We start from the raw sequence: 288,358 nt of genomic DNA on the forward strand, positions 1-288,358 counted from the left end.
TTTTCTTTCACGCACCTCAGAATTCCTCAAACTTCTATCCATTACCCAATTCCAAAGTCACATCCACATTTTTAAGTATTTGTTACAGCAGCATTTCCAGACACCAAAATATGTATTCATTTCTTATTGTTGCTGCAACAAATCATCACAAATTTGGTGCCTTAAAATGGCACAGATATATTCTCCTATAGTTTGGAAGGGCTGGAGAAGTCCAATATGAGTGTTGAGGAACTAAAATCAAAGTGTTAGCTGGTTTGATTCATTCTGGAGTCTTTGAGGGGGCAATCTACTTCTTTGCTCTTTTCAGCTTCTAGAAGCTGCCTGCATTCCTTAGCTCCTGGCCCTTTATTGCATTATGCTAACTTCTTACTTCCAGTGTCATACTTCTTACTACTTTTCTGACCTTCTGCCTCTCTCTTATAAGGACCCTTGTGATTATATCACTCCCCCAGGTAATCTCCCCACCTAAAAACCCTTCACTTACTCACATCTACAAAGTACCCTTGCCATGTGAGATACCATATTCACAGGTTCTGGGATTAGGATATTGGATATATTTGGTAGACATCTTTGGGGGACTCACTCAAAGAAAACAGATTTTTGCCCAAATTATCCAATTTGGAGAATTTTTTTCAGCCCTCTACTTTTGGCATTTATTCATTCATTTGTCTTTTTATTTAATTCATTAACATTTAATAATCATCTCTTCTGGACCAGGCTCTGTGTCATGTATCAGGGCTAATAAAGATGATTATTAGGTTTCCTATACTCAAAGCACAAGGGGAGAGAATTGCAAAACAATATTGTAAGAACAAAATGGAGTTACAAACAAAATGTCAGATCCGTGAGAATCAATATCCTAGTACCTGTTTGCCAGTAAGTGAAATGACATAATCACATATGTCAAGTATGTTTCAAAATATTGACCAACTTACAGCCATCTCTTGGGAGTCTCGGGTGAAGACTGACTGCCTGGCAACTCTTAAACACTTCCTCACAATTTTGAGCAATATAAGAGGCTTAAACCTGAATTTTTCTTTAGCAGGAAGCATTTTATGTATTTATCACATCAATTCCCATACCTTGGACAATCCTGGTCCCCAACAGTGGCCAACAAAGTTCTAGAATCATTGAAAATGCTTACTAAATACTTGTCAAGCTGAATTGAATTGAATTTGGATTTGAGTTGCAAAAAGATTGCTTGAAAAAAATCATTCTGCTGTTTTAGGGGGATCTAAGAAGAGTGTAATGAGGCTCTTTGTTGACTTCCACTTCAGCTGGTTGTCAGAGAAAAGAAACTTATCAAGTGTGACATGGAAAAATGAGATTGGAAGAAAAGAACAGTGCTGGTTGGGTTTGAGATGTGATCAGGAAGGTTTTTATTTATCCCTTGGTAACCTCTAGAGAGCGTTGACAGCTGTATCTTCCCTAAAAGCCTTAATAACCCAACCAATCTGTTTGGCATTGGTGGTAGACCTGCTGGTCATCAATTTCATACTTGATAATGATTTACTAGTAGCAAACCCAGCCCCAAAGTCTGCAATCCAGTAGCACTGGCAGCCGTAGAGGAAATACTGGCCTTGAGGCGCTACACAAGCTATAAAGAACCAGGATTGTCTAGACTTGACACTTTTTAATGCTGCCCATAACAGTACAGCCTTGGACACAAACTCTACTCCTGGCTTAAAAAATGACACTATCATTGATATCAAAGATTTATTCTATAATAGACAGACTGTGCTGGTGTGGAAACTTGTCATCTATAATCCACTGTTTCCAGAAGGCTGGGCTAAAATGTATCTTTTCACTGTGGACCAAATCCATGCACCAAAGGGTTTGCTGAACAAATGGGTAGAATAAATATGGGAGTGTTTATCTGCCCTAAGGGTAAAAGGCAAACAAATTAATTTCAATCTCTTTAGCAGATGTCTTGGTTTTCCCAAAATGAGTGTGATAGCTACCCATGTCTCCTGTGTATCAGTTAAAACATTCTAGAGATTCTCTAAAATCCAGAGCCTGTGTATCCTGTCTCCTCTCTACACTACCCAGGCAGCAGTGACTTTTCTGCTTTTTCCTCCATTATAATCATTATCAACCCACCATTTATTAAGCACCTATTATATACCATGCACTTTAACGTGCAGTTTATTTAAATGATCCCTTAATTTCATTTAATGCTCTTGTATGAAAATTTTCTATTCCCAACATCAGTCTGGGGTGTTTTTATCTTGCTCAATCCAAGCCCAAATTTTAGGAGAAACTACCTTCACACCCATAATCCTCCCAGTGTCCTTGGGCCCCTTTTGTGCTTTCAGATGCCTTGACATGGGTCAGGGAGGAAACGCTCATAGAGCAGCCAAAAGCTATGGCCTTCAATGATGCAAAGCTTGGGCAAGATGTTGGCCTACTTACATTATGACTAAAGACCTGGCTTGTGGGAGCTCTGGATATGGAATGGGTACATTGTGACTTACCCAAAGGCAGCTAGCCAGTTTTGGCTAATTTTACTCCAACTGGAACCTCAGAACTGATGAACTTTCTCATACTCTGAGACAGGAGGACAATGCCCATCGTAGCACTTTTTGCTCTGGTCTATATACCTGGCACTTCTACACTAACAGTACTCCTCTAGAGCCTGGGCCTCAAGATTTCCACACCCTCAGTTTGGCACTTCTCTTCTTTGGGCTTCCACCAATGTCCCCCTAGATCTAAGATATCTAGAAGTGCTTAGGTTTCCTAGATCTGGGCCCCTAAGCATTATTCACAGATAATTTGTTTATTTTATGTCAAGGGTAAGAAAGTCTTGGTATTTGTGGCAAAATTGTGGGTCCAAGGGCTTCCAGAGAAAGAATAAATAGAGTTGAGTTTTATATTAAAAATTAGAACAGGGGGCGGAGCAAGATGGCGGAGGAGTAGGAGACCTAGGTTTCATCTGGTCTCAGGAATTCAGCTGAATAGGGATCAAACCATTCTGAACACCTACGAACTCAACAGGAGAACAAAGAGGAGAGTAGCAACAACTCTCTGAACAGAGAAGAGACCACTTTCTGGAAGGTAGGACGTGCGGAGAAGTGAATCCGAGGCGATATTCGGGAGGATAGACGGCGGGGGAGGGGCCTCCGCCGGCCGCTTCTGGCACGTGCTAGAGCCGCGGAGCACAAAATCGGACCTTTTAAAAGTTGGCTCGGCTGAGGGACGTCACTGCAGTGGCTAAGCAGGGGGTGGAATCCTCCCGGGACAGTGTGGTCTCAGGACCCTCGGGGTCACAGAAAGACCGGGGGTGCCTGAGTGCGCCAGAGCTCCCAGGTATCAGAACGGGGAAGCCGGCTGCAGAGACGGAGCCGAGGCGCGGGCTCTCAGCTCGGGGTTGCCATAAACTGTGATCCGCGGCCCAGTCGGGCCACTGCTCCTCCAGCAGGGACCCAACAAGCAGCAGATCCGGGGAGACTCCCCTTCCTTCCCGGGGAGGAGCGGCGCGGGAATGCACCGCAGGGATCTGCTGGGTTTGGAGACTCCACACGGGGTCAGGTGCCAGAGATAGCAACGCTTGGTCACAGGCCGGGTGAGCACGGAGTGCGGCTGGAGACCGGGGACACGGGAGTGACTGCTTTTCTCTGGGGGCACACTGAGGAGCGGGGCCCCGCGTTTTCAGCTCCTCCGGGTGGAGATTGGGAGGCCACCATTTTTGCCCTGGTCCTCCAAGGCTGTACCGAGAGCTTGCAGGGAACAAAATCTCCTGAGATCAAACCCGAGCGGCTTGCTTAGCCCGGACCGACAAGGGCGGGGCAATTCAGCCTCCGGCAAAGACATTTGGAAACCACAGCAACAGGCCCCTCCCCCAGAAGATCAGCACGAACAGCCAGCAAGCCAAGACCAAGTTTACCGATCAAGGAGAACGGGAGAACTCCAGCGCTAGGGGAATACTGCACATAGAATTCATGGCTTTTATTAACCATGATTCATTAGTTCATCAAAGTTAATTTTTGTTAACTGTTTTTTTTTTTATTTTTCTTTTTCCCTTTCTCAACCAACATCTTATCAATCCTTTTTAAAAAAAAAAACATTTTTTATTTTTCATTTTTAGAGTCATATTTTATCCCTTCATAGTAGTTACCCTTATTTTTGGCATATATATATAAGTTGTTCTCTCTTTAAAATTTTGAGATACAGTTTCTTCTAACAGATCAAAATATACCCTAAATCACTAGTGTATGGCTTTGTTCTAGTCTCCTGCCTGATCACATTCTCTCCCTTTTTCCTTTTTTTTTCTTAAATCTTCTTTCTTTTTTCAAACAACTTCTTATCTTATCAAGTCCTTTTATAAAATCTTTTATAATTTTCATCTTTACAGTCATCTTCCATCCCTTCATTGTATCAACCCTTATTTTGTACATATATGTCTTTCTTCCTTTAAAATTTTAGGAGGCACTTTTTTCTAACAGACCATAATACGCCCAAAATCTAGTGTGTGGCACTGATCTATGCACTAGCCTGATCATATTTGATCATATTCTGCTTTTTTTGTATTGTTCTGTTTTTGTTTTTCTTTTTTTTCTCTTTCTTTTTTCTTTCTTTCCCTTTCTTTTCCCCTGGTTTCAGGTCTTTTCTGATTTGTATACAGTATATTTGCTGGGGACGTTGTAAACCTGTTAGCATTTTGTTCTCTCATTCATCTATTCTCCTCTGGATAAAATGACAAGATGAAAAAAATCACCTCAACAAAAAGAACAAGAGGTAGTACCGTCAGCCAGGGACCTACTCAGTACGGACATTAGTATGATGTCGGACCTAGAGTTCAGAATCATGACTTTAAAGATACTAGCTGGGCTTGAAAAAAGCGTGGAAGTTATTAGAGAAACCCTTTCCGGAGAAATAAAAGAACTAAAATCTAACCAAGTCGAAATCAAAAAGGCTATTGATGAAGTGCAATCAAAAATGGGGGCACTAAATGCTGGGATAAATGAGGCAGAAGAGAGAATCAGTGATATAGAAGACCAAATGATGGAAAATAAAGAGGCTGAGAAAAAGAGAGAGAAACAACGACAGGATCACGAGGGCAGAATTCGAGAGATAAGTGATACGATAAGACGAAACAACATTAGAATAATTGGGATCCCAGAAGAAGAAGAGAGAGAGAGGGGGGCAGAAGGTATATTGGAGCAAATAATAGCAGAGAACTTCCCTAATGTAAGGAAGGAAACAGGCATCAAAATCCAGGAGGCACAGAGAACCCCTCTCAAAATCAATAAAAATAGGTCAACACCCGGACATCTAATAGTAAAACTTACGAGTCTCAGAGACAAAGAGAAAATCCTGAAAGCAGCTCAGGAGAAGAGATATGTAACCTACAATGGTAGAAATATTAGATTGGCAACAGACCTATCCACAGAGACCTGGCAGGCCAGAAAGGACTGGCAAGATATCTTCAGAGCACTAAACGAGAAAAATATGCAGCCAAGAATACTATATCCAGCTAGGCTGTCATTGAAAATAGAAGGAGAGATCAAAAGCTTCCAGAACAAACAAAAACTAAAGGAGTTTGCAAACACGAAACCAGCCCTCCAAGAAATATTGAAAGGGGTCCTCTAAGCAAAGAGAGAGCCTAAAAGCAGCCTAGATCAGAAAGGAACACAGACAACATACAGTTAACAGTCACCTTACAGGCAATACAATGGCACTAAATTCATACCTTTCAATAGTTACCCTGAATGTAAATGGGCTCAATGCCCCAATCAAAAGACACAGGCTATCAGATTGGATTAAAAAACAAGACCCATCAATATGCTGTCTGCAAGAGACTCATTTTAGACCCAAAGACACCCCCAGATTGAAAGTGAGGGGGTGGAAAACCATTTACCATGCTAATGGACACCAAAAGAAAGCTGGGGTAGCAATACTTATATCAGACAAACTAGATTTTAAAACAAAGACTGTAATAAGAGATGAGGAAGGACACTATATCCTACTTAAAGGGTCTATCCAACAAGAAGATCTAACAATTGTAAATATCTATGCCCCGAACATGGGAGCAGCCAATTATATAAGTCAATTAATAACAAAAGCAAAGAAACACATTGACAACAATACAATAATAGTGGGGGACTTTAACACCCCTCTGACTGAAATGGACAGATCATCTAAGCAAAAGATCAACAAGGAAATAAAGACTTTAAATGATACCCTGGACCAAATGGACTTCACAGACATATTCAGAACATTCCATCCCAAAGCAACGGAATACACATTCTTCTCTAGTGCCCATGGAACATTCTCCAGAATTGATCACATCCTAGGTCACAAATCAGGTCTCAACCGGTACCAAAAGATTGGGATCATTCCCTGCATATTTTCAGACCACAATGCTTTGAAACTAGAACTCAATCACAAGAGGAAAGTCGGAAAGAACTCAAATACATGGAGGCTAAAGAGCATCCTACTAAAGAATGAATGAGTCAACCAGGAAATTAAAGAAGAATTAAAAAAATTCATGGAAACCAATGAAAATGAAAACACAACTGTTCAAAATCTTTGGGATACAGCAAAGGCAGTCCCGAGAGGAAAGTATATAGCAATACAAGCCTTTCTCAAGAAACAAGAAAGGTCTCAAATACACAACCTAACCCTACACCTAAAGGAGCTGGAGAAAGAACAGCAAATAAAGCCTAAACCCAGCAGGAGAAGAGAAATAATAAAGATCAGAGCAGAAATCAATGAACTGGAAACCAAAAGAACAGTAGAACAGATCAACAAAACTAGGAGCTGGTTCTTTGAAAGAATTAACAAGATTGATAAACCCCTGGCCAGACTGATCAAAAAGAAAAGAGAACTGACCCAAATCAACAAAATCATGAATGAAAGAGGAGAGATCACAACCAACACCAAAGAAATACAAACAATTATAAGAACATATTATGAGCAACTCTATGCCAGCAAATTAGATAACCTGGAAGAAATGGGTGCATTCCCAGAGATGTACCAACTACCAAAACTGAACCAGGAAGAAATAGAAAACCTGAACAGACCTATAACCACTAAGGAAAATGAAGCAGTCATCAAAAATCTCCCAAGAAACAAAAGCCCAGGGCCAGATGGCTTCCCAGGGGAATTCGATCAGACATTTAAAGAAGAATTAATACCTATTCTCCTGAAACTGTTCCAAAAAATAGAAATGGAAGGAAAACTTCCGAACTCATTTTATGAGGCCAGCATTACCTTGATCCCCAAACCAGACAAAGACCCCATCAAAAAGGAGAATTACAGCCCAATATCCTTGATGAACATGGATGCAAAAATTCTCACCAAAATACTAGCCAATAGGATCCAACAGTACATTAAAAGGATTATTCACCACGACCAAGTGGGATTTATCCCTGGGCTGCAAGCCTGGTTCAACGTCCGCAAATCAATCAACGTGATACAATACATTAACAAAAGAAAGAACAAGAATCATATGATCCTCTCAATAGATGCAGAAAAAGCATTTGACAAAGGACAGCATCCTTTCTTGATCAAAACTCTTCAGAGTATAGGGATAGAGGGTAAATATCATAAAAGCCATCTGTGAAAAACCTACAGCGAATATCATTCTCAATGGGGAAAGGCTGAGAGCTTTTCCCCTAAGGTCAGGAATGCGGCAGGGATGTCCACTTTCACCACTGCTATTCAACATAGTAGTAGAAGTCCTAGCCACAGCAATCAGACAACAAAAAGAAATCAAAGGCATCCAAATCAGCAAAGAGGAAGTCAAACTCTCACTCTTTGCAGATGATATGACACTGTATGTGGAAAACCCAAAAGACTCCACCCCAAAACTGCTAGAACTCATACAGGAATTCAGTCAAGTAGCAGGATATAAAATCAATGCACAGAAATCAGTGGCATTCCTATACACCACAACAAGACAGAAGAGAGACAAATCAAGGAGTCGATCCCATTTACAATTGCACCCAAAACCGTTAGATACCTAGGAATAAATTTAACCAAAGAGGTAAAGGATCTTTACTCAGAAAACTACAAAATACTCATGAAAAAAATTGAAGAAGACACAAAGAAATGGAAAAACGTTCCATGCTCATGGATTGGGAGAACCAACATTGTGAAGATGTCAATGCTACCTAGAGCAACCTACACATTCAATGCAATCCCCATCAAAATACCATCCACTTTTTTCAAAGAAATGGAACCAATAATCCTAAAATTTGTATGGAACCAGAAGAGACCCCGAATAGCCAGAGGAATATTGAAAAAGAAAAGCAAAGCTGGCGGCATCACAATTCTGGACTTCCAGCTCTATTACAAAGCTGTCATCATCAAGACAGTATGGTACTGGCACAAAAACAGACACATAGATCAATGGAACAGAATCGAGAGCCCAGAAATGGACCCTCAACTCTATGGTCAACTCATCTTTGACAAAGCAGGAAAGAATGTCCAATGGCAAAAAGACAGTCTCTTCAACAAATGGTGTTGGGAAAATTGGACAGCCACATGCAGAAGAATGAAACGGGACCATTTCCTTACACCACACACAAAAATAGACTCCAAATGGTTGAAAGACCTAAACGTGAGACAGGAGTCCATCAAAATCCTAAAGGAGAACACAGGTAGCAACCTCTTCGACCTCAGCCGCAGCAACTTCTTCCTAGAAACATCGCCAAAGGCACGGGAAGCCAGGGCAAAAATGAACTATTGGGGTTTCATCAAGATAAAAAGCTTTTGCACAGCAAAAGAAACAGTCCACAAAACCAATAGACAACCGACAGAATGGGAGAAAATATTTGCAAATGACCTATCAGATAAAGGGCTAGTATCCAAAATCTATAAATAACTTATCCAACTCAACACCCAAAGAACAAATAATCCAATCAAGAAATGGGCAGAAGACTTGAACAGACATTTTTCCAAAGAAGACATTCAAATGGCCAACAGGCACATGAAAAAGTGCTCAACATCGCTCGGCATCAGGGAAATCCAAATCAAAACCTCAATGAGTTACCACCTCACACCCGTCAGAATGGCTAAAATTAACAAGTCAGGGAATGACAGATGTTGGCGGGGATGTGGAGAAAGGGGAACCCTCCTACACTGTTGGTGGGAATGCAAGCTGGTGCAACCACTGTGGAAAACAGTGTGGAGGTTCCTCAAACAGTTGAAAATAGAGCTACCATACGATCCAGCAATTGCACTACTGGGTATTTACCCCAAAGATACAAATGTAGGGACCCGAAGGGGTACGTGCACCCCAATGTTTATAGCAGCAATGTCCACAATAGCTAAACTGTGGAAAGCACCAAGATGTCCATCGACAGATGAATGGATAAAGAAGAAGTGGTATATATACACAATGGAATATTATGCAGCCATCAAAAGGAATGAGATCTTGCCATTTGCAACGACATGGATGGAACTGGAGGGTGTTATGCTTAGTGAAATAAGTCAATCAGAGAAAGACATGTATCATATGACCTCACTGATATGAGGAATTCTTAATCTCAGGAAACAAACTGAGTGTTACTGGAGTGGGTGGGGGTGGGAGGGATGGGGGTGCTGGGTGATAGACATTGGGGAGGGTATGTGCTACGGTGAGCACTGTGAATTGTGCAAGACTGTTGAATCACAGATCTGTACTTCTGAAACAAATAACGCAACATATTTTAAGAAAAAAGAAAAAGAAGAAAATAACAGGAGAGGAAGAATGAAGGGGAGTAAGTCAGAGGGGGAGAGGAACCATGAGAGAGGATGGACTCTGAAAAACAAACTGAGGGTTCTAGAGGGGAGGAGGGTAGGGGGATGGGTTAGCCTGGTGATGGGTATTAAAGAGGGCACATTCTGCATGGAGCACTGGGTGTTATGAACAAACAATGAATCATGGAACAGTACATCAAAAACTAATGATGTAATATATGGTGATTAACATAACAATAAAAAATTAAAAAAAAAATTAGAACAGGTTGCATATTACTGAGAGAAAGTGGAGCATGGTGGTTAGACTGTGTGTGTTCTCAGGCCAGTCTGGCTGGGTCTGCAGCCAGACTCTACCACTGACTAGTTCACCTAGGAAAGAAGTTGGCAATTTTTTTCCATTAAGGGTTAATAGTAAATAGTTTGGCTCTGTGACCATGCAGCCTTTATTACATCTACTCAGTGCTACCACTGTAGCATGAAAGCAACCACAGGCATTGCATAAACAAATGAACATGACTGTATTCCAGTAAAACTTTACTTAAACACAAACAAAAATAAAAACAAAGAACAGATGTTAGGCTTGATTTAGTTCATGGGCTATAGTTTACCACCCCCGAACCTACGCCGATTTACTTAATGCTATGGACTGATTGTGTGTGTCCCCAAATTCATCCCAATAGGATGGTATCTGGAGGTGAGCTTTTGGGACTTTTTGGGTGCTGAATATAGAGTCCTCCATGAGGATAGAGTCCTCATGAATTGGCTAGTGCCCTTATGAAAGAGACCCCAGAGAGCTCCCTCACTTCTTCTGTCATGTGAGGACATAGGGAGAAAGATGACCATCTATGAACCAGGAAGCGAGCTTTCACCAGACACTGAATCTGCTGGCCCCTTTATCTGGGACTTTCCAGTCTCCAGAACTGTGAAGAATAATTGTTTGATGTTTAAGTCACACAGAGTATGGTATTTTTGTGATAGCAGCCCCAAGAGACTAAGGCACAGCCTCTCTGACCTCATTTATAAAATAGGGATAATAAGATAATACTGATGCACATAAATTACTTAGAAGCATGCCTGGCACTCAAGAAATTCTATGACTATTGTTCTTACTATATAATTTTATATCCAGCTGCCTAATCAACATTTGCACTTGGTTATCTGATTGACATTTCAAATTTAATAAGTCCAAAACTGAACTTTTGATCTTTCTTCTCAAATCTGTCCCTCTCTCAGACTTCCCCATTTCAGTGGATGGCAATTCCATCTTTCCAGTTGCTCAAACTAAAACCCTGGACTCAGCACCAACTCTATTCTTTCCCCAATATCCTATATTTAATCCATTAGGGTGTTCTTTTGGCTGTATATCTAAATATATACAAAACCTGATGACTTCTCCCCATTTCTACTGCTACCACTTGGTGTCTCTTGGTTGTAATTGGACCTTTTCATGGAAGTTTAAGGAAAATCCTCCTCCCATCTTTGCTCTCTGGCTAACCCCACCTTCCCTCCTGTGGCTTACTAAAGTTAGTTTTACTTTATTTGCAACTATTTTAAAATCTTAAATAAAGTCAATGGGCAATATTTTCCTGGCCAAGATACCATCATTGGAGAATCTTAAGCATTAAACTTAGGGAATAAAATCATTCCAATTCATGCAGAAAATCTGCCAAGAAGAACAAGAGGAGGGGGACTTAAATTTTCTGTGGTTAGTTAAGTTCCCGTACCTTACCAGATGCCGGGTAGAAGATTGTTCAATTGGAGCTGGTTTAGTTACGACTTCTTCATCAAGAAGCATTAAGTCTGGGTGGGGCTGGGACAAGGGTGGAGACAATGAGATTCTTGCCTCTGTTGCAAAATTGAAGAGGGTGCCAAAACCTCTGTAGTCAAGAGAAATACTATTTTAATACAATATTCTAAAAGAATCAAATCAGCGAACTATGACTTGTGGCATAACCTCCTGTTTTTGTCAGTGAAATTTAATTAGAAAACACCTATCCATTTCTGAGGGCGATGGGACACAAGCCTGGAGGGAGAACAGTAGGGAGTTCAGTGGGCAAGCTGACCAGCAAGTCTTCACGCCTACAATTGCCCCTCACTAATAAGGATCACTTTCCACATGACCCTGGTGCAACGGGAAGGAAATTGGCCTGGGAAGCTGGCTGACCAGCATTCTAGTTCTGGCACTGCCACGGGCCCTGGGCAAAACTTGTAATCTCTCCTCATCCGTGAAATTAAAGGTTTGAACTTCATCATTCTCAAAGGTCTTGTACTTCTAAAATTCTACAAAACGCATTTGCCAAACTTTCTCTAGGTACCTAGTCACGTATGCTATTTGTCTTGTTCCCTGAATCCTCTGCACTCACACTTTGCTTTTTTCCAACGAAGTTCCTTTCGTTCTTAGTTTTGAGGTGGTTAATTCTGATACCAGCATAGTTAAAGTAGACCCTGGAGCCACCTCCAAATCCCATATAGTACTGACTTATTAGCATCTCCCCACAGAACACTGTGCTCTCCTTTTGGTGCAGATGATCATGGTACACGCTAGAATTCTCATTCTGTTGCTTTCATTCTGAAAGTGCTTTTATACCCTGATCATAAATCTGAATAATAATAACTTTAAATTGGAGGCTGCTGGCTAGCAGCTTTATTCTTCTCGGAAGGTGACACCGAAGTGAACGGGCACATAGCAGACACACTTACAGGAATTAAAAAAGAAGAATGTGGGAAGAATTCACTCACGAAAGTGCCGACAATCCTTTAAAGAGTTCCAAGCCTGGCTTTGATGAGTAGAGTGAAAGCAGAGAGTGACCAAAAGGATTCAGGAAACATGGCTTGATGCCCCTGAGCAGTTGCAGCTAATACCAACACTTCATCCAGTCTCTGTTGTAGTGCCACTGGCTTTTCTACAAATCATTGTTAATTTACCACTGTTACACCCATGTATTAAAAAGTACATTTAGGGGCGCCTGGGTGGCTCAGTCCATTAAGCGTCTGCCTTCGGCTCAGGTCATGATCCTAGGGTCCTGGGATCGAGCCCCACATCGGGCTCCTTGCTCAGTGGGAGCCTGCTTCTCTCTCTCTCCCTCTGCCCCCTACTCATGCTTGCTCTCTCTCTCTAGTGCTCTCTCTCTCTCAAATAAATAAATAAATAAAATCTTTAAAAAATAAAATACATTTAACTAGCATAGAAGACTCTATGAATTGAGCATACCCTCAAGCGTATCAATTTTTCTATACTCATAAGTCTATTTCCTTCTTAAATATCTAATGAATTTTTGTGGACACTAATATGAACCATCCCTCTTTCTCTTTACTTGCTTCATTTCCCACAAAAAAAAGAAAAGTAACCATTCAACTCACATTAAATTTTTTTAAAGATTTTATTTATTTATTTGAGAGAGAGCAAGAGAGAGAGAGCACAAGCAGGGGGAGCGTCAGGCAGAAGGAAAAGCAGGTTCCCTGCTGAGCAGGGAGCCTGATGTGGGGCTTGAGCCCAGGATCCTGGGATCATGACCTCAACCGAAGGCAGATGCCCAACCGACTGAGCCACCCAGGTGCCCCAATCACATTAGATTTTTATCAAACCAATAGCAATCACTATTTTTCACACTTTTTCCAGTCAATGAAGAAATTTTCCACTCACCACTCGAGAAGCATCCTGCCAGCCTGGGACTGACCACCAGAAAGACATATACCTTGTAGAAAATCCAGTGGCTAAAAAATGAACAGCCACTCCAGCCAGCCCATGCATCATTAGAGTTGGTATAGGAAACCTCTCTTCCTTTCCCCTCAAAATGATACCTGCCAGGTTGTTAGTCTTCAGGCACCATTTGCACACACCTCAGCTCTCCTTGTTCTGTACCAAGCTAACCCCTTCTTAATGGATGTGGAGTTTGGCATCTTTCTTTCTATGCATACCCACTCATCTTCTGCCTGTACCCTTGCGGTCTTCTCTATACAATTCTGCCAGGGAGTTGATTTTCTGAGAAACCAGAATCACAAAGGGCCAAAAAATTTCTTAGAGAACTCAAGCGATCAGTAGATGTGATTGACATAACATGCTACAGGTTCTCTGAGACTTGTTTGCTCTTACTGTTATTGGAGAACCCACATTGCCTTTCAGTGAATGTTGATCATCATTTTTTTAGGGCCATTTCCTCACCAAAATGATGCTTAAAAAATAGGAGTGTCTTTTATTATCTACGAAAATGGCTTTTGTTATGTTTTAAGTATATAAAATCATTTTAAAGCCCTTTGTATTTGTTAAAAAAACGTTACAAGACTGGAATAATTTGTTTTTATTTATTTATTTTAAAAGATTTATTATTTATTGAGAGAGAGAGAGCATGAGCGGGGGGAGGGGCAGAGGGCGAGGGAGAGAGAGAATCTCAAGCAGACCCCCTGCTGAGGGCAGAGCTGGATACAGGGCTCGATCTCATGACCCTGAGATCACTATCTGAGCTGAAACCATCTGCTAGGTGAACTAGTGAGTCATTTGTGACAGTAATGCTCTCTGTTGCTCTAATGTTGGGTAAGTAACTTTGGGGGATGTGGTCTCCACTTCCATTTCCATCTACTGTCTCTCTTACCTGTGTTTACTGCAGAGACTCTATTTTTTGATTCCTTGAAGCTTGGATTCCATGGTAATCATGTGACTTAGTGACAAGTAAATGGAAGTCTTTTGGTGTCATTTCTTTCTCTTCCTATTCTTTCCATTTTCTCTCTGAGACACAAAGATGAAGCTGGAGCCGCTATCTTGCAACCACGAGGCTACAAGCATTGAGGAATACCCTTAGGATGGCAGAAGAGAATGACAGGGGAGCTTGGATCATTGAGCCAGCACACTGGCCCTGAATTACCGAATTGTAGATTTAATATTATAAAAACAGATAATCTCTTATTTTTTAAAGTACCGTGGTTGTCTTTTCTGTTATTTGCCACTGTACTTATTCATTAATGATACAGTTGATGAGCCATATGATTCTTTTTGATATAACTGCTCTTGCACCACTTGAAACTACTCAGTTGTGACATAGCGATACCTCTAACCATGATCCTGATGATGACCCAGCGGCGGCTGCCATGAAGTTTCCATGTTGGTCTTCCTTGTGCAATTCAGGAAGCAGATGCTGGTGTTGGAAATGCTTGTGTGAGCTCTTCACCTCTGATGGCTCTCAATCAGTCAAGGTGAAGGTTTCTTCTACTACCCAAGGCTTGTTAGAATCAAGGTAGAAATATCCAGAGGAGGACAGTGGAGAACAGCTGTTGGGAACATTTGATGATGTTCTTTCTTTATGTATTTATTTAATAAATAAATATTGAGAGCATGTTATGAGCCAGACACTGGGTTAAGGCACTGAGATGCCCAGATGGCTGATTAAAGAAATTTCTTAGCTACAACTTGGTTGAAGCACCTCTGGAGAGTGTGAGAGAGAGCAGAACGCCACCAGAGCTAAGGCACTTGAGAGAAGGATTAAAAAATGGAAAGGTGACACATACTTGATTGCGAGGAAAATAGAGAAAGGTGGTTGCAGGTCCAAAGTCAAAGGCAGACAGACTAAGAGAAAGAGAAAGGATGTGAAAGAAAGGAAAAGTTCTTCCTCTGTCTTGCAAGGTCTTCTAGCTGGACTAAGAATTAAATTTACATGAGACAGATTAACAAGGAGGAAAAAATCAAAGTTTTATTACATGCACATGGAGGCCTGATAATGAAATTGAGACCTAAAGAGATGACCAAGGCAGGCAGTTTTTATATTTAAGACCATAAATAGGTGAGGAATTGACAAGACAAGGAAAATAACTTTGGGAGCTTCCATTAGTAAGGAATTCTAAACAGTATTTGGGCTGGGGCAGTCAACTAGTAAAGTAACAAGGTTTGTTTATATAGCCTTCTTGGCTCTAAATTTCCTATCCCTGGTGATAAGGATGTCTCTCCATCCTGGTACAGGGAGGATGCCTTCCATATGGAGATTTATTTCCTGCTTGAAGGGGGACAGAGGGTCAGAGTGTCCCTGTATGGGCTGTCTCTTAAGTAACTCTAATTTAAAATAATCAACATGCAAAGGGGCACATTTTGGGGCAGCCTGATTTTGGCCCCTACAGATGATAAGAAGTACAGTCAATCAGACACTTTTACTTTTTAAATAACCAAAACATATATGCATGCACCACATGTAAGAAGGAATACCTATAATAATTGTACAGCTCCACGAATTTTCACAAACTGAATACATTTGTGTCACCAGAACCCAGATCAAGAAAGAGTATGATCAGCATCCTGGAAGTCCCCCCTCCCCCCACCCCCTGCTTCTTTCTGTCACAATTCCCCTAGGCCTAGCAACTATCTAATTTTTTTTTTAAGCAAGCTCTATGTCCACGTGGGGCTCAAAGTCACAACTCCAAAATCAAGAGTCACACACTCTATGGACTGAGCCAGCCTGGAACTCCTCTCATTTGTTAACATCATAAGTTAATTTCATCCATTTTGTTACTTTGTAACTTTATAGTAATGGAACCATCCAGTAGGTACTCTTCTGTGTCTAGCTCATTTTGCTAAACTTTATATGAGTGAGATTCACTCAGATTGTTGCTTAAAATTAGCATTTATTCTCATTGCTGTGTAGTTTTCCATTGTGTTACTGGTGCAGAAATTGTTTAGCCAGCCAGCCTACATTTGATGGTTATTTGAGCAATTTCCAGTTGGGGCCATTGCAAAAATATGGGGAAAAAAAGTCACGTACATATGAGTGGTATACTTCTGTAAGCATTTCTGCTGGCTATATAAACCTAGGAGTGGATTCATTGGGTTATAACATAGGTGCATATTTATTTTTAGAGAAACTGCCAAACATCTTTCCCAACATTATTCTACAAATTTATATTCTACAGCAGTGCAGTTGCAGCTGCTTCACATTCCTGCCAACACCAGGTAGTTTGCATTGTTTTCAATTTAGCTGCACAGCGCCACTATGGTGGGTATATAGTAGTTTCTAATTGTGCATGTGTTTTATGCTCAAATGCCTTAATGAAATATAAATATAGTGAAATTACACAACTTTGAGTGTAAATCTCAATGAATTTCTACTAGTGTAAACACCCACGTAACCATCACTCATATAATGATGTAGAATATTTCTATCACCACACTCACTATCCTCTCCCGAGGCATTCTTATAATTTCTAACACCAAAGATGAGTTTTGTCTGTTCTTGAATATTTATCAAGTGGAAATGTATAGTACACTTTTGAGGTCTAGCTTCTTTAGCTCTTCTTTAGCCTGAGACTAATCCATTTTATTGACGTATTAGTTATCTATTAATTCTTTTTGCTGGGTAGTATTGTATTGTATGGTACTTTTTCAAGGCAAAAGGCCAGGCTCACCCAAACTAAACTTGGTCTGTCTCCCAGGGATCTGGGCATCTACACCTCTTCTAATATGAGTTTTTAGAGCCTCATAATCTTTTGGCGTAATTGCATGGCCTAACTTAGCCTTGGCTAATTTTTAAAATTGTTTCTCTCTAGAGCAATCTCGTTTTGGTGGAAGTAGCCTGACATGACCCTTTGACATCAGAATGCCTAGTCAATTCTCTTATTCTTGCCTTTCTACTTTCACATTTTCCTTGCTACTCTCATTTCCGTTTCTTTCCTCTAGATTTAGACATAAAAATGTACCATTTAAGTATGAATGTCCTTTGAAAATTGCTAATGCTCTAGAAGCTTTTGAAAACTTGACCTAGGTATAGTTGAAGTCTCTAGAATGACAGCTACCCTAAGTGCTCCGTCACAGGGAGAAGCCACAGTTTACTCTGCTTTGTTTGCAAGCACTTTGTGAAGGCTTCTTTTACAGCCCTCACTTCTCTGTGGAGTAGCCAAGAGTTGGACACAGTAGGTTGGTAAGTTGGTATAGTTCAGCATACTCTTCCAAGGAATGACTTTGTGGCAGGTACCAAAGGTAGAGAGATGACAAAACGCCATCCCTCAGGGACTATGGCTCAAGCTGGTGTGGTACCGGGGAAGAGGAACGCAGTACATGGAAATTATTTGTTCTTCAGGGACACAACCTTAACCACATCGGACCGGAAGACTCTCAAATCGTGTTTCTAAATGATTACATTCAATCTAGATCAAAATCTATTTTAAAAAGTTCAGAAAATAGAAATGGTGATGCACCCAAAACACTCTGACCCTTTTCTTTCTTCATTTAAAACCAAGATGTTTTGGAAGAAAACACAGTGTAAACTTCAGCAGCAAATGAGATTACCAAATGCTGACTCAACCACCAAAGAGGGCTTCACTGAAAAAAGGGAAGATGAGGCAGAGTGCTACTGCCATCACAGTGGCTGCCAAACTGAATTAGACTCTGATTTTGCTTGGGGGAATATAGTCTCTACTCTATTATGCGTATGTGGATATCATATTTTCCTGAATCATACGTCCATCCCTGGAGAGATGAGGGGGCTAAGCTGGGACATGCGGGCCCCCCAGTAGGCCAAAACTCGGGCACACCATTCCAATGAATATTCTTCAATTTTGTCTACCACTTATTAGTGAGGAGCTAAGTGTCCATTAGTAAAACTGTATACCCCACTCCACATGTTCAAAATAAGGAATTTATTATATATAATAATATAATACAAGGCTGTGATTTGTTTGCATTACCTTTTATGTCTCCATATTTTGGCACTCATCACGGATTACAGATGGTCCTTTTCACTTACTAGGAGCAGACATAACTTGCATGCATAAAGCAACAAAACATCTTCCAAAATACTTTCATGTAGGTTAAATGCTTGCCACTTTTCTGCAGTACTTATTCTCACTCCAGTTTTCTTTTTTGCAATGCATATAAAATGGCTTGACATTTAGCTAGGAGGATCAACCACTCCCCTGGCATGCTGGGATGAAGCTCCCCAGTCATGATTTGGTTTCTGCTTGACTTGAACTGACCTCTCAGGCTCAACTTTTCCAACTGGCTAACTTTAGTTTAGGGTTGGTGATTTTTGTTTTGTTTTTGTTGTTTCATTTTTCTGTTGCTGTTACTTTATTTCATTTTATTTTATTTTTAAATCTTTCCCTTCTTAGCTTCCTTTATCCCCTCCCTGCCCAAGATGGTAGGCATCGTATGCCTTTGAGGGAGATTACATTTACTCTTGCTCCATTGTGGACAACATTGTGTGTGGAAACCTAAATTACCTGGAGTCATTTTCCTGATGTATTCCATGCTGGTTTTGAGACCTATAATTTGCCTCCTAAGGTGGCTGCCATCTAACTCCTGAATCCATTCCTGGGAGATTCACCAAAAGAAGGATGAAAAAACTAGGTATGGGGAACTAAGGCCAGATTTGGGGCTCCCTAGGGGAATGTTAATAGAAAAGATTATCCAGATGTTATTTAATTTTTAATATTAATATTTAATTTATTCAAATTAATTCAATCTATTTTTTCTTGTATTAGGTTCTACTTTTAAATCTTTTATGTACTTGAATTTAGCAAAATCTAACAGATTTAAAGGGACTTCAACTAATATTGTCCTATTTCAAATAAAATTGTAAACTCTTTTGAATATTTGATTTTTTTAAGATTTTATTTATTTATTTGATGTAGTACATTAAATTTATTTTTTAAGAATGTCAAATAACTGACATGCAAAAATAAAAACCTTTTGAATACCTAAATCACTTTTTCAAATCTAAAAATTAAACTTATAAAAATAGAAATTTAAAAAAATTTTTAAAGATTTTATTTATTTGAGAGAAAGAGAGAGAGAGCACAAGGAGGGGGTCAGGGTCAGAGGGAGAAGCAGACTCCCCACTGAGCAGGGAGCCCGATGTGGGACCTGGTCCTGGGACTCCAGGATCATGACCTGATCCAAAGGCAGATGCTTGACCAACTGAGCCACCCAGGTGCCCGAAATCTTAAATTTGTATTAAATAGTTCCATATTGTATATATGTATAGTAAAATTTCAACCTCAAATCGCACATCTAAATCAATTACTCAGCTACACATTCCACATTGGAATCATAAAGCTCTCAAAGGGAAAATGCTTTCAAATATTACAATCTCTGAAAATATCAAGCACGTATTTAATACAAAAATTAATACCATAATTCTCTTAAGCATGTCCAAATTTTCTCAAGGTTAAAAGATTCTTATTCACTAGCAAGAGTTATAATATTTAAATGATTTTGAGGTTACCTTCTCAACTAGGGAGGGTTATGTAAGAATTAGGGACACTATCTAGGACAGCTTTTTATGATATCTGTGGCAGAGACTCTACAACATATTCAGGGCAGATTGCCCACCATCCTAAGTGTGAATCCTATGAATATCTTATTGTTTTGCCTTTTCAAGGGAATGTGCAACCCATGCTATCTTACCACAGGATTGAATTCAACTGCTTGGTTCTATTCTGAATTACTTTTATCGTTTGGGCTACCTATTCAGGCTACCCAGCTCATAGGGATTCCACATATCTCTAGAGTGGGACGTGTCATTATAATGACATGAATAGAAGGTATTGGGATGCACCCTCTGGAAAAACACAGAGAAAAAGACTCAAGAGAGAAAGGCATCAGAACCTACTTAGCTAGTGTACCCAGGATGTTTTGCAGTGAAGCTCAGAGCCATTGCTATGCACTGAAAACCCATCCTCTTTCTTTCATATAAACATTCAATAAGCACTTATTAACGTCTATCATTGTCTAGCCTTTGGAGTTAAGAAAGGAAGAAATAGGCAAGAGGAACTGATTGCTTAAACATCTATTAGGTACCAGACATTTTATTTGCACCCAACAAACCCATGAAGCTGGAAACATCAGTTTTATTTTATGGATGAGGAAAATGAGGCTCACAGGGGATAAGAAAATTTTTCGTTTTCCATATTAACACAGCTAGCAAATGACCCAAACCAGATACAAACCTGATAATGGCTGGATCTAAAATATATCAACTCTGCCGCTGAAGAGGAGCTCATCATTTAGGGGATGGGAGGTGGCAGTGGGGACACCAAAGGAGATGAACAGAAATAATAGAGCCTGGAAAATGGAGAGCTCAATGCTTAAGAGATCTTGCTACTGGAATCCAGGCTGAGGGGTGTGTGTGTGTGTGTGTGTGTGTGTGTGTGTGTGTGTGTGTGTGTGTGTGTTGGAAATGGGGATGTTGGTGATGAGAGAACTAGACACCATGATAAAACCTTCTCAGAGCAGGTCTCAGTCTCTGAAACAAACTTGAGAATGTTTACCACTGCAGATCAATTCAAAGTGAATATGAAAGAAGTTGGCGTGTAGCTCTCAGATAAACTAGTTTTTTAGGTTGTTACTTATTATGTCCCTTGGTGTTTTAGGGAAAACATTAAACTATTGCATATTACTGCTTCACAGGCGAGAATGATTTTATTGACAGATCATAGTAGGCATATGCCTGGGCATTAACCTCCCAGCCTTCTCTGATATCTGTTTCTGGAACAGTCTAAAACAGCTGCTAATGTAGGAAATTCTCCAGCCATTGAGGGGCAGTGCCTAGACTGCAGAAGAACTGCCTTCCCTCCCGCTGCATCCCTTGGTAGAATTAATGCTCTTAAAGGATGACAAACATCACGAGCTTAAGTCCTGTCTCAAGTGAGCTCCTCTCATGTGTTTCCAAACTCATATTCTCAACTTCTTCTTTTCTATCTCTTTTTTATGTCCCCATCCCCCTTACAGAGTCCTTCTTTCTGACTGCTTCACTGTTAGTTGCACTTTCCAATTAGGAAAAAAAGGAAAAGTCCAGTTAATTAACTGTATCAGCTAAGAGCCTCTGTTGTAAGAATGTGCTTTGAGTTTTGATTTGTGTGACAGTTGTCACTGATTTGGTTTCAGCAGGATCTACCCCCAACCCTGCACCCCACCACAGCTCCTGTTATACTTACTCTGCTCTTTCTGTCTCCTTTTCTAACATGTTAACCTTGAAACTGTCTCTTACAAAAGTCCTGCCTTTTACAAGCTGGCTTTCTGGGAAATCTATTTTATTTGGAAAAGCTATATAGGCTCGTGGCTAAATATGAAAACCATAAAACTCAAGTCCCTGAGTGCAGAATTTACGTTGATCAATTCTTACTTTTGTGACCTTGTGAAATCATTAAAACTCTTTGTGCCTCAGTTTCACAATGTCAAATGGGGACAAAAATAGTACCTACCTCATACATTTGCCGAGGATTAAATGAGCAAATCTATCTAAAGCATTTGAAAGTATGCAAGGATATAATCAGTGCTAGAAAAGCATTCCTGAACAGTCTTATTTTACTAGAGCAAGAACAAGAGCAAGGGATGACATAGGTTGAGTACAAAATGTAAACTTTAGTGGATGAGTGCTGTAGTGGATTTTCCATTGGCCCAGCTCTCGAGACCATGAGGCCATGATTAAATGAAAGTCAGCTATGGATTTAGTTGCCCTGCATTAGAATGAAAAATGTGCAGGAATTATTTCCATTTGGCCTGGATACCCATATCTTTCCAACAGTGCCCCTTTTTTTATGGTCAAAGCTCTCTTTGACTCAAAAATTTAAAACCCAACAACCATAATAGCAACCAAGATCTGTGTCCAAGGAATGAAGAGGAGCTAAGTGGCCAAAGAATAGGAGCTCAGGGGCCAGAAGTATCTTGATTTGGCTCTATGAGTACCACGTTCTGAGGTCCAGAGAGATAGTGCTGAATTGCCTTTTCTTCCTAGTTCACTGTGAAGTTGAATCTATGATGTTAGCCTCTCTGGTGGCAGATTCTTTTGGAATTTAGCTCTTGGAGTGTTAACCAGGTTCTAAATGGTGAATTATTTTGTGTCGGCTTGTTATCAGTGAGTATTCAGTAAAAGTCCTTGTTCTCTGAGGACTGGGTCTAATATTTCTGCCCCTTTCTGAGGTTTGACAAAGTGGGAGGTTTGGGAATGGTGAACCCAGAAGTGCCATCTGGCCAACCAGCTCTCTTTCATTCCTCTTTAGTGGGGTTTTCCATTGTGTTCCTTGTTGCGTCTGCTTAGTGGGTGAATGCTGATCCCAGCCAACACCTCCCCACTCTGTTACAAACGCCACTCTCATTATCATGTTTAGCAGACAAAGGTTACTGTTCTAGGGCCAGGAGTCCATGCCTTATAATCCCGTTTTACACAGATGGTATGTGGGCATGGTTTCAGAAGTTTTGAGTTAGAAAAGACCACACACATCATCTCTACCAGCACTATACAAAAGAACTTTCTGTGATGATGGTTTATAATCTGTGCTATCAATATGGTAGCCACTAGCCACATGTGGCACTTCAAATTTGACTGGGGTTACTGAGGAAGTGAATTTAATTTAGTAGCTAGGAGCTATCATATTGGACAATGAACTCTTTATAGAGAAGAAAGCTCAGGCTCAGAGAGAGGTAAGGTGACTTGCCCAAAGCACCCGAGTTGGTGCAAAGCAGAGTCGAGATTAGAGATTGGGTTCACACACTTCCAGTAGAGAGTTTTCTCCATTTTATCATCCTGAACCAGTTCTAGAACCCCATTGGCAACAAAGATACCAGAGTCCCTCACTTTTGTGATATCCAACTCCCAGGAGACAATTTCCAATCTTTACCACCCTTCTGGAATGCTTTCTTTCTGTGTCCATTAGGTGTGAACAGGATGCGGTCTCTATTCATTCTATGGAAAGATTTCACTAAAGGCTGGGTTAGGTGAAATGCTCGGTAACCTCATATTCAGCCTGACAGCATTTCCCTTTTTCAGAAATTATGTGAGCTCATTCACTCCAGGTCCCATATCTGGGTCCCTCCAGAAGACTCAAGACGATAAGATGAAAAGATGAAAACTTATTCCTAGAAACGTCCCTCACAGCATCTTCTGAGATTTGTCAATAGCCTCAGCAAATCCCATGATGAATGAAATCCTGAATATTTGGCACATTCTAAAGTAAAATTTTTCTTGTCAAAGTTTTGTTGGCCTCTGGGTGGTTTCTGATGAGACTATTAGTATTCATTGAGGGATGCGTTTTAAAACACTGGAAATTGCCACTTAAGCAGAATGTGGCTAAGTGCTCTAGTCCAAGAGAATTTTTAGTTGCTGGGTGGAGATGTGCAAAATAAATAAATAAATTCACCAATTAGTTAATATTTTAACAGATTCCTTCCTGTGCTTAGATGTGCATCCACCACGAGGTGGGGAATATTTCTTAGTTATTCAGCTCTCTGGGATGCTAAAAACTTCATCCAGGGCCCTTGACCTGAAACATGGTCCTTTGCACTATGTCAACCGGTTGATAAGAACTGAAGGGCATAGAAATAATCTCAGTGTACACCTCTTCTCCTGGCTTGTTGTTCTGCTGATGACACAGTACAAGAGAGTCCCTACAACACTTTCCGTTTCTCTCACATAATTTTTTCTTCCTGGAAAAATGTTTATAGCCAAATCTTTTTTTTTCCTTTGGCATACAATAAGTTCTTGATAACACATTTTTTAAATATTAAACTTACATGATTATCCTGCATATATTTTCTATTTCTGAGGATTAGGGAGGCATGAGGAATATTAAACATGCCCTGTGAAATTTATTTCTCAACAAACAATTCCTTAGCTCCATAGTAAACTCTGAAAGTATGCATCAGATAATCTGGAGCAAATGGGAGGTCTGCAAAGGCTAACATATAGGGAGTTGTTGTTTGGTGTTCAGATAGTTCCATTTATACAAGATGAATAAGTTCTAGAGATCTATTGTACAACATAGTGTCTATAGTTAATACTATGTTGTATACTAACAAATTTAAGAGAGTAGATCTGAAGTTTTCTTCCTGCCCCCTCTTCACCACACAAAACAAAAACCAAAGGGGCAGAAGGAAACTTTTGGAGGCTATGGTTATGTCCATTACCTTGATTATGGTAATGGTTTCATGGGTGTGTCTATGTATATGTCCAAACTGTGTACATTAAATCAAATATACATTAACATCAAATTGTGTACATTAAAAATGTGCTTTAATAAAGTTGTTTTTTAAAAAAAGAACCTCAAAACAATGAGACAAAGCAGGAACTCCCAGTTAAAAGGAAACAGAGTCTCTTTTCAGTTAAAAAGAGACAACGTATTTCTGGCCTTCTTAGGTGTGAATGGTAAAATCCTCCTCACAAGGGTGCATATTTATAAATGTGAGTCTATGTTTTGTATTTGTAAAGTCAAAGCATGAGACTTCTTACTTATAATAATCTCAGATTTGGATTCAGATGCAAAAACTTGGTTATCTGATGAAGGGACAAATGGGTACCACAAGCCAAGGATCACTTTAGTGGGCCAGTGAGATTCAGAGGTCTTTAAAGACCATCAGACTTGAGACTGATTCAATCTGAAATTTAATGGAAATGTTACAGAAACATGGGGCATGCAGGCAGTGAACCAGAAGGCTGAGCAGGTTCTGGATAATTTCAGCATGGATAGCAGAGGAGACAATAATGGAGAAACAAGCTCTTTCTTCCCTGCAATCCAGTTTGTGGTGTCAACATTATGGTCAATATGGTCTACACAGCAGGTCCAAAGATCCCTGAAGCCTCTCATTTAATACCTCTTAGCAGGCTTTGGAGTCAGTCAGGCTTGGGTTTGACTACCTCCTGGGTAATCCTGGGCAAGTTGCTTTTTTCCTTAGCCTCTGTTTTCTCATTTTTAAAAATGCAGATAACAGTATTCAGTGAAATTTTTTTTATGAAAAAACTATATATACATATATATGTATATGAATGTATGTATGTATATATTGGTAATGTCTATACTTTTTCTTAAAATTAATAAATAGCTTATAGTAATGCTTATAATATTCACTGGCATTTCTTCAAAATCTGGGCCACATCTCCTTACCTCCACAGAACCTTTCAGCCTGTAGGTGCACAAGAGGAAAATAACAGTAGCATTCAAATTCAAATTCCCCTAGTTCTTGCCCCTTTTGTTCAGGACCCGAGAAATACAGATTTCTCAGAACCCTCTGGGGAAGGCTGCTATGCATTCCAGAACAAGTCTGCAGCCCCAGGCATTTTCTGGAATCTGTCATCTACACTAGACCCAGGAGCACTCAGCATGTCGTGGCTGACATGACATGACAGGGCTCAAGCTTTAATACATGGATAAAAACACTATCTCACCTCCCATCAAAGTTGCTTGAATGGATGCAAAATAATCAAATAGTCAACTCATTTTGGGATATAGTTTTACAAACTGACACACTCCTTTCCTCATCTGATATGCTTCCCCAAAGGGACGGCACTGCTTCAAGTTAGAATCACCAGCTGTCTGTTCTATTGTGGTAAGGGAAGACATGTCTGTTCTGGGTTGCGCTTGTAGACAGAGCCTCACATAGTGTTGCTTGGGTCATGGAGCATCTCAGAAATCAGCCATCTCTACACAAGGCTCATACATAAATCTATGGTCTCTGCTGGGCCATTACACATACATAAGATTTAATGGACAGTCCTAGGAGGTGCCATTCCCACAGGGGATGATGTGAATGGAAACTGTTGGCCTGTGTAGTACACAGCCTACCCAGCTCTGCGGAATGCTCTTGTGCAGGGGAGCTAGACAGCAAGCTCATCTCTCCTTTGCAAGATCCATCCCTGGTTACCTGTCCGCAAACCTCCTTCAGAATGGTCTCTTCTAAGTAGAAATGAGCCCATACAAATAGATGCTTAGGACATCTGACATCCCCAGTGCATCAGTAGACACAGAAATGTCTCACTACCCTCTACTACCAGTAAGGGTAATGAAACACATCCCATCTCCCTGCCACCAGAAGAGACATCTTAACTGGTAACCCACAACTGAATGTAGCCTGTAATCATGTCTTCTTTTGTCAAAATAATGTGTTAAAAGTTTGGAAACTGAATTTCTTAAAGCAGGGCTTCATTTTTACATTTTTACCACTACCAGTATGTGTAGTGGTCCAGCAGAGACCATAGATTTATGTATTTTACTGTGTCAGTTTGTAAATGCCTTATTCCATGTGCATTTATGCTACCTGTCTGGCCCTTGAACGCCTTTGAGTCTCCCTAAACTACACACGCACTCCACCTTTTTTCCTCTGGCAATAGGTCTGTGGGGTCTTTTGCTGCACTGTATCACTCCATAAAATAAAAATGTTCACATAGCATTTGATCAAGGTTCTAGTTTTGAGAGTCTATGCTTTTATAACTTGTTCTTTGGAAATATCCTTTTCATGCTCAGCACTGGATGTATACCCAAAAGAGTCTCTCTGTAAAGAGATTTAGGATTTACTAGAATTTTCCAACCCTCTATAGCATTGCAGAGTGGAATAATCATTGTAAAACTTTTTTATGAAGCTACGATTTATTTTGTACTTATTAAGAAAAATAAGAGCTAACATATATTGAGTACATACTGTATGTTAGACCCTTTATTATCATATTTAATCTATGAAATAACCTTATGAGATAAGTACAATCTTGTTCCCATTTTATACAAAAAAAACTAAAGAACAGAGAGTTTATGAATTTACCTAAGTTCACACATTAAGTGAAATATCAAGCATATAAACCTAGACAGCATAACTCCATGAAACCCATGTTTTATTACTACTAAGTGTCAGACCCTATTTTTGTATCATCCCATTTATCTTCAGGACCATCTTCTAAGGTCCATATTACTGTACATAATTTATACTTTAGGAAGCTAAAGTTTAGGAAAATTAAATATGTATTCAAATTCCATATAGGTAGTGCTGAATCAAGATCGAAACCTAAGTCTATCTGATTCCAAAGTTTGTGCTGTTAATCACAATGAGGTGTTCCCTTCTTAATCTCTAGACCTGTGGAGTTATGGTTTCAAGTTTGCCATGAAGGAGAGGACTCTCTGTCTCATCTAGAATCTGCTCTCACATAAAGAACCAGAAGAGAAAGATGTATTTCTTTGTTCTGTCTCTGCAAAACCATTCCACTAGACATGGGGCTGTAGAGGGAGTGTCTCTAAAGGACCTTGAAATAATTAATGCATAAAGGACATTTTTTTTCTTATTCATGAGTTATACAGTAGGGGAAGTAATCTATTCAGAGTGTGACAGATCTAGTTATGAATCTCACTGTAAACAATTACCAGTTGTGTAATGTTGGAAGCATTTTCCTACATTTCTGAACTTCAGATTCTATATCAGTCAGCTATTTGAATCGATAATAATGCTTTGTAACAAAACTCAGTTACAACACAGACATTTCTTTTCATGGTTATAGTCTGTAGGCCCACATCAGATTGGCTGATCTTGGCCAGGCTCACTGTGGATTAGGAGACTCAGGATTTCTCTACATGGGTTAATTCTGGGGCCTAGATTGAAGGCATAGCTGCTGTTTGAGGAGAATCTCTTCACCTGACAGTGGGAGAGACAGTGGAAGGCATACCCAACATCACAATCTTGATTCATGCCTTTGCTGCATCATAGACACTAACCATTCCATCGGCCAAAACGCCTCACATTACCAACCCCAACATCATTAAGGATGTGGAAATATACTAAGAGATTAAATATTTGACAAATGATTCAAATAATCATGGTTTTTCTTTTATATAAAATGGGAATGATAAGAACTAATTTTAAGCCATGAGATGATAGAATGAAATGACATATATCAGTAGGTTTGTAAGGTTTGAAGAACTATCCCAAAGTAAAGAACTGTAATTACTTTTATCCAGGGAGAGGCATCGATAGTCTGCAGAATGTGTTTCTATCTTGAGAGGAGTTGATATTTTCCAAAACAATAGGCCAGCGAGTGCTCAGGGGATGATATAACTGCTCAACCCTTTAATGTAACTTGTGAAAATGCCATTTACAGACAATAGGCTGTATCTGCCAGGCTTGGCATTTTGATAGTTATTTTAATGTTTCAGGCAATTAAATGCTGGCGGTAAATATTCACACATTTCAGTGAACTGGCTAGGTGATACCAGATTTAAAATTTGCATTAAGTTAGGAGGCAGGGAATCAAATCTGACCATGAGCATAGTTGTGCTGAGGGTGCTTAGTAGCTAGAGGATGAAGACTTAAATCAAATGCACTAAATCAAGTCTTAGAAGGGAAGGCAGAGTACGTGGGAATAATTCACTCCTTTCTCCATGCATCAAGGGACAATGACTCTTCTGTACTCCAGACTAAATCCTTTGAACCATCATCCTGCTGGATCATGGTATACAAACCAGGTCTTGCTACTCAAATGTGGTCCACGAGTGAGTAGCAACGGAATCACCTGGGGACTTGTTAGGAGGGCAAGGCTCCACTCATCCACTCCCCAAAGGCCTCCTGGATCAGAATCTGTATCTTCACCAAATCTCCAAGTATTCATATGCTCTAAAGTATAAGAAATACAGAATTAGTTTGTTAGAAAGCAATATAAACTGTGTCTATTCAATTTAAGTTTCCAGGGAAAATATATTAAAAGATGTTGGAAATCTCAAGAAATAGTTGACCATCCAAGAGTCAGAAAAGGAAGGAATCTCAACAGCATGAGAACCAGGAACTTCTCTCTGGAATGTCACTATTAATAAAGAACAACTCCACTGGTCACTCCTTCCTTCCTTCCTTCCTTCCTTCCTTCCTTCCTTCCTTCCTTCCTTCCATTAAACAAATATTAATTGAGTACCTACTATATGATCAATGCCATGATAGGCAATAGGGATTCAATGAACAAAACAAACAGTCCCTAACCTCCCGGGGTTTATAGCCCTATAAAGAATATAGATATTAATAAAGTAATTACACAAACAAGCCTAATTACCACTATTCAAAATTCGAGGAGAGGTATATGGTTCTATTAAAATATATATAATAGGATAACCTGTTTTAGGAAGGTACCAAAGTTACAATTGGGTCTTATAATTGGAAAGACGACTAGAAGTTTTCAAGGTAACCATGGCATAAGGAATATTTCACATGAGGGAAAAGCATGTGCCCTGTGATTGGAACAGAATGGAGCTCTATGAAAATATATAAGCCCTAGATCACAGAAGGCCTCTCCTACAAACACATGTAGGAGAAACATTTCTGTCCTACAAAACCCCTCTCCTTTCCTTTTGGGTCAGTAGCCAGAAATGCAATTGGGTGCAGCCATCTGAGTAGGTTCTGACCAATGGAATGTGAGTGGGAATTGATAAACATCACCTCCAGCCTGGCCCATAATACCTGCCACACAAACCACACCTTTCACTTCTCTTGTCTGCTGGAAATTCTCCAAAGGCCTAGAGGACAGTGGAGCTTCAAACTGGATGTTTTATGACTCCTATGTGGTGCAGATCCATTTTCTGCCAACTTCTTTGGATTGGAAACTGAGGGAAAAAATGGCCTTTATTAGATTAAGTCACTGATATGTTGGAGGGTTTATAGCAGTTAGCTTGCCCTGACTAATATACTCATTAAAGATTTTGCCTATTAACCTAAGAGCTGTGAGAAGGCCTTGGAAGGTTTTTAGTGGAAGAGGTCCCAGTTTTATATTCTTGGGAGAATATCTGATTTTCCCTGCATGGATCAATAATCTACATATAAGTCAATCAACTGTGGCTAAGGATCACAGTTACATAGCACAGAATAGGGCCAGTCCTGCATAACTGGAAACCATTCCTGAAAATGAGGGGAGATTTATGGGCCAAGCAATTATCCCCAAGGCTTTCTTCTATGACAGCCACACCATGAGGCATAGTCTCGCAGGAATTAGTTTGGGACTTGGGCTCCTGTGTGTCCTCATATATCTTCTCCTTCTTCTTTTCAGCTGCTCCCACCTCTGGGATTCTTGTGCCATATTCTGTCTTCCTACAAAGGGGCTTTTCCAGTTACTCCCACACCGCTGCCAAAGGGCTCTTTCAAGCTCACAGTCCTCTGTGCTTGGGCCAGGTCTGGAGCCACAGTCCCAGTCCAGTGTCTCAGAAAACCTAATTCAAGCTCCTCAGTTTTCTGCTGAGCAGCATCCTCTTCCTTGGCCCAAATTTCTCTGCTTTTCTCTCTTTTCCATTACTTATCAATACAGTAATAAAAAGCAAAACTAACCATCATGAAGGTTGTCATCAGCCAGTCACTGCATTCAGTGCTTTGTGTGAATTTTTTTCCTTTTATTCTTCACTAATATAGTCCAAGATAGGTATCATTATCTCATCAATTGGAGGAAGTGGAGGTCAGAGAGTTTAGCAATTGGTCTACAGTTTCACAAATAACATGTGGCAGAACTAAAATTGGGATCTGTTTTATCTCTTTCCAAAGTTCCGTCCACTATGCCATCTTATATCCTCCATGAACATCACTACTGAACTATATGGAATTTCCAAAATACACACTCTGTTCTTTGCCCCCAATTGAGATGATCAATGGTTAGCTATATGCAGCAATGTTCCTCCAGGAAATATGTTGGTCATGAATGCAATTTCAGTAAGTTACTGAACTAGGATTCAAGCCCAGATGATATCTTTTGGACTGGGGAACACTGAAAGATTTTTACTTTATTTTATTTTTAATAATAAACTGTCATTTAATAATAAGATAATAAAATTATTTATTTCATTTAAAATGTATCTTTGTATACATGTAAGTATAATATTAAACATTTATTTGATGCTTTCAATGTTTTGGGCCTTATTCTAAGCACTTCAATATAGTGACTAATTTAATTTCACAAATAACCTTATGAGATAGGTACCATTACTATCTCTGTTACACAGATCGGGAATTGGAGTGTAGAGGGGTTAACTTGGCAGAAGTGGAATTCCAATCCAGATAATCTGATTCCAGAATCCATGCACCTAAGCCCTCAGTTGCCATCTTTCCCAAAGCTCTCTCCCCTCCCCCCACTTCTCTCTCCTCTCCCTTCCCTACCCCCATCCAGGTATCCATGGTAACTAAGAACCTAGTAAGTATCCTTCCACATTTCCGCCATGTTCATGTACTATGTTCAAATCTATATACCTATTTGCAGATATACATGTACGGGCTATCATTGCTTGCTTTTATAAAATGGAGTTCGAAAATGTGTACTCCTCTGTATCTTGCTTTCCTCGTTCAAAAATACCTTAAAGAAATGTCTTAGTGAGCTGGCACTGCTATAACAAAATACCATAGACTGGGTGACTCCACACTGCAGAAATGTATTTCTCACAGTTTTGAAGTCTGGGCAGTCTGAGATCAAAGTACCAGCATGGTCGCTTCTGGTGAGAGCCCTCTGTTAGTTTGCAGACTGCTGACTTTTCCCGTTTCTTCTCATGGCAGAGAGCAGAGAATAAACCAGCTCTGTGATGACTCTTACATGGGAACTAATCCCATTCATGAGGGCTCCACTCTTGCCCCTTGTCTAACCTCAGTCACCTCCCAAAGGCCCCACCTCCTAACACCATCACCTTGGGAGGGAGGGTTTCAACATATGAATTTTGGGGGGACACAAGCATTTAGTTCATAACAGGAATTATCCCCCATTAATGGATATGGAGAAATTCATTCTTAATGGATGCATAGAAGTGAGTTTCTCACTTTCATTCTTAGCTAGACTGATGGGTATAAATAATATTTGTTTACTTTGCATTTCTCTCAGTACTGCTGAGCTTGAGCATCTTTCCATGCTTTTGTCAACCCTATGGAGTTTCTCTTCAGTGATACGAACTTGCTCACTGCACCCTTTGTCCGTTTTCCCTTTGAGTTGCTTCATGTCTCCTTTCTATGTATAAAAACAGTTTGTACTTTAGTAAGTTATATGCGAACCCTCAGATGTCCTCTGCATCCAAAATATTGTTTCCACCTATATTATGTCTCTGTTGATTCTGTTTATGGTCTCTTTTGCCATTTAATATTTAAAATTTTTGTAGTCAGACATGTACATCTCTTTTGGTAGCCTCTCTGTTTCTGTGGAATTTATATTTTTATCATATTAATCTGTCTTATTCGCGAACATAGTATATATTTTCTATTCTTTAATGAGCTCTTACATTATCTTCGTGGAAGTCCATGCCTTTTTTAAAATAGATTATCCCGAATATTCTTCAGTTCTTGTCAATATCACAAATGTAATATTTTCTCATTTCCTTTTCTAATTCCTTTAACTGGAATAGAGCAAAGCTATTGAGTTTTGTAAATTGACCTTCAATCCAGATATAATCTTATTATAAAGAATTTATAAGCATTTATATGTTTATTTATGTATTATTATGTTATATCTTATTTCATTTTATTATCTTATTGTTTTCACTAGACTTTCCAGAATCCTATTGAATAATAATGCTGACACTGGCTTTGCTCTCTTGTTCCTGTTTTTAATCAGTATTTTTTGGTGATTCATCATTTAAAAGAATATGATGTTGGGTTTGGGTAAAAATGTTTCATAAGTTTAAGTGTTTATATCTATTCTTATTTTATTTAGAATTCTATTAAAGCAGATGATCGATTTTATTTAGTGTCTTGTCTTTTTTCTTTGATTTTGTTTCATTTGATAATATGATCGATTGTGTTGATAGATTTTCCGAGATAAACTCTGAATTTCAGAAATAAACTCTGCTTTTACTCTGTTTTTCTTCTTTAATGCATTGCTGGAATCTTTTGCTAATATCTGATTTAAAAATCCCTCGACTATAGTCTTGGGCAAAATTGGTCTTTCACTGTATTAATATGATGAATTATGGCAGTGTTTATTGGTATTTTGGCGGCGACAATTCATTGCGAGATATCTTTACACCACGAAAGGAATTTGGCTTACATGGTCCCCTTCCACTAAATCCCAGTGCTGCTCTCCCTCTCTCCATATATATAGTTCCAAGGTTTGACCCACCCCTTTTTATTATTCATTATTGGAGAAATTGGAGGAAGTTTCTTTAAGGAAGAAATTTTCCAATATCACACCCCAAAGATTTCTTCTTCCCTGCTGTGGAGGTGGGGTTGGGGTGGCAGGGTGAGGATTTTTTTCCGCTAGCCCTGCTCACTTCAGTTCTGACACTGGATGCTGCAAACAAAGAAAAATATTGCCTTTACTATTCTGATTGAGTCCTTCAGACTGAGTCCTTCATCTTCAGGGAGTGTGTTTCTTTCTTTCTTTTCTTTTTAAGATTTTATGTATTTATTTGACAGAGAGAGTGAGAGAGAGAGAGCACAAGTAGGCAGAGAGGCAGGCAGAGGGAGGAGGAGCAGGCTCCCCGTGGGGCAGGGAGCCCGATGGGGGGCTCGATCCCAGGAACCTGGGATCATGACCTGAGCCGAAGGAAGTTGCTCAACCCACTGAGCCACCCAGGCGCCCCAGGGAGTGTGTTTCTATTGTATGTTCTGATTTCTGCCTTCACTTGGCCAGCTCACAACTCTCTGAACTCCTTCTTTTTCCTGCAAGGCTTTTGGAGTCCACAGACTATATTTGTAGTTTTGCTGAAATTAATTTTACATTTTTTCCTTTGTTACTTTTGTAAGCTATCCAGGAGTAGAAGAGGAAACCTACTAACATATTTCTACCAAAGTGTTGTACATTTTAAAAAAATGATCTCTCTAACATCTTGGTAGTTCCTGGATCATAACTGTTTTAGTGGAGAAGTTAAAATTCACAATTCTTGTTTTAAAGATTAGTATGGGATAAGAAATCAGCAATAAGAAATGATACTCTATGCATTGTCTTGATTAGGGTCCCGACAGTTTGGCTCAAACTTGGCAATATTCATTGGTGTCCACTTGGCTCAAGGGAAACTCATACATCTTTGTCATGTCACATCATGGATTTGATATCTCTCCGGTCTTTTCTCTCATTGTTCAAATAGAGAAATTGAGATGGTTGTGGAGGTGATCAACAATTCAATCCTAACAATATTTCTTTTTTAAATAATTTTTTATTGTTATGTTAATCACCATACATTACATCATTAGTTCTTGATGTAGTGTTCCATGATTCATTGTTTGTGCATAACACCCAGTGCTCCGTTTGTTTTTTGTTTTTGTCTTTGTTTCAGAGAGAGGTAGAAAGATGGTGGGGGAGGCCCAGAGAGAAAATCCTAAGCAGGCTCCATGCCCAGCAGGGAGCCCAATGTGGGGTTCGATCCCATGACCCTGAGATCATGACCTGAGCCAAAATCAAGAGCTGGATGCTTAACCAACTGAGCCACCCAGGTGCCCCAATCCTAACAATAGCTCTAACTGGAAATAAAAACCTGCTTTTTCTAGCTGTTATCCATCTTCTTTTATGCAAGATTTGTTTGGTTTTGTTGGCATCCACTTGTTTTCAAGGCAGCCACAACCCCCACTATGCCAATTCCTGACTTTAATCATTGTTTTCTCCCATGTTTCTCTTCTCTTTTCATGGTCTTCCACTCATTGTCTGAAGGAGGGTTGATGCTCATTTTTGGTCAAGGATAGCAGAATGTTTGGTACTTAGAGTTTCTTGTCTCCAGCTTTGGGAACTGGTTGTCAGTTCTGAGACAACAGGAAACGTCCTACTCAGTTTTCTGTAATGCTTACCGAGCATTTATTATGTGCTGGGCATTGTACTAGGGACTGTAGTTTAAATGTGTATCAGTCAGGTTTCCTGTGCCAAAGGAATAGCTAATTTTGTTGGAGAAATAAGAAATACTAAAATAGCCCTAATGACAAGTGAAATATGATTGATCCCCTTATAGAAGGCACAATTTGCTACCAGAGTTTAACAAAATAATTCCAAGTGGTGAAACCATGGAGAAGGCAACATTTGAGTTGAGACATGGATGATGAATAGGTAGTCTCTCATGAACCACTTTTCTCTTAGGATTATGGGATGTGTGTATTAGAGGGGCCATTTCAGATCCTTTAATCTTAACCACCTGGCTTACCAGATGAGGAACAAGTCCAGGGAGCAATGTTTCTTTTTCAAGATTGCACAGTTAGTGTTTGAGCCAAGACTTACTAGCATCCCGACTCTTAGGCACGGGCTCCTTCTTTTACACCATGGGGTCCCCAAATACTGCAACACCGTCAAGTTCCAAGGCCATATCCTAACCAAGTACTGACCATCCTGACCTTGATCTGCTTTCCAGGTCAGATGAAATCTAGGAAATGAGGCCTGGTGAGTGCTTGAGTTTTACTTAGAAACATGTAGACTCTTACCTGTTCTTGATCACTTGTCAGAAATGAATAAGCATAGTCCGGTAACTCCTTCTGCCAGTTGTTTCAAAGTCCAAAGATAAATAATATTCAGTCCTATCTCCATATGTTTATCACACTATACATTGCTTTCTTTTCCCACACTTTTTATCGACATGCCCAGTCTGCTTTGGCTATTAACTCTTTTACCTTTCCAATGTTTTAATTACGATTGTGCATAAACACTGATGAAAAGTAGCAAAAAATTCAAGACATTTCTTCCCTAATGTTATTACTTAACCTTTGCAGAGTGCTGTATATTTACAGAACACTTACATACTAATTAACTCTTCATTATCAGCCTTGTTGGAAGGTGGCCAGGCCATTTATTTCTAGGACTTAAGTAATAGACTTTGATGATATTGGCCCTGTAGGATGGGAAGGGACTTTCAGGGATCACAGAACTCCGTGCCCTGCTCTCAGAAAGGCTTGTATTGAAACTGTCTGTCCTGGACTGTCTCTCCCACCTTCTGATGTTCATTTTGCTCTTCATATTTTCTTCTCCTAAATTATTCTCATATTCTAGAAGCTAATGGTGCCAACTGCTACCTTTAATCCATTCTGGTCAGTCAGAAATTTGAAGTATGAACTCCTTGAATTTTAATTTTGGTTTCTCAAATCCATCCATTAGAAGTCAGCATCTACAAATTGTCATGTTATGAGCCAGGTGGGAAATCATCATGACCTCAGTTCAACAGAGCTCCCAGGAATTTTGTTCTATAAATCCACTTTGTGGGATTTTAAATTCAGAATGTCATAGAAAAGAAATAGAAAGGAGAAGGAGCTTACATTTATTGAATGCCAGCTATGGGCCACTCATTTTCTAGACACTTTATATACTTGATTTCCTTCAGTCAACAGGATAGCTAGCCAAGGGAGCTATTTCTATCTCTATTTTTAGCAGGGAAAAACTAAGGCTTAAAGACATTCAGGTCACCTGCTCTATCAGAGACAAGACCTTTTTCTAAGCCACCTATAGGAAAACTGCTGAAATCATTGCCCAAACTCTCATGCCCTGTGGATATTTTGTGAGACTAGAAAAGAACCTATAGATGAACAGCTTAAGAATGTGTTTTCCATTCAACATTGATGGGGACTTTGGACAAGACTCTGGGAAATTGATGAAGTAGAAAGACTTGAATCCTGTCCTCTGAAAGCTTGCAGTCTATCTGAGAGGCAAATAGTTAAATATGAATTATATCCAGTGTCATAGCAATATAAAGGGGAAAGTATAAGGTAGGAGAAATACCTAACTCAGATTTGGATTGCTGGGAAGGTCTCCTGGAGATGGTGATACCTAGACTGCTCCTTGAAATGCAAGTAGAAGATGAAGATGGTAGACATAGGAGCAGGGGAGTGAGACAAAGCACAAAAGTGTCTGTAGCAGGTTAAATATTGGTCAAAAATATTACTTCTCTTCTCCCACTCCTACCTCTATGGATGAAGTGTATGTCCCTTTTCCTTAATTCTATGTGACTTGCATTGGCCAATGGAATATGGGCAGAAATGACATATTCCAAAGAAATGTGTCAGTTCAGGGCCTGGGTCTAGGGAGGCATCACACAGGTCCACTCAACCTTTCTTAAGTAAGAAAAATCCACCCCAGCTAGGGTAATGGTCTAAGGAAGGTGAGTGGCATGTGGAAATGACCTGAACCCAATCCACCATAAAGAACCAAGTGTTCTGGACCCACAGTTTGAAGCAGAGCTGCCCAACCAATTGGATTTATATCAATTAACCCCTAGCTAACCTGCCAATGCATGAATGAGCCTGGGTAAGGTCAGCAAAGCTGTTCTAGCCAACTTGTGGATGTATGAGAAATTGAGGCTTATCTTCAAATGTCACTGAGATTGTGTGATTGTTATGCAGCATTGTTATGGTAAGAGTCCACTTATACAGGAACTTTCTTTGTTCCTTCTTGCATTCTAGACAGAGAGTTTGAGGGAAAAACACACATAAAAATCTACAGCAGAAAGAAACATGGCCAATATATTAATTTCTTAGGACTGCCATACTAAATTAGCACAACAGGGTGGCTTAAAACATCAGAAATTCAGGATCTCATAGTCCCGAGAGCCAGAAGTCCAAAATTAGGTTGTCAGCAGAGCCATGCTCTTCCAACGCTGTAGGGAAGAATCCCTTTTTGCAAATTCTAGCTTCTGGTGGTTGTTGGCCTTCCTTGGCTGTAGCAGCATAAAACTCCAAACTCTGCCTCCATCTTCACATGGGCTTCTTTCCTATGTCTCTGTGTCTCAAATCTCTTTTTTCCCTTTATAAAGATACCAGTCATTGGCTTTAGGGCCCACCTTAAATCCAGGATTATTTTATCCTAGGATCATTAACCTAGTCATGGCTGCAAAGACCAGTTTCATATAAGGTCATATTCACAGATGCCAAGAGTTAGGACTTAGACATGTTGTTTTAAAGATATTATTCAATCTCCACACAATATGAGAAACTGAAAGCAATTCAGTAGGCTCTGTTTCTCACCTGTTAAATGGGTACATCAGCAATAAACTCCTCATACAGTCACTGGGAGGATTAAAGAGGTCATTATATAAAAAACATTAAGAATAGTTATCTGGTGTATGGTAGATGGTCAATAAGCATTAACAATCATCACTATCATTATTTGTTAATGTTATTTAGTATTGTTGTTAAATTGTCCTCCTGGTTTAGATAATTATCACTGCCTTACCGACTTCAGAAAATTATGTGAAAATGTAACAAAAGTCTAGCATTTTTGGAAAGTATTTTAAAATATTGAAATGACTTAAAATGTTATTACTTCTGAAAATTTTTATGCATATATATTTTAATAAAGCAAATCACATTAAACATGTAGTGAGTCCTAAATGGAGAGACATGGTAAGGTGAATCTTTTCATAAAGTGAAAAATACCTCTGCATGATTTTTTTAATGAATCAGAGTTTGTATAAATCGGTTGGCTAAAAGAGGAACACACCGGCTCACATTGCTGTTCATGCAACATGCTACAAAACTGATTTAAAAGTAAAAATTCTTATTAAAATAACAAGATCTGGAACAAGAACACAAGCTAGTATTTTTCTCGGCTGGAATCCTTGGGAGCCCTGAATACTCCCACATAAATATACTATTGTCACATTTTCTTATGTGAATGCTTGTTTATCTTCTTTTGAGATGTCTTTCCTGTATAGTATGGCTTCTGGAAACACTTTAAAAGGTCTCCTGCAGTTTTTTACTTAACCTTCTCAAATAAGGATGGGAACTGTCCTTTTTGCCAAATAGTGGGAGGAAGTGACTTACTTCACCTTTTAAAATATGAACATTAGGTTTTATTGATAAAAATAAACTAAATAGGACTCAGGGTTGTTTTGGGTTTCACTTATAGGCTCAAAAAGTATTTATTGAGGACCCATGATGTGCTGGGCTTTATGCCAAGTCCTGGGGCAGAAATTTAAATAAATAATTTAAATAAGATATTGTCTTTACTCAGTACAGTAAAGTGCGAGAGTCATTAAAATGAGAAACTCAGCAAGCAGAGAACAGTGTAATGAACATCTTAATGGTTCTATTAAGAGAGAAGTATAGGAACATGGGGCCAGGCATCCTGATAAACGAGGTGGAGAGAATGACTTGGTCAGAGGACAAAGTTGTACAAATTGAGTTCTGAAGGAGAAGGAACCAGAGCCCTGTCGTGAAAGGGGCAGGGAGATGTATGCACATATATACGTAAATGTGACATTCATTGAGGTCAAGGAATTTTCTTTTGACCAGTAAATATTTGTTGAGAGAATTTCAAATGTTCCATGATGTTAGAAGGAAGAGTGTATCAGAGAGCAGAAGGAGACAGAACCACGGGGATGTCTCCTGGCCTATATAGCAGATTCTGTGTGATAAACTAAGGGCTTAGCCCTTTATCCTGGACGTGTTCTAACCAGGGGAGGATCCGATGATAAAAGAGAGAAAGAGGCTGGAAGGGTGGTATTGGGAAGAAAGGGAAATTGGTTATAAGACTGAGACATCAGTTCAGAGGGCCAAAAAACTTATCTAGGACAGGTGAAAGAAGAAGGTGAGAATGTGAAGGCAACAAGGAGCTAGCATCAATGAAAATGGGTGATTAATTGAATGTGTTGGGTAGAGGGTGAAGTTGGGAAGAGTCTACAGCTGTGCTGTATGATACAGTGGCCACTAGCCACGTGTGGCTAATGAACATTGCAGATATGGCTAATGGAATTTGAGATGTGCTGTAAGTATAAAATGCACACCTAATTTTGAAGACGTAGTATGAAAATCTCATATAAAATATCTCATTAATAACTTTGTACATTGATTACATGTTGAAATGATAATTTGGGGTGTATTGGGTTATGTAAAATGTATTATTAAAATTAATATCATCTGGTTCTTTTTACCATTTTAATGTGGCCACTAGAAATTTTAAAATTACACATGTCGCTCACATTTGTGGTGTGTGTTACATCTCTAATGGATAGCACTGATCTAAAACGATTCCTCAGGTGTCTGTCTTGGGCCACTTGAGAACTGTGTTGTCATTGAACAAAGAAGAAATAACAGAGAATGGAACATTCTAAAGGGATGATTAAGTGCTTTATTTTTGATTTGCTGACTTCAAAATGTCTTTTGGACTTTCATGTGGAGCTCTTCACTTTGTAGGTATGTTAAATACATGGGTTGGAGGCTCAAGATCGAGATCAGTTGGAAACGATAGATTTGGAAGGTGTGTGGTCATCCAAACACCAACGTTCAGTGAGTATTTACTGTGGACCTGTTAAGCATTTTACATACATTTAATTCTCAACAGTCCTTTCAGTCATGTATTATTATTGTTATCATCATCACTCCCATTTTTCAAATGAAGAAACCAAGGTTATCATAAACAAGGTCACAAAGCTATTAGGTAAATGCTAATGATGCTTAAGCTTTGGGGTCCTGCTCTTGCAAGGCCCATTCCAAGGCTTAGCATGGTGCTCTCTGAAGGTGTGGGTAGGAAGCTGTAGCTCCATCCAGTGCTGGGGCATCGAGCAATACCCCAGTGTGGGGCTGATTTCTGTGTGCTGGAAGTGGTCCTGGGGCTGGCAGCGCAAGCCGTATGTCCTCTCAGCCACACTGACATCTTGCATCTTATGCAAGCATCAAACAATTGGGCTCTCCCTTCACTCCAAAGAGAAGCATCTGAAGGAGATGCCATTCCACTAGGGACTACTGGGACTCAGGTTTCATGGGTGCCCCACCTCCAGTACTAGTCATGCAGGGTTGAACAGCGCAAGAGCAGTGTCCAGTGAAGACTTGACTGAGCTGAGCTAATTGCTGAGTGGTCTTCAGGGGTCATGCCAAAGGACATCAATTGTCTAAGACACCCAAAGCTGCTCCTGAGCAAGAAGCACCTTCTTGGAAAAAAACTGCATAAGAACTGACAGATATGGCATGACCAACAATGCACTGAGAAGCTGAAAGAAACTCTTCTAAATTATCAAGACTAGAAAAGCAAATTTTATGCATTCGTGCCATAGGAAATATTGAAATAACTTTCGAGTTCTTCTAGAGACAAATTACAAGACCTTTACCATATGAGAAGGTGATAAAAGAGTATATAGTCAACAACATAAGGAAAATGTATGATAGAGGTATTGTCAGATATAATGATAGTAATAAAAATATGATAGTTTTCTAATGTGGGAGATATTTCTATTTATCATCTTAAAAAATTTTAATTTGTTGAAATTTCTTAATTAATTCTAATAAATATCCACTTTTATACTTTATTTTATAACTTGTTTAAGTTAACTGTCTTCAGGGATAATTTACATAAAATGCGGCAATCTAAAATGTACAGTTTAATGAGTTTGACAAATATGGATAAAAGTAACCTCCTTCATAGTCAAGATTTAGGACATTTCTGTCATTCCAGAAAGTTACCTGTGCCATCTTTGCGGTCAGTCACCTTCTACCCCAGCCACAGGCAACCTACTTTTCTGCTTCCATTGTAGTTTTTTACCTGTTCTAGAACCTCTTATAAGCAAAATGATACACTGTACACTTTTTTGTGTGTGGGACTTTAGCTCAGCATGTTGTGGAGACTTCACTATGTGTACCATTAATCCATTCCTCTCCATTGCTGGGTAGTATTCCATTGTGTGAGTGTACCGGTGTTTTTAATCCATTCGCCTTGATGGAGATTTGTGTTGTTTCCAGTTTGGGTCTATTTTAAATAATGCTGCTATAAAACACTTGTTTAGTCTCTTTGTGGACATAAGTTTTCACTTCCTTTGGAAATGCTTTGTCATAGGGTAGATGAATGGTTGCTTTTATAAAAAAACTGCCTAGCTGATTTCCAAAGTGTTTATACATTTCTCCCCTTCTACCAGCAATGTCTGAGATAAAATATGGACATACTTTTATATGTTTTTATTCTTTTTTTAAAGAGGGCCACTCAGATCATATAAGCATTTAACCCTACAAAACCTGGCCTTTCTTGTTAAGGTGGTGGAGTCAGATCCATCACCCCAGACCCCTACACCATGGGGAGAAAAGCAGAGGAGGGGGGAACAGGGCCCCCGGAAAACGAGCAATATTTTGGATGAATCTCACGGAAACACTTTTGAGATGATTAATTTTGTGTCAACTTGGCCAGGCCACCAGACCCAGGTATTTGGTCAAACATTATTTTAGAATTTCTGGGAAGGTATTTTTAGATGAGATTATCATTTAAATCAGGAGACTTTGAGTAAAACAGATTACCCTCCGTAATGTGGGTAGGCCTCATTTAACCAGTTGAAAAAAAACCATCCTCTTGTAACAAGAGGGAATTCTGTCTGTCAGGAGCTGACTTCAGACTTGAGCGGCAGCATTAACTCCTCCCTGGGTCTCCAGCCTGCTGGTCCACCCTGCAGATTGTGGCCTTGCCAGACTCCACAATCGAGTAAGGCAATTCCTTAAAACCTCTCTCTCTCTCTCTCTCTCCCCACACACATACATGCACACATGCACACACACACACCCTCTCTCTTTCTCTCTGGAGAATCCTAACATGGGCTTCCTCTCTCATATGAGATCCTGAGGTACCACCAAAATTCTGAACAGACTGCTCTCCAAGTTCCTCTTTTCCTCAACTCCAAGCTACTACCCCACTCAGGAAAATGTCCTTCTGTTAGTGTTTTGAACACTCCCAGAAAAAGTAAAACATTTTGTACCTCAGAAACCACCTTTCATTCCCACAAAGGGAAACCCTCCTAGCAGATTATATGGAGAACTTTTGCTCCCCTGGCTTTGGGCTCATTAATATGCTTTTCTACATGGGACAGGCTCTTCCTTTTAACTCTTCTGCCCCTGTCCCTTCTCCTTATCAACTTTTAAACTAAGTTTTTTTTTCTCCTCTTCCCACTACATTGACCACAAAACATAATCAGTACAGACAGCAGTTAAAGCAGGAAAAGTAAGAAATAATGTTACCATTATGTAACGGTCTCCCCTGAGCCTGGATATAAAATTGCCCCTAACCACCCCTGCTCTGCCTAACAGTGGAGCTTGGAAGCCAGGCCAACACAAAGGGGCCCTGTGCAATCAGATACAAGCTGCAGCTATGGCGCTCTCTGCCTGGCAGGGCTAATGAAGGCATCCCAGAGAGAGTGCTTCTGGGAAAGGAAGCCTTTCCTTTCCCTCCCCTTCTCTGCAGCTAGACACTGAGCATTGCAAAAGTGCATCCAGTTTCCTTTGGCTCACAGGTAAGAGTTAAGCTAATCATCCAGAGTGGGGCACCCAAAAACAAAACGTTGGATTCTTTTGGCTTCTTCTCCATAGCACGAGTAGGTGGGGTTGGTGGAGAAGCCACGTGACCTTCCAGCACTGCTTTAAGGGCGTGGGAGCCCAAAGCAAAATGCTAAGGAACTGTTCACACCTAGATTAATCTTTATTTTTCAGCATTAAAACTATCTCATGTTTTTGGAACACTACATCAAAAACTGATGATGTACTGTATGATGACTAACATAACATAAAAAAAAAAACTATCTCATGTTTTAATATTCCGAAGGAGAGAATATAGACAATGTAAAGACTATGGTGGGAGGTTCAATTACGAACAGAGCTTCCCCAACAGTGAACAGTCCTGTTGTAAGGACAGGACCAGCTCCTGGGGTAATGAAGTTGAAGGAAGAAACATCCTCAGCACTGCAAACAAAGCATTGGGACACTCACCCTCCAAGTTCTTCCCGTTCCCTAAAACTGGAAATAATCCTTTCTGAAAGTGAGGGGCCATCTATCTCTGTGACACAAAATTTAAGTGCTAGTCTGTTCTGCTTCAATTTTTTGTCTATTTCTTTCATTTTTAGGTTTTGCTATGTAAGACTGTATAAGTTCTCAGGATATTAAGTTCTCTGAAAACTTCCTTGAATGCTGGCTTTGCTCCCTACTGTGTCTGCACAACTATTAGTTAATCTTTCTGAGACTTATTTCCTCATCTGTAAATTAGGAGAAATTATAATAATGTCTGAAGGAATTTCTTTAAGTGAGAAAATATTTAAGAAGTGGTTGAGCAGAGATGGCTCAGTGACCATCTGTGGTTTATGCTCCCTCTTTCACAGGAATTGATGGAAAATGATCATCAGGAATGACATTTCCCAGCTCCCTTGCATCTAGACAAAATGAAATGACCAGCTCTGGCTAATGGCATGTGAGTGGAAGTGATTTGTGCATTCTTGGTCCCAGCTGGTTAACCATACCGGCATTCTTTTCTCCCACTTCCTTAACTCCATCTTTGACTGGTACATGCCCAAGGAAACTTGGAGCTCCAAGGAAGGTGGAAATAAATGTGTCCCTGACTCAACTCTGGCATGATAGTTACCCAAAAGAGCCTCACCTAACAGAGGACTTTTCAGGAGAGAAAAAACAAAACAAAACAAAACAAAAACAAATCAACAACAACAACAAAAAACCTCCATTGCCTTAAAACAACGAGATTTTCAGGTTATTTATTATAAAGTTAGCATAGCTTGATTAATAGGAGTTATTATTATTCTTCAGGGGAGTCACTAATCTATTATTAACCCAGGCACTGACATCATTTCACATTTTTCTTTATACACCACCACCAGTGCTATAGAGATGATAGGCTTTCACGTAATTTAGTGTTAATAAGAGCTATCAGGAGATTCTTCATTAAGTAAGCAGAAAGATGTCTAAGAACATTATAAATATTACAAGGGCAGAAATCATGTTTATGAGGTGGTGTCGTGTAGGTGCTTAATAAATATTTATTGATTTATTGCTTGAATGATTTTGGTTGGGAAGTTGTTGGATGTAATCTGAAACCAGCCCCCATACTTGGAGGGCAGGGAGAGACCAAAGAGGCAGGCTATACCAAGTGGGTAGGTGGCAGGTTTAATGAGTAAGGGAACTTACATATGAGGCCTGTCTTGGGCAAAAACAAGACAAATGGATCCTTTCACCTGCCTGCCAAATCTTAAATTTTATAAAGAGGTTTCAATTAGGTTTAGTCATGTATAATGTACAGATACTCTCAACTGACATCCCTATCTCAAGGCTGTTTCCTGCAGCTGCCTCTGGGAGCAGGAAATGCAGGCAGAACCCATATCCCAAGGACGGGGTGGGGGGGTGAGGAACCTCCAATTGCCTACGTCCAGCTCATGGGTTAATTGGTAGTCACATTTTTTCAACAATGGTCTCCAACAATGATGTACTATTCAGGTAGGATAACTACTGAATAACATACATAACCTAAATTTCAGTAGTTGACCATATTAGAACTTTATTTTTCTCATATATCTGTTCAGTGTGGTTCTTTGATAGGCTACTTTCTATGTGGAGATTCAGGGAAGAAGGATCTTTCCACATTCTGTCTCTAGCCTCTCACAGAGTCTTAGAATCCTCTGCTGCATCATTTTCATATCTCTTGCAGAAGGAGCTCATGGAGGATCATGAGAAAGGATTTTATTGCCCTGGCCTGGAGGTGATGTATCTCACTTCTGCTGTATTCCGTTAGCCAGAACTCCATCACATGGATACATTTAGCCTCAGAGGAAGGTGGGAAATGGAGTCCAACTGTGTACCCAAGAGGAATGTATTAGTGTCTTATTGCTGCTGTAATAAATTACCATAAATTTAGGAGGTCAGAAGTCTTAAAATCAAAGTGTTGGCAGGGCTACATTCCTTCTGGAGGTTCTAGAAGAGAATCTGTTCCCTGGCTTTTTCCAGTTTCTAGAGGCAGCCTACATTCCTGGGTTCATGGCACCTTCCTTCACTTTCAAAGAAAGCAGTTGATCCTGTCCAGTCTCTATCTTTCTCTCGGACCTTGCTTCTGTCACCACATCACCTTCTCTTACCCTGACCCTACTGCTTGCTTCCAATACGGATCATGGTGATTACATTTGGCCCATCCAAGTAATCCAGGATAATCTTCCTATCTCCAGATCCTTAGCTTAATCACATCTGGAAATTTCCTTTTTTTTTCTACACACTGCCACATATTCACAGGTTCTAGAAATTAGAATGCAGACATCTTGGATATCTTTGTGTGTGTGGGGGGGGGGGGAGGGTCTTACTCTTACAACCACAAAGGGAAAACAGTTTGTGGTAAATAAGCAGTAGTCTCTACCACAGATAAATTAATTAACTAGAGAACGTAACAAGCATTGAAACAGGAAGATCATCTTTGACGTTCTTCAAGAGATTACAGTTTCCTAGCAGAGTGATCAGGTTTAAAGAAGGACTGAAGTCTAGAAATTAAACAAGAGTAAATAGGACTCCAATTTAGAAGAAATGGCACAAGTATCCAACTACTGGAACTGGAGGGTAATGTGAGGATTCCTCCTTCCTTCCTTCCTTCCTTCCTTCCTTCCTTCCTTCCTTCCTTCCTATTTCTTCTTATTTCGCAAGAATGAGGCAGTAGCTAGTTGTTAGAATGACCTTTGGCTGGCTTTCTTGACTAAAATAAATACAAGTGTCTGCCTCTCACATTTCTTCTAAGACTCAAGCCTCATATGATTTAAATGTAGGGCCTGAAAAGCCTAAGCCTGAAAAACTAACAGTCTTCCAGCAGAAAGTCCTCAGAAGGGCAAAATATGGTTAACACTGTGTTAATTTTATAAATCATAATTTAAAAATATCTGTGTTTGCCAATGAGGAGGCTTTCCTAACACTAATTAAAATATCCTTATTAGCTTTTGGCAGGCAACTGCTGTTCTTAATTTGAAGAAAACAGATTTAGAAGAGAGATTTGAAAATATTAAAGAAAAATAGATGATACCCACCAAAACAATTTTATGCCTATATAAACCTTGCATAGATAAAGCACTAAATTGATGATAATCGTAGAAAAAAAAAAGAACTCCTAATTCTCTCTCTCAACTTCATAATATAAAGTTTACATAAAACTAATTTCAAAAAAATGACACCTCTTTTTTTACTTTTTTTTCCAAATGTTGGGCTAAATCTGAGCCAGTGGTTCTTTTCACTCTCATATAGACGCCATGATGGCATATTCTTGGTCAGGGTTGTTAATCACCGACGACAGAATCCACTATAGCTATTAGTAAGAAAGAGATCTGAAATGGTATTAAGCTGTTCACAGAGATTAAGGCCTAGATGGTACTCAGTAAAGAAACATGCAGCCAAATGGAACAAAACATACCATGGAGCTCTCTGCCAGACACATCACGGCTGATACCACCTACCACTCAGCAATATGATGCCAAGGCCTGGACCTTAGGATGTTTCCTGTGGTCCGACATACCCATACACCTGCTGGCCAAAAATTGGTTCTTCTCAGTGTGAGGTACTGCTTCAGTTTTCTCCTTTGCTTTCTAAGACATGTGGGGTTGTATCTGTGTGGTAAAATGTAAGTTCACCTGTGGATTTCTACCTTCCTGACTGTTTTAGAGTGTAATTTTTAGTTTTACAGATTCTATAGCTTAGGAAAGCAAGCTAAAATTTGTGTTGTCAAGCCATCTATAAGCCATAAGTATTGGGCTTCCCTCTTTGAAGTTTTTTTTTTTTTTTTTCCCTAAAAATAAAGCTTTCCCTGAACATGTAGGGACTTGTGTTTGGCATCGAGTGCCAGGATGGAAGGTCAGTGGTAAAAATTACATGGAGTATGGGTCCTCTTGACCTCTGCCAGATCCACAATCATTGCGTGGTGTCTCTGTGAAACTTGGGCACTTTCTACTGCCCTGTACCAGAAGATTTTACCTTCATTTCAGTGCAGTATCACATTTATCCCAGGCCTGAGTTTCAGCAATCAGGAGGAAAGTGTTGTCTACAAATATTGTGGAATCTCTCTGTCATCGAGTGAAGGAGGCAAGCAGTCTGTGGCATGCACATATTTGAAGCCTGGGGTGTGTTCTTTTCCCCTCTGATCTCTTGTTGCCAGTGAGGACATGAATCAGGTTGAAACCTGTCAGGAGCATGGAGGGAGAAAATCCTATTAATACACATTTATAGAACACTCATACGTTCACAAAGCACTTCTTCATACATTCCTAAGAGTCTTGGGAGGCAGACAGTTGCAAGGGAAAGGAGGCATGATTGTCTGCATTCTAAAGTCAGAGAAACTCAGGTTTACACTAAGTTGTCCAAAATTCATGAAGCTAGCAAAAAGCAAAACTAAAACCCTAATCTGTATCTTTTGACTACAAGCTTACTGCTCTTTGGACCACCCAAATTTTTCATGATATTAAAGAGAAAAGGAGGCCCCTGAAACACTCACTTAGGATCTTCTATGCACTAGGCACCATCTTGGATATTTTTCATTTATTATCTTACATTGCTCCAAACAATGTCCTGCAGTTGGTGTTATTCCAGTAAGGACACGGCTGGGAATATCCCACAGGTGTTAAATCCCTGAGTCTGTGTCACAGCCAATCTTCCCCAAAGGTTTTGATCTCCACTGAGAAATTTGCTCCCGGATTCTTATTAAAAATAGCTTCACTATGAGATGGAGAAGGAAAAGTAGAAATTCCAAGAAAATTCAAAGGAAGAGAGAAAGAGGAAGAATTGCTAACAAATAAATCATCCAAAGATTGATATCTGTCTGTCTGTGCATATCAGCTTCAGGACCCATTCGCTGAGATAACTGCTGCCTTTGCTGACATTTCCTGCCCCACTGATTTCTGGAAACTGGCACCATAATCTGAAGGTGTGTGGGGAACAGAGTTATGGTGAGGTTTTTCCCCATTCGTGCTAGTTCATTCTATTCACTGTTCACGCTTAATTTCCTCCTTAGTGTCCCTGCTGCTGACCAGGTATGTCACTAAGTTGCTTGATTATAAAAGGAGAGGGATAAACTAGAACTTATCATTTGGAACAATATAATTAAGATACGATGATACCTGTATATCCCTATGATATCTCAATTTGGGGAGTTCTTCCATAAGGTAAAGATTTCTTATTTCACCCAATTCTTCTCCTATGTATCTACCCAAGAGAATTGAAAACAAGTGTCTATACAAAACCTGTGCATATTCATAGCAGCATTATTCATAATAGCCAAAAAGCAGAAACAACCAAAATATCCATGGACAAGCAAAATGTCCTATATTCATGCAATGGAATATTACTTAGTCATAAAGAGAAATGAAGTACTGCTACATGACATAGTACAAATGGATGAACCTTGGAAACATGCCTAGTGAAAGAAGCCCAACACACACAAAAAATCACACAGTATGATTCCATTTATATGAAATGTCCAAAACAGGCAAACCCATCAAGACAGAATGTAGTTGAACAGTTGCTAGAGGCTGGGGGAATGGGGTATGCTAGGTTGGGGATAACTGTTAACGAAAATGGGGCTTATTTGGGGGGTGATAAAACGTTCTAGAATCAGAGAGTGGTGATGGATATATAACTCTGTGACTATATTAAAAACCACTGAAGTCCACCCTATAAAAGGGTAAACTTTATGGTATGTGATTATATCTCAATAAAGTTGTTATTTTAAAAAAATAAAAAATAAATGCACATACAAAAAAAAAGAAGTATCTAATACCTTAGTTGCCTAATCATAGGGAATACATCAAGCATATGGCTATAACCCTGTAGTGGTATTTAAAAGCTTTTCATCTTTACATTGGATATATGGAATTCTTTCCAGAGAAACACACATTTTAAGTCTTAGGATAGTGAGGTAAAAATAAAGTCTTGATAAAATATGCTTTGGAAAAAAAAAATCTGTGTATTTCTGTCAGCATGTTTTGATTTAATTTAAACGTCTTGCTTTCAGAATTGTTCAAGGTTTAAGTATTCATTTATTCATTCATAATATCTTCATAGAGCAACTACTATGTGCAAGACACAGAGCTAAAGGCTGTAGATTATTCCAAGAAGTATGGGACAAGGATAATGTTAGGATCTCAGAAAGGAGATGCATGCGCCCATAGACTCCTAGAGGTTAGTCCTAGGTCTAGTGCCAGATGTAATTCCTGCTCTGACCATAGCAACCGTTGCCAATTAGACTCTTCCCCACTGATCCCAAAGACTGACTTAGAAATCTTTACAGAGCCCTGTTCCAGACAGACCCTATCAATCACTGAGCACAAATGTTGAAACTTAACTGAGGGCCAGATTCATCAAATTCCCTCATTAATTCCAGGGAAGTTAAGAGACATTCATAATTTCAGAGCTGGTTGGTGCTGACTTAGGACAAGAATTTGAGTCTCCTAATCCCATGCCCCATGCTTTTACCTATGACATGTTACATATTAATCAATACAAGGTGAATAAAAGCAGACATGCTAAGTGATACTGGACTTTAGAAGAGGAAAGACAAATATGGGCCTGTAGATTGAGAAGGCTTCATGGGTGGTACAGCATTTGGAAAAATGAAAGGTGAAGAAAAAGCCATGCCAGGCCCCAGAAAATGCTTGGAAAAAAGACTCAAGCGGAGAATGACCACAGCATTTGGGGGCTACATAGAGCATAGGGCCATCTAGGGGCTAGACCTTCAAGTGTACCAGCAGACTCCCCAGCCTTCACAAATGTACTTGCTGGCTGCTAGTACTTGAAAATCAATTTTAAGCTTTGTGCATTTCCATTTCTTCCTGGGAGAAGAAGCACAGTGTATTCCTTCATTTTGTAAGTATTTATGGAGCACTTATAATATGCCAGGAGGAGGAGGAGGAGAGGGAGAAGGAGAAGAAGAGGAAGGAGAAAAAAGGCCTAGTTCCTGTTAGGGACTTGTGCAGGGAGACCAACATATGTCACTGGTTTTGTGAACCTCAGGATGAGTGTATTTACCTCTTGCCTTCTTTAGAGTGGGTTGTGTGTTGAGTGTGGGTGGGGGAAGAAAACATGAATATAAGCTGGGGTCGGATTGTTGAGGGCATCTAAAACCGAAGTCATAAAATTGAACTTTATTTCATAAACCACAGGAAGAAGATAGAACTTATGAACAGATAATCCATGACCTCCGTGAAGGGAGAAGTTCCCAGAATGACAAGCCTTTGTCTCTTGGTTTCATTGAGGGAACTCACTGACAGAGAAGACAACGATTTGTCAAGGGCCACACTACTAATTAGCAGCTGTAAGTAGGACCCAGGTGCTCTGATTCCTTGTCTTGCTTGTATCACACCCTTCGTATTATTTCCCAAATGCCTGATGGCTTGTAGCAAAATTTGACTGAGGGGCAATGTGTCCCAGACACAACTGGACCGTGGCTCCTCGCCATCATGTCTATTTACTTCATTTACTTTCTTTGTTCCATCAAGGCAATTGGCTACAAACAGCATATGAACCAACAAATGAGTGAGCTCCCAAGGGGCTGGCATCACCACATGGTGCCACCTCAAACTCCTAACTTTCATTTGCCTCAGAGAACTCTTTGGTTGGCTGTGTGCTGGGCCGGCACTCTAAGGGACCCAGTTGGGCATAGTGTGTTCAATGGTGCTATTTGTCATCAGGTAAAGAAACTACTCTGTATTGTGGCAGCAGGAGCGCGCCTTGGTGCGTAGATGCTGGGGTTTTGGTGAAGGAACAAACAGTTCCTGAGGCTGCAATCATTCTGCCCGCTTAAAAGGGGACTTTTGGGACACCTGCATGGCTCAGTCGATTAAGTGTCTGCCTTCGGCTCAGTCATGGTCAGGAGTCCTGGGATGGAGCCCTGCATCAGGCTTTCTGCTCAGCGGGGAGCCTGCCTTTCCTCCCCTGCTCCCCCTGCTTGGCTCTCTCTCTCTATCAAATAAATAAATAAAATCTTAAAAAAAAAAGAGGACTTTTGTGGCCTGTAGCATGCTGGCCTCTTCTGTTTACTCTGGGGGCTCTGGTCCCATCGGTCCCTCCATCTAGTGGTGTATCTCCTTTAAGAATGACTGAAAAATGGAATTTACTGAAATCCTAATCCAAGACCTTCAGGCAGAACTGAAAATCACAACGAGACAGAGGCATCTAGCCAGCACAATTTAACACAATTAAAAAAATATTCTCCCCAGGAGAGAAAAGTCAATCACTTTTTAAAGTAACGCAAGAATTCTGATGCATAAATTAGGACTCGAGTAGGTGTTAGCTTCTGTGAGTCAAGTGTAGAGAGACCATGAATGAAGTCCAAATGGAAAGGATCACATAGTAGTCTTTCAGAAGAACACCAGCTATCAGTAGCCAGAAGACATGGGAATGGCGATAAAAGCTTGATACGAGTGGGGCAAATATGGAGTAAGGGAAGGAGAGCAGACGGTGGCTTACTGTTGATTCTCCAGTCATGTGGAGCCCAGATATCACTTGGGCCCTTTCTTCCATTGCAGATTTTGAAAAATGTGGCTCTCCTTGAAATCTCCACAGATTCCCAGTCACAGTTCCTTCTGACCCCCTCCACGTTGACCTGCCGTGTTCAATTTAGACACTGCCTAATTCTAGCTCGTTGTTCTGCTCTACCCTCTGCCTATCTTCAGGGCTTGTTGGGGGAAGCCACCTATGCTTATTAAAGTCTTGTAGGATCCCAGGAGGGTCCATCTCACAGCCCCCAACTCATGACCTTGCCTGCTGAATGCTTGGCCCATCCAACCACCGCATATCCTACCTACCCTCTTGTCACCTATGAGCTTCCCTTCCCAGGAGATAGTGGAGTCCACAACTGTGCCTGGTTATAAGTAATGGGATGGTATACTTGATAGAAAACCAAAGAAACTGCCTTTTTAAACAAAGGAGCCAAACTTTAGCTTCATTTTATTTGATGTAGGTGTTCATACTATCTCTCCCCTACCTATCTTCAGGAAAAATCACTCTTTGTTGACAGCAACCTCCCTCAGTCATTTCTAGGCAGTGATTTACCCCAAAAGTAAATTATTAAACAGGTAATTTGTACAATATTTTGAAGGTGCCTTAGAATCCTTTCTGAAATGAAACAGTGTGGATTTATATGAATGGTGTCCTCTTTGTTCCTTTACAATAGAAAGAGTCTCAGTAAGCATTCCCTCAACAAATATTTATTCACTTTTTAAAAAATGTTGACTCAGAGCCTGGTTTGAGCCAGACTCTGAGGTCAGCACTGAGGACAAAAGAATAAGACTAGGTTTTAGAGGATTAATAGGAATTTATGAGGAGAACAGAAGGGACAACATCTTGAAGTGGCCAGACCGGTGAGTTTAGTCCTTTATAGGCCCCACTTCCACTTGAACCAGAATACAATTATTCTCTCATTCAAAGTTTCCCTCTATCATTCAGGAATGCGCTTGATATGGAGGTACCTTCTAGAGGGAGGGAGGGTGTGTTTCGTTTTTTCTCCCAAAGATGTTTGCTTTATAAGCCTTGTCTCCTTGGCACAACTTTGTCCACTATTGAAGGATTTTTAACCAATAGGCACCGGTTTGAAGGTATTTGTGTCAGGGCACTGAGACCCTTTCAAGTCCTTTTTCAATCGCATGACATAAAGTAATTGGTCGTCTTGCATCTAGTACCATAGGACATGGGCCCAGGAAAGAAATGCTTATAGACTAGTGAATAATTTTTACACATTTTGGGATCCAAGCCTACTAATAAAGGCTTTAGTTTGTTGTTGCATACAATTTGGGGCATTTTTCATACGTTTCCCCCCCCCACTTTTTTTTTGGTATTTAAGTTTTTTGAAACCAGTATGTTTATCTAGATTTCAAGCAAGCACAAAGCTCAAATAGAAAACTGTGTTTTTATACCTGCCAAGTGCAGTCAGTCCCATTGATGACCATAAAGAGTTGGGTTGTTTTTAAACATTACTTCAATAATTCACAGGTTTGTGTTTAGTAAACAGTTTGTGTTGTTTCTAATACTTTGAAAAAGAAAATTCTTAACTCGAAAAATGACAATTGCCTTGTTCAACAAACCCTTCTTAGATGCTACAGTGTTTTTTGAGTTTCTCCCTCAAGCATCCATTGCCCCCTTTGTCTACTGTAGTTACCCTAGTTTTCCTTTGGAATTCACTCCTTTCATATTTTAAGGAATGTTATTTGGGTAAATTTGACCATAACAAGCTCCAGAAGAGAGAGATCTGATTGGCTTAAACCCTACAGCATATCCCTTTCTGCTGCCTGTACTTAATTGGTTCAGAGATGGGTAAGTGACTAAAACAGGAAAGAAGACTATTATTGGGGCTTCTGGACACAGATGCTTTTTTCTCTTTTCTGGAAAACATTCTTTCCTTTTCAGGATGCTATTTGTTGGGTAGGAGGTGTAGAATTATTGCACTCATTCTAAACCATAGCTGGAATTAAAACTGAACCATGAAAGGCAGAGTGAACAGACAGAAAGAAACTAAGTACTTGATGACCTCATCCTTGCCTCTGGATCAAACTTCACCTGCAGCTAGACTTACCTCTAGATTATTCAAATTTCCTTTATGTTTATGCCTATTTGAATTGCATTTTTTACCACTTGCCACATTAAAAAAAGCCTAACTCATGCTTATGTCTCCTATATAATGGATATGGGGCCACATAGATAAACATGTCTTTGACTTCAAATAATGAACAGGTATTTGAAGGAGAGAAAAAAAAATAAAACAGAGTGATGCTCACAGTACAATGTGATAAGTGCTGGTGTAAAATCAATAGGTAGCATTTAGAGTAACCCAATCAAAATGTTTAGTTGACAAGAAAAATTTCTTCCAACAACATGGTTTGGCGTAGAGGGAGATTGGCTGTAACTGACCCTGAATTGAACTATAGCTTTTGGCGAAGTTGACTACAGATGCTAAATTCTATCATGATGGATCTTTCTGGAGCTGACCACTTATTTTTCCTGGTGGAAGACCTCCAGTTGAGTTATACCAGTCTCCATCCTTTGACCACCTAGTCATTCTGTCAGAAGAATATTGTAGAATCCCAGAAACCTCTCAAATGAAAGCAATCTCTCCCTGAGAGGGCATTGTTTCTACATGATTATCCTAATTGCTGTAGGTCTTTTTCTTTCAAAAGAAAGTGGATCAATCCTTGTCCTCCCTAAACTTTTAAAGTGATAAAAATCATCTACAAGCCGAGCTGGTCGACTAGAAGTTTCGCAGACAAAAATAGAAAACTTCCCACCAGTCACTAGTTTCCATTTTCCCCCTTCATCACCAGATCCAAAGAAGCTGAGAAGTCTTGAAGCATCCTATAACCCAAATGCCACATTCCGTCACAAAAGAGATAGGATTGCATGAGAAGGAGCCGTCTCTTTGAAAATTCAGAAAAAAAGAAAACATTTGTCAAGAAATTTTGTATAGAATGTGTGATAGGGAGGCTCTGCACAGAGAAGCAAAAGGGAAAAAAGGAAGGATAGGCTGGTAAAAGAGACAGCAAAGAGAGAGGCTGAAAATAGAAAAGATAATGATAAGCATACAGAAGGGAAGTAATAGGGTAAAATAGGCAATTAGAGGCATAAAACAATTTTTTTTTCAAATTGTAGGTGCATACTATTATTGTGATGGCTACTCTCCCTTGATCTTAATTTTTAATGCAGCAACATTGGTAAAAAGGATAAAAAAACTTTAAATCATGCGGTGTGTTAAGCATCTTGATGGAAAGACCTGCTTTTTGAGAATAAGGCAGCCAAACATTATGTGGCAGAGAAAAGCTTTTATGAAAGGTTCCCTTTGTGTTGATTGAGGTTTTACAAATCTGCCCCTAACAGGAGGATTTGCAGTTGGATTAGCCAGATCGACTTGCTAAGCCAAGGAATGGTTTCTTCTCCTATCCTGATTTTTTTAAAACCTAATGTTTAAACCCAAATCCTACAACGTTCAAGTAGAATTGTTGACTGGTGATTTAAAGGAGAAAAAAATTCAATGACTTGGACTCAAATCTGGGCTTCAGTAAGAATTTTAAAAAAGGCTGGCGGATGGGTGAAGGGTTCTGGTGCGAATGGGACTGTTTCCAGAACGGTATGACAGTGATTTTAAGGAAAGTAACTTTTTACAAATGGTTCTTAGCATCACTAGAAACCCGCATGTAATTATAATGAGAAATAAAATGAAATAGGATCTCGTTAGGAAAATGAACCTGAGCTTCCCTTGCATGGAATGAGTGAAGTATGAAAATGACAAGAAGGTTGTTAAAGTTTAAAATCCTTTTCCTTTTGAGTTAGCAGAGATGCTATTTATAAGACAAGATGTTTTACAAATTAGAGAGAACTTGGCTCTCCCCGCTCACCCAGGCCAGCACCAAGCCTTGTCCTCTCTGGAACCTGCTGGGTGGGGGAGTTTTCAGCACGAGCTATCTGGTTTAGATTCACCAGGCCAGTCATTCAGTGAAGGGGGCATTTCCACAAGCTGTGCTCCCACCTTTCCTCTGGAAGGAGAGTAGAAAAGGCCCACCGGGTAGTCCCATGGTCTGGGCTAAGGTGATGGGTCTGATTTTCCAGAATGATTGGAAGGCTTCAATCACAGTTGATAGCACATGCAGGTGCCTGTGAAGCCCTAGGACATTCCACGATCTATTCCAACATCCTTGACCCTGAACCATCTCCTACACGCCATCATCTTCCAGCCCACTGACCCAGGTGGGGTCATGTTTCCAAGGCTTTATTTTGCCTCTTATATTTTATTTCTCAGCCTCATTTTTTCCCTTCAGTTTTACTTGTCATTCCTCAATCCTGATTGCAGTTTCCTCTCTGTCAGTTATTCTAGCTGTCCTCTAGAACATTTTACTTTCAAGGCTCTTGGGGACTCCTATCAATTGTAGCCCACTCCCTAGTTGGGACTCTGAGCACATTCAGACCCTGCCTTTTCTTAGATGTGTAGGTTTATAGCCAAAAGAGGGTCTAGGAAACTTGAGGGCATTTTTTTTTTTTTAGAAATTAATGAATTTTATTTTTTAGAGCATTCAAGGGCATCTTAAATTTGTGCTTTTCTCCTGAGCATCGTCCTGTTCATCGTCGCTATTCATAGCGACGGTCCTCCCTACATCCTTCCTGACAAAGTGCCAACTAGCACCAGCTTGAAGGTCCCTTGCAGGTGGGAACTCACCAGGCATAGTGAACACTCAAAACATTGTGCGGTGTGGTGTTTTCTGAGCGACGCATTCCCCTTTGGAGCCGCTCTTTTCCGAGCCAGACCCGCCGCCTGGTAAGTGACACCCAGTGGCCCTGAGCTATCTTTCCACAGCTTCGCTAAATTAGCTCCAACCCACTTCTGAATAAACACTCTGCCCATATTTGAAAATCATAGCACAGCTTCCCCTAGGTTCTCCTCTTTTTCAAACTTAATCTTATTTATGGGTTTGTTCTAATGGCACCCTCCTAAATATCTGTGTTTTGTTAATGTTCCACTTAAGATCTTTGTCCCAGAGATGAGCGTACTCCAAATAAAAACCAAGCAGTGAAGGAGAGGCAGACAAATATGGCTTTGGCTCTAGACTGTCTATTTCATTTGGTAGCTGATTATGTTAGTTATAACTTCCTCACGGCTAGATCTAAAATTCATTAAGGCCAGAGACCCTGCCTGATTTTCTGCGCGCATAGAGTCTAGCACTGGACTTGACCTAGGTTTTTTGAACAATATAATGAATAAAGGGCAGCAACCTTACCCCATTGGCTTAATTTGCACTTGCATTCAGCAAAAATATGTACACCTTTTACCTCTATTACTCCTATTACATCAAATCGCCCCAACCTGAACTTGTGCAATTAATTTCCTGGACCGAAGGTGTGGAATATTCCATTTTATTTTTTTAGAGTGTAATTTTAGTTTGGATCTTATGTACTATGTGTCTTTTGGATCCAAATTCTCTGACCCCTTTCATTGGCTAGGCAAGTGTGGACCGGCTATGGTATGGTGTCCCCCTTCACACAGTTCTATCAAAGGAAGCAGGACATGGCATGGAGTATGTTCCTGGGGAGAATTGACAGCTAGAGAACCATGAATTGCCTTTTTTTTTTTTTTTAAAGATTTTATTTATTTATTTGACAGAGAGAGACACAGCGAGAGAGGGAACACAAGCAGGGGGAGTGGGAGAGGGAGAAGCAGGCTTCCCGCGGAGCGGGGAGCCCGATGCGGGGCTCGATCCCAGGACCCTGGGACCATGACCTGAGCCGAAGGCAGACGCTTAACGACTGAGCCACCCAGGCGCCCCACCATGAATTGCCTTTTAATTTCTGTTTTACGAGCCACATCTCCACTCTTGAGACTCTTACCCTTCCCTTATGTTTCCCGTGTGAATTTACAAACACCTTCTGATAGATGACTTCCAAGCTCACTGCTGTGCAGTCTGTATGGTCATTTAAAGAGAAGAAGTTGCTCTATTGGACAGAATAACTGGCAAAAGTGGGATCTAAATGCAAAAATGTTACAAGGACCCACAGACCACAAAAATGGGAGCTCATTTTATCTCTTGTAAGCAGGGGATTTAGACCTGGTTATGAAAGAGTGTGGTATTGAGAGGGGACATCTTCCCCCTTCCAGGTTTATTGAGCTATAATTGACACGTAACTTTGTAATAAAGTGTGATTTGATAATGTATATATTGTGAAATGGTGAGTTTTGTTTTTGTTTCTCTCTCTCTGTCATTATTGACAAAAGTACAGGGGCTTCTACAAAATTCTGAAGGCAGTTACTGACTAGTATATATGCTCCCTGGTGGCTTTTTAAAAAGATTTTATTTATTTATTTATTTGATGGAGAGAGAGCCCACAAGCAGGGGGAGCAGGAGAGGGAGAAGCAGACTCTCCGCTGAGCAGGGAGCCTGATGCAGGGCTTGATCCCAGGACTCTGGGATCATGACCCAAGATGAAGGCAGACGCTTAGCTGACTGAGGCACCCAGGTGCCTCCCCACCCCCCCACCCCCACCCCCACCCCCGGTGGCTTTCTGACGAGAAAATGGACTAAAGTCTTGCTACTCTGAGTGTTGTCCATGGGCCGGCGGCATCAAAATTACCCGGGAGCTTGTTAGAAACATGGGCCCTAACCCAGACCTACTGAGCCCGACTCCGCATTTTATCAGCATCCACAGGTGATTTCTCTGCATAGTAAACTGTGAGAAGCACTTGAGTTCTAGGAATGGGATCTGTAATAACCCAAGCAACTTCAAAAAATACTGATGGCTGTATTCCACCCCTACAGAATTCTGATTCAATGGTCTGGTCTGTGACCTGAGTGGTGGGATTTAAAAAAAAAAAATTCCACAGGTGATTCAGATATGCAGCTCAGTTTGAGAACCATTGCCATCAATAGCATAGTTTCTGTAGATCTGGCTGTTACTACGGGCCTGCCCCAAATTCTGAAGCTTCTGAGGAATTGAATCTGCGCTTCCTAGGAGCTGCCTCACATGACAATGCACCTGTGCTGTGGTTCACAGTCTTGGTTTCACATTAGAATCACCTGGATTGATGCCCGGGTCCCACCCATCGAGATGCTGAGTTAACTGCTCCAGGATGTGGCAGGAGCATCAAGACTTCTCAAGTTCCCCTAGGTGATCCTAACATGCAGCCAAGATCTGGACTTCCTGGACTTTCTCAAGGCCCCTAAGCCCAGGACATTTTGCCTTAGTCCCTCTTCCCTCCCTCCCTCCCTCTTCCCCACCTCCATTCCCTGTGGAATTTCTGCAGGTGCTGACAAGGCAGACATGCCACAGAGACTTTTCTCCCTTTGGAGTAAGGTAAGCACCCATTCTTTGGGCCTCAGACTCATGGGGCCTGACACAAGGCAGTTTTCCATTCGCTATTTGACTTATCAGTCATCCTATATACCAGACCCAAAGTGATCTCCTCTATTTACTTTTTCACATTGAGCCAATCAGTTCTGTAACTGAAAACATAACTGGAATATTAACCACAGAAGGAACTCCTTCCACCTCCTTTCCTTGCTCACAGGTTGGCCCTCTAACTGTGATCTGTGGGAAGAGACATTGGCAGATTGGAGGAAATCAACCTTCCTGTATTGTCCACTGGGTGGTTGGTCTCAGATGGAAAGCTCCTCTACCTAGTGCTGACATTGAGGGGGCTATTTCTGCCCACCCGTGATCAGGAAGGAAGGGAATACCTTCTCCACTCAGTGGATCCCAAAGAGGGCTTAAATAGTCCATCACCAAAGGGGTTTGAGGGATAACACCAAAGGAATAGAGAGCAGAGGTAGGGGGATGGGTTCATGGCAGCCCGCCCTGCACCCAGTTGTTGGTAATATACATGAATAAGGCAATAAATACTCTGTAAGCCTCTGAAAGGAGATGCCAATGATGGCCCTCCTTGTTACTTGTTTTTATTTTTTCCCACTTCCTAAAGTTTTTCCCATTAACACTTTTTCATTCAAGTGTCTCCATTGTCCATTTTTTTTTCTTTTGGGAACTGCCAGATTTACCAAGAATCTGATCAAATCAGTCTCCATCTGTCTCTCCTAATGTCCCCTACAATTTACAGTCTTGGGCATTATTTGATAATGTTCTTTATCCTCTGGTTTTGGTGTCCAAGTCTCCTACAGTGAGGGGGTTGAGCTTGGCTCCCAGGCACTCAGGATGAGGAATCAGGGAAGTTGGGAGGGAAAGGATGAGAGAATGTTTTACTCCAAGAAATGGATGGTTCTCTTCAGGAATATCTAAAATCTAAACCCATCACAATACTGCAAAGTTGAATTTCCTTCTTGGATTTTCAATTTTGGACAACTTGAAAAAAAAACTATTTCTCATATTAATTTCATTTTGACTTTCTTTCTTATAAACTAACAACTTGGTCTTATAATGACTAACAAAGCACTCAGCACTTTCCCTGAGTTATATTTTTAAAAAAACTCACATTACCATAACAATGAGACTTTCTAAACTCAAATCACAAATCCCTAAACCCCAAAAAGGCTCAAGTCAACACCACACAATGTTAGTCATCTTGGCTTTCTATCTGAAGAAAGGAATTATACACTTCAGATTATTTAGAAATTGTGAGATATTGAGGCAAATTCATCATACATCAACAGGTATTGTCAGTTTGATTTAAAAGTGAAGCCTCTATTTCAAAATAAACTAGGGAACAGTGTGTGTGTGTGTGTGTGTGTGTGTGTGTGTGTGTGTTTGTGTGTGTGTGCGTGCGCGCGCACACGCGCATAGGTTAAAAATGGGTACTCGGAAGCTATTTACATCAGCCATAAAACATTTTAAAAATATCAGTAAGTGGCTTGTGCCTTTGCTATCTACAATGGAGTTGGGGCAATTTCTCAAAATATAAAAAATGTATTTCATTCTGAAGGTTAGCAACTCTTTTTAGGTTGCTAATGTGATCTTGTCCATTAATCCAGCCTTCTCAGACTATATTTCAACTTCTGATTCCAATATTTTGACATAGAACCACACCCCCAGAGTAGCAGAGAAAGAATTTAGCTTCAAGCCTTTTCCTAAAAGCATGACTCCTGGTTTCCTATTTCTGTAATGGGATTTTTTTTTTTTTTGGCCAGTTTGAAAGGTACCATTATTTTATTTTAGTGATCGTATTTTATGTCACATTTCAACTTCTGTGCCTCAGATATTTGTCACCTCAACTTTGCTTTGTCAAGTCTTCATTACACCATGGCTCCCTTTTTATTCTGCACATAATGAAAAGGAATGTCAAGGGAAAACTGACACTTTTCATGAGTTTATCCTGAGGTAGGGCTTCATTTCCATTGCATCAACGATATTTTAGTATCACACTGATTACACTAAATTTCACAGACAAGAACGTGCAAAACTGATAATGTTGCCCTTCCAAAGAGAGCTAAATGGGATAAAATTGTTCTCTCTTTTCACAAGAAATCCTTTGATTTAATTTGCATATTGGGAGTATGACCATTTGTTTTCAAAGCTCACAAGCATTTCCTGCAGGACATCATATGCCTGTGCATCTACATTTTTGCTTGTTTCTTCTGAAAATAAGTCGCAAGAAACATGGAAGGTATTCTGCAAAGAGAAAGCATAGCCATCTGTTCACCCTGTTCCACTCCCAGCTGACTCCTCATTTTTCACCCTCTTCTCTTTTCAGACTCCTTACCCCCCCTTTCCACTTCCTTCACGGAGCCATCACCAACTCTTTCTTCCCACATTGTGTTCCTTCTTGCTCCTTGATTCTGGTTTTTGTCTCCTCAAACACACTGTAGTTTCCTTAAGCTTAGGGACCATATTTTATAATCCTTGCAACTCTTACTATGTGCTAGGTGCATAGTAAATTCATTTGACTTTTGCATTCGTTCATTCAGTCAATAATTCATTCAACCATGTTTGTTGGGAGCCCTCTAAATGTGAAGTATCACACCAAGTGCTATGAAGGCAACAGAGAACAATCCAGTCACTCCATCTTATTTAGTGTAATTGTTGAATGCTTACAGTGAAATGTTTCTTAGGAAGCAGTGGCAGCCGGCAACTGAGGATGTGAGATCTTCATTTCTGGCTTCCTAAGAGCTCTCAGAGGTCTTCTCTGGCACTCAAGCTTCTCCTCACCCACCAGGCTGCCTGGGAAGCTCCCAGGGAGCTGAGACACAACCAACAACTGGGATGTGTCCGTGGGTCATCCCATGAGTTCAGAGCGGGGTGAGACACCCTAGAAATTTTGAGAGAATTATAGTGACTGTGGATCCTGACTTTTCATTCCTGTTTTCATTTTATGGGCCACACTGAGCAAGAATCATACCGGCCAAAGGCTCCTTGGTTTTTTCTAGCCGTGGTACTCACTCCTCTCCCTTGGTCTCAGCATCCAAATGTCAGCTCTGGGTAGCAGAAGACAGAGGACGGTCGCCTCTCTCCTTGGAGGGAAAATAACTTCAAGGGGTTTCTAAGAGGCTGGAGAACAATGTTAAGGTTTATTTTTCTTGAAACTTAGGCCATCATTTACCATTTGTTATTTGCAATGGGTTATGTATTTGTTTTGATGGTCTCTTCACCACGTTGTTGAGAGAGCCATTCCTACACTCTAGGGATGGCAAAACACAAGACAGCCAACACTGAAGAGATAAGGTCAACAGCTGCATATTCATTGCATATCTGCACACCCAGGGGAGGAGAACACTGCACACCATGTAGGGTTACACAGGGTTGTGCTTAGGGATGGAATAAAACATCAGGGCTGTGGGAGGCAGGTTTTGAAGTATCAAGAGGGTGAGGTGCCCTTCATTCCCATGGGAGGAAGTGATGGCTTGTTTGAATAATTCTGAGAGCCGGTAGGAAACAGTTGTAGCTCACTATTCAGGTAAGCAAGGACTGTGCCCAGTCCTCATGATAAGAAGTGTTGTTTGTCTAGGTGATCTTTCCCATGGGAGTGGAATGGTGGAGAGGGGAAGTAGCACTTAGGCCATTTGTGTCCTTCCCCATTTCACCAGATCTCAAAGTAGCACACAATAATGAACCTTAATCTGGGTTTTCTATTTAGGTATCTTACCTTGCACTTGACACAGTCTATCTCATTTCACTCTCATAATAAGCCCAGGAGATAGTTATTATTATTTCTCACTTTATATTCAAAGTAACCTGAAGTTCATGGTATTTAAGTCACCCCAGGTGATTCCCAGGAAATGGAAAATTCAGGATTCAAAGCTACTTCTATCTTACTCTATTGCTGTGACATACAAAGTGACTCAGCTTGTGAGGGACACTTTGCAAATCATAACAGGCTATGCTTCCAATTAACAATGAATTTTGACACCAGGATGTGAATAAGAACGTGAAATGGAAATTCTTGATTCTCCTGCCACATACTTATCTTCTCAATGAGCTGTAGCTCCACCGATGGGAAGCCCTTGGGTACAGTGAATACCTTAGTTCTTAAGCAAAGTGCTAATTATCTTGCAAAACCTCAACACATTTCATTCCCTATGGATTATGTATCCTTTGAGTTTTATGAATCGTTCAAGCCAATCTCAGGAAGATACTTTACAATAAAATGTGGACACATGATTTGGCATGGTTCTAATCAATCTTATGTATGGTGATTTTTGGAAATAAGCAAAACATTTTCTGATATTCATGCCTATAGTCATTTGCTTTTATAAGAGAATCAGATTGACACATGAAGGTGGCATTTTGGTATTGATGAAGGGTTTGCCCAAAGAATTTTTACAAAGGAAGAGTGTGGATTGTTTCTATGCACATCACATATACAGTGCATTTCCTCTTAAAATAAAGTGTCCACTCCAGGCTTAGAAAGCAGTAACCCTGATCTATTTCTCCCCATCAAAATTGGGGAATTGGGGGTCATTCACTTATAGCAGTAGGAGAATCCTTGGGGGCACTTTTTTGCTCTTCCCTTTACCTGTAGGTGTACTTTAAGGTTATTTCTTATGGATTGTAATAGTCAGCTATTACTGCCATCAAACTGTATACCAAACAAACTAAACATCTCAGTGGCTTAAAAGTGTTATAGACTGAATTGTGTCCCCTTAAAATCCATGTGTTGAGATTCTAGCTCCTCTCCCCTCACTGTGACGGTTTGGGGAAGTAGGGCTTTAAGGGAGCTAATTAAGATGAGACGAGGTCATGAGGGAAAGTCCTCATGGGATTGGTGCTGTTATGAGAATCCTGAGTGAATGTGTTTCTTCCTGCTGGGAGGACACAACCAGAAAATGGCCATCTATGAACCAGGAAGCGGGCTTTTACCAGACACCCAATCTGTTGGCCCCTTGATCTTGGACTTCCCAGACTCCAGGACTGTGAAAAAGAAATGTTTGTTGTTTAAGCCAGCCAGTCTAAGGTATTTTTGTTATAGCAGCCCAAACAGACTGAGACAAGGAGGGAACATTTTTATTTTTCCTGCTCACAGTTCTGAAAGTCAGCAGAGGTGACTCTGCTTCAAGCTACCAGATAATCTGTTTCGGGAAGTTCAAGAAATCCATTTCATGGGTCTATCATGCTCCTTAGCCCCCTGGCTGAGATACACTTTTCTCATGACAAGTAGCAGAAGCACAGGAGAGTGAGGGCAAGCATTGGATGCCCCTTTGAGGCCTGGACTCTGCTACTTCTGTCCAAAAAGAGGTACTGTAAGTCACTTGGCACTAGATAAGAAGTGATAGGAGCATGGTCCAATCTATTACATGAGTACTTGTTTTCCTCCTATTCGCTTTGAAATAGTACTTTCTAATTCATATGTATGTATATGAAAGGTACTTCAAAATGTCATTTAATTTAGGCAAGGCTAAATCTCTGGGGGGGGGGGGAAATAGGATAAAATCATACAGGATTACTTCATTCCCAAAGCTGCTATTTTTCTTACTTTTGATTTTTTTTTTTTTTTTTTTTGATGAATCACAAAATTGTGTTTTGGAGACATCTCTCATGTTTAGGAAAAATAAAAAATCTCATGTTTAAGAAGAATTTACTGCATACTTTCTCAAAGAGAAGAGTGTATGTTATGGCTAAAGCACCCAACCTGTCATAGAGAAGAATGAAACTGGAACACTTATGAATTGGATTCAGCATCTACCCATAATGTGATACATTATAATTTATTGTCTTAAGGAAGACCCTTTACCTTGACTGTAGCTATTAACTCTTTTTTTAAAAAAAGATTTTATTGATTTATTTATTTGAGGCAGAGAGAGAGAGAGAGAGAGAGAGAGAGAGAGAGAGCACAAGCAGGGGGAGGGGCAGAGGGAGAGGGAGAAGGAGGCCCCCCGCTGAGCAGGGAGCCCTACGCAGGGCTTGACCTGAGCCTAAGGCGGACGTTTAACCGACTGAGCTACCCAGGCGCCCCTTCTCAGTACTGGCACAGTACTGTAATCTAGGTGAAAATCAGACATTCCTGTAGCTATTAAATTACATAGTCTATTCTTATGATGAACAAGAGTTATTAAATCATGGCAGCTTGGCTAGGACATACAAATGATTAACTTTGATGAGTCCAATGTCCCTTAATTTGAAGAACTTCCAGCTTCACCTCCCCATGGCAGGGGGTAGCTAACATCCAGCACAACAGCACTGACAGCTTGGAACAGGATATGTGATGTTAATGCTCAGAGATGCACCTGCAGCAGGACTCCATGTATCAGAAGACTTACCAACTCGGGGACCCTGGTCACTCACTGAAGGTTCTTTTGGTATACATTCTTACTTAGGGAATGAAGACAATAATGTGCATCATGTTCTCAGGCTTAAATGAAGTAACCCAAGTATAAGCCCATCATGATGACGAAAACACACAGACCGTGTCCGCCTGACCCAGAGCAGCATTGTGAAGCTAGCACTTGGCTATGTGGCCACCCGTGTGGGATTGCTTACACTGCCATCCTTACTGTACTTTGGAGAAGGTGTGACCTCACGTGAGTTCATCGTCCCTGTGTGCTTCAGTTTACTCATCTGTGCAGTGTGAATCGTAATAGTATCTACTTCAGAAGGCTGCTCTGAAGAGTAGCCAAGAAAGTCATGAAAAGTGCTAAGCATGATACTGGCACATAGTGATTGCTCAATATGTTATCAGCCAAATGTTGTTTTCATTATTTTGTGGAATTACGTGTTAAATTTCTGCAACACCAAAGGGTCCCAGAGAATATTTTGTTATACTGAGTCTTAAAATCAATATACTTCATCTTATTTTTGACAACTAGACAATAATCCTTTTATAATATAACATTTTTGATTGGCCTTTTGGGCTCCATGATGTGACATTTGAGTGGCATAGGAAAGAATATTCCAGTTGTTTCCATCCACCCTCAAAGAACATCTCCTTTTGTGAGCTCAAGGTACAAGCATCTCACAGCCTAATCCCCTGAATGAAAGTGCAGAGATTGCCCGGGCCTCCCAAAAAACAGTTCACCACATATGTGGAGATGTGGGAGGAGCTGGAAGGACAGACATTCAGCTGATTACTATTCTCAGGTCAAGGATTAGACAAGATATTTAATAAACTGCATTAAGGGGAGCAGAGTCATTTCCCTGCAAGGTGATCAGTGGTTGCATTTTTTTTTATTTAAAGCCTTCATTAAAAGACGTCTTCAAATAAGATGAACTTTATCCTTTTCTGACACACAAAAGAAAAGATATGAGATCATTTCATCTGCAATGCAGTTGAAATCAAACCTATTTTTAGCTACATCAGGTTGAGCCTGACAGTGAAACCATGTGTCCTGGCTAGAACAATTAGGCTAGTTTTTTGAAGTTTCATTAAATCCCTGTATTTTCACTGAGTCCATTATTTTCATGTATAATCATTAAACATTAGGGATGGGGCACAGCTATTAGCCATAACAGCTACCTTGAGGATGGTGAGAATGATGAGGAGGAAGACGAGGAGGAGGAGGTCAGCATCTACAACATACCTGAGCTCATCTCCCAAACACCTCTTAAATCCACCTGCTGTCTGGCTCCACTGTCACAGTCCCTGCCCAGGCCACTAGCTTTTTCCACCTGACTTTAGTGCAACAAATACCTGCATTCCTCATCTTTGATCATCGCTTGGTCCCTCTGCAATTCCTCCTGACCACATCTGCCAGAAATGCAAGGCTGATTACACTCTCCTACCAGCTTTGAACTCTTCCGAGTCTCATTAAGAGGCAGGGGGAGTTTTCAGGAATTCATGATAGAAGAGGCAGGAACCTCGTGGAGTTGGAGTTTGGGGGTGGAGGCAAGAGAACATTCTGGAAAACTGGACAGGACTGGTCAAGAAGAGCTATGTTGGCATTAAGGGGTTTGGCCTGGGCATTACAGAGGGGAAAACAGGGAGTCATTAAGTGTGTCTGAACAAGTGCATAGGATGTCCCATTTATGTAGAATTTTGTATGTGTATGTAGAGAGAGAGAGGTCCAGAAGAAAGTTCAAAATGTTGAGCCGTTACTTCTGAGCGGTGAGATTTGGAGGAATTTATTTATATACTTCTTCTTCGTGTCCTTTAAATTACTCTCATTTTCTACATGATCCTGTATTCTCAGGTTTTTAAACTTTGAGGTTATTTTCATCTTGCAGGCAAAACAAAGCACATTCTGTTTTTTGTTGTTGTTTTTCTTAACCACATCACAAGGCCGATTAAAACCCTGGGTGAATTGGGCCTCTCTACCCCAGTAGGCTTTCACAGTAGCTCAATCTGTGGCACCACGAACTGTGTTCTAATAGGCTTCCCACAGTCTCTGGCTTCGAAGTTTCTTGCCTACAAAAGTCTTTTGAGTCTCTTACTGGCTGAACCACAGTGGCTGCTAGCTGAGGGGAGCAAGCCGACTCTAATTACAGTGTTTTTATTGCTCTTTGAAAGGTGAGAGGCAAGAGTCCTCATTTACCATGCTGGTCTGAGTTTTCAGAGCCCCTAATCAGAGAAGTGATCATTGGATTGCAAACTGAGCCCATCTACTGTGAAATTGCTGGAAAGGAATTGATAAAGCTTCCGAGTTTTAAGCTGCGGCTCTTAAGGACAACTACTGTAATGGAGTAGTGGTGGTTTTTTTTTTTTTTTTTTTTTTTGCTCCGAGGAAAATTCCTAAGGAAGCTGGGGCAGGGGATGGAGTAAGAATTGGGCTGAAATTAAATATAGGGCACACTAATAATGATATCATTTTCCCGATTAAGATGTTTTATTACCTATGGCCATTTGTTCCCCTTTAAAATAGTCTTAGTTAGCTGGAAATGAAGCACCATCTGATCATTTATTCATTTTGTCTCTTTTGTTCTCATATATCTACATGAAAGTCCTCATTTCCCAGAGTTGTTATACTTACTTTTTAGTACGGGGCATTTCCAGAGCAAAGAGGTAGATCCCTTCCAAAGCAAAAGTGTCTCCAAGAACTAAGGGCAACACAGAGAGATCCAGATATGGGATGACATTAATTAATTGCATTTTCTAAAATTTCCTTACATTGCCTCGTAAGGAAACCTTCCAAAATACTCTCTAGAAATTAAGGGCTAATATAATGTAGTAGTCCTCTAAGGCTGCCATAACAAAATACCACACTGGGTACCTTAAACAACAGAAATGTATTTTCTCTCAGTTCTGGAAGTCTAAGGTCAAGGTGTCGGCAGGTTTGGGTTTTTCTCAGGCTTCTCCCCTTGGCCTGTGGACAGCCGCCTCGTTGCTGTGTCCTCACATGGCCTTCCTCTGAACACAAGCATCTCTGGTGTCTCTCTGGGTGTCCTAATCTCTTCTTACGAGTACACCAGTCACGCTGGATTAGGACCCACCCTAAAGGCCTCATTTTAACTTTATTATTTCTTTAAAGTCCCTGCCTCCAAGGATAGTCACCTTCTGAGATACCGGATTAGGACTTCAACATCCAACTTTTGAGGAGGACTCAATTTGGCTAATAGCATGTGGCATCAGTTGAAAGAGTAAATGGAGAAAGAAAAAAAGAAACACACCAATAAAGCACTAAAATATTGCTTGTGGTTTTATAATGTCAGCCACAGTGACAATATTATCTGCCACCTTTGAGTAGAGATGAATGTGGGATTTTTTTTAATCCCCCAAAACCAAGTGTCCTCTGGAACCAGATCATTGTTCTTCTCCTTATAATTATCTGAGATCTCTCCAAAAGTGTTCATGCCTCATAAAGGAGAAGTGGATAGAGCATGAGCTTTGGTGTCAAGAGAGCTTTTTGCAAGTCTGAGCGCTTTCACTTATTACCCAGAGACATGTTGGGCGGGTCACTTAGCATTTCTGGGTCTTAGTCCCCACATTTGGAAAATGACGCGATCAACTCCTTCTTGCCACTGTGGGGGAGGGGATCGCATCAGCAGAGGCCACTGGGGGGCTGTGGAATTCTGAGGCTTGAACTTGTGTTTGAGCCTGAATCTCATTGATTAAGACATAGTTTCATAGCAAAGGATGATTGATTAGGTATCAAACATTTTGAGCACATAAAAGTCAGGGGGAACACATTATTAAAAAAAAATCAGAACTTAAGCAGTACCAAATAGGAAATGAGTTGGAAACAGTCTCTAAATTTGAGGGCAGTGTAAAAGGCCCCAAATAAACATAAATGTTTTCCCTGTGTCACTAAATGAACGGTTTGAAGGGTCTTGAAGAAATACTTAGAATAAAATAGAAACATGCAAATAATACATTTAAAACAATCAGAATCACCGACTACTTACATGTGACAGCAGGTTAAAAGCAAGAGGCAATTAAACTATAGCTGGACAGACCAGGACATCAGATGTGGTTACTAAATTAGAAGTGCAGACTTTTTTTTTCTTTTAATTTTCTGGCATGTGAGGCAAAAAAACGGAAACTTACATTAAGGGTTCACATGACACTCATTCTCCATGAGGGGACCCCTGTTTACTTTTGTATGGCAGCAAAGTTTCACCAGGCACAATGTCTGAGAAGATACTTCCAGCACAGAAGGTCCTCTAGGTCGGAGTTACTACCCTGACTGGTCACTCTAGATCTCTTGGGAAGAGAGGAGCCACCAAAAAAATTCAGTGGTCAGAGCCCTACCTTCAAGGATTCCGGTTCAGCAGATCTGAGTTAGGCAGAGGTATTTATACTGTTCAAAAGCTGTGTCAATCTGCTGATCATTAGCCAGGTTTGGAAAGCATTGATGTAGGGTATACTCAGGGATCTTAGTTTAGGTACTTCCAGTGAGCAGACAGTGAGACAAGGATTTGAGTGCAAAGTGTTTATTTGGGAGGTGAAGGAAACACAGATAGGGTAGTGGAGAAATAAGACAAGAGAGGAAAGACAGTGAAGGCAGTGCGTCATGAAGCCCATTAGCACAGTGGGCCAGTGGAGCTTCATCCTTCTAGGGAAACAGTAACACAGAGTGGGACACATGCTTCTGAGAGCAAGGGAGCTGGGCATTGATGTACCAAGTGCCCAGCAGTCAGGGGCTGAGGGCTACTCCCAGAGGGTGGCGGCTCCCTGGTATCCCCAACCTTCTGCATGAGTGCTAGCCAGGGTAAACCCTTAGGTAAATGCATGCAGGAAGTGCCAGTTGAAATTTGGTGGGTGGCCATGAAAACGGTAGGGTTGTGGACAAATATGGCGGCCACAAAACCGTCGACACCCACTTCACTACCCTCCTGGGAGCAACTGTGGAACTGTGGTCCTCATCCCCATGACCCAGAGCTATAGTCACATCTGCCCTGCCCAGGACGGTGGTTTACTTCATGTATACATGGAATTTCAGAGCTGGGCACAGAGGGATGGGTGGAAAATGGCAATGAACCACTGCAGTCCCCAAACACCAGCACTGTGACCCGGCTGAGTGAGCTAAGGCTTGCTTTCTCTTTTGCACCTCCTTTCTCCCCTGTGCAAATTAAGAAAAATGACTTGCCCTGTCTTTCTTCATTTATTATCACGGGACTTAAGACAAGACTTCATAAAACTAAAGGATGAAGCATAACGAGGCAGTGGGGCTTAGGTGGAACAAAGAACTTTTCAGATAGCTAGACCTGCTCCACCATTGCACGTTAGCTGTGGGGACTTGGGTGGGATACACTCTGGGTCTTAGTTTCTTCATCCATAAAATGGGAACAGTGATAATATCTACTTGGCAGGGCTGTTGTCAGAACTAGGGAAGGTAGAAACGGAGCCTGGCACTGTGCCAGGTAAATGAAAACTGTTGTTAGGGAAGAGGGACTTCTTTGACAAAAGGTTCTTTTATTTGGTAAAAGGTTCTTTATCTGTGACTCACACACAGGGATTCCTCAGTTCCTGTTTAAATGTGAAGATAGAAGGTCTTGTGAATGGTACAGAGCTGAAGATGTCAGTTTGGGTCAGTGCTGTTTGTTTCCCCAGAGCCTTCTTCCAGGGAGTGCTCTCCCTGGTTTTTCTCCTCAGTTCTTCATTTCACATTCTCCTCTTGTCACTGCAGCTTGCTCCGTGGAGAGCCAGGGAATTGGCAAGAGAGTCTGTGAGGATGACAGTCTTTGCGAGCAGACCAGCATCTTTCACGTAGATCTCTCTTCCAGAAGGAATGCGGACACGCCTAGGGAAGCTGGATTTGTGTCAATTAGCCCCATCCCACGCCCTGTAAGCCATTTTATTTTAAAATCTATTCGACAATCAATGCCATTAGCTCAACAGATGGCTTGTTAATCTTTAGACCAAGAGCCAGATTTTAAATTGCCTTCCATTTTGCAAACTCTTCTCAGAAGGAAAAAGTAAATGAAATATAAAAGAAAAAAAAAAAAGAATTTCAGCCCAACCCCAGGGAGACCCACAATGTATTCATTTCAGACCTAGCTTTTAAGGGCAGCTTCAGCAAGTTTTTGTCAGTTGGATGCTCATATATCTATAGGCAAAGAAAGTAAATGCATTGATTCTTTTTTGAAAATAGTGAGCACAATGCAGAACATTTGTCAGCCAAAAAAAGAGCATAACTCTCAAACATGATCAACTTAAGCATGATCAAATCAAACCTTGCCATTAGTGACAAGCATACATGTTTTCTCTGAACTTGGGGACAGCCTTGAAAATACATCTAGTAATTTACCTGGAAATCCCAAAGCTTGGCCATCTCTAGATTAGATTATGTAAAGATTTTGTTTTCAGTGATCTCACTACCTCTTTTCCTGATGCTTTCAGGACCCAATTCCCCACCATGTTACTCCAATGTACACATGGACACGCACACACACGCACGCGCACACACACACACACACACACACTTCTTAAACAATTCAAACTAGCTTCTGGTTTTTTTAATGTTAAATAAATTAGAGCCATAAAATAGGGATGGGTTTTCTTTTACTATCTCCAACCTATGATACGGTTGGACCCTATGTGCATTTTGTGGCCTCAAGATTGTAATTTCTCTGAGTTGGCAGGAAAAAGTGTTAGACCTTAAGGAGTGCCCCTGCCAGATCCACGTGACCCACTAATTCATTTGGTGCATCTGGGGCCATCCATATGAGTGTGGGCAGATGTGGGATGAAGAATTCAGGTCTTCCTCTTCCCTAAATCCTGATTCACCTGTTTGGATTTGGAAAAGGGTTGGGGAGGGCATTTACAAATGTGTGGCCAATGAGTTTGCCTTTGGTCTGCTTTGTCTGGGTCAGACCAGCCAACCTGAAGAATCAGTGACATCACTTTGGGAAGAGAGAGAAGATCAGACAGAGGCAGAGGCTCCCCTCCTGCCGGCAGGGCTGCACTTGACCACTAGGGGTTTATGCGGCTCCTCAAGGAAATACATGCTAATCAACCCAACCTCCCCAGGAAGCTGCCCCAGATCATTTTCTCCATCTCTCCCCGGAGAAGCCAGATCTTGCCTAGTGTTGAGCATGTTATCTGGGGGCTGTTTGTGAAAGGAAAACAGATGATCTCATCCTATCTTGAGGGAGCAAGCAGCTTTTTAGAATCACAGATATTCTTCATGACAACTCTCTGACAATGTAGGAACCTTAAGTGCCTTCTGAATCCTCAGAGAAACTGCTGCTGAGAGCCGGGACATTTTCATGGTATCTATATTCTTACTTTGTTCTGTTTCTTTGAAGACTGGGGGACAGGGCATTGGGAGAGGCAGCTGGTGTCCTGTGAAGGACACTGGATGGGGAATATGGGCACATGCGTGCTAGTGCCCACGGCTGAAGGGTTTCCATTTTAGCGGGTGAGAGCCTCTCTAGGACTCTTCCAGACCCGAGATTCTAGGATTTCGCCTATTTCTAGTAACCTGAACATTTCATTAGGCAGAATTTTCCATTCTCTAGCTGTGCCAGATAGAGGAGGAACTTACTGAATGAATCGGAAGTCCCGAGCCAGTGAGGAAAACCTACCCACATCTCAGACTGCCTTCTGCTTGTTGATGTCAGAACAAGAATTATTGTGGGTAATCACTGAAGGACGTAAAAAAGAACAACGTGTACCTGGCAGAATTTGTATATCAGTGCGTTGCAATTTGCCAAAGTGTTCTTGAAGTTACATCTTCCATTACATAACTTTTTATCACTTTCTTAAAAAATGTTCCAGTTGGGCTGGCATGTTTTATGATTTGCCTTGCTTCAGAGATAAGCACATTGTCAATGATTAGACGAAACTTCCCAGGTATTTTTGAACTGAAAAGGTTGAGGTTGGCAGAGGGACGCCAAAGGAGGGGGTTGAGCAGAGAAGCTGGTATTTAAAATATTTAAAAGGCAAGATGGTATGTATGCGCCTCAGATAATAAGATGTTAGTGAATTTCAAAAACCTTACAGTCCTAAAATAGGTAGCTTTCCATGTATATAAATATGTACAAGGGTTCAGAAACTTAAGGAGCATACTGGGATCGAAACCAAAGCAGGCATTTTGGGGCTTTTTCTGTTCAGCCAGCTGTGGGCCTTAGGAAGCCACTCCTTAGCATCATGTGCTATTGGTCCAGTAGGTTGGAACATCCCTACAAGCTGATGGGAAGTGTGTTTCCTTCCAGTTCTGGTCATGAAGGGGACTTATAGCCTGTTATTGGTTTGTTTGTTTGTTTTTTTAAAGAATTAATTTTCTCCTCCAGTGGCTTAACCACTCCCGATTCATGGCAACCTAACTTGAAGTTGTTGTTGTTGTTGTTGTTGTTTTTTTGAAACACTCGTACTTACAGCACTGTTAACTGAAAATCTACACACAGAATCCAGGCAGGTGAATGATTATTAACCTAGGATGCACCTCTTACCTCCACGTATGCACAGAGTTACCAACCCAAAAGTGGGAATTTCACATTGCCACCTCTGAACCAGCAGGTGACTATCTTACAACACTCTTCAGAGATTTTTTTTTTTTTTATAGGTACTTTCACCTGACTAATGTAATTGGCCATTAGGAAAATAAACTCTTATTAGTATGAATATAAAGGTTATTTTGGAAGCAGCCGTCTGAAATGGATTATGTGATTTGTGAACGCTTTCCTAAAACGAATGTGACTCACACACTCAAATAAACGCAGTTGATTTTTTAAAGGGCTATCTTAGCAATGGCTGGACTTTCCTATTCTTTAGGGGAATAAAAATTTGCATTCAGTTAGGCATCTCTCTGTTGTAGTACTTACAGAAATATATTATAATGTTGTCCTGCAGGGGGCGTTAAATCTTTAGCAAAGCTCCAATTTCTCTGGAAGGCGTTCAAACCCAGTTAGCAAAAGCAGACAGTCTGGCTTCTTTCTCATTGGGATGCAGAAGTGCTAGGGCCCATATTCTGAACTTCACATCTCAGACTTGCAGACAAGGCCTTACATTTTTTAGTAAAGCTAGGGTGGGTCTGCCAATCTCCTGGCCCTGGGGTATATGACAGTATAGCCTAGACATGTTGCTCTGAACACTCTACTGCGTGTCTTGGATTGGTCGACTCTCATGGTCCATGTCAGTAAAATTTTAAGAGACTATTGATATGGATGGGAACTGCTGTGCTTTCCAAGGGCAGGAATGTGATTCCTGGAGGCCCCAAAGACAACCTGGTGTGGGTTGGAGAAGGCTCTGTGGGTCAAAATTGCAAAGGACCCATCCTTCCTACATAAGCCCCACAAAGGGTTATTTTTGTTGTTACTTTGTTAATGAGAACATCACTTAGGAAATCTGCAAACCTCTTCGTCTGGGAAACCAGCAACTTCAGTAGTAAAGTGTATGATTGTAAAGCAATACAATACAGAGAGTAAGAGGTTTCTAGGTTCTATAATTGACTGACAGGATTTCAATATCTGCTATACTTCTTATAAGGCTAGGATCTTGAATTAATTGCTGAAACTCCTGTGTCTCTGATCCCTCATTCACAACAGACTATCTCATAGGGTAACTGGAAGGATTAATTAATACAACCCAAAGAAAGCAGTGGTGCATCCTAAGTGCTCCATAAAGTCTATTAGTCATTCTTATTCCCAAAGAATTGAGATCCTCCTGATACGGCTCCAGTTTTGTCTCTCATTACTCCCCTACATAGACTTCTTCATCCCAAATATCACCCTATACTTTTCACCTCTTTGCTCCCCCTGGTTCATCTATCTTCCTCACTTATATCACTATCTGATGAGATCCTGCCCAAGTTTCAAGGGCTATCTGTAATGGCACCTCAAAACCAACCCCCCCCCCCTCCACAATTCCCTACTCAAGAACTGAACGAGCTTTCTCCTATCTCTGAACAGTAGCAGAGATGCGATATCTTGATATACAGGTATATACATTTGTCAAAACTTACGGAACTATACACTTAACGTGGCCACATTTTTTTAGCATGCAAATCATACCTCTACAAACCAACCCAGTAGGAACATTATAAGAAGGTCTCAGCCTTTGGAGAGAGAAAGCCGTACTTCAAATTCAAGTTCTAGTACTTTCTACCTGTTAGGCCTTTGAACTCCTTCCACCTGTAGTTTTCTCTAAATGGGGCAGTTGTCACGTCCTCCTTTTGTAGTGAGGGTTGAGAGACACAATAATACAAAATGCCTCGCACACAGTTGATGCTACACTACTGTTAGACCTTCCTTTTTCAGCATCACTCGTTCTATGTTACTCACATACCCCTGCGCACCAAAAGGTGATCTTAAGGACAGAATGTGTGCTATCCTTTTCTTTTCCATGTTTCTAGCATAGAGAAAAAGTAGTGTGTTTAGCGATTTATATATAAATATGTATATATTTATATAATATATATATCCAACTTTTGGATAGCAAACACCTAGCAGCATCCCAACTGAAGCCTCTGCAGGATGCCACACTGTGTATTATCACTTGGGTTTGCTAAGGCTCAGTATTTTAAAGTCTGACAGATACCTTCCTTGGTCAATAATTCAGCTACAGCTCCCCGGTGTACAGTAGGGCTTAATAACACAACTTTAATTATGATAGTTCTTTAGGTTCATAAGGGTTGTCTAATTCTCTTGAAAGCAACGGAATGGCCGTACTGTTTTCTGGACCAATAAGTCACTCTGTTTTCCATGGTTCAAAGTTAAGCTTTTATTTGGTTTTAAATTAAAAAAATAAATTTCGTTATTAAATAGTGAGATGGATCTAAGTTATGTTCAGATAGTAGCTTACTCAGGAATATACCACTGGGGGTACAAGTAAGGGGTGGGTCACCTAAACTAGAATGATTTGTTATGTCATCATGTTTGTTAAAAGTTCAACAGTGGCATAATTCAAAAGAAACGGAGATACAAAGTTTTAAATGTTTACAATGGATGGAAGAAGTAAACCACTTAATCTATTGCAATTGCCAACGAATTTCTTTCTCAGTGCCAGGCTGCTTGGACTCTATACCACAGTGCTAATGTCATCGGGCTCATCTGCTTTCTTCTGCCTGCTTGGCAGGGATTTCAAGTATTCAAGGTGTCTTCGGGCATCCTCCTGATTTTGCCTCACGTAATACACCACATAGGAGATCACCATGGTGAACCAGCCAAACATGGTGACCAGCATGGCATAATCAGTAGTCTTTTTAGGGAGGTTACAAAGGTCAGCATCATTGGCAGCATTGAGGAATGGTCTCCCGGCGTGTTCATCCAACACAGAAGTCTTACAGATCACATTGTGGGCTGTCTCATGGTTAGATGCCATGCTCCTCAGAACTTGCTGTAGAGTACAGTCACAGTGCCAAGGATTGTTGGCAATTCTGGCCCTGGCCTTCAGGTTATTGAAGGCATTTTTGTGCACGCTTTGAATCCGGTTGTCAGACAAGTCCAGAGTCTGCAAAGTTTCAGCTACTCCTTTGAAGGCATGCTCATCGATAAACTCAATGCCATTTTTGGACAAGTTGAGAACTCTCAGTTGATGGAGGTCCTTAAAAATCTCGTTGGGGATAGATGTGATCTGATTGGAGTCCAGGTACAATAAGACTGTTTCAGGAGGAAGATCTCTAGGTATTTCCTTGAGATTTGCATTGCTACAGGTGACATTTAAACCCCCAGAGGAAGAACAGAGACAGCCCTTGGGACACATACTGGCAGAATGAAAGCACAGTATCATAAGAACAAAACTTTGTAGGAGGAGACACATGGAGAGGGAACGGGTTAACCACAGGTCTACCAGATTCATGCTGGAATGTCAGCATAATCACAAGCCCATTCCTCATTCACTCCAACAAGCAAGCGTGGCAACCGTTCCAGCCCTGTCCACACTGTTGATATCTTTCTTGCTTGGTTCAAAAGGTTGCAACTAACACACGTGTCTCTTCATTATTCCTGTCCTTGCTTGGGTACCTAAAGGAAAGGGAAGCAGATGCAATTAGCTTTTTTGCAGAGGGAGGTACATTGCAATTAAAAGTGCTCTCAGGTGTCTGGCATTCTATGTGGGCAGGAGAGTCGGTTATGTAGTTAATTTTCATTGACAGCGCTGGGAATTATCTGCATAATGGGAGTCTCCTGCTCAAATCACAGGTGTTGGGCTACAGGGCTGTCAATAAACGACAACATTTCCGAGTCATGTTGCCTTGGTTTTAGTTGTGCAGAATTACAGCAAACAGTCCAGATTTCTCTCATCTCTACTGGTTCTCTCACATCCTGAGCCCCTTCTAAATTAGACAGCAATAAAATTTAATTAGACCTTCCCCCCCCTTCTACAGTAACAGATGCATTAGTGCAATTTAGACCTGCTCTTGAGCAGCAATGAAAAATAACACCAATATTTCATGGTTAATGACCATAGATAGCAATAATTGTCATGGCTTTTGAATGGATGTCCAATTGGAGTATTTTCTCTAAAGAAACATCTTACTTGAATTAAGAAATGAATAAATGTATTCCAACTTTCACAACAGAATGTTGCTAGGGACTGATAGACCAGGATCTCCAAAAGAGCTGTCTCCCTGTTTTTCTCTGTTTTCTAAATAACCTATCCTCTCCCCAGTAGATTTTCAAATATGACATACACCTCCAAGACTTTTTATTTTTATCCATTTATTTATTTATTTTAAAGATTTTATTTATTTATTTGAGAGAGAGACAGAGAGTAAGTGGGGAGAGGGGCAGACGGGGAGAGAAAGGGAGAAAATCCCAAGCAGACTCTACACTGAGCATGGAGCCCGACACGGGGCTTGACCTCACAACCCTGAGACCATGACCTGAGCCAAAAGGAATAGTCCGACACTTAACTGACTGAGCCACCCAGGCGCCCCTTCAAGACTTTTTAAAATATAAGATAAAATTTAAATATATTAGCCTCTAAGACTTTCCCAATAGCCTATTTTATCTTTCCTATGTGTGTGTGTGTGTGTATATATATATATACACATATATGTGTATATATATATATAATATTGTTGGAAGGGGCTTCTAAATGGCAAAAATTAAGTGATATATGAAAGGATCTAAGCTTACTCAAAAACAGAGATGAGACTATAAGTGAACCCTCAAAACTACTTTTTCATATAGAGAAGACAGGCATCTTTGAGACCAGTTCATGGAGGAAGTGAGTAGATTTTGGAGAGATTATGTGATTCACCCAGGAGCAAATGGTTTGTAGGTGGAAGAGAGAGGACTCAGGCCAAAGGCTTTGTTCGGATTTATAATCGCCTAACTCTTTCCACTACCCCCCTCCCAATCTCATCTGCTCTATGAGGACAGTCAGAATCCAGGGAGCATTGCTTGTTGTGATTTCTGATACTGTTATGTTGCAGCTCAATCCCAAACTGAGTACTCTATGGAGTACGAGAGAGCTCCATGTCTGACTTCAGAGCATCATTTTCAGGATGTGAGAAACAAGGAGAATGTTCCTTCCTCTCACTGCAGTGAGCAACAAATGACTTTCTGCAAACTTATCTTTTCTAAAGATCCCAGATGGATAAATACAGAGGGAAATGACTCCAAATGTTACCAAACTCACAGAAGAGAAGATTAATGTGAGCTGAAAACATAATGAACGGGGTTGTTAATCATGGGAAAAATGAGATTAGCACCAGCAGAATGGAGTGGATGTGCTTTTGGAATCCTGAGTCCCTTAAATGCCAGAGAATGCTAAAGAAGGACCCCTAGGCTTAGGTAGCCATCCATCAATAGCTCATTTCATTTGAGGCGAGTCTCCCTCCCTTCCATGTTTTCCTTCAACACTGTGTTGCATGACATTTCAGAACTCTAGTGATTGCCTAGACGGGAGAGAGAAAAAATAAACAGGTGTGGAGGGGAGGGCACTCAGAGAGGAAAGAGGGTGGCAGAAGGATAAGGCAAAGGATGCTACGATGAGGACATGACAAGGACACAGGAGATGGGAGGCATGAACTTGAATAGAGAAAATAAAGAGAGTCTGTGTAATCAACCAGCTCCCATCAGTTGAGTAGGTACCACCAGCCTAGGTCCTGCTGCAAAGTGGGAAAGCTTCTCTGGAGGATACTCCACATCTCTCCAGAGACTGATTCAGAGTCTGTCTGAAGAAAAACGTTCACCAGTTGAGACTAACAGTTCCATGAGGGCAGGCTCTTGTGTCCACCTCATGTAGAAACAACAGCAGACAATTAAAAAGTGAAAAGTACACTAGTTTGTATACCAGCTGTAATCCTTGTTAGCAGTGTGCTCCTGGGCAAGTTATTTAACCTCACTAAACCTCATTTTCCTTATCTTTGTATAGAAATTATAAAAGGACCCAATTACAGAGTTGATTTGGGAATTCTGTGAGATAATCCACATAAAACATTTAACCCAATGCCTAAAAAGCAGTAAGAGTTCAAGACTTGTTGGCTACAGTTACTATTATTATCCCAGATACATTCTCAAATGCTACCACGATGCTTGGCATGTTGTAAGGGTTAGATAAATATCTATTGTATGAATGATCCAATAAAATATTGAAGAATCTAGCTGTGCTTTTTCTTCCCTATGATGACTATTTTTATTTTATTTTTTTAAGATTTTATTTATTTATTTGACTGAGAGAGAGAGAGCGAGAGCAGGAACACAAGCAGGGGCAGTGGGAGAGGGAGAAGCAGGCCTCCCGCGGAGCAGGGAGCCTGATGCGGGGCTCGATCCCAGGACCCTGGGATCATGACCTGAGCGGAAGGCAGACGCTTAACGACTGAGCCACCCAGGCGCCCGACCATTTTTATTTTTAATATAAACATTGGCTCATCCAATGTCTATTGGTTTTACATATTGACATGGTAGTCTTTGAAAAAAAATCACAAGTGCAGGCTCCTAGTTGATGGAAGGAATAATGGAGCTTCTTTTCGGTAGGCTCCTTGAGACTTATTCTTGGTTTCTCCAGAATGATCAGTCCATTGGTCATGGTAATAGCCAAGAAATGATTAGTATACATTGTGAGTTCTCAACATCAGAGTGCAATACCTCTTCATGTCCAAATGATCCACCTATACACTGAATAGAAAGCATATTAGGAACACTGTAAATACAGAGTATCTCTTGCATTCAGAGATGTTGGACTCAAACTAAGTATTTCATTTTCTTTCTATGATGTTTTACAAAAGGGAAATAAAAGCTCTGGGATTGGCTAGATGACTAGGCTGCTCTGACCCAGCCTTTAGAACCTCCACACTCAGCCAGGACAAAGTGAGAGGAGAACTGAGCCCTTCGATGTCTAGGAGGCAGACAACAAGGGCCAAAGTTATCGAGTCAAGGTCATCTTCAGCAGGGAGGATGGAAGAACTGCCTCTCCACTCTATTATGCTGAACTACTGTTTTCCAAAGGGATTAGCAGCTTGACATTGTCTTAAATTGCTGGATAGGTCAAGAGGGGTTCTCGGAAAAGAAAGACATGGCAGACGTGCCTCACATAGTAAAAACACGGGTATTCTTCTGACATCGGTTACCACCCAGCACTGTACAAAGCTAAAGAGCAGATAACTCGGAAACGAACATTCTAAACCCCAAACTCCCTCCTGTTTTGTTTCAGTCAGGTCTACTAAAAAAATGCGAAGCAGCAAACAAACCATCCTGTTGGGAAAAGAGAGTGCCTCCTTTTTAACTTCAGAATGAGGATATAGAGCACAGAGAAGGGCTGGGGTCACACTGGTGAATGCAAGAACAGAAGCAGCACTACTGCCTGTCCTCCTGATAAGGAACAAGACCCGCAAAAGGGGCAGAGCAAATTAAACAGCATCTTTTCTACCTCTTGACTCTCCCTCTCCGCTTCTCAACTCATTACACTACCCTATCCTCATTCCCTCATTCCCTTCAAATATGTCTGAGGCAGGAAGCTTCGGTATTTTTGGATGTGGTATTTAGGTATGAGCTGCACTCCCAAAGGGGGCCATTTTATCCACATACCCATGCCTTGTTCACATTTCCCTGTCACACAGGTTTCCGAGCTACCACAATTAATGCCTGGATTGGGTGGCAACCATCAAGTGCTGTTTCCAGAAGGAAAAAAAAAAAAAGTGCATTTAGCAGACTGCCTGAGAAGACAGATCTTTCAGAGGTTGATTAACAACTCTATCTTGCTTCCTGTTCCTTTCTTCTCATCATTAGGGGACACTCAGGGACACTCAGGGCTTCTAACACAAAGCTTTCATTAACTCTTCTGAGATAAGTGAGTGTACCAATTCATGAAGAAATACCAGACACACTGATTTCTCCCAATTACATTCCATGAAACTCTGCTGCCCACAAGGATTTGATTAAAAAGCACAACACAGCAACACAGGAAGGCCTTTCGATTTGGGAGGTAAAATTCAAATCAATGGAAAAAAAACCCTCATAAATTAAAGTACTTGAAATTAAAACTTCCATATGGTAAAAAGTAAGACAATACACAAAATGAAAGGACAGATGATAAAATAAAGGGTTGATTTCTTTAGTATACAAGAAGTTCTTACAAAGCGATAAGAACCTGATCCAACAGAAGAATGGATGGGAAAACAATATATACAGATGACCAATAAATCATATGAATAGATCCTTGATCTCACTGACAGTAAAATAAATTGAAGTTAAAGTACCTAACATCTTGGTTAAAATGAGGAAGAATATCTACTGTCAGTTAAGGTGTAAAGAACAAAGCACTCTCAAAACTTGACATGCAGATACTTGGGGTACTCTTTTTGTATGAGCAATTTAGGAATATCTATTCAAATCTTAAAATACAAGAACAAGTTAGACTGAATTGTACTGATGTAAAGATCTCCAAAGATGACCTCAGAAAGCAGCTTGGAAAAAGGGGTTCTGGTAGCGTCATCTTATTTCTGCAAAATTTTTAAAAAGAGGAAGTAAATGTGCAACATACGTATAGAATTTATATGTTTACATATGCATAGATCATTTCTGAAAGGATATGTATGGAAGGAAATGTATAAGAAACTATTAATAGTGCTTAACTGAGGAGTAGAACTTTGGGGGTCGACAGGGTGAGAAAAGGAGCCGTTTTTGTTTTTTAATTTTATACCCTTCTGATGGAATTAACTTTCTGTGGTATAAAGGTGTTTTGTTTGTTTTTGTTTACATAAAAATTTAAAAAATTAATACAAAAGGACCAGGGATTAACTGAAAAACCAATCTGAACATAATGTCTCAGAAGGCAAATTTTGAGCACATGAAACTGTTGGACAATGGTGGCCAAGAAGGTTGGGCAAATAATAAGACATTAAATTTTAAAAAGCTGAACATGTTTCAACATGAGGGACTGAAGATGCAAAGGGACCACGGTGAGACCATATATAAAAATAGATCTTGAACTCCCAACCTGCTGCAACCAGCTCGGGAAATCAAACTACAACCTCTGTAGCCATTATCCCACCCCAGTGAGATCATTAACTGCCAACTTCCCTAATTTTCATTCCTACTTCCAATTTAGGACTAACAAGGGAAAGACAAATTGGCTCCCCTCACCAATCGCATAGGATGCTCTGGTTCTAGCTAGACTGCCTCCAGCTTCCCTATGCCAAGAGCCACCAATCAGGGCACTTCTGAAGCCTTTCAGATTTTTTCCCACTATCAAACTTTTCCACTCCCCTGCCTGCCTGTGAGTCTCTACCAAATGCAGGGGATGGGGGCTGGTTTCCTTGCTATAGAAAGCTTGAGAAAAATGGCCTTTGCTGGTTCTCATTTGGGCAGTTTTCATTTACTTCCACAAAGACTGAAGTTTAAGTATGTGATATTTTCAATGTAATATTTCCAAAATTAGCTTTATAACCTATTATAGAAATGATATAAGGATGTCTTTATATGCCCAGGTTTTCTATAGACTAAGTATGGGTTGCATAAGACATCAACGTATATAATTCCTGACCAAAAACTTAGGGACCATTGGGAACTGAATGATTCAGGGGAATGAACTGTATAGATAATTTTCTCTACTGCTCCTCTTTGAGATCACGTTCATGGAGACAACACGTTCATTCATGTCTTTAGCACTGAGCTCAGTCAGGAACTTCAGTTCTACCTTTCCATTCACAACCACCTATTACCACAAGATTCAGCCTGGGTTTCAAACTGGGTGTCCCTAAAAGTAAAATCATTTTCACCCTTTATCCCCACCCAACTACCTTCCTCCTCTACCATACACTACCTATTCTTCCCTCCTGATTTTTTGAGAACAGTTTCCATTTTCATCCTCCTTGCACCCCCTCTCTTGTGCTTTGGGTCCCCACTGCCTCTTTCTTGTTTAAACCTCCATCCTTTTGCTCTGGAAGGAAGCAAAAGCATCCTTCCTGGACTGCCCGTGTGCAGCTTCCGTTCTTCTTCTAACACGGGGTTAAAATAACCCTCTGACCATGTATTTCCACTGGGTTGAAAAGCTTTCACAACCCCCTGTTGTTTATAACAGTCCTCCTTTTCCAATCCTACGTCTCACTACGCTTCCTCACACAGACACAGAAACCTGAGCTCAGTAAAGAGACCAGCAATTACAAAGCTGAGGATGAACAGCACTTTGTTCCACAAATATGAGATTTATCGGAAGTCATCCCAACCAAAGACCTCTCCAGCTTGGAATCGTTTTCCTGCCGAGGACGATCAGGCCCAGGAGGCATCTAGGTGGCTGTTTTATAACGGCAGCTATCATCACTTAGTTAAGGATATGAAATGATAAGGCTGACGGATACAGAAGGAACTGAGGATCCTTATATTTAGAAGGCATTTAATCTGCTTGCAGACCCATAATTTTTAAAGTCAGGAGCTCCTGAAATCTTGAAATTCTTGCTTTTGTAATTAAAGCTATCTGTTTATCTTTGCTACCAGACCATGAGTTTTCAGAGGGTAGGATCAATGTCTTACTCATTTTTATATTCTCTTATTGCCCATGGTAAGAATTTAATAAATATTTATTGAAATCATTAGGATCTATTCTCATTTCATCATTAAAATAGCTATTGTTTACTCGGTATTTATTACATGCCACGTATTTATTAAGGAAGAACTCATCTAACATGAGTAATGGATGATAAAATTTAAGTTCTGACTAGGTCCCTGGTTAAATGGATATAGAATTCCAAAGTGAGGGGTCAGGTTGCCATGTGAATGTTAGCTGACAATGTTCTTTGAATCTAACATGTATGTCCTTGCCCCACTTTGAGGGTAAAAGGCATCAAGAGGTACCTATCCTGTCATCTCCCCAAGGAGAAAGAGGTATTACAGGATTCCTGGAGCTGTGGTGGAGGTGAAGAATGTCCTAGAACAAGAACAAGGTTTGGCGGTAGAGTTGGGTAATGTTTTGATGTTGGGGTGAGCCTGCACTTCCAGAGTTTGTCAGAAAAGGGGTAGAAAACTATTTCCTATGGGTCAGATATGGCCACCTGAGGGAAGGAGATCCCCAGTGAAAAGTATCTCAGGTCCTTTCTCATGGTCCCATAGGATTCCTTGTTAGGGCAGAGGGGCATGAGCAACAAGAAACTGAAGGGCAGATGCTTAGATTTGGGGGAAGTGACATTCTGGAATATATACACCACGGGGGCCAGGGGAGCCATATGGGTGGGTAAGGGGCATAAAGGAGCCCTGGGAGAGAAGCACCAGGCCCATCTCATTCTACCTTCCAGGGAGCCTCTGAGCAGAGCAGCTGAAATCCAGTGATGCTGAAGGCCTGGGAGGGGGGTTGAGGGGCAGAGAGGAGAAACTGAGCTACCCACCATACCTTCTTTCCCTTTCCTTTATGCCTGAAACAAAGAAGAGGGGAGAATAGCTGAATATTAGATGAAATTCAGAGTATTGGCTAATCTCTGAACTAGACATTTACATTACCATATTGAATTTTTACTTCGGTTTAAGTTAATTGAGTTTGTGACTTAAAGTAATGGCAGGACAATCTATTACCTGAGACTGGCACAAAATCATGGGGCTGACTGATGTTTTCATTCAGGGACTAGAGGAAGATGATCACCTGCATAGAACAGAGATGAAAGGAATGGTGGAAGCAGAAAGTGAGTTGCATTGTATTCTGGATATACATCTATCACCTCGTATAATCCTCAGTACCACATGAAAGGTAGCAATTATGACCCTCACACAGATGAGCAAACTGAAGCATAGAAAGGTGATGTAACTTGTCCACTTGTCATAGATGCTGAGTTAAAGAGGCACAATCTGAACTCAAGTTCTTTGGCTTCCAGAGCTCATGTGGTCAAACATGGCACACACACCTCTTTACAGAGAAACTATCATAATTTTTTCCCTCCTTCTCAACTGATTCCACTAAGATGAGGAGCAAGGAGCATGATGGATTTTACACTGGGGGAAGTATTGCTAAAAAGGAAGACTAGCAGGATAGGAAGAGGGAGGGAGAACAGCTGACATATACTTCTGAAGGGATTCAGAACAAGTGTCCCCAGAGAGCACCACTCTGGCATGATGATTATTTTGAGCTAAAGACAATCAAGTCCTAAAAGACTCAGGAAGAGCTTTATACCTCCCTCTTAATTGTCTCTAAGAATTCAGATAGAGGGCCTGGTTTAGGAAGAGAGCTACCACCGCAGGTAACTACAAAGGGTATGGACTAAGTGTGGTGAAATGAGTGGAGGTCAGCAGAGCCTGTCTGTTCAACTTCCTTTCTGTGTCCCATTGTCTCTGCATGGCCCCAGAAACAAATGTTTACTAAACATTTGCTCTTCCCATCTTTCTGTGGTCTTCCTTCCCTTTGAAGCCTCAGACCCCTAACCCCTTTATTTTAACTCAGAATGGCATGCACGCCTCAATTGCCTGTCAGGGAGCCTCTCATTGTCTTTGTGGGACTCCCTGTATGTAATTAAATTTGGTTTTCTCCTATTAATCTGTCTTATGTCAATTTAATTAACAGACCAGCCAAATGAACCTACAAATGTAGAGAAAAAATTTCCTCCCCTATTCTTCTAAACCAAAAGCTCTAAAATTACATTTGTCTTAGATATGTGAACTACTATTACATTAGATGCTTGTGGGGCAAGTCCATGGATATGCTCTCATGTAATTATCTCTAAACAGCCCTTTTAGTGAAACATGGTAAACATCATTGGTCCTACTGTAGTATAGTTGAGGAGCTCACTGAATGGAGACTGCTTAAAGTCACAGCTGGTTAGCAGAAGGACAGAACCTGGATGCAAATGTCCTACAGAGTAGATTCCATTCAACACTCATTAGTTTATGTATCTCTTCTACTGGCCACTTTTTGATATGGAGAGTCTGTAAACACAAGTACTGAGTTTTAAATGCCAAACCAGTCCTCTGTTGACCGCTTCCTACAAACTTTGAGGAAGTCAGTAACAAGAAGAGAAACTCCTTTCCCTGTAAGAATCTCTTAAAGGCTACTCATACAAAACTTTTATCAAAATGACATGATATCCATCTGTCCCAGATCTCAGTCAGTTCAGGTACTGCTTTTCCTATTTTGAACCTATTTCACAAAATAATTCTTTAAGCAAACCCTTAATTTATTGGGGAAAAAAAAAAACACTTATGAACACATTGCCGCCTTTCTACATGATCTAATGTCCATAGGTCTCCAGGGTGGATTTAAACGTTCTTCCCACCCATAAACCCACTGGAAAAACAGAGAAAAGCAAAGAAATACACAAACAAAAAACACTTTTTTTTTTTTTTTTTGGACCTAGTATCTATATCTCTGTGGGACTAAACAAAGAATAAAGATAAGACTGTCTTTGTGAACATCTGTATTTATTATTCAACATGCTGCAAGTTTATAGGGAGACTGAGTGGGAACACATCCATCTCACTTTCTTTCCGCTTCTCTATTATTATTTCTCAGCAAGTGCCTATGACATTTAACAGTGAGATCTTTACAAGCTCTTAACACATAATCCACATAAATGTACGTTCCCTAAAACTCACCAGGGTCCTGAAGCAACCTGAAAGCTGCTTTTAGAAAACACTAACTTATGTTGAATTCAGTTGCATTTCTGAGTAGGATGAATGACTGTTACCATTTAAAAACAAAAAACCTTTGTTTTGACTAACCCTATCCCTTCACTTGGTGGGAAAAGTACAGGATTGAGATCCAAACCAAGGTCTAGAAACTGAGTTCAAACCCCAGCTTCTTAAGAATGAATTCCAGGAATTTAGCAAACCACTCATACTTCTAAGCCTTTGTTGTCCTAGCACTATAATCAATAATATCCACTTCATTGGTCTCACAGTTATGAGGACAAAATAAAATAAATATATGTGAAATGTGCTTCAGAAACCAACAATGGACATTTAAAGATTATGCTCTATTGTGGGTTTCAGTATTTGGCTGTTTTCCTAAAATATCAGATCATTCCTTTTCCAGAGACATACATGTCTTTTTCTTTGTTTCTTTTTTTTTTTTTTAAGATTTTATTTATTTATTTGACAGAGAGAGACACACAGTGAGAGAGGGAATACAAGCAGGGGGAGTGGGAGAGGGAGAAGCAGACTTCCCCGCCCAGCAGGGAGCCCGATGTGGGACTCAGTCCCAGGACCCTGGGATCATGACCTGAGCCGAAGGCAGACGCTTAACGACTGAACCACCCCAGGCGCCCCGAACATGTCTTTTTCTTAAGCATAACCGACTAGGATATGATTCTAACATAACCTATAATAGTATTCATGCCAAAATATATTTAACCTGAATCTAATCAAGAGGAAAGGATTTGACCAATCCGGAACTTGAGACACTGCAAGGTGACTGATCAAGACGCTTCAAAGGGTCACTGAAAGGAAACAAAACAGAACAACAACTAAAAACACACACAAAACAAAAACAGCCTGCAGAACTATCATCGATTAAAGGAAAAAGACATGTGACAACTAAAGGAATGCAAAAGACTGACTTCTGGATGTAAAAAAAAGAAATGCTAGAAAAGAGCATTTTTGGAACACTTAGGGAAAATTTTAAATACAAATTCTATATTAGATACTATTGTATCAAATATAAATTTCTTGGGCTTTTCATGATTTGAGTAGGAAGTAGAGACTCCTTGTTCTTTTTTTTATTTTTTTATTTTTTTAAATTATGTTATGTTAATCATCCAACTCAGAAATGCAGAGACTAATACATTACATCATTAGTTTTTGATGTAGTGTTCCATGATTCATTGTTTGCATATAACACCCAGTGCTCCATGCAGTACGTGCCCTCTTTAATACCCCTCACCAGGCTAACCCCTCCCCCTGCCCGAGAACCCTCAGTTTGTTTCTCAGAGTCCATAGTCTCTCATGGTTCGTCTCCCCCTCCGATTAACCCCCCTTCATTTTTCCCTTCCTGCTATCATCTTCTTCTTCTTCTTCTTCTTCTTCTTCTTCTTCTTCTTCTTCTTCTTCTTCTTCTTCTTCTTCTTTTAACATATAATGTATTAATTGTTTCAGAGGTACAGGTCTGTGATTCAACAGTCTTACACAATTCACAGCACTCACCATAGCGCATACCCTCCCCAATGTCTATCACCCAGTGAGACTCCTTGTTCTTAAGAGATACATATTGAAGTATTTTGGGATAAAATGTCATGACAACTGCAACTTTCAAAATACCATAGAAAAACAAAACTATATTTTTATGTGGAAAGAGGGAGATAAAAGTGGCAAAAGATTAACAATTGGCAAATGGAAAGTGATGAATATAAAAGTATTCATTGTACAAATTTTCCAACTTGATGGAAAGTTTCAAGTTTCTCAAATGAAAATCTGAATGGGAGATTCTATGCTTAAAAAATAAACAACAACAAAAGGACTTCAAGAGAAAAATCCCTTCTTGATAAAGCAAGAAAGTTTTAGGAATACTCATTAGAGTATGGCTTATCTTCTCATATTGACACAGAATAGAAAACCAAGGTGAAATGAGAAGCGATTCTTTGAAATTGTATTTCATGTATGCCAGGACTACGAAAGGACTAGCACACTGACAGAAACACATGTGTAGCGTGGACCTGGTTTTAATTAGGCAGCATGGAGATCATGGCTTAGCCACTTGCAAATTATATAACCTCTCTACCCCATAGTAGCCATAGGAAACTAACACCGTAGCATACGTGGAAACTAGAACACAGAGTCAGTTCTAGCTGACTCTCCATTACACTGGATTAAGGGTTTTTGCTTCAACTAAAGACCTGGTTTAGCTCTGAGTTTCCTGGCAAAGAAAGAAGACAAAAATGTCGAATTACCAAAATGATTACTAACTAATACAGTGAAAGATGATTAGTAAGCAGAGAGAAACTTTTTCAAATTTCAGAATTTTTAAAAGAGCCTGTGGAAGGGCTACCACGTGATATAGTGGGCAAGATCTTTAACAACTCACTGATGATGTATGTATATTCTGCTTTGGCTTTAGGCATCATGTAAGTCATTGCTCTGTGAAAGACTTCCTAAGCCATAGAAGGCTAAATTACCATATCGGAATGATGTTTACTAGAAATACATAATAAGATGGGGATGATTAGCATGTCCTTTACAGTGTGGGGTCCACGGGTGTATCATGCAAAGTCACCTCTGGCCGTGACAAGCAGTGCTGATAACACTTGTCCTGGGACAAATGCTCAAACAGGAACCGTCCCAGACAAATAAGACACGCGGTTATCTTGCTTATAGGCAACATCCTTAAAAGTTAGGAGAGACCCTAGTCAAATCTACAGTATGCCTTTTTTAAAAGAATATGTCAATCCTTGACTGAGATGAAAACAGACTTTTTGTTCAAACTTCACATTCTTCCTAGACATCGACATAAATTATCTTCTGTGAACTATTAACTTATTACATTTACAAATAATATTATAAAATAGATAAGTTTTATAAGTGAAAAAGACTGCCTAGAATTCAAACATCTAACAAGTCAAATATTTTATTCTTCTAGGTAATTTTATAATTGCCATTTTAGCATAGGTGACAATTTTGTTCCTTTTTTAAGATTCTAAATTGTGATCCTCATTATTTAAATACCAGCTCCATGCCCCAGTGAATGGAGTTATATATTAGATCTACCCAAACATTATTCTATTGCTAGATATTTTGATTCTCTCCCATTTTTGCTAATAATTTCTCATAAATAATGTGGAATTGAAATAAATGTTTCGAGTTGATACATTTTTCCCTTTTGGATCATTTCCTTAAGATAAATTCCTAGAGGTGGAATTGCTAGACTCAAGCTTCTCATCTGAATTCTGTTTATTGTCTACATCACTGAAAGGGCTAATTGCATAATGATGGGTAAGTCTTTAAATGGCTAAGAGTTGGTCGCATCTGTTCACTTTGTATTGAATATGTGTACATAGCATCAACGCCAAAATATGTAGAGTTGTTCCACGGGGCAAGTAGCAGCTTGAGGAGTCTGAGTCACCCTCTCCTGGTTTTAGTCACTGTGGATCTTAGTCATAGTGGCATCTGATAGGACCACTGGCTCAGGCCATTTGCTCCCTGGTGAGAACAGAGCAAACCAAAGAAGTAGAATACTATATTTGGTCCAAAATTTGTATTTTAAAGAACCATTTATTTACAGCCCATATAACATTTTCTTGGCAATAGCCCAGTTTTTCCTAAGAGAAGTCACTGGGGGAAACAATGCCCTGCATGGTTTTTGGGTTTTGTTTCCCATTAAAGACATAACTGTGCAAAGATGTATGGATAAGACTGGTTCTTCACTGGGGCACTGTTTGCTATAGCAGAAAATTTTTTAAAAAGAAGGAATTAAAAAAGTAACCAGAAATACTTTAAAAATCCACCAGAAAAAAATTGATTAGAAATAGTATATCAATACAAAAGAAAGAAGCAATCTACATTTCCTGATTAAAAAAAGATGTCAAAGATATATTAGGTGAAAAGGGTACGTGTATGATCTCATCTGTGTAAAACAAAATAGAAAGATTTACACATGCACACACAAACATGTATAATTAAGAAGTTACAGGACAACAATAAAAAATGATAGTCTTATCCTCTAGGGAATGGTTATAGAGCTGAAAAAATGGAGAAGAATTTTCACTTTTTATCTTATACTTTTCTCTACTATTGCCATTTTTTGCCATGAGCATGATCATAATGATAACTAGGTAATAAAGGGAGTGGCCAGTAGGCATTAACAGATAACCTCTTCTCTGTCAGGAGCTACAGGGAGTACAAAAGTATGTGAGACATGGTGTCTCTTCTGACCAGTTAGTTACCATGGGCAATCATTTAAACCTTCTGAATCTCAGCAGAGTGTACAGGAAACCTTATAGGCCTGAAGTTAGATAAAATCAGGTTTAACTCCCAGTTATGATACCAGCTAGGGAATCTTGGGCAAGCAGACTAACTGCTCAGTTTCCTCAACTATAAATGAAAAGACCCACCTATTTCATGGGTTTCTGAATAATGCCTGGTTCTGATAGTACGCATCTCATAGCAGATGCTTGACAAATACTATTGATTCTGAAGACACTTCCAAAGGGATGAGAATCCAAGTTCAGATTTCCCACGGGTTCTGCGGAATACCAGGTATCTGAGCGTTCCAGCAAATGAGTATTCTGCAGTCACCTGTGTCTGAGAAATACCCTCTCCGAGAGTCACAATGGGCATCAGCCTGTGAAAGGTTTTGAGAAGTTACAGCAAGGTAATCTGTTAGCTCAGAATTTCCCAACATACTTGGTCCCCCTGCCAAAGGCCTCCCCACACCCCATTATTTTTATAGCATTAAACACCCACAGAATTTATTGGCTAAATTCAGATCTAATTAAACAATATTTAATTCTACCTCAATTGCTACTACTAATACACTATCACTTTACCCGAATATTTGGAGGGGTATATAGTGACAAGTTTTGCAAATGAGAATTCCATTTGCTCTCAATCCCTCTCATGCTGTATAATATTACTATAGGGAAAGAGTTAATGACAGCTAATGTAGTATAGGCAGAGATGAAAAAATGAATAATCCATAACTATCACTAGGATGGTTTTATTTAATTAAAGAAGTAGCCCTTCTTAAAACTATTCCTGCCTTTAAGTAAACGAAAATGAATGGGTTATTATTATCTTTGAATTATATACTCTCCTATTTCCTTATCCTCAGGCACCACCTTCATTTTTGATAAGATCATTGAATAACATGATCCTTAAAGACCTTGAAAACCTTATAGAGTGGTCAAAGAAAGGGCTTTGGAGTTAGACAGGCCTAAGTTTGCCTAATCTTGTCATTCAACCACTTACTAGTTACGAATTAGAACTAGTAACTTACTACTTAACCACTTTGTTTTTTTTAGGTTACATAACACTGGACCTCAATTGTTTTCATCTATAAAATGAGCATGATAATACTTAATTTCATGTGCTGTGGTAGATTGTTTTCAAAAACGGTTTCTATTATTTCCCATCCTGTATTATCCATGTCCTTTTGAAAGGTAACCTTAAATTCCTCCCATCAAGAAGTGAAGTTTAGCAGCAGCTGGGTGGCTCAGTTGGTTAAGCGTCCAACTCTTGATTTTGGCTCAAGTCATGATCTCAGGGTTGTGAGATCAAGCCCCACGTCTGCGGAGTCTGTTTGAGATTCTCTCTCCCTCTGGCCTTCCCCTGACTCACACACACTCCCTCTATCTATCTTTAAGGATAAGATAAGACAACATAAGATAAAATAAAATAATTTCTAGGCTGGCCTTGGAGTTTCCTTTGACCACAGATGTGGCAGAAGTGACATTATGCCAATCCCATGCCTATGCCTCTCCAAAAGGCCACACATGCTCTTGCTTTTGCTCTTGGAACCCTCCCCCACCTCAAGTCACCTTGTGAACAATCCCTGCCTAGCCTGCTGGATGATAAGCAATCAGATAAAGGAGGGGCGGGGCAGTCGTCCTAGCTGGGTCCCTCCAGCCTACTGCGGGCCACACTTCCAGCATGCGAGAAAGTCGCCTAGACCATCAGAGTCAACTTCTGACCGGCAGCTGACCACAGACTCCTAAGTGAGCCCAGCCAAGACCAGAAAAACCATCCAGCTACCCATGAATTTGTGAGCAACATAAATGACACTGAGTTTGGGAGTGCTTGTTAGCTAAAAGTCAGCTGCTACATATGACTATTTTAACAATTAAGAAAGTTAATATATTTATGTTTCTTATCATGACAACTGATTGGTGTTTGTTTAATGTATATATTCTAACAACTAATAGAAGAGTATGCTTCTTAATAAAAGTATCCTAGGGATATCATTCAAGAATGTTATAATTGCTCTAAGCTGAAGAACATCAGCAGTTACATTATCAATAGAAACCAAATTATGTAATTATATTTGCTGGCTATGATAGTCAATCATATTCCAAATTGTGATGGTAACCTCCAAGTAGCCCAGAAAAACTGATACATAGATGGAAGATATACATCCGATTCTTAGGTCAAATGTGAATAAGACATCTTCATATTGTTGGCTCACATGTTGCTAGTACCTGGCACAGCGACTAGCATAGACTCAGTGCTCTATCAGCGCAGCCCAGTGGTTGGGAGCCAGGGCTCAGTCTGAATCCCAGTTCCTTCCTTCAATAACTCTGCCTTGCCTCCGTTTCCCCATCTGCAAATGAGGATAACAGAAGTATTTACTGCTTCTATTTGCAGGAAGGAAGAAGTGATATTATTTAGGTGAAGTACCTACATGGCACATAGTACACAATAAATGTTAGTTATATCTCTTTGTTGAGATTTTTGTTTTAAACATATTCCTGGATACAGAGCCTGTGTGGCAGTTCTGGGCGTTTAGTGAGTAGCCATCCTAGTGTTTGCTGGATCTCTCAGGCTCTCAGAAGCTATCTATCCTGCAAACACAAAGGCAAACATCAAAGAGACAACTACAAAGAAAGCAAAGTTTTTAGTTCAGTGAAGAATTGAAATGTCATGTCTTAGCAATTGTGATGAAACAGAATTGAAATAAATAACATTTTATTAATTCAGGAGCTATAGCCAGCATGTAGACACTCTGAGGTGCTCATCTGTTGTTTTGGTCTGCAAAAGGTTCCCATGGAATGGAACCCCCTCTCCCATACACAGTCCTGAAGGGCAGAACCCTGAGGCTCCACTTCCCCTGATTTCATTTTGGCCATTAACCCGTTAACGAGCCTGCTCAGACCGGGGACCTCATAGACATTCTCACCAAATAATCTGGGCTGATGACCTGAGGCTGACACTGGACCCTGATTCCAATTAAAGGTGAATAGACAATTTATTTACACTCAGATTATCCCTCCCTCTAGAACCTCAGGTTTTCCATTCCAGAACTGCTGTTTTATCAAAGCAAGTAGAATTGCTGCCCCTCCAATCTGTTAGCAGAAACTAAGTGGTGCATAAATCATCTCAATCTTCATGTAATTTGCCCCTGATTTCAGATTTAGATTCTTCATTCCGTGAAGCTCTCTAAGGTACAGTCGCAAATTTCATTTTCTCAGTGACCACTTGGGGATAGTGGAAGATACAAATGTCCTCATTTATTTTATCTTGTGATATGTATTTTTTCAAAAAACAAACAAACAAAAAACTTAAGTCCTCCCTAAAGAAGAAGACAGAATGGAAAAACAAACCAGTATTTGTAGAACAATAAAGTCGTACAAAGAACTTGCCTGGATACTGTCGATATGGCAATAATTCTAACAGGAAGATCTTCAGACAGGCTGCCTCCGATTTACCTAATTATGCCAACGGATGAAAGAGGCAGCCCTTTACAGATCAATGGGTTGTATCTAGTCTAGAAATGTTCTTGCTTCTTCCTGTTCTCCACCTGAGCCCTTTATCTTTCTAGTTAAATATAGGCTTCTCTCAAACGTAAACAAACAAACAAAAACTCCACAAAACAAAACAAAACAAACAAAAAAGGAAATCAGAACTGAGATCTCTGGTTTTCTCTTTTCCATACTGTGTAGTTCACTGAAATTCCACAGGGAAATGTGTAGCCCTTACTTGGCTTGATTTTCTTTTGGGAATGACCCGGAAAAATTAACAGCTACCCAGGGACTGAGCTCTTGTCAACAACAAACCAAATAAAACTTTCCAAACTCATTTAATTGTCTGCAGGATGCAGTAAGGCTTCCCTTATCTCCTTGCTCAGACATCATATGCCAGTTCAAATAAAACTGAATTGGTATTTTCCATCCTAGCATTTACTCCATCTCGGTGAACCAACCAGCCAGGTTTAGATAAGTAAAAAGAGGTAAGAATCAGTCCAGGAGAAGCTAAGAAAGTCAAACAGAAAAGAGACAGCCCTTCTCAGGAAAAAGATAATATAAAATCCCATCCTGTCTCTTCTAAATGCTTGCACAATCAAAAAAAAAAAAAAAATAGGCCATCATAATAGTGACATGCAGTCACAAATTTCCTTGCCTGCAGCATGGTTTCAGGCAAGACTAAATTGCAATTGTATTAACCAATTCTTATACATGCTCGGCTCAAAAAATGTTTGGTCAGGAAAGAATGTATTATTTTTACCCAACCTGTTGCTTTTTGCTTTGCACGGAGTCTCAGGATGTGATAACAGGAGGGGCGGTGAGGGTGAGGCTGGACTGGTCTCCCTGATCCCCTGATTTAGTAACACTTGGTCTAGGCATGAGCACACAGCCCCTTCACCCCCGCCCCTGGCATTCTTTTCCTTTTCTCTCTTTCCACTTTAGCAATTCCTCAAGTCACAGATGGAAGGGCTGGGTAGAGCAGAGCCAAACTCCCCTCTGTGGCAGGCCTCTGGACCTTCTGAGTGTCTCAGCTATGGGCATCTCCAGAGCTGCCTTAGGGCCAACGACAGATGAGGTGCTCGGGACATGTTTGCTCAATGAAGGGCCGGATGGTTGAAAGCACACAGAAGCTTCTCAAGAACCTAAGCCCCTGACGCAGGGGGTTGGGTTGGGCGGGGGGGAGACTGGAGTCCCGGGGATGAGTCACCTTCCTCCTACCAGCGCAGACATTTCCACTTATCTGCATGGCAGTCCAGGTTGGAAATGGAAGGGGGAGAGAAAGAGCCACTAATTATGAGCTGCTTCTTATGCAATCAGGTTCAGAATTAAAAAAAAGAGCTTCTCACACTGGGGACATGGAGAAGGCAGCATCCAGTTCATAAAATCTGACATCTAACAAGACGAAGGAGGGTGAGTGACACATGTGCTCCCCACAAGCCACCCAGAGATGACCACAGTCACAGGAGGCGAGGGCCTGGGAGGGCTCGCCACTGTTGACCATGTAGGGATGGATCCTGGTGTCCCAGGTGCACTGTCTTCGGGCCTGTGACACTGGCCTGGCCCATGATTTTCAGAAACACGTAGTCAAAACAGGAAGGTAAAATATTTATGGGGTGTGAGTGGCAGAAGGAGACTGACTACTCTGTACTAACTGAATGTTTCATTTGAAATGTGCAGCATTTCCCTCTTTGCCTCTACTTTGTCTCAGCTCTGGAAGGTAAGCCATCATCATCAAGCCTTAGGGAGATGGAGCATCTGAGCATCTACAAGGCCTGCTTGTGCGCTGCTGCTGAGAACTCTCTGGAGTCCAGGAAAACAGGGTAGAGCTGTGGACACAGAGCTCTGCACAGCTGCAGAAACAGCTGGTCCTCCTCCGATGCTGGGGAAACTGAGGCCTTGGTCACATGACATGCTGATTCTTCTGCTATCCACACTTCAGATTCTCGTCATTTGGGGGATCCAGAGAACCAAAATTATACTGGCATGCCTTATTTTATCGTAGTTCATTTTGCCCTACTTCACAGATACTGCTTTTTTTTTTTCTTTTTTACAAATTGCTGCCACCCTGAATCAAGAAAATCTATCAGTACCATTTTTCCTACGGCATTTGCTCACCTCATGCTACTGTGTCACATTTTGGGAATTCTCCGTATTTCAAACGTTTTCATTATCATTATATTTGTTACGGTGAACTGTGATCGGTGACTGCAACTCGCTGAAAGCTCCCATGATGGTTAGCATTTTTTTTTTAGGAATAAAGTCTTTTTTAATTAATTTATGGACATTGTTTTGTAGACATAAGGCTCCTGCACACTTAATAGACTAAAATACAGTGTAAACATAACTTTTATATGCACTGGGACACCAAAAAATTTATTCGCCTCGCTTTATTGCCCTGGTCTGGAATTGACCCTGCAATATCACAGAGGAATGCCATGCTTGCCCTGCCATAGCCCTGCCATAGCCAGAACTAAGAGGGAGTCCTTGAAAAGTGTACTCCAGGGGGCACCTGAGTGCCTCAGTTGGTTAAGCGACTGCCTTCCACTCAGGACATGATCCTGGAGTCCGGGATCGAGTCCCGGATCGAGTCCCGCATTGGGCTCCCTGCTCTGCAGGGAGTCTGCTTCTCCCTCTGACCTTTACCCCTCTCATGTTCTCTCTCTCTCAAATAAATAAAATCCAGGAAGTGATTGTGGGGTAGGGATGGGAACATGGGAACAGTCATTATTCTCTTCCGGTGCTGACAAATACTCCCCGGCTAAGCTGAACTCCCCCCCCCCCCCCCCACACACTTCCCCACAAAGAAGCAGCGAGTACTATTTTTTCTCCCTATTCTCTGCAGGCGAGTGCATTATTCCTTACCTGCTGACCAAAGAAGGACAGATGCCCGGGAGTCTGGAAAGGGCTGTGGACAAATTTTTGAAGGGTCATCCCTTTTTTATTAACCTGTGGTCCTAAAACTTCCACGTTATGTCTTCCCAAGTGCACTTGTGGTACCTGAGCCTCTTTCTGAGATGACCGAGATGAAAGCTTCGATGAGGGGCCTTTGTGGTGTCAACAAAAACAAGGATCAGACAGAAATCTTTCCAGAGGCCACTTGTGGAGCGGCTCCTTGTTCAGTGGCTCTGTTCAGTGGCCACATGAGATAAAGCCGTGGGAGGAGAAGGGACCAAAGCTAATTCTTGAGTCTTCAAGCTATGGATTATTTCAACCCCTGGATTCTCCCCCACTTCCATCTGCCTCCTAGGTCCTGGGTCATTTTCACTGCTCATTATCTTGAGCACCAGAGGGAAGGCAGAAGAAATGAAGGGAGATAAATTCAAATGAATTGATTCTGCCACTTGTTAATAGCTTAGCTCACAAGTATACAACGGGGAGAAGGCTGCAGCTCTTCTGTGGGTTTCAATTCTCTGTGCTATTCTGGTCCCTCGTGCTGCCAGGCAATATCGAGTGGGCTGTATGGAAATGATCTGTGGGATGAAAGAAGGAGGGGGGAACTGCCTCCAACGGTAGCTTCTTCGAATAAGAGGAAAAGGAATTATGTGCTCAGTGGCAGCATGCCACACAGAGTAGCCCAAATTTTATTAAACAAACTCATGTTTGGAAGCATCTTATCCCCTCAGAACTAGAGGAAAAGGGATGCTGAGATCATATTTAGAGCAATTATAATGCAGAGGATGCACTGATTGTCATAGCAGCAAAAAGAAAATGAGAAAGTATTCTTGAAAGATGATGCCAAGGACAGCGAAGGCAGAAACAAGCAAGGACTGTATCAAAACCTTAATGGATACTGAAAGGGAAGAAAACCACAGTAAGACCTTTAAACCCACTATCCCCAGCATCAACAGGATGGCAGGAAGAGGAAGGAACTGTGTTGCAGAAGGCAATGCCCTTCTCTCCAAGCTTTGGGAAGAGGAAGGAGCAGAACTGTGGTCACCAATGTCCTGTCCTGCTCTGTGGTGGGCACTGGGAGGTGCCACCCAGATGCCCCTCTAATGAAGGGCTTGTCCCAGCTCCTGGCAGTGCTGGTGATAGAGAACTCCCCGTTGTCAGACCCTTTGGGGCTTGTCTCGGTGGCAGAGGTTCGCTTTGCCCTTCAGGGACAGCCCACATCCAATGACCGAGCAATGTAGGAGGACAAAGGCCTGGCCTTCTCAGCTCTATCTGGGGCAGCTCCAAAGGGCCATTCTAGACTCAGAGCTGCCTGAGGGGCGGGCTGAGGTTGCTGTTGGGTGTGCGTTATAGTTCAATTTCTCTCTCTCTCTAGTCCCACCCCATCCCACGCACAAATGTGGATCTTCAGGGTACTTCTTAAGGAACCTCTCCCATACAGAATCCTACTTCCAGAGACTTCTGCCCTGGAAGCTCAACATGTAATGGTCACTACTTTTTCTTCAGCCTGCCTGGCACTTAGAGCTGACCAGTTTCTCTGAGCTAAAGGGTTACTTTTATATATGAGGTTGGCATATACAGGAAGAGAAGTTACGAAACACATCAAAGAAGAGACCCAGGTTGGAGAGGTAGGGGACGTCGGAGAGAACAAGACTATGAATGAGCCAAATGGGAGTAGAATAAAGAGACTGGCCTTCAAAGTCAATGTTTCAAGAAGAAGTTTTGAAATAACCACACAAAATATTGGGCACCAGGAAGTCACAATGACATAATTTAAGAAATGTGTATGGCTCCCATGACAGGTCCAAGCCCTGGGAAGAGAACAGGGAAGGGGACAGCATGAGTTTACCTGAGCAAGGCAAGAGGCAGAGTCTGTGTGAGTCATATACCATAGCTGAGTCCATTGATGGGAAAGTAACTTTTTTTTTTTTTTTTTTTTTTTTGCTAAGCCTAAGAACATGGTACCTTTTATTTGGGAGAATTATTGGCAATACAGTCTCAGAGAATGCTTGCCACCAGATAAGATTATAACAGAGAGTCTGGACGAAGTGACTGATAGATCTGAACACACTTCCCCACTGAATGGCATTAGACACAGTCTTTGGACCCTCCATCTGAGAGGAATAAAGCAGGAAATAGCTCAGTGAGTGGAGATTCATGAAACCAAGGTCTTCCTGAATTGTCTTATAGGAATTTTTCGTCACTTGAACTGCCTGAGAAAATTAAGATACAGCCAAAAAATAGAATGATATGTAACTATTCTTTTAAAACAAGATGGATACACACATACATACACATGCACACACATAAAGTCTATAAATCTTAACATTAAAAAAAAGTCAACTATAGAACAGTGTGTGTGGTAGTATAATTCCCTTTGAATCAGCAAATCCTTCTATGGCATCAGGTAATACATCTGATAATTTCACAATTACTAGCTCACTTAACATGCACAACACTTTTTGAGGAATGTACAATTATTGTCCCCATTTGCCAGGTGAAGAAGTTGAAGAACAGCGAAGTTAATTAATTTGCCCAAGGTCACAGAGTGAGGAAAGGATAAAACCAGAATTTGAACCAAAATCTATGTTAACCACTATGTTGGGCTTTCTTTCATTTATCATGCCTGCATAAAGAAAGAGCATATAGGGGTTAATTAAAAAAAAAAATCTCTCTCTCTCTCATCAAACTGAAGCTGGACCTTGCCAAGAGGAATTATAGCGATAGCATCTATATGGGTTTATCATGTGTTTTGTGGGGATGTGGCTGCCATTTCAGGGCTTCACAAAATTTTCAGGGCTCCTTCTTCTGGAAAGTGGTAGCAATGCACTTCTCCACCCTGTCTGAGGTTAGCTGTGGCCCTGTGATCCCTTTGACTAGTGAATTCTGAGCAGAATGTAGGTGAGTTTTCAGGCCTCCCTGCCTCCCACTTCCACATTCTGGCGTCAAAGCAGACACCCTCCCTGACCTATGCTAGACACGTGGTGTGAGCGAGAAATCAACTTCTGTCTTTTTACCCCATTGAGATACAGGTTCATTACAGTTGCTTATCCTCCTTCCACAGATAAAGAAACTAAGGTTCAGAGAAGTCTCACGCCTTGTGCACAGTCATATACTAGTAAGTTGGGAAGGGCTTTGACAATCAGAGAGTCAGAGGCACTATTATTTCAGAAAGGAAGACCAACTTTAGCAAAGTCAAGAAGGTAAAAATGTATATTTGAACAATTGCAAGTATTCCATTTTTTTAAATTTTTGAATGGAGAGAGCTTCTGACTGGAGGAAAAGTAAAAATCAGAGTTCCAATTATCACGTGAATAATGAGTTCATTCTGAACTTATTAGACATGTTTACAGGAAGTCAGCAAGGGACCTGAAGCAAAGGACTGGAAACTATCAGAGGAGAGACAGAAAAGTGTGAGCACAGATGCAGTTAATACTATTATCCAGACCAGGACATAATCAAGATCTTCCTACACCTGTCCAGTTCCTGACACTGCATGGTCCTTCCAATGCCACGTAGACTGAGATTCTGACTTGATTTCCTGGGAACCAGCTGGACCGACCAGTTCCATGCAATTGGCTTTCACCTTTGGTTCCTCTAAGGCCATCAGAAAATGCAAAGCCTTCACAGAGACGGTTGGAACTTCCCTGACTTTGTTTTTAAGAAAAGGGGGGTAAGCTTTCGAGGGAATTGTTCATCCAGCCATGATCCTGACTGAATAATGAGCAAACCATCTATTAGCAATAATCGCGCCTCGGATAAACCTCATTGGCTACGATACTGCCACTGCGCAAAGCTAATGAGCAAACCATCTAAATTGGCTGATTCACCAGCAGAAAGGGGAAAAGGCCACAGTGGACAATTCAGCCAGAAGGATCTTGAGGAAAATATTGAGAGGAACAAGCCCTGAGGACTAAGGGTCAGCCTCTGTCAGACATCAGCATGCCTTACACTCAGGAAAGAGTCCCAAGAGCTGGCGCCATGGTTTGCCTGGCCAAGTGCTGTGAATTCGGAAGAGGTTTATTCACAAGAAATTCCGTTACAGGCGTCTCAGGAAAAGTGAGCAACCCAGCTCTGCACAAAGAAGCAGAGGGATACAACATGGGAATGTGGAGAGGCTGCTCTCCTGAGCCAGAAGAACAGATAACTTTTGGGCTTGACAGACTAGTGGAAGTTGTCCTGTTTTCAGGAGGCAGTATCTTGGGGATGGAATCTGAGATTAGCTTCACTGCTGAGTCTTAGTCATTTCTGGGCCCACATTGTCACTGCCCTTCCACGTTGGGTGAGGCCTTTGAAAACTGCTGAGCTTTCATTCCTGATCTGCATTTTACAAGCCCTGGTGGGGCCCTGCCGTGAACCTCTCTGCTCCTGGGGGATCCAACTCCATGCATACCCTTGCCAAGCCCTTCTTCATTTCTCTAGACCTTGCTAGAGCTTCTGCTTAGTCCAAACCAATGGGGTCCCAGGAACTCTAATACTGCAACTGCTCGAATCTGGTTTGGAGATACCAGCTGGGTGCTGATGCAGCCTATACCAAGCCAGTTTTTACCATGCCCCTAGAAGTGTGATTTGCACTGCTATCCCCTTCCCAGATGGGGTGAGGGAAGCCCCTTAGCTGCATTAGCTTCTCTTTCCTGGATCCCAACCTTTCCTCACCTCTTCCCATATCCACAAGGTGCTCCTGAAATCCCCGCAGGCCTGGGAACTAAGCATGACTAGAATATAAAAGACCTCAGAATGGAGTTGCTTGGGTTTTACTGACATAAAAGAATGCAGACAGAATTGTTTTTGTGTGTCATTCTTAATACATGCTGCAGAATGCCTGTGCAGAGAAATACAGGGTGTAAATTAGGAAATCTCAGATGTTGCATTGTTTTGGGTAAACACAATGGAAACGTGAAATAGGAAATACAGAGCTAATTGATGTATAAGAAGGAAAAACAGCAGTCTTTTGATGCTAATGTTCTGTGGGCGAATGTCACATGCACTGTGCAAGGGGAAGGGTAAACACCATCCCACTGGGGTAATAATGCCCCTGGTGTGAGAGCCCCGATGCGGTGACTGCACAGAGGTCCAGTGGTGTTTTGAAGTGAACAATGTCACCACCAAAAGGAGTGTTTGATTTTTCTCTAGGCTGGGGACAGCCCAGTGGCACTCGGCCAAGAAACATGTTTTCCTGTCTCAATGACAGGACTTCCTGGGGGTGAAGAAATAGCTCTGCCCACCAGGAACAAAAGCAAAAGAAATATGGAAAAGGAGTAAACCAGATGACAAGAGAGCAACCAAATAAGTTCTCTTCTTTAGGGGACAATGTGTGTGTGCTTGGCGGGTCTGGAGCCAAGGAGGAGAAAGAGAGCGTGAACTGTGAGCCTGCAAGGGAAAGGTGACAATAAGGAAATACACATTATGTGTCGAGGGGTCTCAATCCTAGGCAATGTGCAAGAAGGACAAGATAAGTGTGAAATAAATGGGTTGGAAAAAGTGGAGATGCTGGTGACACCCCCCTCAGCGAGTCTTGAGAGAGAAGAGCTTGGGGCTCACTGCATGAATTGGCTGTACTCTAAAATGGATCTGGTTAATGGCTAAATCTGGTAAACACACTGCACATAGTGATTTATTAAATGAATTATTTTGTTGATAAGCTTTGAATTCAAGAGCCTTTGTCCGTTTCAGAAATACTTTTACTCACACCAAGTTCATCAACCATCTGGTTGCTACTCTAGTGCCAGACAGTGATTGATGTTAATGAAAATATGCTGATAAGAATGATGATTGTAATTGTAGTAGCTGACATTTAGTTAGCCTTTACTTTGGACTATATGCTTTGTACACATCATATCATCCTATTTCACATGCAAAGCTACCCGGAAGTGTGGGAGCCACTATGGTTCCCTTTTACAGATGAGGAAATCAAGGCTCTGAGAAGTGTGCTTGAGTCAGGTGCACAGTCTGGATTTTGACCCAGATCTGCCAATTCAAGAGTCTGAACTCATAAACATTATGGGATCTCATCTCTTGCTGGGCAGAACTGATGGGGTTTATATCTATTCCTTCCTACTATACACTGTGAGGAAGAGTTTCATGTGCTACCAATATGTTCTCATACTTATATTTAATTCAGCTTTAGTTTTTAAGTAAGTTCCCCATTACAACTACATATTCAATATTACCCTTTTATTAACCATAAAATCAACACTTATAACTGTGTTTGTTAACACAGTTTAGTAGGATTCCAAAGGATTGATGTTAGATTACCTAAGGCTAAAAGAACTTCCATGAACACAAAAGAACAACAACAAAAGAAGGACAAGTAAATGCCAATGAGAACAGAAACTATATATTAATTATTTCACTTTCCAACCTTTCCCTACTGATTCCTTGCTCCCTCAAAGGCTTTTTTTTTTTTTAAAGCCTGACCTAGACCACAGTATTTAAATTGTCTTGTGTAGTATGTAGGTGACAAAAATACACATTTGGGAACAAAAAAGAACAGTTTTTTCTTTTCTCTGTCCAATGCTGCCTTTAGGTTTTAGCTTCCAAAAGAAAATCCTATGATTAATAATGAAATAAGAAAGATAAAGCCCCCTTTCTGGATTAGGATACTTGTCTGAAATTTTAGAAATCTATGTTCTAAGATATACCAAGCTACGTCCCCTCTCTGGGCTGGACTATACTTTGATTCTTTTAACCATAATGAAACAAAAGATGTTGAGCCCAAGAGGGAGAAGACAGCTCTAGTTTCCTCTACCAATCCCAATGCCCAAACAAATTTTGCATATTACCCACAGGCTCTGTACATTCTGTTTGAAGGCGGGAGAAGGTCAATTGTTGGAGCAGTTCTGGGCTGCAGGGTGGGAACTGCATGTTTTTGAGTTGGGATGACATAGAAGCTTCAGGGAACTACAGAAGTGCCTCATGTGTGACATTTCTGGAATAATCTTCCAGCAACTGGATAAGATAGAAAATCCTATTTCCTAGGCATTGGGAAATTTGTAGTCTCTGCCCATGGCATTAGACTTCACCCAGGGGAAATCCTATCAAAATCTTCTTTTGTTTCATTTGTGAAAGAAAGACATGGTCGATTCCTAAGTACATTAACAAGGCCTATATTTCAAAAGTGCAACTTAGCAGGATTCCTAAACATAGAAACTTCATGAGAGTTTATCATATAATTTGTTTTCCTCCCTCAGAGAATATTTTTACTGGGAAAGTTCTTGAAACTTTGGGATAATCATCACAATTTATTGACAACTTTGGATTAACATAAGAAGGAAAATCTTTGATATGGCAAGAAGCAGGAGATTCAGCTTTTTATAGAAATTCGCCCAAGGATCTTCCACCAATTTCAGTTAATACTAAAGCTCTGTGCATTCATTTCTCAATAAAAAAAGAACAAGACAGGTTTAAATATCAAGCACATTTGACATTTCTTCTATAAAAACAAAGTTGTTTAAAAAGTTGTTTTATACATAGTTGTATAAAAACAAAGCTAGTTATCAACTGTTATTTTCAGCAAATTACTTTACCCTCTCTGTAACTCAGTTTCCTTATCTATAAAATGGGGACATTGACTGTCCCTACCTCAGGATTGGCTTATCTGCTTCCACAGTCTCATTCCACTATTCTCCACTGGACTCTTAGGTGGAATAATAAGGACAAGTGATCCAAGCCTGCAGGTGAAACGGAAGAAAATGTCATGCTGACCAAGTAACCTTTGATACTCTGGCAAAGGTAGTGCTCAGAACACCCTTCTCCTAAAATGGAAAAAAATAACTTGCAATGAGGGGCGCCTGGGTGGCTCAGTCGGTTAAGCGTCTGCCTTCAGCTCAGGTCATGATCCCAGGGCCCTGCTTCTCCCTCTCCCTCTGTCGCTCCCCCTGCTTGCGCTCTCTCGCTTGCTCTCTCTCAAATAAATAAATAAAATCTTAAAAAAAATAACTTGCAATGAAATGGATCTTCAGGCAGCTATTCACTTCTGCAGCCTGACAAATATAATAACATGGTCATTACCTTTACTAGTGTAATAATACATCCTTTAAAGTTATTAAGTATGGACCTTCCTGCTGGATTGTGATGGGTAGGTGATAGACTGGTGTCTGGTTTCCAAATTCCAGTTTCTAAATCATTCATAAGGTATGCCTTGTTTCTCTTCCATGTAGCTGGCTGGGGAAGGGTAGTGGTCAAGGAAGGGCCGGAGATTTCAAGTAAGGGGTCCTGGATGAGGATGCCAGGCACAACTTTGTGCCTCTTGAGTTGGGGATGCAGAAGAGAATAAACCCATAGAGGACAAGGATGCTGTAAAACTGTCCTGGAGGGAAAGAAGGTGACAAGGGAAACATCCACTTTCTCATTAGCACAGATGTCACTGCATTCTGGGAGTCCAGATAAGTCTCCATAAAATGGACTGCTTGCCTTAGCAAATGGTAATGACATTCAGTCATTCAACAGCCATTTACTGGGGTCTGCTATGTCCCAGGCACCGATTAAAGAGCCATGGATGCAGAAATAAAGACAACAGAATGAGCCTCTGACCTCACAAGAAGGACTGCAGACTCCACGTGAGTGAGACGGACACCACCTCCCTATTCAACCATGAGTTCCTATGTCTCAGTCTTAGTGACAACAGGCGCCATGGGGAGGAAGAAAGTGTTTGAGTCCAGGGTCGGCAGTGTGATTTTGGGCAGATGACTTAACCTTCCTAAAATCCATGAATTTATTTTCAAATGAAAGCAAAACCATATGGCCACTACTGTATCTTTTGTAGTCTCTACCTGTTAATTATAGTCTTTTTAGTCTCTACCTGTTAATTATAAATGAAATGCACAGAGAAGCTACTTTCTTGTTCTGGCAAGAAAATCTTCAGGAGGACTGTCAATATAGGATGTTTAACACTATAGATATAGGATCCTTAACACTATCTAGCACACAGCCATCATTTCTTAGAGGAGATTACCCACCATCACATTTCACTGGCTACCCCAGGACTCTGAACTGTTCAAGAAATTATCTACTCATACTAGCACAATACCAAATGTACAACCAGACTGTCACAGTGGGCACCATTTCCACGAGCAGTAGAAACAGAGTGAAAAGGATAAATAACTCTATAAATTGTTATCAAAATGCATTAAAGAACTAAAAAGCTCTTATGTTATTTTGACTCCTCACCAAAGATGCGACACACGGAAATTGAAATTATGCAATTTGTAAGGGAGGAGGAGAAGGACTTAGAACAAGCAAAAGAGCTTTTTTCCCCCTTGAAATGCAAAACAATACCTGGGAAAACACGGTTTATTTATTTATTTTTTTAATACATAGAGTCAAGAAAATGTAAATCCCCGAATTCCGGCTAGTCTGCCTTTTTCTTATTTTATAGTTTCCTTGACCTTTAATAACTTTCTTAAAAATCAAAAAGAGCATGGAATGAGATCCTCAGGAGAACTCAGAGGGAATTTACCTTAACTGCCCTGGGATGAGAAGCAGATTCTCACCTTCCTCAGGCTCTCCCTTTTGCCTTTTACTGCGCAAGACTCCACCTCACTGGAAACCCAAAGGTGGGGAAAGGGGGTGGGTGGTGCCAGGAGGGCCGGGAAAGACCTGCATCCTGGTGTGGGGGATAGCTTTGATGACCCTTGGCTTCCCCTGGCCTGTGGACCAGCAGCCCTGGCAGCACCTGCAAGATTCTTAGAAACACAGAATCTTGGACCCCACCGCAGACTTCCTGCATAAGGATCTACCCTTCACAAGGTCCAGGTGATTTTCTTGCCCTTGAAGGTGTAACTCGCCCTGCCTCAGCCTCGCCTGCAGGCTGATGGAGAAGAGCACATGAGCACTGCATAGGGGCGGGTAGTGACCCATGGAAGAAATGAAGTGCAGGGACCCCCTTCTCTCCTGAATGCAGCTTTTTTGCCCCCTCCAGCCTTCCATCGCTGACTTTCATTTGTTCATGTGCTCATTCAACAAAGCAACAAAGCTCCTATTTTCTTAGGAGCCTCTTAGGTGCCAGGCACTGTGCCCACCTGCATTGAGGGTACAGCAGTGAACACAGCTGACCAGGTCCCTGCCTTCATAAAGCTTCAGTGAGGGTGGAGGAGAGTAAGATGGACAGGAGGCAAACAAATAAACCTTAACTGCCCTGGGATGAGAAGCAGATTCTCTTCTCTTCTCAAAGTCAGGGAGTGACTAAGAGTAACAATAAAGCAGGATAAGAGAAGCATGTTGCGGTGGGATGGTGCTATTTTAGATAGGGGTTGGGAGAAGCCTCTCCAAGGAGGTAACTTTGGAGCAGAGAACTGACTGAAGTAAGGAAACAGATCTCTGAAGAGAGTGGGGGAACAGTGTTCCAGGCAGAAGGAACAGCATGTGCCAAGACCCTGAGACACCCTCAGTTTCTTTGAGGAAGAGTGAAAAGTCTAGTTTAGCTGAAGCAAAGTGGATAGGGGCACAGTGATAGAAATAGGTTTGGAGAGGTCAGCAGGGGCCAGACCCTGGAGATCTTCAAAGACCACAATGGGGGGGGGGTTGTTAGATTTTATTTTAAGTGTGATGAGAAGCCACTGGAGGATTGTGAGTAGAGAAGCAAGATTGTCTGGTTTATACATTGAAGAGATTACTCGGCTGGTTGTGATCACCCCAAGGCCACTGGCCATCACCTCTCCTGCAGAAACACCTACAACGCCACAGACTGTCCATCCCTAAGGGTTTTGTACCTCCTTGTTTAAGTATTTGATGACTGGGTCAAAAACTGAATGAATAAGTGAGTGAAAGGTTCTGATTGCCCCAATTGGGGCTACCCTGAAGCAAATAATCCTATGCTATGCCATATTCATAAAGATCTTTCCTCACCATATCTATTTTGATTTGCTGTAGGATAACAGACATATTGTCAGCAGAAAGCCCAACTAAATATTCCTGGAAGATCTGAGCTTTTTAGAGAATTCCAGATTTCCCTTTGTTTCTAAGGGGAGACCGTGAAAAATACACATTTCTCCCAGAGGCAGAACTGACAAAAGAAATTCCTCCCAGAAAGGTCGTCTCCCCTCCTTATCTCAAAGACTTTCATAGTAACCTTCAATAGAATGTGAATTGGGTATCAGATGACCTTCAAAGTCATTTTTTTATCTCTGGTTCTGTGACTCTATGATTTTATGTTCTCTGATTGTGGTGCTTTTCCAACCTTTCTTCCAGAATAAGCTTCAAGAATCAGTATCATGATTGGCATGTAGCTTTGAGGGTCTCCTGGCTCTTAGGTGCAAAATCTGGTTCCTCAGACACCAACACTGACCAACAATCCCTACTTCTGCCAGACTTTCACAAGTTTCATCAAGAAGCCCTCTCTGGTGCCTTTGTATGTCCCTAAAACATTTTTAAAAAACCTCATCTGGCCATTTATCACCTTGGTAGCTCAATTTTGGCTAACAATGTGTTACATGTGTACCTGTGTTTCTCTGGAATTATAGCATTACTGTCCTTACATGCTCTAAATAACCTCCACATTTTTATGGCATTGAAACAGGGATGCTTCCAGTGTTCCTCAACCAACTGTCCCACTACCCAATCTGCTTTGACTCACACAGACCATCCCTTCTTCATGTACAAACCCACTAGCTCCTCCAGAGTGGGCCAGGACCATGGTGGAGGAGCCTGTCTCCGGGCAGTAGTGCTAGTTCCATGACAGGCCCATTATCAACCCCAACCACCCCCCACCATTGTGACCATTGCCCATCACCGGCCAAACCTCCCTCATATTTGCCTTCATGTGGAAGCTTATGGGAAGTGCAGTCTCTGCAGAACAGAGCACTGGGGGTTAAGTAGTCTCAAAATCAACCTATACACATTCCCACTTCCCCAGAGGAAAATATGGCTTCTTTGTATGATGCCTTATTATTGCATAGTCCTACACAATTTTCAAAGTGCTTCATGCGCATTATTTTCTTTGATTGTTCAACATCCCTGTGAGTAGACATAGTTTTTATCTTCATTTGCAGATGAGATTAATGACTCATTTTCACGACTAGTCAGTGATGGAGCTAGACTGAGAAGCCTGCTCTCTGATCCCTAGACTAGTGCCCTTTTCATTCCACCCTGACACCCCACCCAAGTTCTACTTTAGGCTGGGATTCTGAAGCCCAAACATCTCCATTCTATACACCCAACCACTCAGTGCCTGCAATGAAGCCAAGATTCCCACCTTCCAAAACCATGCTTCTAGACCAGTGCTCATGGATGTGCAAAATATAAACATGATATAAACCAAGGATTGATATAGTGCCTCCACATTTTATCTTGCCAGCTACCACCATTATTTCATAAAAGAAGTGACATGTTCACCACCAAAACAGAAAGGAAAACATTTTAGAGTAAGAGCTATTCTTTCCTAAGAAACAACCATTAAATCATTTTATACCAATCATTTTATACCACTCCACTCTATTTTAAAAAATTTAATTATATTTTCACATCTAAAATGCAGAAAAAATAAAAACAACTTTCCTTTTACTATACTTTATGTGTAATGATTAATTGACACAGTTTGTCAATCCGAGTATGTCTCTTTCTAGATATATTCAACACTGCAAGGAAAACCAGTTATTTCAATTAGCTTCATTTCTATCAATGTTATCAAACCCCCAGTTTCACATACTATTTGGTAGAAATGGAAATGACACTCACTAGGGCTTCTTCGCACAGCTTGGAATATTCTGGGCAAACTGAAAGAAGTTGAGAATTAATTGTTTCTATGCCACTAGCCACTTTTCTGACTCTCTCTCCCCCTGGAACTCCAGGAAGACAGTGGGTAGTTGGCAGGGCGTTCATCTGGCTGAAGGTAGCTAGCTCTGCAGGAAGGGGGCTGCGGCACCTAGAGCCACTGCTGAGACCCAGAGCTGACAAAGGCCTGACTCACAACCCTGCCTGTTGCAAATCATCTGACTGGAGTATCACAGGCACTTGCATTGCAGATCTGATTTTAAGAATCACTGGTTGAGTATGTGCTATGGTGAGCACTGTGAATTGTGTAAGACTGATGAATCACAGACCTGTACCCCTGAAACTAATAATACATTATATGTTAATTTAAAAAAAAAATCACCGGTTGTGTTTACATGCTATTCCTGAATGTCTCCATTTTATTTTAAGAAAATGACATACATTCCTGCCTGTATGGTATCTATCTACCTACACAGGTATCTTCCTATATGCAATAGAAATTAGGTGGGGGAAAACTCCATAAGGAAGACATTTTATGAGAGTATAGGGAAAACATTCGTCAAAGACTAGAAAACATCAAGAGAAGGATTTCTTGAGCTTTCTGCTTGTGATACCCCAGGGTGTTTCCAATTACTTCAAGTCAAGTCATGGAATGTCAACACAATAGCCCAATATAAAATGATGTTAAATCCATTTTAGATTATATTTAAGCACATCCTATTTGAGAGACAACCAGGAGGGATGACGAATAGGGTGTGAAACATGTTGACAGGTCAAACCTGGTGACTCTTCACTGAGAAAGAAAATATGAGAGGAGTAGTTTGTAGGTTGGAGCAGATAAGGAAGGGGCAAGTTTGAACTCCTTTCTAGGAATGCTCAGTTTGATGTACCCGTGGGACTTTCAGTTGTGAGATCTCATAGGTACTTATAATCCGTTTAATCATCTAAAACTATTTGTTATATACAGGTGACCCTTGAACAACACAGGGCTTAGGGGTACCAACCTCCCCACAGTTGAAAATCTGTGTGTAGCTTTCGACTCCTCAAAAACTTTACGAATAGCCTGATGTTGACCAAAATCTTCACTGAGAATATAAACAGTTGATTAACACATATTTTGTATGTTCTATGTATTATATACTGAATTCTTATAATAAAGTAAGTTAGAGAAAAAAATGCTAAGAAAATCATAAGGAAGAAAAAGTACATTTACAGTACCGTACGGTATTTATCGAAAAACATCCACGTATAAGTGGACCTGTGCAGTTCAAATCCATGTTGTTCAAGGGTCAGCTGTGCAATTAATGACTGGCAAACCCTGCCCTAGGTTCTAGGGACCAAAACAAGAACATGGGCTCTGCTTCCACAGAGAACCTACATTTTAATAGTAACAATTTCTGGAGTAACTGATAAAATGCTTTTACTATTTGAGAAAACTTGTTTTTAAATATATATTTCACTTGGAAATTTTAAAGAGTATCTTTTTTTTTTTTTTTTAAAGTAATCTCTACACCCAGTGCAGGACTCGAACTCACAATCCCAAGATCAAGAGTCATACACTACCGGCTAAGCCAGCCAGGTGCCCCATCTTCTTCTTTTTTTTAAAATAAGAAAACAGGAATAGAAGTCAAGTACTGTCACATTTGCATAACTCCAACATTTTACTTTTGTTATTTTGATCTGGCTAAGTTAGTCAAAAGCCTACATTTTATTTCAGTCCATTTAATTTCATCTTAATATTTTTCACATTCATGAGTAAACGTGTTTGCTTTTGTCCTATGACAGTATGACAAAATATATTTACCAAATATTCATAGTTAACCTGTTGAATTGGATGGTGCAACCTCCCACAGGCTTCAAAAATACCCTCCATGAATTAACTTTGGGAGATGGTGAAAGTCACAGCCATATTATTTATTTTTTTAAGGATTTTATTTATTTACTTATTTAGAGAGAGATCAAGCAGAGGGAGAGGCAGAGGGAGAGGAAGAGAGAGAATCTCAAACAGACTCTGTGCTGAGCATGGAGCCCACCACAGGGCTCGATCCCGTGACGGTGAGATCATGATCAGAGCTGAAATCAAGAGCCAGATGCTTAACCCACTGAGCCACCCAGGCGCCCCATAGCCACATTTCTAATAGTGCTCCATCATGAATCCACAAACTACACCAACACAAACCTCTCTTGTAAAATGCAGACTATACCTGTTTCAAAAATTCAGGAGGTTTAAATGACTTCTACTAAGTCACGGGATTAACTCAGTCCAAAATCTCATCAGTGGCAAACCTATTTATTTCTTTGTTACTTATTTTTGCTTGTTATTTATAATCTCCACGAGGCCAGAAGATGAGATTGGGTCTCCTGCAGCCTACCAGCTCTCCAATGTGGTGCATAATCCACGGTTCATTTTCAGGAATGTGCTATAGCTGAATGCTTCTCTTTTATTTTAATAAAATGGCTTAACTTCCTACCTGTATGGTATCTATCTACCTATGCAGGTATCTTCTCCTATGTCATAGACACAGTAGAAGGCAAAGCAGCCAGAGAGACCCAAGCCAGGAAGCAAGATTGAAGGCATAGGTTTTACCCCATCCTGTGCCAGGGGATTAGCTTCACTGGAATTCTCTTCTGTCTGGATTACATGCAATAGGTGTGGAACTGGCAAGTCCTCACTAGTAAGTGTCTCTATCCAACCCCTATCCCCACTGCACTGTCCCATTTTCTAAGACTCTCCCTCAAAATCTCCCTACACAGCTGAGAAAACTTTAATAGAAGTACATTTTCATTGTACTGCAGCTCAACTCTGGTGCCATTTTTCTCTCCTTACCTACATATTTTGCAATTACCCCTTCAATATCATTGGGTTTTCATCTCAGACAAAGCAGCACTACAGTTGCTGCTTGAAATGAAAACCTTAGCATAAGAGAAATAAAAGACTGCATAAACTCAGTTTTAGATACTTCATGTTCTGATTTTTTAAGGATATGATTTCTATTTTAAAAAAACCATCTATGAACACTTTAATTTTTCTTGATTTGACATTTGCACAAAAAATACTGCTCACCACTGCAACAGACCTTCTTTTGGGCTATTCAAGAGCGATCTCTAAGATTCATTTCATGTGGCGAAGTTTGCATTTGCTGAAGCTAGAACTGGAATTCCAAATGCTATGAAGCTGGGCAAGTGGAGTGAAACGTTAGAACAGTGAGTAAACCTAGCCTGCCACACAGTATTCTTATCTCATGTGCAGCCTTGCTGTTCCTCACAGTCATCTTGTAGAGGTACTGTGGTGAAAAATGATAAAGAATATTGTTAACTTTCCAAAGAGTGGCCCCTAAAAATAGTATGCTATGAAGTTTTTTTTCCTGAATTAAGATGTTCAAAAAAGATTTGGATATATTCTATTCAAAATGGATTGATTTCAAAGACATGAAAAAGGAGAAAATATCAAATATGTCGAATACAAAAATCTTAAGTAGCTACTAGTGCCATGACTGTAATTTGAAGGCTAAGGTTTTAGCTTCTGATACATCAGATAATCTGATTTTGAGATAATGGATAATCAATTTGAGATTTTATGTCTAATAATAAAAATGTTAATACCAGACTGACCAGGTTGGAGGCTGGAAGCAGAGACTCAGTATGAGCTGCCCATCCAGGAAACGCATGGTAAATCTAATGTTCTTTTTCAAAAGGCAGGTCATCTTCCCAATGTAATTACCCAAGTGAAGGGTCTTCTTCTTCTTCTTTTTTAAGATTTTATTTATTTATTTGAGAGAGCAAGAGAGAGAGAGAGCACGAGTGGGGTGAGAGGCCGAGGGAGAATTAGACTCTCCACTGAGCAGGGAGCCCGACCTAGGGCTCTAGGATCATGACCTGAGCCGAAGGCAGATGTTTAACCAACTGAGTCACCCACGTCTTCTTTTTTTTTTGATTCTTTACAGTTACCTGGACATTACGGGAAGACATTTCCATTGCTGTATCACAACTTTTATTGAACAAGCTAAGAACTCACCTTGCAACTGAACAATGAAAAGAAGAAATCAGGCTGACAACTGCATGGCGTGTTGCAACTGACTCATCACCACCTTTCTCCCTCAAAATTACTGACTGTGATTGCCAGGATATCATACAATTAAAAGCTGTGCCCCCTCTTCCTTGATATATCTTCAGCTTTGCCCTTTGAAAAATCAAGAATACTCTCTTCAAAATGCATTTTGTCTTCCAAAAAACTTACTCAATTTTAAATTTAAGGATTCCATTTAAAAAGACTGACATTGCCATATCAATGTGTATGTATATATTGGATATTTTTATATTCAATATTTTTCCTGTAAATCCAAAAAATATATATATATACACAGTTATGTAACCAGAAAGCAAAGGTTTTTTTCGGGGGATAAACACCCCAGTTACTGGACAGCAATTCCTTTCAACTGGTTGAAGCTTAGAGCTGGGGGGTAGGGGGTGTGCACAGAACACCATGTGTTTGAGAAGTCTATAAAATGAGTTTAACAATGAATCATTGTTACTGTAGTGTCTTTTCAATCTTCTAGCAACAAAACAGATCTTGTGTTTAGAAGATGTGGTATATATACACAATGGAATATTATGCAGCCATCAAAAGGAATGAAATCTTGCCATTTGCAATGACATGGATGGAACCGGAGGGTGTTACGCTGAGTGAAATAAGTCAATCAGAGAAAGACATGTATCATATGATCTCACTGATATGAGGACTTCTTAATCTCGGGAAACAAACTGAGGGTTGCTGGAGTGGTGGGGGGTGGGAGGGATGGGGTGGCTGGGTGATAGACAGTGGGGAGGGTATGTGCTATGGTGAGCGCTGTGAAATGTGCAAGACTGTTGAATCACAGATCTGTACCTCTGAAACAAATAATGCAATATATGTTAAGAAAACAAAAGAAGAAGAAGATAGCAGGAGGGGAAGAATGAAGGGGAGTAAATTGGAGGGGGAGACGAACCATGAGAGACGATGGACTCTGAGAAACAAACTGAGGGTTCTAGAGGGGAGGGGGGTGGGGGGATGGGTTAGCCTGGTGATGGGTATTAAAGAGGGCACGTTCTGCGTGGAGCACTGGGTGTTATGCCAAACAATGAATCATGGAACACTACATCAAAAACTAATGATGTAATGTATGGTGATTAACATAACAATAAAAAATTATTTAAAAAATATGAAAAAAAACTAATGATGTAAAGTATGGTGATTAACATAACAATAATAAATTTAGAGTAAAAAAAAGATAAAATCCACAACGTTTATTATTTTGGCCTTTCTGGGAGAGTTTTCTGTTAGGGAAGAATGTCAAGCTCAAGTTTGCAAATACAGAAGAAAGAATTCTAGGACACAATCTGAAGACCTAGACAATGGTCCTGGTTAAAATAATCTGCTTCACGTCCCTGAGCTTCAGTTTCCTTTGTCAGTAAAATGGAGCTAGTTTTGGTCCTTTAAAAAGAGATATTCTTTTTGTAAGTTACATGAGAAAAGGCCTCTGTTCACCTCTCTCAATGCAGAGTCACTATGATGCCCCTGGCATAGGATGTGATGAACACACCCTGGATGAAAGAACTAAAATATCAGAATTCTCCTTGCTAGTTCTCTGTATGTGCTGATAAAGACATTAATGGTTACTGAGGTTTATGATGTGCCCAGTACCACACTGAGATCTTTCTGTGAATTATTGCTTTCCACTTGCCTATTCTAATGAGGTAGTAGTTGTGATTAACTCTATTTTATGCTTGGGGAAACTGAGACACAAAGCGGTCAAGTAACTTGCTCAAGGTGACACATAAGTAGGCCTGGAAATTCATACCCAGGCTTATTACCTCTTCGGATGCAATAAAGAAACAAATAAGAAACAAATGACTTTTGCCTTCAGCTTGTTAATAAAACCTTTGATTCCTGATATTTTTATAGCACATGTGGTATTTCATGGGATTCCCAGAAAACCCTGGAATAGCAGGACCTTTATTTGATAGATTAAGAGGCCCAAAGCTCAGAAAGAAGAAATAATTTGCCCAAGGATCTGAGTGGCATAGTGAACAAGAATTCAAGCCTCCGGAATAATACTACAATGAACATTCCCCTGTATCGCCCACCATGACCTTTTTATCAAGCAGTGGCGTGGGAGGGAAGGGACAAGACCCCACACTAAATCCCTTTGGTGGTTTTGGGAAACACAGCACTAATGTGTCTCTCCATATTCTAGAAGACTGCTCCACATCTCTCACTTGTGAAAGGCAAAGTAATGAAATGATTTCTCTTCAGAGCTGAGCATCCACCAGGAAATGTAGCTCCTTTCCTAAACCACCCTCACTTCTCCTGTGATGAAAGAAATAGATCAATTAACAGCATCCACAGATAAAAATGAAAGGACAAAGGAGAGAAATGATTAGAATGAAGTGCTAAACTGATGGCAAACTCACTCAGGGGCAGAAAGGACAGGAACATTAATTCAAACCACCTAACAAGAGAAGGTTAAGTGGGATGGAGAGGGGTAAAAGCATTTTATTAAGCTCTGGGAAATGTGATTACATTTGGAGTGCACTGGAATGGGTGAGGAGGACTTGATCTTTTGCCTGGGAGCCAGTGTGCACCCCCAAGGAACAGAACTGAACCCAAACAAACAAAACAAAACTAAAATAACTGGCTTGGAAAGGGCATCTGTTAACACATCCTGCTTATGGAAAATCCAAGAAATCATCTTTCACCAGCAACCGTAGGACTTTAAGTAAGATTCAACTTTGGCGAGAGAAAAGTAATGAAGTGTGAAATAGTTTTTTCTTCAGAATGGCCAATAAGAAACTTCCTTTATTTCCCAAATTATTGGTTTACTCTTTTCAAATAGGGCAGATTTCACTAAGAGAGTCAATCTTAAGGAATGAGAATCAAACAATTAGTGAAAGTTGGCGTTCATGACTCTTGGGGTCATCAGGGGTAAAAGAGAAAAAATCGTCTCCTTATTTTACAAATGTTGGTACATTTCAACAGTATTTTTGCTTCAACAATCAAATCTTTAATTTTAGCTTAGCTAAGCCAGTACAGGTTTGTTAATGCAACTAAGGAAGAAGGAGCTTCCAACAATGTGAGCAATTTGTTTCTTCTTAATGAAAGGAGCAAAGTAAGAAAAGTAAAGGCAAAGGAAGTGTTCTGGAAGCATGTGACTGGCATGGACTGAAGCATGACATGGTGGAAACAGCAATAGCTCCACAAACCACTCATCCCTCAACACGAGCCCAAGGACCGCTTTGGAACTTCTGTACATCTGCGGGCCTACTATAAGATAGTTGAACTTATTTAATATTCATTGACTGAAAAAATAACTAATGGCAGTAAGCTACTCTAAATTCAGTAGTGCTTTTGAATGAATTTGCATTTTTTAATCTCAATGAATAGCATCTTCGTATGTTTACCCAATGGTTGAACATGTGCGTGTGTGACATATTAATTTGTTCAATCTACAGTCAATGTTTGATAAGCATGCAGATTTGAGGATCCTTATGAGTAATTCGTGGCTCCCCAGGATTCTTCAGCTGCCAGATGGGAACTACTAAACCCTTTCTCTTCTACTAAAGACTCCATGGACTAAAAATAGACTTTTATAAGGCATTCTAAATCCTGCAAAAATTTGCAGCCTATCTGCTTTGAAAAAGAGCCAGAGTATCATACACTAAAATGGTAACAGTATTCATTGCTGGCTACAATAGTTTAGGGAGGTTTATTTGCTTTTCTGTATTTTCCAAATTTTCAACAGTAATTATTTATCCCTTTTGTTGTAAAAACAAAAACAAAAAAAACTTAACAAAAGGTCCCCATGCCATGACATCAGGAAGGCCCTAGCTGTCCTCTGTAAACCTAAAAGCCCAGATTCTTGGAAAATGTCCCTAATAGCTGCTCCTACTTTCTCCTGGGGACCCAGTCCTGCAAAGCAATGTGGGAAACTATGAGAATGAAAATGTGCATTCTGGGGCGCCTGGGTGGCTCAGTGGTCAAGTGTCTGCCTTTGGCTCAGGTCATGATCCCAGGGTGCTGGGATGGAGCCCCGTCGGGCTCCCTGCTCCGCGGGAAGCCTGCTTCTCCCTCTCCCACTCCCCCTGCTCGTGTCCCTTCTCTTGCTGTGTCTCCCTCTGTCAAATAAACAAATAAACTCTTTTTAAAAAAATGTGTATTCTACTACCATGACATACCCCACAAAAAATGAGTTTCTGGCAAGAACAACTGCATCTTCAGCACAAAAATAATCCTGTCATGCTTCTGCTTCCATCCTTCAATGGCTGCCCCATTGACCTGAAGGAAAATTTCAAAGTCCTCAGAGCTTTCTGATCCTGCCTCCTTAACCTCTCTAGCTTAATGCCTAACCACTCTGTTAAGTAACCAACTTTGGCTTGGTCATGGTCTTCCAGAGTCATCTTGCTTGCTACTTCTTGAAAGAGTTTAGTCATTTCCCAGGGCACGTCCTCTGGAACGAAGGCGCTCCAATTCATTTATGGAGGGAAAAAGACAGCTCCACTATTCTATGCATTCCTAAAATAGATTAAGCAAATCCATTTTCTTTGGGATTTAACTGCAATCCAGATACGTCCCCACCATCTAGTTATTTGAAAAATACAGTTCCAAAATACAGTTTATGCAAAAATTAATGATAGGTCCAATGTTGAGTCTAAAAACTCAACCATTGATGGCATACTGAAAATTGTTAGTAACCCAAGATCTGTGTCTACGAACGCAGGAGGGATTGTACAACATTGCCAAGTGTGGTGTTGGCCATTATTTATTTCCCAATTTCCAATGTCACCTTCTTCTTTGAAGAGATATTCAATTTTTGCTAGATACATGACCACCTACAATAAAAAATCATATAACCGACCTCCTTTGTAATTAGGAGTATTCATGTGGTCAAGGAGCTATAAAGAGGAAACATTGTGCGGTACTTCCAGAAATCTTCTTATAAGGGAGAACGCACACTCTTTTCTTGCTCTATCCTATTGCATGCAATGTGGATGTGATGAACAGAGTTTTACCAGCCCTTCTGGACCAGAAGAATGGGACCCCACTCTAGGGATAAGAGAACAGTGAGCCGAAGGAGGCCTATGTCCCTGAGTGAATAACTTCTATAGCTCTGATTCCAGTTTTGGATTGTCTACTCTGAATTGTTTCTAGGTGAGAAAATAATAAATATTTGCCTTCTTTAAGTCTCTATATTTACTGGCCGTTTTTTTTTTTCCCCCAAATCTCTGTCCTTACAGCCCAACCTAATCTTAAAGGATATATGAAGCTTTGTATGACAACCAGACATTTTACCAGAATGCAGAGTTAAGACTCTTAATAAACTTAATAATGCACTAGATTCAGTTAGTTATTATCGAGTGTTAGTGATCCTTAAGAATTCACTTAGAAGGTTAGCATCGTCATCAAATCTCCCAGGAGCTGAAAGGCCTTGGGATTGGGTATACTGGTCTAAACTAAGGTGTGTTTCTTTTTCTCAAAAGGGGGCCTTTAGTAACAGTGAAGAAATCACAGTGGGAGCATTCCTAGAATTCAAGGAGCCCAGGCATTGCTACAAAACAATTCATTCTTAGTTTTTAATGTTGTTGCTGGCAAAACTTATTACTGATACCTTTCTTTTCAGCCCGAATCTCTATCTTTAATGAAAATGTTACAGTTGATAAACTTCTATTAAAAAATAGCAATTTCAATTTTACAAAATACCTCACCAGTACTCTTCAAAACTGTCAGGATCATGAAAAACAAGGAAGGATTGAGAAACTGTCATGGACCAGAGGAGTTGATAAGGGTAGTGTGGATCTTGGATTGGATCCTGGAAAAGAAAAGTACTGTGGTGACATCCAACACAAGTCCAGAGTTTGGTTGATAGTGATGTGCCAATACTGGAATTTTCATTGTGACAAATAAAGCAGAGTAACAGAAGATGTGAACAATAGGGGAAAGTGAGTGAGGGTATGTATACAGGAACTCTCTGTTCTACCTTTACTTTTTTTGTTCATCTAAAATTATTCTAAATTTTAAAATTTTTACTTAAAAAATGGCAATATCTATTGCTCAATAGTGTGGTGGATTGGTTGTGATAACTGGTATAAAACCATGGAGTTGTAGAAGGAATGCAATAAGTAGTAATATCTTTCCTTCCAAGGAAACCCTTAAAATCCCATCAACCTTTTCATTACAGACAAATTCTTTGATAAGCACTTCTTCTGTCTTGGCATACCTGAAAAAATTATTCTGTTATCATAAACTTAAATAAATTTGAAGATGGCTATGTTTTTCTATCATTTTCTTTACCAGCAATTGCCTATTTGTCGTAGGTTTTTCCTCTTAGACTTCTTTCTTCCCTGAAGTCTTTTTTCTTTGTAGTCTTTGTAAGTTTTACACATATGACTAAATTTAGGATCCAAATCATACTAAGTCCTCTCACAAAGGCGTCTGACAATAAGCTTTGTAAGGGCAAAGTCCCTCCTTCTCCATGGTTCTCCCCCTCTCCTTCCTCCCCAGGTTTTACACAGAGTAGGTTCTCAGTATGTTTCTGTTAAATTGATTTAAATTAATAAACAAAGAGTACAGTGAACCATTCCATGATTCCTGAGTGATTTATTACCCTTGCAAAGATTCCAGCATGATGTCAGATTTAACTACAAAACCAAACGTTTAGCTCTCTCATATTTATTTCAAAGCACCAAGTTAGACAGATTTTCCAGAACATCATGAGCTACTCTTGTGAACATCAGATGCCTCTGGGAGCTCCATGAACTCTTTCAAACAACCAGGATAAAAAACAGTGAAGGAAATCTTCTTTCAGTAAAATAAAATCACACCTAAGGTTTGAGCAAAATTCCCACAATTGCCAAAATTCCACTTATTTCTAAAGAGCATCTGCAAGCAAACAAACTAATTTCTATTTTTTTTTTCTTAATTCTAGGTCATTTCTTGCTGAGTTAGCCTATTTTAGTGTCTGGTTATTCATTTCTTGCACTACACCTTTTTCTTACACTGTATTTTTAGTTTGTTGCCTCAAATCTTTTCTATATTACTATACTTTTTTTCTGATTAGATAACATTTTGAAGTTTGTTTTGGTAAATTATAATAAAAGAGAACACACAAAGAAGTCAGCTGGGAAGAAAGACATGTCAACAAGACAATGTCCAATGGTGCTTCCAGAAAGTACTTTTAGCAGATTTTAATGAGGACAAGAGAACCAAAGATGATATGAAGAAATAGTTTAGTAAGTGTGATCTTCAATTACAGGAAAGTGAAATTTGATTTAGAAGTTGAATACTCACATTAACCAGTCCTTCAAATTGGGATCTGGCCTTGGAGTAGAAATGGGGCCAGCAGCACTCTGCTCTGGACAACTCAAATCGTCTTGGGCATTAGTCAGGACCCAATCCTTGGAAGCAGATGCTGTTGATGTTCTATCCTTATTCCCTTGGATCCCTTGATGATTCTGGTGTGTTTTCATTCCTGGCAGCCTGTACTCATGACTTTATTGTAGGATGACCCTCAGGTCTCAGGCTGCTGTAACTCACTTTGCATAAATCAGTGCTTCTCAAAGTATGGTCTGCAAATCAGGAGCATCAGCATCACTTGGTAACGTGCTGGAACTGCAAGTTTTTAAGCCCAACCACAGATCCACTGAATCAGCAACTCTGGGGGGAGCGCTCAACAATTTGTATTTTAATAAGCCTTCTAGGTGATTCTGACACGTGCAGTTTTGAGCTCCACTGACCTAACTATATACATTGAAAGCCAAGTGACTGGGAGTTTATATTTTGGGGGAGAGGCGATCTTTGGCCAATGTTGATAGATGTGAGTATATTCAACAACCCCACCCTGGTGGGGACAAATCGAAAGTGGGACCCAAACTGTCTCTAGAAATCCCCTGCAGAACTGAGACTCTCTTGATAGCACTCCCATCCTTGGGCTCCTTCCCTTCACTTCCCTGCCTCACTGCCCTACTCCTTTACTAGTTTTTTCCAGGACCAGTTCCTAATGAATCATTTTCACATGAGCCTTCAGCTCAGAGTCTGATTCTAGGGAACTATACAAAAATATGTCCTGTAGTGAAAAACAAAACAAAACAAAACAAAAACCCTCCACTTCATTGGTTATATCTAGTGGCCCAGCATGACACTGACAATTACTACTAGACTCTAGACGCTGTCCTAGAGGCTGGGGATAACAAGATGAGTAGGGCCCTTTCTGCCATCAGAGAACTTAGGCCTAGTGGCAGTAGTAGTGGGGAACAGACACATGAATGGATATCGTCAATAGATCAATACTGAAATTCAACAGTGCTAGGAAAACATTTCCCCCAAAATTCCTGAAAAAGGCAATAGGCCGAGCTCACTGCTGAAGTGTGGATGAGGACTTGTGAGTCAGGATATGGAAAGTGAACAAAATATTCCAGCCCAAACCAAAACATGAAAATGAGCAACAGAGAAAAAAAAGCACGTAATTTGGTGTTCGTGTGGTGTCAAGTTCAAATTGGAAAGGGGCAGGTGATGAAGCTGAAAAAAACAGGAAAGTACAGAAAGACTTCCACACCCCGCAAAGTAGCATGGCCTTTTTCTGTAAATGGTGGGTATCTGCTGATAGCTTTCAAGCATGAGAGTAATTTGTTCAGAAGTGCATAGAAAGATCCTTCTGGCTGAGTTAAGAGGGGCTATTCCATCACCAGGAGACCAAGTCGAAGACTGCAGAGATAGTCCAAGCAAGACACACCAGGGGCCTGAGCTAGAGGAGAATATGTAACCCAAGAAATATTTAGGGAGTGAAATTGGCAAGATTTTGACTGCATAAATGTTGTACCGAATGATGGGGAGGAACTAGGCAAGGACAAATCCAGGTTTCTGGCTTAAGTAATGCAATTAACTTTAAGTCATACTCATTTCCATTTTGTCAGTTCAGAGTGAGGACTAAAACAGTCATGCTCAGAAATGCTCCCCTACCTTGGGAAAGCAAGATACAACTAATATTTTAAATCAACACAATTGACGGAAGACTTCATCAGTGTCGACAGACACAAGGCAACTCTGATTAGCAGAGCTACAGAATTGCCTAATCAACAAAAACACCAGGCACAATTAATACACAAGCCCTTTCAGTTAAATGCAATTTAGGCATGATTACTTAAATGGAAAGTTTATGAAATTACCCAGGATTTCCTAAGTAATTAATAAAATTCTAAGTCTGGAGAGAATTAGACGTAGAGCAAAAGTTTACTAGAGAACCAACAGTAAAATGAAGATGTATGTGTGTGTGTTCAGCTGTGGGGAGCAAAAACATAATCAATGTGAGCTGTCATCAAGGCAACGTACAAAATGAATTCCACAAATTACTACTTGGACAGAAGCAAACATGACACCTAACTCTGGTACATAAATATTACCATTACATGTGCCCCTTTTCTCAAAGCCAGAACTTGCTGTTTGTAGAATAGACTTGGAAGAGATTTTTACGATGCCATTGTACCTGGGAGGGCCTACAGAGTAACCCAGTACTCTTGCACATGATGCATTGGGAACAAAAGTGACAGAACAGCAAAGCCAGCACAAGAATGCATCTCCCCTTCTGCCCAAGTGTTGGGGCTCTTAGAAAGGCCCCCTTGGTAACACAGATGCATAGATTCACACCTGTCCTTCCTTTCTGCTCCCTTTGACTTCAACTCCGTGGTATGCAAAATGAGAGAAATAGCAATAGGAAAGACCAGTTTCAGGCTTTCGTAGAAATACGGAGATGTCAGTCAGCTTCATCATCCTACCATCAACCTGAGAAAAGGCTTTCTTTAAGAAGCAGTCTGGGTCGGTGAGAGTGAGAGGCAGTGGTGGGAATCAAGTGCTATCCCTACCACCAAAGTAGCTGTATTCTTTCCAGGAAATTCGTAGTTAAAGACTCCAATCCTAATTTGAATAAAGCAAAGGTATCTGTCTGTCTGTCTGTCTGTCTGAAAACATAAGCAGAAACAACGCCATAGCTACAGCAGAGCTGGGAAGCTACATGGCACAGAGATTTCAGAGGAGGGGCTGGGGCTGCCAGGGTAGAATGGGAGTCAGAGAAAGTTAAGGAGTGAAAGGGGGCTCTTTCAGGGGACAGAGCGGTAGAACCTATTTATTACTCAGTACTAATGCATTCAATATTTCAATGACTGGTGTGCTGGTATCACGTGGATCAGATGAATATCAGTCCTAGCAAACAAGAACAGTTTTCTTGTATTAAACTCTCTAAATCCCAAAATGTAGAGCACAGGTACACATGACAGAGAATTTAAGGACAGTAATCAATTTAATTGACTATAACGATCAAGGGGGAAAAAAGATAAGGCAGGCTAGCTTTAATTAGAAGAAATTACTTAAATTACCTAACTCAAGAGAAGGAAAAAGAAGGGGTTTGGCTAGAAGACCTGAAATTCATATTCCTGTAAAAATGAAGCTACTATAACTGGTTTCCTGGGACAGGTAACGAAACGCTGAGGTGACAGGGTAAGGATAGCAGCATTTCTCAGAAGAGTGTCAGGATCCTCAGATAATTACTAAAAGTTTCTGAGGGGTCACAGAGATCGCAACCTGTAACCTTGAGAACACGGTTGTCTGAGCAAGAGGAGTAACCTCTCTCCATTCCAGACCTTTCGGCACTTTCCTGACCATCTAGCCTTAAAAGAAACAGAAACATCAGAGACTGACTTTGGACTTTGATCTTGAGCTGGAGGAATCTAAGAACATCGGGAAATACAGCGTGGGACGTTGACAGCAGCTGCATGAACCGAGGCGCAACTCTAGCGACTTGACAGATCTGGCATATGCAGGACGCACATGACCATTGTCACAAATGCTGCAGTGTCAGTATGACAGCGAAGAACTGGGAAAGCATAAGGTGGCTGGACAATCGACAGCACATCCATTCAGTGTGATGATATGTAGCCATTAAAATAATCTTTGTAAAGACATTGTAATAATGTTTTTTTAATAAACATAATGAAAAGGGAGGATATAAAATTACCTATAGAGTATGACAGTAACTAACAACAACAAAACACTTAAAGTCATAAAAACCACCAAAATATTAATAATATTTGGGTGTGGGGATTGAGGTTTTGAGTGGCATTTTTTCATCCTCCTATTTGTTAGTATTTTCCCAATTTACTTTAAATAAGCATGTATTAACCCAAATATAATATGCTTTGGATGAATTGTACGTACCTACACAGATTCTATAGGTAGTAAATGTGGTCTTCTGCGAGGAATTACCCTTTGGCTCCAAACTGAAGTTCTAACACTTCGTATTCTCTTCTCGGGAGACCTTCCCCTAAACAAAGGCCAATGTTAGTGTGTGTGGTGCATGTGTGTGTGTTGTGTAGTGAGGGGACTTCTCTTAAAGATGCACACATTTCTGGGGCGGCATTTCTATGGACTGGTTTGAAAGGGACTCATAATTCATTCAGGGTGTTTTTGAAATTGCTCAAATGTCTAAGACAAATTATGGCAGCTATTAGGGTCTCACATGGATTAATAGCAAGCCAAAGATAAAATTATCTCAAAATTAACTTCTACCTTGACAAGTTTTATTATTTTTTAAAGAAATATATGGGGGCGCCTGGGTGGCTCAGATGGTTAAGCGTCTGCCTTCGGCTCAGGTCATGATCCCAGCGTCCTGGGATCGAGTCCCGCATCAGGCTCCTTGCTCAGCAGGGAGTCTGCTTCTCTCTCTCCCTCTGCCTGCCACTCCCCCTGCTTGTTCTCTCTCTGTCTCTCTCACAAAGGAATAAATAAAAAAAAATAAAATAAAATAAAAAAATAAAGAAATATATGGTATTCTGGGGTGCCTGGGTGGCTCAGTCGTTAAGGGTCTGCCTTCGGCTCAGGTCATGATCCCAGGGTCCTGGGATTGAGTCCTGCATTGGCTCCCTGCTCGGCGTGAAGCCTGCTTCTCCCTCTCCCACTCCCCCCTGCTTGTGTTCCCTCTCTCGCTGTGTCTCTCTCTGTCAAATACATAAAATCTTTAAAAAAAAAAAAAAAATATATATATATATATATATATATATGGTATTCCACACAACACATTGGCATAGTCGCCACCATAACTGCTGAGGTGAAAACTATTATCACTCCCTGTAAGGATGAGGCAGAGGCTTAGGCAAGATAAGAAGTTCACTCAGGGCCATGCAGCTAAGAAATGAAAAAATGCAGGATCTGAACTGAGTGCTCTCTCACATCTGTATCTTTGACCATATCTTATATTGTCTGCATAAGTCAGTAGTCCTCACAGACCATCTTTCTCTGTCAATGTTTGCTCCAGAACAATACCAGAGAAGTCAAGCCATGTTTGGGAATGCAGACACATGTTATCTACTGAAGTTTCTTATACTGGTCACTTCAGAAATCTAAATGAATCCTATCGTAGAAGCTACAGTTAAAGGAAAATGATGATGTCATTGTGTAATGGCTCTCCTTTGATTAAATCAGCTTTAAAATATTACTTCCTTGCACACGTAAAATTCACTCCATCCTTGTTCTGTCTCGAATTTGCTAATTTATTTAAGAGAGCTAATTGTATCTAACTCTAACGTTTACTCTGAAAGACTTATCGTGACCTGCTGCCAAAAAGGAAACACATTCTGATCTGGCAAAACTAAATGAAATAGAATAACGTTCTGGTTTAAAATTCACTTGCTTGACTTCTGTGGCTTTCTGACCTAAAAGAAAAAGAAAAGAAAAGAAAAGAAAAGAAAAGAAAAGAAAAGAAAAGAAAGGAAAAGAAAGGAAAGGAAAAGAAAGGAAAGGAAAGGAAAAAGGAAAGGAAAGGAAAGGAAAGGAAAAGAAAAGAAAAAAGAAAAGAAAAGAAAAGAAAAGAAAAGAAAAGAAAGGAAAAGAAAGGAAAGGAAAGGAAAAAGGAAAGGAAAGGAAAGGAAAGGAAAGGAAAGGAAAGGAAAAGAAAAGAAAAGAAAAGAAAATTAATCTCTAATTATAATTTTTATAATTTAATAATCAGGAGGCACCTCTGTCACACTCATCCAGGAACCGGAGACATGGAAATCCTGGCCCCAGCAACACAAGCAAAGACCCTGTGACCTCGATTCTCAAGTCCCCTGAATTCTTGGGTGGAGGAAGGACATAGTAATACAATTATGAGGGGGGCCCTACATTAGCTCTTACTAAAATTCAGAGAGAGAAAAATGTGTGCAGCTGGAGCATTAAAACTCTAAGCAACGGCTTTTGCAGAATGAGAAAATATGCTGGCATGAGACAAGGCAGCAAGAAAAATCATGGACTAAATCTGAGTGCAAAATTCTATGGTGAAATGGATTTCATCACAAAACACCTTTCCAAATGAAGAGCTAAATTCTAGAGGCCTTGGAGAATCACTGCAATCCAGATGGGCTGACACTTCAGAGAAGAACCTACAGGGAATAATATTTCACAAAACAGAAATGAATGAAATCAGCTCATGGGGTTTCTACTGGTTTTTAGCCTCTGCAAAATATTCTGTTTTCAGAAAACCTAAAGAAAGCAGGTCCAAAAAGACTTCTTTTTTGTTGTTTTCTGTTTAAGTGTCCAGACAAAACTAGTTCTTCCTGAGGAAGCAACAAAAATATAAAAATAGAGACTCAGGAAACGTAAGTTGGGTCTTCACACAATAGTATTTAAAATATACCAATGGTAATTCGAATGTGTCCATCTAATCTTTGAACTGCCTGTACAGGTGTATATGATCTGTACGATTTTGATGCATTATCTTATCTCAACTTGCCAACAATCCTGGGAGGTGCAGAACCTCATTAGGCCCATTTCACAGATGATGGAACCGACACAGAGAGACCAGAGGACTTATCAAAGAACAAGTGCAAATGGCAGAATCTGAACTCGAACCCCCATGTCCTTGCCGTATATGAGCCCAGGACAAGCATGATGAGAGAGTTCGTTCGGCAGCCAGCCTGCTCAGATTCAAAATCTGAGCTCTGCTCAATTGGAGATGGTACTTAATCTCTCTGTGACTCAGTTTCTTTACCTATAAAGTGGAGACAAGGACAGGGCTGTCGGGAGGATAAAATGAGTTAATACATGCAAAGTGCCTGACGCCCAGTAAGCACCATACTGGTGGCTACTATCATTAACTATGTACAGATATTTGGTTCCGCCTCCCCTTTTAAACATAAAAATGTTTTTATGAAATTATGTCTCTAATATTTATAACTGGATATCTCCAAACTCCCAACTTACTATGCAACATCATTAGCAAGTTAGCATCTGATCGCAAGCCAGCTCCTCAATTCTCTATGATCCTGACATTGCCCTGCTCCTGTTCACCATCCCTTCTGTTGGGGAATTGGTTGTAGTCACGCTCATAGTACTGCTCAGACGGAATGGGATCCGTTATCTTCCTGTTCACTGCAAGCATAGACGCAGTCTTAGAACTGGAGCTGCCCGAATTATGCAAACTCATTCGGACCCAGAAGAGGCACTTTGTAAAATACTGTCGATTAAAAGAAAACATAAAAGATCCCACTTTTCTCCTGGTTGCAATTTTTTATCTACTGTCACAAGTGCAACCTGGTTATTACTCCTTATTGCAGAGACCACATCATCTGAAAATATTTGTATAAAGAATGAGGCCTTGCAGCACATACCAGTTTGGCCAACTTAATCACCCTGAATTTCAACTCCCAGAAATTGAGTGTTGGAAACAAAAATGTCCTTGGAGAGCTCATTGTCACTAGCTATTTCTGATGAATGGCCATTATTCTCTTTAAATTTTAATACATTCAGAGGAAATAGCCATACTGTATGAACTAATGAAATGTGCTACATGAACAAAATACTTAGAAAAAGCTGACGCTTAGAGTTTGCTTTTGGAATTATCATAACTTCATTTGACAGAGGTTTAAGATACAGATAATAATAGTTGTGCATGCATTAAGTATTAATGAGGTGCTATGTGATGCTCCTAGCTTACAGCCAGTCAGTGAAAAGGCGCAATAAATGTTTATTCCTTCCCCTTCGTTGCCCTGCCCCCCTTCCCCCAAAAAAGGCCTGGTAAGAACAGTCTCAGCCTCATCAACTCCTCCATCCCCCTCAAAGTGTGGTAGCAGGACCAGCAGCAGCCCTGGGGAGCTTGTTAGAAATGCCAAAGACCCCACTGCATTTCCACTGCCTCAGACTCTGCATTTTAAAATGATCCCAGGCAATTCCCAGGCACATGAAAGTTTGAGAAGCCCAGGGTGGCCTCTCTGCAGGACCTTTATTTGCAATTTTCTCTTTTACTGGAGGGGCCATTTAAGGAATGGACACTCTGCAGGTAAAGTCAAGGTTAGACTGAATTTGATAGTCAGTACTAGGATCCACATCAGCAACCATTCTAGAACTAAAGACAGCCCATCTCTCCCTGATTTGCACTACTGTCTCTTGTTATTTACTTATTAAAGCTTGAAAAAGCAGATGCGGCCTCACCTGCCACAACTCAGAACCATAAAAGAGTGAGTCATCCCACTTCCACGGTTATAAGAGCCACGCTGCTCGGCAATTCATAGCTGGGTGAGCCCAGGAATGAATGAAAGGCCCAGGCCAATCAGTGAAACTCGGCTCAGAAAGCAACCTCTAACGTCATGAACTCCTTGGCCGGAATTAAGAAGTTTCAAGAGATTCCAACATGGAAAGAAAAAAAAGAGGAAAAGGAAAATAACTTAATGAATCACTCTAATTGTGGCAATACTCAATGCAGAAAAGGAAGTCTGAGTCTGTTTAATTGATACCATCAATTCAGAAAAATGACTTAGCAACTAAGAAAGTTGGAATGTGATCACTCAGGATAAATTACTCTCAAAGAGAGAAATGGGAATTGTAAGAGCCCATGTTATATCCCAGGGGAGCCAGTCACTGTTATTGTACCAGCCCACTGGTCACTCTGTTTCTGGCCAGAAAATGTATTTTAAAATTGAATGTAATTCAATAGGCAACAATTGGGTGGCAACTATATACCTGAATGGTGGGGATTTCAAACATGGGGGTGATTCACACTGTTCCCTCAGGAGCTTACAGTTACTCATGGTGTGTGTTGATGGCAAGCAGTTATTTCAATCTTTTGAAAAAAAAATTTTATGCATAAATGCCCTACTTCCATCAGCGGGGAAAGGGCAAAGCATCGAATATGGGGTTCAGAAAGCACTCATCAGGTAATAGGCCCTTAAGCAGAAGTCCCCAGTGATATCAAAAACAAAATATTAAATGCTTTAATTATCTCCTTGATATTTAAGGGTTTTCAACCACTTTCACATAGGCTACTGATGTGTATATGTTCTGGAAGAAGGTAAGGAGGTGCTTTTCCTGCTAACTGAACAGAAAAGGCTCTGCAGGTGAGAGAGCTCAAATGAGTGAGTCATGCTTACATAGCTAGAACTGACAGAAAAAAGGAATGTGAACTTGGGATTCCATAGCTCAATCCAGGTCCTTATCTACTAACCCATTCTAAGTGCTAAGTTGCATACAAAGCATATTCACATTACCTTATTTCACTCTAATTTTGATCTTAAATTACCCCGTGGAGTGGAAAGCACCAGGGGTGATTGATCCTGATTTTCAGATGAGAAACTAACTTCTCAAGTGGCTCTTAGTAATGGGTCATCAGGACTGAAAAACCCAATCTTTGGGTTCCTAGCCTGGGGAGCTTTCCTCTGCTCCCTTGATCTGAGTATTCTCAGCAATTCATTTCTTCCTCTTCTCGGAAACCTGGCTTGACTATATTCCACAGCCTTCCCCGTAATTAGGCATAGCCATGTGACTGAATTCTGGTCTATAGAATGGGTGTGCAAGGAATGCATGCCCCTCGTAAGGCTTGGCCTATGAAAGTATCCCGTGCACACTCCTGCAAACCTCTTTGCTCCTGGCTGGCTGGAGAGGTGAACGATGGCAAACGTGGAGGCCGTGTACTGGTGGTAACAGAGCCGTAGTCAGCTGGGGTCCCTGAATGACCTCATGGAGCAAAGTCCCCTTTCCCTTCCACCTTACCATCAGCTTCAAACTGCTCTGGACAACCATGTGATTAAGAAGTAAAACTTTTGTTCTGTTGAGTCATGACATGTTTGGGTCAATTTGTTCAAACGGGTTAGGTTATCTTGGCTATGAAACGCAACCAGCCTCCCTGGATGCCAGCTCATTTGGGGCAGCAGCAGCAACAACGTGAGTCTTGCTCTGTTTCACAGAGACGATCAAATCCTTCCCTGCAGTGATTGTTCAGAGTGCTCATAAATCATCGAGCCAAAATAACGTGGCGGAGACGAGCACCCAGGCACAGCCATTTGGAGGCAGTGTAGAGAAGTAGAGGAGATTAACTCTGTGAGCAATCCTCAGTCTGGGGCTCGCTCTGCAATCATTAGCACTCTCTCTCTAAAATAAATATATAAATCTTTAAACAAATGACAATCACTAAATCCAAGTGTATCTAGTTACATTATATGCAAACTCTGCCCGGTCCCTCAGTTTCTGAGTCTTGGTTTCCTCATCTATAAAAGGGTAATGATAAGCAACAAGAATGTGACGGTGAGTTTTAAGCCATGTCACAACTGAAGTGATATGCTTGGCACAGACCCTGGCCCATAAAGGATACGTGGTAACCAGCAGGCATTATGAATATTCAGCACGTGCACTGTTGGGCTTCTCTGTCCCCGCAACACAACCAGAGTTGCAGCTGAAGGTAATATGGGTAATTAGTAATAGAAAAGCAGAGATATGAGCTCTGCTTCATTTGGTATTCTAAAGAGGACACAGCTACAAAGGGCAGTTAAGACAATGAAAAAGATACAGGTAGCTGCTCTTGATGCAAACAGGGCAGAGTTAGTGAAATGAACTGAAGCATATTTGTCTCCAGCACTACTGGGTTTTACTCATAATCCTAGGTCGACCTGTCAAGTAAATCTATATATCAGCAGAATGCCTTAGTCATGCAATTGTAGCACGCTCTAGATTGGATTCTACTAATAGTCTACAGAAACAAAGCAGCATGTAACTCAAGATAAGGACACTATTATGCCTCTCAAAGACTTTAAGAGAACTCCAGAGGGTTAGCAAGAATTACAGTTCCTTCTCCATCGGTCACTGGCTTTAAAGATAGGGTCATAATGTTTGCTCTATGACTGCAGGCTTATTTCTCTCATTACTTTCTTTGCCTAGTAATTTTGAAACTACTTTGGAAAGTTTCCATTTACCATAGTGCTTAGTGAATATAAAACACAGACACATATATGGACACCACAGTGTTACCATTGCTTCAAACCTGATCGACCCCTCACGAAAATAAAATGCGCCCATATAAAACTATAGCCAAGCAGTATGCTATTTTCAAATTCCATGACATTCCAAACTCTCATTATTTTCTTATTTGGCACTGCATTTTAAAAATGACAATCATAGGGTGCCTGGGTGGCTCAGTTGTTTTAAGCAGCCAGCTCTTGATTTCCGCTCATGTCATGATCTCAGGGTTGTGGGACTGAGCCCCTCATGGGGCTCTGTGCTCAGCAGGGAGTCCGCTTGAGGATTTTCTCTCTCTCTCTCTCTTCCTCTCCTTCTGTCCCTCCCCCACTCATGTGCACTCTCTCTCTAAAATAAATAAATACATCTTTAAACAAATGACAATCACTAAATCCAAGTGTATCTAGTTACATTACATGTTACCAGTCAAGTTCATTCACACTGACAGCAAGTACATTCTTCCCGGGATTATCAAACCATCAGGAGCTGCCTTTTCTGCAGGCAGAATAAAAGGGAATGATTAGACCTGAAAGAATCCTCAAAGAGCTGTTGTTATGATTTTTACCATGTTTCTCAGCCACATCCCTTGTAGGAATTTTAGTATTCAAGCTGACACCTGGCAGACTGAGAGTGCATTCTCTGGGGCAACACTGACAAAATGCCCATTGTGCCCGAGCAGAGCCAACAAGGGCCACTGGCCAAAGACTGGGTGCACCTGCCTCTGAGTTGTCTTGTTTCCATCCCCTCTTCTCCAGACTCATAGCCACCACTTTTTAACACCTCTTGCAAATCTTCCCTTTTCACCAAGAGCCTGGGCCTCAAAGTCGGAATCATCGGCAGGTGAGAGTAACTATCAAGAAACGCCTTTGTTTTATTTCTATAGTACTGGATCCTATGGTTAAACTTCTATTTATGAAAAGTGCTACTAGTTTTCCACTAAGGGAGTTGTGTTAAGTATTGATAGAGATACATATAGATATATATTCTTTATAGATATATTTAAGTAAAAAATAAGTCTATTTAGGGCGCCTGGGTGCCTCAGCTGGTTAAGTGTCTGCGTTTGGTTCAGGTCATGATCCCACGTCCTGTGATCAAGTCCTGCATGGGGCTCCCTGCTCTGCAGGGAGTCTGCTTCTCCCCCTACTCTTCCCCCGTGGTGGTGCGCTCTCTTTCTCTCTCTCACACTCTCTCTTTCTCAAATAAATAAAATCTTAAAAAAAAATAAGTCCATTTAAAGAAAAATATTAGGAAATTATATTCAAAAATTATGAAGATGTAAGCTAATGGCTAAAGTTAGGAAATGCCATTTAAAGGCAACATGAGCCTCCAAATGGGATGGAGGGTTGTGGTTTCTGCTTTCCTGTAGGCACCTGGTACATACTGGTGCTATGTTCAATAAGAAACAATAGGATAAAACATCTGCAAAGAGGAGTCGGAGAGGCCTCTGGGAGCCTCTGCTTTCTGTTTAACATACACAATTAGCAGTTTTAGGAAGTAAGTGAGTTTTGGAGATAAGTGAGTCCTGAAGTGTACCCTCTTGTTTCTTTTTCAGCAGGAACACAGTGGCTGGAAGGCAAGCCGCATCTGCCCCGGCTCACGCGCCACAGGGCATGGCCTCCGAGAGCCACGGTGGCCATGGCGGCAGCAGCCTGTCTTCAAGGGCGGGCATTCTGCAAGAAATGGCAGCTGCTTTGTCCAAGGAAAATCTACTTTTTCTCCGCTGTATTGAATATGGAGCAAATGTTTTAAGTGGTCAAAAATAACAGGTCTGGTCATTATGGTTGTTTTCTTTTCTCTCTAAAATGGCTCCCTGGACGGCAAGGGCAGTGCACGTACCACTTGCTCAGCCAAGTTGCAAATGACAACTTCACGTCTACGCCTGTGTCCTCACTCCTGCTGGAGCCTCAGCCCCCCGTCCCAGGATCCCGCTCTCATCAGGAAGGAATTGGGCTCACAGGCAAATACACAGGACACAAGGTGCCCAGCTCTGGAAAAGAAAAGAAAGAGTTTTCTTCTCTCTTTTTCCATAGTCGAGGGGAGGTTAAAATAGAACAAAACAGTCTCAGTTTTCAACAAAAATTAGTTCTGCCTGCCATAGGAGGACTTGTGAACCAGATGCCACTTCTCAATGGTTTAAGAAACATGTAACCTGGAGAATCACCTCAATTTTGTCACCTGTAAAGTGGGGTTCTCTTATCTGACCTGAACATCAAAGGGCTATTGTAAGAAACATTTAGATGATATCTTCAAAATGCTTACGGTTCTCCGGGTGGGGAAATGGTGTATGGGGCGAGACTATAAAATAAAGCATCCAAAAATGAATGAAAACAAACAACCACTTGTCTCCAAACTTTTTCTAGGAAACTATATATAAGATTTCATCCAGCTGGTAGCCAAGCCCCTTTACAGCATATCATGATACTCAGTGATATTACCTCCCGCTAATTATTCCCTTACGCCTCCAGGCCACAGCCAAAAAGATCAAACAAAACAATAACAACAACAAAAACCTTTGCACTTTTCCATTACAGGCTTTCTCATCTCTGTGTTTGCTTATGCTGTTCCTGTTCTCTGGAACGTCCTCCTTACCCCTGCCAGGGAAGTCTTTGCTATTTCGCTTTCCTTTGAAGTACACCTACAGTATATCCACTTTTCTTGTCAGCATTTATTATACTAATCTTACTGTATAGCTGTGTATCAGAACCACCCAGCATATAAACTACTGATGGCTTAGCCACAGCCTTAGCAATTCTGTTTAATGTGTGCAGAGTATAGCCTGGAACTTGGAGGATTTTAGAATCTCTCCAGAAGATTTTGGCATATAGTGAAGTTTGAGAACCACTGCTATACATACGTACAGTCTTCTCTAGGCCTCTGCTATTGGACTGTGAGTTTCTTACATTTGCTCACCTTTGTACAGATGGATGGCAAGCATCCATTTCAACGTTCTGAATGGATCCATGCCTGGGCTTGCTAAAGCCTACCCTGGTCTCGGTTCAGGACTCCTACATTTCTGACTGATTTTCAGTCTGATTCTATGATATTATTGTGCAGGTTATTAGAAACAGACCACCAGGAATAGGAAGGCATCACAGTTCAGCCAGGCTGTGGACTGCTTCTACATCTAGGAAATATATCATGCAGGCTCTTTTAGGTTCTTAATTAGACACGGGAAAAATAGCCATCTGATGCCATGAAGTATGGACACTACAAACTTTTTCTCCAATATCCACATGATATAATTTGCCTCTTAATAAACTAAATGCCGCCCATGAGATGAACTGTTATTTTTCAATATGGTGGCCTTCAGTATGGCTGCGCATAACTATTTCATGGCACGCATATGGGTATAGTCTGTTCTTGAAAACAAACAGCTCAGAGTGGGTTATGTTATAATTCATAGTAAAATCTAACACCTGACCCTGAGTGGTAATCCGATAAATGATTTAAGGGTATAAAACACCCAGCACAATCAAGAGTTCTCAAAATCTCTGCTGGACTCCCGGTTATCTTACTGTTGTTTAAAGGACACTGGCAGCTTTCTTCTCTCTGAGTTCTTCTTTCTGACAGTTTACATGTTTTGTTTTATACTCCATCATCTCTCTCATCCTCCCAGAGGCTTAAATCAGTGAGAAATGGCATGTCAGTTTCTCCTAAGACATTATTAATGACAGACCAATTTCTGCAACATCTGAACTCACATGTATATCCAAGCCCATCTTTGAGAATATTTCAAATCAGTCTTTCCACTGTCTTTGTTACTCTGCCTGAAGAAAAATGACAGGAATTCTAGATTTCATGGAGAAACTGCCCAGACCAAGACCGTGGCTAGCACAAGTCGGCTGAACTGAATGTCAAGGGAGATGCAAGTCATTTTCCTTTCATTAATTCTCATTAATATCTTCTTCTTAGCTCATTTTTCCCTTTCCCACCTATATCTGTTCTTATTTTTTCTTTTATCCACTCTTTTAGGCATTTTTGTTCTCTTTTCTTTATTCTATTCCGTGACATCTCATTCATTTTTTTTTTTAAATCTCACAAGCTCAGCCTCTGGTTTTGGGGTGACCTCTCCCTATGTGTGAATCTACGGGGGATGCTGTCATCCCTTCACCTCCTCCTTGACCCTGGCCATGTCCTGCACTAGCGGCAGTGGAAACGGCAACTCCCTCCAGAAACAGATTCCAGCACGTTCCAGATGCAAGTTAATGCCAAAATAAAAATGTGCATGCAGATGGACAAGAACTGGGAAGGGAAGAACCCAGAAAAAAATGAAAATATTTTTTAGCATGGTGAAATTTCAGGAGATGCTTTGTTTACGTCCCTTAGTGTTGTGATAACTTTGTTATGGCAGTATTTTATAGCAGAAATTTAAACTTTCAAATAAAAAAGGATGCACTTTTTAAAAAGTTGACTTCAAGTTTGGAGTTGTTGGAAAAAAAAAATGTGGGTTTGAGGGGTGGGTAATTCAAAGAAGGAGACAGAAAATAATGAGTATCTTTGTGGAGGAATCCTTATTACATGGACGTAGGAAACTCGCCCATCCTGCTTATGCACACTTGACTCTGTGAACTAACCCATTCCTACACATTCTTTCCCCCAAGGACCATCTCTTTTATTCTTGAAGGATTTGAGCTGACGCTGTTCTCCTAATCCTCTGAAGCCCTGCATTTAGTTCCCCAGTTCTTCTGTGCTATCCCTTCTGCTTCTGTCTTCTACCCCACTTCACAGCTGTGCGGTGATATCTAACACTTCCCGGCAGCATATGCTTGCAGGAGAAGACGCCCAAGCAGTGAAGCCTGTGGGAAATGGAGAGGACCCCATGAAGGGGCGGGCTCTGCCTCACAGGGCCCACCTGTCCTTCCTCCCTGGTCCCAGGGACAGGGCAGGTCCAGATAATCACACTGGTATTATCATTTTCTCATCTATTAAATTGCTATTTTTTGAGAATTCATTGAGATGTTACATATTAAAGGGTCTAACCATAGTAAATTTTCAATATATATTAATTTTTATTACACACTCCCTTCTAAGTTAGGTTTCCAGGCTGAACCAATGGGTACAAAAGTTGGGGGCAATTTTCCATTGACATCAAGTTTAGGCAAAAAGGCACTTCTATAACCCGTTTGAAGGTCTGCTCATTCTCCCCACTCAGATGAGCTCCAGAGAGAAGAAAATAAATGAAAGATCTCTGTGGGGTGTATGATGACACTTTGTTCATTCATTCACTTAACAAATATTTCCTGAGCATTGACTATATGTCAGACTATCTTCTTGGTGTCTAGGATACAACACTGATAAAGCAAATTTCCTGGCCCCATGGAAATTGAGAGTAGCAGAGAAGACAAATACTAAACAAGTGAGTAGACACACACACACACACACACACACACACACACACACACAATATGCTCATGTATAATATGTCAGGGGGTGATGAATGCTATGGAGAAAAACAATCTGGGGTAAGAATGATAGAGAGTGGGGGCAGGGGAGTGACTGCATATTGCAGATGGTTGCTCAGAGGAAGCTTCTCTAATAAGGTGACATTGAGTAGAGCCTTCTCTGGGGACCTCCTAGGAAATTGTTCTTCAGTAAAACAAACACATCTGACACATACGGATTCTCAGTATTGTCAGGACTGACAAAATGACTGGACTAAGTCATTTTTATCATACCCCTTCTCTATATGAAAAAATGATTTTCAGTGATGATTATGAAATGAGACAAATATACTTATGTCATGTAAATATGCATTAAAATATGCACCAACCAAACAAAACCATGTACTCTGAAGTATCCAAATGTTAAAATCAAACCAACAAACAAAACCACAAGTGGTCACAGAAGATAAATTAATTCTTATTAATGTAACTCGAGATCTATTTATTTTTATGATCATTGTTTTCCACTGCTAATTCTAAATCTACAATTTAAATGCAAGAATACATGATACCACGGGGACTGAGGACACAAACTCTTCCTGAAGCAAGGGAAGGATCCCAGATCTGTTAAGTCCTTTTTATTAAGTGGACACTTGATGCCATGGGTGCTAGTCAGCATATTGGGACTTCTCCAAATGAACATCCATATATAATTCAACATTTATTAGATAACAATAATAATGTGCTAATTTGGAGTTTGCATATATTATTAACATTTAACAGTAACCACAGCAACACATATTTTTGGGAGGAAAGAGCATTTTATCATTGACATTGTTTAGACGTGCCAGTGTTTAGTGATAATAAGAAGCAGAACCACTCAGTGAGTTTTATGACAGTTTTAACTCCTCTGTGCACCTGCTTAATGCCTGCCCCCAGGGTATGTTACTCCCCCTGTCCCACCCTAGACATGCCACTGATGGGGTAAGCTGAGTGACCCTCTCTCCTCACTTCCAGATCTAAGTGTGACCCTGCCTTCTAAGTATGTTTCACACTCTCCTTCATGGACCCCTTACAGGCTCTGGAATACAATAGCCAGTATCTTGGAAATAAAGTGAAATGACACACTTGCTGAGGCTCAACAAAAAAGCCTGTTTGATGCCCATAGAAATGGAGCCCCCCAGCCTTCATGTTTATTAGAAAGAGCATTACCTCACTCTTGAGAGCAAATAACAGATATTGACTGAATATTTATAATGTGTAAGATGGCAAGCTAGGTAGTGAGCAGGGGTTTGTGAAGTTATGAGACATGGTCTTGGGACTTAAGACATAGCTTGGACACAACTTAGAAAAGGCAAAAACCATACAGCAAATAAATTTAAGAGATAGAAGCTTATTAAAAAGGAGGGATTACTTTAATTAGGGGTGGTCAAGGCAAATGTTTGACCCAAGCCTCAAAAGGATGCATGAGGGGTGCTTGGATGGCTCAGTCAGTTGAATGTATGACTCTTGATTTTGGCTTAGGTCTTGGCCTCAGGGTCCTGAGATTGAGCCCATGTCATGCTCAACGGAAAGACCGCTTGTCCCTCTCCCTGCCCCTCTGCCCCTCTGTGCGCTCTCTCTCTCTCTCTCTCTCTCTCTCTCTCAATCTATCTATCTAAAAGAAAGAAATAAAATCTTTTTAAAACAAAGATGCAATAACATTGCATGAGTAAAAGGAAGAGGAGGGAGGAAGTCTTCAGTGGAGACTACATCAGGGGTGTAGAAAATGCAGTGTGTTAAACAGTCAAGCAACAGTTTGAATGATGTCCAACATGAACATTGAGATGCACCATGGAATATATTAAGGGAAATAGAATGGGGCCATGGGTGGCCTTGAAAGGCAGGTAAAGGAGTTTGACTTTATTGACAGCTGAGGGTTACCACATGCTTTAAGCAAGGGGGTAACCAAATCAAAGTGGTATTTTAGGAAAATTAACCTGGTGGTAATACGAAGTAATATGAGGGACTGAGGTAGAGGAAGGGGGTAAAGAAGGAGCAAATTTGGATACAGGCATAGAAGTGATAAAAGAATTTGAGGAAATTCTCCTTCAAATATAATGGAATGTATGACATTAGACAAACGGTCAAACATCACAAAATTAAAACTCAGAGTTTGGATTAAATTTTAATTTGGGGAACATGAAGATATGGCTCTGGGGAAAGTAGTCATACAATTGACATCTAGTCAAATTCCCTTATATTTGCTGACATTCTGAGCTACATTCCCAAAGAAACAACTTAGAAAAGTCAGAGGGGCAAAGAGTTCTCTTTGAATGGTAGAGCTCTAATGTTAGTTTCTCCACAAAAGCCAGTAGAAGCTTTCCATCCTCAAACACAAGAAAACAAACAAAAGAATCACTTGCATGAAGCTCCAATAAAATTCCATCTGGTGGTTGGCCCCAACTGGGACAGCCTGGCCTTAAGTCAGATGATACAATATGAAAACCTTCAGAAATGTAAGATCTACCTTCTATTTCTAATTCTTTTCTTGGAAACATAAGTGGCTTCAATTATAAACACTAAAAAAAAAAAAGAACAAAATTAATCCTCAGAATGAGCTCTATTTCAGGGCTGCACTTAATGTGTGATTTCTCCTGCGCTACTTAATTCACCTCTCCTCTTTAAATAAAGCTCCCTACAAAAAATCTTCAACTCTTCAAAAGAGAAAAATGCCTCACTCTTATCTGTGAGTTGTCTTAAGGGAGAGATGCAAGTTTAAAAGAGTCTAGACAGATGGTATATTGGTCTTTATTATAAATAATTTTCTGAATTTAAGGCATGGTCCCTATTACAAATTTCGTGTCCATTCTTCAAGTCACTCAAATTCAAAATAATATAATTGAAATATTTTGCATCAAAGTCCTTGTGCTACATACATTTTTTTTTCAGTAGACATGAGCATCTATGTAAGAGTTTCACTTGGGAGAAAAAAGACCCCACATCCTAGGAGGTGAGGGCAGGATTCTGATCTTCTGGTGAAGGGAGAAGTGGAAACAGACTGGGTAGTCAATCTCCTTTTATGACTCAGTTTACCAAAATCCTTGCACTTTGAGAAACAGGAAGAACATCCATTTTGAGAGTCACAGGTGAAGTAATTTTTCCCAACATTTTTCAAGATTTGGTTTGTTTCTTAAACTAGAGATTTCAATTTCCACTGAAACGTAAAGAAGCCCTTTTAATTTCCTGGGGAAAAGGAGAGAGAGTCGGGAGTGGAAAAGGCAAGCAGCCCTGCACACTGTGTCTACAAGGTGGCAGAGAGAGAGGGGTTTTCACCGTGAAATCAACATTGTTCGCTGCCTGATTCAGTCTCTATCAGGATGGTTTTCACACTTACAAAAACCCATCTTTCTAAACATCATGAATAATGGATGGAGATTTCTGAAACCTCTTCCTTTCCCTCCACAATTTAAATCAAGCTCTTTCAAAGCCAACATACTACATCTTGATTGAAGCCTGAAAATGTTATAAATAGTAAAGGTTGAAAATTTTCCACAAAGGTAGGTAGATGAAAAAAAAAATCCTGATACCATACATAAGCAAGATGTACTCAGCAGCTCATTATCAACACTGTCTTCCTTCATCACTGTGCTGATGTCATGAAAGAACACAAGGAACAAAGAAGGGTCGGGGCACCACTGCGCTTGCCTCCAAGCTGAAACCTCTGCATTATCCTGCTTCCCCAAAACCAGGTGTATGATGCCATTTTTTTGAAGCTAAACTTGGCCCAGGGAAGCTGTATGTAACTTGAATTCTTAATACAGTCTCCCTCTGACCCTGGCCATTGTTTGGATGCTGTATGCTCTGTGTGCTCTAGAGCATTGAAGCTTACACCTGTAAACTGTTCGCTGAGTGCCAATTTCCAAGCTGGAGGAATTATTTTTTCTCTTGCTTCAAATTCCTCTAGGTTTCATGGGAAACTCTTGTCAATGTCACAAACACCAGATCTTTACAGAAAAAACTGTAAGAATATGAAAAGGATACTTCAGGCTGGGGCAATGGAAGGGGTACTTCATGGATGAGGTGGAGAAGGCTTAATAATAATGTTATTTGGATGGTGTTAAATTTCTAAAGGACTCTTAGAAACCTGTACCATCTGATCTGCAGAATAGCCCTGTGAGGCTGTTCCACCTCTCAGGGAGTCCCCAGTGAGTTTCATGCAATAAATACGTATTGAGCGACCAGTATGTACCAGATGCTGCTATGCCCACAATAGTCAAGGCCTCTGCTCCCATGGAGCTCAGGGCTGAGAGTGAGACAAATAATAAATATCAAACACAAATAAATCACCTAGATAACTTAAGATAGTGAGAGAAGCCATGAAGAAAATCCATGAGGGCAATATGTTAGAGATGAGGAGGCTGTTCTTAGGGGTGACACTCAAGCTGAGAACTGAAAGAGGTGAGTACCAAGTGATGGGGTGATCTGAGGGAGGGCCATGTCAAGCAGAAGGAAGCGCACATTCAGCAACTTTGAAGCAGGGACCTGCGTGGCATGTCCTATAAACAGCAAGAAGGTCAGCATGACTGATGGGAGCTATCCTACTTGGAAGTACATGACCATGCATAAAGAAACAAGATGGAGGAGGAGGAGGAAACAGTGCTCATATTTGTTGAGTGTTTACTATGGGCCAGGCTTTGAACCAAGTTCACCAGTCACCTAAGTGGCGGGGGCTGGGACTCACACCAGGTTCCCTGAGTCCAAATCCTGTATATCTTATACTATGCCATGCTGCCTGGCCCACACCCTGCCATCTAGAAGGCCAACTTCGGTTCACCCAGGTAGAAATGGGAAAGAGAAGGAAAAATAATATTCTGAATCCCAAACAAGATCCTTTTTACCTGCTGGCCTATGTCCTGAGTGATTTTCTAGGAGGGGCAAATTTTGGCCCAAATTTTAAAAGTTGCAATTTCTCTAAATGCAAAGGAATATTGTCTTCACTTCCTGTCTTTGGCGGCCTCTGGTCTAAAGAATCAGCTGACTGTCTCTACACTCTGAGGCAAATTCAAGCACTGAAGATAGAATATAGTTATGAGATGAAACTAGAAAGGTGACTGGAAAAGAAAAAAAAATAAAGCCTATTTAATGCATCTAGGAAATGAGTCCAAATGGATCTTGATTACTGTTGCAAGGAGAATACAATATAAGTTCTTTCCATCACCTTCCTTTAAGCAAGTTTGAATACTCTCTCTGACACTGCTTTTACCTGAGCTCAAATTGCTTTAGAAACCTGTCATACTGAATTAGCAAAAGAAGATAGTAATTCAGAGGGGTGCCAATATGGCATTATTGAAAAAGGCTTCCTCTGCAGGATTATTTGGGGACAATAACTCACTTTCATCACCATGGGTCAGTATGAGCCTTTCTGTGGCTTTTGGATTTAACCTTTTAGAAAGTCCACCATATAGATGAGAAGTGCACAGAGAACACCTGGACTCACCACCCAGAGAATGATGACACATGCGAGAGCAAGAGCACATCCACGTGTTGGCTCCATTCTGGTCACTTGGCATGGACCAACACAGACCCTGTGGCAGCCTGGCAGAACAGTTGGGTTTCAGAAGACCCTTAACCTTGACATCCAACTTAAAGGCCAGGAGAATTAGGAATAAATAGCACAAACATGTAAAATAAAATACTCTCCCTCGTGATCTTAATGATGGGCCATCTCTTTGGAGAAGCCTTCCACAACCATCCTATCTCCCCCCACTTCATCACTCCCTGTCTTGTTACCCTCATAATTTTCTTTTTCTTTATTAAGATGAAACAAGTTTTGAAATTGCCCAATTAATTTTCATTACTTGCCTGGCTACTTCCATCCCTCCCATCCCAGAACATGATCTCCCATGAGAAGTAGAATTTTGACCATCCTCCACCAGCCCCTAGGAACAATGCCTGGAGTAGGCACTGAATAAATATGAACTGAAGACTTTGGACTTCACAAAAATCTCATTATATAAGAGCAGAGGCTATTCTGTGTGCAAGCGTGTTGTTTTACCAGCTGTAACAGTGAAGGCTACGCAAGCAAGAATCCAGGCAGTCACCATGAACCACCTGCTGATGAGAGACTGGCTGTATGTCCACCAGTTACTTGGTGGAGAGAACCTTAGCTGTGGAAGAGCTGCAGGGCAATTTTCATTCTCCACACTAAAGTAAGCATGCTCCTGAGTAAGCTCAAGAAAACTGTCATCCAACTCTTCAGCACCTACTTCTTGATCTGCACAATGAAAATTGTACATCATCTCTGAGACTTCTCTACCTCTGAAAGTCTAATATTTTTCTGCAACTCTTTATTTTGAACTTCAATTTGAACAATTTAACTTTGAATTGTAAGGTCTAAGACTTCAGAAAGGGTGCAAGAATTGCACCATGAACACAGTAGACTGACTGGCTGTTAAATATTCTGTCGCAGGGTGCCTTGGGGGGCTCAGTTGGTTAAACACTGGACTCTTGATTGCAGCTCAGGTCATGATCTCAGGGTCCTGAGGTCGAGTCCCGCATTGGGCTCCATGTTCAGCAGGGAGTCTGCTTCTCCCTCTCCCTCTGCCTCTTCCCCGCTCTCTCTATATCTCTCAAATAAATAAATAAATGAGTCTTTTTAAAACATAAATAGGGCGCCTGGGTGGCTCAGTTGGTTAAGCGACTGCCTTCGGCTCAGGTCATGATCCTGGAGTCCCGGGATCGAGTCCCGCATCAGGCTCCCTGCTCAGCGAGGAACCTGCTTCTCCCTCTGGCCCTCCCCCCTCTCATGTGTGCTCTCTCTCTCTCTCATTCTCACTCTCTCAAAATAAATAAATAAATCTTTAAAAAAAATAAAACATAAATAAATATTCTGTCACATTTGTTTTCCCTCTTCTTGTACATATGTGAGTACACATGTGCGAATGTGTGCATGTGTGTCTATGTGTACACACATGCATGTGTGTGGTGTGTGTATACATGGGCATTAGGCGCACAAGTGAAGATCTATGTATATTTGGCTTGAATTATTTGAGGGTTCATTGCAGACATTGATGTACTTCATCCCTAAATAATTGAGCATAAATCTCCTTAGACCAAGAATAGTTGCCTCTACTGCAATTATCACACTCAGGACATGTAAAATTTATAACTATACAATTTTCTAATAAGCAGTTGGTTTTCAAGTCCCTTCAATGTCCCTAAATGTCCCTTATAACTTCTTATTTTTGATCTGGGGTCCAATTGAGTATCATGCATTATATTTAGTTGTCATCTTTCTTGAGTCTCCTTTAATCTAGAATGGTTCCCCAGCCATGTTTATTTGTTTATTTTTGGCCCTTTACAACACTGACATTTTTGTAGTGTTCTAGCCCAGCTGTTTTACAGAATTTCCTTTCATTTTAAATCACCCGATTTTTTCCTCTAATTATATCCAGGTCAAAGTCTCTCATTCTAAGTACCTAACATGACCAATATAAAGTAGATGTGAAGTAATTATGGTTCCCAAAAGGAATATTTAGGCTGAAATACCAAGCCAATGAAGAATAAGAACACTTCTGACATAGGTATCTGGTCTTACCTGTTGGAAGAGTCTCCTCCATCTGTTAAAAGCCTCATCAGTGCAATCAAGTTAGTGCTTCCCACATATCAGTCACTCACATACCACCTTCAAAGAATTTTGTTATATCCGGGTTCGACTTGTGTTAGCATTTATGCAATCCTTTACTTTAATTTGATCTATTTATTTAAACTATCATCCTAAGAAATAATATCCATAAAAATGGTTTTGCTATGCTTGCTATATTTTTCTAATACCTATCAAAGTACACAAAAATACCCAAAGCAAATTTATGCACATCTAAAATGATTTCCCATACCAAAGTGGGCTTCTTGGGGAAATACTGAGTGGAGTATGGCCATATTGCTGTGTGTGTCGTGCATGTGTGTGTAGACAGAGTTGGCATAAAAGGCCTTCTGAAGAACTAAGGAAACAAGAAGGTGCCAAGGTTGTCATGCCAAGCCAGGGACAACATTCAAACAAATGACAAGTCCTGCAATTCCTGAGAGGCACAGCTGCTATCTCCAGTCCCCTGACACCAGATTGATTGCTTCTCTATTCATTTCCCAGGCCCTCAATAGGCAAGATGGAAACAGGCTCAGGAAAATGCTACTCAAGCAAACTCAGACACTGATGGAAGGAATCACTGTGTCCTCCAGAAGATCACTCTTTGTGGCCTGTAAAATACGCCTATTGGATCACAGAATTCCTGATATTTCATACCCCTCTACATCTGCCAGAAGGAGACTGAGGCCCAGGGATGATGGCTGGGTTGTCCAAGGTCACAGTGCTAGTCGGTGGCAAACCACAGGAACTTCATCTACAACTTCAGATCCCCAGGGCCAGTTCATTCCATACCTCATGCTGAGGCCTGAACCTATACAGTTTTTTTAAAATATATAAAACCATACATATATACACCATTACACATATAAAACCATATTTGTACACACACATATAATCACATACATATACATATATATAAACACACACACACACACACACACACAACCACATTCTGGCTTCCTGAATCCCTCCTAAATGCTCTTTTAATCACAAATGTTCCCAGCCTCCAAGAGAAGGGCATTCTCTGAACCTCACCTCTGTCATCTTGGCTACTCACCAAACAATCATCTTTCCCTGTGTCCCTTCATATGTAAAACATATAGTCTAGGCCAGCCCACACTCAAATGCTTCTAGCAGTTCTACCCATCTTAGTTTTGACAAATGTATAATCCTACTCTAAAAACTCAGCATCAGACCTCCAGAAAAGTATTCTAGGGCTAGACCTCCCACCTCCTTTTTACTTCCGGTAAAGCCTTGTGGAGCAGAAGGCCTGGGTGGGTCAGGGATAGGTTGGGGAACAGCCCACACCTGTACTGGCAGCTGGTAGATACCCAGCTATCCATTGGCCCAGGATGCTCTCATGGGCTCTCGCTTTTCTTTCATCCCAACACGCAATTGGTTACTAAGTTCTGTGGCATCTGTCTCCCTAGAGTCTGTCTCTTCCATTCACTCTTCTCCTTCACCCCTTGGTGCAGGCCCTCATCTTCCTCCCCTATACTGTTACAAGGTCTCTCCCCTTGCCTGCGCGCCAAGCCACCCTCTACACCAATGACTCTCACGGTGTGGTCCAGGGACTCCTGGGGGGGTCCCCAAAACCCTTACATTAAGACGAGACTCTTTCCATGATACTGTAGACATGATTTAACTGTAGATATGATATAGACTATTTCCATAACACTACAGATATAATATTAAAGATGTGATTTGCCTTTTCTATGTTTATTCTATCATAAGTATATGGGGTAGTTTTCCAAAGGTTTTTCTGACATGGGATATCACAACAGAGTGAATCCAGAAGCAGATATGAGAATCAGACTGTCTTCTATTAAGCCAGATGTTAGAGATGTACAGAAATGTATAAAGATGTCACTCTTCTCACTGAATTTTCATTCTGGAAAATAAATTATTTTTCATAAAAATGTGTTTTTATGTTAATATGTAATGGGTTTATTATTGTTATTTTAATGAATTAGTAATCATTTTGTTAATATCTCAATTTTAATTTCTAATATGGGAGATGAGGATAATATAATCCACATAAACGAAAACTGCTTGGGATCCTCCATACAGTAAATCCCTCATTCATGATAGCCCTGCTTCCCTGTTCCTATCCTAATTCATATTAGGTTCTCCGGGTCTCCTGCCCCTCCTCTCTCTGTCAGGTGCAATATCAGTTTGATCTTTCCCTCAATCCATCCAGCATCTCTAAAGCCCCTTTGAAGCCATTCTCACCAACTCACAGCCCAAGCAAATACGACTCTTTTCTCTCTGACCTCACTGCTCCTAGCACATACATGTCACACTCTGCCTGTAATGCTTTCTTTATGAGTTCAGCTTTCCATAGATCTCTCTCTCCCTCCTATGTCCACACATTCTCAGAGGTCCAAGACAGAATCTCACAGTCTATATCTTTGTATTCCCGGTCCCTGGAATAAATGTGTATTTGTTAAATGACCTGAACACAGGGGAGATGGAATAAATGTGACAGTGGATTTCTAAACATCAGACATGGGGAAAGACAGAATGAGAAAGGGTGAGATCAAAGAATTTCCTATGTCCAAGCTGGGGAGGAGTGTGCATAAAGCAGTGATTTTTAAAATCACTAGGCACAAGGATTACTTAAGGAGCTTATTAAAAATGCAGATTCTCAGCTCCACAGACGAAGCTATTCTGACTTTGCTGGTTTGGGGCAGGGCCTAGAACCCTTTACTTCAACAAAACACAGGCTATTCTGATGAAAGGGGTTCTCAGAACACACTTTATGACCCATTAGCAAAAATAATACAGCAGAGGGGAGGGCTGCTCAGGGCAGCAGTTACTAGATTAGGCTGGGCTGAATCAGGAGATTCAGGGAGAGCAAGGAAGACTTGATGAAAAGGCAGTTTTGTGAGACCCACCCCAAGTCTTCAGAATCAGAATCAGAGGTGCATCCAGGGGGCTTAGAGTCAGGAAACTTTACTCCCGTGGTTTAAGTGCTTAGTCATAAGAACCTGGAGCCAGGGTATTAACTTCTTTTCTTCATCCAATCATCTCTACTCATCCTGGAACCTCCCATCTATGAAGCAGAGACCATATGGTGCGCCCAGATGTAAATGGTAAATACTCATTAGGAAAGGCCCTTTGGAGGGTCATATAAATGGATCCTAAATGGATGGGGAGCTTTCGGGAAGATACTGGATTAACAAGAAGACCAAAAGAACTATTTCATAGAAAGGACAAAAAAACTGGAAGGACAAGCAACTCCCAAGTTTTCCAGAGTCTAAATGTCCACACTGTGCTTATGGATCTTGCTCGCATTGTTTCCCCATATAATCTAGACCCACACCACCCGGTACAGTAACCACTAGTCGCAGTGGCTACCGAGCACCTGGAACATGGCTCCCATGATTGAGGAGCTAAATGTTTAATTTAATTTGTGATTAATGTAAATTTAAAACCCAATAATGCCAGTTATTGGAAAACATTCAAGTATATTTGAAACAACGTGGATATGTGAACCTGCTTTTTCAATTGTCAATTTTGTGAAATTTGAACATAGGTCAAGTGTTTCTGATGAAAACTCAGTTTCCAAAGTGCAATGTGCTGTATAAAATACACACTAGTTTCATAGACTTGGTATGAAAAAAAAAAACAATAAATTTTAACTCGATCATATGTTAAAATGATAATTTTGGATATGCTGCGTTAAGTAAAAAACATTATTAAACTTAATTTCACCTTTTTCTTTTTACATGTTTCATGTGGCTACTGGAAAATTTTAAATTCTGTAAGAGATAGCATTATATTTCTATTGGAGAGCGCAGTTCCATTTAAGATGGTATAGAATGTGACTACTGAATATTGTCATTAAATATTATGAAACCATCTTGGAACATTACTTTATAGAGGGAAATGAACGTTCCTCTATAAATTAGTCCCCCCGGGGACTGCAGGCAGATTCCAAGGATGCTATCATTTTGGAAACTCAATCTTTTCCAGATCTCATCCCTACCTGCCTCCCCAACGATGGAGCAGCCTCCAGGACAGCTAATGAGTCCCTTCTGAAAAGAAGCCTCAAATTTTCAAGTTCCAGTCTGGTGTTTACACACCTGATCACCGTCTACCTTTAGCAGTCTTACTTCAAATGACTTTGGCTTATTTCAAAACACCAAACCCGCCCTTAAACAGCTTAAGAATTCATACTGATGAGACTATTCACAACATTATGCCATTGGCTCTCAAAGAAGACCCAGTGCTCTCCTGAATAAAGGCAAAGGCATCTCTCTCCAAAGAGACTAGTTACTAAGCCAACCACACTCTTTAGGTCGAATTTTGGCATGTTTGTTAAATAAATTACCAGACAGTAACGTTCTTTTCTAACCCCTTCTCTGGGTTTCATCTGTCTGAAAACTGCTCTCATTGTTATTTCCCATGTTATCAGGCATTGACTCACACCTTAAGACAGAGGGTTCTGACTTCGGGTTCATGGTCCCCCATTGAAAGGCCATGACTACAGTGCAGGGGATCCACAACTGTGGGACGTCTTTTCTGACCGCCCCCCCCCACACTGATCAACAACTGGAATTTGGCATTTTCTTCAATTCTAAAGACAAACAACAGACTACAATACTGTCATCAGTATCTGATATCACCAATAAAAATCACAACTTTTTTTTATATATAGCAACACAGTTGTTCAGAAATCCTGAAATATCATTTATGCATATCACAACTTTAAAATCATAATAGTTAATTCCTCCTGCTCATAACCCCTCCTAATAAAGAGAGACAATTATCGGTCAACTTCTCACCTGGTAGTCATTCAGCCACAAAAGGGAAAAGGTGCATCTTCTCAGTCAGTGGTCCAGACATCTGGGTTGCTTAATGGCTGCCCCACCTACACTTATTTATTCTTTGTGGATAAACAGAAAGTAGTCAACCATTTAAATTATTTGTTATAGTTTTGCAAAACTGGCCAGTCTAAATGAGAATGTTTAATTCTTCATAAGCTAGCACTGCCTTTTGAAATATGACAGGTATGTGGGCTACAAGTCTAGACCAGGCAAGTTCAAACACATCGGATGGTGAAGCTAACTACTGAAGTGTGTCATTTAAAGTGATTTTTTTAATAGCGATGACAGATTTGGCAATGATACAGGTCACGCATAATATTGTAAGTTCAGTGTGACAGAGATTCCAGGAATCCCTGAGAATCAGTGTTTTGTGGGTATTTTTGTTGTTGTTACGGTTCTTTGTAATCTTATGTACTTTAATTTTTACATTTAAAATATTTTAGATTTAATTTAAACAAACTAAAAATGTTTATTTTACATTAAAAAAATAAGAAAGAGTACAGAGGTTTTACCAGACTTCCAAAAGGATACATAGCAAGAAAAATGGTTAAAATCCTCTGAACTAGGCATTGCATTACTAATCCAGGACCCTGAACATCCATGTGTATTTACCAGAAACACCTGCTACAGGTAGAATCCACAAATGTTACCTGGCACTGGTCACAGTCATGTTCACCACCCCTACTCTACCCACACTGAGGAGAAAGGTTTCTCTGTATTAGTCTCTCTGTTATTAGCACCAAAAAGAGGCAAAGTAGAGAAAAAAACACTACTTTTTAAAAAGAAGTAAAGGTGCACAATTTCACCCGTTAACACCCTAGAAGTTGATGATGAATTAGAGGTTTTGGAGCTTGGGAAGTGAACAGTAACTTCTTAGTGACTCAATAAATTACCATCAATTTTTCTAGAAACCAGTTGGCTCTTCCACCTGCAATATGCAAAGAGAATTAAAATCTTGCCTGTTATTACTGAACCTATTTCCCTCAGTTAAGTACAATATGAATGTATATTTAGAAACACTGCAACACCTTCCAATTTAAAAGAAAGCGATGTGGGACTTACAGGGTAAAACCAGGTGAGACAGAAGAAAGCAACAAATGTTGAAGACCCATATTTCTCGGCACTGTTGTCCCAACATTTAGAAACACGCTGGCATAAAAACAATGCTGTCACTTTTGGAAATTTTGTTCTTTTTTTTTTTTTTTAACACCAAAAGCCAGCTTCAGCCCCCAATTTAATATTGTCAATACATTTTCTTCATTACACAACTGGCACACCAACTGTTACCTAAGTACTTCACTCTTCAAATCCCACACCCACACATTCTGAACTCATCTGCACCCAGATATGAATAAAGATGAATAGCATCTTGAGGAAATAGCTTCTCCGTTCTCCAATGGCAAAAGCCATGGAGCAAACACCTCACGGTGTCTGAGGGATTTCTCAAACAACGAGAAAAAACTCTAAAGCCACCATTTTGTCAGGAAAATTACATCCTTCCATGGCAACTTGCCCATTAAGGATTTGAAATCCAAAGGGACCTCAGAATTCCTTTCCAATATAGAGGTTCGGTGACTTTCTTAAAAAGAAATGACTTTTCTTTTTTCTTTTACTAAACTTCAGGTAATTAGGTTTTGGTAGGTCAGCAACCCAACTCAGCATCTCTTTATGGAGAATGGTTCTAGGAGACCTTGATGAAATTGCAAATGCTTGGAAATAGTCACTTGCTTGCATGCTGGGTAAATAGGAAAGCATGCTGACTGTATTTATTTTACTATCATTATGTCTCCATGGGGTGGGCTAGTAAAAAAGTGCAAGCTGTTAACAGCTTGGTATATACATACATACACACACCCCACACACAGTTTACTCAAAAAATTTATTTTTCCTTCAGCTCAAACCATGACTGCAGAAAATCCCCAATACTTGAAAGAATTTTTTTCCAAATGTTTGTTTCTAAATTGGATGTTTGTCACTCCATTCATTTGTGTTCGTTCATTTGACAAGTTGTTAATGAATGCCTACTATGTACCTGGCTGGTGGTGAACATCACATTCAGTGGTATAAACACAGGCAGGTCTTTGCTCAAAGAAATGTTTCACAAGGTGGCTAGGTGCCCAGACTAACCTATAGTAATCTCCCGTATTAGTCTTCTTGCGCTGCAGTAACAAAATATCACAGCCAAGGGGACAGCATGGCCATTGTCTTGTGAGGGGTCTCTCCTTGGGTTGTTGTTGGCCTTGTTCTTGCTGTATCCTCACAAGACTGTTCCTCAGTGGATGTGGGTGGAAAGAGAGGAGGCAACCTCACTGGTATCTTTTCTTATAAAGGGCACTAATCCCATGATGAGGGGCCCACCCTCATGTCCTCACCTAAACCTAATTACCTCCCAAATACAGTCACGTTAGGGGTTAGGGCTTCAATACCTCTTTACTGTCAAATGTGCTATATCACCTACAATGTTAATTCAATAGACTTAACTGTTTCAAATCCATCTCAGAAGAGTGGGACTTTGGTTCCTCTGCGATTTGGCTGCTGCAGTGGTTAGGACTGAGGACCCCAGACACCAACAAAGGATGAGAGCTACAGCAGCACCAGACACTTCAGTCCTGAAGACCCAGGTGGTTTGGGGTTTAGAGGAGAGTAAAATAAACTCAGGTCAGCATCTAAAGCAGAAATCATAAGATCTCTGCAGTGAGGTCAAGATCCAGAAATGATATGCTTTTAAAAATCAGGTGTCCTTACTTCAAGGCCTGCCTGTGCCTGCCTCTTTGAAGCTTCTCATGATCAAGTTGAATCAGGCAATACAGCAAAACAAATAAAAGTAACACAAAATCAGAATAATAGGAAGGTTCAGTGTATTATACTAGGCCTGAGGTTTTCACAGAGCTGCAATTACAGAGCACTTTTAACCAGGCCTGAGGAAGTAGGCTAGTTGCATACTCACCCCTCTGCTATGGGAAAGCCAACATCCACCCAGCCTGGCCCCTCGACTAGAAATGATCTGATTCTACCAAGGTTCGATCATTTCCTTAAAAGTCTGTATGATCAAAGCCAGCCTGGAATGGACAGGGATCAAAGAGGAGAAATTCCAGAAATCCAAGTGCAGGCTTTGACTCTGACTAAAACTTTGTGCAGCTGACTTCCTTTCAGACAATTCTCTGCCACTTCAAAGAAACCACCAGCACATATCACAGAGGTTGAATATGCCTTTCCCCGTGGTCCTGAGTCCACGCAGAAGCAATCAATAACTTTCAGCTGGATCTCTGACATACAGACTTCCAAAATGGAATGTCAAGCTCCTTCATGTTTTTCACAGAACGAAGGGGTAAAAACACTCCTACATTTCTCTTCCCCCATCTAGTGTCAAAACTGAAAAGGCAGGTAAGGACATTCAGGTATCTCTGGGTGACTTAACTCACGCTTGGGGCTGTGCACATAACACACAGGGCCTGGGAATAATTCTAACGCATGTCTGGTTCTTTGCAAGGGCTTTTATCTCCATAGTCCAAAAGGATCCTTACAGCAAGTTACGTGGGATGAGAAACATGATAGCCATTTGGTAGAAACCCGGGGCTCAGAGAGTCAAAGGGACTCTCACCTTCGGTCACACAGTTAATGGCAGAATTCTATTCAAAATCAGAAATTCCAAGTGCAGATTTTATCATCATCACACAAGCTTGGGAACTAGAACTCCATTCATCATCGCACAAGCTTGGGAGCTAGAACTCCATTCTTCTGCAGGAGGCTGAATACAGCCTGCGGATGTGTTCTGTGTTTTGTTCTGTTCTGTTTTTAATTGAATTAGTTCAATCATTAAGCTTCAGGAGTTTTCCCATAAAAATCTGGATTTCTGACTTTTTTGGAAAAACCAAAGCTCAGATCTGTCCTCACGCAGGCAAAGGAAGAGCAGAGCTAAGAGGAGACTGGCCTGAGGATGTGAGCCTTCGGCTCAGGTCTTGATCCCAGGGTCCTGGGATCGAGCCCCACATCCGGCTCCCTGCTCGGCAGGAAGCCTGCTTCTCCCTCTCCCACTCTCCCTGCTTTGTTCCCTCTCTCACTGTCTCTCTCTCTGTCAAATAAATGAATAAAATCTTTAAAAAAAAAAAAAAGACTCCCTCTCCCTCCATGGGCTCATGCTCAGCTACATGAGACCCTAGCAGGTCATGCTGTTCCCACTTCCATGACTGTGCTCATGTGACTTCCTTCCCCTGGGATGCATCTGTCTGTATTGTCAGTTTGGTGGGGGTATGTGAGCAATCTTTCAGAATTCAATTCAAAGGCCCCTGGCTCCGTGAAGTCAGTTCTTGGTATCCCTGGAAGAACTAACTGGCCTTTGTTCAGGGTTCTTAAATACTTTCTTGTGTTATTTTATTAAACCTGTTTTCATATGTGCATATTCAGTATTGGGCACATAGCAGGGAATTAACAAGGTTTTGATCAATACTAAAAACAAAGAAGTAAGTAGTACTTACCATGTGCCAGACACTGTTCCGAGCACCTTATACATAGGAACTCATTTCAGCCTCACGACATTTCACGTGGAGAAAATGGAGGCCTATGAAAGGTTGAGACATTTTCTTGGGAGTCACTCAGCTTGCTGTTAAGTTGCAGAAGGGGAATTAGAACAGAGTCTGGCTACCTCTGGATAGATGGGTGGATGAAAAGATGGAAGGAAGAAACAGAAGAAAGGAAAGAGAGAGGGAAGGAGGGAGAAAGAGAGGAAAGAGAGAGGGAAGGCAGGTGAATTGTCAGGAAGAGGGACTGGCACGCTCTGTGGCAGGAACTGTAAGGCTGTTGGTGGGGGCAGGGGCAGTGTGTGCACTGGTAAATTTTAACAGCAGATTCTCTGGGAATAAAGAGCCCTGCTTTGTAGTATCTGTGAGTTTCTGTGGTGTCAATAATCCTACCAGAGGGGATTTTGAGCTACCAACATGACATCACTGAATGCAGAGTTGGAAAGAGGAAAGGTGACCAGTTGGCAGTACTCCCCAGTACGAACTCCTTGGCCGGAACACACCAGGGTACAGGACGTGCCCAGGAAAGTGACCGAAGATGAGACAGGTAGGACCAGGTGAGGAAGGAGCTATTAAGCCATACTAAGGATGTAATTTCCTGGCCGCAACAAGGAATAATTTGCCAGTTTTTAGCAGGAAGTGACACATCACATGGTTATGAAGATGGACACACAGTCAAAACTCCAGGAACCCCTCCTTCATCTTCCCTACAACTTTCCTGAGGGACAGTTATGGCTGCAAGGAACCTTATCAATGATTCTGCCTTTTCTTTACCCACCAGCTATACTTCCTTCTACCACTACCCCTGACAACCACCACCATCCCCTTATTCTGGGCTCCTGGGCTCCGGGGTCAACAGACACTCAGTACTGTAGCGTGTAGTGTCTACCTATCACTACTGGTCCTGTGGCATGTCAGGGCTGGGAGGCCTAAGCAAAGAAAGTGAGCTTGAACCAGCTGAACAGCAAAGCCATCATAGGGAGTATAAATAAAACAATGCCAGATGTGCCCTTGACATTATAGACCACAGAGCTGGTAGGGGCTCTAGAAAGCCTCCAGTTTACTGGGGAAGTAGGGCAGAGGGCAGTCAACTTAACCAGCCCAAAGATATCAAGCTGGTTAAGGTCAAAGCTAGAAGTAGAATGAGGTTGCCTGGTTCCCAAATACTCCACCTGCATATAAAGAGGAGGTTTTCTGAAATGTTGCCTCCCCCTGCAAAGTCAAAGGTTTTCTTAGGAGAGCTTTTTCTACTGAGCAGGTTCTACTTCACCAAACAGAACCGGTGGGAACATGGTGATCTCCAAGATCAGGGACATCCTGTCATCTTCTCACAACGAGCGACAATATGAGCGATCTGTTTAGAAAACACTCTCTGACCACATTCCCTTCTCTATCACTCACAGCCTTATTATCCAGCTTAAGAATTCTCCAGATTTGGACATTTTCCTGTGGGTCTCCATCCACCTGCCTGCACTGAGGCCATTTCCTGATAACCAGGAAGTGGGCAGGGAAAGGAAGTGAACCTTTCAAAACCATTGCGGCAGCTCTGTTTTGAGGGAAAAAATCGTTGGAGGGGGGGAGCTTAAAACTTTCAGCTGATATGAAATGCAGTCTGATAATTCAACTTCACTTCAGGTGAAACTAGCCAAGGCTACATACAGGGCATGGAGCCAAGGTGGCCATCGGGAACTGAAATACAGGCCGATATTCATCTAGCCAGGAGCCAGACTCTGCTGCTGCTCCAAGAAAGCCCATTTTCTAGTTCTTACAAAGGCATCCCGCAGCTTGCTTGTGCCCCTGACCTATGACTCTCTTTCTGTTAAAGGTATTCTTTATTTGCCAATGCCCACCAGTATCTATAACCATGATCCCTAGGAATAGGGTGGGTAAAATCAGTTCCTGTGGCCAGAAAAGTGAAAATTGGTCCAGAGAGAGAGAGAGAGAGAGATCCCAGAGAGATAAAAGCAGCTAGGAGGACCCTGTTACAACTTGCCCACGCCTGTTCCAATGCACACCTACAGTGTTAGTTGAGGATACTAAAGCATATGGGTTTGGGGTTCCTGGGGTCACAGACGTCTAGGGCATCTGTCAATAGAATTCAAGTGATCCACAAACTTGAATGGGAAAAAAGGGACAACTTTGTTTACTAACATTGAACTACCATTTAGTATTTCATTCCATTATGAATGCTGGCTACAAATCTGACATGTAGTAGCAGAACCAGCGATTTTGCCACTGATATAAATCAGATATTTTCATATCAGAACACAGGTGTTGCAGTTATTTCAAATCAGCATTGCTGCTGATCCTACTTAGGAGAGATCGTTGCCATCCAACCCACCAATAGATCTTGTTGTTACACATACATCAGCAGGTCACAGTGGTGTGTGTGTGTGTGTAGTGTAGTGTTATAATCGTGTGCATTGCATTTTAAGAATTTAAACATATCATTCTGGGGTCCCTAAGATTGGCACACTGCCAAAGGGCCGCAAGGCATCAATGAGATGAAGAGCCCTTGGCCTGGTGACTGAGGAGCCACATTAACGAGGGACAGGGGAATGTATGAGACCATGCCCTCTGGCTGAGCAGCTAGCCTGCCTGTCTTTGTGTTGACCTAGACCTTGAGGAATTATTTGGGTACATTATTGTTCCTTGTACACTTCTTTAGCTCTTTATCACTCCCATTCACTTTCTTTAGCCCCTGATTCTAGGCCTTTTAATCTTATCCTTCAGGTTTGGCTTACTATCAAAACCTCATTTCGTCTTTCTGCACTAATGGCTGGGTCCTCTTCCTTCAGGTGGTCTGCTTTCCTTCTTGGCCTTCCTCCCTTACCCCTTCTCTCCTCCGCCTACCCTCTGCTGCATCTCGGTTACCTCTCTCTCGGCCCTCCTAACCTGACTGGCTATCAGTCATCCCTCCTTCTTGGGTTTTGCAGTAGATGCTTTGGGCACCAAGAATCTACACTATACCCTGCATTAGGGAAGGGAATGAATTTTGTCTACAGGACGTGTTTCTAAGAAGCAACCAAAAAACAGACTGACCACCTGGACAAAGTACAACAAAACATTCCACGGTAGAAGAGTACCCTACCTTTGCCAACCCACGCTTAAATATAATTTATAGGAGGATGGAAGACATTCCTGCTTAATAATCCCTGATGACCAGATACCTAGAGAAGGTCAGCAGACTGGACCAGGAGTCTTCTGAGTGCATAAATTCCCAGAGTAGCAAAAGGAAAGTATACTGCTTAGTCACTGCTGACAGGGTGAGCCCTCTGTAAGCAGGCCTAGACCAGCATCAATTTTCTAAATCAGAAATGATGAGGTTAGACTAGAGGAAAAGCCAGAGTGACTTCATGACCTTTGTGCTTTAGCTTTGGACAAACATAAAAGTGCACTGTACCTCCTCCCTGCCCTCACCAGGGGAAATATTTGTCCTGAAATAGCCAACTCTCCCGGCAAGGTATTGAATACTCACATGTAGACTGAAAATTATATCAATGGCTTAAAATAGAAAGGAGGAAAGAAATAAAGAAAAGAGAGAGAGAAACAAAGAACCTAATCTGCATTTGAAAACATACCTTAGTTTTGTCAACTATTTATCTGTGTTTGAGCATGGCTCACAATATTTTATTTTTTTATTTTGTTTCTATTTTATTTCTAAGAAAAGGCACAAATCTTAAAAAAAAAAAAACCTCTCTGAGAGTATAGTGACACTTACATTGGACAGTTGCTAACATAAAAAGCAGCTCAGAGAACTTAGGATCAATTGAAACTACAATTTTCTTTGAGCCTCTTGAAGAAAAAAAATCTATTTTTATCAGGGTGGTTCTTTTTTAATATTTGTTCATTTGTTTATTTTAAATAAATTATACCACTCTTATGATAAACTCATCCCTTTTGAGAAAATCGTATGTTCCAAGCCTGTTAGCTCTTAAGATTGCAGACTTCATTCTCACATACAATGGACATTTCTACGTCATCTTGCAATGTATTAATTCACTAGCTTTTTATGAAGCATGTATAGTTATATACTAGTATGTCAGATATAAGAGCTTCCCTCATGGTTCCCAACCACTTGTAGAATAAAGCTCATCGAAGTCACAATCTGCAGATAAAATATTAAATTTATTGATAATATGGAATATTCAAACTTAAATATAAATTAAGATATTAGATATTTATTTAAAAAATCCATGAGGTTAAAGCTTCTCAGGTTCTACTTAGTGATCCTTTTTTTCCCCCCCTGCCAACGTCTTCTTCAAACTCCACAGAAACTTATTATGTGGCTTCTCTTGTTACTAAAAGTAGGTCAAGTTCAGATGCTCTGGTCCTTGATTATTTTTTTTAATTTTCAAATATCTAACCCAAACTGAGAACTTTGATTCTTGCTATGTATTGCATCAATAAATTTATTCATTGTGTTCCAAATAAAAGGGCTTCGTTTTTTCATAACCTTTCCCCCAGAACATGTTGTTTAACGCATAATTGTTATTCTGCCAACAAATTGCTATCAGTTTATATGATTTAAGATAAATACACGCAAAAGGAATTGTCCCAGCAGAAGTGCTGTGTGGGCCCTTTAACACTCCACCACATAGGAGCCACAGTAAACTAGGTAGAGAGCATGACTACCATGCCCATCATAAGAAACAGAATGAGGCTCCAGCTAAGTCTCCTACTATCCCTGAAAAGATATGAGTTGGGAACCAGGATGTCTGCCCAGATCAAAAAGGATTCTTCTTCCTGTGCTTCCTAAAACAGAGACCATTTCTTTTGAATTTTGTCATACCTGATTTCAATGTTACGTTTTTTTTCCTCTCATATTTCTATAATCTAACTGAACCAGCATCCCACCTTCAGAAGGCTACTCTTCTGGGATAATTTGATTTTTTCATGGTTCTCCCTGAAGATTAGTGTAACTATGCATATTTTTTCTGACTCACATAAGACAATCAATATTCATTTCTTTTTTTTTTTTGACAGAGAGATAGAGAGCACAAGTAGACAGAGTAGCAGGCAGAGGGAGAGGGAGAAGCAGGCTCCCCGCAGAGCAGGGAGCCTGATGTGGGACTCGACCCCAGGACCCCGGGATCACGACCTGAGCCAAAGGCAGCCGTTTAACTGACTGAGCCACCCAGGCGCCCTGACAATATTCATTTCTAATAAATTCTCTAGAAAGTGAATGCTTCCCTTGAGATAAACAGGGACTCTGGGATTTAGGTCAGCCAATCCAACATAGATGGCAAACTGAGGTGGTGGGTAGGCGGGGAAGGGGGAAGAAGAGCATCTCTTAGTGCAGGCCCTCCGTGGCCATTCCTGTCACCCCAAAGCCCTTTATCAGCCAAGCCTCCATAGACCCCCACCCCAGGTTCTTGACAGCACTGTCCCCCGACCCCCGACCACCTTTTCCTCCTCCACCCCAATTCACTGTCTGAGGGCTTCTGTCCCGGCTTGCCCCAGCGTCAGGGTTGGAAATCCTATTCCAGCGGACATGAAAGGCACCAAGTTTCCACCATCTGTCTGCCTGTAATTCTTACCCCTCATGTGATTCTGAGAAACAGGCTTTTCCCAATCCCTCTCTCTGTTTATTCCTGCTGACTTTTTCTTGATTTGTCTCCAGGGGCAGGACATCCTGATACTATAGCTACAAAGAAAAGACAGGGGATAGTCTTAGAAACCCGAATTCTGCCCTACAAGAATGCCTAGGGGTATATGGAATCCCTAAACTGCTGGAGAAGGTCCCTTTGTTATAGGGGCTCAGTGGGTGAGAAGGTGGCGAAGAACTATTTTTCCCCTTTCTGACCCCCAAGTATATCCACTAGAAAGATATTGTTTTGCCTCAGATTTCTGTTTTGCATCAGCCTGAGGCTTGACCAAGGGTCAGAAAACCAGAAGAAATAATACCAAATCATTTCGTTGTATTCAAGAGGATTTCTCTTATTTTCCCAAATACTTGGGTGTGAGGCCAGACAGAACTATTCAACTTGACAAAAAGACTGCTAAAATGATTGAAAATCCATTTAATTTTATTTAGAGTCATCTAAAGGTTTGCATGGTTAGTTAGATTCTGTTGATCTGAAGGTGTATTAAGTCTTGGGTTGCAATATTTTTACAAATGAGCCACATTTGTGATGGTTTATCCGTTATATGATAGTTACTTTTCCTGGTTATGCTGATTGAGGCATTTATGAAAAATAGAAAAGTGAACTTCTCTTAATAAACAAGTTTTTTCCTAATCAATTTTAAGAAGCTGAAAAGCAATGGCAGTGGATGTAATCTGTTCATGCAACAACATAGTTTATTTTGACCAAGAATCAGAAGACAGTGCTTCTAGTACTAGTTATGCTAGGAACACACTGAATAGCTAGCCTTGAACACATCACCAAATCTCCTCCCTACCTCTGGATTGGGAGCAGTGCTATCTGAGGTCCCTTTAGCTCTAATATTCTGGGATTCAATCACTAGACAGGGACTCATTTGCAAAAAAAAAAAAAAAAAGAAAAAGAAAAAGAAAAAGAAAAAAACAATTTCTACAGTTTGTGACTATAGAATCTCTGTGCACCTTTGAATTCCTCCCTTGCCAATTCTCCTCATATTTAAAAAGGTCCAGAAAAGAAGTCCATTGCCAGCGGCTAATTCCCTAAATTTACTTCCAGTACCAGGATCTCATCCTGCCAAAATGCACCCCAACAGACTCCAAGAGGGGCGATATGCACCATCAGTCTCCCCAGTGCCATAGGCAAGAACTGGAACTTATATAGCATGCCCCTGGGGTCTGGAGTAAAGGGCTGGAGCCCTCACCCATACTTCCTTGTGGACAAAATGTCTTTAGTACCAAATGGGGCTGAGAGCTTGGGGCACACCCAGTGTTCTCTACCCACAAGAACTAACTACCTTCACCGCTTATTGGCTGGATGACAAGGAGCAAATAACTTAATTTCTCCATGGCTTAGTTTTCTCACCCATAAAACCGGGAAAAATAACTTTATCGTTCAGGGTTGTGAAGCGTAAAACTAAAACGGTTCATGCAAAATATCAAGAATAGCGCCTGGCACAGAGTAAGAGCTCAGTAAATACTAGCGCTGATACCATCATCATCATCATCATCATCATCATCATCATCATCCTGTCTCCCAGGATAGCTCAGCAATGGTGGAGGGGGCGAGGAGGGACACTTTGGTGTGGATTTGAAGTCTTCCCTCAAGAGTTACAGGAAGGACATGTTCCAACCTGTTTCTACAGGCAAAAGGGAAGTGGTCTGAGCACAAACCCAGGTAATAAGCACCCGGAAAGAAATGAGCCCTGAGGTGTCGGAAGCTAACTCTCCCGGGGTGACAGACTTAATTCTGGGATCCTACCTCAGGTATCCAGGTCTTTCGGAAGAAGCCAATGCTCTATCCCCCCTCGCCCCCCCCACGATGCCTGGCCTGTGAGGGTGTGGTGTGGCCTTTGTGCTCAGGAGCTGCACCGGGAGTCTGCGCTGAGGGAATCCCCGTTCCCGCTCCTTGGGGCTCTGAAGCTTGCCGCGGGGAGACTGGGAGCTCGCTGCTCCAGGGGTGCCCCAGGATGGGAGTGACCGACCTCAGGATTCCTCGGCGGAGCCCTGACGAGTCGACGTCTCTTCCAGAAGGGTCTGGCCAAGGCGTGGGGCCCAGAAAAGGGGAATGCGCTGAGCTCTGCTCTCTCCCCGCTGGTTACAGGAGAGCAGCAGACTTATGCAGGGCAACCGCAGAGATGGCTGTGCCCCTAAAAGCCTGCACGTGGGAGGCCTGAGCAGGCAGGGCCAGAGGGTTTTAAACAGCTCCAGAACCCACGCAACCTCCAAATTCTTCTACTGGCCAGTAGGAACCGGGAATCGGACTCTCAGCCAAAGGTGCTGCTTGGAGAGGGGCGTGCACCTCCTCAGAGAGAGAAGGGTGAAAAGAGGAGCTTCCAGGCCTTTGGTAGCCCAGTGTGTTCCCCAGCTGGACAAACGGAGCCTGGGAGGGCTGCCCGTTCTTTGCAACAGCAGTCTAGGTCCCCTCCCGCAGATGGTCTTCCATTCCAGATTGCTGGGGTGCAAAGGAGGAAAGAGCCTTGCCTTCCCGCATCCACCAAAGCGTATGGAGCAAACAGAAAGCTCTACCTAGGGGCCCAAACGTGGACAGACCCACCTGTGCCCGGGGTCCCCGGGCCTGGAAGCCAAGTCTCCCCTTACCTGATGCTCACACCCCCTCGCCTGCCCCGCACGCCCTCCAGCTCTGCGCTCTGGAGCCTGCGGGAGCAGCGTGGGGCTCCCCCACTCCTTCGCTCCGCCCAGGTGCAATTTGCGGAGGGGCGGGGGGGAAGGTGGCTCCCACTGCAGCCTCCGCCCCTGCTCTCTCCTCCAACCTGTTCGAACCCCTGTCTACTCGCTAGGCGCTGGGGACTCCCCCCTACTCCGCACACAAGCCTCCCCTGGGGGCCAGGAGTCCCCTTCCCACCCTGCGGCTGTGCAGACCTCTTTGACTCCGAGCGCCGGGCAGGAAAGATGGGCGTGGGTCTACGGCCCCGGCTGTGGAGGTGGAAGGGTGTATAAGTGGGTGCCGGAGAAAGGAGCGGACCTCTTAGAGCAAGGAAAGGCATCCCTGGTCCATGATCCGATCACTCAGTCACCGCCTAAGATGCCAACGCATTCAGAATCTCGCCGGGAGGTCTGTTTCTCCTGGAAGCGAAGATCGCCCCATCCCAGGCACCCAGAAGCCTGCCTTCCCAAGTCCCCCTCGGGCTCTGGCATTCCAGGGCTCCATTCTGCCTCTCTGCGCCTCCCCAGGTGCCCAGCCCCTCCCCCATCTATATTTACACACCCGGGCCAGAGCACTCCGGACTCAAATCCTTTATCCTCCACGTCAGGTGACCGCTCGGGACTGGCCCCTTGCCCACTTTAAAAGCAGAGCCCTTTGGTACCCTTTCAACTAGATCTACCCCCGACCCTCGGTTTCCTCCCCCACCCCTCCAGCAACATTTCCCTCCCCAAACGACTTACTTCACCCCCCCGGTTCTTCACTAGCCGTTCCCGCGGCGCACAGCCGCAAGCCACTCCAAGGGTTTTATTACCGAGTTGGGGGTGGCATTCGTAAGGATGGACCGGCTCCCGCCGTGCTAGAGAGAGCCCCAAGGGTAGCCGCAGCCTTCCCCCTCCCCCCGCACGTCCCACCCCTCCTATTTCATTATCTCTGCTCCTATCCAACCCCCACAGGCACGATGAGCACTGCTGGGTCCCAAACCCTCGCCTCTCTAGCGGGAGCTGCAGGGAGTGAAAAGTCGACTAGCAAGAACACCGAGAGAGAAATGGGCAGATGCAAACGTCAGGGGGTGGTAGTGGGGGAGGACTGGGGGAAGGGCGCACGAGAGAACTAGACGTGCAACTTGCACGGCACGGGGTGAGCACCGCGCAGGGAGGGGGGCACAAAAGTTTGCAGACTATTGCACGGCAGCCGGCTGCACGCGAACTGAGGGTCGACTCCCCTTCGCTAGGAAGGGGTCTCTAACAGGATCGGCGCCGAGGGGACCGGAGGTTTGGACATGGCTATGACCTGGGGTGACAGTTCCCCTCTACTGTTATGGAAGGGACGGCCTAGGCACCCGGGCAGAGGGACGACACCGCGCTTTGCGAAAAAAGCAACAGGCGGCTTGCACCTTACCTTGCGCCAGTCCCGGGCCGGGGTGGCTGCTCCATCCTCGTGGCGCAGGGAGGAGGCGTTGGATGCGTAAGCCTGGGGGTGTGCGCCGCCAGAACTGCAGCGGCCGCTCTTCCCACCCCGCTGCTAGCCGGGCTGCCCACCCCGAACCGGGCCGGCGGGGAGGGCTCGTTCTGGGTCGCGGCGGCGGCGGTAGTGCGCGGCGGCTGGAGCGCGGGACGCGGGCAGTGCGTGGCTCGCTGGCGTCCTCCGGCGCCTCTGCCGAGCGAGGGCGCGGCCCCGGGCTGCCGTGCAGAGCACCGCTGGGCTCCCGCTTCTGCGGCTGGTGCTGCAGACCCTGCGCCCGGCCCCGGAGCCTCGCAGGAGGAGGAGACAAAGACGCGAGGGAGGCGAAGCGCCGCTCGCCCTGATGCTATCGTCTCAGTCACTAAAGGGGAATCGCCTCCAAACCCGGGCAGGGGAGGAGGGAGGAGGGGCGAGGAGGCAGGGGACTGGAAAAGCGGCGGGGAATGAACGTGACAGTCGGAGCCCTGCCGCCGCCTCGCTGGTGCTGCCCTGTTGCCATCCGGGAGGAGGGTCCGGAATGGAGAGGGAGGGCGGGGGCTGAGCGTTTGCTGCTGGAGGAGAGGAGCTGAGGTGGGAGTATTGGCTCCCTCCGACTCCCTTGCCTTCATTCGTCGCACCCTTCCCCCACCCCCCCGTGCATAGCTCCACTCTCAGGAAGCTATGGCCCCATTCTTTCTCCTGTTTTTCTAACTACTGAGATCAGAGCTGAATAAAACTGGCAGAAGAAGCATAACGTGGTGGTGATGGGTTGATTGTCCTTTCATGGGGAAAAGGCGAATGCTTAAAATCTATTTGACAAATGATTGCCTACTGGGTGCCAAGTACTGTACTAGGCTGTTCTGGGTAAGATGAAAAAAGTGAGATATTCCCCCTGCAAGGCTCTATGATTGAAAATCAGAATGATTCTCTGCAGTTCCTGAAGCCCAAAGTTTTGGGGCTGAGTCGTGGCCCCTGATCCCCACCCCCAACCAGTCCCGTTTCCCAAAGCAGAAGGTGTTAGGAGAATTGAATTTGCCTTCCCATTGCAGGGATGACTGAATGTACAGCCAAAATGGAGTGTGTATAGTGTATATAGATCCTAAGGAAGTGTGTGTGTGTGTGCGTGTTTGTTAAGATTAAAGTAAATTACTGCTTTTAGTAGTTCATATGTCATGATTTAAATGATTCATCAGATCTGCACCTAAATAAATAAATGAATAAACAAACAAGCAATTTGGGCCAGATGAACCGGTCTTCCAGCCTCTACAAATACCACCTTCTTTGACAGCCCTTTTCTACAGCCCTAAGCCTTTACTTTAGGCAGAATTACTTCTCCCCTTCTCTTTGCTGTCACTATCATACTTGCCAATCACTTGCAGAATTCACATACTTATAGATTTTTTTATAGATTTCTATTGCTTTACTCACCTGTATTACTGCCTTTTTTTCTCCTTTTTTAGGATTATGCTGCAACATCCAGCCTTGTTTTGTAGCTAATGAGTACTCAGGGAAAGCTTAACCAGTTGAAGGTCATTTTCTCTTTTAAACACGGCTAAATCCCAGTATCTCCAGAATTAAAGGAACCTGGGTGATGAAATTTTTAAGAGTTTGGGGCAGGGGAGGACACATATAGTTCTACTCACAGTTCCATTGACCTAGAAACCTAAAACTATGTAATTCATTTGTGTTTCTAGACAATTTTCTTCTCCCACTGACAAGCCCACTCTGTTGAATTTCCAGAAGCAAGGGAAACCAAGCTGTTGGACAACTGCATAGAGCAAGAGATACATACTCAGCTGCCAACACCTAGAGCAAACCCACTCCAGGTGGAGAATGACCAAAACCTCTTTGATCGTTTCATGACCTGTGTCAAGTATGTTGAAAGCTTGTCAAAGTTTCCTCATTTCCAATGAGGCTTTCTTTGTGGATGCATTTTAGAATAGTTTGAACAGTATTTCATTGCTGAGAGGTGAAAAACGTGCTGTGTTTAGGGATATTTAAAATAGTTCTTTAGGGGAACCTGGGAGGCTCAGTCATAAAGCGTCTGCCTTCGCCTCAGGTCTTGATCCCTGGGGCCTGGGATGGAGCCCCACATCCAGCTCCCTGCTGGGCGGGAAGCCTGCTTCTCCCTCTGCCACTCCCCCTGCTTGTGTTCCCTCTCCCGCTATCCCTGTCTCTCTGTCGAATAAATAGATAAAAAATAAAAATAAATAAAAATAAAATTGTTCTTTACTTTCTGTGCCCACTTCCTAACCATTGTAGGATGGATACCCTAGATCAGGGATGCTCTATGAAAAGGGTCCATAATGTGTAGGAGATTAGAGAAAATGACTGCTATGTTTCTAAGATGATACTGTGATTGGAAAGGTTGTGGGTTTTTTTTTTTTTTGGTTTAAGTTTTGCTTATTAATTTTGTTTTTTTAAGTGAAGTTTTAGGACCCAGACACAGGTACATATGGATGGCAATTTGGTATAATTTTTCTGAAGGGAAATATGATGTTACTCTTGAAAGCATAAAATTTTTGCATGCCATGTTCCCTAAGACTCTACTCCTAGAAATTCATCATTAGGAATAAATAAGGATGTACAGTAAGATTTATCTACAAGGATATTCATTGCAGTGTTGCTTATTCTAGTGAAAAACTGAAAATAAACAAAACCAAATTGAAATGTCTAACAAGATAGGAATGGTGAAATATTTTGTAAGTCTATAAGTGGAATATTGGTCAGACATTAAACCCTGGTTGTAAGTGAATGAGTGAATATTGTCAACAATGACAGTTATGATTTTAGATGCAAAAAAATCAGATGCACAAGATGAGAGATACAATAATAAAAATTAATATCTGGAGTCAACAGATGTAGGTTTGGAGCTAGACATTTCTTCTTGATAGTTATGTGATCTTGGACTTGGACTTCCAAATCCTCAACTGTGTAATTGGTTGATGTCATTTACCTCATAGTGCTGTGTTTTAAATGAAATGGTATTTGCGAAACACTTACTACAGTGCCTACTACATGGTAAAATCTCAATATGTTTTTCTCTCGGCAATCATTAAATTTATCAATGTTAATACCCACATATATTTAGGCTCTTGTCAAGAGTAATATACATTCCAGTATTAATAGCGGTTATTTTAATACAGGGATTACGGGTATCTTTTTAAAAATATAAGGTAATCAAAAGCAGAGGAATTTGTTTTTAATTTAGTTTTCTTTTCACTAAAAACAAATAATTTCTAACTATTGACATAGGAAACCTCAAGACTTGGATGCTTTCTGCTCTAGTTGATTCACATGATCATCAACAAGACTTGCTGACCATTGGTGTCGCCCATGCGATAAAAAAGATAAATGACAGGGCATGGAGTTTGTCACCTCTGATATAAACTTAGATTTGTTTTGTAGTAACCAGGAGTCAAATCCAGCTCAGCAAAATATGCTGTTTAATACCAGGAGCTGATTGGTTGCTGCCCCTGACTTGTCTTGACAGCCTATTAAAAAAAGAAGAGAAGAGAGGAGGTACCAGAAGCTATATTTGTAACTTGATTAGTGAATTAAGAAGGAAGCCTAGCATTGAAGGGCCATGGGATTCAATGACCTTCACATCTACAGCAGTGGCCCCTCTGGGCCAGAGGTGGAGCTTTTGTAAAACTTATTGTGTGTTTTGAAATGTGGAGGAAATGTGGAGGAAAATATGATTTGCTTGTGTTTTCAGTTTAACTATCTTTAGAAATAAGAGTAAGTGTTTTAAAATCAATATATTCCAATAAGTTTGCATCTAAAGGAAATCCCTTGAATTTTGAGTTGTATTCTCTCCATTTGAAACTCTCTAGAGAAATTAAAATGCATTTCTCTGAGCCCCTGAGTTGATTTTCTGAAATCTGAGTAATTGGGGTGCCTTAAATGAATGGGATCACGGCAAGAAGGTGTTAATATCATGAATCCTTTGTGGAACATGTTCCAGTGACCTATTCTTCATAACAAACCACCCTAGAATTTCTTGGCTTAAAATAACAACAATCTTCTATTGGCCTGAATCTGGAATTTGGACAAGGCTCAGGGAAGAAGGCTTGCTTCGGGCCCTCTCAGTATCCACTTAGGGCCACTGGATTCAGAACTAGAGGATTCACTTCCCAAATGGCTCACTCATGTGCTCAGCAGTCTCTGTTAACTATCGGTGTTCAACAGAACTGAGGGTCAAGAACCTCATTTTCCACATGGTGTCTCCATGTGCATCTCTCCATAGTTTCTCATAGATTTCCTCACTTCACGGCATTTAGGTTCACAAAGAGAGCCCTGCTAGGAATCAAACCTTGCCTGGATAGTGAAAACCTGAACAGTTAAACATTGCCCATTATACAAATAATCTAGTCTTCATACGATTTTATAAATATTAATCCAGAATTCACTGGACAAAGTAAGCCAGTGAATCTAACTCATCCTTTGGATGAGTTAGGTAAATGGATCAATTTTTCTTCTATTTACTGAGATTATTTGGAATGTGAATTAGTGCACCCACTGTGGGAAACAATACAGAGATTACTAAAAATAATTAAAAATAGAACTATCACAGGATCTACCAATTCCACTTGTGGGTATTTATCCAAAGGAAACAAAATCACTATCTCAAAAATATATCTGTACCCTCATGTTCATTGCAGCATTATTTCCAATAGCCCAGACCTGGAAACAACCTAAGTGTCTATTAATGGATGAATGCTAAAGAAACACACACACACACACACACACACACACACACACACACACACACACACACACAAAATGGAATATTATTGAGCCATATAAAAGAAAGGAAATCCTATCATTTGTGACAACATGGATGGACCTTGAGGGCAATATGCTAAGTGAAATAAACCAGACAGAGAAAGACAAACACTGTATGATTTCGCTTCTATATAGAACCTAGAGAAACAAAACAAAACAAAAAAGCAAAAAAAAAAAAACACCAAAACCCTCTTAGGTTACAATGAACAGATTGGTGGTTGCCAGAGGCAGGGGCTGGGGGAGATGGGAGATATGGGTTTATTGGAGGACTAGCCATTTATAAATTCATGATAATTTTCTCTCTCTCTGTGTGTGTGTGTGTGTGTGTGTGTGTGTGTGTGTGTGTGTATTTAAGGATGGTTCCATATAATAAAGACCAAATTCCCTATCATGGCTTTCATGGGCCTCTGCAATTTAACTTTCTTTCTAGCTCAATCTCATAGCTTCCTCTAGCTTCTCATGTTTATCCATCTTATCCGGGCCTTATGTTGACTCATATTCAGGCTAGTTATTGACAAGTTCGCCTCTCTTAGTAGACTTATAGTGGGGGACTAAAGTTCCTTGAGAGCAAGAGACTTTATTCCAATCAGTTTATGCCCCCACAACTGTCAGCCAAGCCATGCAAGGAGTGGGTGCTTATACATTCTTATTGAAAAGATGAATAATTCAACACCCCTTGCCTTTCCAATTCAATCATTCTATCTCCAAGATGGCAATATTGCTCTTGAGCTGCTCCACAGGGGAGCTAATTAATTCTCTGAAACTGGAAAATGTTTTGAAGTTCCACAGTACTTTGGAACCCTCAAGAACATTCATATGTGCAATAAAGACATTATTATTACTTCCCTGACACATAAATGGTGAATAATCCATTTTAATGTGTTTGTTTTGAATATACTCAACAAATTTGCAAGAAGTAATGTATCGTTGGCTCATTTCTACTAATGGACACCTTGTGTGGACTGAATAAGATGTGGCCTTTTCTGGCTCTATTGTTTGTTCATTTCTCTAGCTTTCAGAGCTGCTGTTATACGTGCTTCCTGCCAGAAAGGTACCCATGATATGACAGCCTTCTGGAGGTTCTACATCTTGACATATAGTATGGGTACTTATGAGATTCTGGGATTGCACGCTTAGTCCCCTAACCATACAATTTCTGTAGGAAATGTCTGGTAACTACAAAGCTGAGTGAGTCAATAGAGAATTCCGATCAGGTGGAGCTATCAGTTTCTTCTTGGGAATTCTGGAAAAGAAAACTGGGAAGATCGGGCTCATCTCTCTGTTGGCTAATGCTACAAGATATAAACCATCGGAGCCATGACCAGGCATGACATCTGCCATGTGGAGAAGGCCACACTGCATTGTGAATGGTACAGCTTTATCATTCACAATGTGAGTGAATGATAGTGAGAGGCAGAGAGATTCCCTGTGATGTCTGAGTCCCTGGATCCAGCCATTTGGAAGTTCAGCATGTCTCTGCTTTTCCCTGCTTTTATTCATCCTCTCTTTTCAAGAAATCGCCTTTTTGCTTAAACTAGTTCAAATTTAGTTTCCATCAGTTGGGACCAAAAAAATTCCAACAAATGCAACATCAAAGAAAGATTTGAGAAATGCTTCTCATAATATGTTTGATTAAAAGGTTCGAGAGAGAGCAACTGGGGACACTTTGAGATGAGGCTTATACTTTGAGAAGTTAAAAGCCCAGTGAATAATAGAAATGGAACCCTATTTTTTTCAGATAATAAAAAGAGGATCTGACATGTAAAAGCGGGATCCCAGTGTTTGTGATTTACTAGCATGTAGGCTTCATGAGGGTAGAAATTGGATTCTTTACCACTGTACACTGATGACTACAATAGAATTCTGTACTTAGTAGGGGTTTAATAAATATTTGTTCAATGATCTGATGCATTTATTTATTGCATCTCGTTATTCCTAGTCAAAATATGAAAAATGACTTCTTATTGAATTCACCCTATAAACCAGCCACTGTGCTCATTAGACCCATCATTTAGTTTATTACCAGACCTTGCAGTGGAGTTGGAGGTGACTATGGATTAAGAGAACTTGTTCTGAGATTAAATAGTTTGTTCAGTGTGCATGCAGATTCTACATGTTGAGGGTCAGGATTTGAACTTAGGAGCATCAGTCTCCAAAATGTGTGCTCTCTCTAATGTACCACATTCACATATTAACATCTAGGGCAGAGATCTCTTCTGGAGCAATAAACTAAAAGGGGATAGGGTTGGACTGGACTATTGCTTCACGTATAACTCCACCTCTAATTATCAAGGATTTAGTGAACACAGACTTAGTCCTCGTTTTATAGACAAGTAAGTGCAGGTCTACAGTGTTGCCTCCAGTACTCGCCAGTCAAAATCTCCTTAGAAAGTCTTATGATCAGGATGGATGCTCTCCTCTTATTCCCCTTTTCTTTCCGTAAGGAAACTTCATTACAGCCCCAATCCCCTGCAACCCTTTGGCCTCACTGTTCCTAATCCCACAGCTTCTTACTGCAAGCACCTGCTACTCTATGCCTGGTCCCTTGAAGGGGAACCCCGGAAGTGTTAGGGGACTTACTCCCTACCCCCAAGACTGATGGGAATTGATGGATAAATACCCTACACACTACTCCTCTGTTGGTTTGACTCTACGGAATGTTCTACACTGTCTCCGAGAGGTCCTCAGTGTGCTTGTGCCCCAATTACCCATAACACCAGTTTGCTCAAAAGTAAACCGTTTATTGGTTTCCTTCCCTTCCATGTCTCATTTCCCTAGACCTCTCCCCGAACTTTCCAAATAAACTACTCAAATTCTCACCTTTATCTCAAGGGTCTGCTTCTGGGCTAACTCGAGCTAAGTCATCTCTCTGACCCCTTTATCCTCATCCCTAAGGGAGAGGGTCAAATTACCTGACTGATGAGTTTGAAACAAGAAACTGAGCACTGTCTATTACTTCAACTCTTTTGAAGAGGACAAGTTCATAGGACGTGCATGTTTGGACTACTCTTTGCCATGGGCTTAAAGGCTTGCCTTCACGGGAATGTCTTCAGTTAGCAACTGGATGGATGAGTCAGTTTAATTCAGGAGTGATGTATTAGGACACTCCCCAGGTCTTTACAGATCTAAAATCATGCTCTCCAATCAGCTTTATCAGCAATATTTTGATAAAGTGGACATTTTGAGTCCATCAAGATTAGATTCACATGATTCATAAAAGCCAACATGTGGAAACAACCCAAATGAACATTAACTGATGAATAGATAGACAAAATATGCTATATCCACACAATGGAATATTATTTGCCCTTTAAAAGGCATGAAATAGTGATACCTGCTACAACATAGATGGATCTTGAGAACATTATGGTAAGTAAAAGAATACACTCACAAAATACCACATATCCTATGATTCCATTCATATGCAATGGCTAGGAGCTCTGCAGAGGCATAAGACAGATTAGTGGTTGCTTAGGGCTAGGGTGTGTGGAGGGGGAGTGGGGAAGGGAGGAGACAGCTAAAGGGTGTGGGGTTTCTTACTGAGGCAATAAGAATGTTCTAGAATTGACTGGAATGATGGTTGCCTGTATCTCTTCATATAAAAACTATTGAAAGGTACACTTTATTACTTATTTATTTATTTTTTTATTATTAACATGTAATGTATTATTTGTTTCAGGGGCACAGGTCTCTCAAAGTTAGGTCCCACCGTGATGCAAAATGCCGACATGAAGGGAGGCTGGGTTAAAGGTATATGAGAATGCTCTGTACTATCTTGGTAACTCTTTTGTAGATGTAAAACTATTTAAAAATAAACAGTTTTTAAAATTGGGTCTAAACTTGGGAAGGTTCTGACTTGGAAAGGTTCAAAACTTCTCTGACTCAGTTTCCCTACCTTAAGAGAGAACAGTACTATAATACTCATCTCATAAATCAACTGAGATAGTGTATATAACACTACTATATCTGGCAAATAACCTCTCTCTTTATCTAACTAAAATCAAGACCTAGGTGCATAAGGCAGAATCGTCAGTGTATCTCAGGCATCCCATTTTCCCCCAAGATCTCTGTTATCCTCCTATCTCCCCAGATATGAGGTTTGGCCTGACAAGGTGTGGTCAGAGTAGCACTCTTACTACTACAATTTAACAGGTATAATGAGCTAACTCAGTTTGCAATGCCAGAGATTTGGGGGTGGGGGGGAGAGGCCGAGAAGGTGGGTGACACTGACAATTGATGCCAAAGTGGCCCTCCTTAGCAATTAGTTGTTCTTGTTTCTTTTTCCTCCCATCATAGCTATTTTTGTTGTTATTTGTGTTTTGTGAAATGGTATCATTCCATCAGACCCACAAGTAAGCCTCAAGTTGCTGATGCAGACTTTCCTTTCCTCCTTCTGTAGCACTTAATGGAAGCCAGCACAGTATTTCTGCTGGCTGGTCTGGAGTCAGTTCTGTATCTAATTATGGGGTTGATTTTCTTCTTTTGTATTAAAGTTTTTTCCACCCACTGGGGGTGTTAGGGATGTGACAAGGAAGCTTTCCCTATGGTCCCTGTTTCATTGTAAGAAGCCAAGGGCATGGGGGAAATGCCCTTGTTGGAGTGGAGGCTGGGGTTTCAGTCCTTTCTCTAAATTTAAGGGACAAAGGAAGCCTCAGACAAGCCATTTAATTCCCCAGGCTTCTGTGTGTCCTTTATAAAATGAGAGGATTGGCCTAAATCATCTCTTCTATAACTCTTAATTCCTCCTAGGACTGACATGCTCCACCATGCAAGCATTTTCCTGAAGTTTACTGACAAGTAGTTGCCAAACACCAGAGGAGTGCTGATATGTAATTAGCTAATATTCTCTCTCATCTGTTTGCAGCATCTTGATGGGAAATCATCCCTGGGAGCAGCTCTCTGTTCTGGTGTATGCTCTGAGAACAGATTTAGAGAACACAGGAAGAGGGAATTACGGAGACAGTGGATCCCTCCAACATGGACAGGGATGGTGGCATTCTGTTACGATTCCGAAACATATACAGAGAACCCAATGGAAGGGTGGTCTCAGTGCCCGGAAAAGGAGTATTACATAAGTGCAGTTTTACTTTCTGCGTTAATCTTTGCTGAGGTAATTGCCTTCGTTCTATTTTTCATGTGTTGTCGGCAATGCTGCATGGCCTACTGACAGTTGTTCAAAAAAATAGAGATCATACTCAAGAGGAGAGGTGCAATATTCACACATGGCCAAAGTTCTTTGAGCCACAGCACTCAATTCCTCAAGAGTTACATGGAGATAGGCACTGCTAGCATTTAGCAGGAAGCAAGATTGAGTTGTGTTTCTAGGTTGTTGGGTGTATCTGGCACACACCTCTGGATGCAAGGAGTTATGCAACAATTTCAGCAAGGGGGGGAGCGGAGGGGCTTTTCAAAATGAAGGAAACTGAAAGTCTTATTCTTCTCTCTACTCACCATATATTCACCTTCAGCCTCCCTATGCATCACCAAATAGAACTAAGTATGCCACCTAAATATTCTCTCTAATTGTCCACACCACACTATCAGCCCCCTCTCCAGTGCTGTCTTGATTCAGAACATTATCATTTATCACCTGGGTACTGTACTACCCTCCTAAACGTCTCACTGTCCTCAGCTCAGCCTCCCTTCACTCTCAGCTCAGCAGCGGGAGCAATCCCCTAGCCTGCAAATGTGTTGGTCACACGCCTTGCTCAGAATTCTTCAGTGGTTCCTAATCAAACCTGAACTTCATCATACAGGCTATAAGTCTCACTATAATCTGTCTTCCAACTTCACTAGCTTCAGCCTCTGGCATTTCCTCTTCTTCTGGGGTCCAGCCAACCATAGCTGTTCATGGTTCTCCCTGGATTTACCACACTCTTGTGCCTCTCGCTGGGATATGGCCTGGCATCTCCAACTCCTGCTTCCAGGTTCTCCTTACCTTTTAGGTGTCTCTCACCAACATCCTCCCCAAATTGCTTGTCCTAACTCACTAAGGACTACTTCCTTCTCATTTCCAGTGTTCCATGTACATACTTTCAATATGGCTATAATCAAACTAGCATTTTCAGGGTGAATTCAAGTGCGATCATCTAAAGGCTGAGACCATGTGATGAATCTTCAACTCCTTAGCACCACACCAGATAAGAGGTGCTCAATAAATGCGTTAGGATGAGATGGAAAGAGCATTTTCTAAGCACCTAAGATATGATAGGCTCCACATTTGACTTTGGGGAGACACAGGACGGGAAGGGAAAGTAAGCAGCCTATGACTTACGTCTGGGAGAGTGATAAAAATAATGAGAGGATGGGCAGAGATATTAATAATAATAAATCATGCATATTGAAAAGTCAATAAGCCAGAAAGTCCTTGAGTCTTGGGTAAAATTTAATAAATCATGGAAGGAAAAGCAAACTAAGGGTATTATTAAGGAAATAAGAACTTTGACTCCAAATGACTCCCACTCCCTCGGTGAGTGGAAGGCCCCTGGAGTTCTCACTATTAAAGCCTATTGGCATATTTGAGAATGGCCATGATAATCAAGCATCTAGCCTATGGAGTGGATCCAGAAATGTAGATGTTCCAAAACAGGGGAATCCCTATAATCATTTCTCATGATCTGTAGAGATGTTAAAAGGAATTCTTAAGTAGGTGACTTTACACCTATAGAATTTAATCATAGCTCCCAGCAAAATTATTCTCTTATTCTCCTTAGCATCAAAGACTGACTTTTAGTGGAGAGCGTTGGGAGGTAAAGCAAGACAAGTAGCAGACAGGAAATTATAATGAGACTTGAAGATTATATTATGGAGTTAATATTTTATCAGGAACCACTGAAGAGTTCTGAACAGGTATGTCACAGTCACCTTTGCAGGCCAGGCCAGGAGTCTTGACTGCTGTATGCAAGATGGATGGGAGGTATAAATAGAGGGGTGGGGATAGTGAGAGCATTTAGGACTCTAGACAATAATCAAGGTGAGAAATGTCGGTGTTTAGACAACAGAAGGGTGGATGGGGAGACATACAGACAATTCTAAGGTAAATTAAGGCATCTGATGTTATCTACGTGACACATTATATGACGGATTCCAATTTCCCCTTCCATGTGCTAACTCAGTGGGGTATTCCTAGCCCATCAAGATTTCTGTGGCCAATAGAACCCCAGCACCACTGTGATAAATGCAGTTGGCTGCCTAGCCAAATGACCCTTCTCCTCCCCATCATTCTTACAGTGGAGTCCATACCTCACTGTAGAAGCTGAAAACCTGCTTACCCAGCAGACTTTGCAGTGAAAGGTGGGCATCAGACATGATTGCAGTCAGTGGAAAATAAGGAGAAGCTTGCTGCTAGGAATTTTTTAGTCAAGGCCTTTCTCCCTATAAAAAGAATCACAAGAGAAACAATATCTTTCTTCTAATAGTCATTCACCTTGTCATGCCTGTGTGTGATGCCTAGAACCATGGCAGCCATCTTGAGGTCATGAGAGAAAAGCATGAAGACAAAGCCATTATGTTGAGGATCAGAGAAGAAGAATGGAAAGGACCTGACTCCTTATTGATGTCATTTGAGCTTTTAAACCCACCCTGAAACCACCTACTTCCCAACTTTTGTTCTATGAAATACTATAAAGCCTTGTTTTGGGTTTTTTTGGTTTGTTTTTAAAGATTTTATTTATTTATTTGACAGAGAGAAAGATAGCAAGAGCAGGAACACAAGCAGGGGGAGTGGGAGAGGGAGAAGCAGGCTTCCCGCTGAGCAGGGAGCCCGATGCGGGGCTCGATCCCAGGACCCTGGGATCATGATCTGAGCCAAAGGCAGACGCCCAATGACTGAGCCACCCAGGCGCCCTAATAAAGCCTTGTTTTAAAAGTTCTTGCTACTCAAAGGGTAGTCAGTGGACCAACTCTATCAGCGTAAACTGGAACTTGTTAAAACACCAGAATCTTGGGCACTATTCCAGAAAGACTGACTCAGAATCTGCATTTTAACAAGATCCCCAGCACCCATTTAAGCCACTTTTAAGTGAGTATTTTGTTACTTTCCTTTGAGGCATCCTAAAGAATATACTCAGTAATACAGTTCCTTTTTTAACTAGAATTAATTGTACTTTCTCCTGTTATTCCGCAATATTTGACCACCCCTCTATCACAGTATGCATTTTATTTTGTCAAATACATGTAGCGTTGTTAGAACTACCTGTGGCAGTCTGACCCATACAACTTCATGAATTCCTTAAGAGTAGGCCCTACATCCTACTGACCTTTCTATTCCCTTTTCTGCCCAGCATTAAGCTCCACAAAAGCAAATATTCAAATATTTGTTGAATGAAAGAATAAAAGGAGTAATCATTTCTTTGTAATTCCTCCGGCCAATGAGAATTTTAGAACCTCCAATAGGAAGCCATAATGGACTCAAAGGTATGCTCGTGATCTGCCTTGGACAATAAATGTATTCTGTTTTCTTATTCAAAGATTTTTCCAGGCAGAGCCTTGCTCAAAAGAGCTCTTCAGAGGCAAAATGCTCAATAAATCTTGGGTCTTCTTCATGGTGGGTAACATGCTTGCCATCTTCCTAAAGCTTAATTGCCTTATTGTCACTGGAATAATGAAAGTCATCTTAGGGTTACCTTGGTCCAAGTCACCAGATCCAGCCCTCTTGGGACCACTCTATTCATATACTGATGGATTTAAAGTAATCAATGCTACAAATTAACCCACCATTTAGCAGCAAGCATTGACCACTGAATATGGCCAGGAAGGAAGTTTCTGGCCATCCAGAGTTCAAGGAAAAGCCAAAAAAGAGGCAGGCACATTCAGCTGACTCTGCTTTCCTTAAAAGGCTCTGGCAGTGGCCAGGCTGGGAGAAGCTAGAATGCGGGGATAAATATAGAAAATTGATTTATCTTTTTCATTTAATAAAAAGCATCCATAGATTTCATAAAGTAGAAACCCTGCATATAGGTCATCCAAACAGAGGGCACAGACACGCTTTTAGTAATCTTACAACACCTACACAAACACATCGCCATGGGGTTTGACTTTCTGTTTTATCCACTATTTTGTAAACACACCTTCACAGCCCACCATGTATCTGCATGCTGGTCTGCTCCCTCAATATCTGGCAAAACAACAGTCATTTAGGTGTGGTAAGTAAAACCCAAAACCTAAGGTGAAGAGATAGGATCTGTTCCCGACTCCATGCTGGTTAAAGGTGAGGCGTGAACCTATCCCAGCCTGTTTGTTCAAATGAGTGCCATCCTTCTGACTGTGAACACTCCTCAATCTCAAATTTTAGACTGGATAAGAAAAACCATACACTGATTTAGAGGAAATCGTTTCACAAAATTCATGGGAATTATATGAGATAATTTAGAAGAGGTTGCACTGAATTCTGTCTGTTACAACAATTTCATTTATTTACTGACAGCTCTAATTGGGCAAAGGAGCAAACGTGATGTAGCAAAATAATCCCTAGCAGTGCCTGCCATAATTCAATATTGTCAACTGAAAGCTAAACTTTATTGGACCAAATTGCCCAATAAGGGCCACAGAATACCACACATGGACAGCTGTGGTTTTAAGTCCGCAATTGACTTTGCAAATAGGAAAATTGCAGAAGCTATTTCAGAATCTGGGAATGCTTATTAGCAAATTTTGCCTGTTCAAATTATGGCCTAGATTGAGAAAATCAGTCTTATAATTGTTGGGGGCATTTCTTTCACTCCCAGAAGAAAAACTAATTTTATGTTTATATTAATAAGATTTTTTGAGACTATTCATTTGGAATTCAGTGGAAGTTAATTCCCCAGAAAGGAGTTGGTTAACCAATTTATAGAGTTTCCAATTTGGGTTAACAGACATCTTACTCGTACTTATGATAAATGCACAACAAGAAAGAGAGCCCTGAGGAGTTAGTGGCTTGTCCAAGATCCCTCAGTTAGAAGCAGAACTAGGACCACAGCCTCATGACCCCTCTTAAAGCAGCGGTACTGATCCGTTGGTAATTTTGCCCCTCTAAGAGATACTGAACAATGTCTGGATACATTTTTGGTTGTCACACTAGGAAAGAGCTGCTGCTTACATCTAGTGAGTCAGGGCCAGGAATGCTGCTAAACATCCTCTAGGGCACAAAACAGTTCCCCAGCGTGTAGTGATGAGGCTAAGAAACTCAGGGATAGATGTATCATTTAAATGATATTTGCATATGCACGTGCAAACACAAAAGTCACAAGAAGATAGGATAGATACATTATGTCTAACACTTTTTATAAGCAAAATGGGAACAGTAAGGACAACAGAAAACCTTCAAGTTTCCCCTAACACTTCTCTTTTGCTCGTTTCACTTCCAACACCCGCACATCCTGCCAGCCCCTCTTTCAAATAATATTCCCAAAACAGCTGCTTTGGGCCACCTCCATGGAGACCTCCCAGCTCTGGTCATCACTCTCTTTCTCCTGGACCACTGCAACATTCGAAATGGTTCATCTTCAACTCTCCCCCTGTTCAATGTTTTCTACTCAGCAGTCACAGTGACCTTACAAAAGTAAACCTGATCATGTCCCTTCTTTGTATAAAGCTTAGGCTCCACTGGGATGGGCCCCATATCCCAGCATGCTGTTGGAAATGAGTAGGGCATATCTGTGGTTGTCATTATAAGTGGGGAGCTACTAGACTTTAGTACCTGGGGGCAGCAGAAACGTATCAGGAAATCTATCACCCCGTAACGGGAAGGATTGTGAAGAACTGACTTGCCCAAGCTGTTGAGCACCTCTGATGAGATGCGTCGGCCTCACTGCCTACCCGCTCTCCAGCTTGCTCTCTGTGCTCCAGCCAGTGTATTTGGTGTTCCTTGAAACTGCCAGGCATGTTTCATTCTCAGGGATGGGGCACTGGTTGCTCCCCACCTCAAAAACTTCGTCGCCCATATCCGGATGCCTTGTTCCCTTTCTTCTTTCAGGTCTCAGCTAAACTGTCATCTGATCAGAGAAACAGCACATCGCCCTCTTATCTAAATTAGCATTCTCTTCATTAAGGCGAGGTGTTATTCTAACCAATGTTTCTTCCTTTCATTTATCAATATCTGATGCTATTATCTAACATATTTTTCAGTGTATTCTGTCTCTTATCTGTCTCTCCTTTCGAGAGCGAGGTCCAAGAGGGCAGGGGTTTTTGTCTGTTTTGCTCATCTTTGTATCTGCAGTGCCTAGAACAGCACCTGGCACACAGAAGGGACTAGACAATATCTGAAAAATGAAGAAAATGAATGCATGTCTTTACTTAGTCTGAAAATTATCCCTCTGGAAACATATGATCAGAATAGAGAGAATAATCATCAATTTTCCTTTAATTTGACAGCTGTATATTTTCTTAAAAACCTAACACTACTGGCGGAAAAAAAAAAAAAAAAAAACCTGCATTCACCAAGGACTGCTTGGAAAATTATACTTAGGAAACAGTCTTAATTATTTGGTCACCATAATCTGTCTTTGTGGACTGAGTAGTATAAATAGGTCAAGCTATTTTTCAAGAACTTCAGGAATCATGGAAGAAAAAGAATAGAAAAAGATCTATTCACATAAGATATCATTGAGAATCTTTTTAAGGGATGCAAAGTTTCATGGGCTATTTTGTGCTGACAATCTTAAACATATAAATTTAACAACAATGGTGAAGAAGAATTCCTCCCCATTAACTTTGGTGGGAGCTGGGCATCTGGCAAAACTGTGATTGCCCTGAAGCCTAGTTTCAGGCCCAGGAAACAAACTGCTCCTCTCAGGGAAAAAGTATGAGTTTGGAGAGACAGCCCTTTGATGAGTAGGCAGAAGTCAGCTTCCTCTCTATCTTTCTGAGCTCTGACTCGCCCCTGTGTCTCCATTAGCCTCCTGGTTAACAAACAATAGGGATGTGGCAAAGCAAGGAGGTTGCTGTTGTGGGGAAGGAAGCGCCCGTAACACTCATTGCCATTTGAAATTGTTGGCCCCATGTGTTTTGGGTCAGGTTCCATAGACCCAGAGCCCCAGTGTAATTTCTGTGCAAGTGATTTATTGGGGGCTCCTCTCAGAAGAAGGGCAGTATAGGAAGCCGGGAAAATTAGGGGAAGAAATCTAAGCAAGGAGGTAATTTTCGGCTGGGATTTAGCTTCAGCCTGATCCCCTGGGGAGATCTGGGATGCAAAGTGTACCAAGGATTTGGTCCTCCCGGGGCAAGGAGACCTGCTTTTCATAACCCTTTGTCAGTCAGTCTTGGGCCTTTGACTGCTCAATAGAATGGGACATGACCCCCCTGGGGGCAGCTGTGAACCCCAAGCAGCCAACAATCACAGAGGCTGTGAGTGGGGTGCCCCTATCCTGTGAAGGGGATTTAGATGAGACACCAACAGCATTTGCTTTATGTCTGCTAGAGTCCGAAAGAGACATGAATCACAGTTTAAAAAAAAAAAAAATACCCCAAAGCACTTTCTCTAAGTATCATGCTTTGGCACAGCATTATTCACAGTGGCCTTGGGAATCATGTCTGGCATCTTGAGTTTCTTCTGAGGGAACTCTGCTAATGTAGGGCAATGTCGACATGGTATTTGCAATGCCAAATAACAAACATCTCCTTTTCTCCTTGAAATGTTCCAAGCATCTTACAAAGAGCCATATTAATAAGTCTCAGAGAACGGTGGAAGAGGTTAAGAATAGATGTTAAAACATCTAACTTAAAGATTTGAGAAAGGAGTTCATTTTATCAGCAAATTTGAGTAATAATCAACTGAAGTCACTGCAGCAAATCATTTAGAAATGATGCTTGCAGATATTTTCTTTTCACTTGTTTTCCTTTTTTAAAAAAGATTTTATTTATTTATTTGAGAAAGAGAGAGAGTGCGTGCATGGGGGTGGGGAGGGAGTGGGGGGGTGTAGAGGGAGAGGAAGAAGCGGACTCCCTGCTGAGCAGGAAGCCCATCTCAGGGCTTGATCCCAGGACCCTGAGATCATGACTTGAGCTGAAGGCAGATGTTTAACTGACTGAGCCACCCAGGCAGGTGCCCCATTCACTTGTTTTCCTTAACAAACAAACAAACAAACAAACAAATAAAAATATCTCTGAAGCAGCATCATCTAGTCCAGGATTCTCAATCCTAGCACTATTTACATGTTGGGACAGAGAATCTGGGGCTCTTCTGTGCATCGTAGGATGTTTACCAGCATCCTGGCCTTTATCTACTGGATGTCAGTGGTACCCCTGATCCCTCTCCACCCCTCACGTTGCCAAATGTCCCTTAAGGACAAAATTGCCCCCACTTGAGAACCATTGGTAAAGCCAAAGAAACTCAGGATCATCTTTGGAATCATGGCAGGGCCATAGACTGCGTGTCTTGAGCAAGTTTTTTAGAAAGTTATTCTAAATCTTGGTTTAGTCATATGTGAAATGAGAAAAATACCTAGCTTATGGGACTGTTATAATGATTTCAATGAAAAACAGCAGTGTGGCACAGAACCTGGCACATTGGCCAGTGCATATGTAGCTCTTTTCCTTTCCTTCTGGACTAAAAACTTGCAAAATGTTTTTGAGGGGCACCTGGGTGGCTCAGTCAGTTAAGCCTCTGCCCCTTGGTTTTGGCTCAGGTCATGGTCTCCCAGTTGTGAGATCAAGCCCCCTGCATCCTGCTCTGAGCTTAGCATGGAGTCTGCTTGAGATTCTCTCTCCTTCTACCGCTCTGCCCCCTTTCTTTCTCACTCTCTCTCTAATAAATAAATCATTAAAAAATTGTTTTTGCATTCTTATGGGTACAAAAGTGATAAAAGGATCACTTTATATGAATTAGGACAAGAAGTATGGTTGCACTTCAAAGATCTAAGTTTGAGAGAGAAAAAAGAAAACCCTAATTCCTTCTAATTGGAAAAGATGTCATTCCCACTTGTCCTCTTTCAGGTTTTACTGAATATTCTTTTGGGAAATTATACTGGAAATTTAAGGAGGCACTTACAATAACTAACCTTTTCTGAATGATTACATGTGTACCAGATACTATTCTAAGAAGTTTATATGGATTATCTTCTGAATAGATACTAGTATATCTACTCGATTTATAGATGAGAAGTAGAAGAGAAAGGTGAAGCAATTTCCTCCAAAGAAAAGAAAATGGTGGTGTTAGAATTTATATTGAAAAGGTCTATTGGAAAGTAGAAGAGCCAGGTCAGCACCTACAAGGACACTTGGTGGTTTGAAGAGGGGAACACACCAAGAAGCACAGCCATAATATGTTGCCAACCCTTTGCTGACCCACCTCTGAAGTCCAGTCCTGGAGGCACACTTCTTCCTTAAATTAAGACCTTAGAGGGCCTAGGCATGGAAGTGTTGCTGTCACATGGCATATGTAATTCAAATTAAAACGATAAAAAATATGAAATTTAGGATACCCCAAGAAAGTCTTAATTTTTTCCCATGATGAATATATTGATGCTTTTTTTGAAACATCTAATATACATTTTTTGACAAATATTTTCCCCATATTTAGCTTGGCTACTGTGGATCTCATACTGATAACCTGAGGGTTTTCATCTTCCCGCAAATGTCTCGGTATTGAATCAGTGATGTTGACCTTGACCCTGGATTGGAAAACTTCGCTTTACTCTCTTAACCCTGGTTAGATCCCCTCATTTGTACCCTCCATGTTCCTTTTGATCTAGGGCAGACACCAGCAGATGTTTTCTTTAAAGGGATAGATAGTAAATGGATTAGGCTGTGTGGGCCATGGGGTGGGTCTCAGTCACAGTCAGTTCTACTACTATCGTTCAAAAGCAGCCACAGACAGCACATAAAGAAATTGACATGTCTCTGTTCCAATAATGTTATATTTACAAAAAAAAGAGAAAAAGGTGATGGTCCAGATTTGGGCCATGGGCCATTGTTTGCTGATCTCTGATCAAGGGTACTGTCATGCAACATTATGCAAAATTACACAATAAAAACAACAAGGCTTATGGGGAATAATAGAATTAGGAGAACAAGAGTCAAAAACTTCATCAGTGACACAGCAAAAGATAGGAACCTAATAAAAATTCTGTCACAGTTTACACATGTTAAATCGTTAAGAAACACACAAATACTACAAGAAATATTGAAAAATACCTAAAGTTTGCCTGTAGAAAGGTGCTTTGGAACCACTACACTTTGTGAGTTATTGCAAAGTGGTAGAAAGATCACTCAGAAAGTTGTAATACCAGGTGTGGATGTGTGACTCAGGATACATGTGGTTTAGCCCACGCTAGCTTGTAGATGTGTGAGGCACATATGGGGGGAGGGTTGATATCCCTGTGTGGCTTGGTTCAGCGGGGTAGAGTTTTCTGCATTAACAGAGTGCTTCCTGTGGATGAGATCACACATAAGCAAACACAAGATTCTTGTTATGCTCAAATTGTTCCTCCATACATTACTATCACTGGAACAAAGTCAAGGTTTCAAAATGAGTGTTATAGCAGAACTGATGCCTCACAGGCATCTCAATGTTAACACATCAGACCATAATATGTCCAACTGTTCTTCTTTGCAAAGTCTTGCTTTCTCCATAAAGGCTGTTGATGCCATCAACAACTATCCAACTGCCTTAAACAAAAACTTCGACATGATCCTCAACTACTTCTGTCTCACTCACTACATTCAGTCAGTCTTCAGCTGCTGTGTTACCTTATAAATATGTCTCAAATTCATCCTCTCTTCTCCATTGTGCATGTGTTCAGGCTTACCATCTCTCACCAGAACTCTCACAAAGTCTTTTTTTTTTTTTTTTTTGCTTCCATTCCCATCTCCCTACTCCCAATCTTCTGTGTAACCATCATAGTGATCTTTCTTGGAGCTCTAAAAGTAAAGGCATCGAGCTTAAGTCCTTACTTTGCCCTGCTATCTGGATCATCTTGAGTAACTTACTTAATCTTTCTACCCCTCAGTTTCCTCATTTAGAAAATGGGAATGCTAATACATCTTGTGTCATAGGATTGGTGTCAGGATGAAATGTATAAAATGCTTAACAAAGTCCAGTATATTATTATTATTATTATACACACTCAGTAAAATGGTAGTTATGTTCAATACCATTAATATAGTCATGAGTATCACTTATCAGCATCGTTATTGCCATCATCAGGATAGCATCATTCTGGATGAGTTTTCCCAAGCTGACATACTGGACGTTAACCCTTTATGGCATTCACTTGAATTCAGTGCAAAGTAAGTGATACTTATTTTGTGCCTACTGCATCCAGAGCAGCATCAGGGTAGATACACAGTTGAATGTTAACACCTAGGCTGACAAAAATATCATAGTAATATCTCCAATTTAAAGCAGATTGTCATGATGGCTATGAATAAAGTACAAAGGGAATATAGACAAAGAGAAATTCTAGGGGAGGATTTGGGAGGCCTTTGGGGAGAAGATAGGATTTGACTAGTCCTGAAGGATAGGAAGGGTCTTTAGAGGCAGTTATGAGGAATATGCTCCACTTGGAACCATCCAGGGTTGGGTGTGGCTTGAAAAGGGCAGGTCTTCTGTTGTGGCTGCAGTGGGCATGAGGTGGGAAGAGGGGATAGAACACGGTTCGCTGATGTATTGGGTTGCAATGAGGGGTCAGTGGGTACTACTCAGTCTACTTCAAAGTGAAGTCCAAGTCCACTCATTTCATTCATCTTCATTTCCACCATTGGGAAGTAGACTGAGCTGTAGCAGTCTCTGGGGATAAGGTGTTCCAGGTGGAGGAAGGCACAGGCCAAAGCTCAGTGGTGGAGATATGCTGTGACTCTTTGTGAGTTGCCTCTAAACTGGAGTGGCTTGAGCACAAGGTCCAGGGGTAGAAAAGGAGTACATAGGAATAGGAATTATTATTTTTTTAATGTATCAGGCTTTTTCGAGGGAAGAGTATGAGAAGATGATGTCTTGCCTTTCTAAACCAGCTGAGCCAAGACCATCCTATGATCATGAGTTTCCAGAGGGTAACAGTGATGGTTGACCTTGAGAGCTTTTTCCCACTTGAGTGAGTGTGCCCCAGTCCAAGAGCAACCCCTGTATCTTGCTTCCACCCGTTTTATGCTGAGCTCACCAGAAATGTCAGCCCCAAGTTTCACTCACTGAAGTCACTCCCAGTGAGACCAAAATCCAAAGCATTCCTGTAAATGTGTTTGACATTAACAATTGAATTTCTAGTGTCTGAGATGTGCTTGCCCCATGGATGTTTGCTTGCAAGAGCACATAGGAAAGACCAATAGAGGGCGGGTTGTTCTTCCTGAGAGCCCGGGGCACACTCTGTCTGGGTCACAGAGGTGTCAGTGTAGGGTCAGACGGGGTCAGGCAAACAAGTCTCTGGTAGTATGGCCTGAGGGCACTGTCCTTTTCTAGAACTTTCTCAAACTGCTTTCTGCAACAACAGAAGATATGTGGCTAAGAACTGACAAAATTCATTATCTTCTAATTCCTAACCTGGGTAAACCAGAGATATAATAATTAGTAACCAGGCACTGAAATATGACAACACAGAGAGATACTGGCAACATCGCTTCCTCACGCTGGGGAGAGAAGCAGACAGTGTGCCTGGCAGGGGCTTGGTAGATAAACCACCCAGCATTCATGCCCCTGTACGGAGATGAGTCAGAGGTGCCCTGCACTGTCTCCTGAGTTCCAGAAGGGCCAGTGTCCCACAGCAGGACCCTGATAGAGAACACACCCTCTACTGGCTGCCCCACATATTTACTCATTTCATTCTCACATCACTATAATGATCTGGGTACTGATATTCATCCCCAGTTATAGATGAGGAAAGCAAGGAATGAAACATTGATTACCTTGCCCAAGGTCACACGACTGGTTAGTAGAGGAGCCAGGTCAGGCAGCCTGGCATAAGAATTGATGCTATTTTTCATATAAGGAATCTAGGCTCAGAGAGGTTAGTCAACTTGCCAAAAGTTACACAGATGGCAAGTGACAAGGCTGACATCAGAACTCATGTCCATTTGCAGCCAATGCACTTTACCTACTAATTAGCAAAAATCCTCCCAGAGGTCCCTTCATGCATGCATCCTCCCATTTGATTCTCTGAAGGAGTAAGCCTGGAAATGTCACCTGGAGCCCCTTCCAGTGGTACTTGGCCTCACTCCACTCTACAATCTTGTGCTGAGAAAGACACAAACCCCATGAGGTATGGTTGGAGGGAACCCCCAAGCCACCATGTAGCCTGAAGCTACCCCATACTTTCAACTGGATGTTTTCCAAAATGTGAAATTGCTTAATGAGAATTTGCTTCTTACATGTTTCTGGTCCTTGATCCTAGCAGAACAGCTGGTGTTTTAATGAATGTATTGGTCTTCCAAATCAAGGGGAAAAAGAATAAGGTTTGTGCTTCAAGAAAACATCAAAGCCTTTGGTTTTCAGAATTCTTCTCTAAATCACTCCTAAAACACTAGCCACATAAGTAGAAAGAAAGCACTGAAGAATCAAAGCACATTGCAATGGGATGCATGGTTCAAGCCAGGGCTATGGTACTTCTTGACTGTGAATTTATGGAAATTCCTTCACCACTCTGAGCCTGACTTTTCACAAATGAGAATAATAACAATGCTGGTTATGTTAGCCTCAGGTGAGGATCATCATGGAGCTAGGCGTAGGAAAGATTGTGCAAATATTAAGATGCAATAACATAGTAGGGACACTGCAATATTACAAGGCAGGGGTGTGTGTGTCTTCTTTTAATTCTGCCAATATTAACTAATGTAATAAATATTTATGGAGTACATATGACATGCCAGACTATTTCTTAGGCTCTGAGGACACAGGTAAATAAAACAAACAATTTCTTGCCATGCATCTTATTGTAACCAAAATAAGTAAATATGCAGTTTGTTAGAGGTTGGTAAGTCTTAAGGGGAAAAAGAAAGCAAGGAAGAGTAGAAGTATTGGGGGAATCATTGCATTTTTAGATATAGGGGCTAAGAAAGATCTCTCTCAGAAGGTTATATCTGGGTCAAGACTTAGAGAAAGGAGAGCGTAGACCATGAAGGAATAACTCAGGATAGTAGGACACTCTGGGGTTCCAAGGAACACACTTTGGTAAGCACTGCCTTGGTGGCCAGACCAACCTCTTTCACTCCATGACTGTGGCTCTTTGGGACAAGCAGAGTGTGCTTCAGTCTAGCAAAAAGGAAAGAGACCTTAGTTGGCCCTGATTCTAAACATGCTCTTATAAGTTATGGGGTTCAGGACATGTTATCCCCAAATATGGCACCTTGGCATATTAAATATCTTAAGCTGAAGGATTTTCTTTTTTAAAAAAATGGCAGGAGCAAAACTCCCAACCCCTCACCCTTCTTTCCTGAAAGCAGGAGATAAATCCCCCCATATGAAAGGTAGCCTACCTGAACTGGAGGGAGAAAAACATTCTTCTCACCAGAGATGGGGAATTGAGGGCTAAGAAATCTACACAAATCTTGTTAAACTCACTCTTATCTTCCTGGCCACTTCTTCACCATGTATTACCCCTAGCCCAAATGCCTCTGTCTTGTCAATTCTTTACAAATTTATCTTCTACTTACCTAAAAGGTATAAAAGCTTCCTGCTTAGGGTGCCTGGGTGGCACAGCTGGTTAAGCCTCTGACTCTTGGTTTCAGCTCAGATCATGATGTCAGGGTCCTGAGATGGAGCCCTGTGTTGGGCTCTGTGCTCAGTGTGGAGTCTGCTTGATTCTCTCTCTCTCTTTCTCTCTCTCCCTCTGCTCCTCCTGCTCATACTTTCTCTCTCTCAGAAAACATACAAACAAACAAACAAAAACAAACCCTTAAAAAGAAAAGCTTCCTGCTCTGGCCAGTTTGGGTCTTCGTTCTCTTGTGAAGTTTCTCATGTGCATGCAAAAATTCAATGAAATGGATATGCTTTTCTCTTGCTAATCAATCTTTGTCAGTTCCATTTTCAGACCCAACCAGGGACCCTAAGAGAATTGAGGAAAACTTTTTCATCATCTCCATAAGCTACTTGCCATCTAATCGTTTCTCTTATCTGGAATCCCAATTCACGAAACCTGAAAAAATAACCCAGAAAGCTTCCATAAAATTGGCAGCTCAAGAGAACCACTCTGCAAAGCCTGCTAATTCTGCAGACTCCCCAGCTCCCATTAGGGCTGTAATCAGAAAGGAACATTCACTATGCAGAGGGTGAGTGCAGAGCTAGCAAGGCCGGACCACTACAGGTTTCCCCTGCTATCAGAAAGTAGAAGGGACCTATGAACCCTTTCATAAGCCAAAATAGCACAAAGTGAAGCAATTACCATTCATTTATATGGAAAAGTTTTTGAGCATTCCCAGACCCCCTCCAAAAATAACCTCCTAGGCTTTTTCTGATACCTTAGGACACATCTTGCTAATGGATGCACAAGATAAATTGAGATAAAGCACAGATGCTCAGAGACGGAGTTCAAAGCTATGTTGGCCTGATGCTGGGATGCCCAGCACAGTCCCGGGGAAGGAATGGGCCGGGCCTCTGCCGCTACTTGGGGTGTATACTGCCTCTCTCAAGGATCACTGCAAAACAAATACTGAATGTTGTTTTCACTTTTTGCCTTTTTTTTCATAAAAGCAAAAATCCTTTCCAGATTTCTCTTGGTTGGCAAAAACAGGTACCAATGTAGGTCTTTTGTAAAAGCTAAGTGGCAATAATGCGAACTTTGAGATACAGGGGCTCCTGTGCCGTCTGCACAGGGGGGCCCTGCTTTCCAGTCAGTTGCTCCTGACCGGAGATAGTCAGCAGCGTTCCCAGCCCTGGAGAACCCGGGCAAGTTCAGCAGCCTCCTTGGCATCACAGGGCTATGGAGGAGGTCCGCCGTGTCCCCAACAGCGCAGAAGCCTCAGGAGGTCAATAGCGACCCCAGAATGAGGAAGCTGGTCTCAAGTGGGCCAGAGACTGCATTTGGACCACCTGCGGGTCAGTTAGATTTAGAGTGTTTGTCGTGGCCAGAGCTCCGCATACACCGCATTCCCTGTGGAGGAGCAGCAGCAGAGCCCTGGGCAGCATTCCCAGGCAACTCCTTCAGCCTGAATTCTACTTAATAAGTACTGGGCTCAAGTTGCTATGCTCAGCTTCATAGCCTCACTCCTTCCAGTGAAGCAAGAATAAAGGACTGACTGTCTCAGTTGCCCTGGGATGTGTTCTTGCCACTCAGAGATGAGGTAAGAGACTCAGAGGTAGAGAGCAAGAGGCGTGCTTCTAATCCCAAGCACGTCTAGCCAGGGACCTCTGGCAAGGGGGTAAATGTCCTGAGTTTCAGTATTTCTATCTGTAAAATGGAAAATCATTTCTTCATTAAATAAGAATTCTCCTGAGGATACACCATCTTGTTGAAAGTCATAACTATGTTAGTTTTAAAATAGGGTGTTTTTTTGTAATCAGTCAAGTGCAGACACAAGATAACACCAGAGGGGTGCCTGAGAGGGAAAGAGATCATGATTCTCACAAGTCCTAGAAGAGCTAGGCATGGCTGGCTGTGCAGGGAGGGGGCCAGATGGGGAGGAAGTTCCAAGGAACAGGCTCAACCAAGTAGGTGGGGAGCAGAGAGAGAGCGAGCACCTGTGGACAAGTGCCTTTATTGGGGGTCAGAGTGGAGTGCACAAGCTAAAGGTGTGAGGAATTTCACTGGAGTGTTCGAATGTCCATAGGTCACAACCAGGGGAGGACAAAAAGAGGAACTTGTGACAGGGACCAGCCTGATCACACTAGTGCACCTGGTCACATGGGTAAAATGGTCACGGCCCGTTTGTGGATCTGTTGAGGTGGCAGGAAAATATGAAGTTTTGAAAACTTATAATACAATGTTCTTAAAGGAGAGAAGATGCTGTTCGAGTCTACCTACGCTGGACAGCCCCCCAGGGTAAAAACCAAAAAATTTCCAGGTCCTTCTGGCAAGCCAAAAGTCTCTCCAGGGATTTACATGAATATGCAAATTTGCAACCATATGGATGGAGCTAGAAGGTACAGTGCTGAGTGGCATAAGTCAGTCAGAGAAAGACAACTACCATATGATCTCACTCCTGTGTGTAATTTAAGAAACAAAACAAACGATGGGGCGCCTGGGTGGCTCAGTCGTTAAGTGTCAGCCTTCGACTCAGGTCATGATCCCAGGGTCCTGGGATCGAGGCCCTCGTTGGGCTCCCTGCCCAGCAGGAAGCCTGCTTCTCCCTCTCCCACTCCCCCTGCTTGTGTTCCCTCTCTCCCTATCTTTCTCTCTGTCAAAGAAATAAATAAAATCTTAAAAAAAAAAACAAAACAAAAACAAAAAGAGAGAGTCAAACCAAGAAACAGACTCTTAACTATAGAGAACAAACTGGTGGTTACCAGAGGGGAGGTGGGTGGGGGGATGGGTGACATAGGTGAAGGGAATTAAGAGCATACTTACCATGATGAGCACTGAGTAATATATAGAATTGCTGAATCACTATCTTGTACACCTGAAACTAATATAACACTGTATCTTAACTGTACTGGAATAAAATAAAACTTAATGAACAATACGCAAATGAGTCAGACCAAGGGACCCCTTCAGGACCACCAGACATTCAACATTTTTACCCACCTCTCATCCATCTTTTCTGTCCTGCTCATTGGATTCTCATTGGTAAATATGTTTTCTCCAACTGCTTTCATTAGAAAATAGTTGCACACCAAATGTAGATAAAAGCTGTGTTTTTTAAAAAAATGGGTTTATATTAGATGTTTTTTTAATTAGGAATTTTTTTCCATTTAATCATATCTCTCTGAGGTAGGAATTGTGAAATGAAGTTGATGTTTTTAGATGAGAAACTGGGAGGGGGGCCTCAGATAGGTAAGGAACCCACTCCTAGAAAGTGGCAAAGCCAGCCCCAGTCCATTTGATTTCAATTCCCTGATCTAACTGCAAAGCTATACTAGTTAACTATTTCTTCATAACAAATTACCCCCAAACTTAGCAGTTTAAAATAACAAACACTGACAATCTCACTCAACTTCTGAGTGTCCAGAATCATTGGACATCTCAGAGGAGTGGTTCAGGTTGAGGTCTTAAAGCTGCAGTCAAGACGTTGCCTGGGGTTGCAGTCATCCCAGTGTGTTGCTGGATTAGAAGATCCAAACTTGCTCCCATGGATGTTGGCAGGAAGCTAGGCCTGTCCATGGGGCTGCTTACAATATAACGGCTGCCTTCCCCAGAGTGAATGACCTGAGATAGAATGGTACCCAGATATATGTCCTAGGAGGTATCTAACCCAATCTCAGAAGTGACATGTCATCTTTTTTCCCATAAAATGTTATTGGTTACAGATTCCAACCCTAGGAGAATGTGGAGGGCACCGTCCAGGTGTGTATCTTCCAGGAGACCAGGACTGTGGTGGGCCACCTTGGAGGCTGGACAGGATTGCCCAGCAGAATTTGATGTTATCACTCGCAAAGGACTCAACAGCCCTCTTGGCTCATGGTCTCCCTGCCAGCTACACATCAGCATGGAGAAGGTAGGGGAAAACTTTTCTAGGCATCTTCTCCTTGATACAGAGACCAGGAAAAAAGGGAATGAGGAGGACTACATAAACATGCGTTATTTTTGCATCCTTCACCAGCGCCTTGAAAACGTTAGACATGATATGTTGAGGGTAGTGAACCCTTTTCAGGATATGCACACACCCATTTTTTGATGAGAAAGAGAAAGAGAGAGGGAGGGAGGGGATGGGGCTTACTTTTCCAGTCTTTCTAGATACAGATTCCCCATCAGCTTTAGTGCTGTTTTTCTCATAACATGGCAGGACATAATCTAGCTCAGGAACTAAGAAAACCTGATGGGAAGAGAAAGGGAGAAATGAGCCATAAATGTTGGTTATATTACCCAGCACCAACAGATGATAAACTCCCGCTGCTCCTTGCATAGATCTATAACTATAACTGCACTTGCCCCTTTTAAAAATAGCAGTCGGAGTGGAGAGTATTTCTAAGATAATAGAGTGTCACCTTCATTTTTAAACATGAATAAGCTACACAGATGAAGCCTGTGAGGGCTAAAGCATCAGGCAAGGGAGACTCAGGGCAGAGGCAGAGGTAGATTTTGTCAAGGGGTTCTAGAAAAGAGTTGGTGATTCATTCACTCTTTCAACTAGCTTGTGGGTAGCCTTTATTATGAGATGGTTACTAAGCATTTGGGGGAATATTAAAATATATGGGGTGCAGGTAGAATATTATCGATTGATTCCCACAGATTTAGTAGATAGACATATATCCTCAATCACTTATTCATTCACTGACCAAATATTGCCATGTTAGACATTGTGTCAGAAACTGGTGTGGCAAAGATAAGTAAAATAAGTTGTCTGTCTGTTCTCCAGAGCCCACAATATCCTGGAGGGTCAGGATTACAGTGGATCTGGAATGATAAGAAAGATAAAAGGAGGCACCCCTGTCAGTTTGGGATTGAGGATCAAGAAGTTTCTAAGGGGGAGTGGTACTGCAGCTGAGGCTCAAAGAGAGAGTTTAAATCATTCCTTAGATGCATGTAATGTAATATGCATATAATGCCTAACTGACCTGTGTAACTGACTTTCCATCTGTCTGTCCACTAAGGGGGTGTGGATTAGAGGTTGCAATCATGGGCTTTAGTTTGGATCCCAGTTCTGCCACTTACTAGCTGTGGAATCCTAGGTAAGTAACTCTCTGGATGCCTGTTTCCTCATCCATAAAATAGGGATACTATTAGAGGTTACTCTGCATGATCATTATGAGAATTAAATACATGAGTTAATGTCTGCAAAGTGCTCAAGAGAGTACCAAGCACAAATAAGTACTAGGAGTACCAAGCTCTATGCACATATCACTTATTTCTCTCTAGAGAGAGAGGCAGTAATAAACATTTTCCACTGGAATGTTATATATATATATATATTCCTGGGTCATAGGAATTAAAATCAGGGCCCACAAAGAAGAAAAGCCAGGTTGCTGGTTTTGAGGGAGGTCGTAGAGATAATGTGAGGAATTTTTATGGTTATCCACTGGGAAAAGTCAGAGTTGCAAACTTTTGGGCAGGAAGCAGGGGCAAAAGCCAGGCATCTCAGATCTTGACAGTATCAGAGACCTTGAGGTGGGAGTTGTTGTACGGATAACCTCATGGATGTTCTGGCTTAATTGACTGCAATGTGGAGGGGCCAGAGTGCTTGGGTGTGTCTCCAGCAGCCTCCTGCAGGGCGGAAGAAAAACCTGAGCTGCTTTCAAACTCCATGTCTTCATTGTGTCTCCCCTTCTCTAGTCTCTCCCTTTGGGAGGCCCAGAGACTGAACCCACTGGGGAAAGTGAGCCTGCAATCAATGTACGACTTATATCCAAATAACTGCTCTACAAAGTATGGAGTGGGGACCCTTATGTATAGCAAAAGAAATAAAACTAATTGTTATGGTATTTGTCTACATTGTGTACCGTGTTATATATGTATCATTCTGTGTTTAGCTTCAAACCAGCCTCCCGAGGAAGCTAGTATTATCATTCCCATTTTAAAATGAATGAGGAGATATTCAAAGTAATTAATAAGTTTCCCGATGTTATTATTAGCAGTTGGAAGAACTGCATTACGAGCCTAGATCTATATGACTCTAAGGCAAGTGCTTGTAACTTCTGTGCTATGTGGTATCAGAACTAAGGAGTTATAGAATTCCAGAGAAGAGTAGAGGGGGAAATGGTGAGGACTTCCCCAACGATGATTTGGGTTGAGTATCAAAAATGGTTAGTGTTTTACATGTGAAAAAGTAGAACAGGTCATTCTAGATGAAGAAATGCAAACGTTGTGAGGGTATGAGCTTATGAACCTCCCAGGGATATGGGGAGGAGGCCAGTGTGGCTTACACATGGGGATGTGGTGGCACACAAAGCTGGCTAGGGGCAAGTTCAAGGAGGGTCATTTGTTCCCCCAACCTAATAAAAATGCAAACTCTTCTTTACAGTGAGCTGGTGGGGAAGGGGAATGAAAGGAGAGGCTCCGTGTCCTACCAGGCAGCACACACAAGTGACATTCTGTTCCAACAGGCTTTGCCCATGGTTGATGCTCAATTTCTGCATCACTGTCTAAAGACGGTGGCCTGACCTCGAGACACTGCAAGGGACCCAGCTGTCTGGATTGGACTTGATGATGTGAAATCAGCAGCAGAAGAGAAACCTGTAAGGAGCTGAAACTTGGACCCAACCTGATGGATCCTGAAGCTGAGGGGGTGCCTGACCATGCCAGGAAAGAGTTCCCTCCAGCTCGCCTGCGCATTCCTGACACTTCCCACGGTGATGCCTGTTTGGAAACAACCATTCCATGTGTTTCTGAATTAGGGTTCAGGGAGATACCAAGTCTGGGATTTGATTTTAATGACCTTGTTCCTTTCCCACACCATCCTTGGCTAGAAATCACCCCCCAGGCAGCTAGCCTGTCGTTTTCAGAAATAATGTGAATTCAAAACAAGACCTATTCACCGAAAGAGTAGATATGGTATCATTACAAAAACAAAACAAAACAAAACAAAACAAAACAAAAAAACAATGAAGTGTTGGTTTTGTAAGCAACAGTTCAGGTTCACACTCTAGCTCTTAGCACTGAGCTGTTCCGTGACCTTGGACAAAGCGCTCATCTTGCCCAAGCCTCCTTTTCTTTTCTTTTTTTTAAGATTTTATTTATTTATTTATTTATTTATTTAATTGACAGAGAGCACACAAGCAGGCAGAGAGGCAGGCAGAGGGAGAGGGAGAAGCAGGCTCCCAGCTGAGCAGGGAGCTGCATGTGGGGCTCCATCCCATGACCCTGAGATCATGACCTGAACGGAAGGTCATGATCTCGACTAAGCTACCCAACGCACCCCAAGCCTCCATTTTCTTAACTGTAAAATAGGGTCAAGAAAGTGTGCCTCGCAGGATGGGAGCAGAAGTGAAATAAGGTGCATGAAAACACATTGCTATTTTGAAGCCTTAAGCTTTTGGACTATATGAGAGGCAATAGAGTCACTTAAGAATCTGAGGGAAACATCAGGACCCCTAAGGGGTCCCCTTGGACACTACTTTGTGCCCTCTCTTAGGTCCCCTGCAAGTAGAGTAGAGGCTTCTTCCCAAGGACAAAGCAGAAGAGAGGAGTTTCGGGCACCGTTGGCTTCTGCTTTAGGCAAGGTCTCTGATTACCTTCACCTCCTCTGTGTCCCAGCAAATGTTAGAGATGGTGATACCCAGGTGCAGGTACATTTAGATGTGTCTTGAACAACAGCACAGACCCAAAAATATCCCTCTCCATTGCTCCCTGACATGACTCGTTACTATAGGTTTGTAGTTCTGTGGTCTTGGGAGAGTTATTTAATCTCGAAATGCCTCAGCTTTTCTCATCTGTCAAATGGTGACATTAATAGTACTGCCTTCGTCATACTATTGTTGTGAGAATACTTATGATACTACATATTAGCAGAATGTCTGGCACATAATGAGCACTCCATGAATATTAGCTCCTGCTAACATTATAATTGCTGCAGTACATCGCAATCACCTCATTCCCTCACATGGGGGGCTCAGCCCCACTAGACTGCATGTTCCCCCGGGGTGGGGCAGGGCTTGGGGGTCTGCCATACAGTAGATAAAGACTAAATGAATCCAGAAAGGCCAGCCATCCCAGTGGACAGGAGTGGGCAGACAGCAGGACAGATCCGCTTGGAGGGGCAGAAAATGAAGCTGAGACTCAAAATGAGCTGAAGTCATTGCTGGGTAAGGAGAAGTGGCCAGAGCACTCATGCCAGGCCGGGCCCAGGCATCCTACGGATGACAGTGAGGCCAGGGCAAGCTGGGAACTCAAGGCTACAGATGCTGGAGGCCTTGAGCCGCACGTTAAGCAGCAGGGACCCTATCCCATGGGCGTCAGTGTTTTCCAAACTTCAGCCAGAATCACCTGCATGGTTTTTGCCAGACCTGAGTAACGCGGTATCTCTGACTTAACCTCGTAATATTTTCCTTAAATTAATTTACATTTTTTAAACTTATACTATCTAAGAAAACTCTATTACTATTGTCAGTAATAACCTATATCTTCTGCGGTAAATATAATGGTGAAATAAGTAAAGTAAAAACAATTTACTTTCATAAACCCTTGCTAGATACTTTTGCCTGCGAAAGCTCTGAGCCTACTGTCTCCTTGGCTAAAAAGGGAAATCAGTAGGTTTTCGAGGAGTGTGAAAACCATCAAGCACATATGGCAAACTTTCCACTTAGAGGGATGGAGAAGAAGCTGGGAAGGGAATGTGCTTGGTGCTGTGGAATCCGATGTCAGGTAATGCTGTCACCGTGGGTTTCTAAAAGCATCCTCCGAGCTGCCAGGGGCAAAGGTCCCACAATTAGGGAAACCATCTCGGGGTGATGGGAACATCTTTTAATGGTTTTAGGGAAGAAAAGTGACCCCTTTAAAACATCTTTCTGGCTATATTGAGGATTGTGGATTTATGGGGACTGAGACTGGTGGCTGGGAGTTCAGATAGAAGCAAACGACCACAGGTGAGAGGTAGTGAAGGTCTGAGAGCAGAATGTTGTAGGGCTAGGGGGAGGGGGAGAGAAGCCTCTAATGGAATATTCAAGGAGCATGGTGGTGCTTGCTGACTGACTGTGCAAAGAAAGAATTTAGGATGCCCTCCCTGGGGTCAACTTGGGCCATTGGGAATATGATGGTGGAAGAGAATTCTGAAGGCGATGTTCCCACGGCTCTTTTCTGAACTTGTCCATTCTCTTCTTCCAGGCTCCCAGGTTCTTCCAGCTGATTCTGGGAGCTCAGACCTTCAGGATGCCCTCAGTCAGACATGCAGAAGAGTTCATACTCCAAACCCATTAGACTGCCTAGGACGATCCCGAAGTAGGGGGCTAGCAGAAGACAAATCACTCTATATCTTGCTGTCCCCATTCCACTATTATTATACAGTTGAGAAATAGTTAAAGGGAAAATCAAGCACAAGAGCAAAAAGAACTTCAAAATTCACCCAGAGAATCCCACAAATCCAGATGTAGATTACAGGATCTCACTAATTTTCTTTTTCCACTTGGTGACTAAATGGGGTGAAGAAAGTTAGAGGCTACGTGTATGCCATTTACATCTCAGATGATTTCTTAGTGCTGCTGGAGGAACAATTTTCTTGGTCCCAGGCTTCCTTACTTCACTGCTCAGACAGACATCTTTAATTGCTACCGTGGAATTCCTGCCTTTTCCTTGAGGGGCCAGTGGTCTTCACATCAATTTGCTATACCCTGGAAATGATACTATCCATCTTATTTCTCCCTTATCCAAATGAAAACATCAGCTGGCAGCCACAGCAGAAAGTGGCTAATGAACCAGCTCATACTATGGTGTAAATGACTATGAATAAGTTAACTGTCTAACACTTAGCAACAAATTTATCCAGAGGAATAAATATCTTACGTGAAATTTCAGATCCATGGGGCTTTATTTTGAAGTAGCAGATATATCTTTTCCCTCCTGTGAGCCTGTCCTAAATCAGCAGACACCAAGGCATTAAAGTTTCATTGATTGGGTAAGAGTGGTCTATAAAAGACACTCCCAAGAGTGTCATGAACAGTCTACTTTCAAGTCCGGCCATAGAGTCAATTAAGTTCTGAAATAAACACCTTCTCCTATTTCTAAGAATGATCAAGTCTATTTCAAAATGAAAACTTCTCCTTTGGTGATGCTTTAAAAATTGAAAAGACAGTAAAGGTAGTGGCGGAATGCATAAAGACCCTCGTGGGAGGATCAAAATATTTCCATGTAACTTTGTCAGTGGGTGGACTAGTGACGTAATCTGACATTTCATAGGTAATTCAAACATATTATGAAAATATGAAAAATGGAAGGAACACAGGCAAAAGTGATAAACATTCCAGAAATTACATAGACAAACTATGGAGTTCACTATTTTGAGAAACTAGTGGTTTCTGCTCCCCTCATTAAAAATATGTCAATTTCCTTTAGGTGGACAGCCTTTGAATTTGTCCTTGTTGACAAATTTCTTATTTGAACCTACTTGAAAATATTGAAGTAGTTGTTCATAATTTGATTTAAAATACCTCTTGACTCTGAGATGGGAGGTCAATATGTGTTGTAAATTGTGGCCATTCAGAAGCCAAAAGATCAGTGTCAGCCAACAGGTCTATTTCCTTCAACTTTTAGGAGAGCAGCTAAAACATATAGTTGTATTATAGTCTGCTATGTCAGAGAACCAAAATTAATTATATGGCCTACAGAACATATTCTTTCTCCACCAAGTCATGTTTTTTAACGCAGAAGTGCCTTTTTTGACATAGTACTTGATTATTCAGTCAAATCATAGATTCCTAAGATAGATAGGAATTTAAATGTACATATACCCCATGTTGTTTTATCTAAAATAATAGTTTCTAACCCTGGATGCTCACCAGAATTCCCTGGAGAGCTTTTTAAAAAAATGCACATGGCTGAGCCCCATTCCTGGGCTACAAATCATTATCTGTGGTCGTTTGGGCCCAGGCATCAGTATTTTTTAAAGCAACCCTCTGCCTCCATGACCCTGATGAATACCCAGGGTGGGGAACCACTCACTTAGAAATCAAATTCACCCCTAGTGTTGAGTTTGTGCTTCTCAGTGGTAAAATTCAAGGAACACTTCACTCATATATAAGGGGTTTCTTGGAAAATGAGCCCTGATGCAATATTTAATTTGTTTTCCTCTTTCCATGTACAATATGGACTTTCCCTTTCCTCTGTAGTCAGGAGAAGAGAGCTTGAATGAGCAAGGATAAGATATTAGTTGAATAGGGAGAGGGGGTTGGAGGCACCGTCTTTCCCACCACCATTCCTTGGAGAGAACCTTCTTCAAGGTTCTACCAACAATATCCAATGAAGCCAACTGAGGTATGAGTCAGTTGGGGGAACTGGGGAACTAACCCACTAGACCCCGTGCCAACCCAGCTCAGCCTGGACATTGCACCCTGTGGCTGCCCCACCTTTGGCTTGGGCAACATTGTAGTTCTGCCAGGGGAGTGAGCTACAAGTATCCCTCTCAGCCTATGCGCCCGGAGCCATGTGTCAGCTGTAACAATTACAAGAACCAAATACAAAGAGTTAGTGACTATAATGCATGTAAATTAAAACATATTGTTGCCTAGGATATTGGTATCATCGGGTTATTTTATTTTATTGGCATCTGCAATTTGTACTCCTTATTCTCAAAAATGATGATCTAGCCTTTAAACCTAATGAATCAGTGAATAATTGTTGAGCTTCTACTGTGCTTAACACTGTACCAGCCACTTTGAAAAGAAAGATTTATTTATTTATTATTTATTTATTTAAGAGAGAGAGAGAGAGAGAGAGAGAGCACGTAAGCATGAGTGGGGTTGGTGGGGGAGAGGGAGAAGCAGGCTCCCCACTGAGCAGGGAGCCCGATGCGGGACTCTATCTCAGGACCCTGGGATCATGACCTGAACCAAAGGCAGCTGCCCAATTGACTGAGCCACCCAGGCGCCCCTGTACCAGGCACTTTAGTGAATAGAGAATAGGACCTAAACCCTGCTCTCAGAGAACGTCTATTTCGTGCACCTATAAACAGTGAAAACATTGTGAGTTGAAAAAGCAGTGATCTCTGGGGCTTTAGACACTGATCAAAAGAGAAAGTACACATAGAAGAATAACAAAGAATAGATTTGGACCCAAATGGGGAGATAGTAGGAAGGGTCGTGAGAATCCAGCAGAGGAAATTATACTTGGTAAAGACAGCCACGGGGGGATTTGGTTCCAAGGAATGCTCCGATGGCACCATGAGCAGTGGCACTGGCAGGAAAGGAGGTGAACTGGGAGGATGGAGGCAGGCTGGTGGGACACTCAAGCAGGTGTCGTTACACGACTTTGTGGCCATAGGATCCCATTTTGAATGGAAAAATCATAAGAATTGGTCTTTGGGAATGGAGAGCAATGAAGAAGAATGAGCAATGAAGAAGATGCAAGCTTTCTAGGGTATGGCTGTAAACAGTCATCTTGGAAAGGAACCAAGAAGTTTGCTTTTGAAGACATTGGGTTTGAAGCCATTCTAGGACATCTAAATAAAAACTCCCAGTTGGTAGTGGAAGATAAGAGGTTAGACTCTGAATAAGAGAGATCAGAATGATGGATGCTCTAAGACTGGGGACCTAAGGAAAAAGGAGCTCAGAGTTGCAGAGTCTGGGGAGCAGCCTCAAGAGGAGAGATCGCCAGTGAGCTCTGTGTGTGAGAAATATGCTTGCGTAGTTATTTATACGTGTAAATGCCTCCTACATGGTTTTATTGAGATTGAAATCTCAGACTTTTGCCCAAAACAACTCCATTTTATGCCATCAGTTTAAAATCTTCCACGAAGCATGAAATTCCTTTTGTATCTTTCCCTGAGTTGACCAATGAGCTCTAACAGAACATTTTGTCAGACAGAAAAAAATGTGTACAAAAAAGGGGAGAGACAGTTACCTTTTAAAACTGACCTTTCATTTTTCGTATTTTATTCATCCTTTTTAACAGATAAACTCATTGTTATTTAAACTGCGTTACTAATTCAGTGAATTCGTGGGGAAAACATTGAAACTTAATAGTACTGAAGATTTTAAGCCTCTTGTTTTTAATGAACCAATTATTACTTTTTCTCCAATTACCAATCAATCACAGCTCCTTTTTATTCCAGACTGTGAAATATGGAGCAGTGTAGGAGTATTTAGCAGAGAATCTGTATGTAATGGGATTCAACAGGAAATCGTACAGAATAATCATTATGTCTCTTTAGGACTCCGAGTTAATATAACTAACCTATCTGGGCCAATTCCACCTCATCTATAAAATGGGCCAAACAAGATCTGACTTGCTCATCTAATAGGTTTTCCATGAAGACTAAAACTAAAAATATGGAATAGCATATGAAAGAACTTTCTAATCCATAAAGCCTTACAGGCATGAGAGTTACCACTGTTGTAAATTGTATGAGTACCCTGAAGAATGAAGAGAGTTCTCTGTTAGCATAACGCTAAGGCAGATAAAGGAGCATTTGGCTGGGCTCTGAGTGATACAGAAGGTGGGTGCATCTGAGATTGTCTGAGTTTGGGTCCCCCCATAAAAGGAGGCACTAAAGCAAGGGTTTTTATTCATGTTGTTTATCTGGAAAGTTCTGTGAGGAAATGGGGAAGGAAGACAAGGAGGAGGGACAGCAATGAAGGATGCAAACATAAGCAGGACACTGCTGTGAGCAACGCGGGTTCAGTCCCACAGGGATCCTCTGAAGGACTGTGTGCAGCACTCCTCTGAATTATCCGGTGAGGAGAGGTAGCTTAGGTAGTCTCTAACTCCCATCTCACCCTGGAAGGTTGCTCCTGGGGCCTTAACTCCTGACATTTCCAGGCTCTGACATGTAGGAACTGAAGGAAACAAGAATATGTCACCCTGAGATATACTTCTCTGACAAAAATAATTTTGAGCTGACAGCAATTAATAAGCGCAAAATCAGAAAAAGCTCCTTGTACCTCCCCCCTTTTCTGCTTAAAGGCAGGATATAAATTCCGTTTTATAGGATATGGCACCAGAAGAATCTACCAACAAACCTTACTCCATTAGTTTCCTTCCATATATTTACTTTCCACAATTTCGCCACCCTTGGAAGCCAAAGACCACTTACTTTCTTTGGTCCTGTCATTTTGCTATGAATTTATTGTTCTTTGTTGAAGATGCCGTATAACCCAGAGTTCTGAGCCACCTTTGCGTTACTCATCTGGATACTCCCATGTGTTACATGTATGATGTGCATGTTGGTAAATTTGTTTTTCTCTTGTTTATCTGTCTTTTGTGATAGGAGTCCCACTTTAAGACCCTGAGATGGGTAGAGGAAAAATGTTTCCTTCCCTCCAGAGCTAAGCACGCTCCCTCTGGCTAGAGAACACCTTCAGCTAGAGTTGCTGGAAGCCATGGGCACGTACAGGAATGTCTGTAGCTGACCTCCAGGGTAGAACAAGGCCATATGGGAGGGGCATCACACCTCTGCTTTGCAGCCAGGACAATTAGGTTTTGAATCCTGGGTCCGCTCCCCCTAAACTGTCCTGCACATCACTCAACCTTCCTGACTTCAATTTCTCCAGCCGCAAAGCGGGGACAGCAACAGCTACCTTGCAGAATATTAAATAAGTGATTATGCATTCTTTTGATGGCATATCCAATCACCAATGTTATTTAAAAATAATAAATGTCCTGGGAAAAAGTTCACGTTATAGAATTAAATGAATACAGGAAGTCACACTTATTTGCACGATGAATCCATTTTTGTAAAGTATGTATATTTTATGTGAAATGATAATAATTGGGACAAAACGTACTAAAAGATTAAGAGTGCTTATTCTGATTTCTATTTTCCTATGTAGGCTTTTCTTCATTTTTAAAGTTTTCTGCCAAGAGTTTCTATTACTCTATAATCAGAAAAAGGCAAATTTCACAGAACCCATTCTTCAGGGCTCTTCTGAGGATAACAGATGATTGCACAAAAAAAGTATTTATCACAGTCCATGACACAGAATATGAGCTTAATATATGATCATTCAAAAAGCAAGTAATACACATTACTAATGAAATGAGAGCTTGCTTACCATGCACCAGGCACTGTGCACAGCACTTTGCGTTTATATCCTCTTTTAATTCCCAAACTAGTCTTATGTGGTAGGTACCGACCTCACCACAGTTGTGCAGATGTAGGATAATGAGAATTAGGAAGAATACGAAAGCTTATTAAAGAATCATCTTTCTATGTATCAAAACTCCTCAGAATGGCTTTGACATTTTAAAATAGATGGCTCAGGAAAAAAAAAAAAATTCACTTCCTTACTTTTTTTTTTCTTTTTTTAGTTCAGAGACTGAACATAGTTTAAAGAACTCTGCTTTACCAGAACACTGGTTAAGGTTTAATGTCAAAGAGTAGCCCCTGGGTGACCACAGTCCATGAGCAGACTGTGTGGCGGAAATCAAATGGACCCGGAAAGCTTCCCACTTGGCCTGTAGGGTAAGATTTCTGTGTGTCTCTGAAACACAGTTATCTTTGCTAACAACAAAGGAGAGCTGGAGATAGCGTTTCAGCCTGCAAAGACCTGCACCCCAGAGATTAGAAGAGGCTGCTTCATGGACCGTTCTGTTGCAGGCCACAGAACCAAAACATGCCCATTAGAAGCACTGCCTGAGAAATAAAGAAAGGAAGATTTGTATTGGACAGAATGGTGTTACTTTGCTTTATCTGTGTTGCTGACAGGAGAGCCAAGGGCCTTTTCTTGTTTCTTTGTTACTGTTGTTGGTGTGCTGGGTTCTGTAGAAGCATGTGGGACTTAATTAAAATAGTTTAAATGGCCCTAGTCTGTCAAGCTTTCAATTCCCCTTGAAAACCTCTTTGTTCTCCCCTTAGTGAATTTCATTATAAGAAAATCAAAGAGAAATCTCTGGAAATTGTTACCACGAAAATAAATAGGGAGGGGGTGGTGAGGAGGGGGGAGGGGCCAGTGCCTGCATGACATGACTTGGAACAATAAGCAATGCCATCCGTAATTTTCAGCTTAGCTCTTTTCAAATGACAGAGAGCTTCAGCTTCTGCTTGTCAGAGGTGGAGGCCTTTGAAAATACACAGGAAAGCTCTAAGCCTATTTTCCGGGCCCCCTCTGACTCTGTTTCTTGTTGGCAGGAGGGAACCAGGGAAGGTGAGAACAACAGCTTCGCCTACTGCTGTTTTGATTCCAGGTGGCAGGAAAGCTTTCAGGCCCTTTGAACATGTGCTCCTATTAATTTGATGGAGGCTCCTGTGTGGATGCGCAAAAACCTTGTGCCCCAGATAGGGGACAAGCATTGGTGTCTAGGAGCTATGAATACTGGGACTCCCACTAGTGGGCTTATATTTGTGGATTTAATCTCTTGTGGCATTGAGGAAGCCGTGAAAATATGAAAGCCGTGAAGGTATGAAAATGGCCTGTTATCTTGATTTTCAGCATCATTCCCAGTTTTGTTTTGTGATGCTTTCCTCGATTTTTCCTAGATTTTCTTCACTTTTTTTTCAGTGTATATTCTCTTGTGTTATTTTGTGCATTATTGTGAGCTACCTTAAGTTGTTCTTAGAAGAGAGTAAAGCATAAAGAACATTAGAAGAATTGTTTGTGGGCAATACTGAGGGGTCCACTTGGTACTTGGACAGAAGTTTGTCCTTGAGGAGTGAAAACCAAGGGGACACTGTGTCTCAGGCAGTACAGTTGTAGATTGCTTGTTCTCTCTGGAGAAGGAATATTCCAGCTGAAAGGGGTAACATGGATAGAAAACTGGGTTCAAAGATACCGACTTGACAGTCCACCATTGTTTCAGAGAGAGTCCCTAAGCCTGGGGGTGACAGGGATTCTGGCCATCAGCCAGGGGTTGCACTAGTGTGGGGCAGAGGGGGTTTAGCAGGTCTCTCCATGGCCTGGGTAAAGAGCTCCACAAACATCCATTTCCTTTTGTGCTATGTCAGTGCCAACCTGACACATTTCCAATGATTTTATTGAGCTCCGGGCACCCTGATGGGGTTACTATTGACAGAAAGAGAAAGCATACTGATGCTTAGAACAAACTCTGTCTTCCTAGAAAGGAAGTGCCCTTCCCAGAAAGGAAGGTTCCTACTCCTTGGACTTCTGACATTGGATCATTAGTCATATGTCCGTAAGTTAAGAGAAGTTTTACACTAAAACACTGATCACACCAGTGACCTGAGAAAGTCAACTTTCTCCATCTGTATGGTTGGGCCCCAGACTGAGCTTATCAGTTCATCTAGGAAACTGAACCCTCTGGGGCTTTGAAGTGGTCAGGCCTCAGCATTCCCATTGTTATAGCCTCTACTAGGATCTGTCTGTCTTTGATTATGTTCCCACAAAATCCTGAGATAATGATCTGACTGCAGTTTGTTTGTTTGGGAGATGATTATGAGGAGCACTGGAAAGGCAGAGGAGGAATGAGTCAAAGATGGGAAGAAACCCCTGTGGTCAGCTGAGACTCAATGCCCTTGGGACACTTTGCTAGATGGTGTTGAATACCTCAACTTCACAAGAGAAGGATTTATCCTTGATCACATCCCCCATTGGCTAAGGATTGCTCCAGGGGGGATTTAGCTCCTGGGGACACTGCTTAGGTTGAGTAGACTTCTTTGGCAAGGGAAAGCCCTCAGCCATCGATAAAAGAGTTGCTGGCACTGGCTGTAGGGAGTCCTTGGGGTATATGGAACAGCGGGCTCCGCTAAGATTTGGGTGGGCCAGTGTCAGTGTCTATGGTACCCTTCAATAATATCAGCAAATGAGACTGCACTCTTGCATTCCTGTATCCACCTACTGCTGCCGCCCAATTTATTTGCCATGTTCACTGATTTTGATTCTGAATTCTATAGTAAACTTCATAAGAGTGGTCCATGTTGGATCACTAAAGAACACTATTTGAGGGCTTAGGGCACTAACAACGTTATTTTTTTAAAAAACAAAGAAAAAATATTGCAACTATGATCGTGGGAAATAACACGATTTTATCGACTTCTTTTCACTGATGTTATGGATAGAATTGTTTTCATTTTGAATCATGTGTGGTGATTGCGGAGGCAGGGTAACCAGAGCTCCAGCTTCTACTGGTGTTAATACAGCCCTGAGGCTAAAGATGAATCCAATCAAGGCATAATTAATTTCCTAGCCCTAAGTGTACTGGAGCTGCCTCCCCAATAGTCAAGGAGCTGCCTTTTCTAAGAATGGCCTCAGCACGTAGGAGTGAAGTTGCAGTAGCAATGAATTTACTAGATGATCCTGCCTTTTTGGCCAGGGTGATTGGATATCTGATGCAAGTTTCTGTCAACCAGAGTTGCTCTCTGAGAAATTTAAAGTTTGGAATGAAGAAGCAGAGTAAGAGTGGTTGGATCTGAGTAACCTTAAGATGGTGGAACTTTGGAAGGAGAGTCCATGTGCCCTTCTGGAATAAGATCCTGATTTTTTCTTTCCATTCCAAAGCCAAGATCATTAATGAAGACTCCAATGTGGAGTGTGGTGGACATTCATTTGTTGCCTGGTTAACATTTATCCCCCAATCACCACTTTCTAACAGGGCACTGGTTGACATTAAGATGCCTGTCTTGTGGATAAGGTGATCCCATCCTCAATCAGATATGGGCAGTGGTAAGACTAACCCAGTCAGTTAACCCCATTTTCCTTGTCACAGTGACTGGTTCAGGTAACCCAGATTGACTCACTTCCCAGGCCACAGGGATTACTTAATTGTTGGGCACATCACCCAATTTAGGCTGTTATCCTTCAAATAAAACTGTATTGGGTCCTTGGGTTGGCCACCTACTGAAAGAATCTATAGTTAATATAGACAGGTAAACTGAGGGCACAAAGTCATGGTGATAATGAGTCATGGCGTTTTTTACAAAGTTCAAGGAGTACTTATATGTTAATGCTACAATAGCTAGGGAAATATTCTGAAGAATCCAAAGAATGATGTGGCCATCTGACTCAAGGAGGGTCTCCAAGGATTCTCCCCTTATGCCATTTTGTGCCTTTATATAGTCTGTCCAACACTGAAAAGAGCTGGCCTGTGCAGCAAATAAGACATTGCAGAAATGATGGAGTATCACTTTTGAGACTGGGTCATAGAAATCACTGTGGCTTCTATTTTGTTCTCTGGAACCTCTCGCTTGCTCTTGAGGAAATCAGATGCCATGTCATAAGGAACTCATGAAGCTGAATGGAGGGACCAATGTGGTGAGGAACTGAGGCTTCCTACTAATAGCCAGAATCACTTACATCTATGTGAGTGAGCTATTTTGGGAGTGGATTCTTTAGCCTCAGCTTTTAAAGATGACAGCTCTGGTTGACATCTTGAGTATATATTTGGTAAGAGTTCCCAAGTCAGACAATTCAATTATGCCATTCTTGAATTCCTGACCCACAGAAATTATGTGAGATAATAAATGTTGTTTTAAGCTGCTAAGTTTGGGAGTACATTTTTATGCAGCAATAGATAACTAATACATATAGTAAACCACCTATATACACACACACTAATATAATATATTATATATATGTATGTATATACACATACATATCTCCCAAGTGGAAATATACTTTTCTGAAGAATGAATACATTTTCTTATTTCTTTCATCCATCCATCCATCCATCCATCCATTCATTTGTTCATTCATTCATGGAGTGTTCACCATGAACCAGGAAATGAGCTAGGCGCCAGAGATACATTGTCCCATCACTCTAGGTGCTCCATCTGTAGCCTACAGATTTCCTAAAAATCCTTGGGTTTGCCTCAGGTTTATCAGCTACTGGTCTCAATACTCATAGAAAACACAAAGCTGATTGGAAACACTATTTGCACATCGAGCTAAAAGTCCGAGCAATGAAGACAGGCTCTCTAACCAAGTGCACATAAGCATATCATTTGGTCAAAAGCCAGTGAAGCTCTCTCCAAACTGATGTCCTACACTGACCTAATGGCATCAGGGAAAAGATAAGTCACTGCCACATATCCAGTGCTGAGTGTTCTTGTTGTTGTTGTTGTTTTGACAAGACTACTCAGTTTTGACTGTATGTGTTCTCAGAAATGGTAAATCCACAGAGGATGGAGTTAATCTTGTGCAGTGCAGTGCTCAATGTGCTCTCTGTTCAGTATCTATTCCTCACAAAGAGGCACTTATTGCCTTTTGCCTTTTATTTGGATGGAAATGATGATCATAGTCATCAGACCCAAGTGCAATACTCCAAAAACTCAAGAGCATAGTCAGATCAGAGGATTTGGAGGGTCTGATGTTAATTTTCCCAGACAAATTTGTCCTCTCTGAATACAGAGTTAATGGTGAAGCCATAAAGAAAACTAATCTGTCTAGAAAACAAATCTCCCCCCCCCACCAACAATTTATATACTTCTCTCATTCCCCACTTCAGGGAATGTAATACTAGAATTGAGTTCAAATATCCTGCATTTTTCTGTCTAAATACTGATTTGTTTTAGATGAAACAAATGGCATGTAGCCATTTATGTAATGTGCATCGTTTTAGGCAGAATGTGTAATTTGATAATAAATAAGCACCACCTAATCAGACATTTTAACAGTTTTCTATGCCACTATGCTAATCTTCTTCTGTGTCACTTTTATAGTTTCTTAAAGTCACATTTGACACATACTAACTGAAAATATTTAAACTATACAATTTGATATTTTGACATATGTATATACTTGGAAAAATACCCCAAGGAATATGATGAACAGGCCTTTCACACTCAAAGTCTTCTTTTGTAATTCTTCCTTCTGCCCCTCCACACCAACCTATTCCCTGTCCATAGACAACTCCTGACTTACTTTTAGCATTATGTATTAGTTTACATTTTCCCATATATCATATAAATAGAATCATATACCATGTATATTCATGGTCTGGTTTCTTTCACTCAGCACAGTTACTTTTTTCTCTTCTCTCTCTCTCTCTCTCTCTTTTTTTTTTTCTCACATAGGCAGTACCTTTTTGGTTTTTTTGTTTTGTTTTGGTTTGGTTTTTGGTTTTTCTTTTTCTTGCTCAGTAGTGTTCCATTTTAGAGATATAACACAATTTTCTTTTTCCTTTCAGCTGTTGTGGACATTGGGGTTCTCTTCAGTTTTTTATTATTACAAATAAAACTGCTGTGAACATTTCTGTATGAAGCTTTGTGTAAACATGCTATCAGTTCTCCTGGGCAAAATCTTAGAAGAGTGGCTAACGCATACAATGGGTGTGTTTTTTAACATTCTAAGAAATCACCAAACTGTTTTCCAAGGTTGCTGCATAATTTTACCTTCCCATCAGGAGTATTTGAAAGTTTCAGTTGCTCCAGGCTTTTATGTGACTTCACTAACCATAGTGAAGATTAGCATAATACTTAGTATGGTCCATCTTTTTAAATTTTAGACATGCTAATAGGTATTAGTGGCATTGCATGGCTGTTTTAATTTGCATTTCTCTAACTAATGATGATGAACACCTTTCAGGTGTTTGTATGCCATCTGTATGTCTCTAAATCTTTTACCCATTTTTTGATTGGCTTATTGTTTTTATTACTCAGTTTTGAGACTTCTTTATATATTCTGGTTAAAAGTCCTTTAATAGAGGGCGCCTGGGTGGCTCAGTCAGTTAAGTGTCTGCCTTAGGCTCAGGTCATGATCCCAGGGTCTTGGGATCGAGTCCCACATCGGGCTCCCTGCTCAACAGGAAGCCTGCTTCTCCCTCTCCCACTCCCCCTGCTTGTGTTCTCTCTCTCTCACTGTCTCTCTCTCTGTCAAATAACTAATAAAATCTTTAAAAAAAAAAAAGTCCTTTAATAGATATGTGATTTGCAGATATGTATCTTTCCATTCCCTAAGAATGTCTTTCAGAGAGAAAATTCTCAATTTTGATGAAGTCTACCTTATAAATTATTTATTTTATGGATTGTGATTAGGATGCATATAAGAAATCTTTGCCTAACTAAAAGTCATGGAGACTTTTTCAATTTTTTTTTTAAGTTCTATAGTTTGGGGTTTTCCATTTAGTTTGTCATTTATTTGAATTATTCTTTGTGCATGGTTTGAGGTATGAATCAGGCTTATTTTTTGCATTTTGGGTATTATTTTTTTTTGTATTTTTGAATATTAAATTGTTCAGGCACCATTTGTTGAAGAACATATTTTTTTCCTCTACTGAATTGCCTTTGCACGTTCGTCAAAAATCAATAGATGGGGCGCCTGGGTGGCTCAGTCGTTAGGCGTCTGCCTTCGGCTCAGGTCATGATCCCAGGGTCCTGGGATTGAGCCCGCCGGGGGCTCCCTGCTCGGCAGGGGGCCTGCTTCTCCCTCTCCCACTCCCCCTGCTTGTGTTCCTGCTCTAGCTATCTCTCTCTCTGCTCTGTCAAATAAATAAATGAAATCTTAAAAAAAAAAAAATCAACAGACCATATATATACGTAAGTCTACTTCAGGGCTCTATATCTTGTTCTATTGATCTGTTTGTCAACATTTATAACAATATCATACTGTCCTGATTGCTGTAGTTATGTTATACATTTTGAAATCATGTAAGGCAACTTCTTTAACTTTGTTTCTCCTTTTTCTTTTTCAAAGTTGTTTTAGCTAATCTAGGTTCTTTGCATTTTCAAATGAATATTGAATGAAGCAGCTTGTCAATTCCTATAAGAAAGTCTACTGGAGTTATGTTTGGTATTGCACTGAATCTCTACATAAATTTGTGGAGAAATGACATCTTAGCCTTCTAAGTCTTCCAGCTCACCAACAAGAGCTATCTCTCCATTTATTTCAGCCCTTCTCTATCTTCTTCCTGCAATGTCACGTAGTGTTCAACATTTAGGTCTTGCATATCTTTTATCAAATTTATCCCTAAGTATTTTAAAATTTCAACTCCAGCTTGCTCATTGCTAGTATATATTAAATAATTTTAGTATATTGTTCTTGATCCTATAAACTTGCTACAAGTTCACATATTGCTTCTCATAACTATTTTTGTGAATCAATCATGTCAGCTGTGAATAAAGATAGTTTTTTTTTATCTTCCTTTTCAAGCTGGATACATTTTCATTTTTTTCTGAAATAATTTTAGATTTACAGAAGAGTTGCAAAGATTATATCAAGTATTATTCTTTATTCTTCACCTATTTTCTTTTAATGTTAACAACCTACACTCGTGATACATCTATCCAAAGAAATTAGCCTTGGCACAATACTATCAACTAACCTAGATATTACTATAAAATGTACCTCTTCGTCTCTGATAATAATCCTTACTTAGGAGTCTACCTTTTGTGATATTAATATAGCCATTCTAGCTTTCTTATGCTTTGTGTTTGTAAAGTATATATTTTCTACTCTCATTTTTACCTCTGTGAATATATTTAAAATGTATTTCATATAGAAACTATATAGTTGGGTCTTGCTTTCTAATCCAATATGATAACCTCTGCTCTTATTTGGACTGTTCAGATGATTTACATTGACAGATAGATGATAGATAGATAGATAGATAGATAGATAGATAGATAGATAGATAGATAGATAGATAAAGAGTAGATAATTGGGTTTTTACCTACCATCTTACTATGTTTTTCTATTTGTCCATTTTTCCCCCAGTCTCTTTCTGAGAGTGTGAATCCCCCCACCACCAGCCCTGGTACTCAGGAAGAAAGGTTACTTAGAGAGCAGTCTGATTCTTGGATGCCTATTTTTAAGATTTCTTAGGAAAACCTCTCTCTAGGGCTATTTTACCCCTATTATTAACATGTGATCCTATTGGTATCTCTACTAAATGCCCTGAGCACCCAATAAGATCTCATTTCTCTGGCTAGCCAACCCTGGAAATCACTCAGTTTACAGTTGCCTGGTAACTAACTGTTCTTTGGCTGAAATTTGTTCCTTTTCTAGTAGTTGTTCTGGCACATGAAACTTTCCCCTATGTCTTCACCATTTTGTCTTTAGCTAAAGAGTTGAAGGGAACCTACTGCAGATTTCAGGAGCTCTTTCTCTACACAGATCCCTTCCCTATGGTACCCTTGCTCAGGCAAATTCTATCCATCTCGAATCCCCTGAATTTTGATCACTATCTCCTGAACTTAGAGAGACCACTGGGTTCTGCTTATGTTTCCCCTTCCTCCACTGCATTCTCCAAAGTACCTCCAGGCAGAAAGCCAGGGTGGCAAACAGGCTCAGCTCTTCTCCCCCTCCTCTAAGGATCACTTTCTTTTGCTTCCTGTTGTCCAATGCTATCATTTCCTTTATTTGTCTCATTTTATACTTGCTTGTTGTCATTGAGCAGTGTTTTAGTTTGCTTGGGCTGCTATAACAAAATAACACCAAGTGAGGGATTAGCAACAGAAATGTATTTTCTCGAAGGTCTAGAGGCTGGAAGTCCAAGATCAAGGTTTGGCAAGGTTGGTTTCATTGGAGCCCTCTCTCCTTGGTTTGTAGATGACTGTCCTCTCCCTGTGTCATCACATGGTCTTCCATCTGTGTACATGTCCTAATCCCTTATAAAAACACCAGTCATATTGGACTGCAGCTCATTCTAATGATCTCGTTTTAACTTAATTACCTCTTTCCAGACCATATCTCCAAATGCATTCACATTCTGAGGTACTGGAGGTTAGGGCTTCAGTATATGAATTGGGGGGGCTGGGAGAGGGGTAGAACACAATTCACCTATAACAGGGAGTCTACAAATGGCTACTCTTTCATGTCAGCAGCTGAATTTTTGAATTTGCCAGTTATTTTATTAAAATGTTGCAGACTTTAATTCACTTAATTCTCCCAATATCCCTGTCAGAGAGGAATGATAAATCCCATTTTAGATCTAAAAACATTGAGGCTCAGGCAGTTAAGTAATTTGCCTAGGATTCTATAGCCAAAAAGCAGAAGAGCCTGGATTTGAATCCACACATCACTCCAAAATTCTGCCTCCTAGCCACCATGCTTTGCTTTCTTTTAGGACACATATGAATGGCATGATTAATGTCTCAGTATCATATTGTCAGAACTGTGGGCAGATATTCCTGGAATATTGAGCCTTGAAGCTTGACTGAATACAGAGTTTCCACTTCTTAGCAAGCAAGTCACAAATTTTCCCATGTCAGAAAACAGAGGAATACTAGAGTATTCCAGGACTCAAATGACATAAACACCTTTCCCTTTGTTCATCTATCCCAACCAATCTCTTATTTCATCTTATGTTTATAAAACTTTCCTTGGGATATTTTTTAAATAAGCAAAATCTTGGAATTTTACATAAGTTAAATGTCATATGCCATAATGATCTAGTGTATGCTGGGTAAAGTTTACTTTACATCTAAATTATCAGTTATGTATAGATAGCTGACAAAAATAACTCTCATCCTTTGGGGGATAACAATTTTTTCATCAGTTAAGTAAAAGTGTTCATTTAGGCATCAAGAGAAGTAGACATTGTTTAATGTTCTTCTATGGGCCCATTTCTGTCAAGGATAATTAATGATCATCATAAATGCATTATGACAACAATGTTTTCTATCCTGAATAATAGATTAGACTAACATTTGGCATATAAATTTTAGTTTTTGAGTTGTATCTGATGACAGCATGAATGTTCTGAGCCTAATAGACAGTCCATGCATGAGGCAGAAACAGACATGGTAGTATGTAGTGAGGATTCTAATGTCAGCATACCATTTTGGGGCACTGCATTGTGATTTCTAAACAGATAATGTTGTCGTGTGTATCTATGCCATTGATTGTCAAATGATAATGAGCCCAAGAACCCTATTTGGTTGGAGTTTCTCTTATAGAACTGATCCTGATTATAAATATAAATATCATTTCCTTGTTCTCCTTGCTCAAGTAATGCTTTTTTTACCTTTGACTAGAATGTCAAAATTTTACTTATGAAGGATTGAGAAATTAAAGGAAAAAATATAAGCACTGTGAATTGTGTAAGACTGTTGAATCACAGACCTGTACCTCTGAAACAAATAATACATTATATGTCAAAAAAAAAAAAAAGAAGAAGAAGAAGAAGATAGCAGGAAGGGAAAAATGAAGTGGGGGATATCAGAGGGGGAGATGAACCATGAGAGACTATGGATTCTGAGAAACAAACTGAGGGTTCTAGAGGGGAGGGGGGTGGGGGGATGGGTTAACCTGGTGATGGGTATCAAAGAAGGCACGTACTGCATGGAACACTGGGTGTTATATGCAAACAATGAATCATGGAACACTACATCAAAAACTAATGATGTAATGTATGGTGATTAACATAACATAATAAAAAAAAGAGAATAGGAAAAAAAAAATTTTTTAGGCATCAAGAGAGAATACTCCACTTCACTACCAAAATTCTTTGCTCAACCCATAAGCTGGATGTTGAACTTGTTCACTGAGAGTGCAGGTTCTGATGTGATAATGATAAGAACCAGAACTTGAGACAAGGTCTAAGATGGAGGTAACTACATTTAGGAGGTAATTCCTGGAAGCCAAAATGAGGAATTGGGAAGAGGGAAAAGAGAACTTATGAAAGGCAATCATAATGCATAACTTATTTGTTCACCACTATGCAATGGGACTCATGCCCAGGGCAAATCTGAAGCATTGCCTAGAATGTGCCTTAGAATTCCTCTCCGAAGTACTACAGAATGTAGGTAGCATGTGCTCCTACTCCATTAACTGAGGGTTGCTCACAGGGCATTAAATCCTGCTCAGTTCTGGCCTGTGCCTGGTCACTGGCTGAGACGGCTCCCTAGCATCTAGAGAAAGCCCATAGACAGAAAACCACTGAGCTGGAGGGGGGATGGCATCAGTGGCCAAGGCATGGGACTTTAAACTGTGGCTTCTCTGAGGTCATGGTGGGATCTGATACGGGCCATGTAAAAAATCTGCCACAAATTGGGTATTTGCTTTATTTTTAAAATGTAGATTTCTTTTTAAGGGTTAACTTCCTGAGGAGCATGCTTCTTTCCAGGGAGGCACAGAGCACCTCTGAGTAGAGGCATTTGTCCAGTTTTATAGAGACAGATGAAGATGAAGTTTAATCTCTCTCCCGACACAGTGCCATCTGGACCTGGGATTAATGACCACAAAGATGAGAACTTTAGAGCGTTAATCCCAATGCAATGGCAAATGCACAAATATAAGTGTGCAGATTCAGGGCTAAAGAGTCTCTAATGACATTGTGCAGATTCAGGGCTAAAGAGTCTCTAATGACATTGCTTTTATAAGAAATCTGGGGGGAATATATTAAATATGACCTTTCAAGCAGATAAAATATGTGGCCACATGTAACCTATATTTTGAGAGCTGCCGTGCCTGGGGGAAAGAGGCTGCACTGGCAATTTCCCCATCCTTAAATCAGGGGAAACTTCATCATAATAATATTTGTAATGGCTTTAATTGACACACCATAAACTGCATATGTTTAGATTGTACAATTTGATCAATTCTGACATATGGATGCATCTGTGGATCCACTACCACAATCAAGATAGTGAATAGATTCTTCACCCCCAAAAGTTTCCCTAAACCCTTCTGTAATCCCTCTCTCACCCCTCCACTCCCAGGCTCCCACTGCTCCGCTTTCTCCTGCTGTAGGTGAGTTTGCATCTGAGACAATTGTATATAAATATAGACAACTGCATGTAAATAGACAGTATTTACAGTATGTACTCTTGTTTTGTCTGTCTTTTTAAACTCGGTATCATTATTTTAAGGTAAATTCCTGCTGTTGCCTGTGTCAATAATTTATCTTTTTATTAGGGCTGGGATTTTCTATTGTATTAATATAATACAAATTGTTTATCTGTTCACCTACTGAGGGACAATTCAATTTCTGGCAATTGCAAATAAAGCTGTTCTGAACATTGATATACAGGTCTTTATATGGACATATGATTTCATTTCTCTTGGGTAAAAGAGGAATGACTGGGACATATGGTATGTGTATATTTAACTTCTTAAGAAACTGCCAAATTGTTTTCCAAAGCAGTTGTACCATTTTACATTCTCACCAGCAGTGTATGAGAGTTCCAGATGTTCCCCATCATTGCCAATACCGGGTGTGGTCAGTGGTTTTACCGTAAGTGGGTATGTAGCAGTATCTCTTTGTGGATTTAATTTGCATGTCCTTAAGGGTTAAGATGTCAAGTATAGTTTCATGTACTCATTTGCCATCTATGCATCCTCTTTGGTAAAGTGTCTATTCAAATCTTTTGCCTATTGTTTTATTGCTTGTTTTCTTCTTACTAAACTTTGAGTTCCTTATATATTTTGGATACAAGTCCTTTATATGTATCTGAGTTATACATCTTTCCTCCCCAGATGTGGTTTGTCTCTTCAGTCTCTTCATAATGACCTATGGAAAGCAGAAGTTCTTCAACTTGATGGTGTTCAACTCTTTTTTTTTTTCTTTTATGGATCTGTTATTTTGCCTGATCCCAGGTCACAAAGATTTTCTCCTGTGTTTTTATCTGGACTATTATAGTTCGGTGTTTTGTATTTAGGTATATGATAAATTTTGAATTAATTTTTATGTGGTATGAATTGTAGATTAAAGCTCATTTTTTTTTAAATTGTTCAATCACAACATAATCAATAGTGGTAGTAGAAGAGATAATTGCAGTGGTAGGCTAATTAACATTGGTTTCTTTGAAGAATGGAAGGCTGTAGCCTTTGTCCACTATAGTCAGGCACTCTGCCAGATGCTTGGAGGAATCATCTCTAATCTTAACCCAATCTGGAAAAACAGGTGTAGATGATTGGTCCCCTGTGGCATATCTCCTTAACTTACCTCTTATTTAAGCTACCACTGCAATGGGCATCGTGGACCAGCTCAGATTCATTTGTTGCCATCTCCCACCTCGGCACACTCTACATTCCATCTCAGGGTTTTCTCTGATGCCACAGAGCGAGTTCTCACCCAGTATTGCAAGTCCAGTCTCAGAGGGCAGGGAAGTTAATGCTTCAGGGAAATCTTCGGCCAAAGCAGACCAAGAACCAATGGATAAATGCTCGAGTCTCCTGTCCTTCAGGTGAGCAATTCTGAGAGGCACCCTGTACTTTTCTTAGGAGGTCATGAAGGAATTGGGCTCTCACTGACCCCAGTATAAACTTAATAACATCCCTCTGCCTTTCGCTCCTTCCTTGTTTTATTCTCCCTGCTCTCTTATTGCAGCTTCCTGGGATTATGTTCCACATAAAACACTTGCATTCGAGTCCTTATCTTGGCTCTGCTTACAGGGGAATTCAAACTAAAGCAGCCATTATTTTTATCTCAATATTAGGGAGAATTAAGTACCATAGAGATCAAAAGATTATTCTGAGTCACCAAGCTCAATAAGGGGTGAAGCTGGGATTTGAACACAGATCTATCTGCTCCCAGAACCTACATTCATTCCTTATTAGGATCAGCCTGCCCATTCATCAGTACCTTGGCAAAAGCAGCAATGTGTAGTAGTTAGGAGAAGGGATCCTGGCTCTGCCACCACTGGCTGTGAAGCCTTGAGCAAGTCATGTAACATCTCTGTGCCTTGGTTTTTTTCATATGTAAAATGGGCATACTTTTTAAACTTTAACTCACAGGATTAAATGAATCATTATTATAAGATGTTTAGAACACTGCTTGGCATAAAGCATTACATGTGTTATGATTACTATTATCATCATGTTGTTGGTGTTGCTATAACCAAGCCATACCGTATTCAAAATATCTTGCCCGATAGAGAAACTGCATGTAGAAATCTTCCCAGTGGTTATATTCCCAGTACAGTAGTTATATTCCAGAAAACTGGAGAGCAAGAAAAGTCTAGGAGTCTCCACTGGCACCCTATATAATCAGAGGATGACAAATTTAAGTATTACTGCACCTTAGCAATAAAGTTGCTATGAAATGGATCATGCCCCCACTTCCGAATTCATATGGGGAAGCCCTAACCCCCAATGTGATGATATTTGGAGATGAAGCTTTTGAGAGGTAATTTGGTTTAGATGAAGTCATGAGGGTGGAACTCTAATGATGAGATTAGTGTCCTTATGGGGACAGACACCAGAGAGCTTGCACTTATACTCCTCCCTCCCTTTCTCTCTCTCTATCTTTCCCTCACTCTCCCTGGGTCATTCTCTGTCTCTTCACCATGTGAGAGCACAGTAAGAAGATGGCCATCTACAAACCAGGAAGAGAGCCCACACCAGACTGAACCACGCAGGCATCCTGATCTTGAACTTCTAGGTTCCAGAACTGTGAGAAAACAATTTCTATTGTTTAAGGCACCCAGTATATTGTATTTTGTTATGGCAGCCCGAGCTGACTAAGACAGAAATCACACAACTTGAGTTAGATGAAGTCAAACAGTTTTGCAAAGTGTTTACACCAAATTACACTCCCATGAGAAGCATATGATAATTAAGATGGTCTAGGAAAACAAATCTATGATAATAGAAGCCACATCTTATGAGAAGTCAATACTAATCTTTTAGTACAAAGACCACATCCCCCTGCTAGAAAGTCATTCTGTCACATTGTGAATGCAGATAATAGTCCACAGTTGCATTCACAGTACTTATAATTTTGTCACAATTGAAAACACACATTTTCACATTTTCAAATCACAGTTTTTACAAACATCATGAGATACTGTTTATGCTCATCATCACTTTGAAATTATAGTAATTATCAGACCCACTGCTAGATCTTGTTATTTAATTCACTAATAAAGAAGAAAGCATATAATTCCATCACAATTTTTAAATGTTTTACTGACTATATTCCAATATAATTAGTTTCCTTGATGATTCTATGTACTTTATTTTATGGATTAAAAACATTATTCCAAAAAATAAAAAAAAATAAAAATAAAAACGTTATTCCAAGAAGAGATCCACTGATTTGACCAGATGATCAAAGAGGTCTATGTCCCCAAAGAGGTTAAAAACCCATGTGTTAGCCACTAAGCTAGGCTGCTTCTGTTAGACTTCCTGGTACAAAATTTTGCTGGTTGATGTGGAGATATGTTTTTACTTCCCCAAGAGGTTCTACCTAGTTAATGTTAAATCTAGTAAACCTCTCAGCCCCCAAATCAGGAGCAGATTCCTGCAATGTGTCATTTATTGGTAAGTTAAGTCGTGGTGAGTGTTTCTTGTGTGTAGTTTAGTATTTCTGCATCAGAATGGGGTTTAAATGGATATTCTGTGCATTCTGAAGTTGGTCCAAAAATAAACGCTCCTCGAGAAGAGCATCTCTTAAGGTCTAATCTAATTCAATAGTGGAAATATTAGCAAATTAGCCCGTCATCAGTATTGTAGTGTGGATGAATCCACCCCATTACAAGGATTTCTGGGGCTCTTTGTGAATTATTTCTCCAAAATAAGTTTAAAATTGATTTCTTTATCTACTTCTTTGCTTATAAGGGGTAGTAAAACAGAGAGCAATCTTTAGGAATAAACTCACATCTTCAAAACTGAAGTCTAGATCAATACAAGATTTGAATACAGCTCTTGGACAGCAGTTGTATTTGCCCATTAAACATGAACTTATCAAACAATTGGGTAGACAGATCAGTAAAACCTTGTGGCTAAACTAGTTGTTTATTGGTTATACATTGTTTAAATTGATGCCAAAGAAATACCTCAAATGGCATTATTGGAGGGGAAGAACTCTCAAATAAAAATCAAAAGATATATTTTATATGTAGTTAAGAAACACTACATCAAAACCAATGATGTAATCTATGGTGATTAACATAACATAATAAAAACAAAAAACAAAAACAAAAAACCCCCCAAAAAAACAAAAAAAAAAAAGAAAAAGAAAACATTCGGGTTTTACTCATTGTGAAGAGAAAATTGTCTGTTCTTTAACCATAAAGCAGATGATGACTCAGGATTGTTACTAACGCCAACTGTGTAGGATAATGTTGTTGTATGGTATTTGTAACCTACCCATAATTTTATATTTCTAAGCTGCCTGTAAACATGTCTTCCTTGTCACAACTTTGTGTGTTCATGCTGTAAAGGAGGGAGGGTTGAGTAGACAACAGTCTACTTTAGGTGATCCAAACTAGCAGCTGAGGCAAAGGAGGATCTCAGGGTATATTAGGATTTTGAGGTTGTGACTAATTAAAAATAAACAGTATCTAAACTGTTAGAAGATGGTTATCATGTATGTTTTGCTTTAATGTTTTCTTGTAACTGGAAATGGTAAAAACGGCTTTAAGCTTTAAACCTGGCCTCATCCAGCACTTGAGCTTTGGAACAAGGACCCAGATTCTCTCTTTTCTTTGAAGCCTTCTTCATCAGTGATAACTTTCCTTCTGTGGTCATGCAATGGCTGTGGGCATTCATTTGATGCTACTGAAAAGAAAAAAAAGAGTTGTTCCTGACTGGCCTAGCCTGGATCATTTGCTCATCCCTGAACCAATGCCTGCAAGAGGTGATGGAATAGGAGGATTAGCTAAAAAAAGTCATGGTCCATATCTGGAAAAAAGGATGAAGGCATTCTCAAGCCATAGGGCTTGAGAAATTCAAAGCCTGCTGTAAAGGGGAAAGAAAGATACTGGGCAAGCTTCTGGGAAGCATTGCTTCTGCAAGGGAAGAGTGTTCGTAGGCAAAGTGCAAGTCACAGGACTCACAGATTTTCTTTTCCTGTTTAATGGAGTCTACTTTGTCTTCATGGATTGAGACTGGACTGGATATGTGAAGTTGAGGGATAGAAGCTGGACTTGGGCATGAGGGGACAGAGGCTGGGCTTGGATTAGGGGATAGAGAATGTCCTTGTGGGGGTTGAGAGTGGGGAGCTGTTATTTCCAGAATTGCTCTTCATGTCATTTAGGGAAGAACAGGATGAGAAAGCTTTCTGCTATGCCTTTGATCCCATATCCCTGGATTCTGAAAGGATTAGCCCAAAGTCAACCCCATTACAGTAGAATCATCTTTAAGCCTAAATTGTGTATGTGAAGGATGAACCAAATACTATTCAAGCGGTGAGTGCATAGCACCTCATGCGTGCAGGCCTGTGTTAGAGCTAGGGGAGTCTAGTGCTTGGGTGGGGTGGTCCTGTTCAACCATGCTCTTCAGCCTCTTCCTTTGTTTCCTCTGATTCTCAGATAGTGGTGAGTGTTTTCTTTCCTATGGGGTTATAACAGCTGCCTCCATTGTTGCCTGCTACCAAAGTCCAGACAACGTGAGTTAGTCTATAGCTATTGATAAAGGCATTCTAGCCAATCTCCCACTCAATCTGCCCATGCACTTCATGTCATTCATATAGTTATAATTCCTTATATATTCTTGCTCAAAACCTAACAGTAATGTTAGTCAACCTTCATTGTGAGTTTATTATGTATCAGGCACTATTATAACCACTTATTATCTACTTACTCATTTAAAAATAATGGGACCTTCCAATGTCTCTTCATTGTCTACAAAACAAAAAATGTTCCATTTAGCAGAGGATCCAAAACTCTGTGTGGTCTGAAACATGTTCACTTTCCTGGTCTTTTCCCACCTATCTTATATTTCAGACACATAGAAGTTCTCTGCTTCCAATGTTTTGCATTTTCTAGCCTTTGAATTTACTCACTCTGCCAATTCCACTTAAAAAATCTGCCCCCCCTTCTCCTGTCCCCACCAAAACCACTATCAAATGTCAAGCTCTCATAGAGCCTTTGTCAATAACCCCAAATGAAAATACGTTTCTCTCCTCTGTGAATCCAACAACACTTGCTTGACCTTCTGATTGCTAAGCAATTGGAACTGATATTCCCACTATACACAGACTCATTTAATTTAGCACGTAGCCACGTAGGTGCATGCTCATTGTCAGGGGTATAAAGATGAACAGGGCATGGTCCCTGACCTCAAGAAATGTATGGTCTAATGTGAGAGAAAGTACAGGTCAAAATGTGAAAGAGTTGTATACACTGGGATGACATACAGCAGCAGAAGGACAAAACTAGGGGTGACTGATTGAAATACTCCCAGAGCACCCTTGACAGTGGAGGGAGGGCTGTGACAAAGAAGAGAGGGATATCAGCACATAGACACAAGAGGGAGGGTGTTTAAAAGAAGGCCCACCAAGCAAAGGTATGGGGTATGTCAAATTTCATATGATGCTTAGAAAATCTTGAGTGATGTGAGAATGTTTTGAGAAGAAGACATACTTATGCTTAAGAGCACGGATGGTGGGGTAAATAAAATCTGGATTCAAATTACAGCTTTATGACCTAGGAGCTGTTTGACATGGAGCCAGTTACTTTCTTTGATCCCAACTTTCCTCATCTATAACATGAGGAAACAGTAATGTTCATGCTTAGGTAGAGATTCAATAGGAGAATGTATGCCCATACTTAGAACAGTGCCTCACACACAGTGGAGGGCTTAACAAATTGAAGTTTTGGAGTTTTTATCTTTTGAACCTTTTGCCTAATGCTTTAAGGAGGACTATGTCAGTGCTCAGAGCCTCTCCAGATTCCTCTCAGATAAGTATTTGACCATGGTGTGTGCCATCTCTGGTTTCCATGGACTTTCCAGGGCAAGAACTTGGGGCTATTCCTCACAGAACTCATTTCAGGCTGCTGGAAACACATGTTCAGCAGGTGCAGAGAGCAGGAACTGCCCCACTAGGGTGGCAGCTAATCAATGATTGGCTGGTGCAAAAGTTTACATCAAGTTAAGACAGTGCTGCCAGCTGGCACAACTGAGCCTCCAGCTTCCCCTCAGGGCTCAGACTGGAGCTCCCCTCTGTGCATGTTGCCTGAGACCACCCCCCTGCTTAGTTTACTCTCTTCCCTGGCCTGTCTCCCCCTTCCTTTACTCATCTCTCGGGCATATTTCCTTAATGAACTACTTGCACATGGAGCCTCATCTCAAGGTTTAATACCAGGAACCCAATATAAGATGTGTGTCTCTCACCCTACTTCCCAATTTCACTTCTGGCTTCCAGCAACCTCAATCAGGCTGTGGGAGTAGCAGCAAAACTAGATCTAAGAGAGGTGGAATGGACAATACGTGGTGCCGGGCCTTGTGAGAACCGAGGAAGTGAGACTGCGGGCCAATGGATACTCTAGGAGATTCCACTGCTGAGATGTTCTTTCCATCTAATGGAAAGTAATCGATGCTTTAGGGCAAATCCATTCCCCAACCTCAGCACCATTAAAACATTATTTGCTGAAAGCACTGAGCTGTGTGCACTTGATGTTCTCTCCAAAGGGCTAGTTTGCTTGGTTCAGAGCAGACAGTGGGCTGGCTGTTCCAAGTACGTGCTGGACACATGTCCACCACCCGGCCAGAACTACATAGTTTTAACGCACGGGTGCTTGGGACACTAGGCCATCCTGGCTACGCTCAGCACTTTTTCTGTCTGTCTTCTCTTCACAGGGCTCCAGTGCCCATCAGTTTAACTTAATCGTACTATTAATTCATTGTGCCATAATCAGCCTCATCCCCAGGAACTCCACCAATCAATTAGAGATCCAAACCAATGTTGCTTTCCAAGTAAATCCCTGTGAATCCAGAATAAATACCGGTACAGGTTAAATTTGTAACCTCAATAATTCCTACCACTATAAACTATAACAAAAAGGGCAGTTGTCATATTCCAGATATCTGTCTCTAAACATGTTGCTGGCTGATGTGAAAATCCCAAATTCAGCCAACTCTTCCAGTCCCTGGATGGTGAATTCCTCTTAAAAATGGTAATTTCCTTAAAGGTTAGTGAGCAGGAAGGACTTCTTAAGTTTAACTAATTAGATTCATTTTCAAGTTTACACACACACACACACACACACACACACCATCTCAAGACACAAAATACCATCAGTGAATCAGCATGAAAGCTTATGCTCTATATTTGACAGTACAATATCTCAAGTAAATAAAACAAGTTCTCTGTGTTTTAAATAAACTATAACTTGATTTTTAGAGAATCAGAAAAATGCATTTTGGCTGGAAAGAAAATATGTTTTCTTTGACTAAGCCTGGATCATTTAAATAAGCATATTTGTAAATCCTGTAAATGAAACCATTAAGTGTATTGACCAGCAAGCCAAATGTCCCCAGTGCTTTAGAAAGTGGGCATTTGGGGCAGCATCAGTTAGTATTGAATGAACCATCAATGTCACTGGTTAATCTATCACCATTAGTGTCCAGGTAGTGGGGCTCTCATCATGTCTCTGCCATGTCACAGCAAAAAGAACAAGAAAGGCCACCAGAAGTACCACATTCAGAGGAACTATGGATAACTTAGCAGTGTCTATTTTTAAGGCTCTTTACAACTTATTCATCTTATCAAGGCCAATACCTATCCTTGAACCACTGGGTATTAGGAGACATGGGAAACCAAAGCCATTTCTCGGAAATAGTCATAGCTCATACATAGGTGGGAGCACAGGAAACCTGGTTTATAACCTTTGTTCAACCAGGGTTTCCTGAGGGAATTAAGAGATTTCCTGTGTCCTTTGGCTTTACAGATATTAATTTAGTTTGCTGATAGACTCTAATTTCTGAGCTTGGGTGAGAGATGGGCAGGGTCTTCAAATAGAGCCATATGTACAGCTGAGCTCACCTGCTGCATTCACCAAATGGAGAAATTAGTTCTATGAAAAACTGTATGTTACTAAGCCCCATGCAAAGTGGGGCAGGAAATGTCTGTATTAACTTTCTGTTCCTCTTAAGCAAAGCATAGAGCTCCTATTCTCCTGCCATAGTGCTGAAGATGTGAGGAGATCTGAAGATTGCAAAGAGCTCTGACATATGAAGTGGTGCGTTGCCTCTATTTTCAAAAACCTATAGTTAGGATCTACATCATCGATCTCCTCCTCCCTCCTGCTAGTCCCGAAAGGGCACAATCATGCTCTAGAGAGGAAATGGCAAACTCTAGCCCATGAATTGAATCTGGCCCACCACCTGTTTTGGTAAATAAAGTTTTATTGAATCTTGGCCCTGCTCATTCATTTATGTATTATCTGTAGTCACTTTCATGCTACAACAGGACAGTCGAATAGTTCCAGTTGAGACCAAATGACCACCACAGCCTAAAATATCTGGTAATTTATGGAAAATGTTTGCCAATCTTTGCTCTAGCATATGTCACTAAAGGAAAGAAAAAAAAAGATCTCTCTCATGCCATTAAGTCAAGAGAAAATGTCTCAATACATTGAGAAATAGTAATAAAAATGTATTATTTAGAAATTTAAGGGAACAAGAATAAGAAAAAGAATTAAAAGTGGTTGCCTTTTGGATAGGGTCAGGGCACTACTGTGTTTTTTAAAAATTTAAGTTTACTAATAGAATTAAATTTTTCAAAATAAGAATATATAATACTTTGATAAACAAACAAACAAACATGTAAAACCAGAAACAACCACAACTCTTCCCTTTACTCTCCCTTTCTCTGTAGGTATCACCCCCTTTCTCTCCTTTCATACCACTGTTTCTTGAAGGACTTCTCCATACTTGCGGTTCCTTATAGTTCTTCATTCTTCAATTAAGTAAAATCTGGCTGCTGCTCCCTCAGTCTAAGGAAACTGTTTTTGTCAATACTATCAACATCCCCCATATTGCCAAATCAAATGAATGTCTTCCCCATATTCTTATCTGATTCTCAGTAGCACCCAACACAGTCCATTCTTCCTTCTGTCTTGAAATAATCTACATTTAGCCTCCTAATTTTCCTCTCCCTCATAAACTGTCCCTTCCCACTGTTCTATGCCAGCTATTCTGTGCCACCTCAATCTTTTTGAGTCACCTTGTCTCAGGGCTCAGCCTAGCACACTCTACCTCCCTATCAACACTCTCCCCTCATGAGATCTTATCCAATCCCATGAATCCAGCCCAAATCTTTCCCTTCCCCACTTACCTGACATTCTACCAGGTTTTGTAATACTTATTTCAAATTTATTATGACTAAGACCAGAGCTCTTGATAACTTCCGAGAGCCCTCACCCCAAGCCTCCTTCCACTGTGGTTTGCTTCATTTATTAAATTTCACTCCCTCGTAGTTCAAACCCCAACTCCAGGAGTTATGCTTGATACCCTCTTTTTTTTTTTCTTTTCACTATGTCCTTGAATCAGTCACTAAATTCTAACCAGTTTACCTTCAAAATATATCTCTAATCTGTTCACCTCTCTTCAAGACCACAGCCAGCATCTCAGTTCAACTAACCATCATGTCTTACCTGGTCCATGCCAATGGCTCCTAAGGGCTCTGTCGGCCACGATGCCTGCCCCACCACTACTCATTCACCACACAGTAGCCAGAAAGATCTTTTGAAAATAAACCAGATTGTCTTTAACACACACTCCAGTGACTTCCGACTGCTCACACAATAAACTCCAAACCCTTTATCATAGTCCACAAGGCCCTCTGAGATCCACCTCCTGCTTCCTACTCCCACTTCACTTCAACCTTCTTCCCACTCATTGTGCTCCAGTCTCACTGGTCTGCTTCCAGTTCTGTGAACACTTCAAACCTTGTTCTGCCGCCAAGATTTGTACTTGCCCTTCCTGGAATGCTTTTCCCCAACATGACACAGGGTTGCTCCTCATTCTCGCTCTAAACAAGATTGTATTCTGACTGAAACTAATGGGGCAGTGTGGGGACCATGTAGCAAATCAATCCAAAGCTTAGGGTCTCATGACAGCAATTTATTGTTTTTCATAATTTTGTAGGATTTCAGGAAGGTCCCAGCTGGGTGGTTTTTCTGCTCCATGTGATATTAATTGGAGCCACCTACTCAGCCTCATTCAGCTGGCTGCATGGAGAGATGCAAGAGCACTTCATTCCCACATCAATCCCAGGTCATCCCTGAAGTGTAGCCTGGGGCATACTTGCCAAATATTCCCATCAAATGTTCGCTCAGAAGAGTCTTAGGCCAGGGAAGTTGCTATAACCACATTACTAGCACTTAACACAGATAGGAAACTAGAAAAAGTCAATTTAAGTGGATTAAAATAATGTCTTTTTCTAAATAAACATGTATGTTTATAATATACATACTAATATATATTTCTGAATAAATAAATATGTCAGATTTAGAGACAGGCAAATTGCCTGTCCTTGCACCATTATTAACCAGCCCCAGTTGCTCTGTCTCTGTAGCATCTCTGGCTCTCTCCTGGAAACAGGTTTGATTAAAAATGATTACACAAGGTAAAGATGCCAGGCACCTTTGAGACTCTATCAGTGAGCACATCTCCAACTTCCACCAAATAGTCCCATGAAATGTTCAGATTATCTCTGTTTATTAGCTCATGGCCTTTCTACCTAGAAATTGGCCCAGGTCCACTTTGTGATGTCCAACACTTACTTCTAGACATGTGTTTTGATTTTATGTTCCCCTAGAGTTTCCCCACTTTGTACCAGGCACTGCCATCATAACTATTCTGTACTTTTGAAGTTATTCCATATTTTGTTCATTGAGGAGCAGATTCAGTCTTTCATTTTGATCAACTATACATAGACCCTGACACTAAGTGAAATGCCTAGAATTCTGACTTCCCTTGGGGACATCCAAATACTGCATGTTGGACTCCCTATCACTGCTGGAAATATCAGCTGCCATATACTCCTGTCTCCTTTGTTGCTCCATTCTACCACTCAGTAGGGCTGCCTCTCATATTCTGAGGCTGGTTCTTCTCCCCAATACATGCCCCATGCCACTGGATGAATCTAGACCCAAGCCTTTTCTTAGTGTGTGCCATTGTGATGCAATGAACCTAATCAAGACTGGCCACATTCTGACAAATAGTAGGTTTGCAGCATATTCTGCAGTATTTTTTTTTCAATATGATGGTACTGATTACCTGGATACTTTGAATTTGTTTGATTGCCTGTGACCTCTAGTCTGATTTTCCAAACTTGGCCACCTATTGTCTAAAATTTACATTGATCTGGGGGAGGTGAAGTAAGCAGGGGGATGGGAATCTAAGATGCCAAAATAAGGTTTTAGAGAGGAGCTCAGTACAATACTCATGACTATGGGAGTAACCCAGGAATCAGCAAAGCCAAAAATAGTACAGGTCAACCGAACTACCCAAATAAGAAGAACAAATAAAATAGTCAAATCCAGAAGAGGCAAAGATGAAGTTGAAAGTCTTGCAGAAATACATGGCAGGTCCATCAACAAAGGCCTTGGCCTATTTATAGTACAACGATGTGGATCTATTCAGTCCGGAGATATATATTAGCAGTATCATTACTAATACTAATGAATTTCCTCTGACTTTATACAAAGAGATAATATGGTATTAGAAAAGGAATGTGAGGGGTACCTGGGTGTCTCAATTGGTTTAAGCCTTGGAATCTTGGTTTCTGCTCAGGTTGTGATCTCAGGGTCATGAGACTGAGCCCCACATAGGGTTCCATATTCAGTGTTGAGTCTGCTTTAGACTTTCTCTGCCCCTCCCCACCCCATGCATGCTTGTGCATGCATGTGTTCTCTCCCTCAAATAAATAAAAAAATAATAATTCTTTAAAAAAAGGAATGTGAGCTTTATAATCAGATAGACTTGTATATATTGCTTATTATTTCTTAGAGGTTAAGATAATCTCTAATGTTAGATGGTGATTAGCACTTTGTAGAGACTACATAAATTGCAATGACCACTATGCAATAAACTCTAATCTTCTTGAAGCAGAGACAAGTCTCACTTGGCTTATGTCCCAGTGTGTGTCAAATACTTAGCACATAGTAGGTGTTAACACATGTCAAATGAAAAATGAACTTGAGAGAACTTGGCCAAGGAAGGGTGAACTCTGCTTTTATTTCAACTCACATCTCTTTCATATAATTTTTCATGGTGGACATTCAGTCCTCTTTAAAATTTCCCTCTCTCTTGACGTTTAATTTGGGCTTGCTGTGATCCGGTCTTTGGAAATGGGCACATCTAGTTTGTTCTTGGTTCTTAGAACCTCATTGTGATGTTCATAAACCAAGATTATGTTTATTTGGGGATAAAATATTTTTCTTGTAAAACCTGTCATTTATTCCATTCACTATATTTTTAGTTGCCTTAATTATGCTTAATTAAGGACAATGACTCATCAAGATCTGACCCACCTACAATCTATCCTGCTTCCCTTTCTTATAGTTGGTCTCCAAAATCAGTTAGTGTTCTAGTCCAGAACTTCTCAAACCTGTGTCAGAATCACTCAGAGATCTGGGGGAAAACCCAGATCACAGGGTCCCACTTCTAGAGATTCTCATTCAAGCAGTATGGATCAGCGTCTGATAATTAGCATTGCTTCTAAGTTCCCAGATGTTGATGCTGATGTTGCTGGTCCATGGACCACACTTTGACTAGAACTATGCTTTCCCTACGGTATTATCCTACATCCCCCCAACACATAAGCTTATTTACAGTGCCAGATCTTTGATTTTTCTCTTCTATATGCCTAGAATATGCTTCCTTAGCCTATTGTTCAGGAAATTTCTACTCATCTTTTGGTATCAAATTCAATGTTACCTCCTTGGCAATACTTCCTCTGTCCCATCTTTTATCCCTAAAGAATCAGTCCTTCTTCATTAGCTTTCTCCCTTGTTCCTTTCACCCGAATGCCTTTCCTCATTGTGTCTCAGTTTGCTTTTGTGCATCTGTTTTTCCCACTAGATTGTGAGTTCACGGAAGTCAGAGACTATATTTTTCTAGAGCCACATGTCTTTCTCACTGGCAGAGTTTTGTATACAAAGACATTTGTTACATATTTGTTCTTGATTAAATTATCGCTCCTATTTCTTCCTTCCTTAAGTTAAACCGTTAAGCTGCATTGCAGCTTCATACCAGAGGTTTTGTTCACTTTTTCTTTTTAAAAATATTATACACCAGATGGCACCGGAAGGCTTTAGTTTAATTCTCTAGGGACCTTGGGGTTATTAGGTAACTGCTATGCACAACAAGGATCACAAGATCACAAGAAGCATTGGCACAGCCTAACAATTACAATCCCCTTTAAAATCCAGTGTTGTCCTCAGAGACAGGCAGGCCAGTCATTAGTACAAAACATCATCAACACACTTTCTAAATAGGAAGGACATAGCCTCCATGTAATGGAAGGAAATTGGACCAATGAGACTGTTCACTTGACCTACCTGAGCTTCATTTAAAGTCGGAACCAATCAAAGCTCATAAATTAGCTTGAGATTCATGGGGAGTTAAAAAAAAAAAAAAAGAATGTCTCGGGGTGGTAAAAGCCTCTGATTTACTACTTCTGATTCCTTAAACTATTACATTAAGGAGATCTCAGCATACCGCCATAAAGAAAAAGGATGGTTCCCTCAAATAGTTTCATTTGTTTGGTTTAAATTTCTCATTTAAGCATTAGCATTTCTAGACAGAAGCAAGGAAGGGTTATAGAGAGCTAGGGGACAATCATGCATATTAGTCTTACATAATCATGTATCCTTTCTTACAAAGGATGAGCCATAATATCTGTAAGCCTGTGTTTTTGTGAGAACACCTGCCCAAGACTGATGGCAACATTTACCAGCAAGGATCCACTGAACTAGATACTGTCGCATAATTAAGCCCCACATCCAGGAAGTTTAGTACTGTTGGCTTAGCCAACTTCTAGAGTGATTGTCTAAAAGATTAGCAGAGCCTACATTCAAAAGGCACCAGTAGCTGGGGGACCGGTATCTACTTAATAGAGATTGTAAAGATAAGAGTTCAATATGAGGTCAAATTGTCTATGAAAGTCAGCCCTACGATGACTTTCCTTGCTTTTGCAAGTTTAATGAAATTATGGATATTTATTTTATACTGCACATTATAATCAAATACAACTTTATTTTTTTGCTCAAATTGTTCCACTATTTGGCAATCGGGACCTCTTTCGGTTGGCTCCTATGACCCTTTGACATACCTCTATAGTTGGAGGTTTGTTGTTGTTGCTGTTTGTTTTAGCACTTCCTTATTTGCTGGCACTACAAGATTCTCTAGGCTGTGTTGTATATTTCCTGTCTCAGTCCTAGAGTCAGCCATTTTCCAAGGAGCCCTGGTTCCCTTCATTGGTGAGTGGTATTAAAAATTAAGATATGGGTTCCAGGTGTGCTTGTTGCTATTGGGGTCTTATTGTTTCAGGTCTTCTTAGCTGACAGAGCAAGGAAATATATATGTATATACTAATTTGCACATATACACATCTTTGTAAAGATTTCTATATGGAAACATCTCCATCTGTATTAAGCTAAGCATGAGTTCCTACTGATGCCTCCAACTCTAATTCATTATTACTTGGATCACTTTGCTTTTCTGTAGATTGCCAATCCAATAGTGAGAAACCTGGCTTCTACCATCTGCCATTTATTTAGTCAAGTCCCAGAATGTGTGTATAGTAGTTTCATAGTTTTTAGCCTGTATAGCCCTGGGAAGCAACTTCATCAACTAGAGGACAGTGTTTATAAATAGTCAACTTTGCCTTTCATCTTAACAGTCTCTACTCATTTCCAGGGTGACTTAGTTTTTTCCCTTACTCTCTTTATCAGATTGTTTTGTAAAAATTCTGCCTTCCATACTTGCGTCCTCAACCTCCTAAATGATCACCTTTAATTTCATCTATCAGTGTTTATTCTGTGCCATAATCTTCTATGGATATTGGCAAATGCATAGAGTCATGTATCTACAATCACGAAATGATAAAAAATAGTTTTACTTGCCTAAAAAAAAATCTGTGCTTCACATATTCTTTTCCCATCCAGAATCCCAGAAATTACTAATCTGTTTACCTCATTTGTAGTTGTACCTATCTAGAATGTCATACAATTGTAACAATATAGTATTTCACTTTTTTTCAGACTGGTTTCTTTAAATTAGTAACACACATTTAATATTACCCAGGTCATTGTGTGGCTTTGATAGATCATTTCTTTTTATTGCTGAATAGTTTTCCATTGTAAGGATATACCACAATTTGTTTATAGATTCGTATATAGAAGAACATAATGGTCACTTCCAGTTTCTGGTAATTATAAATAAAGTTGCTATAAACATTGCATGCACATTGTGTCTGTATATGAGTTTTCAAATTATCAAATACTTGGGAGTGTGGTTGCTGGGTCATACAATAAGATTATGTTTAGCAATAGTGCTTTTTATGCCCAGTTTTCCCTAAAGCTGAGATGGCATCCCAGGCTCAGAAACCTCTCTGCGAGGCATGTAGGTTTGCTGTTAATTATGTAGCATCTTATGAGCTGCACGTCAGTGATGCTTATTTTACGATGCCCTGTTACTATGATGAAAAGTCTGATGCACCTGTTTAAGTCCCCTTTTTCCAAGACCAAGCAGAAGTGAAGAGAGCACATGCAAAGCAGTTCATAAAATATCTAAAAGAGTGTCAGAGTAAAATCTGCCTTCCGGTGACTAAGAGGCCTGACATAGAGTACTGGGGAATTGACCTGCAAGCTATAGTGATTGCTCTGGAGATGGAAAAAGAGTTACACAAGCACCTGCAAGAGCTGAAGAGCTTGGCTTCTGAGAATAGTGAAACCGATCTCTTAGAATTCCTGAAAAAGTTCTTTTCTGTTTAGAAAAGGAACATAAAGTATCTGGAATACCAGCATAGCTATCAGAAGGAATTAGAAAGGCTGACTGTGGAGGAAGGCACATCTGAAGAGCCCACGGAAGCCTCAGGCAGAGGCTTAACCTCTGAAGGCAACATAGCAAGTCCTCCATTGTAGTAGTTCCCAAAGGCAGCCACTTAAGAATCTTGATCTCTATTTGACGGAAGACTGCTTTCCTTTTAATCTAGTATCCCAATCTTCATTGTTATGCATGGAAATAAATTTGGTTTTGCATTAAAAAAAAGATTATGTTTAGCATTATAAGAAACTGTTACACTATCTTCCAAAATGGCTGTACCATACTGCATTCCCACCAGCAATAAATGAGAGGTCCTCTTCCTCCACATCTTTCCCAAGAATTGGAGTTGTTAGTTTTTAATTAAAAAATTTTAGCCATTCTAATAAGTGGGTAGTGGTAAAATGGACACATTTTTGAAAGTAGATAAATACTTTATGGTTAGATTTTTTTAAAAAGTAATGTTCAAAGATTCATTGGAATTTTTTTAAAAAAGAACTCTCCTAAGTGTGTATTCCCTTGCTTATATAAAGAAATTATTAGTTTCTTGATGGGAGAAGGAGCATTCAAGTTATTTAGTAGTGCTTTGGTTCTTGTGCCAACATCATTGTCATCACCTGGGAGCTTGTTAGAGATGCGGAATCTTGGGCCTTAATCCAGACCTACTAGATCAGGATCTGCATAACAGGACCTCCAAGTAAATTTAGTACAAGAAAGTTTAAGAAGCATTGCTCAAGAATCACGATACCACAGATTCATAAAGCTGGAAGGGATCTGCCATTTGGCAGGTAAGGGAACTCTCCTAGACCTTTGTGTGCTGTGTGTGGTTTGTGTGTCCTTGTTTGTATGCAATACTCTGTTGCTAATCCTCTTGAGTACATACTTTCTCAAGGAAGGTGACAGTTTGCTCAAGGTTATGCAATTATTCAAAAAGATATAAAATAAGCCTAGTCTCATTACTCAGCAATGTAAAACAATATAAACTCAATCTGAAATCATGGTGAAAGTCATTGGGAAAATTTACTTACATTACACAAATTCAAAGTAAAGATGATTTACAAAGCCCATCAGTTGTGTAAGTGAGGCAAGCCAGCAGTCATTCCTGGCTGAGTATTCACTGAGCAGAACTGTGCTGTCACTCACATTAAGGTAAAGCACCTGGTCTCCATTTGGCCTCCAGGAAAATCTAAAAATAATAATAAGGAATCTTTTATTTACCAATACCAGTCATGCAGCTGTGAACTCTTAATCTTACAATAGCACTTAATCACCAGCTCACTAGAACATAAATAACCCCCGGGGCCAGGGATTGATGTGAACATTCTAATGTGAGCTCATAGCAGCACAGTGGTTCAAACCTGTAGCTGCCACTGGAGAGAGGGGAGAGTTCAATCTCCCCCTTCCTCAGCTGGGAACAGGTACCCTCAAACAGTGCTGTCTTCTCAGCCCTAACTCCCATGTCTTGATGAGGTTTGAGGTGCAACATCCAGGGACCTGCCCAACAACCTAAGGTGAGGATGCCCTCAGGGACACCCAGAATTCATTCAACACTGTAAGTTTGAATCTGGGAAATAAAATCCAAGATCCTTGATACAAACAACATGACCCCCAAACTAGCCCCTGGGGAGCTTGTTAGAAATGCAGACTCAGAGTCAGAATCTGAATTTTAACCAAATAACCAGGTGATTCATATGCACATGAAGTTTGCAGAGCACTGGAATGGAAGGAAATGCAGTAAGGGACAAGTATCCAGGTGAGGGGAAGGAAAAATTCTTCCTCTACCTTTCAAGGTCTTCTAGCTGGACTAAGAATTAAATTTACCTGAGACAGATAAACAGGAGAAAAAAAAAGTTTTGTTATGTGTGCAAGGAGGCCCAACAATGAAATTGAGACCTAAAGAATAGACCAGGGCAGGCAGTTTTTATACTTTTCAGACAAAGAGACAATAAATTTGTGCACAATTGACAGGACAAAGAAAACTTGCATTTTGGAGTTTTAATTAGTCAGGAATTCTAAACAGAATTTGGGCTGTGGTAGTACATTAGCAAAAAGTTACAAGGATTGTTTATATAGCTTTCTTGGTTCTAAATTTCCTATTTCTGGTGACAAGGATGTTTCTTTACCTCCTGGTACAGGGATGGCGCCTTTCACATGGGGGGTTTATTCCTTGCTTTTAGGGGACAGAGGAGGGTCTCAGTGTCCTTCTTACATAGGCTGTCTCTTATATAACATTTTTTAAATAGCCAGTATGCCAAAGTGGCAAATTCTGGGGTAGCCTGCCCTTGGTCCCTACACAAGATATGCTTTGATGGTTAGTAACTTGTATTTCTACCCCATGAGCCTTATATCTGAGTGCCATTAATATAGACATAGATAGCAATATGTAAAGAACAATTCGAAGACTAAAGGAAACATATTATTTCTAGGAATATAACTTAATTGCTAATACAAAGATGGCTACTGGAACTGCTAGTTAGGGATAAGGTCATCAGAGACCACAATGAGAAATTAAAACAAACTGCTTGCTGCTTGTTTGTTTTTCAACTTCACCAGTCCTTGAGAAGTGCCCTGTTCCCGGGAAGTCCACCAAACTTACTCAAGGGGGCAGATGTCTTGGAACAAAGAAAATCATAAATTTCATGGGAAATTGCACAGTTAAACAAATGCCTTTTAAGTCCTGCTTAAAAGATTACAAAGTTTTGCTCAGTTCCTGTGACTGCTTCCCATTGCAAGAATAATTGACCAAAAGGTTCCTGGCTGGCAATGGAAAGCGGCCCTGTAGTTTGTGTTGGAGGCAACAGTGCTTTAAGAACTCTCTTCCTGTCTCCTTACTTGCCACAAGTAATAAAAACCATTTGCTTAAACCAAAAGACTTGGGCTGGTCTATTGGCTGACACACCCCAAGCAGCAAGTCCTTGGCATTCCGTGACAGAATCAGATTTGGCTCCATTATTAAGCTTCAGCTTCTTAGGCCTAGCAGCTACTTCATTGGGTTGCACAAATACATGACCTGGTATAAAGCACGTAGCACAGCGTCTCTCCCATGGAAGTACTGAATAAATATTATTAACAAAATTATTGTGTGAAGTGTCTCTTCTCCAAGAGTAGAACAATGGTTTCTAGTTTTACAATTTGTGTATATCTTCTGTAATTTTATTTATATAAATAAAAAAAAATGTATCATGGTGTAAGAACCTCCCACTTTCTTTTTTCTTTTGGTTGTTGTTGAAGTGGATTTGGGAGATTTGAGAATATATTGAATTCTTTTCACAGTTAACAAAGACTGGGAGTTTTAAGCAAAGATTGATTATGGCATGGCTCAAAGGAAGATGGAGAACATCTGGACCTCATGAGAAGAAGCTGTCTGCACATCTCTTGTGCCTTCTCCTGGGTTTTTCTGGCAGAAACTGTTGCTTTGCCCTAGTGGGTTCCATTGAGTTTTGTTAACTCCCAAACTGTGTCCTTAAGCCTTCTGTCCCAGTCCTGGCTGCAAAAACATTTTAAAAACTTCTACAAGAACTGTGTAGGAGGATTATTAGGGGCTCCCCCTCCTATCCTCCACTTCAACCTTTCACTCTTATTTGTCACCAAATTCTCCATTTGTTTTTTGGTTTTGTTTTGTTATATTATTATGATGATGCAATTTAATGCTTTGGAATTAGACATGACTGGATTTAAATCATGGTTTCTACATTTGCTAGCTCTTTTATAGAGGGTAAGTTACTAAGATTCAGTAAGCATCAGTTTCTTCATCTGTTAAATGGGGATGGCATCATCCTCTGAAGTTGTAAGGATGAACTAAAATTATGTACACAAACTGCATAGCTGAATGGTTCATATAAAATGTTCAGTAAAGGGGAGCTTTGTTGTGAGGATTTGTTTCCTCCCTGAGGAAGATGCCTTCTGAGCCACCCTCTAATACCTCATTACATGACAACTCTGAGCCACTGATGCCCCATCTTAGTCTGAGATTGGCCACCAGGATGCAGCACCTGGCCCTGACCTCAGAGCCTTGGGGACATGCTTCTGGGTACAGTTGGTTTGAAGTGTGTGTATGGGTTCCTTCAAGAATATTTATAAAATTGTTGACCTTGGGGACAAAAGTAGGAGGTGAGAACTATATAGCTGAAAATATTCAAGATTTTCGAATAGCACTTTTGGCATTAAGCATTAAAAGACACTGCCCATGTTTGTGGACAAATGTTAAGTTGAGGAAAGCTTTAGTTACCAGTCTATTTCAAAAAGAAAACTAAGGCATTTGAGCAAATAGGCATATTTAAGGAGCAATCCGAGGAGTAATTAATCCAAACAGAAGCCCCAACTTTTGAAGGAGCAGCTTTAGAGTTGATGGCCTATTGAAAGGATTGTTAATTAGAAATATAATTTGTTCTCTGCACCCCACCTTTCCCAGCACATAGCTTCTAAAACCCTTGGGATTTCCAAAGTGATAAGCATCTTACTGTATATAAATGAAATGACTTGTGGCTGGCACTCCTGGTCAACCTCAGGATGGGGCCTGGTTACCAGGTTAAGTAACCAAGTAATTAGAGGGTTGGGACTTTCAACCCCTCCTTCTCCACACACCATCCCTATACCCCCAACCCTGTACTCCAGACCTTCAGGTTCATGGAGAGTGGCTAGAAATTGGGCTCAATCACCAATAGCCAATGATTTAATCAATCATGCCTATGTAATGAATCCTCCAGAAAAATCCTACTCAAAGGGGTTTGGCACTTCCTGGTTGGTGAAGATGAGGAGGTATTAGGAGGGTAGCAAAATTGGAGAGTATGAAGCCCCACATCCTTTCCCACACACCTTTCCATATGCATCTCTTCCATCTGGCTGTTCCTGAGTTGTATATTTTTATAACAAACCAGTAATCTAGTCAGTAAACTGTTTTCCTGAGTTCCAGGAGTCACTCCGGCAAATTAATGAAACTGAGGAAGAAATTGTGGAATCTCCTGATTTGCAGCCAAGTCAGATGGAAGTTGTGAGTAACCTGAGGACCCACTCCTTGAGATTGGTGTCTAAGTGTATAAGGGAAGAGCAGTCTTGTAGAACTGAGCTCTCAACCTTAGCTTGTGGGATCTGACTCTAACTTCAGGTGGATAGTGTCAGATTTGAATATTAGGACCCAGCTGGTGTCTATAAAGAATTAGAGAACTGCTTGGAATGGGAAAAAATTCCCGTAAGGTAGGAGTACAGAAGCGTTCTGTGGGTAGAGTTGAGATAGTAAAGGAAGAAACAGAGGGCTTTCTTTTAGTTGCTATCAGTGTGCAGAGGAATTAGAGAATAGAGTTTTTCTATTCAAAAGGTCAATCTCTATTTTTGATGATAGGAGCCAGGGAAAAAGTACTACAAGAGTGGGCCCCGTGCCACATGCTGAATTGTAGTGTTCAGCTGAGCTCTCCTGTTCATTGGATGATGCCCCTAATCCAATCTTACATCATGACCTCTCCTTACATGAGCTATTTTGGTAGAGATAGAGCAGGAGCCCAGGCTTGTGCGGAGAGGATTCCTGACCCTCTACCCATCCTTAGTCACATCCATTGATACAGGACACATCTGAGTATCCTAGCTTGGTACCAGGGGATTGTGAGCCAAAGGGAGCAGTAACACCTCTCTTGCACATACATACCTGATTGAATCAGATGTCTGTTTTAGAAGCATAACTGCTTAACCAGGAGTGATTTGGGAGGAGAGGAAATATAATTTTCTAAAGTTGAAAGAGCCAGACTTTTCTGTTATGTCCACATGGTGTCCTGATCCTAATTCCACAGGAAGTGACTACAGTGGCATCCTGGGATGCCCCATTGGCTAATACTGACATATGTGACAGAGTAGCCAGCAATACAAGCATGTGAAATGACTTCTCAATTATTTTGTGGTGTTCACCCAAAATCTCTTTGGATACCGTATCTCTTTGGCCTGTATCATCTGGCTGCTGTTTAAATTTCCTGACCATCAAGCTAAAGACCCCACTCTCTTATTCTTCTGGTCATTTGCTTTTTCAATGGGAATAATTAGTCTGTTTGAAATAAAGTAATATAAAGAATTTGAATAATGTCTGCTTGATGACCAAATTAATATTCTGTGAACTAATATTACTCTGTATCTCAGCACACTTTTAAGCTTATTTTCTTTCCAGCACATGGAATAGTTATAATACAGTGTAAAATCTTGGGAAACACTTCCTGCTCTGAATACAGATGAATAAAATACTACTGTTCATTCCTGAGAGCCAGAACATACATTATTTAAGTAGAACCCTTTCCTGGCATGACTTTGGTAGTGATGGAGTTTTCCCATGCTGCTGTGCTGATCAAAATCCAGAAATCAGGGGTCATGACTTCCTACTCCAAATCCTACAAGTTGTCATCTTATAAATACTGTAACACTGCCCACTGTTGATGGAGAACTCTGTCACCTTCCCTTCCAACACCATCGACCAGTAAAATACGACAGACCTCTCCAGATCTAAACCCCTCCCAAGCTGGGCTATTCAGGATCACTGTTCTCTTTCCTTTGATGACAAAGTATTTGTACCATAATCCCTTTATTATTTGAACTTGGGATTTCACATCTGAGTTTTCATTCTAGTTCTGCTTTATACTGACTATGGGACATTAAACAAGTGGCCTAACTACTTTTGTCCTCAGTTTCCCTCTGTGCAGGTTAAGGTATAACAGAGTGTCTGTAGAAATAACTGCCAATAATTCCACCCATCCCTGAACACACACACACACACACGCACACACACACACACACACACACACACACGCCATTCTTTGCTTCAAGAAATGGAGTTTATTTCCCCTTGCCTTGAATCTGACCTTTGAGCAGCCTTTTCCAAAAGGATACAGCAGAGTTGATGGTATGTCATTAAGCACCTGTGAAAGCTACAGAAAAACATGGTCAACATTCAACATTGAAAAGAGCTTTGGCTTCAGACTGTGGATAATTCTGACTCATCTGTTTATTGGTTGCATAAAGATCAGTGATGCAATCACTCTGGAGTCCATTTTCTCATCGTAAAATGGGGTCACTGTATTGGACCTCCCTGGGGCATTGTGAACTGGCCAGCACAGTGTCTGGCACTTAGCCCATAGTAAAAAAATAATAGCTACTAATATAATTATTAAAACATGCACCTCATCTCCCGGTTTCCTTCTCCTTCTCTGCCCTTGGTACTGTGGAAGATGCCAGTAATTTATACAAAATTTCTTGATGTGTTAAAGTAGTATAATATAAAGTATTAATCATAGTACTACTAATTCTCTTCAATTTAAACCTCTTCTCAGTTTAGAAGGCTTCTTCTATATTTACTATTGATTTTTTAAAATCCTTAGTAATTTGTGAGAATAGCATTAGCTTCATGTGTCAGCCTCTGCAGCATAACAAATCATTTCTAACTTAGTAGCCCAAGGCAACACCATTTTATTGTTTACGATTCTGTGATTTGGGAATGTGGGCTCAGAGTTCAGAGCAGGTTAACTGAGATGCTTGAAACACAGGTAAAGGCATCACCAAGGTCGGTAGATCCAAGATGGCCTCACTCACATCCCTGGGTTTTGGTCTTGGCTGTCCTGTGGGTGTCTTGGTTCCCTCCACATGGTCACTGTCCCTCCAGCAGGATAGCCTGGGTTCCAGAAGGACACAAGCAGAAGCTGTCAGGCTTCTCCAGGCTCAGGCTGGGGCCTCGCTGCTTTCCTGTGCTGTTGGTTTCTGAAGCTTGGAGGAAAGAAGCAGGAAGCAATGCCCCAAGCATGGCTCCCTCTATTTATTGCCTTGTTTGTGCTGTTGCTGGGCAGGCCCTCACTTGCCCCTTTCAGGTACCTTGGTGGGACCAGGGGCTGAGGAGGTCCAGAGGTTCTGGGGGGCACAGACAGTGCAGTTTTTGGCTGTGTATGCAGGTGATTATTCTCAACAGAGCAATACATGTTAAACCTTCTCCACAGGCGCAGAAACAGATATTCAAGAATAAAAGTACTATAGTGTGTGGACAGGAAGAGAACAAGCTTCAGGTTTTCTGACTTTCCCATCCCCACGAAGAAAATTCACACCACTTTTCATTTACCCATGTCTTAAGCAGCCTGAGCTTAACTGTGGACTATGATGGGAACCATCTGGAATACTGGAAACATAATAGAGAACCCGCTGTGATGCATGCAGATGTGTGGACACTGATCTCCACAAGCAGATGCAGCAGATCCCATTCTGCTGGCCAAGGAATTCAGGAAAATCAGTAGATGATCTGGATATTTTGTTTGTCTGTACATCGCCTGTTTGGACAGCCTCTGAACATAATTTGAAACAGAAAGACAAAGTGAAAAAAAAAAACAAGCTATTATCTGTTGCATCTGATCAATAACCACTAAGAAGTTTTTGGCAATCCCAAACATCTCTTTCCCTGATAGTATTGTTTCTGTGTGAATTACGAGGATATATATATCTTCTTTTTTTCTTGTATTTTGCCTTTGTGGCAAGACTAATGTTTGTTATATTTTATAAATATTATTAGTTCTAATATCTTTAGAAACATTACAATGTGAAAATAATTTATAAAAAGTCTTCATCAATATTTATAATCAAGGTATTCATGCATTAGTAAGCATGAAAGAGGATATCATTTTCATGACTTAGTCTCCTTGGATTTGAATTTCATTACCTTGTAAAATTCACACCTTTAGCCTTGCACTCTATGTTTAATTCTTCCTTAGTAAAAGCCAGCATCCATTTTTAAAATCTCCCACAGAGAAGTGTTCAGATTTCTTTTTCAACTACTTTGTGTTCAATGTTAGTTATGGGGAAACATTCAGACACAAAACAAAAACAAGACATTTTCATTCATCATGCTTTTTAGAAAATCCATTTTGAACTTCTCTTCTCTATTGCCAGCATTTCCTGAGGTAAATTTATTCTGTATGCTCCTTGGTCTGAAATAGCTTATCCCCTCCAAACATCTGCCAATATTCAAATTCATGCTGGGAGAGAATATTTTGGAAGCAGGTGTACAAGAAGAGAACTTTTCCTTTCTTCCCTTCTAGGTTCTTTGGATAATCTAATAATTAAATTGACATAAGACAGATTGACAGGAAGAAAACAAATTTAATTTTGTATTACAGGAGCCCATAGAGATGTGAGACTCAAAGCAATGACCAAAGCAGGCAGCTTTTATAACTTTTAGATAAAGAAACAACAAATTTGTGAAGAACTGACCAAACAAAGAAGTTTGGGCTTAAGGTAGCAAATCGGTGGAGTCAAGTTTTGTTTATACAGCCTTCTCATCCCTAAAAATCCCCTAGCTCTGGGTGATGAGGCTATGTCTCTTTCTCCTCGTCCAGGGAAGGTACCTTTCACATTGACAATTTAGTTCCTGCTTTCAGGGGACAAAGGAAAGTCAGTGTGTCTTTGCACCTGCTGTTTCTTAAGTAACTTTAATTCCAAATAATCAACATGCCAAAGTGGCATGTATGGGGATGGCCTACCCTGAGCCCTGTAACAGTTACCTAATACTCATCTTCTCTGCGAGGGTCTTACTTAAAATTCCTTTAATTTTTTTTCTCTGGAGTCACTAACACCCACAGACAGATTTGGGATCCAGTTTCGGAAACAATCCGGGAAGGTGCTAACTGCAGACAGGATAAGGTTTGTATAACTGAGGTTAGAGAGCATATTTCATAGATAAAAGAGGGAACTGATGGCTACCCTCAGTACGCTAGCTGATAATTAGTGGTCAACAAAGCCACATCAAAATGAGCACTTTCAGATCATTGCTTTCAGGACTCGTCTAAGTGCATCCCTTAACAGCTGACTTCAATCTGCATGATGCTGGGTGTTGTTGGGGGAGAGACCATCAAACTAAGAACAAAACACAAACCACAACAAATAAACAAGAAATACTTCGTGAACTTCGAGTTCCATCTGAATTTATCACTAGCTCCTTTTTAACCAATGTGTCGGGTGTCACTGTGTGGTTTCTTGCCTGAGTTTTCACAGCTGTTAAAACGAGGACAATTTCCCCTTTCGATTACTTTGTAATATGGTTTGAGATGGTCAGTCAGTGCCCTTAGATTGAAAAACCAAAGTACCAAAGGATTACATAGCAGACAGGCTTGGAGGGCACCAGCCTCAGGGAAGAGAAAAAGGAAAGGAAAGGAAATGAGATTAAGCTAATCCTACTTTATCTCCAGTTCCACTAATGATTAGAGCTGAGTTGCAAACAGATGTATTTTCTTTGACCTATATAGGGTTTGGAAAAAAATTGAGGTGCATTTAAAAAATTGGAAGATGTCTCATCAAAATCTGAATTTTTTTTTTTTTTTGGCTTCTCTAAAAAAAAAAAAAAAAGAAATCCAGAAGATTGGGAACAGTGGGGCCAACCTCCCTCTTGGCATCAGTAAACCGGAGCTGTATGAAGTTGGCTCCCTAAGATGGAGCATGCGTTCCCTAGTTTGTCAGAGGCCACACCTGACCCACCCCCTGCATCTGTGTTCCCTGTCTGCGCCTTGCAGATACCGGAGTGGAGACTCTCAGGTTTTTTGTTTTTGTTTTTGTTTTTTGTTTTTTCTTGTTTTAAAAAAACACTAATACTAAGGTTACAAGGATAGGATTATGATACTTCTGGAAGTTCTAGAATATCCTAGAGCCATCATGCCATCCCAGAATATTCTCCCAATTCTTACTTTCTCACCCAGGTTTCCTGTGCTACTCCAGGGCAGTTCTCATTGCAACGTTGCTGCTGATAAGACTGGGACCCAGATGAGCTACTTTTATGAAGAGGTTTGCCGTGAATGCTGACCTAGCTGCTGTCACCACTCTCCCCATCACTACCAGTAGCATGACAGGGAAAAGTAAGAGGCCCTGGGGCACTGCTCGCCGTGGAGGACTCTGGAAGGCCAGGGAGCCCATCCCCTCCGCCACAGGGCTATCTCCCTCTGGGTCTCCCTGAACAAGGATAGGAAAGCAAGTCTCCCTGTTCCCCTGTGCAATGTTAATTTCTGCTCTGGAAATGCTGGCCTACTGTTGGCTAGCTGCCCACCCCACAGCCCTTTGGCCACGGAGCATACTCTCTCAGGCCAGCCTCCCCGAGTCCTCGGCTGAGGGACTTCTGTTGCAATCACCCATCTGGGCCTTTCCCCTCCAGACTCCTGAGAAGAGGAAGCCCGCCCCCCGCCATGTCTCCAAGCTCATTCTCATTTCTAGTCAGAGAGCAACTTATCTGCCCCTCCTCGTGAGTAAACCTCCATGTGCTGGTTGTTACTGTATTGTCTCTCAGCTTCAAAACTACTCTTCTAAACTCTGCTCTGTGATGCCAAGGGTGGGTCTCTGCAAACCACATGTATCAGTCAGGATTTAACCACAGAAGAAGAACTGGTAGGAGATTCATATATATATAATATATATAATATATATAAATAAATATGATCATATACATATATATGTATATATATGATTATATATGTATATAATCACATATCACCTAATTGACTTTATTAAATGATTCATGAATCAGAAAGCATGCCATCTAGCAAGTAGAGGGGCACATATATGTATGTATATATATGTGTATATTATATATGTACATATATATGTATATTATTAATATTTATTTTGTGTATAAAAATAAATATTAATATATGTGTATATTATTAACATATATGTACATTATTAATGTACACATATATGTATATTATTAATATTTATTATAATAATAATATGTATATTATTAATACACATATACGTATATTATTAATACTTATTTCTTACAAGGAATTGGCTTATGCCATTGTGGGGATTGGCTAAGCAAGTCTAAAATTTCAAACTGTACTCTGTGAGGCAGGTATTCAGAAAGAGAAGCTCACAGCCAGACTAGAACCCATAGGCAAGAGCCAAATATCCACAGGTAAGATTTCTTCTCTCTGTCTCTCCATGTCTCTGTCTCTGTGTCTCATTCTTTCTCTCCTGGGAAGCCTCAGCCTAAATTTTAAGGCCTACCAAGATTATCCAGAATCATCTCCCTTAGTTAAAACCAACTGAATGGGACTCTAATTACATTTGCAAAATCTCTTCACAGTAACACCTAGATAAGTATTCAGGTGAATGGTTGGAACCTATCATCTATCCAAGTTTACCCATGGAAAAAACTATCACAGTTTACTCCTTATCAACTTGGCACCTACACACATGTTCTTAAACCATGCTTAAATCTCCAAGACAATAAACAGTCACATTTCTGCCAAACATGATACAAATATTCTGCAAAACAACCACAAACCTGCAAATCATTCTCCCAGAAGAAAATGTAAAGTTCTTGGGTGACATTTGGGCTTCTTATTCTCTTTTGGTATTCTGCAACTTTAATACTGAGTGAGGTACATAGTTGACTGTGATTAGCATGTTTATATGTTAACAGTTACAAGAGGAAAGAAAAAATATTTCATACATATACGTATATAGACAAAACATATTTGTACATACATACAAACATATTCATATCAAAATAAGGAAGGAGCGCTTATAACTATTACAGTTGTCATTTTGCAACCGACCACATGGTAGCTGCTGTTGATAGCTACCTTCTTCCGCTGCCCATATTCCATATGCCCCTTGCTCTCGGGAAGCATGTCAGCTGGTTGTGATCTTTGCCTAATGGAATATCCAAAGCTTCACTCCTGAACTCTCTGGGCCACTAGCAGTCCTTCCTGACCTGGATTGTTGTAGTTTCCCATTGACTTTACTCACAGGACATGGTGTGGCTAAGATGCTCTAGACGATCTTCTGTATCCCAGATGTGCTCCTCCTTACTCTCATTATGTGGTAGCATTCCAATGTCCCCTTTGTATTCAGGATCAATCACCCTAGCTAGTCCAGTTACCCCCTTCTTTCCCTGTTGATTCATAGGCAGGAGGAGCCTAAAGTGGCCAGGTTGCAGTCTTAACTTCCAGTTCAATGGCATCATTGCTGTGCATCCAGGTTGAAGAATTCTTCCCCTTGGAACTAAGACCTCTAGGTAAGCAGAGCCTATGGTTGCAGAGATTAAAAAAAAAAAACAACAATTTCTAGGGGTTTCCCAGTGAGTAAAGCCACTCTCTGGATTCCTGAACCTGTGATTCTTGACTATGGAAGAAAGTTCTACTTGTTGAACTCTAATTTAGAGCACATACAGTCTCCTAGAGAATGTTTCCCTAGCCCTGCACAGTATTGCCACCTAACTAGTACCATAACTAAGTCTTCAAAAGACCACACCTCTGTTGTGTCAAAGCCAGCTGCTTCAGTGTGATAGGAAACATGGTAAAACCCATGACTTCCATGAACATGGACTGACTGCTGTACTTCATTTGCTGTGAAGTGAGTTCCTTGACAGAATTGCTGCTGTGGAATACCATGACAGTGGATAAGGCATTCTATAAATCTACTGATAATAGTTTCAGCAGAGGGATTATAAATCAGACCCTGAAAGCCTATTTAATCAGAAAAAAGGTGTTGCCCCTTAGATGATGGAAGCTGTCCAATGTAATCAGCAATCCACAGGATAGCTGGCTAATCACTCCAGGGAATGGTGTCCTATCAGCTCTTCAGTGTTGGGTTTTGTTTCTGGCAAACTGAGAAGTCAATATTAGCCATAGCCATATTGATGTTGTCAGTGCGGTCCACGTTTCTGAACCTATACTTAGCCTTCATTTCTGCCACCATGGCTACTTTGCTCATGAGCCTATTGGACAATGACAGAGGTTGTGGGGGGAAAGGGCAGACTGGTATCCATAGAATGGGTCATCTTTCCCACTTGATTATTAATATCCTTCTGTGCTGAGGTGACCCTTTTGGGAGCATTCAAATGATACACAAATAAATATCTTCATGCCCTATGTCTATCTAGAGAGGTCTATTCATATATCTCTTCCTCAGACTTCCTTGTCAAAAATTTTCTAATTGTGTTCCTTCTAAGTTTCTGGTGAACTAGCCAAACAATTGACCACAGCCCATGAACTGATATGCACTCATACCTCCGCCTATTTCTCTTTTCAAGCAAGATGAACACTGCTCAAAATTCTGTATGCAGAAGGATTTTCTTTCAACACTACCCTTCTGAAGCTGTCCCATCTACTTCTTTTCTAGCAGCATCATGATCAGCTGGGAACACCTTGGGGCTCTGTGAGTCAGAATATTCTGATTACTACTCTGGCTCCACTGTCGATTATGAAAACCACACCCACCTTGTCCTTAGCGATTAGTGCCTTTACTTTACCCCTGACATCCCAGGGTCCCGTTGTTCCCATTGCATTTAGGAATCCCAGTTAAATAGTAATGGTTCCTACAGAGAAGAGCCACCGTAGAACTTTTCAAAGAATCCTCACAAACTTATTTCTCATAGTAATGTGAGATAAGTGTGTCCCCTTGCCCTCCAAAGATAGGTGATCGGGTTTCCTGCATGACATATCTACCTTCACATTCCAGTCATCCCGTCTCTGGATACTTTCATCTGCAGTATACCAAAGCAGTTCTGGCATTTTAACTTTATTCAGTGCAGACCACCATTGGCTCCATATTTGAGAGAATCACTCCCCCAAAATGTTGGAGCCATTCCTAGCCTTTTGAGCCAAAATAATAAATCTAGAATCTTTGCTTAAGGGGCCCATATCAATAAATTTAGCCTGATCCAATTTTATATCTCTTCCACCATAATTGCATGATTTAAGTATCCATTCCTACAAATATTCTATAGGTTTCTGTCTATATAAATGTTAAAAACCCTGTCGTTCTTAGGTGTGTATTGACCTCCTCACAAGTAACTCTTCGTACCTCATCCTTTGGTTCTGGCTGGGACATGAGTCTAATTCTAAGTCTGAAAGCAAAGAGGGTCATGAGAGTAGGTCTTGAGGAGGAGCAGTAGTGCCTTAGAAGGGGAGGCCATTATAGATTCTACAGACAAAGGAGGGTTGGGCTCCTTGGATAATATGGAAGGGCTACTTCTGCCAAAAAAGACTCAGCAGAATTTAGGGGTTGAAGATCCCAAACTTCATAAAGATCTTCCTACATGTTCCCTTTCTAATTGTCAGGATCCCATTTCTTCCCAGCCAGTACCCTCACCTTTTCTCCTCTTTACTGAGATATAATTGACATATCACACTGTGAGTTTAAGGTGTGCGTTGTGATTATTTGATACATGTATATGTTATGGAATAATTACCCAATGAGGTTAGTTAACACACTCTTCACCTTTTGTTTTTGTTGTTATTATCATGAGAACAGTTAAGATCTACTCTCCTACCAACTTTCAACTATACAATACAGTATTGTTAACTATTTTCACCATACTGTATCTTAGATACCCAGAACTTATTCCTCTTATAACTGGAACTTTGTATCCTTATACCAACATCTCCTCAACCCCCCATGCCCCCAATCCCACCCAGACCCTGGCAACTATAAATTTATTCTCTGTTTCTCTGAGCTCGACTTTTTTAGATTTATGTATGAGTGAAATCATTCAATATTTGTCTTTCTCTGTCCAACTTATCTTACTTAGCATAATGCCCTCATGGTTTATTCTTGTTGCTGCAAATGGTAGGATTTCCTTTTTTACGGCCAAATAATACTCCGTTGTATATATGCACTACATCTTATTTATCCAATCATCCACTGATGTGTATTTAGAGTGTTTCCGTGTCTTGTGGGAGTCATCTCTATTCATTGCTGAATTTGTGTCTAGTAACAAAAGCTTGGGCTTTCTTTACGTAGCTGAACTTGTGTCAACTGTATTCCATTTTTGATAGGGATTTGACCTAGTGCTATATTGCCTTTTTTAGTTAATACATTGCCTTATTTAGGAATAAGAAAGAGGTTTTACAGGTCAATGCTACAATGCTACAGATCAGCTCTAATCAATTGGCAGTGGCTGCTTGGGGAGCTGAGTTGAGAACTCTGAGGTTATGTCTGTGCCCAGTGAGAGAGGACAATAAACTGGTTAGCCATGTCCATGATGAATTTGGAGATGTGGAAACAGACATACAACTGATCTGTCATTTCTGGCCTAAAATTTAGTGGTTGACAATGTTGCTAATTCATTTGCTATTGCCTGTTGGTATGCGTTTAGCAAAGAGAAAAGAGCAGGTTTTGGGTGGTCATTATTAACAAATACTGACCTAGGTACCTATATACCCATATGGTCACATATATAATCGCATTTATACATTTACAATAGTAAAGGAACTTTTCCCTTCCCCCTCCTCCAATATAGACAAAGGTCATAGATTTAAAACATCACCTGAAATTAGGGGGCACTTTGTGTGCCCAGTATATTGAGAGGAGGAAAATAACCAAGCGTATAGAAGAGAAATAGCCATTCAGTACTTAATGAAAGAGTTAGGTCAAGTTTAGGGGAAACTTCTGGCCTTTGGTTTAGGGAAACTGGCAATCTCGCCACGTAGAAATAGTTTGCAATGTTGTCCAGGAGACAAGAAATTTGTCTTTTGTACTAGGGAGGGGGGAACAACACTTTATTCATAACATTATGTTCCTTCACCCACACTCTGGGTACCTGTAACTGAGCACATCATACATGTTCAGCAGTGTGGGTGGGAGCTTCCTGCTTTAGGACTCAGAACAATTTGCTTGGACAAACGACGAATGTGCAGAGCACCTGTTAGGCAAGCACTTGTGTGTGTTTAGTCAGGACACTACAGAGGAAATAAAAACCCAAAACATTTAGGATAGCCGCATGGTTCTAAGGCAGCCTCCTTTCTCTCTCACCATCGCTTCATTAAAAATTGTGTGTTCATGCCTATTACATCCAGGAAGATGAAAAAACTTAGAAAAAAAGATGCCCTTTTCTCTTGGCTGTTTAGGATCACGTACAAGAGAGGAGAGAGAGGTTGGTGAGTGGGCAAGAAGATGAGAGAAAAGAAGGCTACGGAGAGAGAGAGAGAAAGAGCAAAGAGCTGGAGGAAGAAATAGCTCTTCTGAGCCCCTTCCCAGTTTACAGATTTCGAAGGCAATATTTTGCATCAAGGAGAAAAGTGTCTTGCCTTTGCACCAGCCGTAACTTTTCTTTGTGATACAGTTGCCATGGGGATGATATGCCGGGTTGTGCCACTTTATCATCTCTCTCTCACACATTTTATTATAAAGTGAGTACTTGGGATTCTAGACCATAAATATGCAACCACAAAATGTTAATCTGTAAACTAACCTGCCAACCAACTTCAGAGCAGTAATCGTTTCTCTGGCTGGCAGAATTGCTTTCCTCCCTCCCCCCCCCCCCCCCCCCCCCTTTGAAAGCCACACAGGCAGGGAAGCAAAGGGATAGAACAGACACAGGCATCTGCAATTAGAGACACTATTTCCTTTCTGGGCCTTGTGGCCTTTTGGGCCAAAGGCAGAAAATGAAAAAGAACGTAAATCGCTCTCACAAGGAACAGAGTTTACGAATGCTATACCAGGTTTCCAGGTTACCTGAGGCATTTCTATGTAATCCTTTGCAAATACTTTTTGAGGCCAGTCAGATTCTTTTCCAAATCTGTGAGAGAGAAAAATTTTATGTAGATAAATTCCCAAATAGTGGTTTATTATGTGTATTTAAAAACAGAGCACAGTGTGCCTCAGCAAAGTTCAGGTCATTACATGGGATGCGCTTCACAAGTCCCCACTCCCTCTGAAGCCACTGATTGACATGCAGAATCTTTCTCTGGGGCTTCTGTGGGCTTTATTCACAGCTAAGCTGGAATTCATAGAAGCCAAAGTGGCACAAAGGCAACTTAAAAATAAAACCAACTTGTTTACACTAACTGACCCACTCTGGTCACAGCCCTGTCCCTTCAAAACAATTTAGTGTTCAGGAAGCAGCTAGCTATCAATGCCAGCCATATTATTGAATTGAACGTAGCATATAGGTTCTATTTTCCATTCACTTCCACAAAAAGATGATCTTTAGGAAGAATTTAGCAACTTGATGCTCTCTACCAGAGACCTAGTTCAATAGACTTGTTCTGCTGGGATTATGTACCAGCTTCCTTTTTTGAGGAAGGAACCACAACTTAGTAATTCTTTTTAAAGAACAATATCACATGAAAGCCATATGCTAATAATCCTTATAAAAGATAATATTTCTGCAATCTTGTGATTGTTCAGAAAAAAATGATAAAACCAATAATAATGTACTATTATCAGTTCAGACATCTTTTTCATGATGGGTCATGTTATTACTCAAAATATTCAGTGTTTCTCCCTGTGGGAGGATTACACATTCTCACTTTATTGCTATCAAGCATGGTCACTGAATTGCCTTAGCCAATGAAATGTGAGCAGAAGTTTCCAGCTGAAGTGTTAAGAGCCATTTGAGTGTCTGCCATATTCTTTTTTCCCTTCCCCACAAAACCCACCATGTCTTAAAGAGTGTCTGTCTCTTCAGTCTGGGTTCCAGAATGGTGACAACACAGAAAGCAGAGGTTTAACTCACCCGAGACAGACAGGATGTGAGATTCACCCAAGACAGACAGGATGTAAGATTTAGGGTAATTTGTTACAACAAACATAAGCTAGCCTACACTATTATACCTCATCTACAAAATGTATTCATTCTCTCAACATCCACTTATTAAATTCTTACAGTGGGCCAGACATAGTACTAGGTAACGGGAATTTGAAGATGAGGAAAACCCAGTTATTATCCTTGAAGGGTTCATTGTGTCCATTGCATGAAACACGGCAGTAAAACAATGTCTGTAAATTAAGTTCTACTTTCTTTTTCAAAATAGTAAGATCTTTCAGAAGACAGAATTTAACCTTTGTTGTACTGGATTAAAGATGGCAGCACATTCTTTTTCTTTCGCTTCCCTCCTCAGACCATGGAGTTAATTTCTCTAACCCCTTGAGCTGGAATAGAGTATAGGGGGTTTGCTGCTGTACCAGTTTGGGGCCTATACTGAGAGGGGCAGTTTTGCCTTGTCCCATATGGGAACCCTCACCCCTGCTGGAGACAGTGGTATTTGGAGGGTCCCAGTTGCCAAGCTGTTCTGGCTGGGGGTCCAGTTACATAAATAAGGGAACAATATTGGATATTCTAGCCCCAGCATACATCACGTGGAGCAAGGATAAGCCATTCCTGCTGTGCTCTGTCCCAATTTCTGTCCACAGAATCATGAGCATGCAAAATTAGTGTTGCTTACGGCACTTAAATTTGGGGGGTTACGTTATGCTGTGATAGATAAGCAAGCGATGTAACCCAGAAAGCCCAGAACTGTTTTCTGGGTTTGCTTTGAAACCCTTTCCTACTGATTCACTTCTAATCTCAGGGACTTCCTTTGTTTTTACGATTCCCTGACTCCTGGTAGTTTCTATAGTTTCCAATAACATTTTTTTTTTTTTTTTTGGCAACACTATCCTTTGTTTGGAATTTATAAAATATCTACCAGCCTAAAATAGCACACTTTTCCAGGGCACCATTGTCAAATTCCAGCATGATATATTCTCTTCTAAAATTGCTTTAAACTAGAATTTAAGGATTAAGAAGACAGGGCAGGGGGAAACAGAAAAGCAATAAAATGAAATTTTGAAAATGGCAAACATTGCTGCTAAGGAATACAAGAGATCGCTGTTTGGGATGGTTCTATAAATTTAGGTAGTTTGATGATTGGCATGACTCCAACCCAGGGGTTTTCAACTTTAGATATAAAGTGAGATCCCCTGGAGGGCTTATAGGGAGATTGCTGGGCCCCACCCCCACACTTGTTGGTTCAGTATGCCTGGGTAGGACTTTCATTTGTAGTTCTAGCAAGTCCCCAGGTGCTGTTGCTTCTCCAGAGACCACGCTTTGAGAATCTCTGGGCGAATCTGTCTCCGCACATGTGTTTCCACTTTGTCATCTGTATCCGTGACAGACATTACTAATTAATCATTGGACTTTCTCTTGCTGAGCCATTCAGGCAATATCAACTCATTTTAATTGAAAATTGAGAGAAAACCTTTTTGCTATGTAAGATAACCCTAGAATCCAGGTAACTTCTATAATAGACCGTTAATGTTTATCTTGTTCTTGTCTCATATTTATCTCCCCCTTTATGTTTTTAATTAATTTGACAAAATGTTTAATTTCCATAAATATTTTTGGTCAATATCTGTTCAATAGGTAAGAGTATAAAATCTATGTCTGCCCTTCCCTACAGCATTGTGTAAGAAATAATTAAGCGGTATATACTAAGAAATTAGCATTTTATGCTTGTTGTAGTGATTGGCCAAGTCAAAGCAATACCAAGAGACAGATATAAGTTGTTGTTTATTTTTTTCCCCCCAAAGCCATATTGAGTAAGATTCAGTAAATACTAGGGATGATCACACACACACAAATTTAGTTTTATGTCATCCAGGTAAAATTGCAGTTTGGGGTTTGTATTTGTGTTTTCTGTAAAATATTTCCTCTGTGTAATAGCTTCTTCCATTGCAGCAGTAATTCCAAAGTTTATTTAATTTTGTTAGGGACATTCTTCTGAAAGCATAAATGTAAATGTAGTGATATAGTATCTAATGCTCAGTAATAAATACTTTTGTCCTATTCTTATGGTGAGGTAGAAAAAATGGACTGCAGGGGCACCTGGGTGGCTCAGTCGTTAAGAGGCTGCCTTTGGCTCAGGTCGTGGTCCCAGGGTCCTGGGATCGAGCCCCGCGTCAGGCTCCCTGCTCCGCAGGAAGCCTGCTTCTCCCTCTCCCTCTCCCACTCCCCCTGCTTGTGTTCCCTCTCTCGCTGTGTCTCTCTCTGTCAAATAAATAAATAAAATCTTAAGAAAAGAAAAGAAAAGAAAAAATGGACTGCCTAAATTGCCATGATATATTTTCTTCAGAATTTGTTTCCTCATCTGAAGAGCAGCTTTTGGTCTTTGAAATATTTGAAGGTTTGGGGCATAATTTTATTCTTTTATCCCTGGAAGTTTTGAAAAATTCATAATTTCTCAATGAATTGTGGCTTCTAGGTTCTTTTTAAGATTTTATTTATTTATTAGAGAGGGGGAAGAGAGAGAGAGCGCGTGCGTGCGCACGAGTGGGGAGAGGGACAGAGGGCGAGGGATAGACAGAATCTCTAGCAAACTCCCTGCTGAGCACAGAGCCAGATATGGGGCTCCATCTCAGGACCCTGAGGTCATGACCTGAGCCGAAATCAAGAGTTGGCCGCTTAACTGACTGAGCCACCTAGATGCCCCTATGGCCTCTAGTTTTTGAGAAAAATCTCTTGAGTAGAAATGAGACATTTGAAAACGTTTCTTGTTTCACTTTGAAATTCTTTAGAAAGAAATCCTATGACACCTAGTACGTGTTCAAGGAAAGTTATAAAGAGGTAAAGTTTAATTTAGTAAATACCAACATGAATATCTGCAAGAACATTTGCCGAATTTTACAATGTTTTGGTAAGCTTCAGATCTCCTTAATTTCAAGTAATAATGGTCAATGAGATGGACCAATGGTTTTCTTGACAAACTGCATGGCTTTTTTTTTTTTTTTTTTTTTGCATACGATAGCTTTATGCTCAAATTTTTGCAAATGTAATACAATTCACAAAGAATTGACATATTGAAGATATTTTCAGGGTTAATTCATGTAGGAATAGCTAATAACAGGCTCAATTTATTGAGGACTAGCTCCAGGCCAGGCATTGTACTGGGAACCTTACACTTTTATTTAATTCTTAAGATAAACCTATAGATGTGTGTTACTTAGTCCATCTTACAGATGAGGAAACTGGTTCGGAAAAGTTAAGTGACTTCCCCACAGTCACAAAGCTAGTAAGGGATGGAGTCAAGATTGGAGTCCAGAACTCTCTAATTACAAAACACTACATTTTAACTGATAAATTGACATTCCAGAAAGCTGAGTAATGTCATCATCCTTCTTAAAAGGAAAATATAATTTATTTAAAAGATCATTACTCCAAGCTCTAACCTCCCTCCCAGAATAACTTTACTCACAAACCTTGAAGTCAAAAGACAAGCATGCCCCTGGAAATATAACTCTCTTGGCACCTGCTCCTTAAAATGCTGTGATAACTCCATGACATTCCCTGCCCTTGTTAGAGGTACAATCATATTTACACTGAATCCCTCAGGCAAGTTTTGTTGTTGTTCTTGTTCCGTTCTGTTTACTCTGATCACAAAGATAATACATGAGAGCCGGTAAGAGTAAAATCCACCCAGAAATACACACTGTTGACGAGGAAAGCTGTTGTGAGGCTTTGGCGTTTGCATCTTTCCACATCTTGGTACGGGGTTCGACATCTATTTATACTTACGTAAAACAGTGTTGTTTTCTACACTTGCTTTTCCCCCTGACACGTCTCTTCTCTCTCTCCAGAATCCTTCTATCTCACTTGCTATCTCAGGACGCGAGAACGTCCTGTCTCTTCATTCCCTTCCCCAAACGCCCCTCCAGGGCCTTACTTTCAAGGAAGTCAGGGTAATCCCTGAGGACGCGGTTTCCTTTTCATCCTTCCTGGAATCCCCTCTGCAAATTCACGTGTCAGTCAGGGGTTCAGGGCTGCTCCCCTCCTCTCCCACAGTGGTGCTTCCCAGACCCTTACTTCTCCATGCCCTTGGACAAGCCTGAGCGCCTTCCACTCCAGATTCCTCCTGTCATGACTCCAGGCGCTGCTGCTCAGAGCTGCCCTTTCCCGCCACTCCCCACCCTGTCAAGGCTGCAGGGCTTCACCCCAACGCATGTCATCACTTCTGGCAACTCCATGTCCCTTCAGTCCACTACCACCGTGCTTTCTCCCAATCCAACTTACAGTCTAGACTTGATTATTTTAATCCCGCTCTTGTCAGTTCCCCAATCTCCTCTGCTTCCGACCTACCAACGCTCGGTGGGCACAGCTCTTTCCCTTCCCATTGTCTAAAGCAAGTTCTGATAGAGTGAAAAATCGCACGTCCATTAGCTTGTTCTGCACGAGATTGCACTCGGCCTCGGGGGTCACTATGACAACTTGGGAATTTACTCTGTGTGAGATTTTGAGCAAATGAGTGATGTGACTTTATTCATGGTTAAATAGAATCGCTGTCTACTCCATGGAGAACAGAATTTCTGTTCAGAGAACAGAATTTCTTCAATTCTCATTAACTGAAGAGGCGACACTGGTTAGGAGGTATTTGCAGACTCAGACCAAGGAGGAAGGTGACCTGGACAAGCGGTAGCAGTGGAGAAGGTGAAAAGAAGCTGGTCTTCCTTCAGATTGGGAAGGTTCTATTTTGTCATAGTGCTAGAAGTTATCTGCAGGCAAAGCTCTGCCTTCTGGACCCCCAACTGTCCCTGATTCTCTTCCAAAGCTAGATCTTCCTTTTTACACGGAGAATCTATATTTATGGCTTTGAGCTAAAGTAAAAATACTCTGAGGGTTCTGATTTGTTGATAGTTTCTTTCTTATTTTTTAGTGCTATTAATGACTATTTCTTTATATTTCTTTTACTATTTCAGTAAGAGTTTGGGGAGGATGAGTGTTAGAAGACATGTATTTTGTCATTTTGCTCTATAAGCTTCTTCATGTTTTCCAGTTCTTGGTTTGGTGGCAACACCAGTGTGGGCCTGCAGTTAGTTACTGCAGGGATCCAGCTGAAGAGCATATAATGGCAGTGTCCTTTCCTTGGACACTCCCAATGCCAAAGATTTATTTTCTTGGAATTCCAGACTTTATGGTGACCCAGCCTGCTGGTCAATTCTTCTTGCACATGAGAACTGGAAGGCCTTCAAGCATGAACACAAACTCAAGAGCAAACTAAAAGCAGGGTCAGGAACATGAAACACACAAGAGAAACTGCCAGAGAGGGAGCTGGAGACTTAGAGACTCAGTATCTAAGGAGTAGAGGTTGTGGAAAGGAGATGAATAAGGTTGAGGTCACCCTGTCATGGTATTAGGGTGCTGTGGTAGGGCACCCAATTTGATACAACAAAACAAATCTTAACTCCCTACTCCAAAAACAAAAGTATAAGTCCACATTGTAGCAAAAAGTAGAAAATCAGTTGCCTACCTGGCCTTTCGTGCATGCCAGGAGCAGTCAGGGTGGTTAACAAACCCACTAAACTCCATGGAAGGCTACTTCTCATTCTTTATCTGTTTTTTCCTTTTCAAATTATCCAACAACTGTTACATCTGCGTTACCTATGATATCAACGAAAGTCTGTCAAATAGATCGTGGAAAACGAGGAATAATAAGAAACAACCAGAAATTATTGGATTTGACTAGAAGATGATCCTGGTGTCTTTCTAGTGAGTAGTTTCTGCAGTAGTGGCAGTGGGGAGGTGAGTCAGGCAGGAAAGCAACAAGCAGTGTATATATGTTCAGAATTTGCATTCCAAGACAAGGAAAGTGTGTGTTTCTTATGTAGGGGAGAACTGGAGACTGTTGAAGGCAAATGGGCAGGGACCATACAGAGAGAAGATGCTGGAGAAGAATGGGTTGAGTCAAAGCCTGATCCTTGAGAAGGTAAGACAGGGCACAATTCAGATCACCAGAGGAATTAACTTTACAAAAGTGAAAGAGCTAAGTTTCCTCTTCCCAGCATCTGGGTGGGCTCAGAGGAGAAATGCAGAGATAGTTCAATCTAGGATGGGGTAATTAAAAGGAAAGATGGAGCAAATTATGCTGGCTGTTTTTTGTCTTCTATATGAAATAGGGTCACTAACCGTAAGTATTCTCACAAACTCGGAATCTCAAACATAACATTAAAAGCCTTCTATTAGAACATCCACCTAATATTTAAAGGCGAAGAAAGAGAATCTAGTTGGGCTTGGGCATCAGGACGGTCCAGAGCAGCTTTGGTGGGAGGGACCCAATAAGAGAGTGGGATGCAAAGAGGCTGCAGAGCAGCAGCCGAGGCCATTTGGTTGATATCATTATGCAATAGGACCTGTCTGCTCAGTAATGGAATTGTGAGTAGCTGCTATTTGAGTTTGTTCCATGACCCTTGTGTGGGTTGGGAACAGGGACAAGAAAATCTGATGGAGAAGGTTAGCCATGATCTGGAAGTCTAAGTAGCTGAAAAGAAGACTCACCTCTGAGATCAGGGGGTAGAAGAAAACCCTGGAAGAAGATGATAACATAAAATAACTTAATTACTCAATGAATGAATGAATAAGCCTTTGAATTTTATAGCTGAAGGAAAAATGAAAGGACAAAGTAAAAAAGAATTCCCCCACCTAACTCTGGTTCCCACTACGCTGACCATTTACTCAACATGTTAAAAGCAGGCTAAAAAAGAGAGTTCTTTCCCCATGTTGAACTGCTTCCCCCATTGTATAGACTCAATGCTCAATGTGTGGCTATTTTTCCCAGGGGGATTTTTAGGTGAACATTTATTATGATTGACCGAAGACTAGACAAATGAGTATTTGTCAATTCTCAAAAGATCCTTGGAATCAAGGGCTAAACCTAATGTTTGTTCACATTTTAATCATGACAAGGACTGATACTAGGATGACTCAGTAAGTGTTCTTAGGCTGGAGATGCCCTCAGGTAGCATTCTGAGATCAATGGCTCACTCTGTGAGGGTAAGGACAGGCATTTGAGCTGGTGGCCACAGTTGGTGGCCACCGTGAATGCTTCATTTCCTTGGGTCCACTCTTCAACATATGGTTTTAGGGGACACAATTCAACCCACAACAGTGTGTATGAACATAATTTCTTTCACATCAAATCTTACGATAAAAATGACTAATATGCAATCCTTTATCAAGATTTTCTATCGATTATCTCCTTCAATTCCTGAGTTTACATGGAAGAGAAAACTTGTTTGCATAAATAAGTGGTAGGAAAATTAAAACACTTTCCACCATTCAAAGATGACAACAGTTGACAGTACATTGAAATAACCAAGCAGGTCATTTTCTTTCATTAAAAAAATGTAATGTCATTTTGTTGTGACGATGTGAAAGGTTTTAGACTCTGATCAAAACTTTTCTTTTTTTATCAAGTATATCAAAATGACGAAGCTCTAAATGCACACATTATTAAAGCAGTCACTTGGCAGCTAGCTTGGGCTGCACTAAAAGCATTCATCAAAACAAACTGATAGAAGAATCGACGACAGAGATGCAGGGCTGCTGCCTGGAGCAGAGTCCATCAGAAGCCCTCATCCAGGGTTTTCTGCTCATCACCACCACTTGCTCTCTACTCCCTGGCTTTGGGATGCCCACTTCTATCCTCGATCATCTGAAAGAAGAACACATTCAACCACGCCACAGATTTCTTGTCCATGGACAGCAGCGTGCTGTTGGCAGATCATGTCCTTGGGGAATTCTGCACCTGATGGGCAAAGCAGCGGGAGCCAGAAGTCACGCATGCTCAGTGCCGCAAAACTGTCTCTTAACCATGTGGATTTTCTTTCAGCATTACGGATACTGTGTTCACTTTCCTTCTTTCCTTTGTTTACTCGGAATCTCATAGCCAAATTTGTGACTCCTTTAACATGGTCTTGGATTTTAATGTTTTGACCTAAAACTTTTCCTTATTCTGGATTTAGTAATCTATTTGTATTCCATGACAGTATTCACATTTCTGTAACCTTTATGTAAAAGAAGTTTCTGAAGTGAAATGTGGCAACAGGGCACCTGGGTGGCTCAGTTGGTTAAGCAACTGCCTTCGGCTCGGGTCATGATCCTGGAGTCCTGGGATCGAGTCCTGCATCGGGCTCCCTGCTTGGCAGGGAGTCTGCTTTTCTCTCTGACCTCTCCCACCTCATGCTCTCTCTCTCTCTCTCAAATAAATAAATAAAATCTTAAAAAAAAAGAAATGTGGCAAATACATTCATACATACCTATTTAAAAAAAAAAAAAAAAAAAAAGAACTGTGGTGTCCGCCCTTAGACATCGCTCAACCCCAGAGTAGGATATTCGGGATCTGAGAGCCACACCTGGCTGTCCCAACGCTAATGGAAAGAAGCCTGCCTCCCACACCTGAAACCCAATCTCAGCCAGCCTGTGAAGTTCTGCTATAGAACATGCAACTGAATAATAAACCACCTCAGGTTTTTCCAAGCTCCATCTTTACCTTGATGTGCTAATCAGTGTGAAGGTTGTCTGTTTGAAATTTAGATAATATGATATGACAACTTAGCTGTGGAATTCAAAGATTAAATGAACTGCAGATGCATCAATTATTAATGTTATTATTACTCTCAGCCCACCATTTCTATATATACTTTTCACCTCACAGAACACCACTGGCAAATGAACTGCTGTAATAATCCCTGGTTCAAGCATGGATGGAAATGCCTCTGTAGACCTTGATACATGTAGCAGGGTACTTCAGGAGAGTAGTTGTCCAGGATTCAATTGACATAGAAAGGGATGGATATGCTTCAATTTGTAATTAAATCACTCTAACAGACTTTGAACTGTGCTTTCAGGAGACACAAAGAATTTGTGAGTCAGTGATGTGCTGAAGCTGATGTTTGGTATTGGTATGAAATCCAGTATTTGCTAAAGATCAGGCTCATTGTATCCTTATCTAGTACATAAATGGTTTTTACTTAACAAATAATTTTTGTTTTCATTTTCTTTTCTGTCATCCTTGAAAACAAATGATACATTTAATAGTTCTTGATTTGACCATTTCAACCCTCTCTTGAGTTTATTTAGGTTACAATGATAGGGTCATAATTTTATAAGTTAATGGTGGAGGTACAAGAACCTTCTAGCATAGAAGATGTAAGCTCTTGAAAAATCAATGTAAAATCTTTCAAATCAAACTTTTCTTTCATTTCAGTGAATGGCATTACCATTACCTTGAAACATGAAAGTAATTTTTTATTGCCCTCCCTTTCACACTCCTCCCTCTGTGTCACTCTACATTTAATATTTATGTATCAACTTTGAAAACAACTGTCAAATTAACCTGTCCCTCGGCATCTCTGTTGCTACCTTCCTAACTCAAGTCACCCCCATTTTTACGTGTACTATTATAGAAGCCACCTCCCCATTCTCCCAATTCCCATTCTTGCTCCCCTCCTGCTCCAATTTCTACCTTGTAGCCAGAGTGATCATCTAAAACTCAGGTCTGCCATATATATGGTCAGTTGATAAATGAAAAAGGTGACAGTGAAGTTCAGTAAGTGGCATTGGGTCAATTAGATATCATAAAACAATAAATTGGACACCTATTTCACATCACTTAAAAAATCCACACGTATTGAAGATCTTAATGTGAAAAGTAAGACAATAAACTTTTAAATGAAACACAGAAGAATATCTTTATGAACTTGGAGTAAGCAAAGATCTTTTAAGTAAGACACAAAAAGTATTAACTACGAAGGAAAATTGATAAATTTTGCTATATTAAAATTATGAACTTCTATTTTTCAAAAGATAGCATTAAGAATGTAAAAAAACAAGACACAGAACAAGGGAAGATATCTGCAGTACATAAATCCAAAAGAAGACTTGTTTCCAGAATATATAAAAAGCTCCTACAAATCAGTAAGGCAAAGTCAGACACATAGAAAAAATAATCAAAAAATTTCAACAACTGTATTACGAAAGATTTCAAACATACATAATGGTGAACAATTCCATTAATCATTAAGAAAGTACAAAGTGCAATCACAGGGCAATATCATAATATTCCTAATGGGATGGATAAAATTAAAAAGACAGGAAATAGCAGATGCTGGTGAATATGCAGAACATACTGGTACAACTTCTTTGACAAGTGTTTGTAAGTAGCTACTCAAGCCAAATTTTTGCATCTCTTAAAACCCAATAGTTAGACTTCTATGTATGTGCCCCCCAAAATACATATATACATTCACCAAAAACATACATAAAAATGTCCAGCATGGATTCTGAATAACTCCAAAGTCCATCAATAATGGAATGGATAAATAAGCTGTGGTATATTCATATAATAATAGCATACAGAAATGAAAATGAATAAACTCTGGCCACAAGTAGAAACATGAAAGCAAGACACTTCTGATTCTAGGGAAGGGTGTGTAAGAGAACTCTAACAGGACCATTGAACTAAATGGTTTGGGTTCTTTTTTCTATTACCAAAATTCCCTTGGAAGTTTAGGAAATTCTATTTTATCCCCAATGATTCAAATGAGGTAAGTTGTTTTTCTTTTAAGTAAGAAGTCAATCACTTCACTTATCCTTTTTCAATGTTGAATTTTTGTCTCTCTTTTCTTGTTCCATCATGTCAATGTGCCTCCCACTCTTTCTGAGCTTCCTTATCCCTTTATTGAAAAACCAAGAAAAGCTGATGGTGAGGTCATTCAATCCATTCAAGGACCCTTTATTGGAGGAAGGGGTAAAGGAACACCACAGGTCTCAAAACCAGCCAAGCAATAAAAAAAAAAGGCGATTGCAAAATGCTCAGAGGAGAGTGACCAGGTATCATCCTTTTGGAATCCAATGCATTTTAAACCATTTATGCTCATTGGCTCAGTAATTTTCAGAAATGTATTAAAAAGGGAAAAATTTCAAACTCAGAAAAAAGTTTTATGCACATAGATGCTTATTGTCATACTACTTATAATGTTAAAATATAGGAGGAAGACAAGGAGTGGAATAGTCTAAGATTTAAAAAATAAAAGAATGTAGGGGCACCTGGGTGACTCAGTCAGTTAAGTGGCTGCCTTCAGCTCAGGTCATGATCCCAGAGTCCTGCGATTGAGTCCCGCATCGGGCTCCTTGCTCAGTGGGGAACCTGCTTCTCCCTCTGCCTGCCGCTCCCCCTGCTTGTTCTCTCTCTCTCTCTCTCTGTCAAATAAATAAAATCTTATTACAAATAAAAATAAAAATAAAAATGGTTGGAACTGGAGGGTATTATGCTGAGCGAAATAAGTCAATCAGAGAAAGACGTGTATCATATGACCTCACTGATATGAGGAATTCTTAATCTCAGGAAACAAACTGAGGGTTGCTGGAGTGGTGGGGGGTGGGAGGGATGGGTGGCTGGGTGATAGACACTGGGAGGGTATGTGCTATGGTGAGCGCTCTGAATTGTGCAAGGCTCTTGAATCACAGACCTGTACCTCCGAAACAAATAATAAATTTTATGTTAAAAAATAAAAGAAGATAGTAGGAAGGGAAAAATGAAGGGGGGGATATCGGAGGGGGAGACAAACCATGAGAGACTATGGACTCTGAGAAACAAACTGAGGGTTCTGGGGGGGGGATGGGTTAGCCTGGTGATGGGTATTAAAGAGGGCACGTATTGAATGGAGCACTGGGTGTTATATGCAAACAATGAATCATGGAACACTACATCAAAAACTAATGATGTAATGTATGGTGATTAATATAATAAAAAATAAAAATAAAAAAATGTTTAAATAGATCCTTATACCATGATATGCACCAATTAAAATAATGTTTTCAAGGAATTTTCAATAGAGAAATATATGTGTTAAAGGGCAGAGTGACAATATCTTATTATATAGCTGTATATTAATATTAACTCAACTATGTAAAAAAATTTTTAAAAAGTCAAAACCAGAAAATGTAGGAAACATTTTAACATGATGATAGCTATTACATCTGGTGATGAGATTATTTTTACTTTCCTCCTTATAATCTCCATATTTTCTGCATAATCTACAATGAGCATGCCCCGCTTTCCATCAGAGAAAAGAAACAAGCTATAAAAATTGTATGTACATGTAAAACCCAAATGCTATCAATAAAAGTGTGAAGAAACAAGTAAGAAATGCTATGATCCATATGAGAATGGACAGTTTTTCAAAATCACCCAGGTGCACCTATTCTTTTAAAGGAAGAAAAAACCCACTAAAGATATAATAAATATTGCTCTCCCTTTTATTTTGGTTCCATAGGGAGAGACCAGGAAGTAATTTATATTTGGAATCCCTAGTTTTCCCCCAAATCACTGTGCAAACATTTCTTGTTCAATTATGGCATTTTTTATGCTAGGTAGGCTAAGTAAACAATTATGATTCAAATTCAAATTTATTCCAATCCTCGATGGCATTAGCAATTTTAGAACTTCCTTCCAAAATTTGACTTGAGGTTTGATGGAACATCATAACCACCTTGTAAACTCTCTAAAAACTGTACTTAGAGGCCACTTTGTAAAGAGTTTACAGGTCCTTTAATGGTAGTGATGCTGGCTTTCTTCACCACTGGAGTTTGATATATTGATAATACATGGTGATTGGCAGGACCAGCACTTGAGTTAACAATAAAGTCTAACTTTTCAATAGTTTCATGTCTTTTATAAGCATGAAAATCAAAGCAATTGGATGGCTCACAAGCTCAGGAGAGCAATGATTTAACATTCTACTATTCATACAAAATTTATATTCTAGCCAAAGCCTTGTATGCCAAGGGGAAATAATCTTATTTTGATTTGGAGCTCACTTCCAGAAATGAGAAACAATTGCCAGGAAAAAATGTAAATGAAGAGAAATCAAACCAATGGCATCATAAAGAAAGAGTGCCAAAATGGATCTTTGGACCATGGAACTGAAGTTAAAAACAAAATTCTTTCTATTTTGGTATCTTCTCCTAAAATTAACATGTATCTTTTTTAAAGATTTTTATTTATTTATTTGAGAGAGAGAGAGAGAGAGAGAGAGAGCATGAGAGGGGGGAGGGGCAGTGGGAGAAGCAGATTCCCCACTGAGCAGGGAGCCCAATGTGGGGCTTGATCCCAGGACCTTGAGATCATGCCATAAGCTGAAGGCCTACACTTAACTGACTGAACCACCCAGGCGCCCAACATGTATCTTTTTAATAATGAAGAATTATCAACAAATGATCAGCATATGCTGCTAGGGCTATCCGTTTGACCCCTGCCATGAAACCCCCCATTTAAGTATCAGCTATAGTGCTGCAAAAAAGGAAGAATAATTTTACTCATGGTTAAATCCTGGTCCCTTTCAGCAGCTTTTGATACTGGAAGACCTCAGTTACCTTGCACTGCTTAAAAACTTCTCTTGGCAAAATTTCTACAAGCAATAACTGGAAAATATGGAAAAGGGATAATACTTATTGAGGACTGGCTAAGTCTGGCACAACGTTTGCATTTTATCAGTTTTAATCTTACCTACTCCACCTACTAGGTAGATCCATGGCAGTTTTACACAGGAGGGAAAGAAAGTTCAGGAAAGCCAAAGTGGTTTAGTCAAGATGATACAACCCCTAAGTGGCAGAGGTAGTATTAGGCATAGCTGCATTTTGCCTCACAGTCCATTCACTTTCCTTTTTGCCACATGAGATCCCTTTTGCATTTTATGAGAAATGTCAGAGGTGTAGAGACCTCCCTAATGTTCTCCAGTATGGTCAGTGGCTTTCCTGTTGTCCACCAATTCAACAGTGTTCTGAGAATTTACACAGCAAAAAAAGTACCTTATTTTTGTGTCTGGAACACCAACAAAGAATGATTGTTTAGTTTGACGTGGAGTTCCCACAAATTCCTGAATTGTGTGTGTGTGTGTGTGTGTGTGTCCGTGTGTGTGTGTGTGTATTTCCTGTTAACCTCACCACGTTTTTCTTCCTCTTTATTTCTTTAATTGGGAAAGAAAATAACAGAAAAGAAAACATGATACAGTCACACTAAATTTGCAAGCAAAATCACATGAGCATAAATTTATTGACTTGCAACCCATACTGACAGTTAGCTGTTATTTATGGGTTTCCATCATTTTTCACCTAATATAATTTTTTTTCAAGAGTAACTAGGTATTTTTCTCTTACTAAGGTTTTAGGGAAGGTTAAATTTGACAAGTGAAAGACCAAAAGTGTAAGAAAAGGATGTGATAGCACAAGGTGGAAACTCATGTACCTTGTCAGCATTTTTTAAAGTTGATCATCTTCAGAGCTCCATTTTTGAAAGATAACAGTCAAGCAAGATCAAAGTATAAACTGTCTATCAAACCTACCATCATTATTTTATGAAAGGTGTCAGTGAGATGCTTAAAATCCATCCTGTTTTTTGAAAAGCATGAAAGATTAATTTCTGATAAAATTTCTAAATCCAAAGTGCATAGTAGTGAAGTTTGATATCCTATAGCAGATGAATACATGATTGGTGTTTCCTTGTTATGTTTTGTTTGCAACAAGAATACACACTTACACTTCCCACATGAAATGTACACTCAAACTTACATTAGCGTGCATATGGCGTGACATCCCAGCCACTTCCCGAGCTAACTTGGACTATAAGTATATGAAATGCAAAAGTAAAAGCTTTAAAATTGCTTTCTGTCAAACATCACAGCGTTTGTATACACCATTGTGTGGCATGTATGCCATTTATCAAACAGCTTCAATTTAGCAAGCAACGAAATGGAAAACCCCCTTTCATGCCAAAGTGCTGTCATAAGGTGGATTACTTGGAAAAGGGCGAAGTGTCAGGGCTTCAGAAGGAGGTTTCAGCAGATATTATTCCACACGAACAATTCTGCTTGCCTTGGTATTCAGTAAAATCACTGAAGTCTATCAGTGAGCATTGTCATTTAAAGAAAGTGAGTGGAAGAGCTCAGACTTAAAGTGTCTTTCATGCTTCTCCACATAATGAAAATCAGGAGCTCAGCATCCACCAGCTCCTTCTGATTTACGCTTCTTCAGTTTCCTGCCACACATAAATATTTCTAACCATCAATTCTGAATGAAGCCAGGAGCCCAAAACCTCATGGAATGATGATACATATCTACTGCACCATCAACCTAGTGCCCTTTTCCTTAAATATCCTTGTCATTCAGGTTATAGTTTACCTTCTTTTCCCAACAATTGCTCCAAGTAAGAACATCAGTTATGAGAATTCAAAAAAACAAATTAGTGCATCACGGAATATCCAAACTAGAAGAAACCTAGGTATTACATACCTCTCCCTCTTTTTACAGGATGGGATATTGAGAACTGAAGTGGGTTTTTGCCATAATGCTTTTGGGAATCCATCATATTAGAAGTACAGTTAGCATTGGGTATCACGAATGAGTTCCTTACCTCAAGTCATTACCCCCTTTCCCCCAAAACATTGTGATCACTTTTGCTTGGAGCTCAAAGTATGTTCTTTATCTCTGTTTGCTGGAAGGGACTTTAGATGAGGTCTGCAGAATGTCTTTATTGTGTTTAATCAAATAAGACATATAGATGATCATCATATGCATTTATTTCACTTCAAAGAGAAAACTGCCTTAGTTTCAGAGAGAAAAATATCCAGATGAAAACAATATTAGGTTGCTCCCCAATCACCCTGCCACCTTAAAAGGTGAAGTGGGCTTGGGTCTAAAGTAGAAGTCCTTTTACTATTATAGTTTCAATTAATAGAATTCATCAAAATAATTTTAAAAATTAAGTATAATCATTCAGTAAGTTAAATTGGATGATCTTGTTTTTCTTGATCTTGTTTATACAACAAATTGATAAGATCCTTCAAAAATCTATACACTTAAGAAATATTACTTAATATGACCAATATTCTTTACAAGATTATAATAGCACTTAGTTTTTTTTCAGTATGATTACATCTCCACAGAATTTTTAGTGAGTGATTGCTCACATGAGAGTTGGATGTGGCACAGCTTACCCCAAATATAGTGTTGATGATACACAGTTATTCACTGTGGGTGATTGTGGGAGAAAATATTTACCATTCACATAGCTAAAATAAATGAAAATTATAAAATAAAGTCACTAAGCATTGCTCTTGGAAATACAAGCTTCATGTGGGAGAAAATGTTCCATGAGGGAAAACAAAAACACAAAGATAGCCATGGGTCAGTGCATTAGTAAGAGAGAATAATACAAAGATATGTTTCACTTTCATAACTTGTCAAGTTCACTCTCAAGTACATACCTAATAAGGAACCATGAATGTATTGAAGTATGAGATCTTTTTTTCCTTTATCTCTTTTTCAAAATCATATGAATTACCTACTTGGACACACACTGAAGGCAGGGCTTTAGGAAAATCAACTAACAAAAAAATACTGATGCTGGAAAATTCATTGATTTAAGCATGAATGTGAAACAACTTGTTATTTGTGGTCATATGGTTAAACTCTTTCATTTTCCCCCTATGAAGCGATGGCTAAAAGAATTGGCTTTATAACATTCAGAATAAAATAATTCATTATTTTCCCAACAATGTAGTTAGTTAATGATTAAATTAAGAGTGAGTGATAATGTTGCTGGATGATTCATAAGAAGGAAAACCCAGTTGGTCTATATCCTTCTGCGATGTCTTCAACTCTTTGACAATACTTACTTTCTCATACAGTAATTGTTCCTCTAATGTAGTATCATAGCTCTTAGACCTGGAATGTTCCTCAAGAAATCACCTCATCAACCTCTCTGCCCTTCAGCAGGGAACTCAATTCAACAAATTATTACTGAAAGCCTGCCGTGTAAGAGTCACTGTCCCAGGTCCTGGGGCAGATTCAAGAAATAATGGCTCCTGGTCTTAGGAAATTCATATTCTTCTCAAGTAGTAGTTTAGAGAACTGATTCCCAGGCAAGAACTAAATTCTTTCCCCAAGGTCACACAGGCACAGGGATCTTCAAAAAACCTATCATCTTCAATGTATTCCCTCTCAGAGTTGGCAAATTACTGATAATGTGACAAAACTGTGGTGATAGGAGGATAATTTGTTCCTTGCTTTATATTACACACACACACACACACACACACACACACACACACACACACCACTTGAATTCAAAGGAAAGAAAAAGAGAGAAAGCTGAAACATACTAATTAGGAGCTAAGACATAACCATATATAAAGAGACTAATTGTTAAAAGCCACTACCAAGCTCTCCTTGAGAGGAATAATTTTCCAAGAAAAGATAAATGACAAAAGTAGAAAACTGGAATATAGCCATTAAAATGGAAAAAAATAAGAAAATTTGTCAAAAACTTCATGCAGTCTCCTCCACTCCCCTCAAAATGGGGCCAGGCTAATTCTTTCAAACTTTTAAGGAGCAAATTCCACTATAAGTTCTTCTCAAAAAGCCACCATATCTTTATTAGTCATGTGTGTATCTCCAATACCCAGCACAGTACCTGGCATAAAATAATGTGTAATATAGGTATTATTGGAAGAAAATAGAAATGGCATTTTCCATTGAAAATATTTCACAGAATAAAGAAAAGAATGCATGCTCCCATATTTATTTTACCAAGTTAGCATAACTCCTATAGAAAAACCTAAGAGGATTTCCAAGCAAGAGAACTGTGGACCTATAATTTTACTTACAAATATAAAGTCTAAACTTTTCAACCGAACATTAGCAATTCAATCCCCAGGGTATATAAAAAGAAAAATGCTCCATGACAAAGTAGAGTTTATACTTTAAATGCAAGAGCAGTTCGGTTGTATTAATATAAATCAACTTATCATTTACTTAAGGAGTCATATGACCATCTCAAGATGTGTTTATATGTTTTAGATAAAAGTTATTATCTATGCCTGACAACATGTTTTTTTAAAAATAGGAAGAAGTAAGATATTCTCTTAATATGACTTTGGAAAAACATCATAACTCAAATCTAATGCCATCATTAAGATGGCATTCTTTTAGAATGGTTTTAGGTTCACAGCTAAATTGACAGGAAGTTAAATAAAAAAGACAGAGACTTCCTTTTTCGCTGTGATTTTCTAATGTTCTAAAGGTGTTCCACTGTTCCAAATAGAACAAAATGAAAGCTATAAATGTTGAAAATAACATCATAATTTGCATATTAATTGATTATCGGGCAGGGAAAATCAAGAGGATCAACTGAAAGTGTGTATGAATTAAAAATAAATATTAGGAAGAGTGTTGACCACAGAAATAAATTAATATTAATCGCTTTCATATAGATTAATAATCAACATACCTTAATAAATAATTAGTGGGTACCATAATGAATAAAGTAATGTGATCAAAATAATTCAACTCAAATTATCAGCAATCATGCAAAATACATCAGGATTGAATTTAATAAGAATTGTGAAGAATATGTGAAAAAATCACAATATTCAACTGGAGAATATAAATAAAGACTTGGATAATGAAAATACCAATTTGCTAAAAATAAAAAAAGAAAATATTTAAATGTGGCAGACATATTAATAGATTTTCTACATACAAAAATTTTTATATAGCAAAAGTAATATGGACTAATGATGCAAACAAGGAATTTACAAAGTGATAACTCCAAATGGTGAACAGAATTATGGAACTATTTTAAATTTTATTTGTAGTTAAGTAAATAATTAATAAAAATGGGTATTATTTAAGGCCAGTAAAATGATTGAAAAGAATGTTGCAGCCAACTACTTGGGAGTTTGGAAATTGCACTCATATATAGTTGGAGATGTATCTTGGTACAGCGTTTTGTTAATCTATATTAAAATTGAATATATGCATCACTTCTGACCTAGAAATAAAACTTTGGGAATTTATCCTAAGGAAAATAATTTAACATGTGCACAAGATGTATAATACATAAAGATGCTTACCATGTCATTGTTTCTAAAAGAGAAAGCATCAATATAAACATCCATCAGTAGGGGAATAGTTAAATCAATTATGTTATTTATGTACAATAAAATTCCCTGCTGCCATTAAATATGATGCATATTTATAATTATTGATGTGTGAAGATTCTATGAATATAGTTAAATAAAACCAAAGAAGTAAACAGAAAACAAAAACACAAGTTACAAAACCTTGGTAAAGAAATGTTTTTCACATAGCTAGAACTCTTCCATGTGTAAATAAGTTCTGGAAGCATATAGTCCAAAAAGTCACAGTCAGATTAGGGGTCTTTATCCTCTTGTATACGCTTTCCTGTGTTTTCTGATTTTTCTGCAGTGAGTACATGTTTTTTTTTTTAAAGAGTTTATTTCTTTTAGAATGGTTTTAGGTTCACAGCTAAATTGAGAGGAAGGTACAGGGATTTCTCATATACCACTCACCTGAACACATGCATAGCCTCCCCCATTTTTCATATATACTTTGCAACATGAAAAAAATAATAAAGGTTTAAAAAGGAATGTATTAGTTGGGGTTAAAGAAGCTGACCCTATATATTAAATTGCTTCCTGCATGAGCCATCTTTTCCTGAAGGATACATAGTTGAATTTGAAATTGAATTAGACAAGTGAAACACTTTCTTCTCTAGAGCATTTATGCCCACCTACGTTAACTATAGACAAACCATCCCAAGGAAGTCAGTGTTGAGCAAGGCCTGTCTTGAAAGCAAACAATGTTGTGTTCTCTCATTTAAAAAGCCAGTCTTTTGGATAAGATTATAAATTGGTACAATCGTTTTGAAAATCCAGCAGTGGCTATTAAAGCTAAATAAGCATATATCTTTTGACATAGAAATTCCACTCCTGGGTTTATACCCAAAAGAAACGGATGCTTATGTTCATCAAAAGACCTGTACAAGAATGATCATGGCAGTTTCATTAGTAAGAGTTAAGAACTGGAAATGAACCAATGTCCATGAAAAGAAAATTATGATGTAGTCCTAAAATGGAATACTACACAGCAACGAAAAGAGACAGATTGGTACCAAATACAACAATACAGATGAATCATAAAGACATAATTTTCAGTGAAAGAAACCAATCATGAAAACATCATTACTATTTGATTCCATTTGCCTCAGTTCAGAAAAAGGAAAAAATAATCAACAGTAATAGAAATCAGAACAATAGTTAGCTTAGGGTGGAGTTATTTCCTTAGAAGAGGACAAGGGACCTTCTGGGGCACTAGAAACATATCGATCTGGGTGGAGTTCAGATGGGTGTATACATATGTAAAAGTGTACTGAGCTATATATAAAGATTTGTGAATTTAGTTTATATAAAATTGATACTTCAACCAAAAAGTTTTCTAAAAATTTAACTAATAATAAAAGCCAATGTCTCCAGAAAGAAAAAGCAGGTCAGCACACTGAGCAGATGCTGTTTCAGGGTGAGTATTACATAGTCAGCACATTTTCAAGTGATGGAAAGATTATTATATCATCTGGATACACCTAATTCTTACAACTGGCCAGCAGCCATTTATAGAAATTGTTCATAAATATTTAAACATACTGCCTGGGTTTTTTATAAAGAGCTTTTAATATTTCTCAGTTGAGGTACATTGGTGAGATTTTCTAAGATCATGCTCTTGGCATTGAAGTAATTGAAAAATCCAGTGCAAACTGACTAATCCCCGTAACAAAGAAACCTATTGTTTTCTTGCCTATTGTTTTATTTTGTATTCATTTATTTTAGGCCCATCATATTCTGCTTAACTGAGTCTCTGAATATGGAATTCCTGACTGACCTTTCCCAATGTGTCCACCATTTGGATGTTGCCAAACTCCCTCCACCTGAGGGCTCTGCGTCAGTTGGCAAAGCTGTTTGATGGTTTATCTATAAGAGAGGGACGATGGAGGAGAATTTGCCAAGGGCAAACTGTAAAAATGTCATGAGCAGGTCTCACAATTTTAAGATCCCTTTTTAAATTATTTCATGCTATCATTTCTATGCTGAAATATTTTGATTTCCAGAGAGCATTCTGGGTAGCAAAAACGCAAGTACTGTACTACAAAGCTGCAAAAGTGCATAGCATAGTATGCATCCTGCTTTCAGACACACAGTTTATTTAGCACTGGCCTCAGCTTCCTTATAAGCCCCGTTCCCCTAAGGAATGGGAACAACTCAGACGTGCCAATTAACGAAGTTCCAGATTTTTATGTTTCCTTCCAGTATAAACATTTGGTCCTTCAAAGTTGAACGCTTTATCAGGTCTCTGAATATCCTAAATGGTCTTTTTGGAAAAGAACTATGTCTTTTCAGATAAGAGAGCTGTACACTTTCTTCTTTTCCCTCAGTTCCATTGTCCTTTTCCAAGATGGTATTTCCCAGAGGGTGTCTGGGGAGTGAGATGGGATAGATGTCACCAGTGGGACTTCATGGGTGGAGAGTGAAGCGGTTCCTCCATTGCTGTGTGTCTTCTGCTTCCTCAGGTATCTTTCTGAGGAGATGTCCCTTGTCTGATAGCTTGTGTGATGTACGACCTATTACCATTTGCACCTTAAGTAGGCAGGTTGCTCTCTCTTAGCTGCGTCTAGGTTCAGCTGTGTTCCCTGATGGTCTCAACTTTTCTGCTCTAAGTGCTGTCACAAAGGCCTCTGAATACCTTCACATTCGCCATCCAGCCCTTGGCCTAGGTGTTCTACATAACAGGCCCCTTGCCTCTCACCTGGTAGGCCCTAAGGCAGAGACACTTGACTTCAGCTCAAGCATACGCCTTCGGGGACCTGTGGAAATTCCTGACTCTCAGATCAGGCCATAGGATGGTGGTCCTCAAGAAACACCTGGAGGACTTGTCAAAACACAGGCTGCCCCCCCCTCAGAGCTCCTGATTCAGTAGGTCTGGAGTGCGGTCCAAGAATGTGCATCTCTAACAGGTTCCCAGGTGATGTTGATGCTGCTGTCACCCTTTTAGAACCTCTAGCCATAGAAGAACCAAACTATCAGGAAAGCTGATACTTCAGTGCTTTTAATTTTACTTTGTTGTGGCTTGATATGGTTGATGACCACCTATGACACCATTATCTTATGGACTCTTTAATGTGAATTTTAAAAAAACAGCCCCTGTTTTTGGTGTTTCCCTCACCTAACACCCTAGTGTCTCTTTGGGATGCTTACATTCCCCATGCCCCCACCCCCATCCTGCTTCCTTACAGTCTTTCATCCCTCACAATCCTTTCAAACCACAATAACTGGATTTGACTTTCCCATTTCCTATTTGCAATATTCTCTTACACTAGGCAACAGGCCAAATAGTTCAGCTGCCATAGAGGGCTGGGTACTTTCTTTACACTTCACAGAAGATCTGGTTCCAGAAATGGTCAAGATATTTAGAAAATTCTGGCTTTCTGTCCCCTTTCTCTGCAGCAGCAGGCAGTCGGATGTCTCAGGTTAGCTAGAGGGAAGGTTATGACCATGGAATTCCAAATTACAGAGGTCATTAATATTTCTCTGAATTAACCTTGTTACAGATATCGTTCATTGAGGACCCCATCCTAGTTCGTTCTTTGAGGGGTTAATGGCCAAAGGGCTCAAATTACACAGCATGTCACATATTATAAAATAGAAAGCAAATCTATCCCTAGTGCTAAAACAGTTTTTCAATTACTCAATTAGACATTATGGAACCAAAAATCCCTATATACTGTAATCATTTTCAAATATTCACTTTCCTGCCAATAGCCACATTTTGCCAGGTTGTGGAGACAAAGCAAGTTGGCAAGATGACAAGAAACCTGTAATTGGCAGTACAGAATACTTTCCCGTTGCCAATTTCATGGGCAGGTGCCTGGGACTTGATAAGATGTCAGAGGAAAATCTGTTGCTATGATTCTGAACTTTATAGAAAGCCACTTCCTGCTATTTTAACGTTCATGACCTCAAATCTATGCTGCTGTGATTTTTTAGGTAGTTAAGTCATCTCAGTGAGCCTAGCACAATACTATACGTTCTAAATTTGGGGAAGAAATATCGTATTTAGATAGGTGTTAAGTCAAGAAAACAAATCAGACTCCACAGTAGCATACAGCCTCTTTTGAGTATTCCCTGTTTATGGAGCTCACTAGAAACTGATTTAATTGATGTCTTTGTGTTGAATGTTGTTAACTTCTTGAACTATCTTTAAAGACAATCAATGTTCAAACCATATCAAAGGTATGATGGTTGGGCTATTTGCCAAGTGTATCGGCCAGAAATGGAGTACGTCATTGACCCCTTACATATAGAAGGAGATTTTTGCTAAGCCTTTGTTTACTTTTGGGTTTGGTCATACAACATCTAATTTCTATCAGTATGGAGACTTTTACATTAAGAAAAAGGCAAAGGCAGCTTTGCTGTGCATTATTTACTGGCCCCCATTTAGGGATCTGAGCCTGAACACCATCTCTGTTCAGTGAAATGCACCTCCTTTCTAGACCTCATAAGAGAATGGGCATCTGTTTTTCCTAAAATAAATCCTTGTACTCCCATTTTATCTAGTCCATTTTTTACTGCAAGTTTTTATACTTCTTTTCTCATAAGGGAGGGTCTTTAATGTAAAGAAACTTATTCTGAAGTGAAGAAAAGCATTTTCAGGGGGGGAATCTACTTCGAGTACTTTTCATTTTTTTAATAATTTTTATTGTTATGTTAATCACCATACATTACATCATTAGTTTTTGATGTAGTGTTCCATGATTCATTGTTCATGCATAACACCCAGTGCTCCACGCAGAATGTGCCCTCTTTAATACCCGTCACCAGGCTAACCCATCCCACCACCCCCCTCCCCTCTAGAACCCTCAGTTTGTTTTTCAGAGTCCATCGTCTCTAATGGTTCGTCTCCCCCTCCGACTTATTCCCCTTCATTCTTCCCCTCCTCCTATCTTCTTCTTCTTTTTTTTTCCTTAACATATATTGCATTATTTGTTTCAGAAGTACAGATCTGTGATTCAACAGTCTTGTACAATTCACAGTGCTCACCATAGCACATACCCTCCCCAGTGTCTATCACCCAGCCACCCCATCCCTCCCACCCCCCACCACTCCAGCAACCCTCAGTTTGTTTCCTAAGATTAAGAAGTCCTCATATCGGGCGTCTGGGTGGCTCAGTCGGTCAAGCGACTGCCTTCGGCTCAGGTCATGATCCTAGAGTCCCGGGATCGAGTCCCACATTGGGCCTCCTGCTCGGCGGGGAGTCTGCTTCTCCCTCTGACCCTCTTCCCTCTCGTGCTTTCTATCTCTCATTCTTTCTTTCTCTCTCAACTAAACAAATAAAATCTTTAAAAAAAATAATTCCTCATATCAGTGAGGTCATATGACACATGTCTTTCTCTGATTGACTTATTTTACTCAGCATAACACCCTCCAGTTCCATCCACATCATTGCAAATGGCAAGATCTCATTCCTTTTGATGGCTGCATAATAGTCCATTGTGTATATACACCATTTCTTCTTTATCCATTCATCTGTCGATGGACATCTTGACTCTTTCCACAGTTTGGCTATTGTGGACATTGCTGCTATAAACATTGGGGTGCACGTACCCCTTCGGATCCCTACATTTGTATCTTTGTGGTAAATACCCAGTAGTGCAATTGCTGGATCGTATGGTAGCTCTATTTTCAACTGTTTGAGAAACCTCCATACTGTTTTCCAGAGTGGTTGCACCAGCTTGCATTCCCACCAACAGTGTAGGAGGGTTCCCCTTTCTCCACATCCCCACCAACATCTGTCATTTCCTGACTTGTTAATTTTAGCCATTCTGACTGGTGTGAGGTGGTATCTCATTGAGGTTTTGATTTGGATTTCTCTGATGCTGAGCGATGTTGAGCACTTTTTCATGTGTCTATTGGCTATTTGGATGTCTTCTTTGGAAAAATGTCTGTTCATGTCTTCTGTCTATTTCTTGATTGGATTATTTGTTCTTTGGGTGTTGAGTTTGATAAGTTCTTTATAGATTTTGGATATTAGTCCTTTATCTGATATGTCATTTCCAAATATTTTCTCCCATTCTGTCGGTTGTCTTTTGGTTTTGTGGACTGTTTCTTTTGCTGTGCAAAAGCTTTTTATCTTGATGAAATCCCAATAGTTCCTTTTTGCCCTTACTTCCCTTGCCTTTGGCCATGTTTCTAGGAAGAAGTTGCTGCGGCTGAGGTCGAAGACGTTGCTACCTGTGTTCTCCTTTAGGATTTTGATGGACTCCTGTCTCACATTTAGGTCTTTCAACCATTTGGAGTCTATTTTTGTGTGTGGTGTAAGGAAATGGTCCAGTTTCATTCTTCTGCACGTGGCTGTCCAATTTTCCCAACACCATTTGTTGAAGAGACTGTCTTTTTGCCATTGGACATTCTTTCCTGCTTTGTGAAAGATTAGTTGACCACAGAGTTGAGGATCCATTTCTGGGCTCTCTATTCTGTTCCATTGATCGATGTGTCTGTTTTTGTGCCAGTACCATACTATCTTGATGATGACAGCTTTGTAATAGAGCTGGAGGTCCGGAATTGTGATGCCACCAGCTTTGTTTTTCTTTTTCAATATTCCCCTGGCTATTCGGGGTCTCTTCTGGTTCCATACAAATTTTAGGATTATTGGTTCCATTTCTTTGAAAAATGTGGATGGTATTTTGATGGGGATTGCATTGAATGTGTAGATTGCTCTAGGTAGCATTGACATCTTCACAATATTTGTTCTTCCAATCCATGAGCATGGAACGTTTTTCCATTTCTTTGTGTCTTCCTCAATTTCTTTCATGAGTATTTTATAGTTTCCTGAGTACAGATCCTTTGCCTCTTTGGTTAAATTTATTCCTAGGTATCTTATGGTTTTGGGTGCAATTGTAAATGGGATCGACTCCTTGATTTGTCTCTCTTCTGTCTCGTTGTTGGCCTATAGGAATGCCACTGATTTCTGTGCATTGATTTTATATCCTGCCACTTTACTGAATTCCTGTACAAGTTCTAGCAGTTTTGAGGTGGAGTCTTTTGGGTTTTCCACATAAGGTATCATATCATCTGCAAAGAGTGAGAGTTTGACTTCTTCTTTGCCGATTTTGATGCCTTTGATTCCTTTTTGTTGTCTGAGTGCTGTGGCTAGGACTTCTAATACTATGTTGAATAGCAGTGGTGATAGTGGACATCCCTGCCATGTTCCTGACCTTAGGGGGAAAGCTCTCAGCTTTTCCCCATTGAGAATGATATTCGCTGTAGGTTTTTCAGAGATGGCTTTTATGATATTGAGGTATGTACCCTCTATCCCTATACTCTGAAGAGTTTTGATCAAGAAAGGATGCTGTACTTTTTCAAATGCTTTTTCTGCATCTATTGAGAGGATCATATGATTCTTGTTCTTTCTTTTGTTAATGTATTGTATCACGTTGATTGATTTGCGGATGTTGAACCAGCCTTGCAGCCCAGGGATAAAGCCCACTTGGTCATGGTGAATAATCCTTTTAATGTACTGTTGGATCCTACTGGCTAGTATTTTGGTGAGAACTTTTGCATCCATGTTCATCAAGGATATTGGTCTGTAATTCCCCTTTTTGATGGGGTCTTTGGTTTTGGGATCAAGGTAATGCTGGCCTCATAAAATGAGTTTGGAAGTTTCCCTTCCATTTCTATTTTTTGGAACAGTTTCAGGAGAATAGGTATTAATTCTTCTTGAAATGTTTGATAGAATTCCCCTGGGAAGCCATCTGGCCCTGGGCTTTTGTTTGTTGGGAGATTTTTGATGACTGCTTCAATTTCCTTAGTGGTTATAGGTCTGTTCAGGTTTTCTATTTCTTCCTGGTTCAATTTTGAGAGTTGATACATCTCTAGGAATGCATCCATTTCTTCCAGGTTATCTAATTTGCTGGCATAGAGTTGTTCATAATATGTTCTTATAATTGTTTGTATTTCTTTGGTGTTGGTTGTGATCTCTCCTCTTTCATTCATAATTTGTTTGATTTGGGTCATTTCGCTTTTCTTTTTGATAAGTCTGGCCAGGGGTTTATCAATCTTGTTGATTCTTTCAAAGAACCAGCTCCTAGTTTCGTTGATCTGTTCTACTGTTCTTTTGGTTTCTATTTCATTGATTTCTGCTCTGATCTTTATTATTTCTCTTCTCCTGCTGGGTTTAGGCTTTCTTTGCTGTTTTTTCTCTAGCTCCTTTAGGTGTAGGGTTAGGTTGTGTATTTGAGACCTTTCTTGTTTCTTGAGAAAGGCTTCTATTGCTATATACTTTCCTCTCAGGACTGCCTTTGCTGTATCCCAAAGATTTTGAACAGTTGTGTTTTCATTTTCATTGGTTTCCATGAATTTTTTTAATCCTTCTTTAATTTCCTGGTTGACCCATTCATTCCTTAGTAGGATGCTCTTTAGCCTCCATTTATCTGAGTTCTTTCCAACTTTCCTCTTGTGATTTAGTTCTAGTTTCAAAGCATTGTGGTCTGAAAATATGCAGGGAAGAATCCCAATCTTTTGGTACCAGTAGAGACCTGATTTGTGACCTAGGATGTGATCAATTCTGGAGAGTGTTCCGTGGGCACTAGAGAAGACTGTGTATTCCATTGTTTTGGGGTGGAATGTTCTGAATATGTCTGTGAAGTCCATTTGGTCCAGTGTTTCATTTAAAGTCTTTATTTCCTTGTTGATCTTTTGCTTAGATGATCTGTCCATTTCAGTGAGGGGGGTGTTAAAGTCCCCCACTATTATTGTATTGTTGTCAATGTGTTTCTTTGCTTTTGTTATTAATTGCCTTATATAATTGGCTGCTCCCATGTTAGGGGCATAGATATTTACAATTGTTAGATCTTCTTGTGGGATAGACCCTTTAAGTAGGATATAGTGTCCTTCTTCATCTCTTATTACAGTCTTTGTTTTAAAATCTAATTTGTCTGATATAAGGATTGCCACCCCAGCTTCCTTTTGGTGTCCAGTAGCATGGTAAATGGTTTTCTACCCCCTCACTTTCAATGTGGGGGTGTCTTTGGGTCTAAAATGAGTCTCTTGCAGACAGCATATTGATGGGTCTTGTTTTTTTAATCCAATCTGATAGCCTGTGTCTTTTGATTGGGCATTGAGCCCATTTACATTCAGGGTAACTATTGAAAGGTATGAATTTAGTGCCATTGTATTGCCTGTAAGGTGACTGTTACTGTATATTGTCTGTGTTCCTTTCTGATCTATGCTGCTTTTAGGCTCTCTCTTTGCTTAGAGGACCCCTTTCAATATTTCTTGGAGGGCTGGTTTCATGTTTGCAAATTCCTTTAGTTTTTGTTTGTCCTGGAAGCTTTTTATCTCTCCTTCTATTTTCAATGACAGCCTAGCTGGATATAGTATTCTTGGCTGCATATTTTTCTCGTTTAGTGCTCTGAAGATCTCATGCCAGTCCTTTCTGGCCTGCCAGGTCTCTGTGGATAGGTCTGGTGCCAATCTAATGTTTCTACCATTGTAGGTTACATATCTCTTCTCCCGAGCTGCTTTCAGGATTTTCTCTTTGTCTCTGAGACTCATAAGTTTTACTATTAGGTGTTGGGGTGTTGACCTATTTTTATTGATTTTGAGAGGGGTTCTCTGTGCCTCCTGGATTTTGATGCCTGTTTCCTTCCCCACATTAGGGAAGTTCTCTGCTATAATTTGCTCCAATATACCTTCTGCCCCTCTCTCTCTTTCTTCTTCTTCTGGGATCCCAATTATTCTAATGTTGTTTTGTCTTATCGTATCGCTTATCTCTCGAATTCTGCCCTCGTGATCCTGTAGTTGTTTCTCTCTCTTTTTCTCTGCCTCTTCATTTTCCATCATTTGGTCTTCTATATTGCTGATTCTCTCTTCTGCCTCATTTATCCTAGCAGTTAGTGCCCCCATTTTTTATTGCATCTCCTTAATTCCTTTTTGATTTCGACTTGGTTAGATTTTAGTTCTTTTATTTCTCCAAAAAGCGTTTCTCTAATAACTTCCACACTTTTTTCAAGCCCAGCTAGTATCTTTAAAGTCATTATTCTGAACTCTAGGTCCAACATCGTACTAATGTCCGTATTGAGTAGGTCCCTGGCTGACGGTACTACCTCTTGTTCTTTTTGCTGAGGTGATTTTTTTCCTCTTGTCATTTTGTCCAGAGGAGAATAGATGAATGAGAGAACAGAATGTTCACAGGTTAACAACGTCTCCAGCAAATATACTCTATACAAATCAGAAAAGACCTGAAACCAGGGGACAAGAAAGGGAAAGAAAGAAGAAAGAGAAAAAAAAAAAGGAAAAAGAAAAAGGTAAAAACAAACAAAAACAGAACAACAACAAAAAAAACAGATTATGATCATATATGATCACTCTAGTGCATAGATCCGTGCCACACACTAGATTTTGGGAGTATTTTGGTCAGTTAGAAGAAAATGCCTGCTAAATTTTTTTTTTTTTACTGTATCATTATTTTTAATGTCCAGCATTTACAATACGAGGGCCAGAGCTTTCTCCCCAACTCAAGTTTATAAATTCTCAATTGGCTTGTAAGGCCAATAGGGATACTTCTTCTTGTCTAATCTGGTTTCTGGGAAGACTTCATTCAGGTCCTCAATGGTCATCTGATCAAATGGAATTATGTTCCTCATCTTCTCCAGCTCTTTTTCACATTCCTCAATCTTGGCCTTTGAGAGAGACAAAAACTCGGCACAACTTTTCACATCTTCTTTTTCTTTAGCATCCACCTAAACAGTATATTTATCCTCTGGTACAGGAAACTTCAGGGCATTAAACTTCTTCTCAAAGTCATCTACCAAACCAGCCTTTGCCACATTGGCCTTGTAGTAAGCCCAGTCGATAGCAGGTGGTTTCTCAGGGAGAGTAGCCAATCTGGAGGTAAGTGTCTCATTCCAGGATTTCAGGGAGTTAGCAATGGCCTTCTGATTTCGGGGTATGATCTCCCCAAAAGCTACCCAGTCAATGGTTTTTAGAGCAAGTTTTCACGCAGCCATCTTGAGATCCTTCACCAACCCCGGGGGCCTAGAGTCCACAGCAGCAAGGAACGGCGTGCCTACTAAAATTTTAAAGGAAGAAAGACTTATATATGTACAAAATAAGGGTTGATACAATGAAGGGATGGAAGATGAGTGTAAAGAGGAAAATTATAAAAGATTTTATAAAAGGAATTGATAAGATAAGAAGTTGTTTTTAAAAAGAAAGAAGATTTAAAAAAAAAGAAAAAAAAAGGGAGAGAATGTGATCAGGCAGGAGACTAGAACAAAGCCATACACTAGTGATTTAGGGTATATTTTGATCTGTTAGAAGAAACTGTATCTCAAAATTTTAAAGAGAGAACAACTTATATATATATGCCAAAAATAAGGGTAACTACTATGAAGGGATAAAAATATGACTCTAAAAATGAAAAATAAAAAATGTTTTTTTAAAAAAGGGATTGATAAGATGTTGGTTGAAAAAGGGAAAAAGAAAAATTTAAAAAAAAACAGTTAAAAAAATTAACTTTGAAAAACTAATGAATTATGGTAAAAAAAAAAAAGCCATGAATTCTATGTGCAGTATTCCCCTAGCGCTAGAGTTCTCCCGTTCTCCTTGATCGGTAAACTTGGTCTTGGCTTGCTGGCTGTTCCCGCTGCTCTTCTGGGGGGAGGGGCCTGTTGCCATGGTTCCCAAATGTCTTTGCGGAGGCGGAATTGCCCCACTCTTGTGAGTCCGGGCTAAGCAAGCTGCTCAGGTTTGCTCTCGGGAGCTTTTATTCCCTGCAAGCTCTCGATACAGCTTTGGAGGACCAGGGTGAAAATGGTGGCCTCCCGATCTCTGCCCAGAGGAGCTGAGAACTTGGGGCCCCGCTCCTCAGTGTGCCCCCAGAGAAAAGCAGTCACTCACTCCCGTCTCCCCGGTCTCCAGCCGCACTCCGTGCTCACCCAGCCTGTGACTGAGCGTTTCTATGTCTGGCACCCAACCCCGTGTGGAGTCTCCAAACCCAGCAGATCCCTGAGGTGCGCTCCCATACCACTCCTCCCAGGGGAGGAAGGGGAGTCTCCCCGGCTCTGCCGCTTGTTGGGTCCCTGCCGGAGGAGCAGTGGCCTGACTGGGCCGCGGATCACAGTTTATGGCAACCCCGAGCTGAGAGCCCGCTCTTCGGCTCTGTCTCTGCAGCCGGCTTCTCCGCTCCAATACCTGGGAGCTCTGCCGCCCTCAGGCACCCCTGGTCTTTCTGTGACCCCGAGGGTCCTGAGACCACACTGTTCCGCGAGGGTTCCACCCCCCGCTTAGCCACTGGAGCGACATCCCTCAGCGGAGCCAACTTCTAAAGTTTCTGATTTTGTTCTCTGCTGCTCTATCACTTGGGGGTAGCAGCTGACGGAAGCCCCCTCCCTCGCCGTCTATCTTCCTAAATATCTCCTCGGATTCACTTCTCCCCACGTCCTGCCTTCTAGAAAGTTGTTGCTTTTCTGTTCAGAGTGTTGTTACTATTCTTATCTTCGATCTCCTGTTGAGTTCGTAGTTGTTCAGAATGGTTTGATCCCTATTCAGCGGAATTCCTGAGACCAGAGGAAATCCAGGTCTCCTACTCCTCCGCCATCTTGCTCCGCCCCCAGTACTGTTCATTTTTAATCAGTGTAATATAATGGACATATACAGGACCAGAGATGAGAAAAACTGAGTTCACCTTCCATTTCAGGCACTAATATTGTACATCCTAGAGCAGGTGACTTTTCCTCTCTGGATTCCTTTTGTAAAATAGAAAGCTGGACCAGAAGATGTCTATTCTTCCTTCTCCTACTGTTTTAACAATATGAAGATTTGTATTAGGATGCTGTATTAGAGTCCTTGGCTTGCTCACACTCCCTCTAAGCTGCTCACTACCACCCCAATCTGCTTCAGTCCAGCAAAGAACCTAGCAAGATGCCCATGGCTCTCTCTCTCTCTCTCTCTCTCTTTCTCTCTCTCTCTGTCTCAATCTTTCTGTGTGTGTGTGTGTGTGTGTGTGTGTGTGTGTGTGTGTGTGTGTGTGTGTAAGGGCTGGATTTACTGAAGCTACTTCTAAGACATATGCAGGGTCTGCCTCCTAGAGTGCTCATTAAAAACCCAGCATATTTGCCCCCAAAGATTCCCCACAACTTTTGGGGTGTTCCATGAAAGAGACTAGCTAAGGGAATGGAAGTATTTGGATTTGGCTCTGGGGGTCTTATGGTAGAATGCTCAGACTCCTTCCCCTCTTATAGCCAGGATTTTTATTGTCAAACAGTGTGCTATCTAGAGATCAGGCCAACTTACATTACTATTTATAAGCTCTTCTAGCTCTGTTTCCCTCATTTTTGTGTTTATAGGGGATGGTTGCAGCCCCTTCAGGAAGCCCCTTTTCCCTACCACTAACTTATCACAGACTGCAGTCTTGAGAATTTATGTTGGATCATGAACCAGTGCATCTCCAAGATGCACATCAAAGTCTGCAGGAAGATTGAAAACCACTCAAGACAATGGCCTGGAGATATTTTCTAAGGTAGTGAGTGTGTTTGGGGTCCTTAGCACTCCACATCAGAAAGAGAAACCATGGTTTCTACACAGAGATTTCATTCTAAAAATTTGCAGAAGTCCATTAGTGAACACCTAGTCATGATATATTAACTTGTCATCTATCACTGAGTAAAGTCCCTAAAATAAGACTCTTATGAAGCTTTAGATATTTATAATTACCCTATCCTCATTGAATCTAAATTTGAATATCTCCTCATAAAATGCCAGGAAAGGAATTATATATACAAAGCAGCTTTTAATTAAGAGGAAAGGCATCTATGTGTACTTGGCTGCTTGGTGTTCTTTTAGTTTCCTTAATGTAGAACATGGCATATCAGCATTTAAATGGCTTCTGATTAATAAGTACTTGTTTCAAGGCTACAGAGACTGAAATAAGATAAACACATATTAAGAGAATGGGAACAATAATAAAAGGAAATAAGTGTCACCGGTTTAAAATGCATATTGTAAGTGATTCCAAAAGCATGGAAATGCAGTTATTAAACCAGCATGGAGGACCATAGGCCTATTTTATTGAAGTAATTAAATACTCTCTTCAAGTTTATGACTCCTTAGATCATTTTAGGCAAATGAAAATTAGAGGGAAAATGTTAACTGGGGCCTAGTGGATGGCAGCCTACTTGACTTCTTGATATCAGTGGATGCAGTAGCTGAGTTTCGAAGCCCATTTGCTACAGAAAATGCATGGCCTATTGAATTTGGGGCAGAAGCTGGAAGAGGGTTCAAACAAATGGTATCATAGGCAGTGTTTTCTTTCAATTGCCACACAATTACAGTATTGACAATAACAACAACACTAGTAAGAGTGGAACCTTCTGAGCACTTAGTACATGATAGGCACTATTTTAGGCAGTTAATAGGTGTTAACTCATTTGAACTTGGCCACAAAGACATGGTGTAAGAAGCATTCTGTCATCATACTGACCATTACATCACCTGCTTCTGACCCTCCGAATCAGACTTGCTGTCTTATCCCTTGACACTCCATGAACATGGCTTGGATTTTCTCTCTTCTTACATGGCTCATGATAGGTATCTTTATTTTTGTTTACTCCTCTCTGGCCCTTTCACTACTAGAATACAAGCTGACTGAGATCACAGACTGTATCTTGCTAGCCACTGTATCTTCACAGTGGCTAGATCACTGATTTCTCTTTCACATATCCATAGAATAGGGGATTTGCATAAATTAAGAAGTACTGTTTTGCAGCAGGTCCTCAGACACACGTAGCTTTGCCGCACACTGGCCATGGCCCACTACCTGATTAGTGGGGGCACATCTATGTCCCAGACAATGGGCTCATGGAACTGTTCATCAGCTGTTCAACTGTGGGGATGGCATCACCTACAATGACTTTCATATTCGTGCTGGGTACGCTGAATTCACTGCAGACCAGGTGGACCTGACCTCTGCTCTGATCAAAAAGATCACTCTGGGGGTGCCTGGCTGGCTCAGTCAGTAGAGCATGCAACTCTTGATCTTGGGGTCATGAGTTTGAGCCCTATGTTGGGTGTAGAGTTTACTTGAAAATAAAAAGAAATAAAAAAAAAACTTTAAAATAAAAAAAAAATAGATCACTCTGAAGACCCCACTGGTTTCCTCAACCATGGAGACAGTCACAGAGGCTGGCATGGCCATCGCAAAGGTCCTTACAAGAGGTATTGGCTTATCCATCACAACTGTACGCCTGAAGTCCAAGCCAGTGAAGTTCAGAAAATGAAGAAATATGAGCAGGGGTTCGTCACAGACCCTGAGTCCTCAGCCCCAAGGATTGAGTGCAGGATGTGTTTGAAGCCAAAGCCCAGCATGTATCCCAACCACCAACAGAAGCTGGATGCGGAGTTGATTTTTTCAAGGAGAAGGAGCGCGGCTGGTTTTTGGAAGGGATCTTGATGAAGGAAGAAGACTTGGTGGTAGCTCCTACAGGCATCACATCGAAGGAAGTAAACAAAATTCTGCAGTACAGCAAGAAGGGAAAGTTACCTGTTATAAATGAAGATGATGAAATGGTAGCCATCATCGCCCAGACAGAACTGAAGAAGAACCAGGATTACCTACTGGCCTCCAAAGATGCCAAGAAGCAGCTGCTATGTGGAGCAGCCACTGGTACTCATGAAGATGACAAGTATCGGCTGGATTTGCTAACCCAGGACCACTGGCATCCAGCACTCTTGCCAGGACATTGGTGCCAAGAGTTTGACCCAAGACCAAGCCATGAGGAATTCTGAGGAACTCAAGTTTGAGAAGAGAAAATCCTCAGCTCACGTGGAAAGTGGTGTCCATAGCCTCCATTTGTATAAGAGACTTTTCTGAAAAAGGATACAGCATCATACCCCATTGGCTTTTCAATAAAAGTTTGGGGGGAAAAAAGAAATACTATGTAGCTTTCTTTTTCTCTCAAAGAATATTTCAGAAATTTTTTTGTGTGTTTTTGTTTTGTTGTTTTGTTTTGTTTTGTTTTGTGGGGAGAGGGATAGAGGAAGAGGGAGAGGAGGAACTTAAGCAGGCTCTACACCCAACATGGAGCCTGATGCGGGGCTCAATCTCA

At 40.8% G+C, this 288,358-nt stretch overlaps 1 protein-coding gene, 1 non-coding gene and 2 pseudogenes across 15 annotated transcripts; 1 reads left to right on the forward strand and 3 right to left on the reverse strand.

The window, feature by feature from the left end:
* Positions 1–76,919: 76,919 nt before the first annotated feature.
* Positions 76,920–228,468, reverse strand: LRRC3B (leucine rich repeat containing 3B). Of its 14 annotated transcripts, none has more exons than XM_027582132.2 (4): positions 228,419–228,468; positions 223,623–223,663; positions 86,174–86,240; positions 76,932–78,187 (listed from the first exon to the last, which is right to left on the reverse strand). In XM_027582132.2, the coding sequence occupies exon 4, from the start codon at positions 78,021–78,023 to the stop codon at positions 77,244–77,246; it is 780 nt and encodes a 259-aa protein (XP_027437933.1). In that variant the 5' UTR covers positions 78,024–78,187; positions 86,174–86,240; positions 223,623–223,663; positions 228,419–228,468; the 3' UTR covers positions 76,932–77,243. The 14 variants fall into 14 exon arrangements, with proteins under 14 accessions (XP_027437944.1, XP_027437943.1, XP_027437933.1 ...); XM_027582131.2 differs by lacking the exons at positions 223,623–223,663; positions 228,419–228,468 and adding exons at positions 151,639–151,739; positions 165,863–166,549; XM_027582141.2 differs by lacking the exons at positions 76,932–78,187; positions 223,623–223,663; positions 228,419–228,468 and adding exons at positions 85,890–86,016; positions 151,639–151,739; positions 165,863–166,560.
* On the reverse strand, positions 102,513–102,660 carry LOC113918981. Its single transcript, XR_003518739.2, has one exon. It is a non-coding gene; the product is annotated as a U4 spliceosomal RNA (small nuclear RNA).
* A 54,246-nt stretch (positions 228,469–282,714) lies between the features above and the next one.
* On the reverse strand, positions 282,715–283,261 carry LOC113917452 (annotated as a pseudogene).
* Positions 283,262–287,058: 3,797 nt separating this feature from the next.
* The window catches only part of LOC113916011, a 5,750-nt pseudogene continuing 4,450 nt past the window's right edge, over positions 287,059–288,358 (forward strand).

Source organism: Zalophus californianus, chromosome 1 (assembly GCF_009762305.2).
Source record: "Zalophus californianus isolate mZalCal1 chromosome 1, mZalCal1.pri.v2, whole genome shotgun sequence".
Lineage (NCBI taxonomy): Eukaryota > Metazoa > Chordata > Mammalia > Carnivora > Otariidae > Zalophus > Zalophus californianus.

Bases quoted from the DNA above. Each gene is read 5' to 3' on its own strand.
- LRRC3B (XM_027582143.1), bottom strand. From the start codon at position 78,023: ATGAATCTGGTAGACCTGTGGTTAACCCGTTCCCTCTCCATGTGTCTC.